Source organism: Nuphar pumila, chromosome 7 (assembly GCF_984573655.1).
Source record: "Nuphar pumila chromosome 7, dmNupPumi1.hap1.1, whole genome shotgun sequence".
Taxonomy (NCBI): Eukaryota; Viridiplantae; Streptophyta; class Magnoliopsida; order Nymphaeales; family Nymphaeaceae; genus Nuphar; species Nuphar pumila.
Window position 1 is genome coordinate 116,262,915 of NC_143255.1, and position 257,486 is coordinate 116,520,400.

Genomic DNA, 257,486 nt, shown 5'->3' on the forward strand with positions numbered 1-257,486 from the left:
AGTTCGTCATTGCAACAAATGGCGTATTATTTGGCGAACTTGGCTTCTCTCGTCATGGTGGGTCGTATGGATGACTCGCAACAACGCTATTTTTCGGCATATTCCGGCAGTGTTCAACAACATGGTGAACCTTCTTTTGGCGGACGTATACGCCATTCTCCGCATCAACATCCCTGATCTGCAACACCATCTGCCTCCAGGGACCATTCATGATCCTGGGTGATGCTCGTCGCCTAACTGTATTTGCTTCTTGTTTTTTCTTCATTCTCTACTTGCATCTCTCCTTTTCTTTTTTTCCTTTTTTGGGGCTCCTTGGCATGTCTTGGGCCCGTGTTTGGTTTCTCGGTAGGTTCAATGTTGGTTGAACCTGTTTTCGTTTCGTAATGTTGATGGTTATAGTTCGGCTCTCTCTCTCTCTCTCTCTCTCTCTCATCTCTCTCTCTCTCTCTCTCTGATTTGGTCTGTCTTGTCATTGTTTCTCCAATGAAAAGAAAAGGAAGATCTACAGGTGATCTCACGAACGGGGTCCATTCTATCTTTACACCCTTATGGCATACCGCTTGTGAATTTTTTTTGTTGCAACTTGCAGGTTGTTTTCATTAAATCTGACACCAGATATGAATTCAGCACGGTCGATCTGATCGAGATCAACCACGGGATCTTTTTCTGAGACAAATATGATTTTTTAATCATAAAGTTTTGGTATTTTTAGTCATTGATTTTTGAATCACTGGAAAATCCTACACTGGTCGGATTCTAGTGCCAGATTTAATGAAAAAAAAAACTTGCACCAAAGAGATCTGATAAGGGGCATGACATTAAGGTATATACAAATAGGGATGAGTAGATCCTGTGTTGTGACCTATATCAGGGTGGTCGGAACAGAACACTGGTTAACGGATTATCCCTTGATTTAAACTTAAGTCTCTGACCTGAGCTGTAAAGACTGAGAAATACTTGCTGCCATGTCATGTCCCCTGTCCTTGTTATGATTTGTGTTTCTTAGTTCGTTTATATATTTGTTATATTCTCTTGAAAATTGGCAGGCATGAAGCAAAACTGGTATCCCTCATTGTCAAAAGGGTCCTTAGTGAATTAAATCATGTTAAATTTGATATAGCAAAGTACCCAGTCGGGATAGATTCTCGCGTAGATGATGTGATGAAGCTGCTGAAGACAAAAGAAACACACGATGTCCACATGGTTGCAATTTGCGGAGAGGGCGGTATGGGAAAAACAACTATCGCAATGGACATCTTTAACAAACTGTTTGGCAAATTTGAAGGCAGTTGCTTCATTTCAGATGTTAGGGAAAAGTCACTGGACGGACTAGCCTCTCTCCAGTCCCAGCTTCTTACCGACTGTTTAAAAGAAAAAGAAGAAATATCGATCAACAACACTAAAGAAGGAATTAGCATGATCAAGCAGAGAATGAATTCTAAGAGAGTCCTCATTATCCTTGATGATGTAGATCATAGAGAGCAACTAGATGGATTGGCTGGGGAGCATGGCTGGTTTGGTGCGGGAAGTAGGATTATTATTACGACACGTGACAGTTCAATACTACTAAAAGGGTGTAAGGTTTATAAGCCTAGAGAATTGGATGATGATCAAGCACTTGAGCTGTTCAGTCTTCATGCATTTGTCAAGAGAGAACCACCGAAGGAGTATATTGAGTTATCCAAGGAGGCCGCAAGGATTGCGGGTGGCTTACCATTGGCTTTGAAAGTATTTGGTTCACATTTTTTCATTCTAGAGACTAAAGATGATTGGCAAGAAATGTTGCAGAAGTTGAAAAGAATGCAGCTCAACGACATTCATAAAAGATTGAAAATCAGTTATGAAGGATTAGATGATGAAGAACAATGTATATTCTTGGACATTGCGTGCTTTAATTTCAGCAGTATTGGAGATATAGAAAGTGCAATTTATATGTGGAAGGCCTGTGGATATTCCCCAAAGGTTGCAATTAAATTTCTCCAGCACGAGTCTCTCATTAGCATTGGAAATAATGGTTACTATAAAATGCATGACCAAATCCGAGATATGGGAAGAGAGATCGTTCGACAACAAGGCATTTCGGACCATCGAAAGCGCATCAGACTTTGGGATGAAGTGTTAAATGTCTTGAAGAACAATGAGGTAACAGAAATAATAATTTCCATTCTTGACTTGCTTTCATTTCTGTCAATACTTGTGCCACACACATTGGGCGGGCCAAATCAAGCTTTAGCCCTAAGCTGGAAACTGAGGCTCTCTTTTGAGGATGTTTATGCATTTGAAAAAGTGGCAGCTTTCAAATCCTGGATTTGGCAATTACCACCTCTTACCTCTAAGAGATGGTAGTTGGTGCAAAACACAGAAAAGGAGAATTGGCCCCAGTTCCACTTTAATTCAGAAACTCTCGTCCCAGCTATCGGTTTCCAGACATCCACCACCAAGGTAGTTTGAACATGCTTTTAGCAGATGCGTTAATTTCCATCCTAGCTACCACTTCCCAAACAGAGCCTGAAATAACTTGTTAACTCATTCTTAATTGTGATTAGACTCTCTAAGCTTGGTGTCAGCAATTCTTGAATGACTCAAAGCAATTAGCGGACTCCCTCGTTTTTTTTTTTCAGTTTGGGCTTAGTCGAAAGTCTAAATGGACACATTTTGTTATGTTCAAGCTGGGGGTAGGGCTGGTAAACGAGCTGAAAAAGCCGAGCGTTATGTGTTCAAGCTTGGCTCATTCTTGTGAGCCTGAAAACTGAGTTTGAGCTCATAATGAGCCTGAAAAAAATACATGTAAAATATGTTTTTTTTTAATAACTAACGAGCTTATAGGAGTCAAGCACCTATTGTTCATACCCAACGTATTTTATGAGTTAGGTTAGGTAAAACCCTGCCCTGTCTATGCATTGGTATAATCAATGAGAATGATTAACACCCATTTCCTTGTGGGTTCCATTACGAAACCAATCCGAGTTATGCTTGAATATTATTCTATTATAACCTGGCTATGTTAAGAAATGGAGGCCCGATTGAGCCATGTGACACATGTTTAACCCTTTTCGACACGATCAATACAAGTCAAACTAGTTATACATATGATCGGCATTGTGTCAAAGCTTAAGTTTTTCTGGTTTTTCAAATTTTGTATTTTATTATTTTTATTTTTTCTTAATTCAAGTCCGGTCCTTAGTTTGTATATTTATTATACTCAGAAAGTTGAATTTTACGTTGTTCCCATTTACCTGTAAGGACACTTGTGTTTTAGCTGTCTTGTTTGCCTCTTTTTTATTAGGCAAGGGAGAACAACCACATCCAGGCCGTCCTTCTCGATTGGGACAGGATAAGGAGCATGGAGCGTTTGAGCAGAAACGCCTTTGCAGCTTTTGACAACCTCAGGATGCTCCTTATACACAAGTGCGATTTCGGAAGAGGATTAGGGCAGCTGCCTAGGAATCTGAGATGGTTGGGTGCAACTGGGTGTTGCATGGAGTCCGTGCTATGTGATGATGATGAATGCAATCCCGAGGAACTTGCTGTTCTCCAAGTACGGAAGTCAAAGATCCGAAGAGTGCTACGATCAACTAAGACGGTTAGACGCAATAGCTAAAAACAAGTGAGATTAATAACCATGTATTATAGCTCATATCATTTATGTCTGAATCGATTGATCTGCAGGTTTTCAGGAGATTGAAGGTCCTGCATCTCTTTTTTTGTAATCTACTCGTGGAATCTCCTGATTTTGCTCTTACGCCGTGCCTAGAGAAGCTGGTGCTTTGTAATTGTATGAAGTTGCTCCAAGTTGATGAATCGATTGGGAATCTTAACAAGCTGGAATCGCTGACTATCAAGGACTGCCATGAACTGAAAGTCCTACCCGCAAGCATTTGCAAATTGAGCTCCCTTGAAACCCTCGAGTTATGCTTGCGGTCGATTTCTACTTTGCCAAAAGGATTAGGAGAAATGAAAAACCTCTCTAAGCTATATTTGTCCAAATGTAACTCCTTAAAGGAACTGCCCGATTCCATTGGGGACCTTTCCCGCTTACGAGACCTCGACGTAAGCGATTGTTGGAGCCTCCTGTCTCTCCCTCGACTACCCTCTTCTATAGTCATTCTCACAGCTAAAGGCTGTTCTTCTATGACAACGATTTCAGACGTTTCAGAACTAAAAGAATTGAAGAAATTTTCTCTAAGTAATTGCACCAAGCTCGTAGACGTTGCTGGCCTTGAAAATCTGAAATATTTAGAAGTCCTACGCATGGATGGTTGCGTAAACCTCGGTAAAAAGAGGCTCCTCCAGGTGCCTTTCTCTTCTTTGTTGCTTTCGTGTTTTGCAAAAAAAATCACTGCACCTGAGTAGCGTAATGATTTTTCTGTGTTTTGTGTAGCCCGAGTAAGTACTTGGGCAGGATCACCTGATCACGCCTTATTGGACGGTTTCAGCTAACCTTTTTTCCATGACAGGCCACCTCTTTTGGAGTTTTGTCGCACCTGAGCGTTCCAGGAATCCGTGACGGTGATCACTTTTCCGTTGTAATTCCAAACAAGTGTGTCACGGCAATGCAGATGACGTTCTACTCATATCATAGCGTTGAAGACATGAGTGTTGTTCTCCAAGTCTTGTCAGATAGCCTCGACGTCTTATATCAAACCACAAGGGCGTGTAAGCAGCAGCTGATCAATTCAGAAATCTGGTTCGGATACAGATACGAAGTTCAATTCAAAAGGGATGACAAGATGATGAAGTTTTTGGGGGATGGTGGATCCTCGATGATGCAAGTTCTAGCAAGCAAGCTGATAAGCTGTGACATATTTTTTTAGTTTTCGACAGCTCTAAATAATGGTAAAAAACATATCTAATTGAATGAATCGATGACCAAAGACAGACTTCATCTGATATTGTGGTATCACAAATTTTTTTTGTGTTAATCTTAAGCTGTCTGCTTAGTGATTCATTCAACTATATATGTAACATATCTTTTTCATCACCTTTCTCAACCCAATAAAATAGACATTAACATACTGTTCCACACGCTGCAACCGCTCTTTTCTTGGCAAAGGAACTCCTCATTTCTGTAGTAAGAGATGCTAAGAAAATTAATACATAGACTCTTTAGAATTCAACAGGCAGTCGGAATGAGGAATGACAATTTGTTGCCCTTTAATTGAACTTTCAGTATGGCAATATCAATCCTTTCTTGGATCAGAGCATTACCTAGACCTTTCAGGATTGGTAATTTATAGTCATAGACATGCAGTTAAGTACAATTTTAATGGCTCATGATGCCATTTTTGCAAATGGTCATTTTTAAAACAAGAATTGTGCACCAAATAATAAACGCAAAACCATGCACTCGTATAGGGTGGCAAGTTGGATCGTCTCCTCGAGAAATAGAAAATATTGCACCCAAATTCACTTAGAAACCTGACTTTATTAATACCTCAAAAAAAATTAAAACAATTATACTATTTTTTCAATTACACTGTCATAAAAGTAAACATGCTTAAAATGAAAGCAAATCTTAAATTAAGCTAGGAACTTTCTCTTTTTGAGCTCAAGTAAAAGGGGTAGTGATAAATATCTTCATCTCCAAAAAAAAGCAACTTTTAAGAGAAAATACCTGCAAAACAGATTACCACAACTATCCTTATACTAAAAAGAAAAAACCCTCACAACTATCAATTAAAAACTTACATAAAATAAATCTAGCTAAAATTCTACACAACTGAAAAGAAATCAACAACTAATCAAATAATCAATAATTAATCTATTTAATTTAACATTACTAAAAAAAACAAGAAGATTATACTAATGGTCTACATAAAAAGATTGCTAACAGTCACCACTAAAAAGAACACCACTAAATAAATCTCATTCTCACGATAATGTAATTAAAAATTAAGCAATGCAATCTAATTAAATACTAATCAGAATATAAACTATACAAGAATCAATTCTAAACTAAAAATAATCACTAACATAACGATGCAATGCTGAAAATTAATTAAAAAGACTAAAACAAACAAACATGATATTTTATCTACTACTAACTTAAACAAGACCCGGCTAATATTGACTAAATTAATCCTAAAAATGTGGGTGATGACAGAATTTAAAACAAAACAGCAAGATAAAAAAATAATGTAATATAACTAATGTTGAACTAACATTAATAACTTACTAAAATTAACTAGCACACGCTAGAACCGTAAGACACATTATACTAATTGATGTTATTCAAATAAATCTAATTTATCTAATTCTAATTAATCTAATCTAAATTAAAATTTTAAAATATGAGAGAATAATTTAATTAACAAATTGATCTAATAAATTAACATTAAACTATACGTCTAATCAAATTAAATATATTCTATGCTAATTACAAGCAATGGATGAAAAGACTCACCTCAGGGGTTATCCAACATTTTTTAAGAAGAAAAGAGTGGTTCGCCTTCCTTGGAACCATGTACTCATGTCTCTTTAATGCAACTTTAAAACCCACTTGATGAAACATGTCCCAGAGTGCAATTGTCGAAGGAGAAGAACGGTGAAAAAGAAAAGAGATGTTGGTGATTGCTAGAAAAGGAGTCTCGACTGTCAACGATGAAGGTAAGTGGTACAGTTGCACCACATCCGAGTTATTGCTCCAAACAATGTTCCTGTAGAGAACAACAAGAAACCAGTGAGGCACACACCAAATCTGAAGAAAAATGATGGTGGTGGAGGAGACAAAGAAGAAAAAAAAATGTAAGGAAGAGAAGGAGAAAAAAAAGAAACTTGGAAAATAAGTTGGAAGAGGGGGCGAGTTTCTCAAGGATTGTTGGATGGTTGCTAAGGTTGTTGCAGCCCTGCTTTTAAACAAAATATTTAAAATAATTCCAAAAACAATCTATTGTTAAAATTATTTTCAAAGCACTGCATAAACTATAAAATTATTCTGGGCACTACTTTTGAGGGTGGTTTGGTCTTTCTCACCTTGGATCTTGGGTTCTTAGATAGATTTGAACTTAAATCTGATTCAAGGTCCATGGTGGAATCTTAGGGTCAGATCTAGATTTAATTCTCATCAAAAATCGAGCAAATTGCCTTAAAGTTGCTTTATCTCCCTCATTTTGACTCAGTTTCACATGAAATTTGAATTGAAGCCTTATTGCCGCTCAAGTAAAGATTCTGTGAACACTTGAGTACACGTAGATCGGTGTGCTTCCTATTAATGCTATCATCCTGTGAGGATCTAGACTAAACAAACGCAAAAACAATGTGGTGAACAACAAAATGATAATCTATGATCTAACTATTGCTGGAAATTGAATTTCTAATTTATGCCAAATAACACAATCACACAGATGTATGCAGAAACTAAACTATATTCTACATTTACAGAATAAGAAAATATAATAAATCTAAAATATTTTTTAATCTAATAAAGAGACGGAGGAGAATAAACAAACCACAAACTTCGCTTTAGATGGAGGGGTTAAGAAAATAAAGTGGTTGCTCCCATTGTTGAACGTGTACTTCAACGATGAGGCAAGAAGGTACTAGCGAAAGTAAGGGTTCGAAGAAAGATGAAATCGAGATTGAAGAAGAGAAGAGAAGAGGGAGAATCGATGATCGAATGAAGCAAAGAGAGAAGAAACAAAAAGGAGAGGGAGAGAAGAGCACCTGCATTTTTTCCAAAGGGAGGACGCCCCCTCTGACTTGAAAATTTGATTTTATATTAAAAAATCAGGGTGAAACAATTTTTTTTTAAAAGCTCTAACTAAATTTCAAAAAACCACCCTTTCAAAAATATATTTTCAAAATTGTACTATCCTAAACAGATTAAAATAATTGTCAAAACTCCTAAACTAATTAAACTATTAATAAAAAAAACTAAACAAATTAAAACACTATAAAAATGTAGGGAATGCTTGAAATTGACATTTTTAGCTTTATTTTGATTTTAAAGCAGTATATTGAAAAATGCTGACAATAATGGGTTTTTTATTTTTTTTTTTGACAGATCATGCATAAAAATATGTATATAAAATGCAGAATTTATGCATGATCAGTAATATATATTATTTTTACGCTTATAACATAAAAGTATTACGTAAAAGCAAGGCAATGCATGAAAATACGTACACACCCAAATAGATGCACACATAATAATAAAATAAGCATGATCTTGTACAAAAAATGTGTATATACCAAAATAAATGCATAAACACATGGTATAAGAGCGAAACAGTGTGCCAAGCTAATTAAATTGTGTAAGCACGTAACCTAAGTGCGGAATAACATGCCAGATAAAATAAATTACAAAAAATAACATATATAATATATGTATTATATACGTGATAATATAGTCGCAAGGATACGCAAGTGAACACTTGAAGTAAATGCACAGAGTGGCCTAAATGGTGTAAACTAATGACTAAGACCCTATACCATACACATGGGAACATAGTTGCAAGGATACGTGAGTAGACACCTCGCGTAAGCTCACACAATGTCTTAGATGGCGTAAATCGTGGAGTAAGACCCTATAAAATGAATTTCAACATATTAATATCGATGTCACTGATGTATAAACCTACCTTGTATTTATTGATGAGGCTAAGCCTAAGGTCACTCCTAGGTCATGGTCGGTACATACTTTCATTTGGTACAGTCACGACAAGGTCAATTTGTGTGAGAACAAGGATAGAGAAACAAAAGAGAGTGATAGAGGTGATGTCAACTCGCGATGTGCACCTTTACATACTTGGCTTACAAAAAGAGCAAGAAAGGAGAGATATTGGCCAAAAACGGGTCAGACCTATCTTTGGTCAAAATATGTTTAGCCCACTAGGCGGAGCCTAGTACTAGTTAAAGAGATTCAAACCTAGGTTTAGTACAGTCCAACTAGTAGGAAAGCATTCTACTTTCAATAAGTATAACACTACAAGAAAAAACTTAATTAACAACATAAATTTGTGACGGAAATAATCTATCACAAATTTATGACAGATTAGCTAGAGAAAAGGAGCAGTCCCTAAAATTGGAATTAGAGATGGACTTAGTGACAAAACAATTCTGTCTCAAAATTCGTGACAGATTAGCAACAGAAAAAATCTGTCTCAAACTTCGTTTTAGCTTCCCGACGGATGAGCGACAAATTTTTCAGTCTTAACTTAGTCGCTAATTGGCGACGAATTTGAGACAGAATTTTTTCGTTACTAATTTTGTCGCTAATTTCCTTTGTAAAACCCTAATGTGAGTCCCTTTGTTTTCCTTTCTGTTTTATCCGTCGACTGTCATGTGCATCCACCAACCATCGTCGTCTGTCGCCCATCGTCATGTGCCATCACCGCCCATCAACCTCATCTTCTTTCGCCCCCTGCCACCGCGATGCTTGCCATCTCCGTCGACCCATCGATGACGACCTCTGGAGACCTCGTCCCCCGCATCCGACACACCCTCTTTGCATCACTAGCAACCCCAACACCCTGTCCACCCTCATCCCTCTTTGCCCTCTCTCCTCTTTTGTTCAACCTTCAGCCTCCGACAATCCCACCTCCCTCTCCGCCCTCATCCCTCTTCACTCTCTCTCTTCTCATGTCCGACCTCAAGCCTTTGGCAACCCCACCTCCCTCTCCGCCCTTGTCGCTCTTCACACTCTCTCCTCTCATGTCCGACCTCCAGTCCCCCACCTGCAACACTCTCTCGATGACCTCCTCTTCTTCCTCCCCCTCTCATCTTCCTCTCTCTCCAGCAGTTGTCTCGCCGTGCACTTAATAGGCCACAAAAGGTCGAACCTGCCTTCCTCCTCTCTCTCCCCTACTGCGCCTCTCCTCTCATTGATGCACTCGTCCCTCTTCGCCCTCTATCCTCTCTCGTCCGACCTTCAGCCGACAGTCGTCGGAGTCTCCACCACACACACACACACACACATTTACAACCTGCCCTAGCCAACCACCTCTTCTTCCTCCCCCTCTCATCTTTATCCATCTTTGGCAGTCTCGATCCCTCTCTTCTCCCTTAACCCACGTCGGTGACCTTGTCGTCAGTCGTCCTCTTATTCCGGTAGACTCACTCTACAACAAACTTGTTATCGGATACCCTTCACCGTTGAGTCTGAAAGTATACCACCTCTCTCTCTCTCTCTCTGTCAGGCGGTGGTGGAGCACTGCTCCTGTCGTATATAAATGTGCATTGCTGGTATGTAGCCGAGCTAATTGCGCGATGCTTAGTGCTAAGCATTACATGTGGCTAAAAAAGAAATAAGAAAAAACTACAAAGGCATAAGCAATGCAAATCGGGTAAATACCTGTGGTGAGTAAGTGATGCAAGTGTATCACATGTTTTTTACTTTCTTGGATGCAATGCTTTTCTGTTCACACACTCATTTAGTTGTGGATGTCTAAGACTGCTTTGTTGGAGTTCAGAGATCATGCTAAGCATGATTTAAATGTATGCAAATAGAATGACTCTTAGTTTTGTAGTTTGGAGTTCATGCTAGTCATGGTAGTAGTTAGTGGGATATTGAAATGTATTTGTTGTAGGTACATGTTTGACATTATTGTGATATGAATGCTTGAATGTATTGTAATGTTTGATGTGACTATATTCATGCTTGCATGAAGTTATTTTCAAATTAAATATGCCCTCCATGTGAAATTGTATTATGAAAACATGCTTAAATTAAATGTATTGTGTTTATGAACATGATTTCATCTTTCTAAATTTGATATTTTTTTCATTGATGCATTATTATGATTCTCTTTTAATTGGTGATTTTCTTCTAGCTATGAAAGTTTTTTGACAACCTTAGAACACATATAAGCATGATTTCATCACTATGAAAGTTTTTTGATTGCCTTATAACACATATATGCATGATTGTATCACTATGAAAGTTTTTTTATTACCTTATAACACATATATGCATGATTGTATCACTATGAAAGTTTTTTGACAACCTTAGAACACATACAAGCATGATTTAATCACTATGAAAGTTTTTTACTGCCTTAGAACACATATAAGCATGATTTCATCACTATGAAAGGTTTTTTACTGCCTTATAACACATATATGCATGATTTAATCACTATAAAAAATTTTTGACGACCTTAGAACACATATTAGCATGATTTCATCATTATGAAAGTTTTTTTACTGTCTTATAACATATTTATGCATGATTGAATCACTATAAAAGTTTTTTGACAACCTTAGAATACATATAAGCATGATTTCATCACTATGAAAGTTTTTTGACTGCCTTATAACACATATATGCATGATTGAATTACTATAAAAGTTTTTTGATAACCTTAAAACGCATATAAGCATGATTTCATCACTATGAAAGTTTTTTGACTGCCTTATAATACATATATGCATGTTTAAATTACTGTGAAAGTTTTTTTACTACCTTATAACACATATATGCATGATTAAATTACTATGAAAGTATTTTGACAACCTTAGAACACATATAAGCATGATTTCATCACTATGATAGTTTTTTTCACTGTCTTAGAACACATATAAGCATGATTTCATCACTATAAAAGTTTTTTGACTGCCTTAGAAGACATACATGCATGATTGTGATATATAACACATTTATTTAACAGGCTTATAAACTATATATGCATTCTTGAATCACTATGACATTTTTTTTACAACCTTAGAACATATGTCTGCATGATTGAATCACTATGATTTTTTTTTGTGAGCCTTAGAACACATATCTGAATTATGTTAATGTTCTTCACTTTATTGCTAATATATGTCATTCAACCATGTTATTTTGATTTTCTTAGATTAGGTGCATTGCATATAATTTATTTCATTATATTTTGTTTATTAATACTAACATTTTGGTTCTCTTGTAGGATGTTGGAGATGATCAATGTGGAGGAGCTGATAAGGGCATGGATGAAGGGGCAGATCGAGACAATGAAGAGGATGATACTTCAAATTTTGGCGATGATTAGATTCATGTGTTGAATTTGTTGCACGTACTTGTTGTTTCAAACAAACTCTTTGTATATGTTCACTTGTAACTAATTAGTACTTGACGAGGATTATAGTGAGTTGTTAAATTTGTTTCATCTTATTTGTATATGTCTTTTTTATGTGTACTTTGGTTTTTATACACAAGTTATATAAATTATATAATGAGAATTTTTTATTGATATTTATATTTGAAATATTTTATTTTAAATTCTGCAACGGATTAGCGATGGATATTTTTCGTCGCTAATATCCGTAAAAAATATAGTGACGTATTAGGGACGGATATTAATTTGTCTTGAATCAACCAATGTTTTGCGATGAAATGTAATCCGTCGCTAAACCGTCATTAATTAAGCGATGAAATTTGGGGATAAAAATGTATCCATCATAAAATTTTAGCGATGACTTAGCGACAGATATATATTTGTCGCAAAACCAAATTAGTCCTTATTTAGCGATGGCTCATGACATTCGCTAATCTACCGCTAATTAGTGGTGGAAGTAGCAATAAATCAGTTATGTTGTTAATTAGCAACCAGGAAATCGCAACGGACGGTATCCATCGCTAAGTCGTTGCCAACCTATTGCTAAACAGTTTGGTGATAGATTTGAGATGAATTATCGACATATATCGTCCATCGCTAATCCACAATTGGCCATTCAAGAGCCACAATTGAAAATATTAATTTCAGATCATAGCTCAAGTCTTCGTGACTCAGCATAGTATCGTTCACAAGTATCCTTATTTTGAATCATGAGCTTCTCGAGTTCATCTTAACCATGTGAAAACGACTTGAGTCTTTCACCCATTGGGTTCAACAGTGTACCAAGACAAATATCTTACATAAGGTGATGCATGATTGGAACTAACATATATTCATTTATTCATTCATCAGTTATCTACAACTAATGCACTGTTTCAATATTTAACTAGATCACTCCTTGGTACGCAAGAAAAATGAACGTCAACATCAGATGAAGCATCCCAGTGTCTTTTATGCTATGTATTTTTGTGCCCAGAAACCTAAATCGTAGCTCAGAGAACCTACACTAGGCCCTTTCTTATGTATCTTGCTATTATAGTAGTTGGGGTATATTGCCTATGACAAATGGATAGCTCGACCTCCTAACCACCTAGTAATGGGAGACCACTGAAGACTTTGGTTCATAATAATGTCACTCAAGGAGTATCATCATTGTCTCTACGATGAGCTTGAATCCTAAAAGGGTTCAACGATATAATGTTGATTATAGGATCGTCGGGTGCCTCATAGACAACTAGTGCATCACTTACGAAGGGCAATATGAACCCAACCTCACTTAGTTAATTATGAAGCATGAGCCTTATCTCGCGTGGACAGGGATCATCATTACATTTGTTTATATGCATACATACATCACTTTCAACATCTTTGGACATCACAAGTGCTTCACCCATTCAGATGGATAACTAACTTTGGCACAATGCCACTTACGAGTACCATTTTTAAAATGAATGATCATATAAGTATGCATATGATGTGATCATCTTTGATCGGCTGCTCGGGCATTATTAGCCTTTATGAGCACCATCCTAAAAAGGCACAGCAATCACTCTAGCACAACAATGCTTACAAGTACTTCACCTAATTTAAGTAGAGCCTACCCTAGCACAATAGCTCTTACAAGCACTTCGCTTGCTCGAGTCGGAGCAACCATTCTGAAATTGTGACACTTACGAGTATTATGCTTATTTGAGGTAGATTAGATTGAGCTTTCCAGGGCGAGGTCTCAAACAATATAATTTATATGATGACATAATTATGTCATCTTTGCTCAAGCATCCTTAGCTCGTGCAAGCACTTTACCGATTGAGACAAAAAATTGGCAACATAACGCCTTAACAAAACATAAATCCTTTTATTAGAGAGATGTACACTGTTGTGCTTACGTTGCATCTTCTGTAGCTTATCGAAAACCTTGGCCTTAATTAGGCCTCGAGCTAGTGACTTAGTGATTATGTGAAAAACGTGAAGCACTTTAGTATTTTGTGCAAATTCAAAACCCTTTACTTAAGAGTTTTTTGCCAAACATCATTTTGTGCAGAATAGAGTATTTGAAATGCTTGAATAATATGAATCAATTACTATATATATATATATATATATATATATAGAGAGAGAGAGAGAGAGAGAGACACTATTATTGCGTAGTTATATTTATAAGTATAGTAGATACACTAACTGCGTATGTGCCAAATAGATGCATATAATAATATATACTGTTTCTATGCATATAACATGCAAGTATTAAGTGAAAGTATGGCAATAAACAAAAATATGTACATGCCCAAAAAGATGTGCACGTAATTATAAAATAAGTATGGTAGTGTACGAGAAATGCGTAAATGCTCAAATAAATGCATAAATGCATGACCTAGCCGTGAAACAATGGACTAGGCTAAATAAATTGTGTAAGCATGCAGCTTAGGTGGAAACAACGCGTCAAACAAAATAAAATATAGAAAAGAATATATATAACATACATATCATATATGTGAGAACTTAGTCTCAAGGATATGCGAGTAGACACTTGGCGCAAGCACACATGGTGGCTTAGATAGTGTAAAACGAAGACTAAGACCCTATATCATACACATAAGAACATAGTCACAAGGATATGGGAGTGGACACCTAGTGCAGACACACACGGTGGCATAGATGGCATAAAGCGATGACTAAGATCTTATAACATAAATTTCAACATATTAATACCGATGTCTTCAGCGTATAAGCATGCATTATATTTTTAGATAAGGTTAAGTGTAAGATCACTTCCGGATTATGGTTGACACACACTACAAGAAAATTGTTAATTAGCGACGGAAATTAGCGACGGATTTTTCCCGTCGCTACTTAGCGACAGATTAGCTAGAGATAGAATCTGTCGCTAATTTGCGACGGATTAGCGAAGAAACGACTTTTATCGCTAATCTGTCGCTACTTAGCGACGGATTAGCGACTGCATGTTTTTGTCGCTACTTTTGATTACAAGAACACCATTTTAGCGACGGATTTAGAGAGGGAACTCTGTCGTCGCTAATCCGTCGCTCATTAGCGACGGATTAGCGACAGTATATATTTCGTCGCGGTTTTTGTATTTTGATTTAGCGACGGTTTAGCGACGGAATGTTTCCGTCGCTAAGCCGTCGCTAAATATCGCGTAAATCCCTAATCCCATCCCTCTTTCTCTTTTCCCTGTTTCTCTGTATTGCTCCCTCCCGCCCGTCGGCTCTCGCCACCGTCCGGCCACCGCCGCTCGCCAGCCGCCGCTCCCCGCCCACCGCTCGCCAGCCGGCGCTCGCCAGCTGCCGCTCCCCGTCAACCTCCCGCCACCGTCCGGCGAAGCGCAGGTAATATTCTTCTTCTTCTTCTTCTTCTTCTTCTTCTTCTTCTTCTTCTTCTTCTTCTTCTTCTTCTTCTTCTTCTTCTTCTTCTTTTTCTTCTTCTTCTTCTTCTTCTTCTTCTTCTTCTTCTGAACGCAGGGGGTACGCCCCTTCCCTGCCGGAAACGGAGGAAGTTTAACCCCCTGCCGTGCTTTCCGGCAGGGGGGGTCGACCCCCTGCGTTTCCGGCAAGCGGGGTCGACCCCCTGCCTATGGCGGTGCCGCACTGCCGGCCTCCAGCCCGATCCGGAGGAGGAGGTTCGCCTGTTGTGCATCTTCAACGCGCGGTCCCGGTACATTCCGCCGCTGCCGCAGGGGTACTACGGCAATGCCTGATAGTAATCCCGGCAGCTGTCTCGATAGCGGCGAAGCTCTGTGCGAACCCACTAGGTTATGCGGTGGAGCTCGTGAAGAAGGCCAAGGAGGAGGTGACAGACGAGTACATGAGGTCAGTGGCGGACCTCATGGTGCTCAAGGGCCGGCCTAACATCACGGTGGTCCGCACCTTCGTGGTCTCGGACATCAGGCATGCCGGGTTCAGCGAGCTGGACCTCGGCTGGGGAATGCCGGTGTACGGCGGTCCAGCCAAGGGCAGTGACGGCCCAATCCCCGGCTTGGTTAGCTTCTACGTCAACTCCAAGAATAACGAAGGGGGAGAAGGGATGGTGATCCCGATTTCCTTGCCTGCTCCAGCTATGAAGATCTTTGAACGGGAGCTCAAAAAGATGCTGTACGGACCCGCCCCGGATCAAAAGTCCACAGAACCTGTTTTTATCTTATCTGCTTTGTGAATAAAGATCAATTCATTGCCAAACAAATTTGTTATGAGATACCTACGTTGCCTATGTGATCTATTTTGAAAAGAATTTTTGTTATGGATACCTATGCTGCCCATGTGATCTCTTTTTAAAAAAAAATTGTTATGAGATACCTACGTTGCATATGTGATCTGTTTTGAAAAGAATTTTTGTTATGGATACCTATGCTGCCCATGTGATCTCTTTTTTAAAAAAAAAAAGTTATTATGTGATCCCTATGTTGTCCATGTGATTAGCTTGAAAAAAAATTTGTAATATGTGTATATAAGATGTCCATATGGTTTTAAGTGTAGTTTGCATATATGTTGTCCATATGGATTTTAAGTTGAAATTTTTTTTTTAATGTATATATACAAGTTGTCCATGTTGTTCAATTTGTTAGTTTGTTAATGTCTACTGGTAGTTAGTTTTACTTCAATTTGTTTTCTTGAAATCTGGTTAGTTAGAGTATTTCAATCTATTAGTCTTTTATAATTATATTTTTCTTAGATAGATTGGTATTTAATGTTCTCACAATCAGTTAGTTAGATTAGGGCTATTTGAATTCTTTATGATAGTGGTGGTTAAACGGAGTTCACATCTTTTCTAGTAAACTAATTGATTGATTTACTATTCCTTTGCTAAGTAGTTCAGATTAGAAATTGTCTATGACTTTATGTTAGTCGACTGGTTCAACATGTTATAGCTGGTTTGTTAAATTAGCATCTTCTAGTTAGATTTGGCTTAACATATATACTATTTTTCTTTTCTCTTCTTTCAATTAGTTAGAGTTGTTTTAATTTGTTTTAATTTTTTTAGTTAGTGTTTCATCTTGTTTCATGATTAGTTAGTTTGTTACTTAATTTGTTTTGTTTTTGTGCAGATTTTTCAACGGAACCAACTCGTGCTCGGCCACCTGTGGTAAGTAAATGACAAAAACAATGCAAATCGGGTAAATACCCGTGGTGAGTAAGTGATGCAAACGTATCACATGTTATTTAATTTATTGAATGCAACACTTTATTGTTCACACACTCACTTAGTTGTTGATATCTAGGACTGCTTTGTTGGAGTTCGGAGATCATGCTGAGCATGATTTTAATGTAGAAATATGGAAGTGTTCTTATTTTTGGAGTATGGAGTCCATGCTAAGCATGGTAGTAGTTAGTGAGATATTGAAGTGTGTTTGCTGCAGGTACATGTTTGCCATTTATTTGATATGAATGATTATGATGTATTGCAATGTTTGATGTAATTGTATCCATGCTTGCATGTAGTTACTTTCAATTTGATTTTGACTTCCATGTGAAATTTTATAATAAAAGCATGCTTCAAATGATTGTATCATGTCATTAATAGTTTGCACATGAAAATATTAAGTTATCAATGCATGCATCAAAATTCTTGTTATTGTTTGACATAGTATATTGCATGATAAATTTGATATTTTCTTCATCGTCGCATTCTGATTGTTTTTTTCTTAATTCGTTAGGATACTATTCGTAACATCATACGACAGAATGACTGCAAACCGTGAATGGATGTACCGTAGGATAGTGGACAATGAGTTATCGCATGAATATATGGATGGTGTCGATAGTTTTATTGAATTTGCAACGGCGAGTGTCAGTACGGTAGATCCCATAGGTCGGATTAGGTGTCCCTGCAAGATTTGTAAGAATAATCGATTTGTAGAACCTCATGGCGTTAGACATCACCTATACAGGAAGGGTTTTGTGAGTGATTATCAGAACTGGGCGTTTCATGGAGAAGAATTTAGAAACGATTTTGATGCACGGGTGAATGTGGTGCACGATAATCCATATACGAATTTGATATTTGATGCTGCAGGAACAGAACTGGGTTCTGCTATGAGTTCTAGTGATGTAAGAACTGTCGTAGATGAAGAATCACCAAACGATGCAGCTAGTAGATTTTATGATTTACTTAAAGATGCTGATGAGCCACTTTGGAACGGTTGTGAGAGTCACACTATCTTGTCTGCAGTTCTTCAACTAATGAATTTGAAGTCCGAGTATAATTTGAGTCAATCATGTTTTGACCGTTTGTGCATGATTGTGAAGAGTATGTTGCCTAAAGATGAGAAATTGCCACAAAATTTCTATCGTGCGAAAGTTATGGTCAACGCTCTAGGTATGGGTTACAAAAAGATTGATGCTTGTCCAAATCACTGCATGTTGTATTTCAAGGAGCAGGAAAACGACATATCATGCCCGTCATGTGGGCATCCTCGGTTCAAGCCAAAGACAAGAGGCAATGGTAGCACGAGATCAAAGGAAGTTTCATACAAGTCGCTCCGCTACTTTCCTATCACTCCTAGATTGCAGCGATTGTATATGTCTTCAAAGACAGCTAAACACATGAGATGGCATGCAAATAAAGTTCGACACGATGAAAACAAGATCACGCATCCTGTTGACGCTGAAGCTTGGAAGCACTTTGATCGTACTCATCAGAACTTCGCAATGGAAGTGCGAAATGTTAGACTCGGTCTATGTACAGATGGATTTAATCCATTTGGGGGTAGATCAACTCCATACTCATGCTGGCCAGTATTTGTAACTCCATACAACCTTCCACCAAGCTTGTGTATGAAACGTCCAAATCTTTTCTTGTCTCTGTTGATCCCTGGTCCGACCTCACCTGGCCAAAATCTTGATGTATATCTAAGGCCATTGATTGATGAATTAAAAGTACTGTGGGATGACGGTGTTACCACGTATGATGCCCACAAAAAACAAAATTTCAACATGAAGGCCGCTGTTCTATGGACAATCAGTGACTTCCCTGCATATGGTATGTTATCTGGTTGGAGCACACATGGGAGGTTGGCTTGTCCGTACTGCATGGAGGATTCCAAAGCTTTTAGATTGAGGCATGGAAGGAAGCCTTGCTGGTTTGATTGCCATCGTCGATTTCTACCCAGCGATCATCCGTTCCGACGTCAAAAGAATGCATTTACAGCAGGCACAACTGAAATGGAAGGTCCATCCTCAAGATTGTCTGGCATAGAGATTTTAAGAAGATTGCGATACTTTCCAGATGTATTAACAGATGCCCGCAGTCCTACACCCTTCCGTGGATTTGGGAAGGAACACAATTGGACGAAAAAATCTATTTTTTGGGAACTACCGTATTGGCCGACCCTATTGATACGACATAATTTGGATGTGATGCATGTAGAGAAAAATGTGTTTGATAATGTGTTCAATACAGTAATGAATATTAAAGGAAAAACGAAGGATAATCTGAAGGCCCGTATGGATTTAAAATTAATATGTAAAAGACCAGAATTGGAACTCAAAGAGTATAATGGCAAAGTACTGAAACCAAAGGCGAAGTACGTGCTCGGACCTGATCAAATAAAACATGTATGTCAATGGTTGAGACAACTGAGATTTCCAGATGGATATGTCTCTAACATTGCTCGGGCTGTGAAGATTGACGATGAACAGTTATATGGGTTGAAGAGCCATGATTGTCATATCTTTATGCAACGATTAATACCCCTAGCATTCCATGATATGTTAGACAAACCTATATGGGGGGTATTGTCTTAGTTGAGCGGATTTTTCAGAACATTGTGCGCATCGGAGGTCATTGTATCAGATGTAAAGAATCTCGAGGACTCTGTCATCACCACTGTTTGTCTGTTAGAAAAGATATTTACGCCAGCATTTTTCGATGTTATGGAACATTTGATCATACATTTGCCATATGAACTAAGGGTTGGTGGCCCTGTGCAATATCGATGGATGTACCCATTTGAAAGGTATATGTTTTTTTATATTTGTCTCTTTAATGACAGATATTTAAAATTTGAAATGTATATTCTTGTCAGATGCATGTTCGACCTAAAAAAAAAGGTTCGTAATAAAGCAAGAGTAGAAGGCTCTATTTGTGAGGCGTACACTTTAGAAGAGATTTCAAATTTCTCATCTATGTACTTCGAACCTCATATTTCAACACGTTACACATGCCCGCCCCGTAACGATGATGGAGAACAAGTAACTGTAGCTGACAAGCTGTCGATATTTCAACGACTTGGGCATGCATTTGGTAGTTGCCGATCAAGGCTATTGACAGATCGAGAGCAAGATGCAGCACACATCTATATTCTTTTTAATTGTTCAGCGATCGACCCATACATCGAGTAAGTATATGTATATGCAACTCAATTATAAATCCTTTTATGTTCTATATGTGGATACATGGCTCGGTAATATAAGTATTTGTGGTTTGTAGACGATTTGATCTGGAGTTGCAAAGCAAAGTTTCACATCTCACTAATGCAGAAGTACAAAAAGAACGTGAAACTAAGTTTGTGGAGTGGTTGAAACAGTTGGTAAAGAAGCTAACATAAATTTTGTACTTATAAACAACACTAAGTTACTTAATTGATCGTGATCACAATAATTGTTTATGTCTGTGCGTAGGTTCGCCATGGTGATGTTAAAGATCAAGGAATATGTGATTTAGAAAATGGTCCGACCAAAGTTGTGCAATGCTACAACGGGTATATCGTAAATGGTTATCGATTCCATACAAAAGACTACGGTATAAACAAATCAACGATAAATAGTGGCGTGTGTGTCAAGGGTAGCAGCTACGGTGAAAATGAACATGATTACTACGGTGTTATAGAGGAAATAATGGAGTTGACTTACTTAGGCATGAATAACAGGGTTACGGTATTCAAGTGTCATTGGTTTGATCCAACTGCAACAAGACTCGACAAAGCTTCAGGCATTGTGGAGGTGAATCATAAATCCAGGTTTGGAACATATGAACCATTCATATTAGCCTCGCAAGCTCAACAAGTTTATTATACTTCATATCCGAGTATAAAAAAGTCAGATAGAAATGAATGGTGGGCAGTTTGCAAGGTGAAATCCAAACTATACCCCGAGTATGATCAGTTACAAGAAGATGAGTTAGCTGAAGACAGTGATTACTATCAATCAGATGATGTCTGTGACTTCGCTTATGGTCACGATGTTGCGCATGATATGCATGTCATATCTCCATTGGCTGATGAAACATTCATAGAGGAATGTGATCCGAATGATGTACCAAGTGGATGGGCAAACAATGAAGAAGAAGAAGAAGAAGAAGAAGAAGAAAGTCAAACTAGTGACGAGGAAGAATTCTCAAGCTAGTGAGCAAAATCTTATACTAGAAACCTCTATTTAAATGCATTGTAATACTTGATGTGAGTTGTATTGCAATACTTGGTGTGAATGATTAAAAATTTTATTTCAATGTATTGTAATACTTGATACGAATGATTCGAATGCATTGTAATACTTGATGTGAATGATTTCAATTATCTGAATGTATTATAATTTATGCAATTAACGAATGATTTGAATTAGTGCAATACTTGATGTCAATGATTTGAATTATTTGAATGCATTGCAATGCTTGATGTGAATGACTTGAATGCATTGTAATACTTGATGTGAATTATTTGAATGTATTGTATGACATATGTTATTTGTTAGAATATGGTTCGTGGAGGTTATAGTGGTCGCTCATCCAGTAGTAGCCAGGCTCAACCTTCATCTTCACGGGCTCCTGTGATAGGTATATCATATAACTAATTAGATGCTTGATTAGTTCAAATGCACATTCTGAGAACTTGGTGTGTATTTTTTTACAGATGATGTTGCGCCTGTACACGACCCACCTACACCAGTTGATCGCACAAGTCAACAGCCAACACAGGAAACAGGGTCTTCACAGGCTGGCACAAGAAGACTCATTCGAATAGTGTATATCGATAATCGACCGTAAGTATTTTGTTTTCAATTATTGCATATCTTTTAAATATTTTATATTGATATTTACTGTGTAACAATTCATGTGCAGCACGAGGTTTGAGCCACAAGAAGTAGTACGGGAGATTAGGAATTCACTTCTTCAACATCTACCAGGACCAGTTGCTCAATGGAAAGAGTACCCAAAGGAGGTATTAGACAGATTGTGGTCCTCATTCATGGTATACAGTTGTTCCTCATAGTTAATGTGTTTCATATTTAATTTATTTAAGCAATGTCTACTAACTTTCTGAAAATATTTATAGGCTTCGAATCGCTTTGCAACTACGGTGGAAGAAAATGATGCAAGGAAGGTGTGGCAGAAGGTGGCTGCCAATCGATTTGCAGACATGCTGCACACTATGAAGACTGCAGCAAAAAAAGCATCTGGCGTAGTAGATGATCCATTATTGTGGAAGGGCCATGGTCCTATTACTATCAGGAGAGATTACTGGGATGAAATGTGCGATATGTGGGCGGGAGATGCATTTAAAAATCGCTCTGCGAAGGCTTCACAAAATCGATCGAAGATGCCCGAAGCCCATCTACACACAGGTGGATCTAAGACATTTGGGAGCCACCTAAAGAAAATGGTAACTCATCAATATATAATATTAATTTTATAAGTATAGTTGCAAATTTGTGTATTAAATCTTTTATCATTTAACTTCGCAGGAAGCAGAAAAAGGAGGCAGTGTACCATATAAGGATGTGTTTGTAGAAACACATAAACGGAAGACCACGGGAGTCTTCGTATCAGAGAAGGCGAGAACGACAACGGTATGTATTAATTCTATTAATAATCATTGCAATATATATGCAAGTCATCATAATGTTATCATTAATTATTAATGAATACTTTAAACATTATTTTGTAGGAGGCATATGAGCAACAAATGGTAGAGCGATATGGTGAAGACGCTACTCAGCATCCATCATTTGATCCTACAGCATGGGTGACTGCAGCAGGTGAACCCAAAAAAGGTCGCGTGTTCGGGTTTGGGAGTAATATGAACACTTCACCAGTTATTGGTTCTTCCAGTTACGGCTCACCAACTTCTTGCGCCGACATAAGCTCCAAGCAGCCGACTATTCTTTCCGGTGATGATGTACGCGAGATCATTAATGAATCACTGAATAACTACTTCCAATACACCGTCGCCCCCTTTCTCCGAAATGAGATCAAGGCCGCTGTTCAGGATAGGGGATCTTCGATTCCAGGTCCCTCTCAGGTATAATCACATATATAGTTTTTTTGACTATCTTAAAGCACATCTGAGCATGGTAGAATCACATATAGAGTTTTTCTAGATGCCTTAGAACACATATGAACATGCTATAATCACATATTCAATTTTTTTACTGCCTTAGCACACATATGAGCATGATAGAATCACATATAAAATTTTTAGCTTTGCCTGCCTTAGAGCACATATGAGCATGCTATATTCACATATTTAATTTTTTTACTGCCTTAGCACACATACGAGCATGATCGAATCACATATATAGTTTTTTGCCTGCCTTAAAGCACATCTGAGCATGGTAGAATCACATATAGAGTTTTTTTATATGCCTTAGAACACATATGAACATGCTATAATCACATATTCAATTTTTTGACTGCCTTAGCACACATATGAGCATGATAGAATCACATATATATATATTTAACTTTTTGTCTGTCTTAGAGCACATATGAGCATGATAGAATCACATATAAAGTTTTTTTTATTGCATTAGAACACATATGAGCATGCTATAATCACATATTCAGTTTTTTGACTGCCTAAGAACACATATGAGCATATTATAATCACATATTCTGTTTTTTGACTGCCTTAGCACACATATGAGCATGCTATAATAAAATATAGAGTTTTTTAACTGCCTTAGAACACATATGAACATGTTATATATCATTTATGATAGAATCACATATAAAATTTTTGGCTTTGCCTGCCTTAGAGCACATATGAGCATGCTATATTCACATATTCAATTTTTTTACTGCCTTAGCACACATACGAGCATGATCGAATCACATATATAGTTTTTTGCCTGCCTTAAAGCACATCTGAGCATGGTAGAATCACATATAGAGTTTTTTTAGATGCCTTAGAACACATATGAACATGCTATAATCACATATTCAATTTTTTGACTGCCTTAGCACACATATGAGCATGATAGAATCACATATAGAGTTTTTTTATTGCCTTAGATCACACATGAGCACATGATAGAATCACATATAGTGTGTAATTTATTTCATTATATTTTGTTTATCAATACTGACTGTTCTTTTCTTGTGTAGGCTGCTAGCGATAATCAGGGTAGTGGAGCTGAAGGGACAGATAAAGACAATGAACAAGAAGACGCACAAAATCTTGGCGATGATTAGAGGACTTTGTTGAAGAAGTTCTATTTTTTTTATTTTTCCTAATTGTAATTGTTGAATTGTAAATAATTAAACTTCTTAGTTTTAAGGTGGAATGATTAATTATTATAGATACTTGTTATATGAATTTTTTTGTGTGGTTTGTTTTTTATTTACAGGAAATATAAATTGTACAGGAAATATAAATTGTACAGTTCTCCGTAATTAATTTTTAAATAAATTTTTTTTGATTTTTTTTTCGTTTTTGCGACGGATTAGCGACGGATGATTCCGTCGCTATTCATATTATTCTAGCGACGGCTTAGCGACGGAATTAAATCCGTCGCCACGCCGTGGTCGCCGTTTAGTACCGGCGGATTGGCGACGGAATGTAGCGCTCGTTATTCCGTCGCAATTAGCGACGGACTTGGCGACGGAATTATTCCGTCGCCAGTTAGCGTCGAAATATTCGCGACGTAAGCATACTGTCGCCGCGTTGTCGCTAATCCGTCGCTAACATGGTTAGCGACGAATTAGCGACGGATTAGCGACGGAAGGTGGTCGTCGCTAAACTACTGCTTTGTTGTAGTGACATACTTTTATTCAATACGATCACAACACGACCAATTTGTGTGAGAATAAGGATATAGCAAAAAAAGAGAATGATAGAGGTGGTGCTGACTAGTGACGTAAATCTTTATGCACTTGACTCACGAAAAGAGTAAGAAAATAGAGATATTGACCAAGAATGGGTTAGACATAGCTTAACTCAAAGTAGGTTCAACTCACTAGACTGAGCCTAGTATTGGTTAGAGAGACTCGAACCTAGGTTTAGTCTGGTCCAACTATGTTAAAAAAATAAAGAGAACTAACCTAAGGTCAAGTTATTTCGACCCAAGTAGGCTTGATTAGGTCAAGTGAGTTTGAGCTCATCCCAAGTAGGCTCAATTTAGGTTAATTGGATTTGACCTAAGTAGGTTGGTAAAAAAAAAACTAGAGGAGAAAGAAAACTAACTTGGCTAGGTAAAGTAGGCTTTACCCAGGTATGCTTGGTCTATGTCAAGCAGGTTAAAAATCACCTCAATTGGGCTTGATCGTGAACTTAACCCAAAGCAAGAACCAAAAGAGAGAGGAACCCAAAAGCAAATGTGCTTGTTCACTGCCATTTATAAGCAAAAATATGGGTGTTGAGTATGAGTATATATTGAATACAATCTAGATCCAAATCTAAATAGTAAAAGTAATGTGACTTAAGACTTATCCATCCAAAATTTAAGGGAAAAATAATAAAATGATATTTGTGTCCCTATAGCACCCACTGGTTGCTTTTGTAGAATGTTTTATATGGAACCCACATTTATTTTGTGGAGCCCACTAATATAATTTTGAAAAAAAAATAAAATTGGTCATAAGCTTCGTCTCGTCAAGAGTAACCGGTTTGGTTTGTTAAAAAAAAATCATTTTGCTTAACAAACCCAGTATCGCTTTTCAAACTTTTTTCGACAAAATTTGTTGAGAAGATGCATGTACGTATTCTAAGTATAGTTGGCTTGTAAAAAAAATTTCGTTTCGTATCCTTAAGTCAACATAATGAATATACATAAAGTATCTCGTATATTTAACTCAAAATACTATAAAAATTCATGGGTCTTATAAGTTTAGTTACATGTAGGGATGCAAATAAGTGGATCAGGGATGCAGGTTTTTGCAATTTTTGGCTATTCTGGATCAAACTTACCGCTGTTCTGGATCCTAACCGTTTGCACCCCTAGATACTGATATTTCCAAAATGAATCTGCCCATTTACATGTGCATTGTTCCAATCGGCTTGTGAACATAATGGATATGGGACGAGTACCCAACTACTCGACATATTTTTTCGAGTATACAGAGCTCACATTGTATCCTTGGGTTTTCAAGGATTATAAAATCATGCCTATGGGATGATCCAAACGTCCATTCTCACTTATCAAACCATTAGATCACAAGGTTAATTTCATGAAAAATAAGAAAAAAATGAACAAATAAAAAAAAGTTCATTTGTACGTAAAAGTGACCAGACCAAAAGTGTTAACCCCAAACTAGTGCAAACTGTAGATGGATCAGGTATGATCGAAACAGGTTTAAGTACCCAAACTGACCCGAAGCAAACGATCAGAAATGCATGTGGATTGTGGATGTGAATTAACTCCAAGCCGACCATACCCGATCAGTTTTCTGGACGCTATTTGAAGACCCGACCCGCTTTTGGGTATATTTGAGGGAAAATTCGCATTTCTTCTAGTAGAAACGTGACACGTAAGCGTAGAAGGCTAGGGTTTGGGTATAAATAGGAGTCGGCCGTCATTAAGTTACGGCTTGTAAGTTCTAGTCGCCCTCTCCTGAATTTCTTAGGGTTTCTTTCTTCTCTATAGTCGGCGGGTACCTACCGTCTCCGGCCACTTCCTCCCTGCTTTCCGGCCTTCTTCAGCAATGGCTGACGGCTACTGGAGGTACAGCGACGGGCGACAGGCGGCCGTGGCCGCTCCGATCGCTGGAAAACGGCCTCGTTCCGACTACGGTAGTGCTCTCCCTCTAAAAGGTTTCCGAGTGATGCTTTTCCGCACTTTCGAGTTTGTTATGTTATATCTTGTTTTAGCTCCGATTAAGGTTTGGCTTGCAATCCTTTGGATTTGATTTTGTTTAGTTTGATGTTTGCCTTGGGTATCACATTTGAGTATGTTTCTTTTTTAAGGTTTTTCTTTCTCATTGCTTGGTAGCGTGTGCTTGGTTTTGGATTCTCATCCAGAATTTCGTTGTATCCTCTTTTGGCGTGGAATCAATATTCAGCGAGTGTTTCGAGATGTGAGAATTTGCCGTCCGAATTGGTTAGCAATCATAATATTCAATGGTTATATTGCAGTAAGAACGAGAAGAATGTTCAGTATCCCTTCATATCAAAATTTGTCAGAATGATTATGGACTTCTGAACCACCTTCATTTTTCATATGTGCTTTAGGAATGCGTTTATCTATTTCTAATCGCAAACTGGCTGTTGCTTTACTACTAAAGAATCAACTGTAATTTAATGTCTTAACATGGTTCCATCATTGTTGCCAGTCATGCTTTGCCACAAGTGGCAGCCTACATTAACCTATGTTTTGTTCAGAGGCATGTTCCTTTGGATTTAGTGAGGTGACTAATTTATTCCACTGATTCAGTAGTTTTAGGTATGAATTATGTGGACAAGATCAGAACATTTCTTTCAAGGAGTTGAAGAAGTTGATCTTGGCTCCTAAGTTTTTTTGTCATATTTAATTAGTTTGAATGCATTTGACCAGATGAATTGATCTTCAAAGGAATTTACTCAATTTAGTAAGGAGTTTTTACAAGCCACTTGATACCAAAAAAGAGTATCAATATCATGCCCTTAGGTGTAAGTCTTGATGATCTGGAGATAGATTATTAGTTCACTAAGCATGGCCCTCAGCACAGGTGAGAGCCTCATGCCTTGATGTATGGAGCCGAGGGTTTCATGCTCTTGAGGATCATGTACATCCTTGAATTATAAAAATTGTAGGCACAAATAGTGGTGAAAGAAGCGGAATATTGACATGTTAAGTACCAAGGGGCAAAAAGGAACAAAAAAGACAAAAGAGAGACTTCACGAATGGCATCATTCATAAAAGTTCTAGTATGTGGAGGCGATGGTGGTGTATGCACTTAGAAGTAACACCCAAGTGCACATTAAATGTTCTCATAATCTTGATTGCTTGTTTGATGAAGAATAGTTTTGTTCACTGTTTTCTACAGTTGGATTGCTTCACCCCTGTTTATTAGTCACATCTAGTGTTGGTCAACAAAAAGCGAACAGTGTTGTTATCACAAAAGGGACCTAGCATTGTTATCAAGCGCGGTGGTCAGACGGTTGCTGTGGGTCGGACGGAAATAGACTGAATATGAGATTGTGTTGGGGGAGTTTAACAGTTTACCTTCACAATTGAGGAATATTTTGAGGTGGTTTTCCACCCATTCCACATGCCCTTTGTTATGCATAGGGAGCTTTAGCTTTTAAATTGAAGATTTTTTTTTTCATTTTGATACCAACTCAGATTGGAGAGATGTTATGAAACTCCAAGTCATGTATAAGCACAAAGAAGACTAACGATTCAACAACCATTTATAGGATATCAAGCACTCTTAATAGGGGCACACCTAAATACATGCTAATATTGCAAAAATTTGCATTATGAAATGATATTGCAATCTTATCTCATGCACATTATTTTTAGCACGCTTGGATACCCAAGATCGTATGTAGAGGGGAACCCACTGTCTCTTTGTGTTAATTCTAACCTTTTAGCCTACTAAAAGTGTGAGATTTTAACCTACAAGGACACTCGATGCAGTTTGATGGCATTAGTTCTATGACGATTGCCTCACCAAGGGAGCAATTAGAGGTGAGCAATGGGCCGGGCGGCCCAGCCCAGCTTGGCCCATGTGTGTTTTTACATAATATTGTATCTAACATAAAATATATATTTTATATATAATATAATAGCTCCATGGGCCTAATGGGCCGGCTGTGGGCCAGCCCAAACTGGGCTTTTGGACCAGCCCATCAATTGACAGGTTGGGCTTTGATCGATCAACAGCCCGGTCCATTTGCGTGTTGGTCAGATCTGTTGCCCACCCCTAGGAATAGTGGATTTCATTTCATCTTTGGTGATGCAGCTGCAGATTTCCAAATCTATGACATTTTAAGGAGGATGCCTATACCTCGTTAGCTATGTCACATAGGTGCGAGTATGGGTGCGGATGCAACAATTTAAAAAAACTTGGGTGCAGGCATCTATATATATATAAACAGTTTTAAGTTAACACTATGTGTATTTGTGGGCATTTATGTATTTTTATATATAATATAGATAAAAATGGACTTGATTAGGGTTAAATGAATCTACTTTTGGATGGAAATGGACCTCAGTGTGGTTGACTTCACCTAACACAAAGGAAGTTGTGTCCAAGTGTCGCACCTGCCTGGGTGTGGGTGCGACGTGGGTGTGGTGCCCTGTTATAAGAGTCCGTGTGACATAGCTCGTTAGTAATATGATCATAGCTTAGGGTAGTCTGGACCCAACCACAAAAAATGGGGTTTTCATCTATTATAGTAAAATTGGAAGAACTCCCATTGTCCAAGTAATCAAAAGTGTCAAGATCTATCTCTGTCGATCACAAAAAGCTTACGTGAGAGTAATAATCACGAGTTTAGTGATTAGCTATATCATTGACCCAGTGTTGGGGTTAGTGGAATGCAGATTATTTTGCACTGGACACACACTGAATTGCAAATAGTACAATAATACAAAACCATAGTCAAATGCAGATAAAAAGTTAAATGAAAAGAGTTTATGATGCTGTTTATATTTAAACTTGTTTGTGATTTCATGATACTGTACATTAGTAACTTGTTCATTCATGGAAAGATTCAAGTGTCTGCTTTCAATGTTAAAGCTCTAATATCATACCAACAAAGAAGGTTGACTCAGCAGCATAGTTGTGAAAAGTACGCCTTGCCGCAAGGTGAGGGTTTGAGCCTTGAGTCACCTTGAAAAATCACAAACACAATGAGGCATGCACCTCATAGGTACGCCTCAGGCTGAGGTGAGTGTTTCAGTCAAATGGAGTTCAAAGCCCCAATTTTACCCAATTTAGGGTTGGCTCGACAGTTTAGGGCACTACCCTCGTCCCTTCTCTCTTGCTGTGTCTCTCTCATCTCTTTAGCTCTCCCTCTTGCTGTCTATCTCTCTATGCCAAAAGGAAGAAGAAAAAGAGACATGTACTCTCTCTCTTCTTTGTTGTCTCTCTCTCTCTCTCTCTCTTTGTCTCTCGTCACTCTCTTTGTCTCTCATCTCTTTCTCTCTCTCTCATACTCACACATGGCTGCAAATTATGTCGTATCAGTTTATGTTACCTGCTAGCTCTACAGTTGAGAGTTTGTTTATTTCGTAATAATTCACATTTTGCTTATAGTTATGAATGACCTTTTTGTTTTTCTGATGAAGGTATCTTCATGAAGTTTGTCAACCACTTGTGGTGCATCAAAATCTCAAATCTGCTAATGTTCTTCTTGATGATGATTTTTTGCAAGTCTTTCTTACCGTGGGTCTATGTCACATGGGGTGCAGGTGCGGCACTTTCAAAAAACTTGGGTGCGGGGGTGCGGCAAAAATATAAAAAATTATATATATATATATGTATATATATAATTTTTAAGTTTTAACAGTTAACAACAGTAACACTAGTGAAATAAAAAATAATTATTATAATATCATTCATCATGCATGCAATAAATCAAATTAACAATCTACAATTCTATTCTACATCATAAAAACTAACACCACAATTAAATTAACCTAAATATATTATAGAAACAATCAAATAAGTAAAGCAGAAAAGAACTAAATTACATACCAAAAGTATATCCTACAATGTATATGACGATGAAGTAATGAATCTTAATAAAATAAAATACCATGATGCTCCAGTTAGAAGGATGGAGAAATGGGTAAATATTTTAGTTAAAAGAGGTCAGGGTAGGCCTATGAAGACATGGATGGAGGTGATAGGAAATCATATGAATGCTTTGAACCTCACCGAGGACATGGCATTTGATAGAAATGATTGGAGGAGAAGGATTCATGTGGAAGACCCAGAATGATTTTTTTTTGGTTCATATCGCTGACCCCAATTGTTTTGGGATGAAGGCATAGTTGTTGTATTTATAACATGATATTTTTAGTTACTTTTTTTTATTTCTTTTCTATATGTTAAATGTGTCTCCTTTGTATATTTTTTTACTTATTTCCTTATATTTGACATATTTTTTTATTACCTAAACATATTATTTTCTTACTTATTTTTGCTATTTTTATTATTTTTTTAATTGCCAAGATTTTCCCATGATATCAAGACCAATACATTTGACTACGCATAAAATACCTCGGTAAGTGTAGAAAGTCAGAATTCAGCACTCAACATCCGAACTATTGATCACTGTCAAGAAAAAGAACAAGAGATACAAATTGACAAGCTATTCAACATATTATTCCTATTCTGCCAATGTGAACTCGAAGAAGGCTATACGTTGTCAATCTCACAAGACCCATTTCTTCTTTTACAAAAGATGCTACAGGGTGTGTTCGCAAGTTAAGACACTTAATCCATCTTTGCAGTGAAAAAGCTAGTCACATGAAATACAATATGTAAGTAATCACATGAAGCCTCGTCTTTATTGTGTCCAACGGAGTAGTCAGAACTGATGAGCAAGCACCGGCCATGGTTCCTGCTGCAGCCTGAACAGTGACCATCTCTAGATGGGACGGGCTCTTCCCAACATCATCTCGGTATCCTAAGGTCCTACATGAGATCGAGTGAGAGAGACAGAGAGAAGAGAGGCAATGAGAGTGATGGAGAGCGAGTGAGAGTGATAGAGTGATAGAGAGCGAGTACCTGAGGAGTGAGGAGGAGAGGTCGGAAGGCATCGGGGTTGGTGTCGGAAGGCTTCAAGAGAAAAACTCGGGCAGTCGGAAAATTAGGGCAAAAAGAATTTGCCCTAATCCTCCTCCCCTAAGCCTTTGGGCTTTTTTTTTGTCAAAAAATTGGACACAAATGACCCTGGGTGCAAAAAAAAAATTGCCCTAATCCTCCTCCCCTAAGCCTTTTCATCGGGCTTTTTTTTTGTCAAAAAATTAGACACAAATGACCCTAGGTGTGTTGACTGCACCCATGGTTTGGTTGACCGCACCAGGTGCTCCACGTGCACTTGCATCATGTTGCATCGACACGGGTGCGGCACCCGTTTGGCCGAGTCCCTGAGACATAGCCGTAGGTGTTTGAAATCTGCTAATGTTGTTTTTGAGCGTTTCTTCAGAACAAACAAATTTATGAAAATTTCCTAGTATATTAATTTTCTTAAATATTCTGGATAATTGTGTTTGTGGCATGGAGTAGGAAGACATTTGCAGCATACCATGACAAGCACATTATGCCTGGAGTTAGCTCGCTCTTCGTAAATGTGTTAGAAAATGGAATTTGGTTTGTTAATGTTAAAAAATTGTTAAACAACATAGGCTTTCTTTTCTTTGAATGGAATTTTTAGATGCATGTAAATACTTCAAAAGGAGCATGAAGGTAGTTAATTTTGTACAGATGTGTTCTGATCACTTGCCTGTGTAATATATGTTGGTTCTTATTGAGTATGAATCTGAATTCAATGGATTATATGAATCATTGCTTTTTTTTCATGCTATCTACTAAGAATGGTTGGTTGAGGATATAGTAATTCCTTGATTTGTTTATCTATCTCCTTATTTGTGCTTCATATTTTTTGGTGTTTATTTCTTATTGATTGTTGCTTTATCAATAAATTATTTCTTCTATTAATTTGTATTTTTAGATATTTTAAAAAGTTTTTTCAAGTTTTAACAAATATTGTTGAGGCTTATGCTTTATTTCTCGAGGCTTATTTCTCTCTTCATTTTGGGTGGAGTGCTATACACCCCTATGCTTTTCACAACATTGCTCAGAACGAAGAAAGACTCGAGCAATATTTAACGTGGTTCGATGTTATACACCTATGCCCACAATAACATTGACACTCACAATGCCGTGTGTGGTCTATTCAAAGAATGAATATATATATATATATATATATATATATATATATATAAAGCATATGATGGTTGAGGAGATCATAATACTGTGTCCGACACAGACACGACCTATTATAAGTGTCCATGAAACATAGCTTGATTTACATAAGCGAGTTAGATCACTTGGTATTTGATGGCACAAATTTAGTTCGGTTATTAAGTAACCATACAAGGTCATAAATTAATCGTAGAGCTTGAAGAGGGTCTTGATGGTAGAAACTTGGAGCTTTTTATGAATGAACAACTTACTAAATGTATTGAGTTTTAAATATAATAATTATGGGCTAGATGAACAATTACTGCAAAAGACATACATCACTTCAAAGACAAACAATATCATGAAAATCACAAACACCTTCAAAGACAATCAGTATCGTAAACCTTTTAACCCTTTTGTCTGTGTTTGAACTTGGTATCATGTTATTGTACTTTCTGCAATTCAGTGTGTACAGTGCCAAACTGCTCTCATTTCACTCACTCCAACGTGCAGGGTTAGTGATATTGCTAATCAATGAACTAATGATTGCTACTCTCGAGTAAGCTTTCTATGGTCAGTTGAGATAGGTTTTGACATTTCTGCTTACTTGGACAAGATCAAGTCTCCCTATTCTACTATTATGGATGGGAAACCCACTTTTTGTGGTTGGGTCATGCCTGCCCTGAGTTCTTCTGACGAGATACATGCTCCCTCCCTAAAATGTCACAATTTTGGAAGATTGCTTCACCAAAGATGAAGTCGATCTCATGATATAGTTGGCATCATCGAACTGCATAGAAAGTGTCCTGTTAGGATGAAATCTCTCACTTATGGAAGGTTGATAGGTCTGAATGGACACGAAGAGCCACACTGTATCCCTTTTTTGCGTACAATCTTGAATATTCATGCGATATAAAAATGAGGTATATGAGATAATATTGCAAATATCATTTCTTGTTGCAGATTGTTGCAATCAGCACCTTGAGGTGCGTCCCTCTGTACCTCAAGGCGCAAGCCTGAGGCACAAAATAAATAAATAATTTTTTTTTCAACAATATTTCAGAGACATAATCAACAAAGTTTTTGTAGGTTAATCTCATATATTTCCAGTTATTTCAGTTATGTAATAAGTTTATTAGTATATTACTATATTTTATTTTTTGTTGGTTAATCTCGTATATTTTTCCCTTATTTCAGTCATCTAATTAGTTTCTTAATATATTTTTACTTTTGTTGGTTAATCTCATATATTTTTCAGTTATGTAGTCAGTTCTTTAGTTAATTTTATATGTTTATCTCATATTTTTTAGAATAATCTCATATATTTTAACTTTTGTAGGTTAATCTCATATATTTTTCAGTTATTTCAGTTATATAATCAGTTTCTTAGTATATTTTAACTTTTGTTGGTTAATCTCATATATTTTCCAGTTATGTAATCAGTTTTTACTTTTTTGTTACTTTTATTTGTTAATCTCACATTTTTTAGATTAATCTCATATATTTTAACTTTTGTAGGTTAATCTTATATATTTTCCAGTTATTTCAGTTATGTAATCAGTTTTTTAGTATATTTTAACTTTTTTTTTGGTTAATCCCATATATTTTCCAGTTTTGTAATCATTTTTTAGTTACTTTTATATGTTAATCTCATATTTTTTAGAATAATCTCATATATTTTAACTTTTATTGGTTAATCTCATATATTTTCCAGTTATGTAATCGTTTTCTTAGTATATTTTATCTTTTGTTGGTTAATCTCATATATTTTCCAGTTATGTAATCATATTTTTAGTTACTTTTATATGTTAATCTCATATTTTTTACAATAATCTCATATATTTTCCAGTTATTTCAGTTATGTAATCAGTTTCTTAGTAAATTTTAACTTTTTTTTGTTAATCTCATATTTTTTCCAGTTATACAATCAGTTTTTAGTTACTTTTATATGTTAATCTCATATTTTTAGTACTTATTTGAGATTTTCTATTTCTTATTGGTCGTTATTTCATCAATAAGACATTTCTTTATTTATTTGTATTTTTAGTTTTTTTTATAATTTTTTAAAGTTTTCAAAAAAAATGTTGAGGCTTACGTTTTACTTCTGGCCTCTGTTTTGGGTGGAGCGCCTCGCTACGCCTCAACACTTTTCAGAACACTGGTTGCAATATTAAGGTATAGCCTTATTAAGAGTGCTTGAGATCCTTTAAATTGCTGGTGAACTTAGTGTTGTTTTTGCGTATACATGATTTTTATCATTTTGGTGGGACTTAAGTTCCACCATACATGCATTGTGCTGACTGTTGTATACCAAATATTTGTTATATCACTTCGTTGTCAAAGGCAGCACCTACGCTCTGCCCCACCACTTGGGCGACCAGGTTTGGGCGGTGGGGCCATATATTGCTGCTTAGGCTCTTCTTTATAGCTTTGATTTTTTTTGAGGATTTCTTTGATGACATCATTTGTTTTCTTCTTCGAGGAGGAGGATAAGAAGAAGAAATGTTATTTTTTTATTGCTTATATTATGACTATTGTGAAGAAGACATTATTTGCCTATTGTTTGTATTATATTTACTGTTGAAAACAGTGTTGTGAAAAGCATTGAGGCTTAGCAAGACGCTCCACCAAAAATTGAGGATTGGCTAAAGCATAAGCCTCAATTTTTTTTTTGAAACAACAACTACGCCTTCATCCCAAAACAATTGGGGTCAGCGATATGAACCAAAAAAAGAAATTCATTTTGGGTCTTCCACATGAATCCTTTTCCTCCAATCATTTCTATCCAATGCCATGTCCTCGGTGAGGTTCAAAGCATTCATATCCTTTCCTATCATCTCCATCCAAGTCTTCCTAGGCCTACCCCGACCTCTTTTAACTAATATATTTTCCCATTTCTCCAACCTTCTAACTGGAGCATCATTAGGCCTTCGCCGAATATGTCCAAACCATCGTAAACGATTCTCTCACATCTTATTTTCAATGGGTGCAACACCTACCTTCTTACGTATCTCCTCGTTCCGAATCTTATCTTTTATTGTATTTCCACACATCCATCTAAGCATCTGCATCTCAGCTACACTCATTTTTTGAATATGATGTCTCTTGGCAGCCCAACATTCCGTACCATATAGTAAAGCGGGCCTAATAGTCGTCCTATAAAACTTTGCCTTCAACCACAATGGCATTCTACGATCGCACAACACTCCACTTGCACTTTTCCATTTCATCCACCCAACCTTTATCCTATGATTTACATCTCCATCAATTTCTCCTTACTTTTGAATGATGGATCCCAAATATTTGAAATAATCATTCACCGGTATTTCTTGCTCACCAAGCTTCACTACACTCCCATCACTACTTCGTTGCTTACTAAACCGACATTCCATATATTCAGTCTTACTCTTACTCAACTTAAAACCTCTAGCTTCCAATGTCTGTCTCCATAATTCTAACTTAGCATTAACCCCAGCTCTGGACTCATCAATCAAAACAATATCATCAGCAAATTTTTTTGAAAACTTTAAAAAAATAAAAAAATCTAAAAATACAAATAAATAAAGAAAATGCTTTCTTCTTCTTCGATCAAGTTCATTGACTCGAATAAAACTATTGGGGTTGGATGTCACATCTACTTCAATAATTCACAGATATTCCTTGGATTTAAAATCTCAAAATTGATTAAAGGGAATCTTGTTGAATGACATTTATACTTGATATTTATGGAATCATGCACGAAAATTTAGTGGAATATTTGTCCATAAATCTCATCCCTAAAACACAAAAAGTTGAAGCGATTTATTTATATCTGGGCATTGCATCTCAAGAATTTCTCCAGTGAGCTGTTATTGAGTAGAGGGTTGGATACTGCATCTACTTCATAACTCACAGATATACTTTGGATTTGAAATCTCACAATTGTTTAAAGGATATATTGATGAATGACATTTATACTTGATATTTCTGGAATCAGGCACAAAAATTTAGTGGAATATTTGTCCATTAATCTCATCCCTAGGACAAAAAAGTGAATTTATTTATTTATATCTTGGCATTGAGTCAAGAATTTCTCCAGTGAATTGTTATTGAGTAGGGTTCAAGGTGAAAGTGACCTAAATGCTTGCATGTTATGGTCTCACAAATTTTTGTGGTTAAATGAGAGTTGTACCATCATGACTATGGGTTCTTGCGTTTGAATCCCCTGGATGTTATCCCCAGATTGCCTATCCAAAAAGGAAAAAAAATGAGTTCTCAAAATTTTTACCCTTAATCTTTCAGTAGATTTTGTGTTTGGTTTGTGTTTAAAGCCAAACAACATTATCTGTTATTTGTAGAATCCAGCATTTGTATAAAATTTTAAATTTTTATGGTGTCAATTTTAGTGTATCACCATATTATTTAGATTTTTTTTCAGAATTTTCTCTTTAAAGGAAATCTATTCTATTTGTGTGAGCTGTTTCAGTTTTCTTAGGTAAAGAGTAATTTTTTAATTGCCCAACATTTGTTGATATTAACCCAATGTCGGTGATGGTAATCCTCATTAATATTGCTCCCATCACTTGTTCTGAGAGATTTTAGAAATAATCATTTTTTGGTAAACATCTGGAATGTTGAAAAGAATATGAATTTTTTATTGGAAAATTAAGAGATATGTCTATTAATGTTTGTCCGCAAGGATACTAAAGTATTGGGAAACTATTACTAAGAGAAAATATGGAATTAATAAAACAAAATTTGTTTAGAAAAAGTCCATAAACTAAAAATATCATTATTTTTTGGTATTCTATGGTATTTGAAAATGCCATTGTTTTCAAAGTGTCATGAACATCGCAAAATGACATGACGTTTGGGAAATGTTGTTGAGTTTATGAGAATGTTGTTGTTTATGGTTAACATTGAGCAACTTCTGTAACTTGGGCTTGAGGAAGGAGCTCATTTGTATATATGGTTCTGTTTTCTTTTCCTGTCTTGAAATTTTAACTTATATTATTCTCATGTTGTAGATGCGGGAGGCCTTGGTACCTACATGCCACTTGAAGAGGACAGGTCAGGTCACAGGTTGATGAGAGATACTCAATCTATTGGAGCATCCTATGATCAATATCTTCGTAATGGGGTTTGTATTGATCTTTTACATTGCATGAAGTGGTTGTCTTTCACATTGTTGCTGCTGTGCATACTCGGAGACTAATATGTTTGGGAATTATTGCAGCAAATATCTTCTTACGGTGCTGGAGATCCTGGTAATCTTGCTGGAGGTGTCTTGGGAAGAGCTGCAAGTGCTGGGTTTGGTGCCCTTCCTGTCGATAATATGATGCGTCCTGGGGGCTTAGATCCTGGAATGGGTGGACAGGGCCAGAATGTTGGTTATGGAGGGGGAAGACCTGAACAGCCTCTTCCACCTGATGCCTCCAGCACTCTCTTTGTTGAAGGCCTACCCTCTAATTGTATGAAGAGGGAAGTTGCTCGTATCCTTTTTAACTTGTATATGTATCAAAAGGGCATGCAGTTATGTTTATGGTCATTTTCCCACATGTCACCATTTAACCTTCACTTGTTCTTTAGATATATTTCGCCCTTTTGTAGGTTACAAAGAAGTGAGACTGGTGAATAAGGAGTCCAGAATTGTAAGCCAGCCCCGCTTGTCTTAGTGTAGCTGGATTAGTAGCTGTATGGTACTTATCCGATTTCCTTGTTTATGTTCCTGCAGCCAGGCGGTGAACCACTTGTCCTCTGCTTTGTTGATTTTGCAAGTCCTAGCCATGCGATGGTTGCTTTGGATGCTTTACAAGGTGAAAATTATTTTTTCCTTGGCAAATATGTTCCTCTTTCTTTTGCCAAAAATCCATTATATGGTCATGGTTTGCTCTTTGTTTTTCTGCTTTTACTAATTGTTGCCTTCTATACTAGAAGCTTTATTAGTTGTGCTTGTCTCCTTGTACCTTCCCATGTCACACGGACACTCCATTTTCCCCTCTGTACCCGTGTCGATATGCTTGTCGCCGTGATGACACGTAAACACCTGGACACTATTTCACCCTCTATACATACAAGTTTGTATTCAATTTATAATTTATAACTATATCTTCAGTCTATGACTTTATATTTTCAATATATAATATATATTTTAGATATAGCGTATATATTTAGATTATATTCAGTTTATTTTGAATTTATTTTGTGTATATATATGTATATGTATATATAGCCGTGTACCTGTACCTGCATTTTTTTAAATTGCTGTGTTGTACCTTCCGCACCCGCACCCGCACCCGCACCCGCACCCGCACCCGCACCCGCAGACACATGTGATATAGGTACCTTCTGATTGTTTAATTGAGGGTAAAGGGTCGTTACAAAATAGAGAGAAATAGTCTCTCCTTTTCTAAGTGTGTTTTGTCAACAATGGTGTTTTCATTCTTACCAGATTTTGAGCTCCTTTGATCTTTATGAGCTTAGATATTTATCAAAAAATATTGTTCTTTGTTCCAAACCCAGAAAGTAAAGAGTTGTCAAAGCATAACAGCCGTTAGTATGGTGTGGGTTTGGAATTGTAATGGAAGAGAACAGAAGTTTCCTGTTGCTCATCCCCATAATAGGGAGTTTATAGAGATGAATTTAGATTTGAGTTGGACATCATTTATGATGGGCTAAAGGGCAAGCCTGAAATTCTTGCAGGCAAGACTCAAATGTGCTTGTCCCAGATTTTTTTGTTGTTGAATTTCATGTAGCTGTGTTCACATGGTCCTTGCTCGCAATCCTGCAAATGACACAGAATTGATGCTCAAGTTTGGCATCTAGTTGACAAGAAGTCAGGAGTTCAAAACCCACATTTGTGCATCGTTTGCTGTGAGGCCAAATCTGGGTGTTCTCTGGTGGGCAAGGGGGACCTGGCATTTTGCGCCAATGAACTCGGTGAGAGAGGTGGTTTTACCCTGGTTATCCAGAAAAAAAGTTGCCATCTAGTTGAGATGTATTGTTGAAATTTCTTTTAGCTATTTTATTTGTTTGATTTTGCAGTATCTGCTTCAGATCTCTTTACCTACCCATATCCCATTTTGTGTCATTTTAATTTCTTCCGTCAGTCTTTTGATGAGCAGTACAATGTACTCTATGTTCCTTATCGAAAGGTTCTTTCCTTTCCATGTCAAAAGATTCAGACTTCAGTCTGAATATCTAGATTCGACGTCTGGACTAGCTAATGAAATCATTGATGTGGTACCATGAGTGACTAAAAGCCTTAGGGAAATAAATCATTATTTAATGATGCTAAGAAATAAACTTTATACTTCCAACACTTAATACAGCATTTCTTGCTCTTCCTTTCTACGTTTTAGAATGTCGTCTTTGACAGTGGCCTCTTCTGTGGCTTGCCCTATCATCTTTTCATATGTAATTGTCTGACGTATAATCGAAGCGTTGTTTTGCGGAACTGTCCGCACGACCCTACAAGAAAAATCACAGTTCGGTTTTGCAGGTTATACTTTCGATGAAAACGATCGCGACACGGCCATTTTAAGGCTGCAATTTGCCCGATTTCCTGGTCCCAGGTCAGGTCGTGGCAGACGTTGATTACACAGTTTTATCAAAGGTGAGTGACGCGCTTCTATGGTGAATCGTTATCGTCATAAAATGAAAAGGCCACGCTGAATCATATAGCTTATACTAATTATACAGAGTTTATAAGCACGATAAAGGAAGTAACAGCATAGATTTTTGCAGGTTCAGTAGTGAGGATTAGAGGCGTATTTATCGGTTTCTTAGGACAAGCTGGATGTTACGTTTGAGCGAACGGTTATGAGTTATTTAGATGGTACGAGTTTGGTTGTATCCGAACATCCTTGGTGGTTTTCGCGACATGGCTTACTGGTGCATGGTGCCATTATGGTTTGGAATTGCAGTTACCTATACATTTAGCTTTACTCAGTTATTTCTGTTATCGGTTGGTGTTCTGCTGGTTTAAGAAACTAGTTAAAACTATAGTGAAGGCATATATTAGAGGACGGGAACTCTGTTTATGTTGCTTTCTAACATGGCCACCTGAATTCTCTTAATGTGAAGCCTTTCGCTGTTTTTAGCCTTGTTATTTATTGTTTTTTAATTATAGTCAAGCTTGGGGGATGATCCTGCTGATCTTTTGCTCAAAATTCTTTACAAGAGGGTGAGGAAAGGGGGAGCCTGGTGTGTGTTGCGTCAACCGCCCCCCATAAGATGCTGCTTTTCTTTGACACCCAGAGGAAGTTGCCTCCGATGTCAAAGATTCAACTCCAAAAGCCCTCATCATGATGAATCTAAGCTGACTCATCATTTTCAACTTTTTCTTCATCCCTTGCTTGGTAAATGTAAAGCTCAGCTCTTCTGCCATCTAATATTCCTGTGCGGTTGTTTTCTTAACCTGAAATTTCAAATGTTCAAATATTTGCAAATTTTCTTTCTTTGGTTGAAGAGTTTTTTATGCGTCTCGCTGTTACTATCACTGAATTTTTAATCACTTTCTCATTAATTTTGATAGGATTCAATCCCATGATACGTTACGAGATTCTTGTTAGTCCAATCATTTCAAAATAATGTTGTCCTTGATGAGCACTTTGTCATAAACATGTGGCAATTCAGTGCGATTATATTCAAGATTATCCAGTATGTTTCTGGCCGTTAAAAATTTGCCTTTGTCACGTCATTATCACTTCCCTTGAAGATTTGTCTTTGTTGAATTGCATGCCAAATGGTGGCCTTGTAATATGCCTGCTTTCTTGTTCTTTAGAAATGCTTGACTGTGTTATGCCACCATTGAATGCAAAGTCAGCTTTGAACAACTCTTTTGAGACATCTATCTACTTTTAAAGGCCGCTCACAGGCGTGTTCCTAAATCTTGCACTTGTGGTTAGACTCGTTCATTTCTTCGAACTAGGGGACCTTGATATAGATTCTTTCACCAAGCTTTCTTGTACCCATGTTCCTTCTTACATTCATCTGGTCGATGACATGTTGGAGGATCAAATCAAAACTGTGGGGTTGATTTTCTCTCTGAGATTAGCTGGTTGGATTTAACCCCCTCGATATTCCATTCATATTGTTCTTCAAGATTTATGGATTTTGAGGATGATTGCAGAGCTTTCGAGGGTTTGGTTAGTCTGTTGGTAAATGTTCTTTTGCCGTTGCTGTCATCCTTGATTTCATGAGAAATGCTACATGAAATTGTATTTGTCATAGATGGTGTTATTGTTCGTTGTTCAGTATGCTAAAAGTCTACTTTTTCCCAATCTTTTTGCTCAACGTCATATTATGGCAATGGTCATCATCGATATAGGATGGTGTTTAGTTAGGGTGGTGATTTTGTTGGATGTTACTCTTTGGTTTTTTTAATCTTGTGATGGTATTTGGAGATGTTTATATGTCAATCTAGGCAGTAATTTATGTTATCTTCACTGTGCCTGACAGTGAATTGTACTAATAGCTGAAGGGAAGACATTTAGAAGTTAGAGAGTCAAAGTATGCAAGTAACGATTGGCCAATTGCATTTGGTTGATTCTAATTCCAATCTGCGTTGTAGTTGTTAAGATGCCTAGTCAATATGGTGCCATGGCCAAAGAGGCGGAATCTTAAGCAAAAATTGGAGTTTGGTGTGGGGTTTATGATTTAAGCTTCAGCACATTCTTAGCTCGCTAATTTGAACCAATCTATACTGTATAGGATCCACGATTCCATGCAACATGCTTTCTATTTGCATGTTCCGATGATGACTGCTGATTGAACGCTTGCTTTGTAGTATCATGTTTTTTTGGGTAGTCGGCAGAATGCTGGTATTGGCACTTGGCATGCAATATTATCCAAATAGTTTTTGTCAAGTGTAGTATCTTACTTCGACTGGTGGTATGCTCTCGCTCTCCATCAGGTTTCTCTAACCTTAGTATTGACTCTAATTGTCAAAAGAATCTACTTCCTGATTATCAAAGCCACCTCTTTTGCCTTATCTGAATTCTCTATTTATTCTGTCAGTTTTATGACAAGGGAAACAGTGTTTAGTAAATGCATAGTGTTTATATTCGGTCACTATGGCATCCATACAATCCAATGCTCTACTCAGTTGGACACGGTGAATTAATTTGTTTTTGAAAAGTAGAGTATGAGGACTCAGATATTCTTATCGTTTACTTAAATAAAATGAATATTTTTTAATATGTTAATCCACAATAATGTTTTTTGTTTAAATGTCAATTTATGTACAATAATACTCTTTAATGCACAATGATGCGCTCTTTTTCTTGTACGCTGAGTAAGCTGGGGGAAGGCCCCTTCCATTATAAAAAGAAACCTGTGCAAAGTAGCTTGCTGTACCACCCAAAAAAACATCACCGTCCGTGAGTTGGTAGTAATTGGACAGAAATTCTAAAAAAACGTCACTGAGGTGGTATCCCATGTGATTAGCGGTGACTTGACACAAGTCCCAGGATCAAATCGCTCTGCCACATGTGGCTAGTCTTCGGGTAGGGGTCTGCCTAACACCATCTTGCCATTCAAAAAAAAAAGGAACAGAAATCACAAAAAATAAAAATAGGGGTGATCCTCGGAAAAGACTGAATCAGACCTTATCAAGAGAAAGATCTAGTAATTGACCTACATCTGTTGGTGGACATCCATAATGAGGTTCTTTTACATTAGGATGGGCAGTTTTTCTACCCTTTGCTGCATCCCTCAACCAAGAACTCCAAGAAAGATTTGAGGCCCAAGGAGCGTGTCCATTAGAGGAGTCTTAGTAAAAAGAAGGCTAGAGTAGGTAAGTGAAGCTCCTGCTTGCCAGCAAATACCTTCCTCGTAATGCCGATCTCACATACTGTTCCTTGGAAAACATCCCAATCTGGTATGAATCTCTTTCCTCCTAGGTGGTGGCCAGTGACCCGCCACAAATGGGAGTCTCGACCACAACTCAACAATTCTAAGGTGATGTGGGCCTTTATAGGGTTTAAGGAATCTCTCTACACAATATCGCCTTTCTTCATGCTGGAAATTTTTGCTTGAAGTTCCTGTCTGACCAAATCCTCCATATGACAATGTGAAACACTTGTCTACATCACTTAGCCATTTGCACCCCAAACTTTTGCAGTTGGTCGTTAACTTAGCTTTCAACTGTTATGCACTAACTACTAGTCCAGCGGCCCGTCCATATTCTGGGCTGTAGTACGTCTATACTATTGATAAATGAAGTCGATATTAGAATAATAAAAAGATTGGAGATAAGAGAATATGAAGTTATAAATAATTAAATGTTTTTATTTTGCACCTTTGTCCAAAGAAGTGAGGAGAGATGATCCATGAGTTTTAAAATAATTTACTTGGGGAAATATAGCAGAACGTATTTTAAAGGAATGTTGAAATCAGATATGAACTAAGTAGTTGCAATATGCAAATGAGTGTCTTCTACATCGTTATGCACGAATTTCACCTTCTCCCATATGAAAGCTTAGTATTCCGACGGCCTTTCAATCTCACCCTTATCTTTTCTTTTGTGTAGGTTTTTTTTTTCAGTCTCAGTCATTATAAAAGATACACAGGCAGGATCAGTTAGTGCACGTCACCTTGTGTTGGGAACGTTTCAAGTTCGAACTCCAAATGATATGGTTGTATAACTGTTAGTGGTCTGCCTAACCCCAGCTTTCTCTGTTGAACAAAAAAGATATAGATGTTAGATTGAGGATCCATGTACACTTGGGGCGTGTTTAGCTCCCTGTCCAGGTTAGGAAAAAACATCTTGCCCATGACAGACAGGACAGGTGTCCTGTCCAAGGCATCCTGTCTAGTTTGTCCTAAATAGGGTTTTTGTTTTTAACTGTCTCATCCCAGCCGTTGCAGGGGGGGTTGGTACAAAAAACTTGTGTCGCGGGCATCCGTGCAGTTTGATTGCGGGCATACCACAATCAAACACGCCGTAACAGTTATAGAAAAAGTTAAAGACTGACATGAGCATCAAAGTATAACAGGTTACGCACATCCAGCACCAAGTGCAACGGCAGATAAAAGTGCGAAAGATTAGGACTGCAATTACCGTAAGACTTGCACGGTCAAAGGAAGCTGCCAAAAAGTTAGTATCATGGATCTGTTTTATGTTTTAATATGTTAATTTAACAATGTACAAGATTCTTATTTATTTGCATTGAAAAAAGAAGTTAGCAACTTGGCTTTCTCTTGTTGGAGCAATGGATGCACAGGAAAAACGGTGACTACATCCATGAGCAATGTACCATTAATCATCTATTTGGCTGACTTCCCTTTTTCAGTCTGGTAGAATTATTTTCAGGTGCTTTATTTTAGCCAATTAGGTTCTGTAACAAAATATCAAAGTCTTTTATTTGGTTTTGCACTCATTAAAGTCAACAATCCTGCAAAATTTGTTTCATATACTTTGATTAGCCAACCAGATTCAGTTGCTAAATAATGTCTTCTATTTCATGGTTAACTCATTACACTTAACAGCCCTACAGAGTTATTTAGATACTTTAACTAGCCAACCTCACTCAGTGGTAAAATAAATTCTTCTAATTTTCTTGCAGATAAAGAATTTTTTGTTCAAATTAAGCTTTCTTCCCAAGGATCTTAGCGTTGTCATATACATATATGCACAAGGGCAACGGCTACACATGATTCCTTTTTCTATCATACAAAAAGCTGTTTTTTTCCCGATTGGGCTTGAATTAGGCACAATCGGCCCTTTGTTTCATATTTTTTATTTTCATGATTTTTTAACTTAAAAAAAATAAAATTGACCGATTCAGCTCGATTCAAGCAGCCGATTTTGTCAACATTGGTTTTCAGGACAAGATCAAGTTGGATCATAACCACTTGAACAGTTGGACCTTGGTCGGATTTTTGTTTTTTCAAGAGAGGACCTCGTTAGATATCACTGTAACTATGGGTGTCAACAGGTTGTATTGTGTCTGGATCTCGGTCTAATTGAGTTTACTATAAGAGAAACCATGCCCAGACCCGATAAGAACTACATGAATCAGACCCGGAGCATACCTGATAAAATAATATTTTTTTATCATTTTTACATTGAAAATTTGTGGGTCTTAATCGGCACATCGGTCTGGATTCAAGTCTGTTATAAAATTTCATAAACTATACCCGGATTCATGTATTAATCGGACCTTCGGGTCCAGTTCCAGGTCTTAATCGGGTCTTCTTATTTATCACCTATGACATTATAGTGTTTGGTCCGGGTCGGGTCCGTGTAAACCCGACCCGTTGACACAACGGCGTCATAGCTTGCGTAATCACGGCCCATAGACCACATGGCCCCATGAATAATCATGAGCAAGCTGCCAAATAACATGAATATGTTACGTGTGTGTTCACCTGGACGGTTTTCCGTCCATGGGTTGGTCCCAGGGTGAGTCTGGACTCTGGCTTACCTTCTCTTTCTATATTTTATGACATTTCAAATGGACAATGACTACAAAGCCCCCATGCTTATAACAGAGATTCCGAAAGTCAGAAGGGCATTACTCGTCATTTTCCTCGGATGACGAGGGTATCAAAAAGATCAAGATTTGACTATCTGTCACCGTACATCTTATTGGGGAATCGGTGAGAGTGGGGGCCCATATGACAAACAGATTGAAATATGAATGAACCCTGATGTCCTCTTCCCGGCAATCCACGTCGGCTGGATAATCCGGCGTCCGTCTTCTCTTCCCATCCGACGGAACGAGGCGGAAGATTCATGCCGTCGGATATCCGATCCATGGACACGACGCCGCTTCTCTCTCGCTCCTCTAGGCGGCCGGAATCCGGCGAGATACAGGCCGCCGCGGAGGAGGAGGAGGAGAATTCGCCGGTGGAGCAGGTGGCGCTGACTGTGCCGGTGTCCGACGACCCGAGCCTGGCGGTGATGACGTTCAGGACGTGGTTCCTGGGGACGGTTTCGTGCGTGGTGCTGTCGTTCCTGAATCAGTTCTTCTGGTACAGGAGGCAGCCGCTGTCGATATCGTCGGTGTCGGCGGTGATCGCGGTGGTGCCGCTGGGTCACCTGATGGCGAGGACGGTGACCGAAAAGGCCTTCTTCGAGGGGAGGCCGTGGGAGTTCAGGCTCAACCCGGGGCCGTTCAACGTGAAGGAGCACGTCCTCATCACCATCTTCGCGAGCGCCGGCGCCGATGCCGTCTACGCCATCCACATCGTGAGCGCCGTCAAGGTCTTCTACAGGGAGACGCTCACGTTCTTCGTCTCCTTCCTCGTCGTGATCACCACCCAGGTAGTCACGATAGTCAGATTTTTTATCTTAAATTTTCCTCTTTCTCTCGAGTATTGATGGTGGTGACGACGAATGGAGGTGTTGGGGTACGGGTGGGCGGGAATATTCCGGCGGTATCTGGTGGATCCAGCGGCGATGTGGTGGCCGGGAAATTTAATTCAAGTCTCGCTGTTCAGGCAAGTGGATTTATTTTATTCTTTTATTTATTTTTTCTCTACGGTCGACCGAAAGTGGATGCCAATGCGGTAAAGGCTGAGAAGTGGGAACAGATGGGTGATACGTGAAATCACCGGTCATGGGTAATTTGGCATCGTCAACGTCCATCTGGTGATCAACGGCCAACTGATGATCACCTTTACGGTAGGCCCACAGCTCGCAGAGTGTTACGAAGGCAATTGGAAACAACGGACGATGCTGCTGCCAAATCACTCGTTATTGGTTTTCAGTATCCACCAAGGAAACTAGAAAACGGTTCGGAGTTGATCCGGACCTGACCGAAGTCTAGTATACCCTCTGATCAGGTTCCAATCATACAGGTTCGAATCTGAACCGAGACTATTACTTGGTCCATATCGAAATTATGGCTTGCACTAGGGTTGTCAGCAAGTCGGGTTTGACCCGGACCCAAACCCGTGCCAAACACTAGAGTCAGCCAAACCCTATAGAGTAGGTCCGATTAAAATCCAGATCAGACACAAGGGGTCTGATTAATATATGAAGTCGGGACTGTGACCAGACTGGTGGATTTTTCGTTTGCTGGTTGGCTCAACACTTTCAGAAGTGTCGTCGCTCATAGGATTACTAAACCAAACAAGTGGGTCATGTCCTTTTCAACTTCTGATTATGAAGTCTGATCCCTGGCTCGAGCTCATGCTCATGGCAAGCTGAGCTGCGCTCGAGCTCATAACTAGCGAAACTACAAAAACCAACCACATGCTAGCTTTTTCAAATAAATAAATGGATAAATATTCTAGAAATCATAGGTGCAAGTTGTATCGACCCAATCTAACGGCACAGATGTGTTCAGCATGGTTTATTTGTGCTTTTGCGATATAATAATGTGATCTTTTGAGTTATGAAATTTTGACATCGTATTTTTGAACCCCTTTAAAAACCTAATTAACTTGCCATGTAGATCACATGATTCAAATACTTGCCATGTAGATCACATGATTCAAATCAAGTTTCCTACTAAACAAACCATGTAGATCACATCCATAACATTTGATTTACAAAAAAACCAGTATTTTTTAAGAAAAAAGTGAATTCTACTCATTAGTTCGGTACCTTCATTAGTAGCCAATATTTACCTTGCAGGAAGGCGCGTCCATTAAGTCTCCCGGTTCTCGGTGAGGGTTTTCCTTCGTCATGAAAAATAAAATAAAAAGTAAAAATGGGATCCGTAAGCTACGTGATTTTTTCTTGCAGAGCTCTCCACGAGAAGGAAGTCCAACGTAAGGGCAGGTTGACCAGAAACCAGTTCTTCCTCATTGCCTTCATGTGCAGCTTCGCCTACTACACCTTACCAGGCTACCTCTTCCCCATGCTCACCTCTCTCTCCTGGCTCTGCTGGGTCTTCCCCAACTCTGTGCTCGCTCAGCAACTGGGCTCGGGTCTACATGGCCTGGGTGTAGGTGCGTTCAGCGTTGACTGGTCCACAATCTCATCCTACCTAGGCAGCCCACTTGCTAGCCCTTGGTTTGCTACTGCCAATGTGGCTGCCGGTTTCTTTCTGGTCGTGTATGTGATCACTCCCGTTGCTTACTGGCTTGATCTCTACAAAGCAAAAACGTTCCCCATATTCTCAGACGGACTCTTCACATCATCCGGCCAAAAGTACAACATATCAAGCATAATTGACTCCAATTTTCACTTGGATGTTGAAGCATATGAAAAGAACGGACCACTCTACTTGAGCACCTTCTTTGCCTTCTCTTATGGCGTTGGATTCGCCTCTCTAACCGCAACAGTGGTCCATGTTCTGCTTTTTCATGGCAGGTGAGCTCCCTTCTAGTTTTTGATATGAAGTAAGTTGTTTAAGGCCACTGATCACTAATGACTTTAGTTGAGTCTTAGTCAACCACTTAAGTGGCATCAGCATTTCATTTAGGACTTATATTTTGGGTGCTTTTGGACATTGCAGATTGAGATGTTCAGGTTCATAAACTTTTTATGAAATTGAAGTTGATGAATGGTTCTGAATTTCATGCATTACCAGATACATCCATTATACGAAATATCAGAAAATGTGTGTTCACGCGCACCCGCTCCGGCACACACGTACACACACACTCACTGACTCACTCTTTCCTGCATACCTTATTAGGGATATGGAGTTGCATTCTTCTGTATGCATGCCATATGCTTGCTTGTTAGGTGTTACCAGACTAAAGAACCTTCATGAATAGCGAATGTCAATGTGTCATAATTTAGCTGTATAACTTCTTGACTGAAAGTTGAAGCCTCTAGGTTTTGAATAATGATTTTCATGCAGAGAGATTTGGGCATTAAGCAAAGCAGCATTGAAAGAGAAGATGGACGTTCATACGCGACTGATGCAACGGTACGAGAAGGTACCTCAGTGGTGGTTTACACTCGTCCTACTGATTAGCATGGCTACTGCAATTTTCGCCTGTGAATACTACAACGAGCAACTTCAGCTACCTTGGTGGGGTGTACTGTTAGCCTGTGGGCTTGCCATTTTCTACACTCTTCCTGTAGGCATCATTGCTGCAACAACAAATCAGGTACTTAATGTGGGGATATCTTAGCTCAACAACTACAGTGGGATACTTACTATTTCTGACCCACATATTGCTCTTTGATAATTACAGAGGCCAACTCTGAACATCTTAACAGAGTATATCATCGGATACCTCTACCCTGGTCGTCCTGTGGCTAACATATGTTTCAAGGTGTATGGGTTTATAAGCATGAAACAGGCAATAACATTCCTTCAAGACTTCAAGCTTGGTCATTATATGAAAATACCTCCCAGGGCCATGTTCGCTGCTCAGGTGACGAACTCTTTTCACTTTTCATTTCCACTCAATTATTCCAAACTCTATTAAGTGTGAATTTCCATTTCTTTATTTTTTGATTCTTCCAAAAATAGAAAATTACTCTGTTCCTGCATGTGATAAGGAACGCAGTGTACCAGATAAGCTTATAATGACCAGCGTGGATCAAGCAACCATCGCAAAATGACATTGTTATTTGCACATAACTATGTTGAGAACTTTCAAGCTGTATTAGTTTACAGTTGACTGGTTAATTAACTTAAGATTGATCGTTTAGATGGCAGGCACAGTCATCTCTGCTATTGTACATCTCGGAACAGCATGGTGGATGATGAAGACTATCCCCAATATCTGCAACACATCATTGCTCCCTTCAAACAGTCCCTGGAGATGTCCCTCTGACCATGTCTTCTATGATGCCTCTGTGATCTGGGGCCTCATTGGCCCTCGCCGCATCTTTGGTGATCTTGGCGTATACTCCGGCATCAATTGGTTTTTCCTAGCTGGTGCTGTAGCCCCTCTTCTTGTTTGGCTTGCACACAGGGCATACCCGGACAAGCATTGGATTCGGCTCATCAACATGCCGGTGCTTATTGGTGCCACGGTGCAGATGCCACCTGCCACTGCTGTTAACTACACATCCTGGATAATTGCTGCATTCTTGTTCAACTTTGTGATTTACAGATATCATAGGGAGTGGTGGCAGAGGCACAATTATGTTCTAGCTGGTTCCCTCGGTGCAGGGTTGGCATTCATGGGAGTGCTACTGTATCTCTCTCTTGGATTTGAGAAAAATAATATGGATTGGTGGGGCAGTCATCTTGATATGTGTCCACTGGCTTCTTGTCCTACTGCGCAAGGCGTTCATGTTAAAGGTTGCCCAGTTTTTTAATGTATTCAGGTTGATTTTGCTTCATCCAAACAAGGGAAACATTTCCAGCAATGAACTCCCTCATGCTCAAAGAAGGTTTGGTGTGTCATTTTGTCTTTGGGCTAGCTTGATAAAGCTGTAAGCTTGTATATATAGTGTTGTATGAAAGTTTCTTCCTCCATTGGTAAAGGAAATTATGTTCCAGTCTTCCAAATTTAGTGATGTACATTCCTACCACCAAGCAAAGGGAAGGTTTCCTGCAACCAATGTGCAATGTTAATTGAAAATATGGGTTGATTTATATTGTGTTTGTCACAAGTGTCTGTTAGAACTGGAGGAAAAATGTGTTGCCTTCAGCAAGTAAAAAACATACCTGAAATTTGCTTTTATCAACGAGTAAAGCCTTGAAAGTTTGAAGTTTGCAAAATGATTGGATCTCTAACCCGAATTTGATCTAGTGTCAGGTATGGTTCAATCCTGGTCTGGATCTAAATAAACCTGGTTGATCTGATCGAAAGGATGTAAAATGGGTAGATCTCTAGCCCAGATGTGAACCAATGTCAGGTATGGTCCATATCTGATCTGGAACTAGGAGCATATATTTGAATCTGAGTCGGATCTTAAATGCACACGGTATGGTCTATTTGGATTTAGATTGCATCAGAGTAAACGCAATGGCTAGAACCAGTGCTAAAGGCCTTCTTTACTGGATCTAGAACTATATTGTAAATTCTTAGTCCAATCTGAATCTAGAACTAGACTCTCTTGAAAATGTACTGCTGATTTCTCAAGGGATTTAGATTAAGGCTATTTAGGTCATTTTACGTCAATGAAGGCGGTAAGTAAGTGAGATGGTTTGTACAATTTACTTAAATGCACATTTTGACAAATATTTTTTAAACACTTGCACGTGGGTCAGTCCGGATCTGGTGCAATATGATTGCACAAAAAATTTGTGCATTAAGCTCTTGATCGGCCTCCATTAGGTCACGGGTCCCGCACCCGTCCTCAAGATGGAGGGTGATCGGCTTAATGCACAAATATTTATGCAATCATATTTCACCAGATCTTTTAGTGGGTCCATGGTTGAGTCAAACTTTCACCTAATTAAATAAGTAAGACATGGCTCTAGGAATAGGATAGTCATTAATCAATATAGTTGTTGGATCCTAGCCCAGTTTGGGCCGCACCCAATTTGGGTCTGGCCCAACATAAAAGGAAAGTCTTGAAGAGACATGCCATGGAGAAATAAGAACGATTTGAATGTCAGCAAACACTTCCAAGAGTTACAAAGCAAAAGGTGACAAAAAAGTAAATTCGATGTTTTTAATCAGCCCAAATAAGCCTCAAAAGGGTTTGGCCTAGTGGGATGGGACCTAAGCCGGTAGGCAGGTGGTCTAGGTTCAAATCTCATAGTCATCACTCCTTGTGCAAGCCAAATGGTGGCGACTCCCTGGGGCAGCTAGGTCTTTGATCTTGGGTGTGGTTTCTCCGTGTAAATAAAAAAAAATCAGCCCAAATAAGTCGAAATGAGGGAAGACCTTCATTTGCCTGTCAATATTGGACTTTATCATAAATACCATCGATCATGATTTTAACCTGATATTCCAAAGGCGGATATATAAGGATTTATCTATCAATACTGGCGCTACGTTGGGTTGATAAAGACACTAGTTGAAGTATCTTTTATGTTATTTATATATTTATTTAGGAAAATTTTCAGACAGCCCCCCCAAACTTTTCCATCTAATTCATGTGCACACCAAAAGTTTGAGATATTGCAAATTTTCACCAAGGTTTTTCTATAATTTAATCAAATTATTTTAATCATAAACTAAAGTTGAGTTGTCTTTAAGTTAACACTAACTCAAAGTCACCGTTTTACAACTGGTGAGATAAAATTACTAATTTACGTTTAAAGTATGAACAAAGTAAGTTTGACCTAAATGCAGAGGCTTGTCAATGGGTGTATATATTATGTATTTAATCTAAAAAGTAATTACCAAGCAATAATACTCCAACTCAAACTCTTAACCTCATCATTAAAAGGCAAGAGCCTAACCACTACACCAAGCAAGTTATGGTCGACAAATATCAGAAAAACATTTATATAATTAAATTTAATTTCCACAAAGCCAATCAACGTGACAATGATCCAACCCGGTGACAACACAACTGGTCCGTGTTTGGAAACTTGAAAAATCATATATAGTCTGGTTTGGTTCCTCAATGGCTGACCCGATAAATATCCAAAGCAAAACTAAATCAACCTAACTAAATGCATCCTCGTTTGACCCAAAAGCCATTCTGGATATAGTTGACAAAAGTTCTTACTAATTCAAGATCCAACTAGCTATGGCCATTATAGGTGTCTACGGGTTGGACCCTCACTAAAATGACTGGATTCAGATTCATATCCAGGTCCAACTTAGTCCGGATTTGGGTCTAACCGGATTTTTTATAAAGAAAAACTATATCCGGATCTGATAAGTACATAATCCGGGCCCGGCCAATACTCGGTAAAAATAGTATTTTTTAAGTTTTTTACATTAAAAAGTTGAGGAGTTTAATCGAAACTTGGCTAAACCTAGGTTTAGTATAGAATTTTTATAAACCATGTCCGATCCATTTATTAATCAAACCTCATGGATCTGACCCAGATAGTTAATCAGACCGCCTTGTTTGTAACCTGACCCTGACCCTACTGGATCTGGTACTGGTCAGGATCGGGTCATACCCAATCCATTAACACCTCTAATGGTCATACATGAGAGAGAGAAAGAGAGAGACGTTAGGAAGATGACAACTCACAACCCTCTAGCATTAAATAAAAAAATTAAAAGTTTCCTAAAAAATATGGGAAAGGTACATGGTTAGCATGGTCATTTTAATAAATATATAACAGAATCTATTAAAAATAACTAAACTGGGTGTCATTTAATTAACTCGAGTAAACACTTTACTGGAAATTTGCAAACTCTCAAACTTTTGGTGTGGACATAAATTAGACCAAAAAGTTTGTGTGGTATTTGAAAATTTTGTACTTATTTATGACTTTGTATTTGATATTTTTACTTATGTCATATTTTCCCAAGATTCTCTCAATTCAAAATGTCTCAAGATACTTTTTTTTTATCCGAGAACGAGATCTGTGACATTGCATCGGACCACATTCAAGTTCAGTCAAAATTGTCCATTCCAGTACTTGGAATGCTGGATAATGATTCGGACCCACCAACTCTAGTGCACCTTCTCTGCCCACATGCGAGAGGTCCAATTCGATGCCATGCCAACAACTCTCAAGAACTTGAGACAAGTTAAACACGTCCCATTTATGACCAGTAGGTAATAAATAATACACATGGCCAACTACACGTCTACACTGAATTATAGACCATGAGATGAAAAAAAAAGGAAAAAATTCGACACTGGCTTTTTTTGTTGGGTCATGCAATCATTTTCCCCTAATTAAAAGGATATAATATTTATATAGAAGTAAAGTAGAAAAAGACTAATAAAATATCTTAAGAGAATCCAAAAGGCCCACGCCATATCCATACTTAACATGAATGGTGCTCCCTCTAAATCTTAAGAAGGCCAAGCTGACCCGGTCTTGGTATCTAGGAAATTGATCTTATTTTTAGCGAGTCCGCGTACCAACAGACCTAGGTTACTAATTAAGCTTAAGGCTTGTGAATTTTCGTTAAAGTTATTCGAGTCATGCCAACTTGATTATGGTTATCGTTGAGCTGGGCCAGGCTTGATGAATGGGGGTTGTATACCAACAGATCTAGGTTACTAAGCTTAATTAAGACATGCCAACTTTGGTTAAAGTTATTATAAGGCTTGCCAACTTGTTCAATAGCTATTATTGAGCTGGGTCAAGTTGATATACAGGAGTTTTAAGGTGGACTAGTTGATATATAGGAGTCCTAGGCTGGACTGAGCCTATATATATTCCATACTTTTGATTAAGTGGCTAAGCTTGCTCATAGGCTCGTATCCTATCTCAAGCAAACTTTATTATTGGTGAAGTAGAACTCATCCTTCCTCTGGTCGGTAGAGAAAATTAAGACCTGCAGGTGGCTGCAAGGTCTGACCTAACCCTTCGTTGGTTCAATCTGTAGATGTTGTTAGCTTAGAGAGAGAGAGAGAGAGAGAGAGAGAGAGAGAGAGAGAGAGAGAGAGAGACTGGTTGGTAGCCACATTCACTAATTGTGGATATTTTTAGACAACCACATGCAGGAGTCCCCACTTGCAAAAACGAAGATAGTGCCCAGAATAATCGTCGAAAAAAAAATTCAATGAAAAACAAATGAGAAGGTAGAAGGAGAACAGAAGAAGAAGAAGAACCACCATCCATTTCTCTTCTGCATTACTCCAAATAATCATCGGAACGATAAAGAAATACAGCCAAAAAACAAGAGGAGGAGAAGGAGAAGAAGGACCACCATCGATTTCTCTTATGCGATACAGACTCCATCGAGATCGAAACTACCCATCAAACCAAAAAAATGGACACCACACCTCTCCGTAAGCACTCTCTCTCCCTCTCTCTCTGATTGTCTCTCTCTCTCTCTCTCTGATTGTCTCTCTATGATTGTATGTGATGATGCAGTGGGAACGCAGAAGACCACTTCATCTTCGATCAATCGTAGGGAAGAAGAGGAACAAGAAGATCAGATAGAGGCGGAGGAGGAGAATTCTCCGGTGGAGCAGGTGGCGCTGACGGTACCGGTGACGGACGACCCGAGCCTACCGGTGATGACGTTCAGGATGTGGTTCCTGGGGACGTTGTCGTGCGTGTTGCTGTCGTTTCTAAACCAGTTCTTCTGGTACAGGACGGAGCCTCTGTCGATTTCTTCGGTGTCTGCGCAGATCGCGGTGGTGCCGCTGGGCCACCTGATGGCCAGGACCCTGCCCGACCGCGTCTTCTTCAAGGGGAAGCCCTTCGAGTTCACGCTCAACCCGGGGCCCTTCAACATCAAGGAGCACGTCCTCATCACCATCTTCGCCAACTGCGGTGCCGGCACCGTCTACGCCATCCACGTCGTCACCGTCATCAAGGCCTTCTACATGAAGCACATCAGCTTCTTCGTCTCCTTCCTCGTCGTCTTCACCACCCAGGTCGGTATACTGCTCGTTAACAAAGAAAAAACTAAACTCTCTCTCTCTCTCTCTCTCTTATTCATTGTGGTGAGGAAATTCAGATATTGGGGTTCGGGTGGGCGGGAATATTCCGGCGGTATCTGGTGGAGCCGGCGTCCATGTGGTGGCCGGCGAATCTGGTTCAGGTGTCGCTTTTTGGGTAAGTCATCTCTTTTCATGTGGTATTCATAAATCCCAAACACAGACCTAGCTTCTCAAAAACAGTCAAATAAGAGGGGTTGGGTTACCCTCCCTCAAAAAAAACAGTGGAAAACTTTTGAAGTTTTGAACACTTCTTATTTTAGCTTTTTATCAAAAGCTCATGATGTCTTATACATGATGTGACAATAGAGAAAAAGAAGAGCTAAAGGGTCTCATTGTTATTTTAAAACATTTAACTCTAGTTACGTGGTCCATAGTAATCACAGGTCAAGCATGTCCTTATCTGACAATTGTTAGAAACACTTAGGTCAGTATCACAAAATTCAGAAAATGAAGTCTCTTTTGAAATTATAGACCAAACGTAGGTCTCTACGTAAAAATCTCCACAGTTGTTTGACAGAGCCTTCAACGTGGCAGCATATGAATAGTAGATCTGTTTTTCTGGCAAGACCATGCTTTCTCTCATTAATTGAGAAGAAAGATTGTGTAGGTGAGAGGTTGAATAGGGAGGCCACAAGAGATTCGTCTTTTATTTTTTTTCTAAACTGTATGTCAAACTTCATTTGGATGGCCAAGGTCAAGGGATCATAGATCAGCAAGCTGTTTGGCCTACCAGTTACCGGCCAGTCAAGCTCTTGTATAGGTGGTAGATTAGATCTAGCGAGATCAAACAAGGTACTTTGCAAGGTACTCGGTCCAATCACTGGATGCCACGCATGGAAGGGAAAGATACGTGGCATCCACTCGCTCGCCGGAGTACTTTTTACTCTACTAATCTCTATAGGTGGAATTTGTACAAGCATAGTCCTGCTCTTGTTGCTAATCAGTGTTATGGCATCATCACCATTCATCCTGCCAATCAAGGGCAACAAGGGAAAAGGCAGCTGATGAGGGCAGGCCCTGCTGTATACACAATCAACGGAAGAGATGGATGCAACACGGTGTAGATGATATGATACCGACGAGTTTGGCAGATCACCTTGTTTGCTTTTACATTAGTTGCGTATGGACATGGATCTTGATTAGATTCTATGGCCAGCGTAGATTCTAATACGCATCAATAATTTAAGGCCTCATGGACCCAAAAACATGACAGCTCACTCCTCTGTCCTCTTCGCAGTAGGAGAATAGCTTTCATTATTTTCTTTGTCATTTTCAGGACATGCATAGGCATGTTTGTAATGCCCATCCATTCTTAAATCCTGTGATTGTAAATCACAATCACCATATAATACGGAATTCGGTTGGATTTTGTGGCTGTCACAGATTCTAATAAATAATAGAAGGAGACGTAAATACAAACATGACAATTGATTCATTTGTCTTTTATATATATATATATATATATATATATATATATATATATATATATATATATATATAGAGAGAGAGAGAGAGAGAGAGAGAGAGAGAGAGAGAGAGAGATTGGTAACTGCTTACATGTTAGGTACTAAATGATTAGTGCTAAATGGGTTTTTCTGCACTTTCTATATTTTTTTTTCATTTCTAACCCTCATAAATGTGTTGGGCATGGTCGATTTATGAGGAATCCACACCTGAATCATGTATTTTTTTTATGAAAAAAGTGATATTTGGAGCCTTAAAACTTTACAAAGATTTTGAACTGTTGATTTTTTGAATCTTATAAAAATGCATCCATGTGTGGGAATCGAACGCTTCAAGAGCTGATCCTTAAAAAATCAAGTACATAGATTACATCTGTACGGTCAAAATTTATAAATAAAATTAATATATATATATATATATATATATAAAATTTGTTACCCTCTTAATTAAAAAAACCCTAGTTGAAACTCATAAGAGGTTTTAACCAAATCTGACATCATGGATGTGTTCAGCATGATCAAAATAGTAAGAATTGACCAACGGGGCTCCGCATGTCCTGTAGGAGCAGCTAGTGCACGTCACCTTGTGTTGAAATTGGTAGGAGTCTGCCTAACCCAGCTTGCTTTTAAAAAAAAATAGTAAGAATTGACCCTTGCATCATACTTTTTGGACGTAAATATTTTTTTTGAAGTTTGATAATTTGGTACTTTGTAGGCCATTGATTTTGCAACTGTAGTAAAATGTGACATGTAAAAAAATGGTCAAAAGGTCAGTTTTTACTAAACATAATATGTAGATCACGTCTGAAAGGTTACCTGTACAATAACAAACTGAACAAAATAAAAATATGACATTTTTTTACTAAAGGGTCCCCTACCCATGAGGGTATCAAACATTACACTTGTATACATGCTAGAAACATTTGTACGTACAAACACCTCTAGATTATATGTAGGCTGTTTTGAACAAAATTGGACGTCATAGATGGATTCAACATTGTTCAGATACTAAGAATTGGCATTTGAATCTTGTTTTATTGACCTGAAAACATGATTTTAGGTCCATCAAAATATTGCACTTTGTGGACAGTTGATTTTTAATCCGTTCAAAATCATGGCTACATGTGAAAATTGGACGGTCCAAGAGCCAATTTCCACTAAACGATACACGTAGATCACATCTATGATGATAGATTCATGAAAAAAAATGAATTAAAAGAGTGACGCATTTGTACACAAACTATGATACAAAATGTATAAATACATTTATCATTAATTAATGAGCCGAGTAGAGCCCAACATTGGTTCTTATGTTTGGCTCACCGAGCCTATTTCACAAGTTCGAACGAGCTCTTTATGAGATGAACAGGAGCCGAGCCACTAGCGGCTCACCTCGTTTCCCAGCCCTAGTGATGAGGCATAGATTTCACAAAGTATGCAAAAGGTGATGAAGCTCAATTGTCTGGTGTTTCCAATTGCCTATATCACAAGCTTATTCGGAGGACACTAACATGGCGCATGTAACATACAGCTCAAAATGAACAACAAAGTCCAAATAGGCCTGCTCCAGTTTCCATCCTGTCCTCGGTGCGAGTTAACCCCTGTAAAATTCACAATTAGTTAGGAGTCGGAATCAGTTTTCAGTAAGCAGATGCCAACTCAATCGAGAGCCGGCTTGTCAAATACAGTTTTCTCGCATTTTCCAGACATGCAGGAACACATTCACTAATCTATTTCCACTGAGTATGTGACAACCGGAGTGTTTGGGATGCATTGTTTTTGTGAGTTACTGTAACGAAATCTCCATTTGCTGCAGTACTCATTTGTTTTTCTGGTTGGTGCAGGGCTCTACATGAGAAAGAAGAGCGACCAAAGGGCTCATTATCGAGAAACCAGTTCTTCCTTGTTGCCTTCATCTGCAGTTTCGCTTACTACGTCATTCCCGGCTACCTCTTCCCCATGGTCACTTCCCTCTCTTGGTTATGTTGGATCTTTCCCAAGTCTGTTCTCTATCAACAGCTGGGATCAGGCCTGTATGGCCTGGGCATTGGTGCTCTAGGCATTGACTGGTCTACAATTTCATCCTACCTAGGCAGCCCTCTAGCCAGCCCCTGGTTTGCTACTGCCAATGTTGCAGCAGGTTTTGTTCTTGTCATGTATGTTGTGACTCCACTCGCCTACTGGCTCAATGTCTACAAGGCCAAGACCTATCCCATATTCTCAGATGACCTCTTCACTGCTTCTGGCCAAGACTATAACATTTCCAGCATAATCACCCCAGACTTCAAATTGGATCTTGCTGCGTATTTAAGGGAGGGGCCCCTCCATCTCAGCACATTCTTTGCCATGACATATGGTGTTGGATTTGCCTCATTAACCGCAACCATTGTTCATGTTGCACTCTTTCATGGCCGGTGAGCTCTTTTTCCCTTCTCATGCCATATACCTGCATTCCACCGAAAAAAGGAGTGATAAGCATAACCACCATGAAATTCTGGTTCTTAGTAAACCGCCAGACAGATCTGCCAACATGAATTTGATACAAATTATAAAACCTTTTGCTGTTAAAGGCACAGGACATGTACATAAACCTTCACCTTCCATGTTACAGGGAAATATGGGAGCTAAGCAAATCGGCCTTCCAAGAGAAGAAGATAGACATCCACACCAGACTCATGAGGCAGTACAAGCGCGTACCAGAATGGTGGTTCATAGTCATCCTTGTGATCAATGTGGCAGTCACCATTTTTTCTTGTGAGTACTACAAGGACCAACTTCAGTTGCCATGGTGGGGGGTACTGTTGGCTTGTGCGCTGTCCATTTCCTTCACTCTCCCCATAGGCATCATCGCTGCAACTACCAACCAGGTAAAATCTTCTTCAATTTGCATTGGTTTCTTGGAAGGTTTCATAATTGGAATCTAACTCGGACATTCTGATTCGTGAGAACAGACACCAGGTCTCAACATTATAACAGAGTACATAATTGGTTACCTTTATCCGGGGTATCCAGTGGCTAATATGTGTTTCAAGGTGTATGGCTACATAAGCATGACTCAGGCCCTCACATTTCTGCAAGACTTCAAGTTAGGCCATTACATGAAGATACCTCCGGTAACAATGTTCATGGCTCAGGTGAGAAGCTCTCTCCTTTACTTCTCCTTAGAATACAGAAAATTCATATTGAAATCTCCGAATACAGAAGCTGCATAAACTCCTCAAAGTAGGATGTTTGCAGTTTAGTAGCACAAAGTTAGCTGGATAACTACATGCCAGGAGGGATACTAACAGATCATGCCTTTCCACATCAATGTCATGCGCAACTACATAAATGGGTTTAGTTCTTTGATGTCAATTATATCCCTTAGTTTAGTGTTCAAATTTGGCAAAGATTGGGTTCTCTTAAAAGAAAAGGCCTGCAACAACAGTGAACACAAATAGATCAGTGCCACTAGGCTCACTACTAGGACTGAAGCGCCTCTGTACTTTCATATAACCATAAAATTTACCCTTCATACGAACGAAAGTCTGCTTCCAATTTTTCATTCCGAAACAGTTGGACAAAAATGGGTGCTACCATTTCATCCTTTAGGGGGCGTTTGCATGTCACAGAATGGGGTGCTGCGGCACCCCCTTTCATGGATTCCACTGCCACGGAAATGGAATTGGACCCCCCTACCCCCCCCGGGAACCGTTTTCGTGAAAAACCTACCTTCAGCATGTAAAATGGAATGCCATCGAGGGTTTTTCGCAGAAACGCAGGTTTCTGTTATTTGTGTCACTTACTGTGGGCCCCATGGAAATGCACGGCTGTTGATGCATTTCCGTGGAAAACAACCCACTTTCCGTGACACACAAACGCGCCCTTAAGGTGTCTTTGCATATTATGAAAGGAGGTGTTGTGTTTGGTCTCCTTCCATGAAAACAAAGTCCGACTCCTATCCCCAACGTCAGACTTTGTTTCCACCGGGCATGGGGTATCACATTGAAATGGAATGGCTTAACAGGTGCCTGTAGGGCCATAATAATGGCAAAGCTTCCGTTCTATGCATGTCCCCACTCAACAACCAACAAATGTCATCTATTTAGGCTACTGAAAGTTCAGAATGACTAGACTACCATACCACGAGTGCGCGGAATTTATTAAGCATGAACCAGTCATGCTGCTGCAGACAAACCAATACAGTGATGTCTTTCAAGGAAAGTTGGTTCTCATGGATGGAATTGGCTGGCCCAGCATATGATAATTGTGAGCTGTGCCTTTACACAGCCTCTCATCTCTCCTCTATCAGCTTTTTGGCATGTAGCCAGTGACAAATGCTACTCATCTTGCCACAATAATGTCCCGAGTCATTATATACCCATATCAAGGCAAAATTGGATTGGTCGTCAGGCAAAATGTTCTCTGGCCTACCAGCTCGAGGCCACAGGCAAGTTGCTCAAGTTGTGACTCAACCCTGATAACAGTGTATGCTCAAAAGAACTAAATCACCTACAAATCCCACATACAGCGGACATCAGATGACTACATTGCTTCAAAACCTGACTTTGCAATTAATACAATGATTTTCAGATAGTGGGAACATTAATTGCTGGGATCGTGTACCTGTGCACAGCATGGTGGCTGCTGGAGTCTATCACAAATATCTGCAACACATCCCTCCTGTCATCTAGCAGCCCTTGGACCTGCCCTAGTGACCGTGTCTTTTATGATGCTTCTGTCATATGGGGCCTCATTGGTCCACGCCGTATCTTTGGTGACCTTGGCACATATGAGGCTATCAACTGGTTCTTTCTAGCTGGTGCAATTGCTCCTCTTCTTGTATGGTTTGCACATAAAGCCTATCCTGATAAGGAATGGATTAGACTCATCAACATGCCTGTGCTTATTGGAGCCACTGGAATGATGCCACCAGCCACCGCTGTAAATTACACCAGTTGGATTATCGTTGGTTTCATATTTGGCTTCTTGGTGTACCGCTACCGGCGGGAGTGGTGGCAGCGCAACAATTATGTTCTCTCAGGTGCCCTTGATGCTGGGTTGGCTTTCATGGGAGTGTTACTGTATTTGTGTTTGGGGTTGGAAGACATTAGTCTGACTTGGTGGGGCAGTGATCTTGATGGTTGTTCCTTAGCAACTTGCCCCACAGCAAAAGGTGTTCATGTCGAAGGATGCCCAGTATTCTGATAAGCAAGGACATACTGATGCAGCCTTCGGAAAAGGAGAAACTCTCGAGCCAGAACTTGGGTGCAAAGATGTCACCAATAAGGCTTTTCTCCACAGAAAATTACAGGAATAGCAGTCACAAAAGCCCGTGATATGAAAAAGCATGTACATAGACAATGAATTTCATGTATTCAATACCAAATAAGTACAAGGTACAATGGCAATTTTATTTTCTGATAGTTGGAAAGAATCAGGAAAACAATTAGATGCAAATAATTTAAATATTATAGATCTAAAAATATTAAAAGAAAGATGATTGATCGGGCAGCACATTCAAGTGAGCAAGCACCTTAGCTGCCAAAGATTTAGTAACACCATCTCCCCTCTGTGTCATCTCAACTAGATGAGTGTGAGCCAATGATCCAAATTTGCTCTTGTACTCTTCAAGCCGGAAAATCCTCTCCATAACGCACAGTGCTTTCTCAGGAGTTTCACCACAACACCCTATGCTTATTAAATTTATGATTGGAGCAATTGCTGATTTCTCGTCAAGCACTTTGCTTCCACTTTGTAATTGCTCACCCTCTACAAGTGTAGACAGTGACTGCAGTGCAGCCTCACACACACACATCTCCTGCACACTCAATGCCTGCACTAGTGGCTCTACTGCATCTGCTTCCAACAGGCAGAATGTTGACTCAATAGAGCAAACACCCCCATGAATCCGGCAACCAGGTTCTGTTGGCGCCCAAAAGCACATGCATCTCGGCTGTCTCTCTGCAGGATGGCTCAGCTGCTTTGAATTTTGTGAAAATTGAGCAAGTGACAATGCTGCCTGCCGCTTCGCCTGTGGTGTCCCAAAGCTTAATAATCTTACCAAGATCAAGATCACACCAGCTTCAGCTGCTCGTTTCTGCAGGTTGATGTTCACTGGTAATGTGAACCGCCGTAGGGCTCCAGCAGCTCTCTCAAGTAACAGATGGTTCTGGGACAAACCTTGGCGGCTTCCTGAGTCAATGATTTCCACAATCAGTGGCATTGCACCCAAATCAAGAAGCAAATCTGTGATCTGTGTATTGTTAATGGGGAGATTTTCTACAACACCCATTGCTGCCGCTTTCTCCTCATCATGGTTAGATGTTCTTACAATGCTCAGCAAGGCCTCTAAGGACCTTCTACTCACATGATCAACCAGAACGATTCCATCACAATCTTGGGTCAAGCTGAATAACAGCTGCACAGCACTTGCCCGGACTCCAATATTACCATTTTCACAAAGCTGCACTAGTAGTTGAATTGCTCCCACCTGCAAAAACCATGCAGAGCAGGCACAATGACTGCAATCAGTCCCATTGCACAAGCCAAGCTAGAACAACAAATCCTAGAAAAGGGTACAGAGTATGGTTGCTACTCCTGAAGTAGGAGTATGATAGGGAGCAGAGACATGCATAAATCCATACATAAACTAATTTAGAGATAATATGCACCTCTCTTAGTTTAGCCCTCATCTCTGTTGCTGTGGGGAGTTGGCACATAGCATAAAAGGCCCTCAAAATGCTTTGCTGAATATCAGGTCTCGTCAAGCTAATTAATGCAAAGAGCCTGTAGATATCAGTGTCAGATTGGAACAACATAAATGGAGACCCACTCGTTTCAGGTGAAGCAGCCGATAAGGCAAGATTCATAAATGTTACTGCTGCCTGCTCTCTCAAACTTAAAGATGTTGCCTTAGAAAGGTCTAACAGGTCCAGAAGCATTCGCACTGCATTTTCTCTGATCATATGGATCCCATTCCTTGGTAAAGTTGAGAGATTGCTAAGAACTTCAATGGCTGCTTTCTGTGATTGTGCATCTCCATTGGAGATCATATCCAGAAGTGGTGTCAGCACACCATCGTCACAAAGAGCTGACTTACTAAAATCAGTCAACTCCATCTCAGCTAGAGTTGTCGCCATTGTCACCTTAACATCATTGGGACCTGCATCATCAATGTTTTCAGCATTCACAGATTGCAATCATAATAGACAGCCTCACTAAGCACGCTCCATTAGAGCTTGCTGCTTAAATTTGGCATGCATATTATCAGATCGACACAACGTACAGGGAAATATTTAGGGAAGGAATAAATACATCACCTGAAAATAAGAAAAAAAAATGAAAAAAAGAAGTGCAAATTTAGACATTTCCATAACTGGTAATATTTTTACATCTTTCTATTTATTCATCAGTAACCATTCTGGATGACACGTACATGAAATGGCATCAAGAAACAGAATAAAAAGAAACCATTATAAATTCATAGAAAAATAATATTTAACACAAATCATATTTTCTATATTGCCTCATTTGTGTTTGATGCAGCGAGCGAATCGGCTTCGGTGCACTTGGTGGCGGAAGACAATGGCACAACTCTCACGGTCGTGCGATGTGCAGAAAATAAGAAGAATGTCCACTGAAAACAATGGCACTTGCTTTTATTTCAATATGAATCTCAATCGAACAATAGGACGAACATAAACGAAATAAAGACAAAAAGTAGAGAGTAAAAGCCAAAAGGAAAACTGCTGACAGAAACAAAATAGAAGAAGGCTGCTGCAATGTTCCAGATTCTCTGCCCCACGCAACCCTAGAAGAGGGTTTTTAAAGACTGATAGTGGACTCGGGTCTCGGGTCCAGTCTTGGACCCGAGTCGTGACCCGCATCGTCTTCATGTTGTTGCTGGATCTATGACGTCCGAACCTGTGCTCGTCTGGAATAGGTACGCAGGGGTACATCATCCTTGCGTCTTGGTACCGTGATATGGGTCAGATCCACGACGTGGGTCCGATCTTCGATCCTATAGTGCAGGTTCGGTCCCCTGTTTGGGTCAGGCTGTGTGGATCTGGGTCGATCCTGCTCTGCATCATTCTCTCCTAATTGGGAAGAAGTTGGCATTGACGACTTGTTATCTCCACAGTACGCATATAGATCAGACACATTGAAGATAGGCGAAATGTGCCAATCTTCGGGCAGTTCAAGGAGGCAGGCATTCGGACCCAATCATCGAAGAATCTTGAAAGAGCCATATTTCTTAGGAATCAACTTGCCATAAGTACCCACTGGAAAACGCTCAGGACGCAGGTAAACCCATACTAACTGACCGACTTGAAACTGAACATCTCGATGACCTTGGTCTACGAAAGCTCTGTAGGCTTCGTAACTTTCAACAAGTTTGGCTCAGACCTGTCTGTGGATATCGCGCGTGTACCCAACGACATCAAATGCGTCTGGGGCGGGGTCTGGGAGACTGGATACAAGTGCTAGATCTACTATATGGGTGGGTGACCGACCATAAACCACTTAAAAATGAGACTTGCCCGTAGACCAATTGATGGAACTATTATAGGCGAACTCGGCTTGCAGCAAAACTAGGTCCCATGTTTTGACATCCTCAACTAGATTCCTTAGCAAGTTTCCTAGGGTGCGGTTCACGACTTTGGTTTGGCCATCGGTTTGTGGGTGGTATGCGCGGCTGAAGTGGAGTTTGGTTTTCAATAAAGCCCACAACGATTTCCAAAAATGGCTCATAAAGCGCGTGTCACGATCTGAGGTGATCGTGTGGGGCAAACCATGAAAGTTGGCCACATCTTTGAAGTAGTACGAGGCTATTAATGAGGCATCTGTGGTTCTCTTACACAGGACAAAAATAGTCATCTTGGAAAATCGGTCAACCACAACTAAGATGGAATCAAAACGACGCGAGGTTCTGGGAAGACCCATAATAAAATCCATGGACACATGTTCCCAAGGCTGTTCAAGGATGGGCAACGAAGTATTCAGACCGTTATTCTAAAGTTGACCCTTGGACACTTGACATACTCGACAACTTCGAACAAACTTGACAACATCTTTGCGCATTTTGGGCCAAAAGTAGTGTTCATCCAAAAGAGCGAATGTCTTATCATGTCCAAAATGCACAGCTAGTCCCCCTTCATGTAACTCGAAAATCAATTAAAGTCTAAGAGAGAACGCAGACACACATAACTTATTACCTCGAAAGAGGTAACTGTTATGTATGCTGAACCGTGGGTCAGTTGTGCTATCAGGGGAAATGCACCCTTCCCAGACCTGCTGGAAATCAGGGTCTGTCGGGTACAACTCCTTGCATTGCTCGAACCCAATGACCTGCACAAACATAGTCATCAAAAGGCTATTCTTCCTGCTAAGTGCGTCAGCTACCTTGTACAGAGTATCAGACTGATGACGAATAGTGAAGGTGTACTCTTGCAAGAAGCAGACCCACTTGGCATGTCTAGCACTCGACTTCTTTTGACTATTCAGATACTTCAACGCCTCATGATCCGTGTACAAGACGAACTCCTTATAAATGAGATAATGCCTCCAATAACGAAGGGCTTATACAACAGCATAGAACTCAACATCATAAATGGAGTAATGACACCTGACCTGAGTCAGCTTTTCACTAAAGAAAGCAATGAGCCTGCGGTTCTGACTCAAGACTGCACCAATTCTCACTTTAGAGGCATCACACTCAACCTCAAAAACTGCGCTAAAATCAGGAAGGCCTAAGACAGGGGCACTAGTCATTTTTTCTTTGATGAGCGTGAAGGTCTTTCCCGCAGCAGACGTCCAATGGAAACTAGTACCCTTTAGGCATTCCGTGATAGGGGCCATGAGGGTGCTGAATTTTTTCACAAAACGACGGTAGAAAGTGGCTAACCCGTGGAAACTACAGATCTCTCCTATAGTCTTTGGGGTAGGCCATTCTACAATCGCACGGACTTTGGCGGGATCCTTCTTAACTCCATCAAACGACACAATAAAACCCAAAAAAACAACACTTGACCTCATAAACTCACATTTTTTAATATTGACATACACATTTTCCCTCCTTAAAATCTCTAAGACCTGACGCAAATGATTCAAATGATCAGACAAAGACGAGCTATAAATCAAAATGTCATCAAAATAGACAATGACAAACTTCCCTATACAAGGATGCAATATTTGGGTCATCATGTTCACGAAGGTACTCGGGGCATTCGATAACCCAAAGGGCATGACTAACCACTCATATAATCCATCACGTGTCTTAAATGTCGTTTTTCACTCATCTCCCTCGCGGATACAGATTTGGTGGTACCCACTTTTTAAATCAATTTTGGAGAAAATAGAGGCACCGACCAACATATCAAGCATATCATCCAAGCGAGGAATGGGAAAACGGTATTTTCCAATGATGTTATTTATCGCTCTACTGTCAACACACATGTGCATGGACCTATCTTTCTTAGGAGTCAGCAGGGCGGGTACTACGCAAGGGCTCACACTCTCACAAATAAACCCCTTTTGCAGTAACTCCTGAACCTGCCTCAACAACTCGGCATGCTCGGATGGGTTCGTGCGATACGCGGGGAGGATAGGGAGACTTGACCCCGGGACAAAATCAATGGCATGCTGCACCACCCTCATCGAAGGTAGATAATCAGGAAGGTCGTCTGGCATAATGTCGCGAAACTCCTCAACAAGGGGCGTGATGTCCGCGGAAACTGGCAACGACGTACTCATAGACGGCTTAGCCACCAGGGCATAGCAATAACCATCTTCCCAACAATGGCTCAAGAAAGTCTGGTAAGATAGGCCCGCGAGCCGGAGAACTCGCCCAGGCTTATCCACAGTGGAAAAACCGGTCTCCTTGATAGGGAGAAGGATTATTTTATGACCCTTAAAAATAAATGAGTACGTGTTCCTACGGCCATCGTGAATAGTCTTGCGATCAAACTGCCAAGGACGTCCTAAAAGAATGTGACACACACTCATAGGGGCTACATCACACCATACCTCATCATGGTAATGCTCTCCCATGGAAAACCGAACTAGACAACGCTCTTTTGGGAAACCTCGTTATCTCTTTTGAATCATGCCATCTTGTATGATTAAGACAATTTCTCAGTTTTCAGGTTCAGGGTGGACACGACACTCTCGAACACCATATTCTCACACGCCCCAGTATCAATTATAACATCACATGCATGCCCCTCACACTTGCACCGGGTTCTAAAAATGTTATTCCGCAACCATTTTGCGGGGGTCGACTCTCGGGGTGCGGTCAAAACATGACAGATAGACAACAAATTTTTGACGTTGTCGTCGAACTCTACGACCTCCCTCTCATCATCTCCTTCACCCAATGACTCACCCTCAGTCTCACTATCAGACGCTGACTCAACAATACCCTCAATGAAATGGGCATTCTTGCTTGTTGTGGGGCACTTGGCCGCGACATGTCCTAACTCTTAACACCTAAAGCAACTGATGGTAGACTCACTAGGCTTGGCTTTGGATCTGGTATGGTATGTGAGTCCGGACTGATCAAGTTGGCTAGGGTTTACTCTAGGGGTGGACTTTGAGTCTTCCTTCTTAGGGAAGCTCGCTCCCCTGGTTGGGAAATTTGACTTGGGTCGATTGGACTGGTCACTGCGGGATACTCTATATTCCTGCCTCCTTTTCAACTTTTCTTTCACATTCATGGCATAACTGCTTGCCAGATCTAATGACTCAACTGTGATACAACTAAAATCATAAAAAATAGCAGGACGGAGACCATAAATATACCTCGTGGTCTGTTGGCGGGCGGTCTCCTCGATCTGCACTCACAGGGATAGACGATGGAACTCAACAGTGTACTCCGCCACAGTACGGGTGCCTTGACGCAGGAGGGTCAGGTACTCCTTGTAGGCTCTCTTGGCATGGTCTGGCGACACGAACTTGGACTGCGCAAAGATGTTGTCAAGTTCATCCAATGATGTCATGTGTCTAAGGGTCATTGTCGGAATAGTGGTCTGTATACTCCGTTACCCATTCTTGAACGGCCGTGGGAACACGTATCCATGGATTTTATCGTGGGCCTCCCCAGAACGCCACGTCGTTTTGATTCAATTTTAGTCGTTGATAACCGGTTTTCCAAAATGGCTATCTTTGTCCCGTGTAAGCGAACCACCGATGCCTCTTTAGTAGCGTCCTATTATTTCAAGGACGTTGCCCACTTCCATGGTCTACCCCACACAATCACTTCTGATCGTGACACGCGTTTTATGAGTCATTTTTGGAAATTGTTATGGGCCCTATTGAAGACTAAGCTTCAGTTCAGTAGTGCGTATTGTAATGAAATAAGCGGAAGAAACCAAGAATGCTAAAGCATTCACTATGTCCCACACGGACAAGTGCAACAAGCATAAGAGAGATAATCCACTAAGGGATATACAAAGGGCCTTATAAAAAGGCTACACACATGAAAAATAATATCACTATTATTGAAGAGGAGCTCTCAAGAGCAATACAACATACATGGGGGGTTCCCCCTATTTATAAGAAAAGGAGACCAAAGGGGCTCCCAATAGAGTCGTTGGGAGCCCCCAACGGTCACATATGTGACCGTTGGGGGCCCCAACGACTCCATTGTGGGGCCCCTTTTCGGTATCCAAAAAATACAAATTGAAAAATAAAAAGAAAAATAAAAAATAGTGAAATAAGAGAAACAAAATAAGTACCCCTATGGGGTACTTTGTGAAATGACTATAATACCCCTATCGGGTATTATGGTATTATTACATATGTTTTAACACCCCCCTCAAACTTTACGGGGGAATGACCGAAAGTTTGCCAAGGAGGAACAAGAAGCGAGGAGCAGGCAGGGCTTTGGTGAAGAAATCGGCAAGTTGATATTCTGAAGTGACATATGGCAGTGTTACTGTCCCACGAAGATATTCATCACGTACATAATGACAGTCCATTTCGATATGTTTCGTCCTCTCATGGAAAGTGTGGTTGCTGGCAATGTAGATGGCACTTTTGTTGTCGCAACAAAGCTTCGAAGCCCCGGTAATTTCGACTCCCATATCTTGAAGAAGACTTCGAAGCCACACCAGCTCCATTGTAGTAGTTGCCATAGCCCTGTATTCTGCTTCAGTAGAAGACAATGAGACTTTATGCTGTTTCTTGCACCTCCAAGCAATTAGCGAATCCCCTAAGAACACACAGAAGCCAGTAGTTGAGATTCGATCATTTGGGTTTCCTCCCCAGTCAGCATCAGTATAAGCTAGTAAATCTAAGGAAGAGATTGAGGATAGGAATAGCCCTTTAGACAAAGTATTTTTAATGTATCGAATGATCCGGAGCACAGCACTCATATGCACAGATGTAGGAGCATGCTGAAATTGGCTTGCAGAGTGCACAGCATGAGCAATATCGGGCCTGGTGATAGTCAGATAGGTGAGGGAGCCTATGAGTTGCCTGTAGGGCGTAGGATCATCCAGCAGAACTCCATCCTCCAGTCGTAGTTTAGCATTGATAACCTCGGGAGTCTCCACCTTTTTATCATCTGAAATCCCAGATTTGAAACATATGTCTGCAGCAAGCTTCATCTGTGACAATATATACCCTCGAGGAGAGTATGCAACTTCTATACCAAGAAAGTACCTGAGAAAACCCAGATCAGACATATCAAAATTATGTTTTAACATATTTTTAACTTTAAGAATACCGCTTTCATCATTGCCAGTGATGATCATATCATCAACATAAAGCAGAAGGATGATGATACTATTACCTGCATGTTTAACAAAAAGAGCAGTGTCAGTATAACATGAGCGAAATCCCAATTGTAACATGATAGCACTAAATCTATCATACTAAGCCTTAGGGGCTTGTTTAAGACCATATAAGGCTTTTAATAACCGAAGGGTTTGACCTTGGTTAACACTGATTCCCGGCGGAGGGTCCATATATACTTCTTCATTCAACTGACCATTAAGAAAGGCATTTTTAACATCTAATTGGAATATAGGCCATTTCTTAGATGATGCTACCACAATTAAAGTTCTAACGCTTGTCATGCGAGCCACGGGAGCAAAAGTCTCCTCATAATCGATGCCATATTCTTGTGAGTATCCCTTAGCAACTAATCTAGCTTTATAACGCTCTAGGGAACCATCACTTTTTGTTTTGACTTTGTAGACCCATCGACATCCTATAGCCTTCTTATTTGGAGGAAGGTGAACTATTTCCCAAGTTTTAGCTTTATTTAAAGCATCTAGTTCAACTTTCATTGCTTCAACCCAATGAGGTATACTTTTTGCTTGATTATAATGGGAGGGTTCATAGTAAGAATGCAAGGCTATTAGACAAGCTCTATATTTAGGTGAAAGAGTTTCATATGAGACAAACCTATTAGGTGGAATTGATTCTCTAGAAGAACGCCTAAGGGAGGTTTCTTCTAGGGGTTCATTAAGCCGCAAGAATTTTTCTAAAGCACTAATAGGTTGGGCTTCCTCACGCCGAGTGTATACTTGGAGATTGTCACCATTAGTTGGTGATACATCATTATCATGAGAATCATGAGTATTTTCTAAAATTTCCGGATGACTCAAAGAGTCATCATTTGAATCTTCTAAAAGATCATTGATAAACATATAATCAATTTCATTTGATTTTTCAAATATGTCAAATCCATTTTCTTCTTCTAAAAAGGTTACATCTTTGGAGACAAATAACTTATTGTTTTTATGATCAAAGCATCTATAGCCTTTTTGATTTTCACCGTATCCTAAAAATACACATTCTATTGCTTTAGGTGACAATTTATCTCTTTTATCTAAAAGAACAAAGCATTTACACCCAAAAATCCGAAGACGATTGTAGTCGGGTGTCATATTAAAAAGTTTTTCATAAGGAGAGATATTATTCAATTTTGAAGATGGCATCCTATTGATTAAATAGGTGGAGGTTAACACGGCTTCGGGCCAAAAAAATTTAGGAATTTTTTTAGAAATGAGTAAGAATCTAGTGGTTTCCAAAATATGCCTATGTTTTCTTTCCGCTAGACCGTTTTGTTGAGGAGTTATTGGGCAAGATTTTTTATGACAAATGCCATGTTGTTTTAGATATGATTGAAAATCATTTGATAAGTACTCTCCACCCGAATCGGATCTAAGAATGGATATTTGACTTTGAAATTGATTTTGAATTTTTGCATGGAATTCTTTAAAGAAGTTAAAAACTTCCGATTTAAAGTTAAGAAAATAAATCCATACATATCTAGTATAATCATCAATAAAAGTAACATAATATGAATAACCACCTTTAGATAGAATCGGAGATGGCCCCCAAACATCGGAATGCACCAATTCAAAAGGTCTTGTTGTCACAAAGGATCTAATAGGAAAAGGAGTAGACTTCATTTTGCCAAAAATGCAATCTTTGCAATTGATATCTTTTTCTTTACAAAACTTGTGTCCAAAAGGAAAAAGATACATTTTAGAGTAACTTGGATGTCCAAGCCTTTTATGCCAAGTTTCAATATTTTTGTCTTGGACATAAGTACAAAATGAGGTATTTGGAAGCATTAAATTATCCATAAAATAAAGGTCTCCCTTCCTATGGCCTTGCCCAATCCGCTTCCCGGACCGGAGATCCTGCACAAAGCACCCTTGAGATGAGAAAGATATTTCACATCCATGGTCGGCTATTTGAGAAACGGAAAAGAGGTTAAGATTTAATTTTGAAACTATTCTAACTTTTGGAACAAGGAAATTTTGAACATTTTTAGAATCAAGAGTTCCAACACCATTTATTTTGAGAAAAGTTCCATCGGCCGTAGAGACACAAGACATTTTTGAATTGGTGTGCACATTGGTTAATGCATTTTCATGAGGGGTCATGTGAAAAGAAGCTCCGGAATCTAAAATCCAAGAGTACGTACCGGGAGGTGATGATGAGGCAATGGCGGCACCGGAGGTGGAAGAAGTGACCTTTAAAATTTGTTGAAGAGCCAAGGAGATTTGTCCAAGAGTATCTTTGAGATCCCCGTTCTTGCCGTCATCTTCTTTGGTGGTGGATTCTTCAACGGAAGCCACCTTTGGCTTGAATGCCCCATTTAGCTTTGGGCAAACGGGTTTAATATGTCCCGGCTCATAACAATGGTGACATATAATCATTTTTCTTCCACCACTCCCTTGCTTACCAAAATGAGGTGGTTTGTATGTTTTAACATGATTGTCGGGTTTAGATACGGCAAGAACTTCTTCTATGCTTTTACCCATGCTATGCCTAGTCTCTTCTTGAGTAATCTCGGCAATAGCTTCTTCTAAGGGAGGAAACGTGGATCTATGGAGAAGTGAGGATCTCACTTGTTCAAATTCGGGACGAAGCCCAAATAAAAATTGAAACAATCTATCTTGTTCCATTTGTTTTTGTCTTAGAACCACATCCTCCATAGATACCCATTTAGGCTCTAAAAGAGCCAATTCATCCCACAAAGGATTTAGAGCACTATAGTAATCTTGTATGCTCATGTCACCTTGTTTTGTGGTTCTTACTTTTTCTTGCAAGAAATAAGCTCTTGCAAGATCCTTTTGGGTAAACATACCCTTCATAAAAAACCAAGCTTCATTTGCCCGGCGGAATTTTGCAACATTTGCACATACCTTAAGTTCAACATTATTCATGAACCATGCTAGGATTTTTGCATGGTTGCTCACCCAATCTTCCATTTGATGATTATAATCTTCAATGGCCTTGAGACGAGCATCGCCTTCAAGTGCTTTCTCTTGATCTCCTTCCATCTCTGTGAGCTTAAGTTGGGGTTCCGGAACGGTTCCCATTACATAACCCCAAAGCTTCTTGCCTTTGAGATTATTTTCCATTGCGGATGCCCACATCATGTAATTTTTTCCATTGAGTTTGAATGATAGATCGATCTTGACTTCCATTGCTACACAATGAAGATGTGAGAAAGAAAGGAAGTAGAGAGAGACAAGATTTTACCTTTAGTAGATCTTATGGCTCTTATACCATGTAATGAAATAAGCGGAAGAAACCAAGAATGCTAAAGCATTCACTATGTCCCACACGGACAAGTGCAACAAGCATAAGAGAGATAATCCACTAAGGGATATACAAAGGGCCTTATAAAAAGGCTACACACATGAAAAATAATATCACTATTATTGAAGAGGAGCTCTCAAGAGCAATACAACATACATGGGGGGTTCCCCCTATTTATAAGAAAAGGAGACCAAAGGGGCTCCCAATAGAGTCGTTGGGAGCCCCCAACGGTCACATATGTGACCGTTGGGGGCCCCAACGACTCCATTGTGGGGCCCCTTTTCGGTATCCAAAAAATACAAATTGAAAAATAAAAATAAAAATAAAAAATAGTGAAATAAGAGAAACAAAATAAGTACCCCTATGGGGTACTTTGTGAAATGACCATAATACCCCTATCGGGTATTATGGTATTATTACATATGTTTTAACACGTATCACCCCCAGACCGATGGCCAAACCGAAGTCGTGAACCGCACCTTAGGAAATTTGTTACGGAGCCTAGTAGGGGAAAATGTCAGTAAATCTCCGTTCCAAGTGGTGTATGGTCGGTCACCCACCCATGTCGTTGACCTAGCCCTTGTGTCAGATCTTCCAGCTCCAGCTCCGGATGCTTTTGATGTCGTCGAATATATGCCTGACATTCACAGACAAGTCCATGCCAAACTTGTCGAAAGCTACGAGGCCTACAAAGCTTTCGTAGATCAGGGTCGTCGTGATGTCCAGTTTCAGGTCGGTTAACTCGTCTGGGTGTACTGCGTCCAGAGCGTTTTCCTGTAGGCACCTATAGCAAATTAAGTCCTAAGAAGTATGGCCCTTTTAGGATCCTTCGGCGATTGGGTTTGAATGCCTACCTCCTTGAGCTCCCCGATGATTGGCATATTTCCCCTATTTTCAACGTGGCTGATCTATACGCTTATTGTGGCAACAACAAGTCGTCAGAGTCGACTTCTTCCCAACCAGTGGAGAATGATGCAGGGCAGGAGTCGATTGGGCCCATCGTGCCACCCAATCCGCCACAAAGGGCAGATGACTGGCTTCACGTGCATGACCCCCTTGCAGGTACGGAGCCGCGACGCAGGGAGGTACCCCTGCGCACCTACTCCAGGTGTGGTGGAGTTCGCACATCACAGAACCAGCAACAGATGGAAGCTGACCTGGATCGCGGTTCAGATCCAAGTCTGGACCCGCGACCCGGGTCCAGTAAATAGCCTTTAAAAGGCCCACTCCTAGGGTTGCGTAGGGGAGACTGTTTTGAAAAGCTTCAGCCGTCACTTCTTTGTTTCTTTTGCTTTACTTTTGTTACCTGCATTCTGTTTTCTTCATTCATTTACTATTGGTTGTTTTCACATTGATTATTGAAACTTATTGAGAATAATAAAGATTTTGGGCCACACTGATTCACGGTGGGCTTCTGTTTTCATTCCTCCTCCGACGTGGACTGCATCAAACGGGATAATATGGGTTTGGGTTATGGGTTGGGTTAGGGTAGAGGTAGTGGGTCGGGTATGGTACTGGGTTCTGGATCGGGGATGAGTTAACAGATTGGGTTTGGTATGGGTATTGGGTTTGGTTGGTACAATACTGGGATGATTCACCCAATTGGATCTGAATCGGGTCATGACCTAAGCTATTCGTCGGACTCAGAATGGGATAGGTAGGATCATGGATCGAGTTGTGGTGTAAGAAGGCCTGGTTTGATCTCGATCTTTGATCCATAACAAGATGGGTTTGGTTTTGACCCGGCTCAAATTCAAACTGGAGCTCCGCCTGGGTCCGATATAGGTTTGGATCGATATTGGATCTGCTTTGGGGCTCAAAAGTAGTGGGTTGGGTCTGATTCGAGGCAAACCGCGAACCGAACCCAACTAGGTAAGTCGGGTATGGGGCTTCGAGACTCAGACCCGCTCCTTGGGACCCAAAGGATGGTCCCCAAGATCCGGGTCTGGGTCCCGCTGTCACAAAGTCCAGTCCGGACCCTCTTGGGTTCGGACCCATCGACAGGGGTCCCATCGCTCCCGCTCGCGGGCATGCTACCACGAGGCCTCCACGCACGGGCTCAGGAGGGAAAGGGGGGTCCTTCCCAGGTCGAGCTGACGAACCCAGGCCTACGACAAGACCCAACGTGATGCTGGGGTCCTGCAGACCCGGCCCAGCTTGCGACGCAGCCACTGTGGCTCGAGATCACGAACCCAGGCCTGCGGCTGGACCCAGCGTGACGCTGGGGTCTTGCAGACCCCATCCAACCTGCGATGCAGCAGCCCCCGTGGCTCGAGGGCAAGGCGGTAACGCACCCACGATGTGGGGGTGTCTTGTTGTGATCTCCTGGTTCAGCTGGAGGGTACCGACTGTGTGAGTCGCAGCCGCTACCGAACCTGGATAGAGAGGGGTTACCAGTTGCGAGATGGTGGTGCAGACAGACTGAGGGTGCGTCGGCTGGACTGTTTTCGCGCGTATTGCATTCACACGATCAGTTGCGCCGTCATCCAGCTCTACTCTTGTTCTTTGCATTGACGTAGCGCGTTGCTCCACCAGGGACTCAAGGACGACGAGCCGACCTTCGATCCCGTCCATACGTTTTGACAAGTCGGCTACATCCTTGCTTACGCATAGCAAATTTCCCTGGATCTTTGTTACCATATCAATCATCTGCATCATCGGGTCCTCGTTGCCGGTTTACTCTCACTCTTTCCCGCTTGTAGGATCGTTCCTCGCTTCTTGCGCCATGCCGTTGACGAAGGAGAAGGGCTGGTGCTCTAATACCACTTTGATGCAGCGAGGGAATCAACTTCGGTGCACTTGGTGGTGGAAGACGATGACACAACTCTCACGATAGTGCGATGTGCAGAAAATAAAAAGAATGTCCACCGAAAACAATGGCACTTGCTTTTATTTCAATATGAATCTCAATCGAACAATAGGACGAACATAAACGAAATAAAGACAAACAGTAGAAAGGAGTAAAAGCCAAAAGAAAAACTGCTGACAGAAAAAAATAGAAGGATGCTGCAATGTTCCAGATTCTCTGCCCCACGCAACCTTAGAATAGGGTTTTTAAAGATTGCTAGTGGACCCGAGTCTCGGGTCCAGTCTTGGACCTGAGTCGTGACCTGCGTCGTCTTCATGCTGTTGTTGGATCTGTGATGTCTGGACCTGTGCTCGTCTGGAGTAGGTACGTAGGGGTACATCATCCCTGCGTCTTGGTACCGTGATATGGATCGGATCCACGACGTGGGTCCGATCCTCGATCCCATTGTGCAGGTCCGGTCCTCTGCCTGGGTCAGGCTGTGTGGATCTGGGTCGATAATGCTCTACATCAGTGTTGTTGAGGAAAATAGGGTACATATAAGGGGACATGAACAATTGCACAATGAAAGTGATGGAGGGTTTAGCATTCGATAGGGATGGAAGAATGTGACTGGCAAATAAGCAGCATCAATGTGGATGGAGTAAGCACAGGGCCTGATGATGATGATGGCAGATCATGAAGTATATGTCAATGATAAACTGTAAATTGGTTGGTTCAGAAAGCACAGCAGCCATCAACGTTTTATCAAAATTTATGATCCATCTTCATAGAAAGAGGGTGAGAAGGAGATGCCTCACCACCTCAAGGAGATTTTGTATAGTTTCTGTACAGTGCAAATATACAGTGTATACAGTCATACCAATTTTTTGGCAAGACAGCCAAGTTAGCCAGAACAGACTGGTAAGGGTCTACCAAACCCATCCTGTAACAAAAAAAAGAAAAAGAAAAAAAATTATGATCCATCCCTAGAACTAGAGATGGAGAGCAAATAAGGTCAGGTTGTTCCTGAAAAAGTGTGTTTAGGGTCTGGATATTATACCAGACCCGAGTCCATTTATGTATAGCTTTGTATAGTTTTATTTCATTCTGGGTCTATATATTATACCAGACCCGGACCCATACTGTACACTCAAACATATTAATACATCTTTTAGGTCACGATTTTGGTGATTGAAATCGTGATAGCCGCAGCCCCTTCTTCTATTCCCTTTCTCTTTTCTCAACACAGGTTCCAGAGAAGATTCTAACATGGTATCAAAGCCGAGATCCATCTAAGGGTGGAAGAGGCTTCCGAAAGGTGCAACCGACCGACCAGAGGTTTGAGGACTCCTTCGTCTCTTGTCTTCTACTCTTCTTTAGTTTTGTTTTACTTCTTTCTATCTCTCATTTCTTCATCTCTTTTCTAACTCCTTTCTGGTGAACTCATGTCTCACGTGGGTCTGATATTCACGTGAATCCTTGTTCACGTAAACCCTGTGTGTCAAAAAAAGGGGGAAATTCTGTTTCACGTGAATCGTTGAAGTTGATTCACTCGTTCACGAGAAACGACCTACGATTCATCTCGCCTGGTATTTCCAGATCTCGTGCACCAGATCTGTTTTCTTTTTGCACATTCCCCTCTATGCATATACTCTGCGTATCCAGATCTGACGGTGAAGTTGTGTCAGATCTGAGATATTAAGCTCTCTTTGTTGTTCGTATTTGTTGTGTGACAACAGTTTTTTTTAATCTGATTCTCATTACGTTAATCTCAAATCTTATAAAAGTGTAAGGAAAAACTTAGGTTTGATTCCCTTTTAAATCTGACAGCCTCCGATCGCCCGTTTTAAGGGTTACTCAGCCGCCAAAAAAAATCCTAGCAGAAGACCGAGCACTTTGTGAACACTCTTGTTAAATTTCCTTTCTCCATGGATTCTTATTCTTCTCAATCGAGTCTCTCTTCAAGCTTTCTTAATCAACTCGTTTTCAAAAAGTTAAACACCTCAAACTTCTTAATTTAGAAGAGACAAATCATACATTTTATAAGGAGCCAAGGTCTCTTAGGTCACCTGGATGAAACCAGTCCCGCTAAAATTTGTTACGAGAGAAGAGAAAGATGATAAATGGGTGAGTTCAATTGTGTATGTCAAAAATGCAGAATATCCTAATTGGGAAAGGAAAGATCAATCAATAGTTGCATATATCACTTCTACCTTGTCTCAAGAGGTTCTTGTGGCAATCCCCGACAATTGTACAACCCTGCAACTTTGGGAGAAATTGGTTCAGACGTATTCACAAGTTTCACAAGCGAGGATGGTTTTTCTTAAGAGGAAATTTCAGCTACTAAGAAAAGATTCCATGACCATCATGGAATATCTCAACAAGATGAAGACTATTACAGACCAACTTACAGTTATAGGATGTGCCGTGAGTGAAAGTGATATGGTGCAACAAACTCTGAGTGGAGTGGGACCCGACTATAATATGATCGTCACTTCACTATTGTGTCTGTCTGCCCTTCCTACTTTTAATGAGTTGCGAGTTAAATTGATTCAGTATGAAATGACTATGAAGGAATTTTCTGAAGAAACACATGCTCAAATAAATTCCCAAGAAGTTTTTGCCACAGGAGTGACTTATGGTCGAGGACGAGGGCGAGAGGGACAAGGGCGAAATGGACACGAAGGACGTGGATTGCTTCCCACTCCAAATATCTTGACTCACACTCAGGGACAAAGGTCAATCCCCACTTACTTCCTTTGCAACAAAAGGGGGCATATCAAGGCGAATTGTTGGCATAACCTAGAAAATAAAGGAAAGACTCCACAGACAGAACAAAAAAGAAAGCCCACTAATATCAGAGACAATGGAGAGATTAGAGATCTGTTAATATCTGCCCTGTCAGAATTGAAATTAAAGCAGAATGATCAAGGCACATGGTTCGTGGACTCAAGGGAAGCAACTCACGTGACTGGTGATGCAGGTAAACTTTCTAAACTTATCCCTTATTTTGGCAAAAGTAAAATTGTCACTGGAGATGGATCCTATCATCCTGTTTCCCATGTTGGAAAATCTGGCATTCCCATGTCACATTCTACTCTTGAACTCATTGATGTCCTTCATGCTCCAAATATCAAGAAAAATATTGTCTTTGTTTCTAACCTTATTGATGATAATCATGCTTCAGTCGAATTCACTCCCTTCTCTGTGCAGGTCAAGGACCTTCGCACGAGGGAAACATTCGCTGAAGAAAAGAGACGAGACAATATGTATGTCCTTGAAGAAGCGCTATGTCATCCCGTTTGCCCTATTCATCTAGATTTGAAGCCTTTATTAGAGTCGTGTTCCTTCTCTTCAACAAATGTTTTTAGTATTTCTGAATGTAATACGTCTTCTGTATGGCATAGTCGATTAGAACATTGTGAGTCATTTTATTGAGAAACTTGTTTCTAATAATCTCATTCCAAAAGAAAGTCTCAATGTGGATGAGAAAAATCAGAAGTGTTCCAGCTGTTTTTTATGCAAAAGTCATGTATTGCCTTTCCATTTTATTAATAAGAGAGCTTCAAAGCCTTTTGAGGTAATATGTTCTGATGTATGGAGACATGCCCAAGTTGTCTCTGGATCTGGGAGTAGATACTACCTAATCTTTGTTGATAGCTACTCTCGATACACCTGGATATATTTCATAAAAAATAAGTCGGAAGTTTTCCTTTTGTTTGAAAATTTTATTTCCTTAGTAAAAAATTAATTCTCTGAGTCTATCCAATTCTTCCAATGTGATGGAGGTGGGGAGTTCTCATCTAGTGACTTTATTTCTTTTCTTTAAAATAATGGGATATGAAGAAGGGTGTCCTGCCCAGACACCCCTCAACAAAATGGGATTGCTGAGTGAAAACACAGGTATATCGTTGAAAGTGCCATGAGTATGCTCCATGATAGTAATCTTCTCATTAATCTGTGGATAGAAGCTTTTCGTTCTGCCGTACATGTGATAAATAGATTGCCTATGGTTGTTCTAGAAAATAAGTCTCCTTATTACTGTCTTTTTGGAGTTCATCCTACTTATCATGATTTGCGTGCTTTCAAATGTTTTTGTTACGTGCATATTGATCGGTCTCTAAAAAATAAGTTTCAGGACAAGGCTCAAAAGTGTAGATTTGTGGGATATGCCGACGACTACAAAGGATATAGGTGTTATGATCCCATCAACAGACGTATCAGAATCTCAAGAAATGTCATCTTTGATGAACACAATTTTGATCACAAAGATGGTACAACGGATATGTCCTCTACCAACACCGAAGTTTATTATCATTGGCTGAATTCAGAACTTTTTGCTAGTTCCAATGAAGTCTGCTCTCCATATTGTGGGCAACAGGAAGAAGAAATGTCTGAGACTATTGGTACATCGGGATCACAGAATGGAGAAGAAATACCATCCGTACCGGGCAGATACAAGGACATTTGCTATACTAGACAGAGAACGACAACACCAGATCTTTCAAATCACACCTCAGCAGCTGCACCTACTTCCTCTCATACTCTTGAGGTCAGAAGATCCAATCGCATGCGACACCCTATTGATAGGTTGGTCAGCTATAACAATTTATCCTTAAACTTTCAACTCTTCTTAACTGCTCTGAATAAAGAAGATGAACCTATCATATACTATCAAGCAACTACTTCTACTAAATGAGTAGAAGCCATGAATGATGAAATGCAAGCCTTACGTGAATGTGGAACCTGGAAAATCGTTCCCAGACCACCTGACAAAAATGTCGTTGGATGTAAATGGGTCTACAACATAAAATATAAACCAGATGGAACCATTGAACGATACAAGGCGAGACTGGTTGCAAAAGGATTCACTCAAAAAGCAGAACAAGATTATGATCAGACATTCAGTCCAGTGGTGAAAATGGAAACGATTCGAATTATTTTTTCCTTGGCCGTTGAGCATGGATGGAAGCTGAGTCAGCTTGATGTAAAAAATGCATTTTTGCATGAGGATTTGAAGGAGGAAGTCTACATGAAACAACCCCCTGGATATGAAGAGCAAAATTGTAAAACACGTGTGCAGGCTAAAAAAAGCTATCTATGGCATAAAATAAGCATCTCGCTCTTGATTTGACAGCTTCTCCCTTGAGATTCAGAAGCATGGATTCTAATGCTCCCTACTGGATCACTCATTATTTATTTTTAGAAGTCAGAATGTGATCACTCTATTGTTAATTTATGTTGATGATATAGTTATCACAGGAAACTCTGAAGATCACATCAAAGAAGTAAAAAACCTATTAGGTTAAAGGTTCAAAATGAAAGATCTCGAAGCCTTGCGCTATTTTCTTGGCGTAGAAGTCGATAGCCAAGCTCATAGCTTGACTCTCACTCAGCATAAGTATATGATAGATATTCTCAGCACGACAGGTATGAAAGATTGCAAACCTTTAGCAACTCCAAGTGTGCTCCACCAAAAATTAAGTACTCATGATGGAGAGCTGTATGAGGACCCCACCAGGTACCGCAATCTAATAGGAATGTTGTAGTATCTCACATTTACTCGTCCTGATATTGTTTATTCAGTCAATCAAGTGTCTCAATTTATGCATGCACTACGTATTGGACATATGGAGGGAGTTAAGAGGATACTCAGATATCTGAAAGGGACCATTGGAGATGGGTTGATATATTCTCCACAGTCGTCTGGCAAGAATGTGCGTGAACTTACTATATATTGTGATGCAAACTGGACAGAAGATTCTGATTAGCGAAGGTCTACGTCAGGATATTGTGTTTTTATTGGGAGAAACTTAGTCTCTTGGAGTAGTAGAAAATAAAAGGTTGTTGCTAGATCAAGCACTGAAGCTGAGTATAGAACCATGGTTGCTGCTACTGCCGAAGTCACATGGGTCAGACATTTACTAACTGAAGTGGGAGAAACGATCTCTTCGTCTACCTTGTTGTGTGACAATCAAAGTGCTCTCAATATGTCATTCAATCCAGTACACCACAGTCGCGCTAAGCATATTGAGATCGACCAACATTTTGTGAGACAAAAGGTTGAAGAAAAAGAGATTGAACCTGAATTTGTTAACACTGAAAGACAAGTTGCAGACATTTTTACCAAGGGCTTGACAAAAGATCGCTTTTGGATGCTTAAAGGCAAGTTGTTCATGGTTCAGAACCATGATCAACTTGAGGGGGGGTGAAAAAGTGTGTTTAGGGTCTGGATATTTTACCAGACCCGAGTCCATTTTATGTATAGCTTTGTATAGTTTTATTTCATTCCGGGTCTGGATATTATACCAGGCCCGGACCCATATTGTGCAGTCAAACATATTAATACATCTTTTAGGTCACGATTTCGATGATTGAAATCGTGACAGCCGCAGCCCCTTCTTCTTCTATTCCCTTTCTATTTTAATAGTTCCTTGCTCACTCTCAAAGGATCTATCCTAGTTAGGGGAAACCAGGTCCAAGCTGCCCTAGCCTACTAGATCACGGGGCTAGGCCTAGGCCCAGGCCCAGGCCCATTCTCTGATGGTTCAGACACTTGAGTTGGACTAAAGACTAGACAGGATCAGGTCGAGCTCTAGCATTGGTATTAACAGGGTCAAGCCCAATGGACCTACGTTTTCCTCAACCCTTGTAGTTGTAGGCTCACACAATTTGGATCCAAGTCCAGCCTGTTTGATGCCAGCCACCCAAAGCCCATTGCCCATTGGGTTACCCAACCTGACTTGAGCCCTACATGAAATAGTCGAAAATATCTCTATGATGTATCTCATCTTTGTAATACAAGCTGCAAGTCATTAACAAGGTTGGCTATACTCATCGTTTCTGAGAGTAACTTATCACATAAAAGAAACAGTGATAAGTGAAGCCAACAATTCCTTTTTCAGGCCTTTTCAACATAATGATTGCTAAATTGCTGCATGGAACATTAAGAATTTGCAGAGCTTTATGAAAAAACGGATGTAAGCTTGGTGGTAATTCAGTGGCTGGAATGCACTAAAGATATTAGGCTTGAAGCTAAATGCAGTAAAGAAGAAAATTAAGAGAAATTACCAGAGGAAAGCCTTTGCAACAAAGGTCCAAAGTAATTTGCTTTTGCCATTAGTACTACATTCTGGTCTAAGAATGAAAGACTTGCAAGAAGTTCGCTTGCAGTTTTAGCAGCCTGAGGCTCATCACATTTTGCCATAGCAACGAGGAGGAGGATGCTGCCCTGTACCTTCCCAATCCTTTTAAGGACACCCATATTCTTTGACAGTTCGAATAGCAAAGAGACAGCTGACATGCCTTCTCCAATAGCACGGGAAAGAGATCCGACCATATATTTGAGGGCATTGTCGACAGTTGCAATTGTTTCCTGCAACATACACCAACTGCAACTCATAAAAAAACCAGAATTATTCCAGAGTAACATGAAAGTCAAGACATATCGTAATGATATTTCTGTTCTTCACAACAGACCGATGCTAAGACACCCATTGCATTATATTAAGGAAAAGTAAACAGAAGAGTGTAACAAATAGTGACTTGTTAAAAAACTTGCCTTATATTCATCATTATCCCTTGCCAAGAGGCAAAGCAAGTCCAAAGCTTTCTTCCTAGTCGAAGGCTTGTTTCCACCCAGTAACCCAACAAGTACAGGTATGTAGTTCTCCATGACAACACATTCTCGATGGATGTCACTTTCTGTACAGAGAATCTGAAGCTGCTCAAGTGTGTCCAGCACTTCCTGTTCTTCATTTGAAGTGAGCCTTGGTTTCATGGAGGCGATTGTGATCATGGTGTTTCTCTCCTTCCATTCCTCAATGGATTTACGAAGGGTTATGTTGGGCCGGAGTTCACCGCCTGCTAAGGGGATCTTAGTAAGGGGACAGAACATCTCGCCATCTGCAAACCATTTCTCTATAGCAGTTCTCTCAAACGTCTGGCCAGAAGCAGTCTCTACAGGATCAACCATAACTTCGCAAGTAATGGGGCAGCAAAAGGACTGCAACGGCTCCAGCGGTTGAATGCCCAGTGAATTCTTTTTGGTGTAATACTTGGCCTCCCGCTCCATCGGGGAAGAAGCGATGTCCGCTCGAGACAGCAATGCAATTATCTGCTCCATCTGTATAGCCTCCGCTCTATCCTTCCTGAGCTGTGCATCCTCTTTCTCTCTCTTGAATTCCTCAAACTCCTTCTTCATCGCTGATCTGTCTTTCGGGACACCAACGGCCTCAGCTATCTGGAGCAGTAGCTTATTCGCATAAGCACGATCAGAACTCCTCTCCCTTATCCCCGACTCTATCTTCTCCAAGATCTCTTCCTGAGCCACCGCAGCCCTGAATTCTGCCTTTTTCATACTGTCACAGAGACTTGTGATCTCCTCTCTTGCAGCCAATGACAGATCAAGAGATGCTAACGGGATCAAGCTCAGCGCACGGCTGAACTCGTTGGTGGTTTCCTGTATAACCTTGACGACCCTCCTACAGTTAACCAGGAGATAAATCCTATTCCTCTTGCCACACTCTGCCACCAATTTCTTCACCACCTTGATCTCCCTATCAAGAGCCTCCACCACCGGTCTCATGCTCTCCGAATTGTCGACCTTCTTCTTCGTTAGCTCCGTCAGGATGGGAACCACTCGTTCCAAATAACCCGAGAGCTGTGCGAAGCTCTGCTTTTCTACAACTACATCCTTCGCAGCGGAAACCGTAGCCGCTATCTCTTCAACAACCATAGCCAGAATCTCCGAAAGAGGAAGGAAAGACGAATCCATGGGGGGATCTGCTGGCAACTGAGAACGACCACCAACAGAACCAAACACTAAAAAGCACTACACAGTCTCAAAACCCTCGGTTCCCAACTAATAGAGACCGTTTTCAGCGCTTTCTCGCAACAATTCATGCCCGAATTCCCTCAAACAAAACAGAGTAAACATGAATGGTGTCGGATGCTCACGCGTTTTAAGAAATTCATGGCCAAATTTTCCGCACAGGAGCTCATTCCGGCGAACAAAATCGCCCCCTCCTCTTTCCCAATCAAACACCGACGGAAGCTCAAGCAAAACACATTTTCCTACTCAGAAGGAAAAAAAAATCCGATTTTTGAACAAATGATTGCGAATCGAGGTCTAGTTTCTCGCTGAAATCAGTCGAAACAGATATAGCACGGAACCACTAGAAAGAATGACCCGAGAGAACGAATAAGAGCTCAAAAAACGAACAAGCAAAAGGGAATTAAGAGAGAAGAAGAGATGGGCAAAAGATCTGACCTACTATCGCGATGTTTCTGCTTCACGGAGAGTAGGGATCTGCACAAACACGGATGAATCCTCACTCTCTCTCTCTCTTATTACAGAGTGAGTTGATGAAGAAGAGAAAAGCCGCCGGACCACTGACACGTATATCAGCCTACTTTTTCACTGGGCCGGGTCTCACGCTCTCACGCGTGAATCCGACGTCTGAAAATGGGGGCGGCGCAAACAAAAAATATCTAGAAATGAAAATTTTATACTTATGAGATTCAGAATCTCATTGTACGACTAACCAAACATTGGAAAACGAAAATGAGAAAACGGAATGTGATTTCACATTTCAAAGCACAAAGTGGAATATGTGATTCAGAATCACATGAGATTCTAAATCACATGAGATACAACCAAACATGCCTTATGATTCCACTGAATTCACATATTTCTCACAAATCATCATACTTCAGCTAATTTATTGATATTTTCATACCAAAAATGCAATTTTATTGAAATAAAACAAAAAAACATTACAAATATTAAAACAATATTAAAATACTCGCTGTGCGATTAGGTGTCTGTGTCCATGTGTCTGCTCACCAAAATGGCATGTTCCTCTAATATAGAAAAAAAAAAAGCTTTCAATTTTTTGTTAAGGATGGATTAATAGCACATTTCAAAGCAATGAAAAAAATCTTATAGGAAAAGAAAAAAATTGTCTATGAAAAGCTTTCATCTGAGAACTTGTTTTTTATGAAAAATTTTCCCCTGTTTGTGTGACATGAGAAAATCAGATTGAAAAAATGTTAATGTTTTGATCACGGTGAGGACCACCCTCAAAACAGAAAATTTTTCTAGAAAAATTTCGTCTTTGAGATGGAGAAACTTTTCCTATTAAGATTAGACTAAAATATATTTTTTATTTTTTTTTAAATGAAGGAGAAAAGTTGCCACTTTTTCTTTTCCAATTTGCATTTTGCTACCATTTTCTGCTTCCAAACGTGTCCTAATAACCAATTATTTTTTGTTTTTAGATCAAGTTGGGGATTAAGGCCCCCTTCCTTTCCAGTAGAGAAACTCTACTGGTGCCCATAGTGACAAACATTTTTATGGGCAAAATTTTGTTTTTCAAAAACTGGCGAGAAATTGAAATTTTTTCATAATCTTGCATTTTTTTTGGCAAAATCTTGGCAATAAAAAATTTAATTAAAAAATTATTTTATAAGAAAATATTAATAAATTTATTTAAAAATGAAAATACACAGTTTTTTCATGATAAATAGCCGTTTCAAACGTAAATATCGGTAGTTATGTTTTTTCATAAATGTTGAAGTATTTTGAAAATCTCACAAGAAATTGCCGAGATTTTCATAAATCTAGCGATATTTGTCACTATGCTGGTGGCCATACAACCAAATAGATATCCAACAACCCATACACCAGTAGGGTTCGAATTTAAAGCATCCAGTCGCATGGTGACTTGCACAAACTGCTCCTACCAAATAGACGGAGCCTCAGTTGGTCAATAAACTGTTAGTATTTTTTTTATGTATACTAAAATCGCTCAAGGCAACTCTACTAAAATCGCTCAAGGCAACTCTACTAAAATCGCTCAAGGAATATGTTTGGATAGTGGCATCTAGCAGGAATTGAGAAAAATGACTTGTAGAGAATCCAGTGGATATTGAATGAATGGGGGAGGAAATCATTTTATTCGCTAGCACATTGCCATATTTGTCTCCTTTTCTTGGAATGAATTCAAAACAAGGATTTGGAAAGAATTGGTTGATTGTAACTCTCTCTTTACTTTTATGATTCTGTCAGTTCCTTCCTTACAAATAATGTAATGCAAAAATTAAAAACCTTGGTTAACAATGTCGCTGGCGGGGTCTTGTGTCAAGATGAAGGCCCAAGATCAAATCCCGTTGGTGCATGGAGGGCACCATTGCTTTATCATTATTGGGCCACATAAGGCTGGATGGTTGTGTCCTCAACCTGGAGTTTTACCTTGCAAAGAGTCAGAACCACCATGGTCATGTTCTCAACCCATAGTTTTACCTCGTAGAGAGTTAGAGCCACAGAGTGACTTGGTTCTTAGTGAGGGTTTCCTTCGTCATAAACACACACCTTGAATCTTCCAATTGAGATGTCTATCAAAAATGGATTTGGATGTAAAACTTGTAACCTCAAATCTAACCCATTTAGCCAATCAAATGCAGAATATTTTAATGAACCAACAATATGGTATTGGTTAGATATCTAATCCAAACCAAATCTATTGACATCCCTATTCCCATGTTTCGAAGTCACAGTTCAACATTCTTGTAAACAAACCAGGATTCATGGACCCAGAAGATCCAAATATACAATCATTATGTACTTATAGGATTAGGACAATTGCATTATAGACTTCTAGGATTAGGTGATGTAAGAGCATTGCCCCCACATGCGAGGAGTGGGAGTGAGATTCAAATCCAAAAATATAATTCAAAACATAAATCCAAACATACCTGATCTAATTTTGATCAATTTGAACCAATTCAGGACTCAAAAAATATTTTGGTAATTTTATCCACGATAATTTTTTTAGAATTTTGAGTAGTATATCTTAAAAAATTTATTTTGATAGTTGGTTTATATTTTATAAATTTTAAAACCTAAAACAATGTTTGTTTGTTTTTATTTTATTTTTAATTTTGTGTAAAAAATAAATTATACGGATTCGAATAGTTCTAGTATCCAATATGATCAATTTTGTAGTACTAAAGGGTATAGTGAGTTCATGAAGTAGATTTTTATTTTTCAGATCCAAATCTAGATCCAATTATGAGTGTAAGCCCTAACCATAACATATGGTTCTATTTTAGTGGACCTTAAGAGAGATGACCACTAACCATGGGCTAGTAGCCACCTCTCTTCAAGCCTCATTGAGATAAAAAAAATATGTGTCGCCTAAGGAATTCAACCTTTTCTCATTAATCACTAACTAGGTGGCCTCACTTGTAGCCAATGAGAGCTCAAGCTACTGCTCTCTCTCGTATAAAAATAATTCAGCAAAAATGTTGGGGAGTTTTGACCATCTTTGAAAAAAATTCTAAAAATGATAATAAAAAAATGGAGAAGAAACAATGGAAAAAAATGTGAACTTGATAAACTCATTTTTGCGGTTTGGAGCAATACTTGGACTGGCCCAAGCTTGAGAGAAGCCTAGGGTGCCTCTCATTGTGCCATCTTGGAATAGCTGGGCGTGAGGACCAGCCCTTGCAGCAACCTGTGGCAATGGATTGGAGGCTGGACATGAACCGAACCAACTGCAAACCATCGTGGGATCTGAACTTGTGGCTTGCCTGGATCAGGCCACCGTCGAACTAGTCCATGTCATGTGTGTTCTTGCTGTGGTGAATCATTGTTGCTGAAGCCTATTTGAGACTTCTGTTTTGGACCAGATACACTCTCTCTAACCGAGTAGCATCTTTTTGTCTGTCACTTGTTTGTTTCATCCTATCGTGAAGAACACTGTTCCAGTTCACTGCACATTTTTAACACAACTGAAAGTCGTACATTTTTATGAATATCTTTCTGCCTGATACCTGATTAATCCAACAACACTGTTTGGATTTGAATTCGTTGCCACTACTACCAGCTCAAACCGCAACCTCCATCAACACATATTTGAATGGCTAAGCTCCCTGACTTGCTCATGTTTGTCCAAGGCACCTTAGATACCGTCCATCAACAAAATGGATGGCACCCAAAACTCATCCAATAGGATGGTCTCCACCTTGATGGCCCCCCACAAGAATTTTTGAGTTTTTTCACATCTTAAATGAACGCTATCAACCGCTAAAAAATGAAAAACTTTTATTGGTAGTCTTGGTTGCCACTCATTTTGATGATGGACGGCATCCAAGGTGCCTTGGGCAGATTTCTATTCAAGGCTCCTTGAGCCTGATCTGCTCTTTGCTTCTGAAACCATTCATGGTCAATACTGATAGTCTTTACTCAAACTAGTTAATTACTGAATAGTCTTTCTTGTTGCTTGACTTGACCTACTATGGACCAAGAGAACACAAGGCTCAACGACTCATGTTTTCTCCATTTTTTATGATGAGGAGCCCTCACCGAGAATCGGCTCACCCTCTCTCCCACCGCCCAAGCCCTTATGAAGACCACCAGTTAAAGGCGTTCACACACCTGGAGGGAGTAGAACCTGGGGTGAAGGGGTCAACACTTTCTCTCCAAGCCTGCTGCCACTAGAGCGACCCAGGTGAGTGAATTGAAAGAAAAGAAAAGACAAAATAAAACAAGACCCACCAATGGTTTTTATCGTCACTACCCCCAATATTTCTACTATTTTGAAGATATCGTGATTTTATCACGATATTTCAAAGGTCAATGCATCAAACACAATGTTTCTAAAATATCACTTATAAAAAACACCCTTTTTAATAAAATTTAGAGTTTTCCTATATTTGTTACACTTTTGGACATATTTTAATATTTTTATATAAAAACATTTTCTTTTTGCGAAAAATATTAAATTTGTTTCTCACCGGATAACATCTGTGCTAATTGGTTATGGTACAACCATGGCCCAAAAATCACCAATATTTTGAAAATGTTATGATTTTATAACAGTATTTTCAAAGACCAATATTCTACCAAAAAATGATATTTTTCAAATATCAAATTGTTTTAAAAATGTCGCATTTTTAACCTGATTTAATGAAATGAGAACACTTTTTCCAAGGTTCTTGCTTTATTCACATTTTTTTTATATTTTATGCATATCAATATTTTGTTTATAATTTTCTAAAAAAAAAACTAGATTTTTTAAAACATAACCAAAATTTTCCTCACCATATCTTCCCAAAAAGAGATTTTCTGATTATGACTTGGTTATTTGACTTGAGAATCTTACGTCATCTTTCTTCAGTAAGATGACGTTAAAGGGTAACATATGATCACTATTTGAGATAAAGCCGTGAAAGTGACAGGCCGCGTTTGGATGCCTCCACAAAATCACAAACCGCGTCTTGCCTCGCGGCATCCCTCAGGACCCACACGCTAACAAAGGCGTATAGAATTGTAATATAAGAAGGGCAGGAAGTTGTCCTTTTGGATGTCGACTGAAACATGATCAGGTTTGTGAACTCTGGCACTATGACCGTTTAAAAACGTTATGAGTTCATAGACTTGGTCACACCAGCATTCCTAGCCAAACGTGTTCAAGTCTCTTGAGGTGGTAATTCATATTCTTATGAGATGACAACTGCTGTTGCCATGTAGGGATCTAAGGTCTTCTGATTGAGTTGGGGTCTGGATATGATCAAATCCTATAAAGTAGGATCTGGAATTTACGCGCAAGAAAGTCCAATCAGATTCAGATTTCTATCAGACTCCAGTTTTGAATAAGTCAGCCAAGTCCAACCAATCATCTTAATCAAGCTCCACTATGGATCTATGAGACCGGGTATGGTCTTGGATCCGTAGTTGTCCAACTCAAACCCAAAATTTTTTGGATCTCTACATGGAAGGCATCTTTGCCATACTGCTTTCAGGCCCATCGATAGAAAAACTCCATTTAAAACAGTTCTTTTCAATTAAAAAAGAAGAAGAAAAGAACTTGCTCTTTTGAGAGAAATATTTAAAACATGAAACATTACATTTTAGAAAAACAGTTTGCAGGAAAACTCAATTATTGATTCAATTTTATTGGATCTCAGGTTTGAATAATTTTGGGTCTTGAATTTGAATCTCTTGGTTCATATATCTTAATAACTTACAATTATATAGAGTAAGGTATAGCTGGCTACACCCCTAGGTTTAAATGGCCATCAAACAAGGTTTGAGTGTTTTCTTTTCCTCCAATGCCTTGACCATACACGTGATCTACACGCTTAATTTTATAGGATTGACTTTTGGAATATTCAATTTCGATATTGAAAAATATTCAAGGCTCAAAATTTTACATGTCCTGAAAGTCAAAGGCTCAAAATTTTAGATAAATATTAAAGGCTTAAAAAATATTTTTTTTGTCAAAAAAAGTCAATTCCTGGCAAACCAACCAGGTCAAACACATCTGCAACGTCAGATTTGTAAAATACACCTTATAAACCTGGGTTCACTCATAATCCATACCGAATCTTTGTTCAAGCATTCAATACCCCAATGCAAAAACCTTGTACCCACCCCCAAGGGGGGTTGGCTAGTGGGGTGGGGGCTTGACTGTTATATGGGCAGTTAAGGTTCGATTCCCATGGGTATCGCTCCTCTGTGCAAGCCAACGCGTAGCATAAGCCCCAAAGCAAGGGTTCTAGCCTCGGAGTTTTATGCTGCCTTGTAGGTATGGCAGGCTGAGCCAGTGTGATCAGGTCTCTGTTCTTCAGGTTATAATTAAAAAAAAAAAACTTGAACCCATTTAGAGGGCATAAGATAAAAGATAAAAGGAAGAAAATGTGTACTTTGTCACTTTGGCATCCTTATAAGGAGACATGGTCAAAACTCAATGCTCAATAGGTCTACTTAGAGAAGGGATAGTGGCCCAAAAATAATGAACAGAAAATTCATTTAAGGGACGTTCGGTTATCAACAACACGGCTAGTTGTCAAAGGGGTCAAAAGTAGACCCCAATGGATTGTGATGGTCAGAAGCTTTGACTGGAAAACAAGACAAGCCCCTCATCGATTCGTGAAGAACTCGTTCAAACTTGCAGAATACGCTTAGCAAGCTAAACATGAGCAATCAGTGTTCAGCACGGCTAGACTCATGTAGGTTTATTCACCAGTAATATGGTTGCAGTGTTTGGCTTGAAACAATAAGTTTAGAGTTAAAATTTTATTGCTTTTGTAAATAAGCCAATTTGACCTTGGTACATTAGGTTCAGAGTCCAATTTTTATAATTTTTATTTTGTTCTAAAGTTCATATACTGCCCAATCTTGTTCTAAAGTTCTACAATTAAAAGAACAACTGCATAACTTAAAGAAAGAAACCAAAAGCATTAATGAATATTTTGAAAGGGCAAAAATGATAGCACATCAATTTGATGTGGCCTCATGGTCGATTGGTGATGAAGACATGGTTCTTCATCTTTTAAGGGGTCCCTCTCAAGAGTACGCTGGTTTCAAAATTTGTAAAGAACCAGTGACAGTTGATGAACTTCAAAGTCTTCTCTTAATTGAAGAAGCTTGCCTTAATGATGTTGAGCATGATGAGGTGACACCTAGTCTGTTTGCCAATATTGCTCAACATCAATCTGAGGGTCAATTTAAGCAGTACCAAAGTAACAGAGGCACTAGTTATCAAAGAGGAAGGAGTAGATTCAGAGGTAGAATGGATTCCAATAATCAAAATCGTGGCATTGTGGTGTGTCAATATTGTGAGAAACCCGATCACTCGGCCAAGAAGTGTTTTAAGATCACTCATTTTTTTTTTTTAAGAATTCAAATGATTCTCGTGAGTCGCAGCCTTAAGTATATCAAGCATTGACTACAAATTTAAATGAGGGAAACTGGTATCCAGACTCTGGTGCGTCCCACCATATTGCTCAATATCTAAACTCACTTTCTCTATATTCTCCCTATGAAGGAAAGGACTTTGTCAAGATAGGTGATGGATCAGGTTTGAAAATTCATTATATTGGTTCCTCTATTTTATCTGTTGGTGATTCAAAGCTTTCTCTTAAAGATGTTCTACATATTGCTCTCATTACAAGAAATTTATTTTCAGTGAATAAGTTTACTCATGATAATAACCTGATTTTTGAATTTCACCATTTGTTGTGTTAAGGATCATACTTCAAGAAAAGAGATCATTTGAGGGAGGAGCAATGATGGTCTATACTAAACAAAGTCTCCTTCCAAAGAAATTAAAGGAACTGAAGTTGTAGCATTAGTAAGAGAGCCAGCATCTCTTTATCAGTGGCATAGGAGGCTAGGGCACCCTACATTTCGAATAGTTCAAAAAGTAGTGTCAAAATTTGGTCTTACTTTTTATCAAAGATTCACACAAAATATTTGTAATGCATGTCAACTAGGAAAGAACCATGCACTACCATTTTCTAAATCTAATCATAAGACCTCTGCTAATGTTTGGGGCCCTGCACCTGTCATTAGTTTTGACCGCTATCATTATTATTATTATGTTCAATTTGTTGATGATTTTTTTAAAATTCAGATGGGTTTATATGATTGCACATAAATTTGATGTTGCTAATATTTTTTGACTGTTCAAGGCAAAAGTTGAAATTCTTTTTGAATAAAAAATAAAATAATTTCAAATGGATGGGGGAGGAGAATATAGAGTTTTCAATCCTTTTCTACAAGAATGTGGGATTTCACATAGAATTTCTTATCCCCACACACATTAATAGAATGGGACAGTAGAGAGAAAGCATTGTCATATCGTGGATGCTGGACTTAGCTTGATGAGACAAACATTTGTTCGTATAAAATACTGGTTGTTGATAAATTGTCTTTCAACACTTGTTATTCTAAACAAATCTCTTTTAGAAGTTTTGTTTAAACAAACCCCATACTATAAATTTTTTTCTTGGCTATAGTGCTAGTCATCGTGGCTACCAATGTCGCAATATCACTTCTGGAAAAATCATTATTTTCCATCATGTGATATTTGATGAGAATCAGTTTCCTTTTCAAAAGTTATCTTCTCAAAATCCGCTATCTTTGTCAGAGTCAGCCCCATGGAGTACATACCTCTACAACTTTTGAACAATCAAAATTCTGTACCCTCAAATCCCACATCCATCATACCCACTCCTGATCCACCCACCGTCTTGCATTCATATCAAGCTAACGTCTAGCTCAAACATTCCTCTGTCATACCTATTTCATACCAGACTGACGTCCCTATACCATCTACTGACCAACATCATGACTCATCTTCTCACTCACCCGTTTTTCCAAACAGAGAACATGTAGCGACACCTTTTGGCACTCACTCTATAATAACACGTTCATAGGATGGAACTTGTGCACCTAAGGTTTATCTTTCAAATCTATGTCCATTGCTTAGTGTTCTATTAACCCAGTTTGTTCAAGATATTGAGCTCAAAAAATTTCGTCAAACTAGTCAAGATCCACATTAGCGCTCTACTATGTCTTGAATATGATGCATTAATGAGAAATGGCACTTGGACCCTTGAGCCATCTCATTCGTCCCAACATGTGATTGGGTACAAATGGGTGTATAAAGTCAAATGCAAAGCAGATGGTTCCTTATAATGATATAAGGCTCAATTGGTTGCTAAGAGATACGCTCAAGAGGAGGGAGTTGATTATTTCAAAATGTTTAGTCCTGTGATTAAATCGACCACTATCTGGACCGTTCTTACCATTGTTGTAAGTTGCAAGTGGTCCATTAAGCAACTGGATGTACAAAATGCATTTCTACATAAGGATTTACAAAAGACTGTGTACATAGAACAACCACCAACTTTTAAAGATTCTAAATACTTGAATCGTGTTTACAAGCTTAAGAAGGCTCTATATGGGCTCAAGCAAGCTCTAAGGGCATGATAGTAGCGGTTAAGTAATGCTCTTATAGACATGGGATTTAAAAATTCTCACACTGACACATCATTGTTTATTTTGAAGAAACACACATATTTTTTCTGTTAGTATATGTGGATGATATCCTGGTGACGGGTAACTTAGGACTCTTTCATTACCATGCTTGTTTCTAAGCTTAGCCATGTATTTGTTGTCAAAGATCTTGAAAGCTTTCATTTTTTCTTAGACATTGAAGCAATTTCCACTTCTTAGGGCCTCATTTTATCTCAACGAAAGTATATTATTGGTCTCCTTGGTCATGCAGATATTGCTAGAGCAAAACCAGCACATACTCCCATGTGTTCTTCCCAAACTTGCTCTGCGAATTCTAGACTCAATTTTCATGATCCAACGTTATATAGGAGTATTTTTGGGGCCCTCCAATACTTGACTCTGCCTCGCTTAGATTTGGCTTATGCGGTCAACAGAGTTTGTCAATTCATGGCTCAACCCACATTTGCTTATTAGATTGTCGTTAAACGGATCTTCCGATACATTAAGCAAACCATTGAGTTTGGAATTCTCATTCGTCCTACTACAGATCTATCTCTTTCTAATTTTTTTATGCATACTGGGTGTGGGTGTCCTGATGATCGCAAGTCCACAAGCGCTCAAGTACAGAAGCTGAATATCAAGTTGTTTCTAATGTTGTAGTTGAACTTATTTGGATCCAATTTTTACTTCGTGAGTTAGGCTTTCCCTCAAGCTCAATTCTAGTTTTATGGTGTGATAATGTTAGTGCTATTTACATAACTTTTTTATTTAGGATTTTCTCACTATTTATGGGAAAATACTAAGCAACTACTCTAGTATATTTTAAGAACTTACCTTTCTAGCTTGTTAAAATAGTTTTTCCTATGGAGAGTGCCCCTTCCCAGTAGAAAACCTCAGTTACCAAATCCTGAGCTCACTGTTAGAGTGTAGAGACTCTGCTAGCATCACTAATGAGGCTAGGCATCAACAAGCTTGAGTAAGTTCTCTAACCTCTCTTACCCTTTGCCATTTTAGTGAAATTTTGGTTATTTTCATTGGCTAATTAGCAATTATTCTTTTCTTGTCCATTTTTTTAGGCTGGGTGAGACCCATCACCAAGACTCCCTCCCTCTTTTAACGGATTATGCTAAAACTCCATTGAAAATTCAGAAAAAATGATTCTCTTAATCTTTATCGCGTTATCCCTTGCCAATTGGGGAGGAACGATCGAATCTCGTACATGCAAAGTTCTCGTATTTTATAAAATCGGAGGCAAGTTTTCTAAATAAAAATATTTTGCTCGTGAATTTTTACATCTAACCTTTCGAGGATTAAGTTCAAATCCATGATCCACTCCTTCAAGTTCAGATCTATTACTCTGGTGCTTTCGAGAATGGATTCTAGATCCATAATATAGGCCTTTCAAGTCCTAAATCAAGATTTATGGACTAGGTCCTTTTGAAAGTTGAGTCGAAATCCATGGTGTAGACCCATAACTCATGCTCTCGTCAAAAGTGAAAGAAGGTCCATAATCCAGGCTCTTTCAGGTTCAAGAGTCAAAGAGCTATAACCCACATTCTTTCAAAAAAGTGAGTTGAGATTCATGTCCATGCCTTTTTTGGGAGCTAAGTTAATATCTATATCCACACCATTCTGGTAAGTGAATGAAGATCCAAAATCCAAACCCTTTCAGATCTTATATCTATATACAAAATTAAACCCTTTTAAGTAGGGTTGGGAACAAGCCAAGCCGCTCATGGCTTAGCTCATGTTCAGCTTGCAAAGAACTCGTTCAAACTTGTAAAATAGACTCGGCAAGCTGAATATGAACAGTAGGTACTCGACTCACATAAACTCATTAGGTTGTAAGAAATATATTTTAGACATATTTTACATGCATTATTTTATAATCCTATTTCTTCCAGCTAGAAAAAAATGTATTTTTTCAATAAACAAGCCAGCTCGAACTTGGCTCGTTTAACTCGGGCTGATTATGAGCTTAAACTCGGGTTGGGCTCACTAAAAGAATGAGCCAAACATGTCTTGTAAAGGTTGTCTACCAGCCCTACTTTCAAATATACTCGGGTCGCCCAAGTGACAGCGGGCCTGGGAAGAAGGGGCTGACCTCTTTGTCCTAGGTTCGACTTCCACCCATGATTTACCTCACAGGAAGGTGGGCCCATTAAGTGACCCGGTTTTCGGCGAGATTTTCTCACCAACAAAAAGATCCATAGTTAAGTCCTTCCTAAAAAGGTCTACTAAAGAAGTAGAAGAGAGGCTAGAGCTATAAATGGGTTGTGAACAATTCGATCTGCTCAGCCTTAAAGTTTGATTTCATCGGCAACCCGGACTCTGGCTAAAACCAGACAACAACCAAGGATATAAAAATCAAGTTTTAACATTAAATTAAACATCATGACTAAAGAACAAAAAAAAAAAAAGAGAAAACAAAAAGGACTTGCCAGCAGTGATCTATTCTTTTCAAGCATCAGACCAACATCCTTGGATTGACTTTATATAGATCTGGTTATCTTCTGCTATAGATGGACTGATTAGATAAACTAAGAATTTTGCCCACAGAGAAAAGTTTTCTCAACCGAGACAGTAGAGCTGAGATGAGAGATCTAATCATGAGAGCTTAATGTTTTCCTGTATGAAGTTTACAGCCATGAGAAACTTCTAGTTGTAACCAAAGGTTTCAGGGATATACAAAGTGCATTGCTGACAATAAAAAAAATATGTGCGAAAGAGAAGTTCAAGTCATATCCTATGTCACAAAGACACGTGGACACGAGGACTTGTGACACGGTTTTGAAGTAAAAGTTTGTTTTTTTTGAAAAAATAGACATGAGGACATGAAATTTTTTTATCAATAAAAACTATTTTTATATTTTAATATAAAAAAATATTTTTATTAAAATAAAACCTTATAACATTGAAAATAATAAAATAATATTAAAATATATGCAGGATGTGTCAGTGCCCATGTCCATGTGTCCAAGCTTGTCACTAGGGACACGCGTGTGTCCCTTTGACATAGGTCATATTTATTCCTTGGAACCTCTAAAATATAAAAGATAAAAAAGAGGGAGGGGCAAAACATTTGGAGATATTCGCAAACATAAGGTGTGAATGTTGTACTATATTTGTGAATGTCCTCTTGCATGTGCCCCTTATGTTTTTTTTTTAGTAAAAAGAGGTTTGCACATTTTGGGGACATTCACAACAATGAGTTATGAATTATGAATGCCCTCTGGCATGTGCTCCTTATACATTTTTTTTAGCAAAAGAATGGTTACATATTTTTGGGAACATTTACAACAATGATTTGCGAATGTCATGATATATTTGCAGAAGAGCAAAAATCTCCTAAAAAATCATCAGGAATCAAAATTTTGGACATAGGGTAGACTTCATCAAATTGTGAGGCTTTTCCAAAAACATGCTATTTTACAAGGATAATACAATTAATTTTTTGTTTAGAAAATCTATTTTAAAGTTGTGTATCAGATTGGCTCAAGGCCATTAAAAGTTAAATAACTTGAAAAAACATAATTAGATTATAATCAAATAGATCCAAATTCAATACATTAAATGAATCTTTAAGATAAAGATCTAAAGTGTTATGGATTGGAACCAAATTTATGTTTTGTTCTAAATAAAGTAATTTTTGGATTCGAATCTAACTTCTTTTAGATGGATCCTAGTTCAGATCCACATTCCATGTCAAATCAAACAAAATACCATTCATTTAACTACTAAAACAAAGTTAAATGAATATGATTTTTGTATGTTTCAAATTATTTTTAAACAAAAAAATAAAGGGTAAACCATATGCACAAAATAAAAAAACTAAATAAATAAAGTTGATAAATTTAATTTAATGAGAATTTACCTGTACATATGCAAGTGCACCAAAAATTTACTTGCCTTCTAAATTTACATGTTCAACTAATAAACAAAGCTAAAATAAAAAAAATAGAAAAAAAAAGAGGAATAGCTTGTCAACTTGCACATCTCATGCAACTGGCAGGAAATCCGACTTGCATATCATGTACAAGTTGCTAGAAAAATAACTATTTGCTTAGTGCTTACACAATACGAGTCTCAATTAACTCTAACTTGTGGATTCATAAAAGTAAACACTTTACTGTTTTTACATTATCGAAGTTTAGAACTTAAACATAACTATACAAACTATTATAAGGGTAAAAATAAGCATCTTGCTCACTCTTGCACCTATATGTGATCCACCATCTTGCAAGTCACCTGCAGTCAAGGGTAAAAGTAAAAATGAAAAACTTTTGCTAGCATTTTCACTGATCTCAACTTGCATTGATGGAAAAGGAAAAAAAACTTTTACCATACTTTCACCACACAAATCCTAATCCTTAGTTCCAATTTGAACATTCCATGTAGTATAAGTCCTAAAATCAACCCTTCACCTTTCATACTATCCTATACTTATACATTCCACGCATGTTCTAACAAAATCCTGCAAGTAAGGTCCAAAAAAGAAGTATGTAAGAGGATGAGAAACCAAGTGGTGATCTTTCTGCCACATGGGGGTGGTATCCCATGTGGTATGCGGGGGGGGGGGGCTGTGTCAAGTTGAAGGCCCCGTATCGAATCCCTCTGCCACATGAGGGTGGTTGTTGTTCTGGTAGGGATTCGCCTAACCTCAGCTTGCCTTTAAAAAAAAGGATGCAGAAACCAAGTGGATTTTAATGAAAGTAGCACCTGCTATGGAAGTTATTTCTTCATGGTAGGGTGTAAGGGTTAAGGAGCATGTGTCCCAAAATCCATGTAAATACAAGGGTACTATCAAAATCAAGGATCTATACTTCTTATAGTGGAGCAATGAGAGACATTAGACAACCAAAAATTAGTTCGATTGTAACATTTTAAAAAGTGGTTTGGGTTGAATGTGATTTACTTTTTCTTTCTTTCTACAGAAATACCCATGCCATGCAACATTTTGTTAAATGACAAAGAATTTGCATGCATTCATAGAAATTGAGCATCAAATTTGATGTATTTATTGGCAATTCTGTTACTGACTTGTATGCCAAGTGTGGAGTGTAGATTGTGCTTGTCAAGCCTTTGACAAATTGTTTGATCAGGACTCATTTTCATGAACTACCATGATTTCTGAACCTATGATGCAAGGCTTGGTGGTGATGTTATTTTTCCTCAAATGAAACATGGAGTTGCACCAAATGCAATCACTTTATTGTTGTTCTAAAGCCCCCATGGATCCAAACTTGGATTCAGTTAAGGCCAGTTGCAAAAGGAAGAAGAAGCAATGATGGGATCTGGGATTCAGAATTTAATTGGATCCTTAGTTCATATTTTGGTTTTGGATTTTCAACTCCACCATTAAGGGGGTTTCAATCCTAGTACTGCCAATCATAAACCTAGATAAAGGAGGATGATTGGTGGTGGTGGCAAAACAACCTTCAAACTCTAACCACATCACATAAAATGAATTTTAAGAGAACTTATGAGTCACAGCATAAAATTATGAGAGAAGATAATAAAGCAATATTTGAGAAGATAATTAGGTGATTGGAGGTTGTATGCTTGGAAGGGCAACAATAAAAAATATTTGTTTATTAAGACAACCTATAAAAAAATTTAGAGAGAATGATCAAAATTTTGCATATGGTTTCCATAGATTTGAACAAAGCTTATGACAAAGTTCCAAGAAACTTAATTTGGTCAATTTTAAGGATTAAGTAGATCCCTTATAGATATATTAAAACAATTTAAGATATGCATGCAGGTGCAGTTATGGCCATTAAAACTATATCTTGGGTTGCATCAAAGGTCTGCTTTAAGCCTATATATTTTTGCTTTAGTTATTGATTAATAATACTAACAGTTAAGTTGGTTGGGGATGACGGAAGTGGTAAAGGAGAATGGAGTGGAAGAGGGTAAAGGTGATGGAGTTGTGTAACATCCAAAGATTTTAAACCTGGGAAAAATATGTAAAATTCAAAAAATAATTCTCTTTTTTTCTTTTTAATTTATCAGCAAGAACCTTTTTAATTTTTGGGTCAAAAACTTAGGCAAGTTATAGATCGATCAATCACAATAATATTGAATTTAAGGCAAATTATATTTCTCAAAATGATTTCATTCCATAAGATAGAGTAATTACTAAAAATTGGAATAACATTAATGTTTTTTCAAAATAATTAGTAAAGTTTATCCAAAACTCAGTTCCCGAGAAAGGAAAATGACTAAGTGTTAAAACTAAGGGTAATAGATGATGAATTTGAATGGTTATAAAAGTTTTATGTTTTCGGCTGGCATGGTAAAGTTGATATGCTTGGTTCAATGCACATTCATTTATTTGCTATGAATTTGCATTGATGTTGTATCGTGAACATAAAACTTGAATATCTATATGTGCTTTATGCTCAGTAAAATTTTGCAACGTTATCTCATTAAATTATATAATAGTTGTATATGTGGACCACTGATGGGCTTTTGGAGGTCAAACCTCAGCTTCCTGCAATCGCTTTGGCTTAGCTACTCATTTCCTGAAATGGTTTTAGTAGGGGCTCAAAATAGCTTCCAATAGAAATACAATGACAAAGTATACATGCATAGAAATAGGCAGACATGAAACAACATTTTTTTATACACAATAAAAATGATCAATGCATAAATATTTTAACAATCAATCATACTTATGCATGGACATTTAATCTATGCATGACTTTTAGTGTAAACGAAGCATTTATCGCAGGCATGTATAACTTATAATTTTTTTCATTTACATTTTCTTTCTTAGATAATGAATTTCATGCTTCACTATATGCACAAAATACTTTTGTTTCTTTTTCACAAAACTCTGTAGGTACAACATAGACAATATCCAAATTAGAGACCCAACCTAAGAGTATATTTAATCAATTTGTATATTATTATCCTAGCCTTGCTTTTCTTCTCCGATCGAGAAAGAATCTCAACACCTGCATCTTGATATATCAAACTTTACTTTCAACAGAAACAATCTCACTACCACCCCGCAACATTGGTGACAACTATCATCTATCTCTGTAGTTGGAGAAACAACCCTCTGTGCTTAATAAAATCTCACAAAGCCTAGTGTACCGCTTACTCTCTTATTGTAAGATATAAGATAATTCACATGCACATTTTGTAACACTCCAAAAATTTAGAGACTTAAAATTTTTACTTTATTTTTTTTAAATACAGTGAAATTTATTTTTAAAATAATAAAATATGGTCTGATCTTTAAACTCGTGATAGGTTGAAAACCAAACTACAATAATCATTTCAAAAATATTTCATTCCATTGAATGAATATCAGAGTTTATACAAGCAAGAAACACAAAGACTTAGAAACAGTTTAAATCATCCTAATCTATACCAAAATTTTAGTTGAATCCCCATGTATTGTAGCATTCATCCACTCATTTCTGTGAACCTCAAAATTTTTAAATAAAAATAAGTGTGAGAACTTAATGTTAAAATATGCACTAGTAGACATTTATCGGGTCTCTAGTATATACAAAATCACGTACACAAAAATATGTCGCATCTCTCATATGTGACATAATATTCATACATAAGATATATCTCTTTTATGTGTTCTTTCACAATCAATACGTATTCTTATTTCATTTTACATGAAAATCTCTTTAACTGAACTGAATCTAAATACTTAAAATTAATTGAATGATCACAAAGAATTGCTTGCATCTCACAATCCTTTATGATTTATGTAAATAGCTAAAATAATTTAATCTAAATAATCAATAAAGAATTGTTTACACAACTAATTAAACATATGATCATATATCTATATGTCTATCCTATATGCATGAATCATATTATTATCTTTTAAATTAAATTGCTTTTGCATTAAATGTCATACTAGCAAATATTTCACAGAATTAAGTGACTATCCTGATTCAAAACCCAAGGCACAACTAGCTTGAAACATTATGAACGTTTGTGCCTCCAAGAAGGTTTATTCACACATTTCATTTTACATTTTACCCCTGGCTAGTAGAGATGTTGGCACTAGAGTCAAGGATTCTCTCGACTGGCTATCATCACAGTACAACTGCTAAACACACATACGGGGTTGGACTACCAACTTCTTTCAGCCAAGCACGAAAATCCTCTTAATCTACCGTGGTTGAGAGAAATGATATATTGTCCTTTAGATTTTCTAATCTTGGATTTTCATCCTCAAAGGGATCGTGATCTTGGATTTTCATCCTTACAAAAAAATTTGTCTAGACTACTTGGTATTGAGAATAACCTCTCATAGAAATTGTTGAAAATTCTACAAGATTGGTGCTGACGTCGGTTCACATTTGACAGACTCGCTTGTCTACTATTTCTCAATGTGACAAGCTCAAAATCTTTAGTGCAACTTTTTTTATCTTTTTGAGATCAAATTCTCAATGCATGTTATTTTTAAAATAAATATAACATCTCAGAAATTTACAATAGTTGCACTTTTGGGTCAATACCTATAAAACTTTTTATGCTATTAAAAATGCATTGATATGCAAATACAGTATTAACTATAATTATAATTAAACAAAAATAGCATAAATTATCAATATGTGGAATACATTCAATCACAAATGGACCGTCGGACAATTATAGAGTCCTAGGTTAGCACTCATGGCTCAACCACAATCTTACGTATGTATACTAATCTTATCACACATATTATATACAAGTCTCATAAAATTATTTAATTAGCTTAAGGTTCTAAACTTGTAATCCTTGAAAATAAGAGTGTTGGATATTTTCAATTATGTTTGAAAAGATATTGTCAAAACCTCAAGGCCTACAATTTTATTTTGCATCCTCCATAGTATATCAAAGTAAAATTTAAAATTAAATCCTTAAATAGGTGACATACAATTAAAATTATCTAAAAAAAGTAATAGTTATTTTAAATCAAATTGAGTATTTCAGATTTAAATCAAACAAGACCACTTACTTTGTCTTGCATCTTGGGTATTACTTACTCTATCTCAAATTGTGGTATTAAAAAATTATAAAAAATTGGATAGAACTTGTCCTATTTTAGATGAAAAATCCAAAAGTTATTTTAAATTTTTTTGACAAAACCTCCCCTATATAAGAGTATAAATAGACAAAAAATTGACATAATTACCGTATTTTAGTCAATAAAAGAAATCATAAGGGTTCAAGAGAGAGCTAAGAGATTCTATAAATTCATACTAAGGCCCAAATGAGTTCTACAAGTACATGCCTTATTTATTTTAGGAGTAAAAATTTAAGCAGTGCTTCCACAGTGCTTTCTTAAGCCCACCTTTAAGTGTGACAATTTTGATAGTGCTTCCCCTATGCTTTCTTAAAACCTCCAACAACGCTTCCATGATAGGCTCTCAAATCTATCTTCAAAAGGATAGGCTTTTTGCTATCGAATCGTAAACAATCAAATTTCTTATGGTTAACAGGTATCCTAGATAGGCAGGTAGGGTTCTTAGGTCAAATAGACAGAGGAATAGAAAAAAGAATAGGTTTATGGTACTAAATATGAGAGAGAAGATCTACAGAGAGACAAAGAGAAGAGAAAGAAGCACTGAGGGAGAAGGTGTTATAGTGAGAGAAGGGCCAAGGGATGTCACCCCCTCTTGGGTGTCACTATCAGGTGAGGAGGTCCCTAGAAGATTGTCAGGCATTGGTTAATGCCCAATATTTAATTATTTTAATAATTTATTATTATTTTTTATATAAAATTTTAAAGTAAACCTTATGTTTTTTCAATTTGTTATATTAAGCACCTAAAATTTTATCATTTTGCCCATGATCAATTTAAATATTTATAAGTATGTCTCTAAAATATAGATCTGGATAAATATCTAGATCTACTAAAAATATTCATTTAGATAATATCTAGATCCGTTAAAAAATATTTATTTAGATAATATTCAGATTCATTAAAGGATCCATATTATTTTGGATATGGGTTTGGATCAGTATCTAGATCTAGTAAAAGATTCAGATTCAAATATTATTTGGATCAAGCTTCTGGACTTTGAATCATGTCCAAATCTGGTTCAAGATCCATAGGGTTCAATTTCATATAATAAATTTATTTAGCATTTAAAATTTACAATTATTACGCATTCTCTATCATTTAATTTAATTCTCTTGACATACATGCTTAATTTACATATTCAATAACCTCCAATGTGCACAAGCACACATGATTTCAATGAACCCATCATAAGGTTCTTGGTCACCCATTTGGGGCACTAACACATCATAGTTTAATAGACCATACCTAAGGTCATGAGCCACACATTTGGACTTGATCATTCAATTGATCTCATATCAAAAGAAACAGTCATATAATGCAATTCCATCATGATGCAGTTCAATCATCATGCAACACATATACGTCATTCAACATACATTACAACATTCATCATGCATGCATCATTCAATGTGAATTACATTATTTATTATGCAAGTCATCATACAATTCACACTTTATAAAATTTTGATTTTTTGATTGCACTCAAGCATTTGTCAAAAACTCGGTTTTTCATTCATACGCAGGCTTAAAACAATATGATTATGTAATCATTCAGAAACATGCATAATAAAAAATCGGAATCACATACATACATACGTTCAAAAAAAATCTGAAATGCACTCGTATGTATATGTTCATAAAATTTGAAATATACATGTATGAATATGCTCATAAAACTTGAACATATACGTATATTTATTTGAAAAAATATTTGAAATACTCACATGTGTATATGTCAAAACTTCTTGAACACATGCATATTTTTACTCATAAAAATCTCATGCATGAGTAAATATATATATTTTATTTGTAAAGAGTACAACGCAAACCAGTTTCTGAATATTTATATATATATGTATATATATATATATATTTATAATTATACAAACATAAAAGTACAAAAAAAATTTATTATAGAAAGTCTTATTGTTCAAGCAACCTAAATCTATGCATATACACTAAGTCACCATAAACCCACCTCATAATGCATGTGGTTTTACGAGAAGCAAAAAATCCTAAAAATACCATTGGGGATTTTCTTCAAAATGCACAACATGGATTGCGCTTTGACGATGATCCAAATGCAGACGAGGACGTGTGTGTTAGCCTCAGGTTCCTTGTTGCAAGTATGAAATACACAAGTGCAGCCTTGCACTGATGCAAAACTCTGTTTGTGGAGGTGAACGTATGGGGAACCGCAGTTCCTAAGAAATACACAACGGTGAAGGAAACATCATCGAAAGACGGAGTTTCCACTCCTATACTCATGTCAAAACAGAACTTGAACCACGTGGATTTTTCCATCAACCTTCCTTAGCGAGAATGTCTAAAAAAATGTAAGAGAGAAGTCCTTATCGTTCACCAACCCTAATCAATCACCAATGATTACAATACAAAACCCCTAAAAAAATTGGGGGTTTAATAACCCTAACCCTCGACAAACCTTAGCATGCATTCACTCAATAAATTAAAAACTTGGAGTTTAAAATGCAAAATCAAGTTAGAGGTTTGTCGGAGGGACCGGAGAGAGAGGACCGTCGGAGCTTGCCCCGCACGTCACCGGAGAAAGAGGTTTGTGAGAGGGTGAGAGAGACGAGATGAGAGAATGGGAGTTCGGGGTCAGGGTGAGAGACCAAGAGAAATAGGGTTTGGGGTCGGGGTGGGGGGTGTGAGAGCGAGAGAGTGTGGGGGGGGGTTAAAAATTTTTTTGCTTACGTGTTTGTTCCCCAGTCTCTATTCTTTTTTGCAACAGAGGGATGGAATGGCATTTGCTGCAGTTTCTGAATGCGGTGGAATGTTGCATCTGCAGTGTCCCATGTTTGTTAGAAAACATGTGACAAATGGTCATTTCATCCCATGCAGTGTGCTCGACGTGCCATCAAACATACCCTCAAGGAATGCCTGGACTTGGGAACCCTTGATTCAAGAGAGGTGAACGTGTTCCTATGGAATACACAACGGTGAAGGAAACATCATCGAAAGGCGGCTCACAAAAGGAGTCCAACAATGTTGGTGGAGGTGGATGCAAAACTCTGGTAGGAACCGCAGTGGTACGGGTGGAAACACCTAGGTGCTCAGACAAAACACAAGCGGGGGCGTCTCCTTTTATGCTCGGCTGAGCTGAGGGCCACTCGGTTGGGTTGGGTGAGGCTCGGTTTGGCTGGGTGCTACTCGACCGAGCCAAACTCCACTCAAAGTAGCTGAGCAGGAAGGAGGGTTGCCAGAATGGCAGCCCTTTTTGTCCTCTTGGCTTAAACTGAGAGAAGGAGATCAGAGCATTGGCAAGGAGGGGGCAACTACGACACAAGGGAGACGAGGGTGGTGGTGGTGGTCAGCTGACAGAGGAGAGACAGAGGTGGTGAGGGAGATAATGCAAGTGGAAGAGAAGAGAGAGTGAGAGTGAGAGATGAAATGAGAGAGGGAGGGAGGACCCTTTTATAAGCAAGAGAGGGGGAAAATGGGTGAAAACCATGAGATAAAAAAAACAATGGGTGAATATGGTGGTTGAAAAACAAAAACCATGTAGTGAATATGGTGGGTGAAAACCATGGGATGAGGTTTTGGATTGGGTTAGGTCGCCCAAATGGATCCAACTCCAAATTCATATTTAAATCCTAATAGAGATCCAAACTAAAAAATATTTTTCTAAACTTCACAAATTTTTATTTACTCTTTGTTAATTAATAATTAATTACATTGATAATTTAATTAAGTAATAATTAATATTTAATTTTCTTGATAATTGAATTTTACCAGATAATTCACCAATTAATTATATAAGTATCAATATATCGCTAAATATATGAAATTCACTGGTGAAGCCTGATTTTGAACAAGTAAATTCCATAATATTTTATAAAAAATTTAACTAAAATTTTTGGATATTACATCCTACCCTCCTTAAAAAAAATCATTTATAAAATTCGGTTAGGGTTACATACCCAATATCTCAGAATATTTTGCTTTCTTCTCTTTCTTCGGCTCCCAAGTGCATTCCTCAATTCCATGGTGTTGTCATCACACTTTCACCAAAGAAATAGTTTTCTTCCACAGTACTTATAATTGTCATCTATCAAGAATCTTCATAAATCACTCCTCGATCGTAAGATCTTTTTGAATCTCAAGATCCTCATTCTGTATGATATAAGTTAGGTCTGACATATACTTCCTCAACATAGAAACATGAAATACACTGTGAATGCTCAAAAATTGAGTAGGAAGTGCCACCTTATATGTTGCTCCTCCGATCTTCTCAAGAATCTCAAAGAGTCCAACATATCTTGGGTTGTATTTGCCCTTTTTGCCGAAATGAAATACATTCATCGTTGGCGAAACCTTAACAAATACATGATCACCTATAGTAAAGGCAAGTTCTCAATATATTTGATCGGCCTAATTCTTTTGATGACTCTGGGCTATCAAAAATCTCTTTTGAATCAATTGCACCTGATCAATATAGTGTTGGAGCACAATCAATGATTCTATTGATCAATCACCAACTTCACTCCAACAAACAAGAGATCGACAAGGTCACTTGTATAAAGCCTCATATGGAGTCATACCAATACTTCAATGGTAACTATTATTATAAGCAAATTTTGCTAACTTCAAATTTTTGCTCCAGTCACCCTTCTATTCAAGTATATATGCATCCTCCAGTGTTTAAATCATTCTTTCTTACTGTCTATCTGTCTGAGGATGAAAGGAAATACTAAACTTGAGCTTTGTTCTCAAGGCCTTCTATAGTTGCCCCCAAAACTTCAAAGTGAATCTCGGATCTCTATGTAAAATAATCAACAATGGAACTCTATGTAGTCTAACAATCTTGTTCACATATAAATTCGCAAGACTCTCTAAAGTCTGATTTGCTCGAATTGACATAAAGTGTGTTGACTTTATCAAGCGGTCCACGATAACCTAGATAGCATTATACTAATGCCTAGTCTTGGGTAGACCTACCATAAAGTCTATAGTAATGCCTTTCCATTTTCACTGGGGTATTTTCATAGTTTGCATCATACTGCCAGGTTTCTAATGGACAATCTTGACCTATTGACCAATCATTGAGTGGTGGGGTAGAAATGTATTTAGCAATCTCACGTTTAATTTTATTCAGGGGTGGATGGTGAACTTGGATCTATGAGCATCATCGAGTAAGTCATTCTTTAATTGCAGATCTTCAGGTACCCATAATCTCTAGCCAAACCATACGATGTCATATTTTTCTAAGTTCATATTGTTGGCAAGTTGCTAGCATCTTAAAAAAGTTTGGATCGTCCATGTAATAAGCTATGATTTGATCCATGATATCTATCCAAGTAGCCATGCTAACTATCTCAATTTTATTGGAATCGGAACCAAAAAAAAAATCATGCGATAAAATCCTTGAGAAGCCTTCACTCATTGCTTATAACACAAGATAAGTTCTCTGCCTTTCTGCTCAAGGCATCTGCCACAATATTTGTTTTTGAGGGTGGTATGATATAGTAAAATCATAATCTTTAATAAGTTCTAACCACCTTTGTTGTCTCATATTTAGATGCTTTTGAGAGAAAATATATTTGAGACTCTTATGATCAAAGAATACCTCAAATTGCTCTCTATACAGATAGTGTCATTATATCTTGAGAGTGAACACCATTGTTGCTAATTCTAGATCATGAGTGGGATAATTATGTCTGTGCATTTTTAACTGGCGAGAAGCATATGCAATAACTTTCTCATGTTGCATTAAGACACATCATAGGTCCGTTCTCAAAGCATCACTATATACAATAAATTCTCCATGGCTTGATGGAAGTGTAAGCACTGAAGATGAGGTAAGCCACTTCTTTAATTCTTGAAAACTTTCTTTGCGTTGTTGATTTCATACAAATTTGATTCCTTTACGAAGCAATTTGGTCATAGGAGTTGTTATTTTAGAAAAATCCTGAATAATTTTCTAAAATATCTGGCAAGGTCTTAGAAAGCTGCGAATGTTTGAGACATTTTTTTGTTGCTTCCAATCCAAAATTATTTCTACCTATCAAGTTATCCGAAATCTATTGATTAAAATTTAGATCAAAACTAAGAATAAGAATTTTAATCTTAATTTCTTAAAAATTATTTGTAAAATATTTACCTTGGAGAGGTCCACGGATACTCCATCTTTTGAGATCACGTGTTCCAAAAACATAACCTACTCTAACCAAAATTCACACTTAGAAAATTTGGCATACAACTTATGCTTTCTAAGTGTCTCTAGAACAATCCATAGATGGTCTCTATGATCTTCTCTGCTCTTCGAATAAATCAGGATATCATCGTTAAAAACAATCATAAAAAAAATCTAAGAATGGCCAAAATATCATGTTCATGAGATCCATAAATATTGTTGGTGCATTGGTTAGCCCAAAAGGCATTACCAGAAACTTATAATGGTCATATGTATTCTGAACGATATTTTCTGCACATTAAATTTCTTAATATTTAATTGATGGCAGCCAGATCTGCGGTTTATCTTAGAGAAGGCCTTTGCATCTCAAAATTGATCAAACAAATCATCTATGTGTAGAAGAGGGTACTTATTCTTGATAGTTACCTGGCTCACCATATGATAATCAATGCACAAATGCATTGATCCATCCTTCTTTTTAACAAAGAGCATAGGCGGTCCTCAGAGTGATACACCAAGTTGAATGAATCTTTTATCCATGAGTCCTTGCAACAACTTCTTCAATTCTTCAAACTCTATGGGTGCCATCCGGTAAGGAGCCTTAGAGATTGGGGTTGTAGCATGCACCAATTCTATTGTAAAATCAATCTTTCACATCGAGGTTAGTCCCAATAAATCATCAAGAAACACATCCGCAAATTCTCTCACAACGGCTAAGTCCTTCATAGGGATCATGTTGGGTTCCACTAAGAAAACACTTGCCAGAAAGACCTCACACTCCTCAACATAAACGTTGAGCCTTTAGTGCTAAAATTATTTTTCTTTTCTTTAGAGACTTGCTAGCTTTATATTCTAGGAGAGGCTAGTTAGGACAAAAAAAATGTATTTGTCTTTCATGAAAATACACATAATCATAGTGCTCATATAGCCAGTTCATTCTCAGAATTATATTGTATTCAATCATGTCTAACACAATCAAGTTGGTAGAAAGGTTCTGCTCCACAATAATAACTTCTACCTTGAGCAAATAGTTTCAAGCGATAGTTCTATCGCTCAATGGTGTGACAACTTCTAATATGTATAATATCAAAACATGTGTCAAATCTAATAGGCTAGCAAAGCATGTAAGCACAAAAGAGTATGTGGCACTAGTATCAAATAACACCTTAACATCACAATTCGTAATAGGGATGGTACCTTCTATAACATCAACAACTTCCTTCAACTCTTCAGCAGTAATTGCATCCCATAGATCACTGTTGCGACTATTGATGTCAGCCTCTAGGTGTCGTGTTCTGCTCGTTCCATACTACTCTCTTGGAACATTCCCTAATGAAGTATTTCATCCCTTTGCAGTGTAGGCATTCTTTGGTGTTCAAGTAGCACTGGTCCTTGTGGTGCCTCTTGCATTTCGGGCAAGCATTGGTATGTGGCTAATGTCACGAGTTGCCACCTTGCTGAACTTGGACCCTCTTGGCTGGCAATCCTCCATTCTTACCTGTAGTGAAACTTAGAGGCCTCTTTCCATTGCCTCAATTCCTCTAGAATCTACCATGTTGGGTCTTCTTGGAAGACTCTTAATCCTCCTAAAATATGGTAGCCATCTTGATGACCTTGTTCAGATTCTAGGGTTGACTATCGAGGACTTTAGTCTTTAGCCCATCTCGAAGCCCATAGATATATTTCTTGGTAAGGGCATCGTCTATGGTGTAGAGGTGTGGGCAACACTTCTCAAGATGTCAGAATCGGGTTGTATATTCAGTTATCTTCATACCGCCTTGCTTGAGATTCAAGATTTTTTTCATCTTGAAATCTCTAGCGAACTTAGGAAAATAGGTGTTGAGGAACACCTTAAAAAATTATGCACAAGTGATCGAAGTTGCTCTAGCCTGTACTGAACCTCTCGAACAGTCTCCCACCAGCTCTTGGTGTCTCCCTTGAGACGGTAAGCACCAAATGTGACTTGTTGATCCTCAAAGACCTTTAGTATTTGAAAGATCTCTCTGATTGCACAAACTCACTCCTCTGTTGTGTCAGAGTCCTTTTTTTTAGAAGGATGGGGGATCCAACTTTATAAAACTTTGTAGCTTGGTCCATGGTTCCCACTATTGTGTTTGTTGCCATGGCCATTACATTATTATTATTATTATTGCCTCTATGGTTGATGAGGTTTTGGCAGGTCTTAGTTAATGTGTTAAGTGCTCATTTGAGGAAGTCTCTCTTCATAGCCCAACCCTGAGGTTGGCATCCGACCATGTAATCCAACATAAAGTTTATATAAGTTTTAAGTCTTTCGATACATGTGATGTCCCTAGCATTTCATCTAGGTTCTCGATATCACACAAATTCAAACTTTCATAGTACCAATAAATAACAAAATAGAACTCACTTACCTCTGTTGGATGTATCAAGATCCAATATTTTCTTCCCGCTCTTATATCAAAGTTGTAATGTTCTAAGATTTTAAACAAAAAAAACACGTAAAATTCAAAAAAAATCTTCTTTATTTTTAATTTATCAACAGAAACCTTTTTAATTTTTGGGTCAAAAACTTAGGCGGGTTACAGATTGATCAATCACAACAATACTAAATTTAAGGCGGATTATATTTCTCAAAATGATTTCATTCTATAAGACAGAGTAATTACCAAAATCTGGAATAACAATAATGTTTTTTCAAAATAATTAGTAAAGTATCCAAAACTCAGTTCTCGAGAAAGGAAAATGATTGGCTCTTTGACGTTGCCTGAGCTTTCCGCATTTGTTCTGGCTTAGCTACTCATTTCCTGAAATGGTTTTAATAGGGGGTCAGAACAACCTCCAACGAGAATACAATGAGAAAGTATACATGCATATAGGCATACATGAAACAACATCTTTTCATACCTAGTAACAATTATTAGTGCATAAGCATTTTAACAATCAATCTTACTTATGCATGAGCATTTAATCTATTTATGACTTCTAGTGCAGACAAAGCATTCATCGCAAACATGGATAACTTATAATTTTTTTTCATTTACATTTCTTTCTTAAATGATGCATGTCATGCTTTACTATATGTACAAAACACTTTTGTTTCTCTTTCATAATATTTTATAGGTACAACACATATAATATCTAAATTAGAGGCCTAACCTAAGAGTATATTCAATCAATTTGTAATTTATTATCCTGACCTTGCTTCTCTTCTCCGGTCTATAGTGAAGAGTGATCCAGTTGCGAGAGAACTCCAACACCTGCATCATAATATATCAGATTTTACTTTCAACTAAAACAATATCACCACCACCTCGCAACATTGGTGGCAGCTATCCCTATCTTTGTGGTTAGAGAAACAACCCATTGTGCTTAATAAAATCTCATAAAGCCTAGTGTACCACTTACTCTCTAATTGTAAACTACAAGAGAATTAACATTCACATTATCTATCATTTAATTTAATTATCTTGACATACATGCTTAATTTATATATTCGATAGCTACCAACGGGCACAAGCACATATGATTTCAATTAACCCATCACAAGGTTCTCAATAACCCATTTGAGGCACTAATACATCACAGTTTAGTTGATCATACTTAAGGTCATGAGCCACCCATTTGGGCTCGATCATTCAATCGATGTCATCTCAAAAGAAACAGTCACATAATGCAATTCCATTGTGGTGCAATTTAATCATCATTCAATATGCATTACATTATTCATCATATATGCATCATTCAATATACATTACATCATTTATTATGCATGTCATCATACAATTCACACTTTATAAATTTTTTATTTTTCAACTACACTTAAACATTTGTCAAAAGCCCAGATTTTCATTCATATGCATACTTAAAACAATATGATTACGTAATAATTAAAAAACATGCATAACAAAAAACATAAACCACATACATGCATACATTCATAAAAAATCTGAAATACACTCATATGTATATGTTCATAAAATCTGAAATATACATCTATGAATATGCTCGTAAAACTTGAACATATACTTATATTTATTTGAAAAATATTTGAAATACTCGTGTGTATATGTTTGAAACTTCTTGAATACATATGTATTTTTACTCGTAAAAATCCCATGTATGCATAAATATATAGGCAAGAACCATGAGAGGGAGGGTCCTTTTATAAGCAAGAGAGGGGAAAAAAAGAGGATAAAAACCATGGGATGAAAAAAAATAAGCACTGAATATGGTGAGTGAAAAACAAAAACCATGGGAGTGAATGTGGTGGGTGAAAACCATGGGATGAGGTTTTTGGTTGGGTTGAGTTCACCAAGTGGATCCAACTCCAAATTCATCTTTAAATCTCAATAAGGATCCAAACTCAGAAATGTTTTTCTAAACTTTATAAATTCTCATTTATTATTTGTTAATTAATAATTAATTTTCTTGACAATTAAATTAAATAATAATTAATAATTACTTTTCCTGATAATTAAATTAAATAATAATTAATAATTAATAATTAATTTCCTTGATAATTAAATTTTACTAGATAATTCATCAATTAATTGTTTAAGTATCAATTATTGCTAAATATCTGAAATTCACTAATGAAGACTAATTTTGAATAGATAAATTCCATAACATTTTATAAAAAAAATCACTAAAATTTTTGGATATTACAAGTTGAGCTAGTCGATTAGAGGAGAAAGGGAAGATCAACTAGAGGGAGAAGGGAAGAGCAAGGAGATGGGTGTTTTTGGAAGGATGGTTGGGAGGTTTTGAAGTGGTTAGAAAATAGTTGGTAGGGTTATTTCTAGAGAATGAGGGGTTTTCTCAATAGAGCCAAGGAATTCCCTAATTTAAGGAAAGGAGGGCCACTACAAGACAATTCAAGAAAATTGACATCAATTTGATTCACCAAAGAGTAGAATGAGAATATACAATACCAGCCACCTTTATACAGTGCCTAGGTAATTACCCTTATATGAGTGAGAAATTACCCTAATGCCACCTCCAAGACAATACAAGAAAGTACAACATCCTCTAATTAAAAGTCCATTGGTGTATGTTTTTCACAAATGGCATAACACTGGTTCATCAAGATAGAGGATATATAAAGATGCAACTAGAACTTTTATGGTTTAAAAATTAGAACATAAGACTAAATATATGAAGTACAGTCAAAGCTATTAAAAGTAATGTCATAAGAATACAAGATATGCGGACTCAACAATGTCATATTTTTTAATATTATAGTTTATATTGCAACAAGATGGCAGATTTGAAGAAGATATCACTAATAGAATTAGTACCAGTTGGGTTAAGTGGAGACAAACTAGTGGCAAATTATGTGATAATAGAACACCTCTAAGATTGAAAGTGCATTTCTTCAGAACTGCTATCAGACCAACACTATTATATAAAGCTGAATGTTGGCAATAAGAAGTGACAAAAAGATAGTGCAAACTGCAAAAATGTGGATGTAAAAAATAAATGTTTGGGGGTTACAAGAACAGATAAAATTAGAAATAAATAATTAGAACATGCTTAATAGCCAGACCAATAAAATACAAAATAAGTGAATGTTGTTTAAGATAGCTTAAACATGTGCAAAGAAATCTCATAGCTCATGTGAGAAAGGTTGACATGGTAAAGTAGAGAGAACTAAGAAAATAAGAAGACCATTGAAGACTTGAAATGACCTAGTTAGAGGTGACATGAAGGATTGTAAAGTGACAAAAGTTTTAGCTCTAGATATAGAGAGATAAGACTCAAAAAGGCAACCCCATATAGTTGGGATAAGGCTTGATGATGATGATAATAATTTTCAAATTCTTTTCAAAATTTAATTGTTTTCTATAAGTAGTTGCTAGGTTTTGAATAAATTTCTCAAAAGATTGCTTATCTTAAATATTCCCGTAAAACTTAAATTGCCCGTACATTAGGCACTTGTCCATAAACAACTCACGTTTTCTCAACCTTTTGACCAGATTCAATACTACGGATCTGGATTAAGTTTACTACATCGGATCTAGTTCGCATCTAGACTTGGATTCAGGCATGCTGCTTAATATTCAGATTCATATTTGGATATATCATGATCCATCCAAGCAAACCCAATAGCTATTGGCTTATCAGATTTTGTGGGTCGGTAGTCTGGTCAACAGTGATGCAAATGGATCAGATTGGATCTGACGTCCAACCTAAATCTGATCTATTTTTTCTACAATTTGGATCTTAAAATAGAACCCCAATTAGGGATGTAAACGGTTTGAATTGGGATCGGATATGGCCAATACCATATTCAAACTAATCCGATGTTTGGCTAAACATATTCAAATTCTGATTCAGATTCGGACGGTGAAAATCTCATACTAGAACAGCATGTTTACATGTAAACGGATTAGGATATCCATCAAGTTTGGATATTTGTTGGTTTCGGTCATAAAATAAATCAAAACCATATCCGCATTTGATTACAATCAGATATGGTTTTAGCTTACCAAATGCAAGTAAACATAATCAAATTGGGTTGGATATCAACTAAAATCCAATTCATTGACATCCCTAACCCCAATTGGATTCGGACTTACATGATGGACTTTTTGCACTCGGGATTCGGATTTGGGTCAGAAATTTTCCGGATCTCTATATTCACTTTGGATCAAATCCCATCTGTTAGTACTTTTTACACCTAAAGGCTTGTTTTTAATCTCTTTTTGTTTTCTTTCTCAGAGTCAATATGATCAATGTTAGATTTGGATCCGGATTCAACTCTGCAATATCAAATCTAGGCATCTAGCTTCGTTGCATAATATTCGGATCCACTATAATCCGGCCCGTATTCACCTAAATGACCAAACTTTCCTCCATCTTTATCATAAAATACAACCATCTAAAACAGAGGCCAGGGCACCTGTGAGGGCATTATAGTCATTCAATAACGATATAAACTTACCGAGGAATTCCCCGCCGACTTCCCACGTGCTCTTTCACACCGAGATTGGGGAGGAAACCTGTCCGGAATCGATCGGAAATCCCAAAATCCGGCCGTCGATGGAGCCATCTTCGGCAACGGACGCCAGCGGAGACGCTGCCATCTTCAAGGAGAAGCGCCACCGCCTGCGGGAGAGGATCGACGGTGGCCGCCGCGAGCAGGACGGCCTCATCGCGTCCCTCCAGAGCATCGTCCCTGGCCTCATCTCCTCCCTCGACCTCTCCCTCCGCGTCGTCTCCGCCTTCAACTCCCTTCCCCCGAACCCTAGAAAGCGGCCCTCATCATCTTCATCCTCACTCCCCGCCGATCTGCCTGGCCGGAGAATGCCCCCTCCCTCCGACGCCCGCCCGGTATCCGGCCCCGGGTCGCCTGATGCCCTCCCCTGGCCGGACTGCTCCGCTACCTCCAATGCATTGCCGATCGTCCGGTCCATGATCTCCCTCTTGCTTCTCGAGCGGGTGCCCTTCACGTCCATCGACTCGGCCGCCGTGCTTCGGAAGCTCGAGAACGAGCAGTCGTCCTCAGTGTCGCCGGCAGAGCGGGCGGCGCTGCTCGAACTTGGTGCGGGGGCTGGGCCGATCGCTGGTGTGGAGGCGGCACTGCGGTCGCTGGCGGACTCTGGTGGGGCCATCGACCTCGAGGAGTTCGTTGTGAGTGGGAAGTCTAGGGTTATGGTTCTAGGGATCGACCGGAACCGTCTCGTGAAGGAGTTGCCGGAAAACTCTCAGGGGACGAAGGGGGACGGAGGGGGAGGAGGGGTTCAAGCGCCAGAGGGGACGCTGGCACCAGTTCCGGCAGGTACTGAACCGAACGGGGGAGTGTTTGGGATGATGCCGCGGCCGGAGATGTGGATGGGGTCTGCTGAGCCCCATTTTCCAGGAATCTTTCCTGGTGGAGTTCCACCTCCAGGCGGAGCAATGATGGGCCCAAGAGGAGGAGGAGGGGGTAGGGTTTTAGGGATGATGGGGATGCCGAGACCATTGGGAGTCGGCCCATTGCACCGGCCAGCTCTGCCACCATTGCCGGCCACAACCATGAGTGGCCCGACTGTGCCTGTGAAACCGGGGACAGAGGATGAGGACTTGAAGGATCTGGAAACATTGCTGAACAGGAAGTCCTTCAGAGAATTGCAGAAGTCGAAGACAGGGGAGGAGCTTCTCGATCTGATTCACCGGCCTACAGCCAAGGAGACTGCTGTTGCAGCCAAGGTCAGATAGTCAGTCGTTATCACCATGATCCATACCGTTTCTGTTATTATTTATCATGGAAATAGTTTAGCTTATTGCTTGTATAGTTTTATTAGGCCATTGCACCTTACAGTTTTGTTTGATCATTCTGTGGTATGGAAATGCCACCCCTTTTGGCATATATGGAATCAAGGAATAGTATGGGGGAAAACGATAGCTGGTCATGGGATTATTTGCAGTCGAGTACAAAGACCTTGACTTAATGGTCTATCATAAAGATAGCAATATGAATATTGAGGAGTAAAAAACAGGCATTATCTTAGTGCAATATCAGAAAATCTGTGTAGATATATCGGAAGATCTAGAAGGAAAATGAGATTTTAAGAATTTTAGTGTCCTTTTATTTTTCTAGCCATGAAATTATTTTCAGGCATGGTAAATGGCTCTTTGGTTGAACGTGTTGTTTTGGAAGACCCCCATTGCTTATTCAGCCTTCTATTGAGGATGATTGAGAATTGTGTTCATTATTATGTGGCTTTTCTTGTTTTGCCAAAGTTCAAAAACTTTCTGCCAGAGCAGGATGAGGATTTTGGGTTCCCTTCAGGCTAGAAATGAGCTGACTACTAAACATTAGATTTTTAGAAGAAATGGATTAAGCTAAGAAGATCAGAGCAGAGAACAACCAAATGTGCAAAAGGTTAGTTAACTGAAATCCTTTAGATTGAGCTTGATAAAAGGCCTTGAATCAGGGTTACCGGAAGCGCCTAGCTAAAAGGGGAAGCGCGCTTCCCCGAAGCGCGCTTCGGAAGCGCGAAACGTCGCGCTTCCGAAGCGTGGGGGGAAGCGTCCCCCTTTTTTGGGAAGCGCGTTTCCCTTTAATGGGGGACGCGCTTCGCTTTAATGGGAAGCAGGCTTCCCCCACGCTTCCTCCTCGCTTCCCCCACGCTTCCCCTGTTTTCAATTTTTTTTGTATTTTTTTTTATTTTTATTTTTTTCGCTTCCGAGACGCTTCCTAGGTCGCTTCCGAGACACTTCCCGAATCGGTCCTAAGTGGTCCCACGCTTCCCCGCTTCCTAAAATTTTGAAAGTGCCTCACTTCCCGCTCCCGCTTCCCGTATCGCTTCCCGCTCCCGCTTCCTCAACTGGCAACCATGCCTTGAATCAACCTGAAAAAAGTGAAAGCATGGGTTAGATCCCCTGGCCCACATAGTTTTTCATGGGTGTCCATCTAGCCATCATTCCAGAGGTGACTGGTTGCGGGGCTTCGTTAAAAATGTGCCTTTACTTCCTCTTTTTTGAGGGATAAAGTCCTATATTGTCACAGTCATATACCTCTAGATTTGAACAACTCATGCACCTAATGTGTCTAAATTTCTGTCCAAAGTGTCCATGAAGACTAGACAGATTTAGTGTCCATGTTCAGTAGCTTCAGAGAGTATTTCATGAGAGGCCTTATGCAACTGTTGTAGCCCCAAGCAGTTTTGTGCTAGTAGGCCTTCTGCGAAGAAATCTCAAAATTTCGGTGAATAACCTTATTATTCCATACTGCACTCGCATGGTAGTTAGCTCTCCATTTCGAATTAATTGGATACTTTATAGTATCCCTTCAGTTCAAAGTATTTGTCATTTGCCATCTTCAAGTTGCAGGCAGCCACCACCGATCGATGTAAGAGCTTGATTAATGAGGCTCAGGCATCTAATTCCAAGAACACTGACTTTTGGTAGGTTTGGAAATCTCTGGTGAACTAGTCCCTTCTCGTAAACTTATAACCCTCTTCTATGTATAGGTCTCCTTGGGGTTATGGAAAATAGATGTATGTGGAAAGGCTATAAGGAACTGTCCCATAGAAGTGGATACGGGTACAAGACATGATGCAGGTGTGTGTCCTATAGGTTTTCTAAGTCTAGGACGTGGTTATATACAAAGATACACCAAGAGAAATTTTAATCCATTACAATTAGTAAAGTTATATGTAGCATTAAATAATAATCTGATGATATAATTTTTCTTTTTGGAGCAAATTGCTGAAAAAAGGGATGAAGATCATTAAAGAATAAATGAAATTAAGGATATGGTATTGACTATGTCCATGAAGTGTCATGACATGTTCAATGTTTCCGTGGGCATCATGCCATGTTGACATAGGAAACTCTAAGTGAATTTTTTTTCGTTATTTTGTGCCCTCCCTCAAACATGTGGATCTAGACCATTGCCTTTTTATTCTATCCATCTTTAGTTTCTCTACTCTTGGGTGTTTCTATTGAGTTCAGATATTTTTTACGTACATTTAGGATACATCTTATAGGAGAATTTTAAACATTGACAAGGGATATTGATGAGTTGAAACTCCTAAGCCTCAATGGTAGGCGATCCATCAGTGTCTTTTCTTCCCTCTCTAATTGTTTTCCCAACCCATTTGAATCTGCTTATGAGACAAAAGGCAGCCCATCAACCACCCTCTTTGGATTAAATCATCGAAACCTTTAGTGACCACTTTTCAAGCCAAAACCATAAGGGGAGGAGGTCCTTGAACTATTCAGGTCATGACCATTGGCTTAAACTCCCTTGGACAGCAAAGGTAGGCTGTGCAGATGACAAACTACATTTAACATATGATTTGTCTTATTTGTTACCTTTTCGTGAATTTCTCCTGCAATTCTTATTTGCATCAGACTCGGGTGACTGTTTTTTCTTTTTATCCTTCAAACATCTTACTTTGATTTACCTGTGCGAGCTTTTCCAATGTCTGCAATTGCTTCTCTAACAAAATGAGTTCTGAGTGATGTTTTGATATTCATCTAAGATGCATGTTTCTGACGGAGTATTACACTTTATATATTATTCTTGCCTATAGCCTGGATAATTGTCACCAACAATTTCCTGTTTGGCAGTTCAAAACTAAGGGCGGTCCGCAGCTGAAGGAATATTGTACAGCTTTAACAAAAGAAGATTGTCGTCGTCAAAGTGGTTCTTTCATTGCATGTGAGAAGGTTAGTAAAACTGAATTTTGGTTGGATTTGGTCTCCAATTTGATTGTTTGTCTTTTGTCTTCATATCTTTGCCGCGTAAAGTTTGAACTCCCATGTCCTTTTGACCCATCCCTCCAATGGCTATATTAATATTACTCTGTATCTAGCTATATATAACTAAGGTGCTTTGATAAGGCTGCATGGATGTTGGTGCAGGACACAGCTGGATACTGCCTGTTGTGGGTCAACAAGTAGTTTCAAGAAGCACCTAACAAAATTTGTGAATGTTGATTTGTCCAATCTTTTCTAATGCATTGCTGACTGAACCTCAGGATGCTCCAACTGCAATAGTTCAACAATTTGAAACTTTTAGGTTATAGATTTGAACCACTCAATTGTCTGCCCATTCATTGGCTTAGATTGTAATTTCATATTTAGATGCAACTTGGAATTTAGCTTAATTGTAGTGCTAACAGAAGTGGGCTTACATATACGCTCGACATCCAGCAATTACAATGCCAGAAAGTAGAGTTGGCAATATCTCAAAGGGCATCACTCCCTTTACCAATATCTTACTTTGTTGCAGCTGAAAGCCAGCAGTACCATACACCCATTTGAATGTATACCCTTCATGCCAAAATGCTGAAAAAACATGTACCTATGTGATGCCCAAAGTAGCTACCAAGGAGGAGGAGAGACGATATTGATGGGGCTGTATTCTTTCAGTTCCTATCTTTATTTATAGATTGTGTTATACAGTTCTTCTCACATACAACAAGCTTCTTGATAAAGTGGCACACACAAATAGGAAACTGTACACAAAGAGGCATACACAAATAAGAAACCATATTCAAATAGGATACATCATGCCAGGTTCTCTGTATGCTGGATCTGAACATCGGATCTGGATCCAATATCCAGATCCAGCTTGTGTTATCTCTTAATAGCCTCCCTCAAGTTGTACATGGTAATCACCATGAACAACTTGGACTTCAATTACCAAAACCTTTTCTTTGTCAAGCCTTTTGTGAAGGAGATCTGCTATTTGGTTTTCTAAGCCAATGAATCTTGCTTTAAGTTCACAATCTTCAATTTGTGCTTGGTCTTTTCATGATGAACAAGATCCAAGGAGATCTTAATGGCACTCTGATTGTCACATAATAAAACTGACCTGGGGATTGTTTCACCTATCTCATGTAGTAAACTCCTTATCCATGCAATTGCCGCCATAGCTCGATTTTCATCTTTAGTACTCTTGCTTACGTCTTGACCAAGAAATTAAATTACCACCAACGAATATACAATAACTTGAAACTGATCTCCTTTCATCTGGGTCTCCTGCCCGTCAATATCTGAATAGACCATGACTACGAGAAGACTTTTCCTCTGATCTCTTCTCTTATAAAACAATCCATCACCCAGGGTCCCTTCAAATACCTAAGAATCTGCTTTACTGCTTCCATATGGGTAGTTCTTGGTTGGTGCATGATTTGGGACACTTGATTGACTGCATGCACAATATCTGGTCTGGTGAAGGTGAGATATTGCAACATTCCCACAATACTTCGATATTCATTCCCACAATACTTCGATATTCAGTAGGGTCATCATGTAACTCTCCATCGTAAACACTTAATTGTTGATGTACTGGAACAAGTGTTAATAAAGGCTTACAATAAAAAATATCTGTTTTGCGCAAGAGATCCATAATATATTCATGTTGAGTCAAAACCATATCATCTTTCCTTTTATCAACCTCAACTCCGAAGAAGCATTTCAACTACCCAAGATCCTTCATCTTTAAATGTTTGTTCAGCACCTCCTTTACCTTTTGAATATGTTCATCCGAGCTTCCCCTAATAATGATGGCATCCATATATATATATATATATATATATATATATATATATATATATATATATATATATATAATGCAAACAATCATATATCATTTACCTTTGTGAATGAACAACGAATGATTGAGTGAAGATCTCTAGAAGCCATGTCTTTGTATTTTTAGAGAAACGAGAGGTTTGTTTTAGCCCATATATTACCCTCTTAAGGTTTCACACATACTTGACTGGATCACTTTCATTGTATCACCATGGCTATTCCATGTAGACTTATTTTTTTAAGTCACCATGTAAGAATGCATTCTTAACATCAAGTTGATTTAGATCTCAACCATGATCCATTGCGAGGGATAAGATGATACATATTGTCTCTATTTTAATTTTTAACCACAGGGTTGAATGTCTCATATTCCATGCCATATTCTTGAGTAAAGCCCTTTGCAACAAGTCAGGTCTTATACCTTTCAATAGTCTTATTTGGTTTATACTTAATCTTATAAACCCATTTTGACCTTGTGACATACTTATCTGAAGGTCTTTAAACCACTTTCCATGCTTGGCACTTGTGTAATGCTTTTATTTCATCATTCATGGCTTCAATCTATTTTTTATTCTGGATGACTTAGGAATAAGCGATTTGCTCTTCTTGTTTTTCTATTTGCATAAGATAAGCCTCATGATATGTGCTAAAATTTTCACAACTTACCCACCACCGTAGGATGTCTTACCCCGACTCTTGTCTGACCTCATTACCACCTGCCCTTTGTTCCCCAACTTCAAAACCAACAACCCCTTTATTTCTTCTGGTATAGACATGACCTTCTTTATATCTCCCATCCATAGCTGCATTTTCTACGATATCTCTTTCCTGCCCATGGTTCTTTGGAACTTCTTCTGGTGTGGAAACATCATTAGGCCCTGAAAACAGTTCTTCATCTAACCCTGGTTGATAATATTCAACACTCCCTCTATTCTCTGAGCCAGTTCTGCATTGGAGTCTGACTCAAAGGAACTCTCATCAAATACAGAAATATGAATACATTTATTCTTGACATCATAGCACCTGAATCCTTTATAATTATCTGTATAACCAACAAATTTGCAATTATGAGCTCTAGGTTCAAATTTATCTCCCTAGGACTTATCTATATGAATATAACAAATACAACCATAAGCTCGTAAGGAATCATAATCAGGATGCTTTCCAAACATGGCATAATAAGGTGACTTGTAATTCAAAATCTTCATAGGCAACATATTTATAACATAAGCAACTGAGTGAAAAGGCTCTGTCCAAAGACATAAAGGAGTTTTCCTGATATGCAACAATTCTAGGGAACTTTCAACAATATGGCGGTTTTCTCTTTCTGCGAGCCCATTTTGTTGGGGTGTGTAAGGGCAAGTGTAAAGAAGGGTTGAACACCTTCAAGCACCAACAACTACAATACACAATCACAAGTGCCACTAAGGGCATACACAAAAAGATAAAAAATAAAATCTTTTATTGAAGAACAAGTATGCAAGAATCATACTTTTACAAAGGGGATAGACCCCTATATATATACACAAGAGGAAGAGAGGAGAGCCAAGAGAGAGAACATAGAAAGAGGGGCCAAGGCCCCAACGACTAGATTTCTAGCCTTTGGGCCGTAGTCCAATGGCTGGAAATCCAGCTGTTGGGCTCCAAGTCAACAAGGTTGACTTGGTCCAACCTTGGTATATATATATATATATATATATATAATTATAATTTAACACCCCTCCTTAAACTTACGACACAATGAGTGAAAGTTTGCCTAATAGGAAATGGAATTTAGTAGTGGAGAGAGGCTTGGTAAAGAAATCTGTCAGCAGTTTTTCAGATGTGACATAGGGCAGATCAATGACTCCTTAAAGATATTCCTCTCAAACATATGACAGTCCATCTCAATGTGCTTTATTCTTTCGCGAAAAGTGTTGTTGCTAACAATGTATATAGAGCTTTTGCTGTCGCAACACATCTTTGATGCTCATAGAATTTTGATGCCCATATCGGATAACAATCTTCTCAGCTACACCCCTTCTATTGTGGTTGTAGCCATGACTCGATATTCAACTTCAATTGAGGACTGGGAGACTTGTTGCTTTTGCACCTCCACGAGATTAATAAATCACCTATGAAAACATAAAAACCCGTAGTCTATGTCACATGGGTGAGGGTGCGGGTGCGACACGGGTGCGGCGCAATTTTAAAAATTTTGGACACGGGGACTCGGCTATATATATATATATATATTTTAAAATATATATATATATAATAATAATATATCTTGTGTGCATATATGTGGATATTGTCCTCTAAAGTTTGGCACCAGCATGAGTGTTTTTATAAACTTTGCAAATTATACTTTTGCCCTTGCAAAAAGGGGGGTCCGGGGGCTCCCCCTGGCGCGGGTCCCGTAGGGCGGGGGTCGGGGGGCCGTAGGGGGCAGCGCCCCCCGGAATTTTTTTTCTTCTGGGGCTTATGTTTGAGACTCGTGCTATATATATATATATATATTTTAAAATATATATAAAAAGATCATTTTTTTTGTTTTTTACCCTAAAAATGGATATTTTTGGACTCAGTCAACATTGACCGAGTCCAAAACAAGGATGGACTCGGACTCGACTCGTTGACCGAGTTCGACTCGGCGTTGACCAAGTCCGGGCCGTGTCTGAAGCCGCACCCGTGTCGGGGCGTGTCGACTCGGGTGCGGCGCCTCCCTACCCGAGTCCGTGTGACATAGCCCGTAGTTGAGTGTCGATTATTGGGATTACCTCCCCAATCTGCATCAGTGTATGCAAGTAAATCTAGTATAAATGAGAAAGACATAAATAATCCTCTAGAAACTGAATTTCTTAGATATCTAATAATACACAAAACAACTCCCATGTGAGCAGTGCGTGCTGAAACTGACTAGTTGTGTGTGCAACGTGTGCTATATCAGGTCTAGTAATAGTTAAGTAAAAGAGTGTTTCGATAAGTTGTCGATAAATAGTTGGATCATCCAGGGGCTCTCCATCATCAATCTTTATTTTGACATTTGTTATTTCAAGAGTGTCAACCTTTTTGTCATCTGATATTCCAGACCTGAGAATAATATCGAAAGTAAACTTAGATTGAGACAATAAATACCCTCTAGGGGAATAAGCAACCTCTATTCCTAAAAAGTATCTTAAAAACTCAAATCAGTCATTTCAAAACTATTTTTAAGAATATTTTTAATATTATGAACTCCCTATTTATCTCCTCTAGTGATTATCATATTATCCATATAGAGAAGTAGACTGACAATACCTGCATCAAAATTCTTAACAAACAAAGTCGTGTCTAAAACCAATATTAAGCATAACATCACTAAATTTATCATTCCAAACTTCGGGAGCTTATTTTAGGCCATACAATGTCTTTTGTAAACGAAGAGTCTTCCCGCGAGACATTTTTATATCGGGAGGTGCCTCTATGTACACTTTTTCTTCAAGATTGTCATTTAAAGAAAAAATTTTAATATCCATTTGATATATAGGCCAATTTTTAATCGAAGCAATTGCAATGAGGGTTCTAACTGTAGTCATTCGGGCAACAGGTTCCAAGGTTTCTTCATAATCTATACCATATTCTTATGCATATCCTTTGGCCATTAGCCTAGCTTTGTAACTCTGAAAGGTCCCATAACTCTTGGTTTTTATCTTATATACCATCTACAACCTATGAGTTTTGTAATGCATCTAATTCTACTTTCATTGCCTTAACCCAATGTCTGAAGAGATATATGAATGTATTAGGGCTATGCATGCTTGATATTTAGACAAAAAAGAGTCGGATGATTTCCTAGTTTGTCGTTACTTTTCATTTAAGTTGAAATTTTTTTCAAGTGCACATGGAAGTTTTTGATTCCCCCGCCTAGAATATTGTAAGATTCATCATCATGAGACTCATTGTCTCTTGATTCACTTGATTCAATAACATTTTCAAAATCATATTCAGTTGAACCCAAGGTCAGATAAAACTGAGTACTTACTTTCTTAGCTTGATCTTTTCCAAAGATTTTTTTTCCAAAATAGTAACATTCCTCGAAATATACAATTTTCCAGTTTTAGGATCATAACACCAATATCTTTTTTGGTTATCAGCATAGCCAAAGAAGACACACAGAATAACTCTAGGTGAAAATTTGTCATTTTTGTTGGTTAATACAATACATTTGCAACTAAAGACTCAAGGAAGATTTCAACAAGTTTTTTAATAGGCGAAATATTTTGTAAATAAGAGGATGACATTTTGTTTATAAGATAGATAGAAGTCAGTATTAGAATATGGAGTATGGATTGGATATGGATCTGATAAATGATCTATATCCAATCACGTGTTTTGTTTCCTTTGTACTCTAATGTAACATGTGTTACTAATGAGGGGCATTTTTGTCCTTGTAAGGTTATTGTAACCCTATTAAGCGTAATGTAGCATTATTGCAGCTGCTAAGAAAAACAGTTGCTGCCGATTCCCAAATATCGAGTTTTCTCTCCTCTCTCTCTCACACCAATTCCTTGATTATTTTAAGAGTTCTTTCATGGTATCAGAGCAGCCGATTTGGTCCTACTGAAAAAGGGTACCCCAGTACCCCAGTCTTCTCTGTGTGAACATCAGATCACGTGTCTACAGTTTTCTGCTGAACTGCAGTTTCTGAAAAAAAAAAGGCATTGTCTGCAGTTTCCTGCAGAATTGCAGTTTCCTGCTGAAAAAGCTGCCCAGCCTCCTGCTCTTGCTGAAAAAGGTGCCCCATCTCCTCTTCCTGACCTGCGTGAGTCTCCTGCTGAAAAAGCTGCCCAGTCTCCTGCTGAGCCTCCTGCTAAAAAAGGTGTTGTCTGCAGTTTCCTTTGCGTGAACAACAAATCACGTGATTGATCTGCCTGAACAGCAAGCTGCCCAGCCTCCTCTTTCTGATCTGCGTGAACAACAGTTCACGTGATTGAACTGCGTGAACAGCTCCTGCTGTAAAATTGGTACCTAATCTTCCTTTTCAGCGTTAAAGTCGGTATCCCTCTTTTCCTTTCTGCACCTATTTCTTTCTCTTTTCTTTTCTGCACCCATTTCTTTCCTTCTATTATTTTGCAGGTCTGAAATTATCGTAAATCTGAAATACCTTCAGATTTATTATCGTGTCTCGCTCTCTGTCGCAAATCTGAAAGTTGCGACAGATCTACTATCACTTGGTATTCATACAAAGTTATTGTCGTATCTCTCTCTCTTTGTCGCAAATCTGAAAGTTGCGACAGATCTGCCTTCTTCTATTCCTCGCAGATCTGAAAATATTTTCAGATCTACTATCAGTCCTTTTTCAGCCCTCAAATCTGTCTGACGCACCTACTTATTTTGTCTTTGTTTTAATTCTTTGTCAGTTCTTTATTTTCTGTCTCAGCCATCAGTTTCTTTCCGCTGTCAAACAGTCCATCAATGGATTCTTCGGGTAGTTCAGGTCTCTCTTCCAGTTTCCTGGGGCAGTTAGTTTCAGAAAAGTTAACTACCAACAACTATTTGACTTGGAAAAGGCAGATTGCCCATTTTATTCGGAGTCAAGATCTTTCAGGTCACTTAGATGGATCGACTCCAATGCCTCCAGAATTTATCACCACCGAAGCCAAAGAGGATGGAGGATTGCCGAATACTATTCACAACCCTGCATTTGTTACCTGGATGAAGCGTGATCAGGCACTCGTCGCATACATCACTTCCACGTTGTCACAAGAAGTCTTGATTTCCATTCCTGATGATTGACATCTAAAGTTTTGTGGGGTGCTTTAGCTCAGACCTATTCTCAAATATCAGAGGCTAAAGTGTTGTTTCTTAAACGCGAATTTCAGATGTTAAGAAAGGGTGGAATGAGCATTGTTGAATTCTTAAATCAAGTCAAGAGCATCACAGATCAATTAGCCATGGTTGGATGTCCAGTCTCAGATAAAAAAAGGTGCAACAAACACTGAATGCCCTGGGATCAGAATATCATGTTCGTGTTACATCCTTATTATGCTTGCCTACGTTGCTCTCTTTTGAGGAATTACGCGTCAAACTTTTTCAGTATGAGATGACACTGAAAAGCATGTCTGAAGCTTCAACAGGACAATCATCTACGCATGAGGTCCTTGCCACAGGGGTGATAGCTGATCGTGCACGAAGAGGACGTGGCAGAGGCAAGGGAAATCCAATCCAGGGTGGACGCGGGTTACTACCTACACCAACTTCCAATGTCAGTTTTTCAAAGAATGTTCTCACATGCTATCAGTGTAACAAACGAGGTCATATCAAGGCCAACTGCTGGTTCAACCCACAAAATCGGAATAGAATGCAAAACAATAGAAATGTTGGTATATCAGGAACTGCAGGTACATTTCGGGTCAGTGATGATGCTAAGGATCTCCTACTATATGCTATGGCCAACTTGAATCTGAAGCAGAATGATGATGGAATATGGTATGTTGACTCTGGAGCAACAACCCATGTCACTGGCAATGCAGGTAAGTTCTCTACTTTGACTCCCTATTTTGGTAAATCTAATATTGTAACCGGAGATGGGACTCACCACCCTATTTCAAACATAGGCAATGTCCTCATTCCTTTGTCTGAGTCATCTATCCCTTTATCTGATGTTGTTCATGCACCGAACATAAAGAAAAATATTGTATCTGTTTCTAAACTTGTTGATTCTACCAATTCTTCTGTGGAATTTACTCCTACTTCTGTCTTTGTCAAGGATCTTCAAATGAGGGAGATGTTCGCTAAAGGAGAGCGACGTGGAGACATGTATGTCTTTAATGAAGATCCAGCCTCCAGTGTCCTGAAGCCCAAGTAAAAGCGTCCTAAGTACATCCAAATGTAATAAGTCAGATCTCTGGCATTCTCGTCTTGGTCATTATAGTCAAGTCTTTATTGAAAAGTTAGTGTCCAATGGTTTTCTTTTAGAGTCTGTTTCACCTTCATTGAAGGATAAAATATGTCCCAGTTGTCAGGTCTGCAAAAGTCATGTACTCCCTTTTCATCAAATAAATAAAAGAGCTTCCATGCCTTCTGAGATAATATGTTCAGATGTTTGGGGCCCAGCCCCTAATCCCTCCTCTTATGGAAGTAAATATTATGTATCTTTTATTGACAATTTCTCTCGTTTTACCTGGATATTCTTTATGAAACACAAATTAGAAGTTTTTTTCATTTTCCGTCATTTTCATGCCTATGTTAAAAATCAATTCTCTCAAAATATCCAAATTCTCCAATGTGATAGAGGTGGTGAGTATTCCTCCAAAGAATTTTTAGATTTTCTCCAAGATAATGGGATGCATCGTAGAGTTTCTTGCCCGTACACTCCACAACAAAATGGAATTGCTAAACGTAAACACAGACATATTGTGAAAAGTGCAATGAGTATGATGCATGGGAGTAATTTACCCATTAGTCTTTGGACTGAAGCTTTTCACATTGCCACTCATGTGATAAATCGTCTTCCTATGCCTATTCTTGAAAATCAATCTCCCTATTATGTTCTCTTTGGTGCACATCCCGATTATAATGAGTTACGAGTTTTTTGATGCACATGTTATGTACATATTGACAAATCCATGAGGACTAAATTTCAGGACAAAGCCTCTATATGTCAATTTTTAGGTTATGCAGATGAACACAAGGGTTACAGGTGTTATGATCCTGCCAATAAGAAGATTAGAATTTTCAGAAATGTTGTGTTTGATGAAAATAGTTTTCTGGAAAAAAGAGCAGACGTCAATCGTGAACATATTGGTGTAGTTGCTAATTGGTATGACCCATGGCTTAGTGTTGAACTTATTTCACATGCTACTGAGCATACTATTTTGACTCCTGAAAACATACATGGTGAGACAGTTTCAGATGATACATCACAAGCAGAGTGTCTGAGATACAAAGGTAATGTGTATACCAGGAGACCTAGAGAGCAAACAAATGTACATGCTGAAGAACACATTGCATTATCTAATAACAGAGAAGCACCAAGAAGATCAGGCAGGATAAGACATCCTATTGAAAAGTGGGTTAGTTATGACAACTTTTCTATGGACTTTCAGATTTTTCTATCCCAGATTGAAAAACACGATGAACCTCTTGGTTTTCATCATGCTATCCAATCCAACAAATGGATTGAAGCGATGAATGAGGAGATCGAGGCACTTCATGAGTGTCAAACATGGGAGATAGTTGGCCGCCCTCCAGATAAAAATGTTGTTGGTTCCAAATGGGTTTATAAAATTAAATATAAACCGGATGGTAGCATTGAACGACATAAGGCGCGTCTTGTAGCCAAGGGTTTCACTCAAGAGTATGGTCAGGATTATGATGAAACATTCAGCCCAGTGGTAAAAATGGGAACTATTCGCATTATACTTGGCTTGGCGATTGAACATGGCTGGATCCTTAGTCAGCTTGATGTTAAGAATGCATTCCTTCATGAGGACAGCCTCAAGGTTATGCAGAGGGAGACCCAAAAGAATATGTATGCAAATTAACCAGAGCTTTGTATGGATTGAAGCAAGCTTCTAGGTCATGGTTTGAAAGCTTTTCCTTAGAAATCCAGAAACATGGTTTCTTTCGTTCCCAACTTGACCATTCTCTGTTTACATATAGGGACGGTACCACTATGGTTTTCTTACTCATATATGTTGATAATATTGTTATCACTGGTAATGCTCTAGACCACATTCAGCGAATTAAAGTTTTGTTGAGTATGCGATTTAAAATGAAGGACCTTGGGGAGCTGAGATATTTTCTTGGTGTAGAGGTAGACAGACAAGATGAAAAAATGTCATTAACTCAACATAAATATACTCTTGATCTTCTGACTAAAGCAAGAATGACAGATTGTAAACCTCTACCCACACCCAGTGTTGTCAACCAAAGGCTCAGTATTTGTGATGGTGAGTTATATCCTGATGCAGTCAATTATCGCAGTTTAGTGGGTATGCTACAATACCTTACTTTTACTAGACCAGACATTGTATATTCTGTTAATCAAGTATCTCAATTTATGCATGAACCAAAGACTGGTCACATGGATGCTGTCAAGTGCATCCTTCGCTATCTAAAAGGAACGGTGGGTGATGGACTCACATATATTCAATCTTCATGGAAGACACCAAAACATGACATACTGGCCTATACAGATGCACACTGGGCAGGTGATCCAGATGAGAAGAGGTCTGTTTCAGGATACTGTGTTTTCATTGGGAGAAATCTTGTCTCATGGAGTAGCAGAAAACAGAAGGCAGTGGCAAGATCTAGCACAGAGGCAGAGTATAGATCTATGGCAGCTGCCACAGCAGAAGTGACTTGGATTGGGCATCTACTTACAGAGATGGAAGAGGATATCTCAAACTCAACACTTATGTGTGATAATAGAAGTGCTATACAAATTGCATTCAACCCTATTCACCACAGTCGGACTAAGCATATTGAGATTGATCAACACTTCATCAGACAAAAGATAGCCGACAAAGAGATTGAACCAGTTTATGTCCCTTCAGAAGACCAAGTTGCCGATATATTTACAAAAGGTCTCACAAGTCACCGCTTCTGGTATCTGAAGAACAAGTTGCACATGGTTCAACCCCATGCACAACTTGAGGGAGGGTATTAGAATATGGAGTATGGATTGGATATGGATCCGATAAATGATCCATATCCAATCACGTGTTTTGTTTCCTTTGTACTCTAATGTAACATGTGTTACTAATGAGGGGCATTTTTGTCCTTGTAAGGTTATTGTAACCCTATTAAGCGTAATGTAGCATTACTGCAGCTGCTAAGAAAAACAGTTGCTGTCGATTCCCAAATATCGAGTTTTCTCTCTCCTCTCTCTCTCTCTCTCCCCTCTCTCTCTCTCTCACACCAATTCCTTGATTATTTTAAGAGTTCTTTCAGTCAGGACAACTTCTGCCTAAAAAAAATGGCACATAAGTAAGGTCCTTGAAGTTTCAATGATGTGCCTATGTTTTCTTTTGGCTAAACCATTTTTGTTGCGGCGTGTGATGACAAGATTTTTTTATATGTGATACCATGGAGAGTTAGATAATTTTTAACTTCATTTGAGACAAATTCTCCCACTAAATCAGTCCGAAATATGAAAATTTTGTTTTCAAATATTTGTAACTAATTTATGAAAGTTTTGAAAATAGGAAAAAACTTTTGATTTATGCTTAAGGAAGTATATCCAAGTATGTTTAGTAAAATCATCCATAAGGATAACATAATAAGCATATCCACCTTTAGATAAAAGAGGTACTAAACCCCAAACATTCGAATGTACAAGCTCAAATGATTTAGATGAAACAAAAGTTCTATCATTAAATGACAATCTCTTCATTTTTCCAAGAACACAGTCCTCGTAAAAGAAATCACTAAGATTATAAATTTTTTCAAATTTAGAAAATACTGTATTTTAGATACATTTGGATGTCCTAATCTTCTGTGCCATATATTTAAATCCAATTTTTGGATATTACAACAAAAAGCATCTTTGGGTATTTCCAAAAAATTCATATAGTATAGTCCCATTTCTCTATGGCCTTGCCCAATCAGCAAATTCCCTAACAGGCGATCTTGTATCAAACATTCATTTGAAAAGAACGAAATACTACAACCACAATCGAAAATTTTGAGAAATTGATAAAAGATTTAAGTTTAGTTTAGGGATGTAACCAACTTTTGGAATAAAAAAATTTTGAGTTTGAAAGAATTTTTTCAAAGTTTCCTATTCCTTCAATTTGAAGAGATGTATCATCGGTTGTGAAAACATTTGACACACTTGAGTTGTTACTATATTTAGATAAAATATCTTTGTTTGGGGTCATATGAAAAGATGCACCAGAATCAAGAAGCCAAGAAATTTTATCGGGATCGGAATAAGATGAAACGAAAACTCCAATTGAGGAAGATACTCCTTTGAGAAGAGGTTGAAGCACTTTCACTAATTAAGCCAAAGATAAACTCCCAATGGATGAATCTTGTGATGTAGAAGTATCTTTCGTCTCTTGTGAAGATTCTATCGATGCAACCTTCTTCTCATATGCCCCTTTTAGTTTAGGACATTGGGGCCTAATGTGTCCCGATTCATGACAATGATGATAAATAACTTTTCTTCTATCATAGTCATTTTCTTGTCATGTGATTTATATGCATGAACTAGTTTTTTGGTCTAGAAACGGCTAAAATCGAGTCATCTTCACTTTTGCTTACATGCTTTCTCAATCTATTTTCTTACATACTAACTCTTCTATAGTATCTTCAATAGAGGGCACTTTTCCTCTACGAAGAAAAAAAAATTTTGTAGATTCAAATTCTAGTCTTAGACCGTTAATGAATTGGTAAAAGTGCTCTACATCTATTTGTCTTTGGGAGAGTTCTATATCTTTGGGACAATGCCACTTTGGCTCTAGAAGAGCCAATTCTTCCAAAAGTTCGGATAGGTCACTATAATATTCTCTAATAGTTTTATCCTCTTGGATCATAGTCCAAATTCTTTCTTGCACATTGCATATATGTGCAATATCTTCTCTTGAGATAATCTCAAGCCTTGTTAGCATGCTCAAATTTGGCAAGGCTTGAACATTTTTTCATATCCACACTACTAATAAGCTTAATAAGCCAAGACATGATTTTAGCACGAGCCATTCTCTATTCCTTCAATTTTTTCTCATAAGAGGTTATAGCCTTTGACTTTTCATTTTTGGTTAGAGTCACATATTTCTCACATTCTACCTTAGTGAGAATTAGCTTAGGTTTCGGATAAGACCCATCTACTAGTCCCCATAACCCGTTTTCCCAAATAAGGTACTTCATAATAGAAGCCCATGTTACATAATTGAAATCATTGAGTTTTATGGGTTTGATGGTGACATTATCATTGTCATCCATTTTACAGGAGCTAAAAGAAGAGAGAGAGAAGATAAGAAGTGAAGAGAGAGAGAAGATAAGAAGTGAAGAGAGAGAGAGAGAGAGAGAGAGAGAGAGAGCAAATGTGGAACACAAACACTCCACCAATGGTTCACACAATCACTTTGAACTCTTGCATGATCACCACCACTTTAAAAAGATCTTCAAATAGGCTTCAATAGTTACACGCTCTAATACCATGTAAAGAGGGGTTAAACTGGATTTAGACAAAGGGACAGACACATTTCCAGTATGTGTAATGGGTTGACGAGTCTCATCCCCAGTAACAATACTATCTTTACCATGATAAGGAACCAACATTCAAAACTTACCTTCATCACTTGTGGTATGGTTGGCAACTCCATAATCAACATATCGTACACCTTGTTCAAGTAGTAGTAGTAATTGCATGTCCATTGGAAGTTGAACCTCTTCATTGTTCTGTCTGCTACTTTGACCTTCAGATTGAGCCTTGGCTTGATTTTTGTTCTGTGTTGTCTTTTAATTATATATGAGGTCATTCTTGAACCAACAATTCGCTTTGATATGGCTTGGTTTTTTGCATATGAAACAAGTAAAAATAGTGGGTGTCGCCTCTGGGCATCAATATTAAGAGGAATATTTAGTGTTGGCAAAATACCTTGACTTCCTTGATTGCCTCCATGATCACGTCCTCTACTTTCTCTAAAGTATCCACCTCTTTCACGGCCTCATAAGACATTAGTTTTGAGAGTTTTTTGAGTGTCATTGGCGGCATTAACATCAGTAGTAAGGGTCATCTCATAATGTAACAACTTGGCCCTTAAATTTTTGAATGTTGGAAGCAAATCCAAGTACTATAACGTGGTAGAGAGGATGTGGTAATCGGGGTCGAGACCGTTGAAAGTATGTTGAACTGTATCCTTATTTGAAACTTCATAGCCCACCATAGCAAGTTGATCAGTGATGCTCTTCATCTTATTAAGATATTTCATGATTGACATGAAACTTTTCTTCAAATTCTGAAACGCTTTTTTACTAAACATCACCCAAGGTGGAGATGATGTAGGCAACCGATGTCTTATCTCTCCTTATCCATGAAATGAAGTCTGGATTTCTAACATGAACAAAAGAAATTACAACCCCTTTGTCATCCTTTTCCTCTTTGATAATATTTGGTGGTGGAGGGACGATGGACCCATCAAGGTGTCCGGATTGATCTTGACTCATAAAATGTGTTCTTTGCCTCTTCTAGGCCAGGAAATTGAAATTGTTTAATTTTTCAAAAACTAATTGGGGCAAGAAAATAGTAGATAGGAACAACTGATGGTTTGGATCCATGATAAAAAAATTAATAATGGAGTGGACAGAAATATTCTGCCTATCACGTCAATATCAAGAACATGAGCTTAAATTTTTGCTGACTTTTTTTTTTTGGCTGGCATACCACAGCAATTAAGCACAAAAACAGAACTGATCAGAAACCTGTAGTTTCTGACCTCTGACCTAAGACAATATTTTGATATGATATCAAAATAGTTGACCTAATGTAGAAAAATAGCAACGAAAATTTCTGCAAAGTTTGAGTGTGCAGACAAAGAAGGCTGAATATAGATTTTCAGATTTCAGATTTTAACAGGATGAAATCCAAAGAATATTTGACGTCAAGATCAAGAAAGAAAGAAGAATAAGAAGGTTTTGGGATTGACATGATGTGTGAAAAGAGGGAGAAAAACAGAAACACAGTATGCTGTGATATTTCCTTTGAAAAAAAAAACTGGTACAAGCTAAACACAATATACTGAGATTTTTCTTTAGATGAATCAAACCACAGCAGCCAAGATTGGGAAAGATGTTAACTGATTTTTCAAAGAAGAAAAGAGGAAGAAGAATAATAAGGTGAGAAGAATCAATGGACAGAGGTTAAAGAATCCTGAAAAGAGGCAAATAGGGAGACAGAAAACCAAGATCTCTTAGAACTTACCTCGATAAATGCGATCAGATGCACTCCATCTGAACATCGGATCTGGATTTGGATCCAATACCCAGATCCAACTAGCATGATCTGGATCTGGATATGGATCCGATATCCAGATCCAGCTTGTGTTATCTCTTAATGTATGCAAATCCATTTTAGACCAATTTCACCAAATAAAACACATTGTATTGACCTGCACCATTCTGGCAATAACGTGTCTCACCATACCACTTTTCAGCCAATCTGAGGCCATCAGCTGCTCAAATATATTTGGTCATACACACATACCTATAAACATACATGTGCTGTCTATATTTATGTCTACAGATTGCTTCAGAAAGTCATATGTCATAACCTCCATATGCTTGTGTTACAACATACATGCACCAATGTGCTTGTGTTGCAAATTGCAGTGAGGGCTGGAAGATGTAGGTGAGCATAAACTTGTTATAATCATGTATAAAGAAATGGGAATGATAAGATGTGAGAAATGCTTCAAACTGTCTTCCATTTTCTCTTCCATAACTTTTGTTAGTAGGCCTAGGGATCTGAGCTGTGCATCATGCTTGCGTAGGACACCAAATCACTAATGATAATAATTATAAGTTCTGTACATTTAAAAATTAGTGTTCGAACCAGGTTTTTTCATTTACACATTTACCCATTGGTTTTATTAGCAATATTGGTCAATAAGTTGATTGATACTTGATACTAAATGGTAGTGTAGAATTGGGAACCCTAGGGATTGTGATGTTGAAATGATTGTATCTCTGTTCTTTCATTTTTCTAATGAAAATAGTTCTAAGATGTCCATTGAGATCATCAAGGGGCTGTGCTTTCCTCAATGTGTCACTTCTCTCTTGCAGGTCCATTTTCGTCGTATAATTGCTCCACATACAGATATCAATTTAGGTGACTGCTCTTTTCTGGACACTTGTAGGCACATGAAGGTAAATCTTTATCCATCATAAATACTTTGTTATTTTTACCCTTCAGAGTGAAGTTCAATTAATATATGCTTGTACATGCAGACGTGCAAGTATGTGCACTATGAGCTTGATCCAACCCCGGATGTTCCTGCAATGATGACGGGAGCAGCTAATCTTCCCCCCCAGAAGCCAATAAAGCCACAACGTGCTGAATACTGCTCAGAGGTAGAACTTGGCGAGCCACAGTGGATTAACTGTGACATTCGTAACTTTCGTATGGACATTTTGGGCCAGTTTGGAGTTATCATGGCTGACCCACCCTGGGACATTCACATGGAATTGCCTTATGGAACAATGGCTGATGATGAGATGAGGAATCTTAATGTTCCTGCATTGCAGACTGATGGCCTGATTTTTCTGTGGGTTACTGGGCGTGCAATGGAGCTTGGGCGGGAGTGGTAGATTAACTCATCTTTCCCTGATAGCAATATTTTGTATATCCAAGCCATAGTTACCAATATTTCCTTGCAATAAGATTGGCAAGTTTTTAAGGAAAATTTACAAAATTAGTGGGTTTTCTTGGGGAAACCAGGGGGATTAAAAATATATAAAATATCATGACTACATTATGATATTTTTATGTTGAAGTTCTTTAGTATATGTATCCTGAAATTTTGTACTTCTGTTATTTTTGTTTTTGAAAATTCATTTAAAATGCAATGAAAACATAAATTGGAATATTGCAACATTTGGTGAATATGATGCAAGCTTAATTGTGTAACCAGCATTAAGATCTTGTATTCCTAAACTGAATATGATGCAAGCTAGGGATACTTGATTTTCACTTCCGCTGCACAAGGGCAAAACTTGTTCAAGATTTCCTTAGCAAAAAGAAGAATTAGTTAGATATTCTTCTTTTTATTCTTTTTTTTTTGGGGGGGGGGGCGGGGGGGTGGGGGTGGGGTTCGCAGGTTGGGTGTTGGGGAAAGATGAGATATTCACGTTAATTAAGATGAAAAGTACTTATGTTTCTTCTTATACAACTCCAAAGGTATTAGTGGAAAAATCAGGTTTTGTTATTTCTTTCACCAAAGCATTCTTTTTCCTGCCCACATGAGTGGCAAGTTCTTTTCCTTTTAAAATTCTTGTTCCATTCATTTGCTTGTTTAATTTAATGCTTTTCCATCTAAGTGTGTCTATTATGTTATTGTTGCAAAACAACTCATTTAGCAAAATCTGCTTTATGTAGATTTCTCTAAGCTGATAGACTTTTGCTATATAAATGTCAGCCTGGAGCTTTGGGGGTACAAGCGTGTTGAGGAACTTATCTGGGTGAAGACCAATCAACTACAAAGAATTATCAGAACTGGCCGTACTGGTCACTGGCTAAATCATAGTAAAGAGCATTGTCTTGTTGGGATTAAGGGTAATCCGGAAGTTAATCGGAACATCGATACTGATGTCCTTGTCGCTGAAGTTCGGGAGACGAGCCGAAAACCAGATGAGGTAATTACAATCCATCTCTTTTTTTATTAAGATAATTATTTTTGTCAGTAACTAAACTAAATTAGAGCATGTGTATACATACAACATAAATAAGGTTTCTTCTTTGACCATGTTTACGGTGCCTTTGTATACTTGTATAGATAGGAGACAAAAAAGTTATTTTTTTTCAATCAAGTTAAGGTTAAAAAAATATTGACAATGGCATATATAAGATTATCCAATGAAATGTTGTCAGAACATAGAAATGCCTTCAAATGCTTGCAATTCTCTTTTCTTAACAACCAGCAGGCAAATCCATAAAGAAGTTGGGGAACCATCTAGCAAAACCAAAAAGGTTTGCCATGAGACAGTTTATCCATGTTTCTTGAATTTTATGTGGCATGTATTTTTTTCTACTTTCATGAATATATTGCCATCTATGTCACACAGACTCTTCTAACAGGGCACCACATCCGCGTCGCACCCACACCCAGGCGGGTGTGACACTTGGACACAACTTCCTTTGTGTTAGGTGAAGTCAACCACACTGAGGTCCATTTCTATCCAAAAGTAGATTCAGTTAACCCTAATCAAGTCTATTTTTATCTATATTATATATATAAATACGTAAATGCACACAAATACATGTAGTGTTAACTTAAAACTGTTAAAAATTTATATATATATATATATATATATCCTCCCCACACCCCTGCACCCAAGTTTTTTTAAAGTGCCACATTCACACCCGTACCTGCACCCACACCTATGTGACATAGATTGCCAATTGCCATACAGTATTTTAATTGGAAAAACTATTCTATGTGTGGAACTCCATGGAAATAACCATACTCTGCATTGTAGCCGCATCCATGCGAAGTGAGATCAGATCAGGTCAATAGGTGGGTGACATTCCCAAACTAAAACACGACCAGGAAGCTCCATGTGTCCTAACTGGGTCCCACTAAAAAAGAGGGTGTAACGGAGCTGTCACCACCGTTAACCACATTTCTTTTCCTCTCTTTCTCTCATCCTCTTTCTTCCTCACCTCCTGCTTTTTTGTCTGACAGACAACCACAGAGAGAGAGAGAGAGAGAGAGAGAGAGAGAGAGAGAGAGAGAGAGAGAGATAGCCTCCTCCTCTTTCCCTTCACTGCTCTGAGTTTTCTGGCCAATCAACCTGCCAGAAAGAACACAGAGAGAGAGAGAGAGAGACCAAAAACCTTCTCCTCTTTCCCTTCACCACTGAGTTTTCTGGCTGATCCACCTGCCAGAAAAAAACAGAGGGCCAGGGGGGAGAGAGAGAGAAAGAGAGAACTGCTCTGAGTTTTCCAGCCAACCCAGAGGGAGTTAACAGCGCTGGATGTTCTGTTAACCCTTTTTTTGTAGTCCTTAAACAGGATACATGGTGTGTCCTGATCGCGTTAGTTTGGGAATGTCACCCACCGTTAGACCTGATCTGCTCTCATGCGAAGTTGCTTCCAATTTACTTTGCATTTTTTATTAGCACAGACAAGTGATAGGTGAAGCAATGTGGATCTGCAGGTTGGTTTACAGCCTATGAAACCAGGGAATGTGTATTGAACCAAGCTCAGCCTTAGAATGAGTTGTGCTACTTATTTTTTGTTTTCAATTCTTAGAATTGAGAATAGAAGAAAACATTGGAAGCCTACAATTCAACTTTTTGCCAAAAATACCTCAGCCCAATTTTCCATATGTACCACAGGCTCTGAATGTTAGACATGAAGTTGATAGTACAACCAAGCCTTCAAAGAATAATTCTTATGTTGAAACTGTGAATTGAACATAGTGGTAATCTACCAGTCAAGGTCGCACCATGACCAGTTGCATTTGTCTCCTGTGATATATGATGAGGAAATGTCAAGGTATTTATTTGCCTATGAGTTATTCTCTGTGGAAAGTGGAAATAGGTATGAGTTCGTATAAAGAATAGTCAGTAAAGTTGTGCAGGTTATATATCAAACGTGTTTTACAAGGGGTGACAAACTGATGCGTGAAGAAGGCAACATTTTATTCTTTACTGTCTGGATGTGGATAGATTTGTTCCAAACATTTTTTAAGCTAACTAATTTGCCTTTCTATGAAGTTACAAATTCTTTGTATTTCAAAGAGGTAATGACAAGTATCAATGTATCATAGAGCTTCACTCGTGACTGACATCCCTACTCTGATTATCCATTAAATTGAAATGTCTCTGGCCATGCTCATGAAGCTGCTAGTTTATCTTCATGCACAATCAGCCCTCAAGATATCTATGCTCACTACTCTGCATGAATAATTTTCCTGTGTTATCATTTACATTTCATTCATTTCAATAGAGAGTACACGAAAAATGGATGGATTATTGCCATTTATAGGCAACATTGCTGGAAATTTTACAGATATTCAGCTGTTGATGAGCGTCCATGCCAGTTGATGCATAGCCAACTTGCTTTGTGCACGTGATTTGAATGTAATAAATGATCAGATAGCCACATAGGCATGTTACCGTAGTTTGACATTTGACCTATCGCCTGTCAGATTGCATGCTTAAGAGTTAATACCATGTTCACAAAAAAATTTCCAACTTTCTTAATTTTGCAGATGTACCCATTGCTCGAGAGAATCAGTCCCAGGACAAGGAAATTGGAGCTCTTTGCACGTATGCACAATACTCATGCTGGGTAGGTGTCTCTGGCAATTTTAATGGTATACGTGGTTTTGTTTTTTATCCTAATTAAACACTAGTAAATTGTTTTTCAGAAACTAATACATGAGTAGAAAAGTTGCTGCAAGATGGATGAATTCATTTTTTATTCATTCAGAAAATAATAGTTACATGTCAAAATTTGTCATATCACCTTTTTCTATCTTTGTTTTAATGAAATTTTGCTTCATTAAAAACAAAATGTCAAAATTTGTCAGTTCAGCTTGAAGCTGTGCATGAGATTAGTCCCAACAGTTTTTTCCCTTTTCACATCTTAGTATTAAACATTGTACGACACTAAAGTCCACCCGAAACAGTAATTACAATTTTGCGGAATTATACTTTTTTCTGGTGTAATTTTGGGCATCTCCAAAGTTGCAAATTTTCCCTTCAGTTTTGGGTAACGGAAGTCTTGCACTGCAGTAGCTGTAATTTGAATGTTATATGAAGCAATCACGCACGCATGCATGCATGCATGCACGCATGCATGCATGCACGAACGCACGCACGTGTGGGTGGGTGGGTGGGTGTGGGTGAGAGAGAGAGAGAGCTGCTGGCTCTAACCTTGTCACCTGTAGATTTATCGTCATGCCCTTCATATTGGTGTTTGTTTGATGCCTCAGGTGGATATCGCTTGGCAACCAACTGAATGGAGCGAGATTAGTAGATGAAGGCCTGCGAGCTAGGTTCAAGGCTGCATATCCAGACCTTGAGGTGCAGCCAGCTTCTCCTCCCAGGGCCTCCACAATTGACACAGATTCAAACCCTGGGCAATTGAGAAACCCATTCTCAGGAGCAGACTCGAAATCGGCAAACCAGTTTGTAGAAGTGACCGCTGACGAGTCTTTTGCATCAGATGAGAAGCCTATGGTTCCGCAAATGCAACTTGTGTCTTGAGAGATTAGTAAATATCTGGCACACCTTAGCTTCATGGTGTATTATAAACGTTTATTTGATTATCTATATTCTTTAGAAACGATGGTGTTCTCCATGTCGTTGCTCGTAGCTTTCACCAAACAGTTTTTCTTAACTCGTGCACGCAGAGACACCGTCTCTGATAACAATGATGGTAATGTTGGACGGCATACCTTAAATAGGTGATAAGTTGGAAGGTCCTTTATAATTTTAATTTTTTTTTGAAAGGCAAGGTAAGGTTAGTCCGACCCCCACCAGTTATTATTCAATCTTACGACAGGGGTTTTGAACCTGCAACATCCCACTAGAGGAAGACTCTCAATGACAAGATCCTACCAACCATGGGAAGCCCCGGTTGGTAATTTGGAGTTTTTCTTTCAATCATCAGCGATGCCTTTGGCAATATCATAACGTCCAATCACATGCCAGCTTTGCATGGGACCCACAACACAATCTGGACCCACTCAATTCAATGCCATGTGATTGGTGTTTTGAGCCTAAAGTGTTTATATGAGATTCCTCATTTTTAGGATCTCAACTCCTGGGTTTCCTTGCTTGTGTATGTGCGCGCGGGGTACAGTGCTCACTGCTTGGGCATCATTAATTTTTCCTTTAACTTTAGAATATGTTTGATCCCGGCATCATCAATTCAAGGACATCATTCTTTACGGGAGTTTGATGGCATCGTCCGATTCAAGGACCCGTTTCCAGCACTTGGATTTGGATCCCACTAGGACTTGATCAGGCGTGACACTGACTGCTCTTGAACACGGGTCTTGGTCCAATTTTAACATGTCATGATATTTTTTAGCCAAAGAAAAATTGGGATAGGCTCCATGAGAGAAAAGGATTGGACACTGTTGGCTACCAAATGCTACTGCATAAAATATGATCCTTAACGCCACCAGGCTCTATGCATAATAAGCATTGGATTAGTTCTCTTGACTTCTCTTTTTTGCATGTCTTTCAGCTACATTTGTTGGATTAGTTCTCTTGACTTCTCTTTTTTGCATGTCTTTCAGCTACATTTGACATCAATAACCGAGTTACGATCTAGAGCGAGTTACCTGTAGGCAACTTGCTTTTTCGCACCTAAGTGCAGAAGCAACTTGATCACTATAAGGACTTGTTCTCCCATCATTTTTGTCTACATGAATGAATAGAGATGAGGTATTTGCTTCATGATACATGTTAACATTCTTCTTGTACTCTAAATAGACAGGAATAGAGAAATAGGACTCGTAGGATAAGGCTTGGTGATCATGATATGTTGACACTCCCCAAGAACGAATGTTGCTTAATGGTGCGGTCTTGCAGACAGAATAATGTTTGAAAATTTCATGTTACTTGGGCAATTCTCCTGTTTACAATATCGAGAAATATTAAGCAGCTCTCTCTCTCTCTCTCTCTCTCTATATATATATATATATATATATATATATATATATATATATATATATATATATGTTTCTCACTTCCCTTTTCCTTTTCCAACACATTTCTCGTTTCCGTTTCCCTTCCTGGCAACCTTGGTTTAGCCAAACTCACTGAATCTACTTTACGAATTTAAACGATTTCTCTATGAACCTAACCACAAGTGGCTCGTCTCATTTCCTTACCCTTTATGAGATTCAAATGAGTTGTGCCAGATGCTAAGCTAATGGTTGGGATATCAAAGAAATCCCTCGTGTGAACGAGTGAATATTTTCTTTCATATACGATGGAAGCCTCATCACTATGATATGCGTATGCATTACTTCCTTACTGTGACCACCACATTGGGTACATGAAAAAAGAAAGAGATTCCTCTGGGACATGGTTGGCTCTTGGTTTTACCACCTTTATCGAAATTTTAATAGGAAAATATTAAAGGGCTGGCTCAAAACTCAAAAGCACTGCTCGCGTGCTCCCTATTGTCCAACTTTCCTTCGGCCACTCGCACATTTTAAATTTGCCAATCCTGACACAAGAATGCCTTTTGGATAAATAAATGGCCCTGCCAATACAAAATGACAAGGATTTCTTGTCCATTCATACTTTTACAAGATAGGTCATGGCTGTGCAAATAGTAATAAGTTATGTGTTTATGATATTAATCAATAACTAATCATACAGTTTAAGCCCACGTATATGTTAATGGTAATGAAAAATTGTGGAAAAATGTAAGCTTTCTTGAGTAACATAAAATGGTGCAAGTTGCAAACTTTACAGTTTGCAACTCATGGTGATAATAGCCTCAAATATCTTCTCTCAAAAATTAAAAATCCTCGAATATACTTCAGGTCCAAAGTATTCCAGTTGCATATTGTTAAAATAGACAAATTACATACTATAAAAAAATTTGGAAGAAAGAATAAAGTCCTAACAAACGACAACATATATGTTGCCCAATGCCCACAAGGGCTCTGTCTTCCTAACTGTTAAGATAAACGGGTCAAGTGATCCAAAGTCTAAGATCCGGCAGCTAGAAGCTTCCAGTGCATATCAGAAGGATAAAAGGATAAGTGTGTGAAGATGCTCTAGAAGAATCTAGCTCACATTAGGATGATACAAAAGTGGCGGATGAGAAGAAATTTGGAAAGATACAGTTGCCTACATAGTTGCCTATTCTTATGTATGAGACATCTCATAAATCCCTTGAATGTTGCAATGAAAATAGCAAGGGATTCCTAAAACTAATGACTTGTAAAATGTGGTGCCATGATATTTTAAAATAGAAACCAATCACCTCCGCACATTGTGAGACTGTGATTTTGTTTCTTGTGGATGTAGACAAACTAGTCAAACCACGTTAAGAGTTTTTTGTGTATTGCCTCCTCTTCTTCTTTGCTTTTTCTACGTCATCGAAACCAGCTTCCAATTGCTCGGAAATTCTCAGCAGTGGTCTTTTTTTTGGGTGTGTGTGTGCGTGTGTTTGTGTGTGTGTGTGTGTGTGTGTGTGTGTGTGTATGGTGAGCAAAAACAATTGATCAAGAAGTTGGTCAAACTGATGGTTGACGCCTGTCCACCATAGGGGCAAACCCATGCCATGCTCATGCTGCTCCTACTTGCTATCTAACTGAAAAGTCATACAACCTTGAGGCCTGATGCTATCTGGCAAGTGATACTATGGTTGTAGTTCCAAAAGATGAGACAGTTGTTGCCTTTTTTTAGGGAGATTGACCCATGCAATTTATCACATTACCCCTCCCCGCAGTCCAAAAACGAAGAGGGAGGAGGGTAACAAAAGTAATTGCATGGGTTAAGCAGCCAACCTTAAAAAATATCTATTGCTGGCTTTTTCTCTCTTTTTTGCTGTGGTGTTGTTAACATCTTAGTTTTCATCTTGACATCGTCACAGCTCTTCTCAGGTTGGCCTTGCTTCCACCATTTGGTGGAATGCTTTCGCATAGCTAGTGCCAATAAAGCTTGATCACACTAACTGCCTGTTGTGTTGATTGCAAATAGAGTCTGTGATGCACTCACGGGATCTCATTAAGTTCGTTGACGATACTTTTCTGGCTCAAGGTCCATAAATTAAAAACGGTGATCAGCAGAAATCAAATCAAGATTTCTTAGCCTGGAAACACTCAGATCAGTTGGCCTTTAGCAAATCAAGGCAACTGTCATTTTTTCGAAAGAGAAAGAAATATATATTGAATATAGTGGTATAGGATTACATTGAGTGGGGAGGTGATGAAATATCATAGCCCCTACCCGCAACTACAAAATAAGCCTGAAAACAAAAAAAAAAGACATTAAGAGACCACATCAGCTCTGCACGCCCCAATCCAGTTCAATGAAACTGATGGCCATTTGAGGCGAGCACTCACACCAATAGGGATGGCAGTGGACCGGGGGAAAGCGCCCCACCTTGCCCCGTTTGGACCGGGGATGAAGGGCATGAAACAGGGATGGAGGCGGGGATGAAGGTTAAAATCCATCCCTGTGCGAGGATGGAGGCCGGGATGGACTTACGTTTTTTCCCGTCCCGATCCCCGCCTTGCCCCGCCCCGCTCCATCCCCAATCCTTCTAAGGGATAACAATAGACCGAGGGGAAACGGGGCCCCACCTCGCCCCCGTTTGGACCCGGGATGGAGGACATGAAACGGGGGTGGAGGTTAAAATCCATCCCCGTGTGGGGATGGAGGCGGGGATGGAGGTTTGGATTTTGAAACGGGGCGGGGGTGGAGACCTTGTCCCCCGCCCAGGTCCATTGCCATCCCTACACACCAAGCTCCCATCGTAGATGATTGTAAATGCCCAAGGCAACTGTCAACAAGTCGGTGTTGACCCACATTTACCAGTGTGACAACACACCTCTATTGTGTTCTCACAAAGAGGTAGAGGTCGCAACAATAACTTCAGAGGACGTGGTAGGGGCGAACCTATGTTCTTTGAAAATAATGGTAATACTAAAGATGGGCACTCGTCTAAGTTATTTTCCAATTCTGCGAAAGAAGAAATCACAAATAAAATGTTTATATTATGACATGTTTTGTTTGATGAGTCACCTTTTTCTCTATGTTGGATCCAAAAATCTTGTTACTGATAAAGGAGTTTTTATGTGGTTGAGAAAATAAGGTAATGTTCACAATGAACAACAGAATGTGGTCCTTCAAATCTCACTCAAAGCCTTGTTCTACCACATTTGTCGTTACATCATGAAACTTGCCCTCAAATCTAGGTCTTGACTACCATAACTTTTCTCTTGATGATGAACCTAACCAAACAGAACTTGAACTTGAAACTAACCCAAATAATGGAGCATGTCAAATTGATGAAATGCACATTATTGATCCAGTTCAACCTGTTCCAAGTCATACCCATCCTATGATCATTCTCAAGAAGGGACTAGAAAACCCAAGGTCTACAATGTCTACAAGTGCCCTTTATGCCTAGGGTTCACAAGTGAAAGTTTCCAAGAACAAGAGTCGAGTACCAATGGTGAGGCTAGTAAACATGTTAGGTGGTGTGATGCCATGAAAGAGGAAAATGGAGGCATAAGAACTAAACTTGAACTCTTGTTGTTAATTCAGCTCACAACCTTGTAGGATGTAGATGGATTTACTATATAGGCATGCTGATGGAACTTTTGCTTGTTACAAGGCAAGGTTGGTTGTTAAGAGCTATAATAAATAGGGAGTTGACTATTTCAAAACCTTTAGCCCAGTCATAAAACCAACAATCATAAGAACAATTTTAATTATAGCCACTAGTCAAGATTGGGTCATATACCAATTGGATGTCAATAATGTGTTTCAGCATGGTTTCCTTAAGAAAGTGGTTTACATGGTTCGACCAATTGTTTTTTAAAACAAAAGATTTTCAAACTATGTGTGCAAGCTTAATAAAGCATTGGATGGGCTGAAGAGGACACAAGAGCGTAGTTCAATAGACACAAGAATATCTCTATGAGTTGGGCTTTAATGACTCTAAAGTGGATCTCTCTCTCTCTTTGTCGGAATGAAAATATACATCCTAATATAGGTAGATGATATTATTTTAACAGATAATTGTAATGATGAAATCCAGCATATAATTAAAGAATTTGGAAAGGGGTTTTCTATCAAGGATCTCGGGCAAAAACATTATTTTTTGGGAGTTGAGATTGTCTCAAATCAATATGGCCTTGCTTTGACTCAAAGAAAGTATATTCATGATTTGCTTTTAAAAATAAGTATGACAGAGCCGAAGCCATTGTCTATTGTTGCTTCAAATGTTACATTGTCTAAGTTCAGTGGTGAGGAACTTGAAAATCCCACTCAATAACAAAACACTATAGGGGCACTGCAATATGTAACCTTCACTAAACCTAACATTGCTTTCTCTGTCAATAAAGCATGCCAATTTATGCATTTTTCAACTCTGAAACATTGGTCTCATGTTAAACATATCTTAAGGTATCTAAACCAAACTATAAATTATGGTCTACATATACAACGATCCAAATCCTTGAAGCTTTCAGCCTTTTCAAATGCAAACTGGACAAGGTGTCCAGATGATAGAACGTCTACAAGTGGATATCTCACCTTTTATGGGCCAAATCTATTATCATGGAGTTCAGCAAAGCAACATACAATAGCTTGATCCATTACCTAATCAGAATATAAAGCTCTTGCAGGGGCAACCTAGAAGTAAGGTGGCCACAGTTAATGAAATATCTTTGAGTCTGCCAAGAGGAAAAACTTGTGTTGTGGTGTGATAATCTCAGGCCAACTTATTTAGCAGCAAATCATGTTTTTCATGCTAAAACAACATGTCGAAATTGATTACCATTTTGTGAGGAAAAAAAGCTTCCAAAGGAGAAATTGAAATCAGGTTTGTGGCATCAGGTCAGCAAGCAAACATACTTAACAAAGTTTTTCTAGGGCCAAGATAATGTTCAGTAAGAGACAAACTCTATCCCAATATAGAGATTGGCTTGATGGGCATGTTAAGATAAATGGGTCAAGTGATCCAAAGTCTAAGATCCGGCAGTTAGAAGCTTCCAACACATATCAGGAGGATAAGAGGATAAAAACCCATGAAGATGATCAAGAAGAATCCAGCTTACATAAGGAAGATAAGGTGGCAGATGAGAAATTTGGAAAGATACAATTGCCTACACAGTTGCCTATTCTTACGCATGAGACGTCTCTTAACTCCCTTGAATGTAGCAATAAAATAACAAGGGACTCCTAAAATCAATGACTTATAAAATCAGGTGACATGATACTTTAAAGTTTAAACAGAAACCGATCGCCTCCACAAATTAAGTGTGATTTTGTTTCCCCTGAACGTAGGCAAGCTAGTCAAACCACGTTAGGAGTTTTTTGTGTAGTCTCTTCAATTTCTCTGCGTATTGTGTTTGTTTCATACTCGTGCTCGTACTTTTTCACTAGAGGCAATCATGGTTTGTCACCTGATATGAGATGGTTATAACCAAGTCATGGTTAATGTCCCTTACCAAAAGGTTAGAGTTAAGTGTTCTCTCCAATGGGCAGTGAAGACCTCAAGAATTTTATCAACCAAAGGCCTGCCAATGTGTAATCCTTGATGAGGTCTCATCCCTTTGCCCGACAATAAAAAAAGAAAAAAACAACATATATTAGTGCACCGAGACTATGTCAAGAGTGGATTAGATCCAGTGATCGGGCCGAGTACCTTGCAAGCTACTTGGTCCAATCACTAGATGCCATAAGGGAAGGGGGGAATGGGTGGGACGCATTGCATCCATTCATGAAGGCTGGATATCTTTTCAAGGTACTCGGAAACGACTGGATCTGCTCTCCTATGTCAGGTGTGGTTCTTATCATCTTTCAAGGAAAGCATAGAAAGGGAACTGTTTATCCTCTATGAGAATCATACATCTCCTTCTCCTTTCAGATAATTCTCGTTCAACTTGAGTGATTTTTTGCTCATATAAACAGGCTTTTTTTTTTTGAAAGGCAAGCTGGGGTTAGTCTGACCCCACCAGTTATTATTCAACGTACCACTGGGTTTTGAACCTGCAACGTCCCACCACAAGGAGACGTGCACTGACAGATGGCTTCTCTAGGATAAAATCAAATTATTTGACCCACGGCAGCGATCGTCATTCTGCAACCTTTAGAGAGATGTCAGAACATAGTAACATACCATCCATTGCTGGGCATTCAATATCTAAGGATGGAGTTCTGCTAAGGAAATTCAAATATATTAATTCATATAGTTCTCTTGTAACTTTCATATATTTTATATTGATCATTAGATTGTATACATAGAAAGCCCTGAGGGGTTTGGCAAGTGGTGGGGGCCTTGGCCACTAGGTGGGTGGCAAAATCTGACACGACCCGCCAACCCGCTTCTTAGCCGGGTTCGTGTTTGGCTTAAACGGGTTCGTGTCGTAAACGGATCGACCCGCCTAACCCATTTATTAAACGGGTTGGGTTTGTGTTAGGGGTTAAACGGGTTGGGTTTGTGTTAGGGGTATGCCAACCCGTTTGACCCGTTTAATAAATGGGTTAGGCGGGCGGGTCAACCCGTTTACACGAACCCGTCAACCCGTAACTCATTTATATTTAAAATAGTTTTTTGGGATGATTAAATTTGTAATTCAAACTGGTAATCGTGTCGACCCGTTTTAAATATATACGACACTTTTAAATATTTAAAACCCGTCCTGGAGAGGTGACAAGACTAAAATTAAATGTCAGAGAGAGAAAGATGTGGAAAGTTAATCACAGAGGTGACAAGACTTGAGAGTAATAGCATTAAATGATCTCATCTGAAAAAAACGTTAATTTTTTTTAACATCAAATCAAACTAAAAATATAACTCTTTTTAATTTATTCTTACTTAAAATAACCCCTCTTCTTATTCTCTGCTTGCAACATCTTTTAACGGTGAGATATAATCGTGTCGGGTCGACCCGACCTGTTTATTAAACGGGTTAACCATGTTGGGTCGGGTTACCCGTTTAATAAATGGGTTGTGTTTGTGTTTGCCACATCCGATCCGTTTAATAAACGGGTTGAGTTGAGGTGTTCTGACCCGCCAACCCGTCAACCCAACACCATTGCCACCCATAGTGGTCAGACTTTCAGTCCCACGAGCCATCAGCTCCTTGCATTAGTGAGGGCAAGGGATAAGCCCTTTCTCAGTTGAAGCCAGGCAACTTCCTGAAAGCAGGGGGTACGCCACAGGTTCATACCTTCAGGACAGCGGCCGTAAGTGCAGCAGGCTTAGCCGTCGTGGCTAGGTCTTTAATCGCAGTTGTGGTTTTCCTGTCTTTCATAGAAAAAAAAAATTGTATACTTAGACCGAATGAAAAGAAATCTTAAAAAAAAACGGAAAAGTCGAGAAATTGCTTGGTACGAATCTTGCAAAGTAAACAGGTAAAAAGTAGGAAGATAGACGTGCTTTTCGTTGGCGTGCTACATTACAAAACTGCTGGGAGATTTTGGAAAGGGACAAATATGTCACTGCAGTAAATAGTTCAAGTTGTCTGATAAAGGTGCAACTTTCTCATGTCGAGACAAAAAGCCAGACAATTGCATTTGCATTAACCATGCTCAAAGTATCATTCTCATGCAGCGGTAGCCGTGGATGAAATTGTATGGCAAGTCTCTCTCTCTCTCTCTTAATCGGCATTGGGCTACAAAGCATATGCAAATCAGAGGCTGCAGAAAGTATTCAGAGTGTTTCCTCACTCTGGGCATTAGCTTTATTAAAATTGCTTGCCTGTGTGCGCTCAGAGAGAGAGAGAGAGATTCCTTCCTCAACCATTGAGCCATAACGACTTCAAAAACTTTCTGCAGATACTAAAATTGCTGAGCCGGTCATGCCTGGAGAGTCCAATAAAGTAAAGAAACTAAAGGCCGACAATAAGCCCTTTGGAAACCGTGTTCCGGAACCAATACAATTTTAACCATTAAAATTGACAATGATCTCTAGCTTGAAATCACAAAAGAAATCGGCTTTCCTCATAACCATCAAACGAAGAGCGAAAGACGATCAGTTAAAAAGTCCCAAGCACCAGACACCAAATTGCGCAATCAGAAAAGGACCCTGATATAGATAACCAACTAAAAACGTCCACCAATTTCATTTTCTCCACATCAACATTATTCTCTTAGATCAAACTACAAAGAATACTAATCCCAACTTCTTCAATTACATATAAGAAACAGATACTCTCAAAAATCAATATCTAATACCGGCTTACATATATATCTGCAAATGTTTACAGTCCCCACAAACAACAGAACTATATCTCCCACTTAAGGATTATGTTTTATGTTTTAACATAAGAGGAGAAAAGAGAAGAGGACTAGAGCCATAGTGTAAACAGATGCAATGGTCATTGCTGGCGCAGACAATGACGTCGATCCCGTCGGTCCGAAGACGGTAGGAGAAGAAGGTGAACTAGTATCAGGCAGTGAGGTTGGAGCAGAAGATGGGTAAAATGTCCCATTTGAAGGAACAGAAACTGCAAGCTTCTGCAATTTGAGGCAATGCCCATTGACCCCACTGGTGAAATAGAAGGTACCAGGGCCAGTAATATTGAACGCAGTGTTACCATCATCAAAATATGCTATTGGATTGGAGAGGTTGCAGATCTTGAATGCATCTTCTGTTACTTGGATCACTGAATCTTCACTTGGTGGGTACAGAAACACTGCAAGAAATCACAAGTTTCAATATGAAATCTAAAATAGGTTTTTCTCTAAAAAAGCTTGGAGAATGATCTGTGATTTTATAGAAAACCAAGTTGCAAAGGAAGGAATAAAAAACCTACAGAGAGAGTCACCAATGCTGAAGTTTTTCTGCGACCAATCATTGTAGACCTTTGGAGTTACTGAAGGTGGTGTTGCCCATGAATCTAGATCTCCAACTTTGAACAGGTAGCAGAGTGCTCTGCCTTGCAGAAATAGAAGAGAACACAAAACCCAGAATGTTCTCACATTTGGGTCTGCAAGAAATGCCATGTTTGATGAGAAGAGAGGATTCAGATCTTGTGAGGGATTAAAATCGGCAGACCCCTTGCCTATTTATACATATGACTCAACTTACGGTGGCTTGAAAAGATAAATTCTACTTCTGCCATGTAATGTTCAGAGCAATGATAGATTGGTCCACTCTCATTATGTCAGGTATTGGGTTTTTATTTCCTTTTGATTTGTTTTGTTTTTACAAAGAAAATCTCCAAAATGGCACCCAAACTTTTTCATAATTGAAAAAATGCACCCTTAATATTTAGAAACTTTTAAAAAAGGTATTTCGAACTTAGCTGCACTTCCTTCGAACCTTTCATGAGTCCAACAATTAGAACATATTCTTGGTCTTATACGCCAAGCTTCGCTTGGGGGCATGATGGACTAAGTGGGTATAGATTTAATATTTACTCCCTCAATTTTTTATTTGGGTAACTTACGTTTACGTCCATAATGCTTAAGACAAACGCTTACCTTTTTTAAAAAAATTGCACATGACCACCTACTCACTTTTACTCTCAGAAATTATTTGTTTAACCTTAACTATAGAGTAAAAAAACAATCTATAAAAGTAACATTTCAATAATATAAAAGAAAAATTAACCCGAGCTTTCTTCTTCGAGATATATATATATATATATATATATATATATATAACAAAAAATGGTAAAAGTGACATTTAAAGAGTTAACTGCAGTAGTTTATTTAAAAGTTAATTCATGCAGAACAATTTCTTTAAAAGTTAGGCGTTTATCTTAAATATTTGAATACTAAGGCGGCTGAGCTTCAATGTGTCATACAATAGGTACCTATATGTGTAATTTGCTCTATCTTAAGTATTTGAAAACTAAGGCAGTTAAACATAAATCTGTCATTCATTATAGACCTATATGTAAATTGCTTTTTTCATTTTGTTGTTCTTTTATCCTTAAAGTGTTCAACTTATAGAAATAAGACATCGATCTTTGTAGGAGAAGAAAGAAAAAGTGATTAATAAATTTTTAAAGGTCATATTTTGAAATATAATGTAAATTTAATGGCAAAACATAGAGGTTTTATGGATTAAGTATAACAAAGTTTAGGAGCATTTTTGTGAAGAATTTAAAATTTTAAAATATAAGTATATTTTTGAATTATATCGAAAGCCTAAGTGTCCTCTTTTTTTCTTTTTTTTTATTTCAAAAAATAAGTGTAGCTGAGATGCGTATGCTTAGATGGATGTGTGGAAATACAATAAAAGATAAAATTCGAAACAAGGAGATACGTAAGAAGGTAGACATTGCACCCATTGAAAATAAGATGAGAGAGAATCGTTTACGATGGTTTGGACATATTCGGCGAAGGCCTAATGATGCTCCAGTTAGAAGGATGGAGAAATGGAAAAATATATTAATTAAAAGAGGTCGCGGTAGGCCTAGGAAGACTTGGAGGGAAATGATTGGAAAGGATATGAATGCTTTGAACCTCACCGAGGACATGGCATTGGATAGAAATGATTGGAGGAGAAGGATTCATGTGGAAGACCCAAAATGATTTTCTTTGTTGGTTCATATCGTCGACCCCAATTGTTCTGGGATGAAGGCATAGTAGTAGTTGTTGTTATTTTTGATAAGCAAGCTGGAGGATAACACTGTTGGACCAAGGAACACACACACATGTTAGGATAGTGAGATGTAACCTAACCATCCTGCTATCTCATTTGATTTCATGATGATTGGAGGTGTGGTATAGAGTTTTGAGAAGGAATATAATGTTTCTTTTGTTTTCTTTTTTTTGAATTTATAACTCAAGAAATCACACCCTACACAATGACCTGGTCACGCTGGCTCAATCAGACATACCTATGGTCATCGTGCCGGCTGCGTAAAACTCTGAGGAAAGGACCCCTACCCCGGGCCTATGGTACACATTGGCTTGTGCAGAAGGGCAATGCTCATGAGGATCTAACCTCGACTGCCCGTCTAGCAGCCAAGGCCCCACCCCACTAGACCAACCCCTCTTGGGGTAATGCTTCCTTTTGGAAGCGTGTGAGACAGTTGGACAGATCTAGAGTTTTATGTTGAGTTGTGAAGCCAATAGCTTTGATGGCCCATGCTTAACAAGCCTGCCTCCATGTGGGGCAAGCGACTCTAAAAGGCGATGTAAGAGTCTCACATGGGATGTTTCAGGTGAGCTATAAGCTGCTGGAATTATTTAATTTTATCCATGAAGCTCACATTCTGGTGCAATTGGATTGAAGGGTGTCCAGTAAACCCAAATGTACACCTCATTTGGTGTAGATTGAGCTGCTGTATGGTTGGGAAATCTGCATAATCTTCACTTAAATGAAAAGAATAAAATAAGCAGATACAAAATAACAATAATGCTTCTCTCTCTCTCTCTCTCTCTCATTATTGAACATTATTAAAAATATAATTGGAATTTTCAATCAACACAACGCACAGCTTTAGTTTTTTTTATTATTATTATCAAGTTGGGGATAAGGGGCCTACAGCAAAAAAGTGCTGAGTGCCAAGTTACATAACCCAGTCCAGGGGTTTATTTTTCCACTGTACATGCTCCATTCCAAGAGGAATACAATCAAAATGAGTTTTTTTTTGTTAGTGAGGATCGGCTTTTGAATCATCCAATTACAATGCATAAGTATGATTTCATGAGCTTGAAAAATCAACAACCCACAATATATGATACTTTCTCTGCTAATAAAATCCTGTTTTTTGTCTAAAACACACGATCCAAAACCAAATGGGTTTAGCAGGAAATGGGTTTAGCACGGATCCATTACTCTATATATACATAGAGAGAGAAAGGCGTTAATTTGCATCAAAACCAAATTATGTTTACAGATGACATATCATTATTATAATTAGTTAGGTATAACAGCCAGCTGACATGTCTAGGCTATAGATGAGTCAAGTTTATATGAAACTTTTTATGATAACAAAACATTGATTAATAAACAACATGTACGTATCTAAAATAAAACTAATTTTTATAAAAATTAGTGTATAAAAAATTATTAAAACAAAAAAATACATTTTTATCACTTGTAATTGAGGAAGGCAAGTTATCGCAATTTAATGACCAAAACGTCGTAGGGGCATGACCTTTGGTAATGGTAGGTCGTGCAAGGTTGGCAATTCAGAACATTAAGAGAGAGAGAGAGAGCTTATTTGAAATGGTGACATATTAATTTTGTGTCTAAGTCAAATGCCCCAAAAAATTTATAATTCAACCCAAAGAATACATGATAAACGTGTCATTTGGAAAAAAGAATTGTAAAAGAGAAACCTTTGGCTCTCCACTACACATGCCTTTGCTTTTATAAAATTCATAATTATAATAAAATATATAAAGCATATTGTGGTCATCCAAATTCATAATTATAATAAAATATTAAATCCCAAAAGACCCATACCAATCTCCATAAGTATGGAGTATGGATTGGGTCAAATGGGGCAGTTTCCAGGTTTGCTTTAGGTCCACTCAACCATGCCGCTGAATCCCAGTATAATGGCCTAGCACGTACTTGAACCTAAGCATTCATTGAGGCTTGAGCACGGGTCAAAGCCCAAACTATAAATTGTGCATGATTTGGATCCAGGGTCTTCTTCTTAAGCAAGAGCAAAGACTTGGATCCATCTATCATGCAAAACCTTGACTCATTGTAATAGCACGACGACATTCTAGTAGTAAATAGACCTTGGTATGGTATGAAAGTTTGCCAGCCATCAGACCCAAAATCCGACCTAATACCTAGATTCCTAAAATTTTCACATTGGGTGGTCAATTGGACAGGTTTATATCAGGTACCTGACCCGACCCTAACTCAAATTTTCAAGTATGGGCACAAAAAATGCTGACTAGAAAAGTATTCAGGTCAACCCTAACCCAACCCAAGCGGGCCAGGTTTAGGCTATGATTTTTGTTGGGTACACGACCCAACCCAAATGTTTTATATGTATTTTTAGTAAAAATAACCTTCTGAAATGATACGTATCTGCGTTTGGGATTTTATTTCTGTGACCCGACAAAACCCGAACCCGACCATTTATTGTTTGGGCAAGTTTAGTACACTCTGATGAGTCAGGTACCCGACCCGTTGACAGCCCTATTCACATGAAACATCTTTCATCCAGAGATTTTACCGGGTTTAATTCTTGCTATCATTTACTTGGACCTGGACATGTTCCTACAGAATCCAGCTCCAGCCAAACCTGGTAACAGACCTCGAAGGCCGACTTTGGTTCAGACTGCAGACCAACCTGAGATCCGCTCCAGGCAGAAGCCGTGGAGCCATTGACAGGCCTGACAATTCATAAATTTGTTGGCTGGTCGCAAAAGTCCGTTTAAAGCACTTTTTTTAGATAGAACTTTGTAAAAAAAAAAACATTTTCCACAATAACAGCAAAAAACTTGTGTTTTTTAGAGAAAAGTTTAGAACAGAAATGATACATTTAGAGAAAAAGTACTTCTCAAAAAAAATCAAATATGGATTCAATTTTATCATATCTCAGGTTTTGATTACATTAATTCTTGAATTTGAATTCCAGTGTTCATGTACCTTACCTTGATTTTAAAGAAAAAGCATGTGACACACACAGACAGACGCATGTGACACACACAGACAGACGAGAGTTACCGGTTTATTAGATAGTTGGGAGGCTCACTTCATGGAAACTCGCTTTGGAAGAGCCATACTCTTCGCTTCCGAAACTTGATGAGAATTTTGATTCTCCCATGCTTCTTTTATGCTTTTCGCATGCTTTATCTATTCATTTTATATTTTTTCTCACTCTACTTTTTATGTTTTTTGTGTTTTCTCTCACACTTTACATTCACTTACATGTGTTTTTTTTAAATTAGCATTAATCTTTTTTAGATTTTGTTAAAATTTTAATTCTTACATTAAAAAATCATAAAATTAATTTAAGAATAGTCAATTTTATTTTAGTTTTTATTTGCATTCTATTTTGATTTCCATTTAATTCATATATTGTTTTTTTTATTTCTCGCTTCTTGCTTTCTATATATTTTAAAATACATAGCTTCTCACTTTGGGTGTCATTTTCTGCTTCTGCTTGTTAGTCAGGCAACCTTGGAACAGACAGATATACATGTATATCTTTTTTGTTTGTTTTTTAACTCATTTTAAAAGTCATTTTCTTCATCCCTTTTTTAATGCAAAAACTTTTCAATCATGTGTTAAATTATTTAATTTGTCTTTAGTCATTTCACATATTGCAAACTATGTGCCACAAATATCAGTGATATTCTGAAAGTATACAACAACAACAACAACTACGCCTTCATCCCAAAACAATTGGGGTCGGCGATATGAACCAACAAAGAAAATCATTCTGGGTCTTCCACAAGAATCCTTCTCCTCCATTCATTTCTATCCAATGCCATGTCCTCGGTGAGGTTCAAAGCATTCATATCCTTTCCTATCACCTCCATCCATGTCTTCTTAGGCCTACCCCGACCTCTTTTAACTATTATATTTTCCCATTTCTCCATCCTTCTAACTAGAGCATCATTAGGCCTTCGTCGAATATGTCCAAACCACCGTAAACGATTCTCTCTCATCTTATTTTCAATGGGTGCAATGCCTACCTTCTTACGTAATCTCCTCATTCCGAATCTTGTCTTTTATTGTATTTCCACACATCCATCTCAGCATACGCATCTCAGCTACACTCATTTTTTGAATATGATGTCTCTTGGCAGCCCAACATTCCGTACCATATAGTAAAGCGGGCCTAATAGTCGTCCTATAAAACTTTTCCTTCAACCGCAATGGCATTCTACGATCGCACAACACTCCAGTTGCACTCTTCCATTTCATCCACCCAACCTTTATCCTATGATTTACATCTCCATCAATTTCTCCATACTTTTGAATGATAGATCCCAAATATTTGAAAGAATCATCCACCGGTATTTCTTGCTCACCAAGCTTCATTACACTCCCATCTCTATTTCGTTGCTTACTAAATCGACATTCCATGTATTCTGTCTTACTCTTACTCAACTTAAAACCTCTTGCTTCCAATGTTTGTCTCCATAATTCTAACTTATCATTAACCCCAGCTCTAGACTCATCAATCAAAACAATATCATCAGCAAACAACATACACCACGGCACATTTTCTTGAATTGATCTCGTAAGCTCATCCATCACTATAGCAAATAGGAAAGGGCTTAAAGCAGATCCTTGATGTAACCTAAGCGTTATAGGAAAATTGGTTGTCACCCCTCCACAAGTGCGGACATTGGTTACTACTCCTTCATACATATCTTTAATTATACTAATGTACTTGAGAGAAACACCTTTCTTCATCATTGTCCATCAGAGAACGTCCCTAGGTACTCTATCGTAAGCCTTCTCCAAATCAATAAAAACTATATGCAAATCTTTGTTCCTCTCTCTATTTCTCTCAATAAGTTGTCTAAGAAGTAAGATGATATTCTGAAAGTATGATGAAAAAAATTAATACATTATTTTAGTAGATATTTAAATGGCTAAAACATTGTGATATTTTTTTTGATAGTCCAAGGAAAAACCCCAGATCACGGACCGCACGTCCAGTTGGTAAAAAAGACCCTCGAGGTCACCCCTGTCCACCAAAGAGTACACCTAACTTTATCGGGGCAATACCTGAGGGTTTTGAACTTGCGACCTCTCATCAAGTTGGTGACATTCACAAGTCTGTCCTACCAGATGAGGTGGGCTAAAACATTGGGATATATTCAAAACTATAATGATATTATTACTTAGACTAAAATTAACGTGATTGTTGTAATATTTGCATTTATATCCTAATAAATGTCATTAAAATATCAACTCTCTTATTTTTTTCATGTTATTTGGTATTTTTTTGATAATAAAGAGAAACTGCCTTATGGTTGGACGTAGGGGTATCAATGGGTCCGGTTTGACCCAGACCTGACCCATACCAAACCCTATAGGATCAAGGTTTGGTGATAAATAAGAAGGTCTGATTACAATCCGGGTTGAACCTGAAGAGACCCATTAATATATGGAGCCAGGTATGGTTTGTGAAATTTCATGCCCGGCCCGAGTTCTGACTAAGATATACAATTTTTTAATGTAAAAAGAATAAAAATTATTATTTTATCAGGTATGGTCCAGGTCTGGTTCGTGTAATCTTTATAGGATTCGGGTAGGGTTTCTCTTATGATAGGTCTGATTGGACTCAGGTCCAGACACGGTACCAGTATCCCAAATCAGGTCTGGTTCTACCTGGGGTCCGAACCAAACCTGACCCATTGACACCCTCTAATTGGACGTCTCACTGTGGATTGAGAGGTCCAACATCAGCAATATCCATGGTGTAAAACTCTATAATTACTCCTCTTCTGACCTGAAATAGTTTTTCATTGCTTTTGGCTTTGCAACAAAGGACACACACCCCAAGCTCTCAATGGGTCAGTTAGCCGACCCGACCCATTGGGGTATATCTGAACCTGCCAAACTAACAAATCACCATTTTCGGATTCGGGTTCAGATTTTGTTGGATCATAAAAATGGAATCCCAAATCTGCATTTGCAAAATTTCAGAAAATTTTTATTTAAATTACTCGAGTCGAGTGCCCATCAAAAAAGCCTGGTTGAGTTGAGTATCCGACAGAAATCATGAATTGCTCGGGTCAGGTTTGGGATGACCCGATTATTATTCGGGTTGGCATTTTTCATGTTCATACCCAGAATTCGGGTTTGGGTCAGGTTGAGTACCGGATACAAACCAGACCGGTTGACAGCCCCTATTATGAGGCGTATAACATAGACTATTAGAGAACTTGTGGTTTGGTAATTTGTGTTTCTCCTTAAGGGTTTTATATTTTTAATTAATTTTATTTTTTTTACCGAGATTTTTTTGAGAAGATGCAAAAAGCGAAAAAGATTTAAAATAATACGATATTTTCCGGGCCGATAAGTTTCCTTTAAAGAATGATAGTCCTTTCCGCGGAGCCAGCTCAGGCGAAGACCAGTCCGAACGCGTCCAAAGACTTCGAGTCCAACCTTTTGTGTGTGCGCGTGCGCCCGCGCGAGACCGATAGCGGAGGGGAAGGCGGGCAGAAGGAGCTCTCTCCCTCTCTCTCTCGTTTAGCGATCGAGAAGAATAAAAGAAAGGCAAAAGGGATCGGAGATCTTTCCGTTCCATCTCTGAAGGCTCGATTTCGATCTTCCCAAAACCGATCGTTCAGAATGAGTTTCCTTTTCGGCAAGAAGAAAACCCCCGCAGGTACCTCTCTCTCTCTCCTCCTCTTTCGATTCGATGCCGTTGAACAAAGAGGTGACGGTTAAATCCGGCGATCGAGCGGCTCTCCGACGGGGGAATCTACCTCTGGATTTGATCTTCGGGGGTTGTCGAATTATAAAGACGCATACCGACTTTACTCTTTGCCCCAAATTTGTATTTTTATTTTTTCTTTTGTTGACCCACCTTTTGTTTCTTAGGATCTAATCAATAACCCTATTGATTTCGCGTTTTCTGGTTCTGTAATAGTTAAAGAATGAATTGATTGGGATATTTGGTGTGTGGAATCGAATTTTGGGGAATTCATCCGCTTAACACTGGCTAATTTCAAGCAGGATTCTTTGAAAACGCATAATTTCAATGGCGTTTTCAATCTTCTAATCTCCAGGTCTAGTCGAATTATCAGAACGAATGCGATTTTTAGTCTTCGCACCAAATTTGTATTTCTATTTTTCCTTTTTTTCTCCGACCTCCTTTCCTTCTTTTGTTTTGATAAATAATCCTGCCAAATTCGCGTTTTTTAGTTGTGCAATAGTTGGTGGAATTGGTTTACTTGGGGCTTTTGTTATATGGGATTGAATTTTGGGATTCTTCAGCTAAGCACAGGCTGATTTCTAGATTAATTAAAACACATAATTTCAATAGCGGTTTTGATCTTCTATGCTAACGTTAGGAATCTTCTTTCCGAAATAGACTGGTTGGTAGCAACGGAGGGAATAAGGAAGGATTACTTCAAACGATTTCATGATCCGTGAAACTGAATTCTACAACGTGGTTTAGGATCAATTCTGGTGGTTCATAATTTCGTATTGAGCGCATGATTGATGCTGCCATTTTCTTTCCCTGTATTGGAAAAGAAGAAACTTCTGTGTTTGTATTTTTGTCGTTCTTGACTCAGGTGGGTATTTTTGTTGCATTGTTGTATAGAGCTTCTGCGGGAAAACAAGAGAATGCTAGACAAATCCATTCGGGAGATCGAGCGAGAGAGGCAGGGTTTGCAGACACAAGAGAAGAAGCTAATTACCGAAATCAAGAAGTCGGCAAAGCAAGGTCAAATGGTAATATTCGGCTGTCCTGATGCTACATTGCAAGTGTATGATCCTTGTTCTCATGTTGTGTAAGATAGAACTTGACATCTTCATATTGTAGCAAGCATGATCTGAGGTTACCAGTCAGTTTTTTGCTACTTGTGATTACCTGAAGAACCTATTGATATGATCATCGTATGTAGGATAAAGCATTTGCCCTTTGTATTATGTCCTTTGATTGTTCAGATTCATGAATCAACATTTACGTCTTGATTCTCACGCAGACTAGATGGCCATGAAACCCATCTGATTGCTTATAGCTGCTAGTGGTTTGTTTGTAGTTTTGCAAATGTTTTCCTTTGGCAGCAAATTCCGCTGTCGAGAATGAGTGATGCTCAATTTGTTGTTTTCTTTCATTTCTTTTGTGCAATCTTTTGGCATTTAGGTTGGAAGATTCACTTGTTGTGGATGGACTTCTGTTATTCAAATTGATTAGGTTGCTCTTGTCACTGTTTAAAACTGAAGCAGTACTATTTTTGTATATGTGAGGTTTTATTTTGTGGAAATTTAAATTAGAGTTAAGAGTTAATTGCTGAATAAGTTGGGCAGGTCGGCCTTAGATTAGTCAGTTTCTGAAAATGTTCACCCTGGATTGCCAGCAGTGACTCAAGAGCTTAGATCAGGCTTGCGTCCCACCCTGAAAAAGTTCCTTAAACATTAAAAATGTGGTTAGCTAGGATCAGGCTTGGGTCCCATTTGGATGACAGGGCAAAACCTGGGCTTTTAGAAACCTAAGTTTTGCCTAAAGCAAGGTTTTTTGGTAAATCCATGCCAAAAAACCGGACTTCTCCTTGTTTGGATGACCGAAAACGTAGAAAACGAGTTTTTTGTTGCCAGAAAGGCAGAAACACAAAAAACAATTAAAAGAAAATGTCTAATCATTTTCTGGCCAATGGCACAAAACAGCTTTTTCAGGAGAAACACACACACATTTTCAACTATTTCTCAACCAGCCACCAATGGCCAGACTGGTATAATGTCTGCCGAATGAAACTCAATTTAAAAAAAAAAAAGCAACAACAACACTTTCGGCAACCCATCAGAAAATGGCCAAAACTGTGCAATGCGTAATGGAAGGGAGACATGAGGGTCAAGCATGAGGGAAAGAGGGGTCCCGAATAAACTCGGTTTCATTCTTGAAAGCTCTAGGTTCTCAAGGGGTCCCATAAACCAAATTTTCATTGAAACCTGATTTATGAAAACTAGGTTTTGTGTCATCCAAACGGATGCCAAAGCTGGGTTTATTCCTTCTAACCAGTTTTCCAATGAAAACCAGATTGAACGGGGCCTTAATCATCCTTTTTACCTTGACTTTCCATCTACTTTGTCCTACTACTCATTTTCACAAAATAAGCAATGGTTTGGTGCTTGAGAAAGTCGGATCATGTATTATCTTTATAACAATGTCAGTTAGATACTCCATTATGAGTATCTGTAGTGGTACCTGCATGATATGGTTCTAGATCTTACCAGTTTTGAGCCAAGGCCTTGTATTATTAACCAGTTTTGGTCAGTGGTTCATTAAAGATGGAGTAGGGAACCACTTGTGGCGATGTTTGCCATGATGGAGTTACGTGTTGGGTTAAATAACAACTGTACAAGTGTGTCTGGTTATGCATTTCCTACAAAAACTTTCTTAATTCTGGTGATTATAACCAAAGGAGTTCAGCATTCCGCGGGGGTTCACATCTGAAATATTCAAGTGCAGTCAGGCTGAATATAAAATTTTGCAATAGAGGGTAATGAAATTGAAAGACTAGCACATTCACATGTTACTTATAGCAGGTGTGATGTAGGTAAATCCTTGCATTACAACTATTAATCATGTGATGGCAAATATCTTGCTACTTAATGATTCATCTATGACTTTGATGGTTTGATTAATTTGTACTGCATATGGACCATGAGTTATTAAGTGGGCTAGCAGTTAATTGGTCCTTTCCGGTTTCCTTGTATGCTAGTTTTTGCAGTCTTTGAAATTTGGATTGCGTATGAAGATTTTCAAGGCAACTGCATACTTATCATATGTTTGAAAAATAATGCAATTATGTTCTTAGTTCAGTGTTTTAACACATTTATTGAAATATTTTCACCATTTCTCATTATTTGCTTTTCACTGTTTAAACATGGTGTGCAGTATCTGGATAATGGTGTACAAACAAATGAAATTTATGGTTTGTAGTTTGCTCACATGTATTTTTACTGTTCTATTATTATCCTTTGCTTCAGGCTGCTGTAAAAGTAATGGCGAAGGACCTTATTCGGACAAGGCATCAAATCACAAAATTCTATGCACTCAAATCACAACTCCAAGGTGTTTCTCTCAGAATACAGGTCAGTTATACTCTCCTTTCCCACCCCAACCCAACCGAAACACACACAAATTTTAAACAGCCAACATGCATTTATTTCTTTGGTTTTCTCTTTTATGGAACAAAGTGTACATACAATGTAATTTTTTTTCAATATTCATGCATCCTTCCACCTCATATTTGGGCAACGGTTTTCCTTTCGATTCTTGTAATGGGTACTTATGTGTCAACTGGTGTCCTCCCTTTTGAATAGTCTGTTATCTTCCTACCCAAAGGTGATGGATATTATCACATTTTGTTCATTTGCACAAAATTTCAGAACTTGGATCCACACTTTCATATCTAGACATAATAGCAGAAGTAATGGTGTTCAGCCTATTGGTATCTCAGTGATGGAGAACGTACAAATTAATGTTGCTTGATTACTATGTTGTTCTTAGCTCTTATTTTTGGTTTATCTTAATAATTTGATCCCGTCTTGGATTATTCATAAATTCTTAGCATAACCTGGTCTGGACAGAGTCACTGTGTTCAATAATTGTTCTTCCTGCATGTGTTTGTCAGTTTCAAGAAGTCACAAAAGGCACTATGAGGTTAGAGATAAAGGTTTTCAAAACATTCCCACTAAAATAGAGTAATCTGTGCAGAAGCGTGTAGGCCAATGGACGGCACAAGCACTTTGAAAATAAATAGTGACAAATGCAAATGAACATTGCTTCAGCATCCTGTTTATGGATCGTAGATCATTTGAAATTTCTTGAGGAATATCAAGCAGTAAATATTTTCCTAGCAAGAAAATTGATTCTTTTTTTTTTGGTATGTTTGGTTGCATTCAAATGTCATTTGGAATCTCATGCAAATGAGAATGAATCTCATTTGCACAGCTAACCAAACATGTGATTTGGAATCTCATGCAAATGAGAAGCAGTTGAAGTGAATCTCATGTGATTCCAAATCACATGGTGGGATATGCACATTTGATTTCATCTCATGTATTCCAAATCACATGAGATGCAGCCAAACACCCTTTATCATGTTCTTTGCATATCAGGATATAAAACAAAAAGTTCATGTTTTAGCACATGATGCAGAAGTAAATATGAGTAATGCTAAGGTGCTCCGGGAGTACCTACTCCCACATAATAGGAGCTTTAGATTTTCAAATGTGTTAAACTTATTTTGTTGATCAGACCCTATAGATATGATCTATAAGCATTATTTAGTAGAAAACAAGTTTTGGATCATGTGATTATAGCATACATGTATGTTTTTTAAGATCTTTAAAAATCAACGGCTCACGATGTATCATAATTTCATGACTTAAAAACCCCTATTTTTATGTCCAAAAAACATGATCCAAATCATGATTCCTATCAAATAAACTATGTTGAGTACATCCATAAGGTTTAATTGAGAAGATACAACCTACAACCATGATTTCTAGTATGTGGGAGTAGGTACTCCCGGAGCACCGGAGCATTACTCGATAAATATTATGTGCTAAATGTAATTCATCAATACTTTGTTGGTCTGATACTGAAGTGATTCAACATTATCAGACATTGAAATCAACACAAGCAATGGGGGAGGCTATGAAAGGCGTCACCAAGGCTATGGGGCAAATGAACAGGCAGATGAACCTGCCCGCACTGCAGAGGATAATGCAAGAGTTTGAGAGACAAAATGAAAAGATGGAGATGGTCTCAGAGGTAATGGCCGATGCCATTGATGATGCTTTGGAAGGAGATGAGGAAGAGGAAGAAACAGAAGAGCTCGTCAACCAGGTCCTCGATGAGATTGGAATTGACATTGATTCACAGGTAAAAAATTTCTGGCTTATTTATTTTGATCGAAAATTGTTCTGGTGACTTTTTTCAATTGAGATAACGCCTCTGTTGGTGCAGCTGGTCAAGGCCCCATCATCTGCTGTGGCTGCTCCTGCTGGAACTACCAAAGTTGCCCAGGCTGAATCGATGGCAAGTGAGGATAACGGTATTGACAGTGACTTGCAGGCTAGGCTGGATAATCTCAGGAAAATGTGATACTCTCTGTACATGAGAATAACAAAAACCTGGGGCTTGTTATATTCCATGTTCATATCCTTGTATTTTTGTGAAACTATAGAATTAGATGCCTGATATAGAATAAAAGCACGTTTTCTGATGCCAATGGTGCTATGTTTAGGCCATTTTTTGGGATATAGCTATGTGCCTGCTGATTTGACTTGGGTAATTATGGATAAACTTGATGTTGGGTTAGGTTTACTTCTTGTCCCTCACTTGGGAGTAGGATGGCCCGGTCAAGGTTGTCTTTTTGTGAGCTACACAGTTAAAACCTTGAGTGCATGACATGGGCTGAGGAAATTCTTTCTTGCTCTCGCCAATGGATGGGCTATTACGGTCGGTTATTAAAGTTGATATAGATCTCCTTTGCCAAAGCGAGCAAAAGGGCGTGACCATGTCTTGGTTTCACTTTGGTTATGCATTATGTAAGTCTTAACAATAAACATGGCATTCGCTTGTTTGGGACTTCCCCAGTAATTGCGTACCAATCAGTCTCTCATCTCTGGCCTTTACTTTACATTAGTGTGTTAAAAATACAAATTCAGGTAAGATGATACAGTAAGCATGAATAGCATGAATCATTTGTATACTTTTAACTAAACTAAGGGCCTTTCCCCCCAGCTTGATAATCGAAAAAAAAACTAAACTAAGGGCTCGCTTGCTTTATTTTAGAATGGAAGGGCTTTTCATGAGAAAGGGTGCGGATTTAAAAAAAAAATCCCCCAGCTATGAAAGGATTTGCATGTGAAAAGTAGTAGCTGGTGGGAACAACTTGGACCTATTTCTGTTATCCCAACACTTTTCCACCATTATGATTGGATGTTTGTTTCACTCATGGTGGATAAAGGAGGGAAAGGAATGCTTGCATTAAATAAATGGGCCATAAAGGTTCGGCAAGCATGTCAGGTATGCCGTTGGTTTATGTTTGGGTCAGATAGCAAACTAACATCACCAATCCTCTCAGGCTCTGTTTGAAAAACGTAGTTGAGAGCAGCGACCGGGGATTCACGAAATTCATGTCGTCTCCATCGATTGGAACCCTGTTTTGGGGGAGAGAAGACGGATATCCAAGTGGCGTTGGAAGGGGAGATGGCATTATAAATGGGCTGATTTCAACTTCTCACAAGGATGTTGCCAAATCCGTCGTTTTCAACACTGCTGTCATCATCGCTCCCGTCCCAAACAGTGCCTTAGTGTGAAAGAAAATGTTTCTTCTTATTTTTTGGGGCTAGGCTTAGGGAAAACCCCCCTCCTCTCCTCTCCTCTTCTATCCCAAAGTCGCCAACCACACATTAGCAGGTCTTAAGTTTGTAAAACCCTGGAGGCCTCCCTACTCACTGGGAAGTACACCCAGCTTTGACCTTGCAGCAAAGGGCGGCCCCTATAGTTTCGTACCATGGTCATCCCATGTTAAAGTAACAAATTATAGTGTCCTTGAGCCAGGAAGGAAGAGCCCTTGTGGGCACGTGAAAGAAAATGTTTATGGCATGTTTGGAAGCAAGAAAAATTCTTATAGGAAAAGAAATTTTTGCTTATGAGAAGTTTTGATATGATAATTTTTCTAAATGAAAAATTCACTTGTTTCTGTAGCATGTTAAAAACAGAGTGAAAATTGTGAGAAAAATGAAGGGGTTGATCAGCCCCCTCTCAAAGAGAGAGAGAGAGAGAGCTGGAAATGGTGGTGGGTAGGAGGAAGATGAAGATGGATGCTCTTCTTGTGGCAGCCACATGGGATGAGATGTGTGTGGAGAAATTTTTCCTGTCAAAAATCACACTTTTTAGAGAAAAAAAAAATATTTTCAAAAATTCTCTCATTTGAAATGGTTAGAAAAGTTGGCCTTTTTTATTTCCTACTTGCACTTTTCCTACCATTTTCTTGCTTCCAAAACGTAGTTCCTAAGATTCAGGGGAATTTCAATATTAGTAAGCAACGTGTTACTCCATCTCCCATAATCTTCCAAGTAACCAAATAACTCAAAGCATACATTGTCTAGGTGTATTTATTACTAGCCCCCCCCCAAGAGCTAATCTGTGCTCAAACGATTAATGCTTCATGAAACATGACACCGTTTTCCCTAATTTGAAAAACTGGTGTATCCATGATATCAAGGAGATTAATATAAATTTTCACTGTTGGCCAAGATTAGTCTCAGCTGATATCATACTCCCAGTGGATTTTATCAGTTCATGATAAATTTAAATCAAATGTTACCTATAACCTGTACATATCTGTCTGACTCAACATCTTTAGTATTGAAACTTGAAAGGCCCATACCCAGCATGATCCCATACTCTAGGGTGCTGGGGAGGGGACATACTGAGCTCGGTCCTAACTTTCTGATCCTCTACAAGAAGTGGCCACCTTTAGGATTCGAACAGGTGTCTATACCTTGACACAGCACTTACCATTGCACCAACTACTGGCCTTCAACATCCTCAAATATTAAATTAAAAGAAAACCAGAAGTAACGTACGCAATCTTGATGGGAACATCATCCGTCATTTGTTGCTTGTAGAACAGCATGGAAATTACCTTATACAATGCAGAACTCAATTTAGAACAGCTTTTTAAAAGACAATTGCAGTACTTTACAGGGTTCAGCTCTGAAGTGCACGCAATGAAAGCTTATAGCTTCAAGATGGGCTAAGATGATAACAAAAGCAGTATACAGGACCTTGATATCTCAGTCATGATGATTACAGAACAGAAACAGAGAACAATCGGAAAATATACATTAAACGACAGACAAAAATGTGTTTTCGAAAATAATTATATTTATGTACTGAGCTCCTCCATCTAAGGCATGTAAGGTGAAAGTGTAGAGCATTAACATGACCAAGAGAGAATCCAGTAACCCGCAATCATGGCATCGCACGCATTTGACAGGCAGTTAATTTGCACTAACCGCATTTTCATCAGTATGAAGTCTATCGTTATCAGTCTCTTTAAGCCACTCCTCTAGTTTGGCTTGATGATCGGACTGGAATTTCTCATAGTCTTCTATCATTTCTGATGAATCACTAATATGCGATTCTACAGACAGATCATCAGTTGTTGATGGCTGTCCATAAGACTCAAGCATCTCCAACTGATTGCTCATCTGGCTAGACAGTGGTAGTTCATCTGCTCCAATGTCAATGACTGGCAGGTTTGTCCCAACAGAGCCAGAAGAACAAGATGACTTATTATTAGCATTCGGATCACCTGGTCCAGAAGCATCATGTTGGGGCCATCTAAGAACTGCTGCCTTCTGCTTTGCAGAATTCAACATCGTGGAAAGATAGTTGCTTGGTCCTTTACGCTCTGTTATCTGTGAAGGTTGAGATGTGGAGGGATCGTATTGGCGGTCCCAATATCGGCCTCCTTTTGCTTGTGTTGGAACAGAGGTTGAACCAAACATTGAAGGCCCCCAAGACCCACTTGACATCTGCAAACCACGCCATGATGAGTTGCCCTCACCCCCTTGAGTGGTACTTGGACAAAATGGGCTGCACATAACAGAGAATTTCAAAAGGCTTTTAGTACATCAAATGTTTGCATCCATTAACCCCATAAACATATACTAATGGAGGCAAACTTCGATTTAGGAGTGATAAAAACAGTTTTCATGAAACAAATTGAGGAAACAGTGAGCAAAATAATCCTCTGGTTAAAGGACTGATGAGAAATTTTAAATTAAAAACTTTTTTAGTTGATAAAATATCTTTCTTGCTCCTTTTCTTCCCCCAATGTGCAAGCATTTCCATTCTTACAGAAGACACCTGTCATGCAATCCACAACTGGAATTGAAAAACATCTAGATCATACCGTTTCTGCAGGTTCACAGATGACATCATAATCAAGGACTTCTGTATGTCTTTAACCATCTGATCAGCTATAGGTACACCAAAGTCTTTCATTGATCTCACCATGCTGATGGAGTCTTCTAAGTCAGCCGTATGTAATGCTACCGTGTTTGACTTCTCCACGACCCTATTCTGCATAACAACCAATACATGTTACAAGAATCAATGCACAGCATTATATAATTTACTTGTATACCTGCATTCTCAAACACTTGAAGACCTAACCTGTCATCATGTGTAACATCAAATTTGAAAGTATCCAAATTGAAAACCACAACCACCACATTAATATTTCTCTACTTAATCACATTATATAATCAATGCAGGCCTTTGTTGCTATTCCATCTCCTCAGACTAATTTCACTACTTGCTACATTAGATCTGAATTCAATTGCATAAATCTATTTTGTCCTATCAAGAAAATATGTCACTGTAATATTGTCCATATCTCTTAAATTGAGAAACTTATTTAGCTTCAGTAATAAGCTTGCCAACAGGTATGGAAAACTTGATCAGGAGGTGGTATCAGGGGGCAAAGGCTGCAGATGACCTTTCATAGAAAAGTAGGTAAAGCATTGTCAAATGAAATCATCTTCTTATTTATGAAAGCATCCCTACATTTGCAATAACCTGGAAAAGTCTATAACTCACAACCAACACCATATTTGATGTAAGGGAAGCTATGTCACCTGGGTACGGGTGCAGGTGCGGGTGGGGAGGGTACCACACATAAATTCCAAAAAATATGGGTACGGGGACATGGCTATATATATCACATAAATAAAAAATAATTTTAAAATAAACTGAATATAATCTAAATATATGTGCTATATCTAAAATGTATATTATATAATAAAAATATAAAGTTATAAATTAAAAATTAATAGGACACGCAAAATGGCATCTCTGGTACCCGCCCCCATGTCGATAGGACACGCAAAATGGTATGTCCGGTACCCACCCCTGTGTCGACACAGGTATGCCACCTAAAATAGCATGTCCCAATAACATAGAAGGGAAGTGGAGTTATAATTCTGCATCAATATGCCCCCTCACCAGTTCCCATGTTTGTCTAAGATAAACCACAGATCTTTTCCTTCTATGGTTTTGTTTAATAATGTCAAAATACCATCGTGACGAGGAATGTACCTAAAACCTTGAATGAGAGCGAAGCAAGAAACATAGCCAACAACAGGAGACAGTTTATATATGCATGAGAGCAGAGCACACTGTCTCTCCTCTTTCACTGTCTCTCTTTCTTCCTTTTTCATAGGGAAGGAAAAGAAAAAAAACTTTTTAACGGTCCATTGGAATATGATCTTGGAAAATCATCTGAAAAACCCATGTATCTGTTTTTTCATATCCCCAAAACTCTGATCACACCATGAAACTGAAATATTGAATAGGTTGTTTTGCTGATATCATGTCAGAAATAAGGGAATCTTAGAAATGCATTACAGAAGAAGATCTGATAGAGGGCATGCTAGACCTGCTGCTCCAAGTGCTTTTTATTTTAATAATTGACAGCTATGACCCAATGATGCTCAAGGGGCACTCATCTATCACCAAACCATCATGAAACACACAAATTGCATGACTTCATAATTGTAAACAAATTCTCAAAATATGGGAAGAGGAAGTTACACCAGACAACTATCAGACATACGAGCTTGGTAATCCACCACTAGAGAAAAGCAAATAACAGAGCAGATGAAAATTGATAAGAAATAGTATTCCAATGCAGAACAACATTAGAAATTTAGAATTATATAATGGCAATCGACAAGAGAAATAAACATTAGACTGAGAATCATTTGCAAAGATCTATGTCTACAAGAATCCAATCCATAATCATAGTACTCTAAAGGACAGTTTGAGATCTTTCAAAGTAACTTCCGTCTTTGTCAAAAATGCTGAACTAGAAGCTTCAGACGTCAGCACCTTCCCTTTGGAAGAAAGGAATAAAATTATGAGTCTTGTGAAAGACAGACAGCAAGTGTAACGCCATATTTATTTTATAATATATATATATGAGATTTTATTGGGATTAGTGCTCATTGAGATTTGGATCTTCGTTCTGTCGAAATCAGGTTTGGATTGGATCTGGTATGACTTAGGGACATCATTGTCATTTTTGGAAAAGGATAGGGATGATTTTGGCAAAGGATATGCTTGTCCTTTATGAAAAAGGTAGAGGATATTTTTGGCATAGGGGTATGCCTGGTATTTGTTGTAAAGGCTTTGATTTTATGGAAATGACAATTTTGATATTAGGTGGGTAGCCAAGGGTATAATGGGTAAGGAAAATATATAATGGTCATTTAATTAGGTTGCAAGGGCACTTTGGTCTTTTGTGCCTTGATGGATGACATGGTTTGGTGCCAAGTGGCCCCACCCACCTTGAGGTTTAGCCATGTTAACCCCCCCCCCCAAATTACATTTTTATTTTTAATTAACACTCCCCGCTTAAGCCTCTCTCTCTCAGCCTCACTCTGCACGCCCCTCTCTCCTCCCTCACCTTCTTCTTCTTCTTCTTCTTCTTCTTCTTCTTCTTCTTCTCTTGCCTCTCTCCCATTTTCTCTCACGATTTTGAGAAAAGAGCAATGGAGTTTGGAGGTGAGTTAGAGCTTTTCGGCAGAGCTACGCGTTTTCTGGCCATTAGGAGAGATCATCGGCAGTTTAGAATTTTCCGGCATGGAAGGGGCATGTTTCTGGTAGATTTGAAGTGTATTTTAGACTGCGCAAGCTGTGGATTCTTGTTGTTTTGGCGTAGATTCGAGGTATGGTCCTGTACTCCCACGTTTTGCTTGCTGGTATGCAGCATGTATGTAGGAATTGTGTTTGGGATAGAAGAACCACACTTTAATAATGTTGAATCTGGATCTTGAGAGTTTGAAAATGTGATTTTTGGCTTGTAAAATGTGTATGTTCCATCCCTTCACGAATCACTAGGGAGCATGTAACATGTAGACAGGTTTTTAGGAATGAAATATGTTGAATCATGTTTAGATTTTGAAATAACAGTATGATTTGGGAGAATTCATGCTTAATTTACGTAGATTCTAAATATAGCATGCTTAGGATGTGTTAAATCGATGAAAGTTTGAGAAAACTGTGTTGGATCGTTTCAAGACACCCCTAGTTTCCAGTTGAGTTGAGTGTTTGAACCTTTGAGATTTTCAGGTTTTGAGAGAGGAAACCCGAGTTGGTGGTTGTTAGGGGACGACACCCTATGTTTTGGCATGTCCTGGTTGGCCCCAAGGGTCAACCCCTAGGAATCAATAGTCGACCCATGCATAGGCAGAGTTGACCCCTGTATTTGTCAGGGTCAACCCCTGCAGAGGGTGGGTCGACCCCTATTAGGTCAAGGTCGATCCCACCCTACAGCTGTGAGTTGACTCATGCAGTGGTTGAGTCGACCCCTGCAGTGCCTGAGTCAATACTTGAGTGGTTTGGGTCAACTCCAGTGCTTTTGAGAGGGTTTCTTTTGGTAGTTTGAGTTCGGGTATGGGCTGTTGAGCGTAGGATCAGAGGGAATCAGGCCGGAAAAAGTGTGGAGAAGGTCAGTAGGACCTGATATTGTTGTAACTTGCGGATTTGGTGCGGTAATGCACAGATTTAAGTTGTGGTGGCCCAAGAAGACTGGGGTTGTGCATGAGAGCACTCTTTACACATGAACAAGTTGAATGGTGTGCATGTTGAATGTGTGAAGCTAATTCAGTGATGGATATTGCTAGTATGGCAATCCGTAATTTAGATTGATTGATGCTTGAAGATGAATAGCTTGGATTTAGAAGAGTGTTGACCCGTATATGACTTGGCTCTATGTTGGTACTATAAGGGTACGAGGTGGTTTGGCTTTATTTTGATGTTGTTATGGTACGTTGAGTATTGGATTTATACAGCTACCATAAGGGTACGGTGTGTGTATTGGCTTTATATCGGTGCTATAGTGGTACGTTATAAGTTGGCTTTATGCCGATACCATGATGGTATGTTGAGTTTTGGCTCTATGAGTTTGGCTTTACACTAGAGTTGTAATGGCATGTAACATGTTGTATTTTAGCTTGATGCTAGTACCTGGATGGGTACGTTAGGTGGTAGTTTGATGTCGGTACCATGAGGGTACATTGTGTTGTGAAAAGAAGCATTGTGGTTTAACTTGAGAGTTTGTTGACTCTAAGAGGACAAGGTCGACACCTCTTGTAATTTTGTTGATCCGTGTTGGGTGTTGATCTGCGGTACCGAGCAAGTATCTTGAGTTGGCTTTTCTGTTGAGTGTCGTTGTGTGTGCCACATCTTAGCCTAGACCCAAGTACCGGGGTGGTACTTTGTGGTGTTTTTGTTGTTCGTAGCTGAGAGTATGTAGACGTTGTTCTTGTGGCTCGTACCTAAGGAGTAGTGTGAGTCTTGGCCTAGGGTGTCAATACTTAGAGGGTAGGTTGTTCTGTTGATTGTATGTCAATTTTTTAGCGGTAGTTGTGTCTTGGGCAAGATGTTTGTACCATGATGGTACGATACATGAAGCATATAAAGAAATAAGCGAAATTACAAGAACAAAGTGAAAAATCACATACAAGTCCAAGAGTGAACAATACAAAAGCACAATATAAACACAAAAGTGCATAAGCATAAGTCCACTAAGGGATAATACAAAGAGCTAACAAAGAGCAACAAGTAAAAGAATAAGAGATTTGTTGATAATATGTTTTGAAAAGCATTGAAAGAATATGGGGGGAGAATCCCTATTTATACACAAAAAAGGAGGAGAGGGAGTGACCTTGGGGAGCTCCCAACGACTCTATGGTCTGAAAGACCATAAAGCCCCCCGAGGAAATCCCTGATTACAAAAAGAAAACAATAAAAAAAGAAAAATACCATTTTTAATCAACAATATTTATTATATGTGAAAAGACAAAAATGCCCCTATAGGACATTTAACTATTACAAGACCAAAAATAAATATATGAATATATGTATATATAAATGAGAATATATATATATATATATATATATATATATATATATATATATCGAGAGAGAGAGAGAGATACACTTATTTTAATACTCCCCTCAAACCTACGACGAAGTAATCAAAATTTTGTTAAAGAGAAAAATAAACTGAGGAGCAAAAAGAGCCTTGGTGAAAAAATCAGTCAACTTGAAATCTGATGTAACATACGGCAACTCAATGGTACCTCTTCAATGTTCATCACGAACATAATGACAATCCATCTCAATGTGTTTGGTTCGCTCATGGAAGGTGTAGTTGATTGCAATCCAAATTGTGCTCTTATTATCGCAGCACATCTTCAAAGATTTTGAGATTATTATCCTCATATCTCTAAGAAGGCTTCTTAGCCATACAAGCTCTATAGTTATTGTAGTCATCACATGATATTCAGCTTTTGTTGAAGATATGGATACTTTTTGTTACTTCTTGCATCTTCACGAAATCAAAGAGTCACCTAAAAATACATAAAAACCCATAGTTGAGACTCTATCATTGGGATTTCCTCCTCGATCAGCATCAGTATATGAATGTAAATCTAATGAAGAATATGAGGATAAGAAAACTCCCTTTGTTATAGTCCTCTTGATATATCTAACAATTCTTAATACATCACTCATGTACACAGTGGTTGGAGCATGATGAAACTAGCTGACAGAGTGGACTGCATGAGCTATATCTGGCCGAGCGATGGACAAGTGAGAGACCCAACAAGTTGGCAATAAGGTATAGAATCTTCAAGCAGAGTTTCATCCTCTAGCCTTAATTTAGCAGTAATCACTTCAGGGGTTTCTATCTTCTTGTCATCTGAAATACCAGACTTAGTACAAATATCAGCAACAAGTTTCATTTAGAATGTACCCTTTGGGAGAGTACGCAACTTCAATGCCTAAGAAATATCCTAAAAAGCCTAAGTCATACATCATTTTTTTTAATATTCTTAATATCACTAAATCTTTGTTTGTTACTTCCTGTGATTATCATATCTACATAAAGTAGAAGAATAACAACTTTAAAACCTATACTTTTGACAAAAAGAGCAGTTAGTATAGCCTGAATGAAAACCCAGATGTATCATTATATTACTAAATTTATCATGACAAGTTTTAGGAGCTTGTTTAAAGCCATACAAAGCTTTCTTAAGTTTAAGGATTTTTTCTTTTTCAATACAAAACCTCGACGAAGGATCCATGTAAACCTTTTCATTTAATTTACCATTTAGAAAAGCATTTTTAACATCTAGTTGATATATGGGTCATTTTTTAATAGATGCAACGGCTATGAGTGTCCTAACACTAGTCATTCTAGCTATTGAGGCAAAAGTTTCTTCATAGTCAATTTCATATTATTGATAATACACTTTGGCCACTAACTTATCTTTGTATCTTTCTAGAGTCCCATCACTCTTGGTTTTAACCTTAAAACCCCATCTACATCTTATAGATTTCTTCCCTAATGGGTAATGAAGTTATTTCCCATGTTTTAGCCTTTTCAAGGGCTTTAAATTCTATATTTATTGCTTCAACCCATTGTGAAAGATTTTTGTCTTCATTATAATGTGATGACTCATGATAGGAATTTAAAGCTATTAGACATCCTATAGATTTCTTCCCTAATGGGTAATGAAGTTATTTTCCATGTTTTAGCCTTTTCAAGGGCTTTAAGTTTTATATTTATTGCTTCAACCCATTGTGAAAGAGTTTTTGCTTCATTATAATGTGATGATTCATGATAGGAATTTAAAGCTACTAGACATGTTCTATAATTTGGTGTCAACGTATCATAAAATACAAACCTACTTGGTGGGTTGGAGACATGATTGGATCTTCTAAGAGGTTTCTTCTAAAGACGAACTTTGTAAATGTTTTTTTAAAGCATTTAGAAGATTCCTTTGCTTACACCGAGTATCTATTTGTATGGGTTTATCAACAATATCATTATTTCTTATAGGTAATTCTACATTCTATCATTTGAATGCACATTATCATCATTATTTTCATTATCATTCAAGGCATTATCATTGTTGTTATTCAAAGAATCTATCACAAGAAGTCAACTCTTCTTGTTGCAAGAGGTCAAATAGAAAAGTATAAATTGCTTCATTGTTTTCCTTGGTTCTCTCAAAACTATTTTCATTTTTCAAAAAAGTTACATCTTTAAAAACATATAGTTTGTTACTCTTAGAGTCAAAACATCTATATCCATTTTGGTTTTCTCCGTAACCCATGAATACACATTCAATGGCTTTTGGAGACAATTTATCTCTTTTATGTACGAGAACAAAACACTTACAACCAAAAATTCGCAACCCCTTAAAATTGGGTGTTCTTTCAAATAATTTTTTATAAGGAGATACAGTTTTTAAGGATGATGAGTCAATTCTATTTATCAAATACGTTGATGTTAGAGCGGCCTCGGCCCAAAAGCTTTTTGGAATATCTTTAGAAATAAGTAGTGTCCTAGTGGTTTCTATAATATGCCTATGTTTTCTTTCAACTAATCCATTTTGTTGGAGAATTCTAGGACATGACTTTTGGTAACAAATCTCATTTTGTTCTAAAGAATTCTGAAACTTACAAAGATGTTTCATCGACAGTGAAAACATAGGTAATTTTTTAATTAGTGCATAAATAGGATAGACAATTCTTGTGAGGTGTCATATGAAAGGAAGCTCCCGAATCAAGAATCCAAGAAGACATACCTGAAAGAGAAGATGAGGCTATCGTGACACCCGATGTAGATGGAGATTTGAGTAATTGTTGAAGTATCTCTAATAGTTGAGCAAGTGAAAAAAAGTTTTTTCCTTTACTTGGTTCATCCTTCTTTGATGTAGATTCTTTAATGAAAGCCACCTTGTTCTTTGAAGAGTCATTCAACTTGGGGCAATTAGGTCTTATGTACCCTGTTTCATGGCAATGATGACAAATAGCCTTTTTATAGTTACCATTATAGTTATTTTGCCTTCCAATGTGTGGAGGCTTGTAAGATTTCACATGATTGTCAAGTTTAGAAACGGCCAACACTTCACCTCCTCCCTTAATCATACCAAGACGAGTTTTTTCTTGGCATATTTTGAAAATACCAAAGGAAGAGGTTTAGATCGATAGAGAGAAGATCTTGTTCAATTTCGGGCCTAAGCCCATGTAAAAATTGAAAAGTGTTTTTTTTTCATTTGTTCCCTTCTTAGCTCAATGTCCTTTCTAGCAATCTATTTGGATTCAAGAAGGGATAACTCATCCCATAGAGGACCAAAAGTACTAAAGTAGTCACGGACATTCACGTCCCCTTATTTGATTTTACATATTTTTTATTCAAGAAAATATTACCTTGCAAGTTCTTTTTGGTATGCATACACTTCATAAATAATCATGCCTCATTAACTTTGCAGAACTTAGCAATGTTGCCCATATTTTGAGCTCAACATTGTTCGTGAACCATGCAAGAATTTTTGCATGTTTGTTTTCCCAATCTTCTACCTTGGATTGATGATCTTCAATGGCTTTGATTCGAGCATCTCCTTCCAACATTTTTTCTTGATTTGCTTCCAACTTAGTAAGTCTAAGTTGAGGCTCTGGAATAGAGCCAATCACGTATCTCCAAAGCTTCTTGCCATTGAGGTTATTTTTCATAGCGAACGCCCACATCATGTAGTTAAAACCATTTAATTTAAAGGAGAGATGTACTTTTTGTTCATTCTCCATTTTGATTTGATAGAAAAAGGAAGAGAAAATATGAAAGACCATGAAAAGAGCTTTTCTACCTTGAGTTCTGCAAGCACCACCAACCCATGAACACTTTCCTAAAGGATCAAAAGCACTATGGCTCTGATATCATGTAATAAAGGAAGCGAAATTACACGAACAAAGTGCAAAAGCACATACAAGTCCAAGAGTGGACAATACAAAGGCATAATATAAGCAGAAAAGTGCATAAGCACAAGTCCACTAAGGGACAATACAAAAAGCCAACAAAGAGCAACACAAATAAGCAAAAGAATAAGAGATTTATTGATAATATGCTTGGAAAAGCATTGAAAGAATAGGGGGGGAGAGAACCCCTATTTATACACAAAAAAAAAAGGAGAGGGAGTGACCTTGGGCAGCTCCCAATTAGAGTCGTTGGGAGCTCCCAACAACTCTATAGTCTAAAGCCCCTCAAGGAACTTCCTAATTACAAAAAGGAAAAAATAAAAAAGAAAATAATAAAAGAAGAAAAATATTGTTTTTAATAAACAATATTTATTACATGTGAAAAGACAAAAATGCCCCTATAGAACATTTAACTATTACAATACTAAAAAATAAAATCTCTCTCTCTCTCTCTCTCTCTCTCTCTCTCTCTCTCTCTCTCTCTCTCTCTCTCTCTCTCTCTCTCTCTATATATATATATATATATATATATATATATATATATATATATATATATATATATATATATATATATATATATATATATATACACACATCCACATATATTTTAACAAAGTGTTAGCTTGGGTTGTCTTAACAATGAGAATATGATACATGGATGTATGTTATGCTATATTTGCGAGCTTATGGCAATTGGATTGCGCCACCAGTGAGCCTTTGTTGGATCGTCTGCCCCTGGGTTTGTATGATTTGTACTCGCTTATATATGGCTTGAGTTTGGAAGTCTACGTTGAGATTATCTTGGAGTTTATCCTTTGAATTTGAGATTTGTTAGATCTGAGGTCGATGCCAATGTATGAAGATCGACTTCCAACTTGTGTTGTGTAGCTTGTGGGTCGACTCCTGTGTTGGGAGGGTCAACTCCTCTGTATTTGAATTTGTGGTTTAGACCTGAGGGTCGACACTTGTGTTTGCAAGGTCGACTCCTAGTACAGTTGCATGTTTGACTCTTTAGTGAGGGTCGACCCCTGGGATGGCATGGTCGACAACTCTTATGTTTTCTTGATATGTTGAGTGTGGTTGAAGGTCGACTACTGAGAGTAATGGTCGGCTGTTCTCGTGTTAGGATTTGAGTTTTGGCTATGATGGACTTTCCAACAGTAGATGTTGTTATGCTAATCTTGTGATTCGTGTTGAACATTGGATCATGTTGAGACATGTGTAGTCTTACCCGACTACTTAAATTGTTTTCAGGGGCTCAGTAGCAGGCGGGCAGATGGTACAACACGGAGGACTCAAGGGTATTTGCGTAGCTGGACCTAGGACTGCTTTCGAGAGTTGTTTTTTGTTTTTGTACTATGTTGCGTAGAGATGATATATTTTGTAAACCTTTACATAGAGAAATGAATGAAAGTAATTTTTGTGCCAAGATTTGTGTTTGTTGAGAAAACCGGTTTGGGTTTTGACCCAATCCCGAAATGGTATGTTAGAATTGACTTAAGGTCGGTGCCGAAACGGTACCGAAATGGTACGTGTGAACATAGTAATGTTGGCCTATAGTCGATACCGTAATGGTACATAAAGAAAATGATGATTTTGCAAAGATGAGCAAAGTATTTAAATATTTGAGGTCCTGTTATGGAACCCGTGTTACGAAAGAAGAAGGGTTTTGTAAAAGAAGAAGTCTTTCGTTGTGCTTGCTTTTGAAAAAGGTTTAAAATAAGTTTTCAAAAAAAAGAAAAAATTTTGGGTGTCACAGCAAGATAAATCCTGAAGTATGCCACTCCAGATAGAGAAATCAACTTCTTTACAGACAATTCTTTCTTGTCTTTGACATAAATGTCATCCCACCAGATTGTGAAATGAAATCAGTATCATCGTCATTGTGATTATGATCAACAGAAAGCCCACTGATCTACATCTAAATGATCCTCTTTTGTGTGTATGTTCATATCTTTACTGTTTGTTCATCATTGGCATATGGCTTTCAACATCAAAGGCACAGAAAGAACCATAGTGCATTCTCAAGTTTTCGAGATGTTTTCAGTGTGTATGAGTGAACACATACAAAGTACAAATATACAAAGTACAATAGCTCATGTAACAGAACTTATCCAACAAACAGAGTTACTGATCATTTAGTCCAAAATCAAAGAATAAACAAATACGAACCTAAAAAAATATACTGTGTGTCAATAAATGCTTCTATTTGAATCATGTTTGTGTCTACAACTAAATCCACTAGCAAATCTACGAAGTCCATGGAAAAACAGAAAATCAAAACAAAAATTTTGCATCGTTATGTGCTATGATCAATAAGAGTTTGTACAGGCAAAGCTGAAATCACATAAAAATGACACGTTCAACGAAACAAGAGAATGTACTCCCCACCATAATCCAATAGTTGAACAAGTATCTTATCTTCAGACCCAACACGCTGATATTCAAAACCATGAAGTACTACTCAGGAGACCTCTTCATACCGAAAATACTCAGTTTCAATAATCTATACACAGAATTGAAACTCAACCCAATTCACTCCATATCTACAGAAATATAAATATATGAATAAAACAAATATATCAAACAAAAGTCCTCAACGAGTACAACAAGAAAATTTTATCACCACAAAACTCATATACCGCCAAAAAGAATAAACCAATGGAAAGCTAATAACTTCACCCACGTACACTCGAAGCAAGAAACCGCCAGTTTAGCTCACACCCACCAAATTTTTCCCACAGAAAACCCAAACAGAAAGAGAGAAATACTCGCTTGCCTTTGTGCGGATCAAATTGGGCACCACATTCTGGGTATGCTGCTGGACGTAGAAGAGGCCCACCGATGGCTCGCTGGCCACCCTCTCTATCATCTCTACCACGCAATCATTCACTGCAATTTACACAAAAAATTGGAAAAAACAAGCCTGTATGAAACTATTGGAAGGAAATTTGCATCACCCACAAAAGGAAAAAGGAGAGAGGAAAGAGAAATGGGGAAAAAGAGGCGGATTTTCCGTTTTGTTCGAGAGAGAGAGAGAGAGAGAGAGAGAGAGATCAACATTACTGAGGCAGGGGATCAACAAAAAGTTGAGCCCGCGAAAACAAAAAAACAACAGACCCAAAACAAACGGCAAGAGAGAGAAAGAGAGGAAATGGGTGGTGGTCGTGGGGGGATCCCTACCGTCCATGAACCCATCGACGGTCGAGAAGCCATGCATCTTCTTCTTGGTGGCGAGGAGGGCAGCTTTCATGAGATAGGCTTCCAGACACCTCCGAGTGCCTGCCTGCCCATCTCATTCTCCCCCAGATTTGTAGCTGCCCCTAATTCCCCCAAATCCCCAATTAGGATTAGGGAGAGAGAAAGAGAAGTACCCAAATCTAAGCCAAAACAACCTTTCAAGGACATGTATGCATGTTAGTCTTCCTTAGTTGTACACCTGTAGTGGTGTTAAATGGACCGGTTCGGTTTTAAATCTAAAGACTCAAGATTATTGACCTTCGTTGGGCTGCGAACCGTATCGGATGAAATCCATGAAAACTGCTTTTCGGGGGGTGAAGAATTAGGTTCCATAATAAGTCGTGGATTTAGCAAATCCTCAAGGTTGTTTGGAAGCACTATGTAGGATCCACCATGGATTCTCCACTTCCACAATTATGTTTATGATGCAGTTTTACTCTTAAAAATGAATTGAGAAGGTCAATGGTGTGACTATGGGAAGTGTCGCTAATGTAGCATTTGGTAATTAATACTGCTGCACCTGACTGCCCTCCATATCTGAGGTACATTCTGTCATATGTAGTCTCCAACAGATGGGGGGCATATCAGGTGCAGCGGCATGCTAAAGGGTGCAATGTGATTGCACCTGATCTGCCGCCATCACCCGCAGAGATAGCGTCTGTTCACGGACTTGCCAGACCCGAGTCCAATTTGAGTCTCAATTACTATCTGCAAATTTTTTAATGTTATCCTTATAGGATGTAAGCATAGTTTCCCTTTGAAAGGTTTGGTTGAAACCAGACCTGTACCTGCACCTAAATGTTGGATCTGAGTTCAAAACCTCCTAGCTAGGATCTAGTAAAGATCCAACCCAGTGACACAATGCAGTGCTTACCAAATTGACATGGAAGGTTTGCCATGAAGAAGATAACCCGTGGGCAAGATTGGTGAAGGCCAAATATCTACATAAGGAATCGATATGGGTTCCCAAGCCCTTACTTCAGGTATCGCATGGATAGAAGGAGTGAGAAGTGGGACGGTAATGGTGATGGAAGGAATTGCTTGAGAGTTGGTTAATGGGTAAAAAACGAATTTTGGTTTGATCCCTAGATGGAGCGAGGCCCAATTATTGTAAATATGCTAATAAATTTCAAACATGTGCTCTATGATAGAATGTGTACGATCAAGGTCAAGGATGTGATAGATCAAGAATCACACCCGTGAGTAAAGGTGATAGATAGAAGGATAAGGATGCCTCTAGGACTATTGAGAGAGGTAGAGGAAGAGAGGTGGAGGTTGGACTCAAGTCCATGGGAGGTGCATGGAGAAAAAGGCAACAGTAAGAAAGCTTACAAACAAGTGTGGTATAACAAGGTGCCTCATAGAGCAATGATCATTGTTCGAATGGCCATAGATGACAAGCTCCCCACACATGCTTGATTAAAACGTTCGAGGTTTCAACTCTCCAGTATGTGTATTTTTTGCAAAACAAAAACAAGAAACTAATGCCCATCTTTTTCTTGGTTATTGTTGGATTGTCTGCGTACTTGTCACTTGAAGAACGGGTTTCAGCTTCAAACAAGATCTAGACTCATGGTTTGGACAAAGGGATCAAAGCAAGCTAGAACATGACTTTTCATACAATCATATGACTTATTTGGCAAAAGCAAAATAAAGTAATTTTTGAAGGGAGTGTTCACTTATTTGGCAAAAGCAAAATAAAGTATACGACTCCGATTTTGCATACCAACCCCGCTACACACACGCAACGCACATGCAGTGCAGGCATCCCCCAAGGCCTCTGCACCGTCTATGGCCGACCACTTCCAGCCATGGAGATGAGACATACGAGTGCCCTTCAGCAACCTGTAACCCGCATGCATGCCTCATGAGTAACTCAGCCACTCATGAGGCGTGCCTCGACAAAAGCAGTAGTTCTTACGGGTATGGGCACTGGAAGGATGCAATAGGCTTGATACCCAGCCCGAGGGGAGAGATTAAGTTCTCTAATTTGTTTGTGAATTTCATTCCTACCGCCCACGATAAGTTGAATAGTAAACACTTTGACAACTTGGTAGGTCGCTCCAAGCTAACCTTCTCTACCCAACGTCCTTGGTAGGTGTTCAGTTAACTAAGGAAAGGAGGATAATTCACCTATCTATAAAGGAGGTTTCGCCCGATCATACAAGAGGGTAGGCTTGCCAGCGGCTGAAAAGCGTTTGATCTCGTCGAAGAAAGATTTTTGAGTTATTTAAACCAGGGCATTGGGCAGAGTCAGTTAAAGCTTTAGTGTCGTTTTGTTTGTCGTACTAAAAAATTGAAACAAGCAAAATCGACCCATACTCCTCAAAGAAAGACCACCCAACAAGCCCGCAATCTTAGGGCGTCGTTTGGTTTAGTCTTTGGCCCAATTCAGCATTAATCGGGTATTTGAAGCCCTTGCTTTCAGTTCTTTTTTGGATCCCCCCAGCCCCCCTTTCGGCTGTCCCTAGGACCTCCGTCTTCTTCCTTATGTTCTCCCCTTCATTTGACGCTACATCCCTGACCTGGATCTCCTTGTTGTTCTCACCTGAGGCGTGGTCTTCATCCATGTCAGTGGCCTTCAGTTTCCTCGCCAAAGATTCTGATGTCGTGCCTTTATCTCCTCCGCACCGCAGGTGACTTGTATTCAGTTGGACATGCACGACCGTTCCTTTTCTCCTCTCTCTCTTATTTCTCTCCTCGTTACCAGATTCTGCTCCATTCCTGGTACCGTCTGGTGTCGACGTGCCGGATCTGTTAGTTGCTTTTGCCAGCACTTCGATTTCTGAATCTATTTATTCTGTTATCACTTCGATTTCTTGTTGCGGCCGTGGGGTTCTTCTAAAGATTTTTACTTGCTACCACCCTCCATTACTCACTGTTGTTGGCGCCTCTTTAGTAGCCGATCGGTGGCGGTAGTTGTCCAACGAGTGAGCGATTACACAACAGAAATTGCAGTAGCAAATGCTACTCTCATACACAACCTCCTGAACGAGGGTAGATCCCATCTCAAACTCAATTTCTATAGTTGCTGGTGGTGTAAAATCCAGCGTCACTGCAACTTTCATACGGGCGTACTGCCACTCTCTCCTTTGTTCGGCTGTAGTAGTATTGTTCGATCAGCTCCCCGCCCAACGCTTCTGTCACCCATTCATATGGATCCCATGTGCACAGTTCTGCAAAGACTTAAGTATCCTTTCTTGTTAGATGGTTTGAAAAAAATGACAAAAATGTTCTTTCTTAAAAAAAAAAAAATGATGATTCGGAATAATAACAAAAATATCCTTCATCCAGAAAATAGAGGATGATGTTAACTCTTAAAAGTTCAAACTACGAAACGAACCTGAGGCGCTCTCTTTCTTTTTCGTTTGAACTTTTCGTTGTCATATTCTTCTTCTTCTTCTTCCTTTTCCGTGAAACACTATAAAACTCTCTCTCTCTCAAAAGAAGAAATTAAGGGAGGTAAAGAGATGGCGATCCGATGACAATTATCGACCTCTTCCTATTAGCAGTGCCAAAATGCTGCCCTAGTCCAGCAGGCAACCGACAGTGGCGGCTCCTCCGCCACCTTCGAGGGACACCTACAACAGAATCTTCCTCCAGTACACCGATAATAAAGTATTTTAAAGTGTAATCTGTCTACCCCTACGTTGCCAATACTTTCGATTAGGGCTATGCCTTCCAGGCCACCCTGACACTACTCAACACAGGAGTTCGCACCATCAAGTCCTGGTGGGCATTCATCAGTTTCTGGCACCGCGAGGTCCTTATCTCGACCTCTGGCATCGTGCTCTCCGACAGGACCCACCTCCTCCCCAATGTCGGGAATGGCATGTTTCTCTCTAGCTTTCCTGTCACGGACCTCGCGATAAAATAAATGGCAAAATGCTATATCGAGTAGCGATTTATGAAATTTGCGTAGCAAAAAAAAGGCAAATCGCTAAATCGAGTAGCGATTTATGAAAATTGCGTAGCAAAAAAAATAGAAAATTGCTAAATCGAATACAGATTTACAAAAATCGTGTAGCAAAAAAAAAATCCTAAATCACTACGCGATGTTCGTAAATTGCTAAATCGCATTGCAAAAAAAAATAAATCCCAACACGAGAAAGGGTGTTACGAAAACCGCAAGCAAGAAACAATTAAAGAAAATAATAAACAAGAACGATCAAACAAAACACAACGACACACAGATTTACGTGGAAAAAACTTCCCTTAAATCCGAGAGAGAATAAAAAGTCATGGTTGCCCAGAAGAAAAACTTTATTGCTCTTTTTCGACAGTTACAAGAGGAAAAGAAAAGAAAGAATTTATACAAGGCCCCAAAAAAAATTTCTTCTAGGGGGAGGGGCGCCCCCCTGGACCCCCGTCTGCTGAACTCGCAGTGGGACCCACGTCGGGAGGAGCCCCCGGACCCCCCCCCCCCCTCTTATATGGGCAAAAACTCTGAATCAGGCTCCACAACTCATCAAGTTGAACCATGCTACAGTCAGTGTGCAGGTCAGTTGGTGCTTGATGGAGCAGTGTAGGATCGTCTGCTGGGTGTGCACAGAGGCAGAAAGAGAAGGGATTGAGAGGGTTGATGTTCACGGCCTTCTTCAGGAGGGATTCCTTTCTCGGATAATCTTGCAATGCAGGCACTGGGTCTTAAATAATCAGCTCTGGGGTACTTAAGTCATTGCAACCGCTCTTTTTCTAGAATCATTGTCTTATGGCACCAATGGCGGAAATCGTACTTAAGTCTTTGCAACCGCATCGGACTCTGACGCTAACTGATGCTGATAGATATTCCAGGCATAAAACCAAATTGATTCTCCGATATCATGACAACTTTCCTCAACCTAGACTCAATCACCCTTTCCCAAAGTTTCATAGTATGACTCATGAGTTTTATACCACGATAGTTTGTGCAATCTTGTATATCACCCTTATTCTTATGTAGAGGCACCAAAGTACTCTTCCTCCACTCACTAGGCATCTTTTTTGTCCGCCACATCTTGTTAAAAAGATTTGTTAACCATTCTAAACCTTTTTCTCTCAAGCATTTCCAAGCCTCCATAGGTATACCATCTGGGACAACTGCCCTTCTTGATTTTAATTTCTTCAAAGCCTCTGCAATTTCTTTCTTTTGAATCTTGCGCATGAAGTCATGATTCATCTCATAAAAATGAATGAAGAAGTCTCCAAGATCCTGAGCATGACTTCTATTAAATAGCTTATCAAAATAATCTTTCCATCTATCCTTAATCTCCTCATCTTTGACTAAAACCCTTTTCTTTTCATCTTTGATACATCTAACCATACCCAGATCCTTTGATTTCCTATCTCTCATCTTTGCAAGCCTATAAATATCATTCTCGCCTTCTTTAGTATCCAATTTGTCATAAATTTTCTTATATACCTTATCCTTCGCATTTCGAACTACTTTTTTAGCTTCCTTCTTTACTATTATATACTTCTTCAAATTCTCATTATCACGACTCTTACTTAAATTTCTATAACACTCTCTTTTAACCTTAATAATTAATATGACATCCTTGTTCCACCATGATGTATCCTTACCTAGCGGTGCACCGCCTTTAGACTCACCCTATACCTCCTTAGCCACCTTTCTCATGCCACAAGCTATCTTATTCCACATTGATTCTGAATCCTCCTCGAGACACCAATCAACTTCCTTAACTACCTACTCCACAAACATTCCTTATTTAGCTCCTTTCAGTGCCTACCACTTAATTCTAGCATCTATCCTATGTATATCTCTTTTGCGGCATTGTCTAATTCTAAGATCTAAAATTAAGACTCTATGTTGTGGAGTTACATTTTCTCCCGGTATAACCTTACAATCGATGCAACAACCCATATCTCTCTTTCTAAGTAGGAAAAAATCTATCTGACTGGTATTAACCTCACTTTTAAATGTTACTAGGTGAGACTCTCTCTTCCTAAACCAAGTGTTTGCTAAGATCATATCATAGGACAAACCAAAATCTAAAATTGTTTCTCCACTTTCGTTTCTCTCTCCTATACCATAGCCTCCATGGATACTTTCAAATCCATCCCTACTAATACCTACATGTTCATTAAGGTCACTGCCGATGAAAATCTTTTCTCCATAAGATATCCCTTGTACTACTCCATCTAAATCTTCCCAAAATTAACGCTTAATGGAATTATCTAAACCTACTTGAGGTGTATAAACACTAATAATATTAATAATATCCGTACCTAATACTAATTTAATAAGTAAAATCCTATCACCCTTCCTAAGGACCTCAACTACATTATCTATAAACTCACGACTAATAACAATCTCTACTCTATTCCTATTCTTATTTATTCATGTATACCAAATCTTATATCCCCAAGGTTCTATCACTTTTGCTTTTTCACCTACCCATTTGGTCTCTTATAGACATAAAATATTCATCTTTCTCATACACATAACATCTACTAACTCTACCAACTTACCAGTTAAAGACCCTATGTTCCAAGTGAATAACCTAATTTTATGGTCTTGGACTAACTTCTTTACCCCCCCCCCCCCCCGTCCAACAAAGTGAGAGAACCCTTGCCTATTTGACACCACACCTAGACGTCGGTGTGACACATCGCTTCTGGGCGACGACCTAGCAACCCTTGCCCATTTATCATTGCCTTTGGGCCTATAGAGTACAGTGCATCGCTCAGTAGGGAACGCCCCAACGAAATTCTCATATTGGCTCATATTCATAGGGTATAACTAAGTTTTTATGTTGGTTGTCACTGGCCTACCGCAACCCTCCTCCTTTATCCGGGCTTGGAACCAGCAGTGTATAACTAAACAGTTATACACAGGCGGAGTTTTTTTTTTTGATAAAAAAACACTCTTTTTTATAAAAAAATGAAATTTTAACCATTAAATAATTTGAAAATTGTAGACCATTGCTTTTTAACAAGAGTCCATTCCTATAAAATCAAGCATGCAGATCACATTTGTATGGTCAGAATTTAGAAAAAAAAATCCTTTTAAATCCTGGTAAGCTGGCAGTAGGCTCAAAATGAGAGAGAGAGAGAGAGAGAAATTTATTAATTGAAAGGTCACAACAAGAGCTGCTTAAATATCATTCAACTTCATCTCACATTAAAAACTCTTTATTTGTTCAACCAGTTGAAGGCATTGGACATTCGGCCCATTCATATCCTTACACTGTATAAGGTAACATTCAGTGTTGTGAGAGGCGAACACCTTAGTACCTGAAGCCTACGCCTCAAAGGCAAAGTGCAAGCTCAAGGAACCGAGGCGAAGTAGTAAGGCGTTTGCAGGCTCAAAGCGCACGCTTCACATGGGTGAAGCGCACACCTTGCGTCGAGTCATGCACTTCAAGGTCGGACCACCGCTGCAATGTCATCCAGTCGGCAAAGGCATTGAGAAGGTTGGCGAGGTCGAGCGTCTGCGAGAACGCCTGGATCTGCCGTGATGGCGTCTGGTCGATGAGTACCAGAGGGACCAACGATTGGGACAGGAGGGTGTTCGGGTGGGGGTTGCGACAGTTCTCCTGGTATAAAGGGCTGCCCGTTGATGGGTTCGATGGGAGAGGCATTGTTGGTGGTGGTGGTTCTTAGAGTTGCGGCTCTTGAAGAAAGAATGGGGTGGTAGTGATCCTTCTGCAGGTGGTGGTGATGATGGTGGTGGGGCTGAGGGTCTTGAGGATGAGGTAGGTTTTGGTAGCCATTCTTTTTTATGGTTTTGGTTGGTGGTGGTGTGAGGGGTTTTGGTTCAGAGGAGTTGCAGAATTGGGCAAATGGGGTGGGGCTGTTTGGATGGTGGGGATTAGGGTTTTGAGATTTGCTTGGGGTACGGGTGGAAGAGGTTTTGAGAGGCTTTTGGTGTTTGGGATTTTGACTCTTTGAGTGACAGTTGGGGACTTGGGGGTATCAAATTTGCAAATTTGGTAATGAACTCTAGACATATTGAGGGAACTCAAAGTTGACTCAATTGCCAAAGAAATTGCATTGTTTCAAGACTTTAAGCAATAGGATTTGAACTTGTTGGGATGTAAAATATATTTAAGATACAATCTTTATTTTTCAAGTAGCATGTAAGAGTCGAATTGAGTTCAACACCTGTTGTTCGTGTTCGGCTCACCAAACCCATTTTACTAGTTCAAATGAACCCTTTAAGAACTGAAAATGAGCCCAACCACCGGCCACCAGATGTGTTAATGAAAGTAGCTTCTTCCAGCTTTCATTTGGTGTCACTTGATCTTTACCACGAATTGTTGGATAAATGACTATACATGTGTGTGTATGTTGGAATTACACAACATTCCATTAGGTTTTGAACTCTCAATATATTAACACATGGTGACGTGAACTAACAGCTCCTACCATACAAGCGAAGCCCTCATTGTATTCAATATGATTTCATGATTGTAGATATAACTTGATTTATCTTGCACTATGAGTCTAACTTAATTGTGGTTTACATGTGCATGCATATAAGAAAATGAATAATATAGGAAAGTAGTATTTATTTTATATTGTCGTTTATTAGTTGTTCTTATTTAAAAAAATTATTATTTTATTAATATTATATATTTTATTATTTTGATCATGAAGCTTGAAGCTTACGCTTCAACGCCTGGTCATAACAGGCTCAACGTCTCTCTTCGCCTCATCCCATTTAACAACCTTGGTAACATCTAGCATGGGTATATGCATTGACAAATCAATGCGTCCAGACATCTCCCAGTGGCCTTATCTCCCAAGTATTGTATACATTCTTGATTGCAGGCCGCATCAGAGCAATGAGAAGTCTGTGCAATAGTGCTTTGACAAGTGGCTCCCTCCACACTGGTGAGCATGCCACCTTCACAAAACAAACACCAAAATGGAACCCGGCAAACAAGATTAGCACATAGATACCACCTAATTAGCTAGACTAGAACCGGAATGACACATCAATCCATCAAACGCATAGAATGAGCATGGATTGTTGATGAACCAGGCCAGTGCATGATCATAAAACTAAGTTTTGTGCTTTCTTTTGCATTATTGAGAGAGCTTCAACATACATCAGAGCTTAAACTGTATGAGAGTATACGCACACCGCTTAATCATATTAGGACCATCCATATTAAAGATCGTAGTTCCTAGAATTACTTAGAACCAACAGGGAATTGTGATTTTTTTGCATAGAAATACCAATTTCTAAATACAGCATGATTTCCATGTAATAGGAATCACGATTTCTATGTTTAAGAATCCTGATTCCAGACAGGGATTTTGATTGACATGGAAATCCTGATTCCCTCGGGAATCCTGATTTTTATGTTTAAGTATCATGATTCTCTTAATAATATCAATTCTCTAAGAAATCCCATTTCCTATGTTCACACGGTTTTGCATCACGAGACGAGCACGAGTGGAACCACAAACAGCTCGTCTCATTTTCCGATCCTACATATAAACTTGATGACTAACATGCTCAGAACAAACAAACTGACATGATACAGGAAATGAGAGGAGAATTACATGAAGCTTTCATCAGTCAGCCAGAGCCACAAATCCCACTTCTATATTCTAAAAGATGAAGATTGAAACGAAGACAGCAGCATAAATAGCAAAACTGGGAACATTCTTATTGGCACATTTCAACAGAAATCTAGCAACTTCTCCACCTCAGCATAACAGGTTTTGAGATCTCTGTATTCCTCTGTCGCTGAAAAGTCCGCAGACTGGAATTCATGAAGAATAATTGGTGTTTTAATCTTACAAGTTTAAACAGAGGTTGATAGTAGTATCAACAAAAGAGTTGCAGAACACTGAACACATCAAATCACTTCAATTCCAGTAAAATATGAACGCAATATTGACAGGCACATCAATCAATTACGATGAACAAATGGAAAGTCAGTGAGAGTTGCACAAAATTGAAAGGTTTAATTCAAACATTATTTTGAAGTTAATTTTAATTATCGACAACCTAGAATCACTGAATATACATTCTTAATTTATAACAAATATTTGGGCAGAAACATGAAAAACAGAAGTTCAAGCAAAAAGTAGAACCTAATTTGAATGTCTAAAGACCCTTAATACGACAAGACATGCAATTATAGCCTAAAGGCCCTAAAACAATAGAGTAACTTTTGTGTCCGAGATAAGGCTCTTCTATGACCCCAAACAAAGCCATTAGCACATGCAGGTTATTTTAGAGGTAATAAATTCTGTCTCCTTAATTAGCTGGATAAAATTGTCATGCCAGTAAAAGTTGTCTACAAAAAGTGAGGCGACTTAATTTTTAGGTTCAAACAAAAATAAGATAAACTTCTCCGAGCTAAAGTTGTCTGTTTGGAAAACTTTCTCCTGAGAAAAAAGTTGGAAATCAGGAGGTCCGAATTTTCTCTCACCAAGTGTCTCTATTCAGAACTTTCAAATTACATTTTATTCTTTAAATTAAACAAGTCTAGAATTATTCCATAGGCAAATTTAACTGTCTAAGATAAACTTATCTTGAGGAAAAAATGACTTGGGATATCAAACAGCCCTTAAAGAATAAGGACCCAAAAGACTTAAACAATAATCTCCAGTAGAACAAATTAAAGTCAGTTGTATTGATAATGAAAAAAAATTGGACCTGTTTATCTGGTTTCATATTTGACGAGAACAGATCCTGGTTTAGAGAAATTATACCTGCATCGAAAGTTATTCCCCCCCCCCATTTTTTTTATAGGCAAGCTGGGGGTCACCCGTGGGATTTGAACCCACGACCCTCTGGCTATGGTGCAACCTCATCGTCGATCTATCACATCCAACCCAAAGTGATATTCCTACAACAGGAGCAATATGTACAAGATGTAGCTTCGGCATGGTTTCCTCTAATCCAAATGTAACTGCAGGAAATGGTGCCAGCCCTCAATTTAAAGCAAGCAGCTATGAGCAATCTGGCAACTCACTAGCAAATGCAAGGCATGTGAGCAGCATATTGGAGGGCAACGTCAGGAAAATTAATAATGCCCATGGTGTAGGTCACGAATGTGCATAATGGTAAGCTGGCTTAGTTCCAACAACAAGGTGGCAGCAATAGAGATGCAAAGTTGATTAACCTGGATGGGAATGATATGTGAATCCCCGTTGGCTAACAATAGGAAGAAAGAAGCTCAGAAATAACTTTAACGGGTAGATGAACACCAGGCACACTTCAAACCATGGTATCTGAAAGCATTCCATAGCCTTGGTCATGGATAACTTTGCAGATAGTGAAAATCAAAACAAAACACTAAAGCGCAACAGAAGGCCGACTTGTCTCAAGAAATACCCTAGACTGCAGCATTCTCTCACCAAATTGGTTACAAAAAGCCTATTTTCTTGCAAAGCTTTTTTGGACTGAACTCATAGTAAGTCATGATGGTACCTTGTACTAACAGGCAGAATAAAGGTATTCCACTACATTTATTAAAAGATAGCAAATTACTTCCATTTGGTACCCTCTGATTCCAAGGAAAGAACGATTTTAAAAGCAGTTTCAGATTTTTATCAAGTTAAATAAAATATCTGGAGTATGTACTTTTGGGATATAATCTGTCACGTGGATATTCCATTTTCTCTCTTGTAGCATATCCTCTTGTGTACTAATTCTAGTGGAGATTTTACCAAAATGGCCATATATTCACATTTAAACCATATACATGTAGCATAGGACAGAATTTAATATATAAGGAAAGAAGTTTGCAGCAACCGATATTCTTATTTGGTCAGAATTCAGAAAAATGCACAACACTTTCAAAGATAGATTTGACATTCTTAAAAGTTAAAGGGCAAAATAGTCAAAAAATATACCATTAAAGTTCATGGGAGAAAAAATCTGTCATTGTACATTATGAGAATATATACGAAAAGGGACCTATATAGGCTCACATAGGGGTGGGCAACAGACCGGGCGGCCAAGCCAACCCGACCCGCCATGGTCCGGGTTTGGGCTAAGGTTTTAGGCTCGGGCCCATTAGGTACCGGGCTGAAACCCAGCCCATTATATATGTGGGCCGGGCCTGGGCCGGCCCAATGGGTCTCAGTTATTTATTAATTTTCCAATAATATAAAAATTAAAAATTTAACTATTGCATAGAAACTTGGTAACTATTACTATTTACCTAATTAGTTACATTAGTTGTATGGAAACTAGAAAGATAATTAATTGGGTGCATGGGAAGTTGGGAAGTTGTTAACTATTATTATTTACAAATGGATTTGGGTTGGGCCGGGCCGGACACATCCCGCTTCACATTGGCCCGTTGGGCCAATGAGCCGGGCCAATGGGCAGGACCATGGGCTGCTCCTCAAACCCAAGCCCGTTAAGAACCGGGCCGCACTTAAAGCCTGGTGGGCCGAGCTTTAAACGGGCCCGGGCCGGGCCGGCCCGATGCATGGGACACATATATGAGATGGACCTAGCAAAAAAACATATAAGGATATATTATAATTCATAAGTTCTATCATTTTATTAAATAATTGCTTTCATTGGTTTATTAATATGCATTCATTTGTTTTGCTTATTACTTGATAGGTAAACTTGAAAGGTGATGATGCATAGTATGGTCCTATTTGGGAGATAGTGGATAGAAGATGGGATGCACAAATGCATCAGTCATTGCATGCAACTGACTTATACCTATAGCAGCAAAATATCACGAGTGTAAGGGAATAGAGACAAATCTTAAAATAAAAGGCAGGTTGTATCATGCATTGTCCATCTTGTGTGAAGCATTGAAGATCAAAATACTATTCATGATCAATTGATAAATTATAGAAATGCTTGTAGACCTTTTGGCATGAAAATGGCAACCCAATGGAGGAGAGAACTATTTGCCAAGTAATTTAGCATTAGATTTCATATATAATTATGTAATAACTAATTGATTGATTTGACTAGTTACCCTTTTCATTTTTTTATGTTTATTCTATATAGCTGACTGGTGATTTTCTTTTGGCATTAGTTGTACCCAGTTGCAGAACTTTGTTGTTCAAGTGCTTGGCCTCAATGATGGTGCATCCAAGTCTGAGCATAACTGGAGTACATCTTATGGGGTAATCAAAGTTTACTAATTACTGTTTATTGATTATTGATGTTTTTACTATTAGTCGATCTTATTGGTGTTGTATATACATTAATTTTGTAAACTTTTTATGTAGATCCATAAAAAGAAGAATAAATTATAGGACAAAAAGTTCAATGACTTAGTCATTGTGCAACATAATCAAAGACTACGGCAAATATATGAAGAAAAGGAGAAGCAAAGGTGACATCAACCCAATCATATCGAGGGATGATGATTGAGTCTTTTGAATGAAAAAGAAGAGAAACTCTCATCAAAAGTCATTTCGTGTGTTTTTATTGGATATGCTGAAAATCAAAGCAGATCTAGGTGTTATGAAGTTAAAATAATAAATTATATATTTCAAGAAATGTTTATTTTGTTGAAAAGGAAAGCTATTTTGATTCTACTATGCCTAAGAAAGATAATGAAGATTTGCTTCTTTTGGATTTATTGCCTAAGGAAAGTGTTGATGACGATGTTGATGTGCTTGATATGTCACTAATTTGGAACCTCAAGTAGATGTTCATGACAACAATAATGAGAATGTAATTATAGACGTTGAACCTCTTATCCTCATTTATTCTAAGAGAACCATTGAGAACCAACTTAGTGTCTTAGAAAGACTCTCTCAAATAGAACAAGATGAAACTTCCAATCTTAGAAGATCTACTAGGATTTCAAGACCTCAAGATGGATTTGTATCTTATGAGTCCTTGTCTCCAAATCATAGAACATGGTTAGCCCGCATATTTTCCTACTTTGAACCCAAGACCTATAGTCAAGCTAAGGCCCACCAAGAGTGGGTACAAGCCATGAAGAAAGAACTAGAAGCCTTAAAAAATCTAAAACTTGGGATATTGTGAAATTATCAAATGGAAAAAAGTCAATAGGATATAGATGGGTAAATAAAGTTAAAACCAAAAGTGAAAGACATAAAGTGAGATTAGTAGTCAAAGGATATGCTCAAGGATACGAAATAGACTATGAGGAAACCTTTGCTTCAGTAACAAGAATGACCATCGTTAGGACTTTCATAACACTAGCTTCCATTAGAGGTTGGCCTATATATCAAATGGATGTAAAAATTGTCTTTTTAAATGAAGATTTGAAAGAAGACTATATGGACCTGCCTCCAGGTATTGAGGTTCAAATGGATGTGAAAATTGTCTTTTTAAATAGAGATTTGAAAGAAGACTATATGGACCCGTCTCCAGGTATTGAGGTTCCACCTGGTTATATTCTCTATCTAAGGAAAGTTTTGTATGATTTAAAACAAGCTCCTAATGTCGGGTATGACAAATTCAGTATTGTTATGCTAAATCTTAGATATAGGTCATGTTATAATGACAATGTTTTATTTGTTAAGACATCTGATGCAGGTATCGTCATTCTACTTTTGTATGTAGTTGACATGATCATCACAGGTGAAAACAAACAAAGAGTTAGTCATTAAAAATGTTCTTAAAAATAATTTTGAAATGATTGATCTTGGATTTCTTATATATTTTTTTGGTATTGAGGTTGCATGCTCACCTCATAGGTATTTATTGACCCAAACTAAATTTGCAATTGAGATCAATGGCAAGTCTGGAATTTCTGACAAGAAGAGAGTTGACATTGCAGTAGTGATTAATGCAAAAATGAAAATTGATAATGAAACACCTCTAAAAGATCTCACATCGTATCGTCAGATGATTGGAGCTCTCACGTACTTGTCTATCACATGACCTGATATTTCTCATATAGTTCATATTGCAAGTCAATTCCAACATTTACCAATGATTGTGCGTATGAGTAATGTTATGAGGATAATTAGATATATTCAAAAAACTGCTTCTAAAGGACTTCTTCTATCATCTTCATTCTATCTTGATTTAGTTGCATACTCTGATTCAGATTGGGAAGGGGATTCTAATCATCGTCGGTTAACTACTAGTTTTTGTATCTTTTTAGGTGTCTCGCTCGTGTAGTGAAAGTGAAAAAAAACAGCAAAAAGTTTTTATTTAATCAACGGAAGCCGAATGTCGAGCCATGGCCACCACTACATCAAAAGTTATATGGTTGAGATGACTACTTGAAGATATGGGGGTGCGTCTTATGATGCCTTCTAAGCTTTGTTGTCATAATAATAGTGTTATTTACATTGCTTGAAATCATACATTTCATGAGAGGACTAAGCACATTGAAATAGATTGTCACTATGTTCGAAAGTACTTAAGAAGACCATATCATTATCGTATGTGACTTCTGAATATCAATTGGCAAACGCCTTCAGCAAGGCACTACCTTCTCCTAGGTTTCATTTTCTCCTTGTTGACAAACTTTCGATAATTATATTGTAAGTTTGAGGGGGAGTGTTAAGTTATGTATGTATATATATAGTACATATACATATATGTATTATATATACATTCTTGTCTGTATTTGTATCTTTTTATTTTTAGAACGTATTTAGAATTTGCATTTAATTTTTACCTTTTATTTTTTTCCCTTTTTTATTTTTGTATTTTTAGCTTAATGCCCTCTAAGGGCATTTAGATCTTTTGCTCAGTCTTATAACTGTTAGGGTGCTCTAGTGCCTAGAAGCCTTCTCCCTTGTATATATAGGGGACCGTTATCCCCTCTTAGCTATGCATGCTTTATGAATTCTCTTAATTAATAAAATATTTATTTTATTATTGTGAGTGTGTGCTATTGTGATTCTTGTGAGTATCCCTTTGTGGGTGCTCTAGTAGGCATTGGTTTTTACTCTTGGAGATATCATTACACCCCCTACCCACTAAGGATAGTTTTCCATTTGGCTTAGGCCTTGCAGTAAAGGGTGTGCACCTCGAGTATCAAACTCTCAACCTCCTTCAACTTGGAGGCCTTAAGTCGACCCACCTAGCCAGGTTTGTGGTATGTAAAATTATAGCTTTACAATGTGCTACGACATGCTATGTCATGTTTAATTTCATGTTGCATGCATCTTTGGTATTAATTTTTACAATTCATTATATGTATATATATGTGTATATATATATATGTTAATTTGTTTAGTCTTGCCTAGTCACTGAGTAGGCTTCTTAGGGTCTATCGACCAGGTGTCAGCTAACGTTATTTTACTATATATGAAACAATAGAGAAGAAATAAAACTTCTCAAATCCAATTTAGACAATTTTCATGCCAAATCTTGGGTATCTTAGTTACTTGGGTAATGAGGTGACTTATTCGCATAGATCTCATACCAATTTGCAGTAGATGTTATTGAACAGTCTGGGATAACAAATATTAAGAAGGTTGATACACCTTAAGTCATAATGCCAAGATGATGGAGTAATTTTGGGGGACCCCACCTCCTATTGACAGTTGAATGGAGCTCTCACCATCATCAGTTCAGATATAACACATGCAATTCTTACAGCTAACCAGTTTCATCATGCTCCCACCTCTATTATAATAGTGAAATCTTTAGGATCACATTGTGTGTGTGTGTATATATATATATATATATAAAGTTTTGTTTCAGAGGGACCATCCTTGTCATCTTCTTCATCTCTAGATTGCTTTACTTATACAAATGTTGATTGGGAAAGTGATCTTAACAAAAAACACTCATCCACTGTTTCTCATGTATTTTTAGGTGACACTAATTTCTTAGAAGTACAATAAGCAACAAAAGGTCTTGTTATGGTCTATTGAAGCTTAATACATAACCATGGCCACCACCACCACCACGAAAATTATATGGCTACAAAGACTTCTGGCCGCCATGAGTATTCACACAGTGAACCATCTAAACTCTTCTATGATAACAAAAAATCCTACCAACATTGCATGCAATCACACACTTCAACGCTCTAAGAATATTAAAATAGACTATCATAGGTTCGAGAAGAGTATCTGATAAACTATATTTCATTGCCCTATGTATCATCTGAATATTGGCTAGCCAATTTTTTCACTAACACTTTGACCTCACCTCTGTTTCACTTTCAGTCTATGTCACATGGGTGCGGGTACGGGTGCGACACGGGTGCGGAGCAATTTCAAAAATTTTGGACACGGGGACACGGCTATATATATATATATAAGATTGTAAATTTTAAAGCAAAAAACTGCGACTAAGGCAGGTGGCTCCACCCCCTGCCGGAAAACTTAACTGAGACAGGGGGCTCAAACGGAGGTAGGGGGCTCCGCCCCCTGCCAAAAAAACAAATTGAGGCAGGGGGCGGAGCCTCCTACCGGAAAACAAATCCGAGGCAGGGGAAGAACGGAAGAGGGAGGAGGGATATACCTGAGAGGACCGGTGGTTGGCGTCGCCGGCGGCTACGGTCGTTGGGGTCTGGGTTGCCGACGAACCTGAAGGGGATGAGGAGCAAGGGACGAGTGGGAGAGAGGGAGCGATCGGCGGGGAGGGGTCTGTCGTCTGCCCCTCTCCCTGCGTAGCCTCTTAAGAGTCGGGCCCTGACCCCGATATCGTCTTGGATCCGGGTCGGGTCCGGATCCAAGTCCAAATTAATTTTAATAAATGGACAAAAATAGACTTGATCAAAGTTGACCGAGTCTAAAATGTGGACGGGCTCGGCCCCGGTGCGTTGACCGAGTCTGACACTTAGTTGATCGTGTCCGCCCCGTGTCCGAAGCCGCACCCGTGTCGGGGCGTGTCGACGCGGGTGTGTCGACCTTTTAGCCGAGTCCATGTGACTTAGCTTTCAGTTTTACAACCTAAGTTTGAGGGTGAGTGTTAAGATATGTAATATGTTTTATGAAAATAAATAGATTAGATTATATTCGAATAGGTTAGAACTTTTTATTTTCTTTTGTACATTTTTTTAACTTATTTGTTGTATTTTATATTTTGTATTTTTTTTGTAAGGCCAATTAGCAATGGCTAGCAGTTAAGTTCAGCTAGCCATTAGAATATCCTAACAGCTAGTCATTTTGAAGTATATAAATAAGGGGCAAAGCCCCTCTTGTAAGAATGCATTTTGTGTAGCATTAACAAAAATATTTATTTTTCAATTTTATGTGTGAGCACTTTTTGGTACATACCATTTGATTACATAATGGACCTCCTCTCTGATACCCTTTCAGAGTTTCTAATAGCTGCTTCAATCTTGTCCTCTTTATTGGAAAAGAAGAGGAAAGGACAGTTACACAGCAAGAAGAAGATTCGAGAAAAGTCCCTCTAGAAATCATATTAGGGACGTGGGGATTCTATTTTTAAAAGTTCTAATGCCTTTGTGGCTTTTCAATAATACCCACGTTACATGAAAAAATTACAAGTAATACATGTTATATTATATGTTGTAACATTAAAGCCTAGAAAATTATTTAAGACTGAAAACCACTTGCCAGTTTTCACGTATATTCCTAACAAGATTGTGCATGAGTGGGTCAGCGGTTGGTGGTGTGCAGTTAACTAGTTCCATATAACAATTCCACAAAAGGAAAAATGCACAATATATGTACAAAGATAGGGATTACCACTGGTCATGATTAAATACCACAGTTCACAGCACAGAAGAGAAAAAATAAAAACAAATCCGACATTTAATCCTAAAAGGCAAGATAAGCAAAGAAGGAAGAGAAAAACTAGATTTGCAAAAACCATGGTCAAAATTCCTTTAAAAAAGACATATTTTGGCAGTTGAAAGTGATTAAATCTCACTTGCTTAATTGTATTTCTCAAATGCATATTTGCGGCAGTGAGTTCCCGACGACTTTCTGTAGTTGAAGCAATCTCAATGTATATGCGACAAAGTTGCAAAGAGGCACTTGCAAATTTCTTGAACCGTTCCTCATTATGCCAAAGATCAGATCCCTACAAAATGAAACAATTTAGCAAACAGGTAAGCAACATAGCCAAGGTAATAAAGTGATACAGCTACCAGACGAGTTGAAAAATTCTACCAAGGTTTTGATTAAGCACCCAGGACTCGACAATTCAACTCAAAAATGTGTTCCTAGTCATAGATTGAGCTGGCTTGGTATAAAAAATGACTAGGCATAGTTTCAGTCAACTCATTTAAGACTAATGATCTTTATATACTCACAACATACTTCTTGGGTCTCTAAAAAATCCTGGAACACTACCCTGGTGGCAGAACTCTTGAGACTAGAGGCACGCAATCAACCAAGCTACCTGTGAGAAAAGGCCAGGCTCTGTAGCTAAGAATCTTGCTCGAGCTCTCTCACCTAATGACCAAGACAAGCAACCATGCAAACCTCATATGATCCCATACTGGGACAGTAATGGCTACACAATGTAGTTCACAGGGTCATATGGTTTTGATTATGTCAGCAAGTCGAAGTTGAAGAAGGTAGTTCAAGCTCAATTCGAGTTTCAGAATGTACTGAGCCAAGTTTTACTGTTAGGCTCATGTGAGGGTGGACATCAAGCCAGGCAGCTGATGGTATGGGATAAGCCAAGTTAGGACCAAAAAACTGCTGCTCGGACCGTGCTTGAATACTAATCAGGTCGAGATGGAGGGGTGGGGGTGTCCAGTGAAGCCAGGTATTCGATGAACTGGGACAGGCCAAAAACAGAGGCCTCACACCACCTGACAACTAATCAGTTTGGAATGAGGTTTGGTCGCAAATTTTTTTTAATGGAATAATGGGTCCAGTGCAGGAAGTCACAAGTGCAACCCAAAAGTATATGTAAATGAGCTTTGGTTTGGATGGGGGCATGATAAGCTCTGGACCCATCCTAAATCCAATAAGAGATGGGAAGAACTAACAACAATTCAGGTCATCTCTTAGCCCTAGATGCAATTAAGGGTCCAACCAAGTCCCAACCCAATGTCTGCTCCCAGGATCAGGCTCAACTCAGCTCGTATGGAGCTCTATTTGAGAAGGGATATGCACATTAAAAGAAACTAACTCTAAACAAATAAAGCTTACACAAGCCAAGCTCAGGCAGGACTCAGGACGTTCAAGCTCATCCTAACTCGAGATTGAATCAAGCTTGAAAAGCCAAGCTTGACCTCAGCTTTGTCAAGCACAAGGCAGTTTTTTATTTAAAAAAAAAATAACAATAATAAAGGAGATAGGGACGTGGCAGGACTTAAACCTGTGTCCATGTTTTAAGGCCCAATGACCTACCACTGGGCCAACTGTTTCATTTTTGGTTAAAAAAGAATAGCATAGAAGACATATACATATAATGTACTCTAATCTTCATGATCTTATACAAATAAAGCCTGCCTAAATCTGTATAGGTTGGAGCTCTTCTTGTCAACCTAAATACAGTAATTTGAGCAAGCTCTTACATGAACGGGGACCAAACTGTCCATGAATGGCTCAGTTCATTGCCCACCCTTAGACACCAACATGATAAATTTACAAACAAGCTCGTCTGCTCATGATCATACAAAATTATCAAGATAAAGTAGAACGTAAGTACATCACTAACAGAAACCAAGTTCGCAAAACAAAGCCTCAATACAATACCTGATATGCTCTAACTTGCTTTAAAAGTGCTTCAGAACACATAGTTAGATCCCCCTTTAGTTTGTACCACCTAGCATACAACCCCCATATGCCTTCCCCTTTTCCACTCCGCACAATCTGCAGCAGTTACTAACATTTGGTGAGCAGCAGGCATGGAAGGCAAACATAGGAAGATCCATATGCCTGAAACAGTTAGGACTACAAGATGAAAATAATGTTGACAAAAATACTTGCACGTCCACATCACAATATGAAGACAAAAAGGACTTTAACCAAATTTCTTATACCTGTTGCAGAATGTTTCCAAGGAAGTCCATCAACTGGTCAGTTTGCTTATCAATCATGCTGGTTGATCTCCTTTCCATCTCTACAACCACTCTCTCCAACAATACAGCATCTACTCTCTTATTATTGCTCAATTCAAATGTCATTTTTACAGCTTCTAATGCCTGTCAAAAAATATTGGCGTTACATATCATGTTTGAGGCAATCTGCCACTCATAGTTCTTGTCATGTCAAGATCCCATATTTTCAAACGTTCAGGAATAAATGACACAGTATTGTGATCTTTATTTCACCAATTGGTATGCCAAAACCAATAATCTCTTTCTAGTGTCTGCTAAAACCAATAGTATTTTCCATTGCCCATTTTGTGTCACATCTATATTCCATATTTCCTGTGGTGATTCCTTTTTCTCGCGTCATTTTGTCTCAGAAAGAGAAGAACTAGCAAACTATAAAATAATCAAGCTCCTCTACTGCTGGACTGCTGGTGAATTTTACAACCAAAACAGCCCATCCCTCCTCTACTGCTAGTGAATTTTACAACCAACATAGCCCATTCATCATGTTGGACACAAAATTTAACACATGAATATGTAAGTAGCCAGTGCAATTTCCATTAACAGCTGTAAAGCAGTAGAATGCAAAAGAGAATCTTCTATCAAAGCACTAGAAGATCCAACGACCGACAGGAAAAAAAAGAGGATGAGAAAGAAAAACAAGAATAAAAAAAAAATAAGACAGTGAACTTTATTCTGATGGCCACAGTGCCTAAAGGCAAAACGAATTAGTCAACCAAATATTTCGAGTGAACATTCATGAGTTTCAACTCAAAAATGGGCAACTGCTTTCTTTTAAATTGGGAAAACCAGGTTCTTACACAGATCTGTGTGTGTGTGTGTGTGTGTGTGTGTGTCTGTATGTGGGTTATATTTGATAGTATCAACAGCACCACACTATCTACCCATCAGTCTCAACATTTTATTGATTTTATTGTGGATTGAACCCCACAGATGTGATTTTATAGTTTATATAATGGAAATCTTATTCTGATGTTTAGATAGGGGTTTTAAGAAAATTTAAAATCAAAAGCCTGAACTTGAACTAAAATTTTGTGATTGAAAATCCATTATTTGGAATCCAAAGCATGTTTCCTGGAATATAAACCATGATAAGCACGTCTTCAAAGTCCAATTAAATAAACAACAATTGCAGTATGGTACAATCTGTCGTACCAAATATTGCAAATAACGAGGTGATTATAGAAATCAAATCTTGTGTGCCACCCCTCACGCATGACATCATTAGGGGTCAAGGGTGTCTTCATAACATGGGTCTCCATCCTCCTTTCATACCATAAAACTATTACACAAGTTTTTGGTTCTGAATTCCAATTTTGAACTAAGATGCAGCATCCAACATGATTCACATGCCCAAATCATGCAAAGGAAAACATTTGAGATCCAGAATAAAAGCCATCAAACATCCAAGAAAAAAAAATTGCTCAAAGAATGATTGGGAGTATGGAAGAAAGGCTCTTTTGCACATCTAGATGCCAGAGAAACAAATTATCAGCTGCTTCATTATGAATACCTGACCAACGTTGCTCACATCCATTGCTACTTGACCATAGTTTTCCCACATCTGCCAGCTTGAGCGCCTGCCAAGCAGCCTAGTCATCAAACTGATATTTTCCGGATACACCAAATAAATAAATTAAATTGCTAAAACCTGAATTTCAATGCTTCCTTGAATGCAATGAAAGCTTCTTTGCTCCTTTTCTTGATCATGTGTCTGTAAAGTCCAGAAAATGTTAAAAGCCCAGTTGATGATGCCACTTGCAAGTACATGATTTCAAGTCAGATACAGAGAACGCCACTCAAGAAATGCTTGCAAACAATTGATACAAGTTTCCAGTAAACCCTCTAAGTGTGTATCTAATTGTTGACAAAAAACTTCGAATGGTGGATATAATTGTTGACAAACACATGATAACATCATATGGACCATGTACTCCATAATATAAACACACATATATGCACGTATGTATGTATGTGTATGCATCCATGCATGTAGGTATGTATGTATAAGACTACCATGCATGGGCATGAGGTATGCATGTATGTATGTATGTGTATGCATCCATGCATGTAGGTATGTATGTATAAGACTACCATGCATGGGCATAAGCCACCGACTTCAGTCATAATTGCACTATCATATATAACAATAATATTAGCCAAGGGGTGTTCTCATCAATTCACATGGCCGCTGAGGATTCGTACCAGGCCTTCTATTTGATTCTCATCATTTATTTATCATTGTGATTGTGTTTTTTATTATTTCCATTATTCTTATATGTATACTGCCGGATGCCACCTTAGAGTGGTGGTATTGTAATATTCCATATTATGTTGGTTTCTTGTATTAGCCCCTAATTTTCTTATTAATAAAACACTGTGCAGTCCACCCATAAGAAGTAATTTTGAAGCTAGAGGATTTCTCTCACCAAGAACATCTATTTCCTCAGATCATCGATCAAATATTATTACAAAAAGCATGATTCATCCTAGAGTAATGAGAAAATAAGTGCAAGGAACGATGTTCTCTAATGCAAAACAGTTTGAAAAGGCATACATGCAGGCAAGATTATTCCAGGCCTCCCCGTTTTCTGGATCAAGTTGCACAGCACGTGTAAACCCATCTATTGCCTTGTCAAAATCCCGAGCCTGCATTCCGAACAAGTGCAGCAAATACATTGAACTTTCATTCCATTTGCTGTTTTGTGACCTTAAAATTCATAACTTACAAACTGAGAATGATAACCTATTTATATAGAGCGGAAAAACCGGGAAAAGGAAAAAAAAGAGGAATAAAAAATCACCTTTAATGCAGCAGAGCCTAAGGCAAACCAACCATCTGGATACAAAGAATTTAATGCCAAAGCAGCTTCCCTAAAAAATTTAATGTAAAAGCAGTATCGTTAGAGCATCTTTAAATCTTTAAAATAAAAATAATGGAACATTTAAGCTTACAAAAGTTTTGCAGCAACATAGTAAGTGTAAAGTTGGCAAGCAACTGTATGTCTTCCTTGAAAGGTTTATAATAATAATAAGACACAATTGTGTCAAAGGAAATTAAGCCAACATTCCTTAACTTTCCATACCAATTGTTTTTAGCCATCTCATAGTCTTCTCTGTTGTATGCACTACGAGCCAGAGATCTCTGTCAAAATACAAAAAAGGGGCAAAGACCTATCAACTTGAAAACTAAGGTGATAATATGCAATGCAAGGCAGTAGGAGTTACCAATGCTCGAGCTGACTTTCCATTTGAAACTTCCAACGCCTTCATATAGTTCTCATCATTATTTGTAACGTCACCTAAAGAGCACCTGAATAGAATATTAAGAAAAAATAAGTGCAAATAAATTAATATGAACAAATGAACAACGCAACCACACATATAAATAAAACATGATAAAAGTAATTCACCAAAGGCATATATGCATAAAACATAGCATTCACATGCAAAAAGTAAAAAACAATTTGCAGCATGATGGTGACAGAATCAAAAGTTAATTGATGCTCTTTAGACTTAACACTGAATTATTCGCCATATTTCTTATTAGGAGTAAAAAGACTATATGTTTCCATCTCAAATAACCATAATATATTTTTTTTAGATTCACAACTCATCTCTATATATCAGTACCACCACTACAACGGTAACCATTTTTTCTTTTTCTTGCTTGCATGCATGGAAGCCTATAACCCTTGCATCAGTCATCTTTTAGCTTCGAAATTGTTCTCTCCAAGTCATATTCCAGCTTCCCAAAGCATGGTAATCGACATATATGTCACATATACGTCAATGGCCCAAGTAGAGAGAAATAATTATGTTCTATGGATAAACTAGAAACATACCATAATTTAGGATCATTGGGTCTATCACATAATCTTGACTTGATAAGGTCTACGGCTGCTGCCTTCTTTTGTAGTAAGCTGCCAAGAAACTTTTATGTTGTCAGTATTTGAAAGCTAAACAGAAATAGATTCTTCATGAGCTTAATCAATACAAATTATAAAGAACACTATACCAGTAGCAATTGATTAGATTGTCCCATAGTTCCAAATCCTCAAAAATTGGAAGTGCCTCTCCAACCAGGCCACAAGATACTAAAAGTTCACCATATTCTCTAAAATTCAGACGAGAGAAAAAGGAATGAGGGAAGAACAATGCAGAATACAGAAAAATGAGAGGTTATCTGGAATTTCAGTCTCAACTCTCAATAAAGTATGTCAACTATTCCAAGAAAGTTAAGAGCACAATACTTCCGCAGTGCTGGTATAGTTGGGATGCTAACTCCATATGAGAACTTGATCCTCTGCGCAGCTGAAGGACAATCTTCAGAAACTTTACTAACCTAATGCAAGTAATATAGTCTGAGCTCAACCTTAAATCTTCTCAAGAAAAAGAAACATAAATGATGGTAGATGGAATGCCTTCTTTTAAAGCAAGGTTTTCATATGTCTATAGTTTTCATTATTTGAGACAAATAAGTAAAGATAAGGACAAGTTATAGAGTTGGAAAAGAACATGCTCAGTTATTTTTTGTAAGTTTATTCATTTTAACATATGAATTTAATATAGTTTCTTTATGGGGTTAGTTGCTTAGCTCAGGTTAAAAGTTTGGGGGCTATTTGGAACATGAAAAAAGTGTTAATATATTAACAAGGATTAAAAGTTTGGTGGTCATCTGAAAATTACCTAAGGAAAACTATTTATATTTATTTTGCTTTCTTATATTGCTGTCTATCACGATTTAACTTTTCACAATAATCCACTTCTATTATATAGACACTGTTCCTATAATTATTATAATGTAGGACTCCTTTAGAATTCCTTCTATTGAATTCCAGAATAAGACCCCATTCTCAAAGTTCTTAGACTGAGAAAACAGGTTAAAAGAACTGAAATATGTCACTAGAAGGACAAGATAATTAAAGAACCGCAATAAACTGCCAAAGTGTCACATACCAAGTTTTCCATCATAAGCAATGCCCGCTGCTTTGTGCGGCTACGAGTAGATTCCCATCGAATACGTAGGATATGGCAAAAGAACCTGACCTGCAAACAACGAAAGCATACTTAAATCACTCAAGAAAAGCTTTAGCTATTATAAACTTTTCTCATTGACAAAAAAAATATTGACAATATTTTTAAAAATAAAACATTACTTTAGATAGCCTGCTTTTTAATTTAATGTTCATGAAAATTTTGTTACTCATATTAGTCTATGGAATAGTTGACTGAACTTGTGAAACCCAGTCCCGGTTTTTTTTCAGGATGACATGAATACAATAAAGAAATCATTTTAGTACTAACTAATTCTGACTGTAACTTCGACTCCAGGAGACAAGCAGTCATGCAGCATTTTTTTACAAGAAAGATGATTTCAGTGTACTTGTTCTATTTTCATTTATGAAATAATTTCATGAATATATTGAAATAGCAAGTTGCTGCCATCAGAATTTCACTAATGGATTGCGCTCAACTGAATCAGATAATATATGATCCTCTAACAGGAGAAGATAATACAAAAGACAACAGAAACAAAGAATGTATCACGTACACACCAACCCAAACCCACTCACATGCACGTGTTATACACACTTCATATAAATGGGGAGCTGCTATAACTACCCTAAACAAGATGCAACTAGGGTTGCAAATGGTTCAGATTTCAGATCAGAAAATACACTGGGGAGTCGGTTCGGTTCGGCTCGGATCCGGAACAGCCAAAATTTGCAAAATCACAATCCCATATCCAAACCATTTTCAACCTAGATGCAACACCTTTCTAGTCTCACATCTGATGTTGACTTAGACAGGTTATCCAACTCTTAGAGATATCATGTCACATGTGTAGTTCGAACCTTAATGACATATAAGAGGCTCAGTCAGTTATGGTTGTCACAACAACCTAAACATTAAAACAAGAGAAAAAAGAAAAAGGTAAAACTCATGAAAGATAGGGTAAAAACATGCCTTAGAGAAAATTAATATGGTTATAACAAGCTGAGTCACCACAATAGGCCAAAAAGAAAATGAAAGAAAATGAACATCTCACCATAATTAGTTACAAGTTACAACAAACCTCCAGAGACCTGTTAGCATGGTAAAAAACATCATAATGAATCAACTAAAGTTTGTCTTGACAACATTATTACTCACAATAAAGTGTGATAACTGTTGTGCATCAACTGCCTCTATGAATGGCGCCATCTGCCACTCTGTAACAAAAAATAATTTTGTTGGAATAGCTAAACAAAAGAAACCATAAACATTAGGTGCACTAAAAATTGGAAACATATATCTTGCTACATTTGTTTGGACTTCAGAACCACAAGCACAATATCTCAAGTTGCCAGAGAATGATGGGTTTTCTAAGGGCATTCTTAAGCAGTGTCGACAACATAAGGAACAAAAATACGACATGAACATTCAATGAATTGTCAACATCAAGAAAACAAATGGAAAATAGTCCAATTATGCAATCAAAGTCTTCCATTCAGATTTCAAAATGTTATTCATCATGCACACCCTTGTTGGAACATGACCATGATGGCATACTTGCAATATTCTGGACCACTGGGTCAGCCATGTTTTAAGTCCTAATGTTACTTGGATAAGGGTATGACCCAATTCTAGATAAAGAGGGCATATTTGTTAAATTATGTATTCAAACCATGTAACCTATTATATATATTTTATATATATAAGGTAATACATATACATATATTAATATATATGTATATGTCTCTACTTATTATATATATAAAATATATACATTTTCTAATAATAGTTGTAGGGGTAGTTTGGTCTTTTTATGCATATTCAATTTCTTGAATATGATTGTAATTTATTTTTGCAATTTCTTTTTCTTTTTCTTTTAAATCTTTTTATTTCTTTTTAGTACAATGTACTTTTCCTTGGGGGGGGGGCAACACACTAGTCGTTGGACCCCTCCAACGGTCACAATTGTGACCGTTGGAGGGGCTCCAACGACTATGTGTGGAGCCCCTCCCAAGGCTCTCTCTTGCCCTATAAATAAGGGCCTCTTCCCTTGTATTTGTAAGGCTTTGGGATTATAGCTCAAGCCTGTGTTAGTGGAACTTATGACTTTTGGGTTCGTATTTGTGCATTTGTAAGTTTGTGGTGTGCATTGTGTGCACAAGTGTTTCAAGTATTCTTGTTGGGCGTTTGTATACGCATTTATTTCCAAGAATATTGTAATATTGTTCGCAGTATCTTGTTGGAGATACTTTCACATGGTATCAGAGCCTCGTTTGAAGAAAGAGGATCGTGTGTTTCTTCTCTTTTGAAGTGCTTCAAAAAATGTGCCTTCAAGCTATTGGAGTTTGGAGTGGATCATCTCCTTCGGGCAATATTTTAGAAGCATCTTTTGTCAAGAAAGAGTTGAAAAGCCTTTGAGGTACGTATTGTTTTTCATAATCTCTCCTCTCTAATGGGTGAAAAAGACTCTCATTTCTCTCTTGGGTTCAAACTCAATGGGTTCAACTATCATGTTTGGGCCGGTAACATGGAAGCTCACATCAAAGGAAAAGGGCTTTGGGGCTATGTTCAAGGCTCGATTCCCGAACCGGAACCCAAGATCACTTTAATAGAAGGAGGAGAGATAAAAAATCTTGAAGGAGATGAAAGAACCAAGGTCATTGAAGAATATACGAAAAAGCATGAAGAATGTGAAATGAGGAATTTTAAAATCCTCTCTTGTATATTTTCATCCGTAGAAACGAGAATCAATGCAAATATCATAAAGTTCAAGAAGGCTTCTCAAGCATGGGTATATCTTGAAAAGATGTATACCTCTAGGGATTTATCCCATAAATACTATCTCCAAAAGACGGCGCTAACGCTTCAACAAGGAGAAATGTCTATTAGAGAGTACTTTGTTGAGCTCTCTTGTATTTGGGATGAGTTTGCTATGCTCAAACCCAAATGGAGTGGTGAAGCAATAGAGCTTCGTCACAAACAATTGGAAGAATATAGATTTTTTAATTTTTTGAATGGGCTTAGGCCTAAATTCGAACAAATCTGAACTTCTCTTTTATCCGTTTTTTCTTTTCCCCCTCTTGAAGATGTATTAACTAAGTTAAGTGGGGAAGAAACTCGGATGTGTATAAGCAAGAATACCCCAAGTGTATTAGCCACACCTTCAAATAATGAAGATAATGAAGGTGTAAATGTCGTTTCAAGACCGGGAAACAACTTAAAGACATACAAGCCTCCTCATTTCAAAAACCAAAATCCAAGTGGACAAGGAGAAAAGAGGGACTATAGCAAGCTTCCGTGCTACTTTTGTAAGGAACCGGGGCACATCAAACCCATGTCTCCAAAGTTAAAAAAGCTTCTTGTCATGGCCACTACATCTCAAGAAGGCCCATCATCTTCAAATGAAGCCCTCTCTCTTCAACAAATCATAGATGCTCTTCAACCCCTTCTAAAAAAAGGCCACTTCCGGTGGGGCCATGTCAACCTCCTCTCCCTCCGGTAAGACTTCTTGGCTTTTGGATTCGGGTGCTTCCTTTCATATGACTTCAAGTTTTAATTCTTTTTCCGATTATACAAAAAATCCCCTTTCATCCTTTGTTTCAACCGCGGATGGAACGTCTCTTGAAATAAAAGGAATAGGTAACTTTGAAAACCAAGGATTCTTTATTCCAAAAATTAGATTTATACTCAAATTAAACTTAAATTTATTTTCGTTTCTCAACTCTCGGATCATGGGTGTGATATAAAATTCCCATCTAACAAATGTAGGATCGCCAATCCGGGAGATGGATTGGGCAAGGCTCTAGGAAGGGTGATCTTTACTATGTTGATTCCCTTCAAGTTCCAAAGAATCCTTTTTGTAATGTTGTCCAAAAAGATATTAATGTATGGCACAAAAGACTTGGACATCCAAATATTGTAAAAAAAATCCATTTGCCTTTTGTCAAAAGTTTATGGAAAAGTGATTTCACTTGTAATGATTGTATACTTGGGAAAATAAAAAAATTACCTTTCTTTCAAAGATCTATGTTTACAACTAGACCGTTTGAAATTGTTCATTCTGATGTATGGGGTCCAGCACCAGTTTTATCAAAAGGTGGATTTGATTATTATGTTATTTTTGTTGACAATTATACGAGATATTGTTGGATTTATTTTCTTAAACACAAATATGAAGTTTTTTCAACTTTTAAAACCTATCATATGATGATTAAGAATCAGCTTAATGGGAATCTCAAAATTTTTAGAACTGACTCAGGTGGAGAATACCTTTCAAATGATTTCAAAAACTACCTGAAAAATTATGGTATTCTCCACCAAAGATCTTGTCCAAAAACCCCTCAACAAAACGGGTTAGCCGAAAGAAAGCATAGACATATAATAGAGACAACCCAAACTTTGTTGGTCTCTCAAAATATCCCAAAAGGTTTTTGGGCTGAAGTTGCTCTTACATTTGTTTATCTAATAAATCGACTACCCTCTAAAAACTTAAACAATATCTCGCCTTTTGAAAAACTTTATACTAAAGAACCTGACTATAGTCGATTAACAATATTTGGTTGTAAATGCTTTGTTCTTACTGATAAGAATGATAAGCTCTCACCTAAAACGATTCTCTTGCTTTTCTTGGATATTCCGAAACCCATAAGGGGTTTCGTTGTTATGATGTCAAGAATGATAAGTTGTATGTCTCCAGAAATGTGAGTTTTTTGGAAAATGTTGATGGCTTTGAAAAAGGTGAATCCTGTGAAGATAACATGGATTATTCTTTCCTATTTGAAATGTTAGCTCACGATAATGGCAGTGAAGATAGTGATGATGGTTTTACTCCTAATGACATCAATGAAAATGAAGATAGTTCCCCTCATCTTCCCTTGGTACCTCAACATAGTAATGAAGAAGATTTAAGAGAACCTATAACATATATCCACAGAGATAAAAGTAATTTCAGGAGTGCTATTGAAAAATACAGTGAACCTAGTAGTTCTAGTTCAACAAATGATGATCTACGAAGAACTGAGAGAAGTAGAAGAGTACCATATAGGTTTGTCTCATTTGATTCTTTTTCACCCAGATATAGAGCTTGTCTTAGTGTTATTCACTCTTACTTTAAACCAAGGAATTTTGATGAAGCTAAAAAATGTATAGAATGGCAAGAAGCTATGCAAAATGAACTCACTGCTTTTAGGAAAGCAGAGACATGGGAATTCCAAACTCTACCTATTGGAAAGAAAACCATAGGTTGTCGTTGGGTATTTAAGATTAAGACTAAGAGCGATGGATCTCTGGAGAGATACAAAGCTCGATTAGTTGTTAAAGGGTATAGTCAAGAGTGTGAGATTGACTATGAAGAAACTTTTGCACCCGTTACTCGAATGGTAATTGTCTGATGTCTCGTCTCTGTTGCTTCTATCAACAAATGGAACATCTATTAAATGGATGTTAAGAATGTTTTTTTGAATGGTGATTTGAATGAAGAAGTTTACATGGATGTTCCACCTGAAATGGAGACTCCCAAAGGGAAGGTGCTTCGCCTTAGGAAAGCCCTTTATGGCTTAAAACAAGCCCCTAAGGCTTGGTATGATAGGTTTAACTATGTAATGATAGAAAATGGTTTTTCATCTCGCTTTACTGATACTGCTTTATTTGTTAAGAAATTTAATGCAGAGATTATTATTTTACTTCTATATGTGGATGATATGCTTATAACCGAAAGTGATTCTAAAGGGGTTAAAAGCATAAAATCAATTTTAAAGGATAAGTTTGAAATGTCTGACTTGGGTTTTCTAACTTATTTGTGGGGTATTGAAGTAGCTTACTCTAATAGAGGGTATTTTTTGTCTCAAACTAAGTTTGCGTCTGAGATTATTGACAGGTCAAGTATTATTGATGATAAGGTTTGTTAAACTCCTACTATAGTAGGAGCTAAAATGAAAATTGATGATGGTGTACTCTCTGATCCTACTCCTACAGACAGCTTGTAGGATCGTTGATGTATCTGAGTATTACAAGACCAGATATCTCATATGCAATTCATACGGCAAGCCAGTTTCAACATGCACTAACCTCCGTCCACATGAGTATCATCTTGCGAGTCATAAGATACATAAAGGGCACTCTAAATAAAAAAGTTTTTTTTCCTCTTTTTCAGATTTAAAGTTAATTGCTTATACTAACTCTGATCTAACTCTGATTGGGAAGGTGACCCAAATAACCGTCACTCCACCACTGTTTTTGTGTATTTTTAGGAGACTCACTGATTTCGTAGAGATGTAAGAAGCAACAAAAAGTTATTCTATCTTCGACTGAACCTGAATATCGTGCCATAGCAACTACTATCATGGAAATTGTATGGATTCATCAGTTGCTAGAAGACATGGGAATCAAAATAGAAGGGCCTACCAAGCTGTGTTGTGACAACAAAAGTGCAACTTATATTACCAAAAATCACACTTTTCATGAGCAGACTAAACACATCGAGATGGACTGCCACTATGTTCGTGAGGCGTATCTCAAAGAAATCATTGATCTTCTATATGTCACGTCAGAATACAAGTTGGCAGATTTCTTCACTAAAGCTTTGTGTGCTTCATGCTTCAACTTCCTCCTTAGCAAACTCTTGGTCATCCTGCCCTAAGTTTGAGAGGGGGTGTTAAATTATGTATTCAAACCATATAACCTATTATATATATTTTATATATAAGGTAATACATACACATATATTAATATATATGTATATGTATCTACTTATTATATATATAATATATATATTTTCTAATAATAGTTGTAGGGGTAGTTTGGTCTTTTTACGCATATTCAATTTCTTAAATATGATTGTAATTTCTTTTTGCAATTTCTTTTTCTTTTAAATCTTTTTATTTCTTTTTAGTACAATGTACTTTACCTTGTGGGGGGGGGGGCAACACACTAGTCGTTGGAGGGGCTCCAACGACTATGTGTGAAGCCCCTCCCAAGGCTCTCTCTTGCCCTATAAATAAGGGCCTCTTCCCTTGTATTTGTAAGGCTTTGGGATTATAGCCCAAGCTTGTGTTAGTGGAACTTATGACTTTTGGGTTCGTATTTGTGCATTTGTAAGTTTGTGTTGTGCATTGTGTGCACAAGTGTTCTTGTTGGGCGTTTGTATACGCATTTATTTCCAAGAATATTGTAATATAGTTCATAGTATCTTGTTGGAGATACTTTCACAATATTAATCCAAGTGCATGCAACTGAGACAATAAATACCATCATAAGAGGACATCAAGCCCTAATCTCATAATAGAGTGTGGGTTTTAGCCGCAACTTTCCATCTTCGTTTTTCTTCTTTTTCTTCTTCTTATGATTGTTATCAACGCCCATGTGTAAATATATCATAAAAAACTGAGTTGTGGATGCCAATGCATGTTCCAGTACCAACCCAGCATCAAAACACACCCCAAGCCAAGAGGTGTATATCTGTTTCAATATGAAACAATAGACCTTGAACTACAGTTTGCTTGCTTAGCTAAGTGTGGACACCCACTTTTCAGGTTATGACTGTTAGAAAACAACGGGTTCGATAATGAACCCATAAATGCACACTAAAGGTACAAATACACAAACCCACTAAGGGGCAACCAAAAGCACATAAAGTGCTAAACCCATAAACCCACAAAGGGGTTAAGCCAAAAGGCTAAAAGAATATCTCTTTATTATGAAAAATAGAGTAAAAACCCTTTTACAATGGAGCTAAAGCTCCCTCAAGAATATCGAATTACAAGGGGGAGACCCTTATTTATAATACAAGATTGAATAATATAAGAGGAAGAAACTCAAGGCTCCAAGAGTCTTCAGTAAGGATGTCATTGAAATTTGCAAATGTCTTCCTCCAATTGTCTTTAATGGTGAGCACCTTTCATTATCTATCCAAGGTACTTCTTTGCATCTCATCTTCACAATCTTGTGGAACAAACCAAGAAAAGGTCCAAGTAAAAGATATCTTTGCACTTTTAATCAAGTGGAATATTTCAAACAAGATGAATCATCCAAAAAACAATGGTGCAAAAATATATTCTATGCATAATGAAAGCATAACTATTTTATTTAAAACACAGGATTCGTCAGGACAAGATAATTACTTATGCATGCAACATGATTTTAGAATACCAACTTTCAAAATCATATACTTAAAAAGTAATGAGAAAATTTTAAAGTGTACGCAAAAATATATAATAAGAATGTTTAATGCATTCATACGATTCAATGACGAACCAAGAAGCCACAATGAAGAATATTGAAATAGTTCATGAAGGGACAACATAAAGAGCCTTCAAAGAGCCAACTCATAAGAAAATATATGAATCTTAATCAAGTGAGAGCTTAAAAAGACATTATGAGCATATGCATATTGAATCAACACTTAAAAGAGTCATTAATGAACATGCTCCAATCATACTTTAATCAAGTAATATTACTTGAGCTTACAAGATAGGAAAACAAGTATTATTGATTCAAGCAATTTTTTTGAAGGCGATTTCACAAAGGAAATGCTCAAGAGCATGTGATAAAAGAGAGTGTATAAAACACAAGAGTTCAAAAGTTTTAAGTCTACTTATGAGACAAAACAATCAAAATATATTCTTTGATTTGAACATGTGCGCATAGCAATTGTGCTATAAAAATAATATGAGTTAGAAAAACTCATATCAAAACCAAATTTCAAATTCTCATAAATATGGAATTTTGTAAATCTCAACAATATCTTATTCACTACAAGTGGCCACCTCATTAGTCTTCCAAAACCCATAAATCAAGTGTATAAGCTACTAGAACAAGAAATAATCATAATGCCATTAAAGGTCAAAGACACACACAAATGTGTGTACAAAACACCTCTTGTCTACATGTAATAATACTTGAAATGAGTGTATCAGCTACTAGAACAAGAGAATAAATCCCAACATAGACTAAAAACATCTCTTGCCTACGTAAAAAGACACTCAAAATCAAGTATGTTCAGCTACTAGAACAAGAGTACTAAGGCATTCATGGGTTAAAATACACACGAAGGTGTGACAATACATCTCTTGTCTACATAAAATGACACTTGAAATGAGTGAAAGAAGCAAACCATGGGCACACATCTCAGCGACTAGAACCAAGACACAAATGCCAACATGGACTAAAATCACACACAATGGTGTGAATCAACGTGCCTTGTCTACGTATAATGGCACTCAAGACAAGTGTGTTCAGCTACTAAACCAAGAGAATAAAGCCAATAAAGGGCTACCAACACACAAAGGTGTAATAAAAAATCTTGTTTACATATGATGACACTTAGATAAGGGGCATAAAAGGAGAAGACACTTGAGGCAATAAAGCTTGTAATGGAAATACAATTAAAGAACATCAATTTCTCAATATACCTTGAAACACTAAGGTTTCAAACTTTAGACATTCATCACAAGTATACATAATTAAAAGCATCCATAAAAACAACGGCCAAAAAATAAATGAGTGACACTCATAATTAGAGATCTCAAAACAAGTCATTTTAGAGTCAAACTACAAGTTGACAATCTAAAATGACACAACACGAGGTGCCCATAACTCACCTGGATAAACATCTCCAATATAATAATAACAAGGCCAAAAAGGATTGATGGATCATATAACTTGTGATGGACATAATAAGTGTCATAAAAGGCAAAAATACTCTTTCAAAAACATAATGACATATAAAGAAATTCTTGGGATAATTAAGAGAAGAAAACCAAGCTTTTAACAAAGAAATCACAAGAACCATAACGGTTCACAAAGAGAGCTTTAACACAGTACCCAAAGAAAGAATATTCAAAAGTACTTGAAAATTTATAAAATTAGGATTAAATCCCATACAAGTTTTAATATTAGTTGATTGTGATGAGATATGCAGAAACATACAAAGTGCTATAAGCACTTACAATGTCTTATAATGATTAAACAAAAGAGTCAATATCCAAGTCCATTACACTTTCACAAAAAGAAATGTGCACAAAAGCTTCACAATGTAAAAATGTCTACGAAGAGACAATACACATACAAGTACAAAAAGCTTTACAAAAGATGTGCACGAAGGCACTCACACAACACTTGAACAAATACGCACAAAGGCATAAACATAGCAAACATGCACTAATGCATGTATTTCATAGAAAAGAAGGAATGCATACAAATGCAAATACTTGAGAAACAAATGTGCACAAAATACGTAAAATACACAAACATGAGCAAGCATATACTTAAAGCATGCACTTCATAAAAAAACAATGCTTGAGACTTTCAAGCTTTAATTATGCAATTACATGCTTAACAAATGCAATTTAAGACAAAGAAGACCATATTACGGCCAACGTAGGCATCCTTTAAAAGAAGAGATACAATCAAGAGGTTTTGAAATCTTATGTGAAAAATACAAACAAACAAGTTTATAAAGTTACATCATTAGAAGAAAATCAAAACTAATGAAATCTTTTATACCAAAAGATGCAATAGACACACAATGCATATTAAGATTCTATATAGTGTGGGAAGTTCTTTTAAAAAATCTTTCTTAATGAACACAATGGTTTATACAACATACTTAACACAAAAAAAATTCAAAATTCTTTAAATAAACCAAAAACATTGAAAGACCTTTAGGAGTTCTCACAAATAGTGATCATTAACAAGAACTACTTATGATTTATAAAAAAGTGAACAACAAATATTTAGATGTGAGAAATTCTCATACAAGAATTATATCAATTTTTCACAAAAAATGCACTAAAATCCCTAAACAAGAAAGGACCTCAAAACAAATTAGGCTTTATATGAGAGTCAAGAGCCTTTTAAGCAAAGATCATTAATTTAGCAAGAAAACATATATAATTTTAAAAGTTAACTTATAGGTAAATCATGAAACAATTATGTAAAAATCATAAATCTCACATAATTGAAGACAATTTTGAAAAACATAAATTACTATTATATGTGATGGATAATCGATGAATGCGTAGAGAAGTATATGAATTATCACAATCCTTCGTATACAAAAAAAATTCAATCTCATCCAAACTTTCTTTAAGAACTCATTACACATACAAAAGATTTTTATCACAACCATGTATGCTCATTTATATAAAAATCTCTAAAAAATATTCGCGTATAAACACAATGCTAAGAAGTGTGCACAAGGGTACAAGGAGAACTCTTACAAGTGCACAAAGGCACGGATACACATGCACAAAGACATGGAAAATATGAACTTCAAGCTTTTAATACTTGAAGTCAACATAATAGAAAACACCTAAAGCCATACGAGTTCAAGTAGGATTGACATCAAATTTAAACATATAATATACGACCCATTTTTTAGCAATCATATATTTGAAAAACAAACAAGTTTACCAAATTTAAAAGGAGATATTTTAAAACATGCAAACACGTGAATTATGAAATGTGAAAAGAAAGGATTCAACTATCATAAACACTAAATATACAAAATATATGAAAGAAAAATAGTTTTATAATGCATAATACTTTAAGAAAAGGAATACATACCGAATAACTTCAAAAAAGAGAAGAACAATGAATATTGCACCATTTCTTGAGTGACGCGCTTTTCAATGCACCAAAAAGACAACCCGATCGTAACCCTGCTCTGATACCATGTTAGAAAACAACGGGTTCGATAATGAACCCATAAATGCACACTAAAGGTACAAATACACAAACCCACTAAGGAGCAACCAAAAGCACATAAAGTGCTAAACCCACAAAGGGGTTAAGCCAAAAGGCTAAAAGAATATCTCTTTATTATGAAAAATAGAGTAAAAACCCTTTTACAATGGAGTTAAAGCTCCCTCAAGAATATCGAATTACAAGGCGGAGACCCTATTTATAACACAAGAGAGGAGACACATAGAGGGCTCCCAAAGGAGTCGTTGGGAGCCCCCAACGGTCACATTTGTGACCGTTGGGGGCTCCCCAACGACTCTTTTGGGGAGCCTCCCTAGGTGGTGCAAACCAGAGTTACCTGTCGAGGAAGCGGGAGCGGGAAGCGATACGGGAAGCGGGAGCGGGAAGCGAGGCACTTTCAAAAATTTAGGAAGCGGGGAAGCGTGGGACCACTTAGAAGAAAATTCTGAACCATCTCGGAAGCGAACCGGAAGCGAGGGGGAAGCGAAAAAATGAAAAAAATGGGGGAAGCGAGGGGGAAGCGAGGGGGAAGCGTGGGGGAAGCGTGCTTCCCATTTATGGGAAGCGTGTTTCCCATAAAAGGGGGACGCGCTTCCCATAAAAGGGGGACGCTTCCCCTCACGCTTCGAAAGAGCGACGTTTCGCGCTTCCGAAGCGCGCTTCGGGGAAGCGCGCTTCCCCTTTTGCCTAGGCGCTTCCGGTAACTCTGGTGCAAACCGCAAAAATAAAAAAAGAAAAAGAAAAAAATAAAAAAAAATCAATCATATTCTAAATGGAATATGTGTAAAAATAAGTGAAATGACTAAACTACCCCTATGACTAATAATAGAGAAATATATATTTTATATATATAATTAGGAAGATACATATACATATATACCATATATGTATATGTATCATCCTTTATATATATAAAATATATATATAATTACAATGATTGAAGAATACATTTTAACAATGACAACCCAGATCGTCGTCAACAAGCAAGATTGTTATTAATGAACTGAACTGGATCTCCTATAGAGTTGATTTTATGGCAAAGATTTTCACAGAAGAACCAATATGGAAATAAAATACAAAAAGTTTATCCATTCTATGTGAATGCTATTGTATGGTGCATGATTCTGAGAGTTAGCAAATAAAGCAATATCACTCTTCTATGTTTCAGGGTGAAGAATAATGTGTGCTCACTCTGTAACAAGTTTTGAAGTACTTAATATATGCTTTATATTCCCAAATAAAACTAGCAAACGCAGATTTTGTTTTTTTAAACTTACCTATTTACACCTTAATGGTGTCAAACAACAGTGGAGCTACTGGTGTTTCAAATTTTGTTAAGGGAAAAATTATTTAATAAGCTTAACCTCCACAAAAGTTCACAGGAATTATTCCACTTTTGGTGGCCATGCATGCATTTTTTCATGTAAATAGGAATATATTTGTTCTTTCATACTTTATGTTTCGAATGCAGTTGAACACATGAGACAAAATATTTTAGTAGTTTGCATGCCTCATCTTCAGAACTGTCAAAAAAATTTATGTTTTGCCATTATAGAAATGTATTATACACCCATTAGTATTTTAATAAATTGCCAAAATATCTTAACTAATCACTATACAAAAGAATCAATAAGAAACCACAACTCTTGTAGAATGGTTGATGGCACTTTATCCTTTCCATAACAGAAGCAAACAGCTACAGGTTTAAGGTAGATCCCCGAAGTACTCAACCAAAACAACTAATACACTTTTTCTCCCCCAGGCTTAGTTCTAACACTAGTTCAACCCCAACATACATTCCTTGGGTAATTGTCTATGCAATTCATATGCCTTTCCTGAATCCTAGCTTGCATTAGCTTCTATTCAAGTATATTTTATAGTAGCTTTTTCCTTAGCATTCACTTTAGCAATCATAAGAGTATTCATTGACCAATGAAATAGTATCCTTGCACAAACAAATATTAACAAGTTTCAATAGTATATTTTAAATCTCTTAGATGTCATTTACGTGAAACATGTTTAAAAATGAAAAACATTGTGAAAAATATGAATTCCCTCTAACCATGTAGAACCCAAACTAGTAAAGCAGTTCCTTGACTTGGAGAAAAATATGTCAACATGACTTGGATCCTTAGAAACTAGATCACTAGTCCATGCCAAAAGCCAATACAACAGAACCAGCATATGATGCACAGGCACCCAAGCTGAAAAAAGACAGGTGGAAAACATACTCTGCATGTCATCATCAGGCGTGCTTCTTTTAATCATAAGACACTGTGCCAAGGCCACAGTCTGCTGGATAGAATTTAAAGCCAATACAGCAGAACCAGCATCGTGCAGAGAGTTAGCATTACCAGTATCTTCAACATTGCCTACCAATCTTGGAGCAAGTAATACGTCGCAATCCTCATAACCAGTATGAGAATGTGAAACTAAATCTTCATCAGACCAACTAACTGGGACTGTAGACCCACCTACAAGGGCCACATCATGACCTTTTTCCTTATCTGATGCCGAAACAAGAACCATCTGAGCCTTTGCATCCACCTGTACAAAAGTATATGAAACCATTCAGAAAAGACATGCGCAAAGATCAAAGCACGTCCAACAAACGCATATAAAGAGCACCTGGTGAACAGTACGGAAACCAAGAATCCCAGTAACAGAAAGTTGTAGCCCACATGATTCTTCAGCACTCCCAAAACGTTTCCTGAGGAAAGTACTATACATCTTAACAAAAAACTAGCAGGATGAATAGCTTAAAAGAAACATACTGCAATGCTAGAAAATACTAAATTAGGCCTGTGAAGTTTATTGCCAAGAGATAAATAGCACAACATGGACTCTAGAGAACCCGACTATCATCTGCAGGCTGCCACAGAAAACATGGGAAAGCAAATGTTTCCCAAGGAAAAGCACAAAGCATCTTAACAAACTAGCAGGATGAAGAGTTTTAAAAGAAACAAATTGCAAATCCTAGAAACTACTAATTGTGGCTATAGTGAGGTTTAATTGCTCGGAAAAAAAGCAGCATAGCATATTTTCTAGAGAACATATTTCCATTGTCCTACACAGGAGGCTGAAACAGCAAACATGGGAAAGCAACTCAACTTTTACATATCAAAGACATACCACAATACGAGATCAAGTCAAAAGAACACATTATAAAAGTGAAGCCGGTCAATACTTGATGAAGACTTTAGGTTCGACTAAATCGATTTGAAACCCATATCACAAGTTTATGTTCGAAATTACACATCCAGTGGAAGATCCAACAGGCCAAGAGAATACAAGTGCACCCAATTGATCAAGAATGACACCTCAAAGCACTAAGTAATTTGAAGTTTGAACATTAGACTTGTAAAGATGCAAGTATATTCATTTTAAAGATCAGTGCTATCAACATCATAAGGGAACATCTTCAATCAGCAGGTTCAAATCACTGGGTTTTCAATTCAAGTGGGTGGGGGTGGGGAGGGGGAAAGATGAATTTCAAGCCACTACGAAATCGGTCCACAAAATATAAATTTTTGTTACCCCTCCCCCTAACACATATGTTTCCTTGGTTTCTTAGGGATAGGTTTGAATTTAGGGTTCATGTTGTCATCACCAATGCTAATCCCAACTGCATCTCTCTCTCTCTCTCTCTCTCTCTCTCTCTCTCTCTCTCTCTCTCTCTCTCTCTCTCTCTCTCTCTCTCTCTGAAATCGAATCTAGGGCTGACAGAATCAACATGGTATCAGAGCAGGTCTCCCTTCTGGGATGACGTTGCTGCTGATGATTGTGAAGAAGGACAGGATGTCGTGGATCGGATGACACTGCTGCTGTAGATAAAAAAAATTTGTGCTGCCGTGATCATGTTCCCACTGCTGGTGACGTGCTGTCGTGAGCAGTGCAGGTCGTGTGTTGCTTCTGTGATCGTGTTTCTTCCTGCTGGTGTGGAGGTCACTTGCCGATTGTGATCGTGTGCTGGTGTTGATCGTGGAGAAGCTGCTGAAATCGTGAACTGATTGTGGCTTGAAGACGATGCAGCTGCTGGTTGTAGATCGTGTCTGAAGACATCGACTGGATCGAGAAAAAATTATAGATCACGGTTAGATCGGATTGATATCATCTTGGGTTTAAAATATTTTTAATGGATGCAGTTGAACTATTGCAGTCGGCGATCAGATCTAAAAATAGTGATCAGTCGTTGTTGAATGTCTGCGATCAGATCATTGCTTTGGAAGATTAAATGGTAGTTGTTCTAAACTTCTAATCTCGAAGTTGATAGTCGTTGTTTAATATTTTGTTGTCGTGGTAGTGATCTGATCACTATTCTGATCTGGAAACAAAGTATGCAGGAGATTCTTGTTGCACAGAAATAGTTGGTTTGCTAAAAAAAAAAATCTTTTGCTGTCCCGGGTGAAGGAAATTTTACATGGCTGAGTCAAGTGCTTTAGATAATAATCAAAAGGGAGAGGCCATTGGTGAATATAAGGCCTTTGCAAATCCATTTTCATATGGATGTTCAGTTAATCTAGATGATTCTAATTATGCAAGGTGGTCTCGCACCTTCATGATGTCTGTTTCGGGTCATCGAAAAAAGCACGTCTTGTTGGAATTGGAACCCACTGAAAGAATAGGAAAATATGTCACCTGGGATGAAGACAATGACATCGTGATGTCATGCATAATGAACAGTGTACAACCACATATAGCTGACGGACTGATTTATTACACCTCAGCTAAACAAATGTAGGACAATCTCCGAGATACATATTATCATGAAACTAATGTGAGTCGTATTCTACAAGTTGAACAGGAGATTTATCAATTGCAGCTAGGAGATCAGACTTTAGCCAAATACTATGCCTCAGTTAAATCTGCTTTTAAGAGGCTAAATGCACACAAATCCTTATGTTGCACCAAACAGAAGATCCATCAGGAGCAGACTATGGTTGCTTGTTTTCTTACAGGGTTGTCATCGGAATTCTCAGTTGCCAAAGTCCAAATGCTAACTAGTTCTGATATTCCTGCTCTTGCTGAAGCCTATAATCGTCTGAGTAGGCTTGCCATCACTCTTCCTCAAACTCAATCTGAATCACAAGCATCTGTCCTAGCAATCACCTCAAGTCGTGGAAGAGGTACTTTCTTGAATTTTCGAGGAAGAGGTCGAGGACGCATTACTGGAGGTAGAGGAAGACTTCAATGTACATATTGTGGTAAACTTGGACATCTTGAAGATAGGTGCTGGGATAAGACTGGTCGACCTCCTATCCCATCACCTAAACTGAATGCGTCCAAGGCTCAAGTTGTTAAACTCGAGACAGAGAACCCCACTACCTCCTCCAGCAATTCGGTTATTCTCAGTCGTGCAGAGTATGATGAATTGGTGTCTCACCGGCTTCCTAGTTCGAGTGCTCCTATGCCTGTTGCTGATGTGGCATGCTCTACAGGTGGTAGCCTGAGTTATCAAGGTAGTAGATGGATTGTTGATTTGGGTGCCTCTAGACACCTGTGTGGGACTTCCTATAATTTTTCTAAGATACATCCTATTGCAGAACCTCGCAATGTTATACTTGTTGATGGAAGATCTTCTCCTGTTGTAGGCCAAGGAAACATTCCTATATCCCCCACACTTCAATTGACTAATGTCCTTCATGCTCCTTCATTTCCTCAAAACTTACTATCTGTTAGTCGTATTGCTAAGGAGAATAATTGTAGGGTGATATTTGATCTTGTGTGTTCAGGGAAGAGGATCTATTGTCTACATCAGTCGGTTGGATCCATGAATTCTATGTCTGAGTCATCTTCCAGTACCTACCAGTGGCATCTCCGTCTTGGTCATGTTCATTTGTCAAAGCTTCGTAGACTTATTCCTCAGATTTCTCCATCTGATTTATTCCAGTGTGACGCCTGTCAATTGGGCAAACATCACAGAAACTCATTTCCTTCTCGTCAGAGTCCATTGAGTAAAGCAATGTTTGAGATTTTGCATGTTGATGTATGGGGACCTAGTAGAGTACCTAGTCGGTCTCAGTGTCGTTATTACTTAGTTATTGTTGATGGTTTTTCCAGATTGACATGGGTTTTCTTAATAAAAGAAAGGTCGGAGGTTGCCTCCATTCTTATGTCTTTAATCATTAAAATAAAGACTCAGTTTCATTCTCTCGTCAAGATTATCCGCACTGATAATGCTCTCGAGTTCAAGTCCAATGAATTGTTACAATTTTATCGAAATCGTGGCATTCGTCCTCAAACTACTTGTGCCCATACATCTCAGGAAATGGCGTTGCTGAGAGAAAACATAGGCATCTTCTAGATGTAACTCGCACTCTTATGTTACAATCAAATATGTCACCCTCATACTGGGGGGATGCTATTCTCACTCCATGTTATCTCATTAATCGTACGTCGTCTTCATCTTTGGAAGAACAAATCTCTTTGCAAATTCTCTATCCTAATGCTCATTTGTTCCCAATTTCTCCCAAAGTATTTGGATGTGTTTCCTTTGTTCATAAACTTGGACCTAACCGTGATAAATTATTTGCCCAAGCCATCAAGTGTGTATTCCTTGGATATCCAAAAAATCAAAAAAGGCTACCGGTGTTATGATCTCATCTCCCATTTAGAGTATGTTAGTGTGGATGTATCTTTCTTTGAATCTGTTCCTTATTTTTCTACCACTGCATCGAGACTGCATGTTGAACAGGGTGATGCCCTGCCTCTTCTCATTCCTCCTTTTCCCTTGGAGACATTTTCTAAGACTATCGCTCATTCACAGTCTCCCACATTTGCTCGGTATCATGATCCTCCTCTGGTGTACACTCGCAGATCACCACCTGAATCAACACCTACACCACCGCCTTCTTCAGAAGTGAGTTCTCCTAAAAATATTGAGATGTCTAATGTTGATGATGACAGACTTATTGCTCTCAGAAAAGGTAAAAGACAATGCACATTACATCCTATTTCCAAGTTTGTTAACGAGGCACGGCTTGGGGTTCACTTGAGGAATTTTATCTCTGCTTTATCTGCCACTTTTGTCCCACTTAATCATCATCAAGCATTATTAGATCCTAAGTGGAAGCAAGCGATGCAGGTTGAGATGGATGTCTTGCTCTCATGCGATACATGGGATTTGGTTGTTCCTCCCACTGATGCAGATATCGTTGGATGTAAGTGGGACTATTAAGTATAACTCGGATGGCTCAATTGAAAGGTACAAGGCCAGGTTGATCGCTAAAGGGTACACTCAAACATATGGAGTTGACTTCTTTGAGACCTTTTCTCCAGTAGCTCGTCTTGAGACTATTCGGTTGGTCATATCTGTAGTTTGTTCATTATGGATGGAGTTTATGTCAGTTAGATGTGAAAAACGCCTTCCTATATGGAGCTCTGTCTGAGACTGTGTACATGCAGTAACCTCCCGGGTTTGAGGTTTAGGAGGAGTGTAGCAAGGTGTGCAAACTAAAGAAGGCTATATATGGTCTTAAACAAAGTCCTCGTGCATGGTTTCAAAAGTTATTTGAAATTATGTCTGCATTTGGCTTCAACAGGTCATCTTCAGATCACTCCCTGTTTATCAAGAAAACCTATGATGGCATTGTGGTTATGGTTGTACATGTAGATGATATTATTCTTACAGGGAGTAGTGCAAAGGACATCTCAGACACAAAGATTCATTTTCAGAAGCACTTTGTCACAAAAGATCTCGGTTCTCTTAGATATTTCTTGGGCATAGAGGTAGCCAGAATCAGTGAGGGGTTAGTTCTATCACAGAGAAAGTATGTACTTGACCTACTGTAGGAAACAAGGATGTTAGGTGCCAAACCAGCCAATATTCCAATGGATCCTAAACTGCATATGTATGATGAAGAAGCAGAACATATTGACAGTAGAAGTTTTAGATCCTTGGTTGGTAAACTTTTATGCCACTGTAACAAGGCCAGATATCTCCTTAGTCGTGAGCAAGATAAGTCAATTCATGGGCAAACCTACTCGAGTGCATTGGCAGGCAGCTATGATGATTCTCAGGTATTTGAAATCCTCTCCTGGAAAGGGATTGCTATATGAACAAAGCTCCAACCTTGATATAATTGCATACTCAGATGCAGACTATGCAGGGACCATCGATGATAGAAAGTTCACCACAGGGTTCTGCGTGTTTGTCGGAGGAAACTTAATTACTTGGAGAAGTAAAAAACAAATTGTGGTAGCTTGTTCCAGTGTTGAATCAGAATATAGAGCTATGGCTCAAACAATTGCTGAAATGATGTGGGTTAGGTCCATTCTAAAAGATCTACAAGTGATGATTCTACCCCGAATGTTAATGATGTGTGATAATCAAGCAGCTACCTACATAGCTAACAATCCAGTTTTTCATGAGAGAACGAAACACATTGAAGTTGATTGTCACTATATACGTGACTTAGTGCTGGTGGGGCATGTTTCTACTAGTCATGTGACGTCTGAAGACCAAGTTGCAGATGTCTTCACCAAACCTCTCGCAAGTGCAGGTTTCTTAAGATGTTGCAGCAAGTTGAGCATGATAGATATATATGCTCCAGCTTGAGGGGGAGTGTTAAAAGTAATATTCATCAGTCTTGGGGTGGTCATACGTAATTAAGCATAATTACGTATGCCTACTTGTAATTTTTGTTCCACCTAATCACCTTTTTAAATAGGTGATTAGGGTTAATGAATCTCTCTCTCTCTCTCTCTCTCTCTCTCTCTCTCTCTCTCTCTCTCTCTCTCTCTCTCTCTCTCTCTCTCTCTCTCTCTCTCTCTCTAAAATAGAATCTAGGGCTGACAGAATCAACACATATCATAACTACAAGGTAACCCAATATGATAGGCACTCATATCTCAATCCAGGTGTGTATTGTATGATACCGTTTTTTTTTAAGGGGGAAGGGGAGTGGAATAAAGGGCTCTTAAGGCCATTTCATACTCATTCTTAGAGGGCTTAAGAGAGGAACCCATACACCCTAAAGAACTTGAGAGGGATTTAGAAGTCATTCTTCACATAGGGAGAGGCCTTTTACATTTTTCTACCAATGGATCATCTTTTCCTCACGTTTTTCATTCAAGAGGGTGGATTAAGGTTTTTAGAAAAAAAACTATTTTGATCTTCTTTTTGTGTTTTTTGGTGGAAGATGAAGCAATGGGGCACCCAAAGCAGTGTGGATCAGTTTAAGATTAAATGTAATTATTGTAAAAATCCCACTTACAGAGGTGTGTAAAGCACCATTTAGCCTAGACACACAATGTAGCCCCGCGAACATCGGGGGAGTTGTTGAAGCCCATAAAATGGTAATGCCAACAAATGCTCCAGGATTTGGAGAAAAAAAAAGACAAGAAAAGGAGATGTTTGATGCAAAGATGGAACATCCACAGCCTTATAAACATGCACTATTTTAAATCATGTGACTTATTAGCTTATTTTGTTGTTTAATATGTGATAGTAGTGCGTAGTATTTCATAATTTGCATTTTTCTTGAGAGAAATGCATGTCATTCATAGCATATTATCTTGAATCGTGTATGTTCAATGTCTTATGTAGTTCATAATTTTTTTTATTTATTTATAGGGAAAACCCACCCCCAGGATCAGAGACCTAGTTGTGCTGGCTTTGTCTGCCATAGTTACGGTCATTGTCCTGGCAGTGTAAAACTCTGTGGGCTTACCCCTTGCCCCAAGGGAGTCGCAACGCTTCGGCTTGTGCAAGGTCATAATTGTTTGATATGTGATGTTATGGTTTTATTTTATAGCTAATATCAATGTTTCTTGCATTATGAATTTTTTCAGAACTTTTCCATTTTTCTGGATTTTTTGAATTTTTAATTTAAAATACATTTTTTACAATGTACATCCCATTTTGGGCTCGGCTGATATGGGCACCATTGCATATGATTACTCAGAACTTGTGGCATTAAATGCTTGGGTGGACTGTATTTTTTATTAGACCTATAATTTCACATTATATTTTTAGTAGGTGCTTTTAAAGATCTTTTTTTAGTAAATAAACTTGAGCCATCATAGTCAGGCAATTGAAGTGATCACAGCCCTTGCATTTCAGTTTCTTTATTTGTTCTTAATCACTTGAAGCTGAGGTAATACATTCACGATACCTCAAAAGTGACATTGCTTTTCATGTACTAAGTGACTAAACTAAGCTTATTAAAATATTGCTTATTTAAGGTTACAAATGCTCATTAATCACAACAGTAAACTATTCATGTGGCTGTTGAAAACCTTTCTTATGGAATACATGAAGAAAAAGAAAAAACAATAGAAAAAAATGTTAATTCTTTAAGGCTATAAATGCTCATTAGTCACAATCATTCTTGTGTGGCTTTTGGACACCTTTCTTATGAGAAACATGAAATAAGAAAAATAATAGGCAGTAGAATTAAATCAAGATAAACCAATTAAGTGTGAAATATTTTTGGGTGGAACCATGATATGTGGAACAGCAAAACCCTTTAAATAGATTGCAAGAATAGCTACCGCAGCTTAAAAAGTACCATTAAATAGAAAGCAAAACTTACCTGCAAGAATCAACACGACCATAAATATGCTCAATGATGCCAGCCTCTAAATGTGCTGCTGATACGATTGTTGATGCTTCTCCTTCACATAACTGGTTTCTCCAATAATCATAAGCAATATCCAAACCGCCAAAATCATGTAAAGTGTCTTGTATTAATGCTTGCAATGCATCATATAATGAGGGAGACCGCTCCTCTAATATCCTTTGTTGAAATACCAAAACCCTTAATAACCACCAAGAATTGCTCCTGATTTTACTAAAACAGAAATTCCTCCCATCCAATGACAGATTGTTGACCTTTACCAACAGACGCTTGGCATAAACCAAATACTAGAACACCAGAGAAAGGAGGAAAAGAGGCATCAAAAAAAACTGCATAACAGACTTGTTGAATCAATATGGTAATGTGCATTTTCCAAAAAGAAAAAAGATGAAAGAAAATGAAAATGAGAAACATAGACAATATTCAATCATGAAAAAGAACTCAGTCAAAGTCCATGAAAAGAGACAAGTTTAAACCATTCACAGTGAAATTCCTTCTATAGCAGATAAAACCCAGAAACCAAGTTAAAAACATGTGACTTGGAAAGCAACCAATAAGTTATTTATTTCAAGGATCAAAACCACATAGATTTACAAAAATATATATATACTACAAATATCCATAACATTTGACAATCGCATGTACTTACTATTAACAGTCAGGGTATTTTTCATTTTTTCCCTTGGCTGTACATTTATGATGTTATTGGCATTCTTTAGGGTTAGTTTAGTCTATCCCTGAAGTGAGAAACATCTCCCTCTCTCTTTATCTGATAAAAAGTAGCCTAAAGGTGCTGAATATGGACCACCCGAGTTAATTCCATTATACACCACATTTTCCTAGCAAAAACACTTACTAAAGAAGAGCTATCTACAAGGATAAGAGGACAAAAAATCCAACCGATTCCGGAAAAAAAATTCTGTCAACCTCATGACTCTGTAATAAGATCCGATTCAAGATGCCGCTACAACCATAAACCAATTTTCTAGTCTATCCTTCTATAAGCACATATGTATTTCGAGAAGGAGTTTCGAGAATTGTCATACTTGAATCAAAAAAAAATTATGATTACATTCCGAAAAAAAATTTACAACCTTGTGTGTTGTTCACATCACCTTTATATTGCAGTTCCTGATTATCTAAGTCATAACTTAGATCTTTGAAGAAGATATGTGGGGTGTCTCTTGTGCAGCACAAGTCAGAAAATTTAAAATTACTGAAGTGTAGCTTGAAATTAAAATGAACAGCAATTTATATTAAAAAAAAAATGTGTACATTGTAAAAGGATGGGCCTATATCCCTAGACACTCCATTTCCGCTCCCATACTGTATCTCCTTACGTACTATTCATAACAGAAAAATCCATGAAGATGGCTGCATACTCATACCTACAGTTGTATCCATGTGACATAAAGATGGGAGGAGGTAAGGAAAGAGAAGGGAGGAAAAAGGGAAAATGAGAAGAGAAGGTTATTCTACCAGGTCAGAAGATTTATGCCACCCAAAAGAGATCATCCTTGACATCTTTGATTAGTTCACTGATCTTATATAATGTACATACTCCATCACCATCTAAGTCAAAAACTATATGAAATCTTTGATTAGTTCAGTGGACTTATACAAAAGTGCATGCTCATTAACAAAATACCTATAAGCACCACACACTATACCACAAAGAAGCTGACGCTGTCACTAAGGAAAGGAAAATGGTTGAGTCAAAGCAATCCCTGGAAAGACGTTACCATTCTTGTTGGCATAGCATTTAAAAAGCTAGGGAAATTTTTGAAAACCCACCAAACTTTTCAGTCTAAGTCATATGCACACCAAAAGTTTGGGAGTTTGCAATTTCCCACCAAAGTTACTACTAGGGTTAATGAAATGACACCTATTTAGTTATCTCCAATAAATTCTGTGGTTTATTTATTAAAATGGCCATGATACCCATACACCTTTCTCAAATGAGAGGGCCAAGTTTTTAGGAAACATTTTTAACCTTCATTTAATGCACCCTCCCTACCTACCTCCCATACTCAAATCCAAAAACACACATTTCCAAATGAAAAATATTTGGTTTCACCAATTTTCCCCTCAATCACATACAACTGAATAATTAGATCCTATATAAATCCATGACCTTTTATGGTATATGAGTTGGATTTGAATCCAAATCCATACTAATTTTTAAGAATACCAATGATAGGGCTGTCAACAGGTCGGCCCTGATCTATTCAAATAAACAATAACCAGGTGGGTTCGGGTTTGGAAATAAAGATCCCATACCCAATCAATTTCATTTTTCAATTCTTAAATCCCATCATTATTATATTATCAAATGGATTGAATCAGTGGCAGGTTGGGTCGGTTAAATTTCATTTAACTAATGTACATATATTATTCCCTAACTATAATAAATGGTAAGCTGTTGTTAGCCTAGTGGTGTTGTGCTCCGCCTTTTAAAACAAAGGGCAAGGTTCAAGTCTCATTGTTTTCTTTTTTACTGCAAGTACACAGTGGGTTTGGACTTCTAGTTCTACATGCATCTCAATTATTACAGGGGTAAAATGGAAACTTCAAAACATGGGTTATTATTAACCCAGGACAACTCAACGTCAGATTATGATTGGGCAAATTTGATTAAACAATAACAAAACTTTCATGGGAAATTGTAAACTCCCAAACTTTTGGTATGCATATGAATTAGACTCAAAAGTTTGGTGGGTATTTGAAAATTTCCAAAAAAACTATCCCAGGTAAATGGAGCCACAATTTGCAACTAATCATTCATATATGGCTCTATAGTATGTAAAGCCATCAAAATACTTTGATTTTACTCTTCCTTTTACACCATCAAAAAGGCAGAGTAGGATTCAAATCAAATTCAATAAATTTCAAAAAACTCTGATTCCAAGGGAATTTTTTCTTGTAATATAAATTCCATATGTTTACACTACATCACATAATAAACCATAATCTCAACAATCATATAATTTATCAAATATATGCATGTACTTTGCTCATAAATGAACCACTTGTTCAAATAATGGAACCGGAGAAGGCTAGTAAACAAAACAGTATTTTCACCTCAATATAAAAGAAGGATAAGAAAAATTCAAGCATCATACCTATTTCATTCGGGAATGCTACACCATAATTTTATGTACATGATAACCCCTTGTATAGCATGAGGAAGCAACAGATGGCATAGTTCCAAAGTTTTACTGTTCTGTTGTTTGTGTAAGTGGTCCTCTTTGTCGAGTTTTGTTGTTTGGAGTTATTCTTACCATCTTTAAGAAGGTTTATTGTCCTTGTATGCATTGTGGATGGTTAAGCAAGTCATTTTCTTTGTTTTTCTTTCAAATCATCACTAAAGAATATCAACAGCAAAGTTTATAAAATAACATCAGTTTATTCCGGATATGATAAAACTTAACTATCTCGCCGGCCACCACTCTTCTACTTTCCTTCCTTTAAACTATAATGAAATCCTAATACTTATAATTCACAAGAACAAAGCACAGTAGTTCATATGGCTTCCATAAACCAAAGAATTATATGATAATAGATGGATTTCAAACATAATGTCAATGTGCATGCATTTTCGAATATAACATAAGTGATCAGTTATTACAAGACTTTGTCTGCACTATACATGGGGCCAAGTCCACCTAATCACCAGACCTATGCCACACCGATATGGGGTGCAGGTATGAGCACCGAAGGACACGATACAGCAATTTCTAAAAGTATGGATAAGTGATATGACATACATACATACTGGAATATATTTGTTATAGTCACTTGTATGTACACAAAAGACATAAGACATAATGGTACAAGTTGTTTTGACTCAATCCAACCCTAGCCCCATAGATGGGTTCAGCATGGTCAATTTGTTAGGGATCAACCCTTCAATCTTTTCTGTTTTTTTTTATTGGACCAAAAAAATACAGTTTTTGTGCTGACGAGTTTTGATGCATTTTTTACAGCCAATTTTTGCACTGCCAGAAAATCATGCTCACACATCAAAATCCAGCGATCCAAATGCCAATCCACACTAAATGGACCATGAAAATCACATCTGGATCCTCAAATTCAAATCTACCACTTCAAATGTCCGACCTATATTAAGATCCACCATGGTCTGTGTTGAACCCGACATATTTTTACTCCTGCGCTAAACCAAAAAGACAAGTGGTGTGGTAATTTCTGCCATACATGTGTACACAATGGAGTCAACTAGTCTCCTTGCATGCACTCATGAATGGCCACATCAACAAAACTCATTTGCATCATGCCATTCACTCCATGACATGTCATACCTCATTCAAAGAGAGAGAGAGAGAGAGAGAAAAGAGATTTAAAACCAACACTGGAGCATTTGAAAATAGGATCCAACTTCAACGTCTGGTTCAAAGATGGGAAGCATCAACAACACTATCCTCCCTCACATCCACCATGTACGGTCTCCTCACCTGGACTCATCCTAAACCACGCCAATCGAGAAGGGACAAGAACCCTCCATGCCAAGGTTCCTTGTCTATCAAGCCACCAAACAGCCTGAGATTTCTCCAAGCCTCTACATGCCCTATAAAGCAAGGGACAATATCTGAATCTCACAGTAAACACTACCAAACCCGCCCGAAAAGCCAAATCACCTCCAGTGGTCGCCAAAGCCACTCATATAATGAAATTGTAGTCAATATCAAGCAGGAAAGGAGAACAGTTGGGTCATAAATGGATCAAAGAGAGAACAAATACGGCCCGCCGTTGACCAGGTATTTGACTAAGCTAGAACTAATAACAGTAATTGGCTCGAAACTAAAACATATTCATAGTGGGATTCCGACTACCTGCAGAAGAACGAACTTCCCAAGCAAATCAGACCCATCACAGATAAGCTGCTCGCGAGCCCACATATCCCACTCAGACATTTCATTGCATTTTGAACTTTGAAACCGTAGAGGAACCGAAGGAAAGTCTTCTGATGGAGGCCTGCATAAAAAACAGTTAGTTGTAAACAAGACGGCGCCAAAGAAATTCATAGTGATCCGTGAAGCCAATATAAGAAAACTTGCAGTACAAATCCACAATGCAATATCACAAAGTGCCCCATCCATCTAAATCGGAGTGTATCCAACCGAACTTATTTCCATCTTTCCGGGAAGTTGGTGCAAAAAAAAGCAACCGCTTAGCGAGCCCAAGAAGAAGAAAAGAATATGAGAGGAAACAAAACGATGTCTTCAAAACGCTAAAATAAGCCAACTATATCGCCTAAATGCACAAAACCAAACACCACAGAAGCACCATATATTGCACCGATTAAGCATGAGGCGTAGAAGGCACTGGGAGGATGTGCCTCACCCGGTCAGGTTACACTGAGTGAAGGCCAGAAAAGCAGCGACGCCGACCGACATGACGATAACCCCTCTAACGAATCCGTCCGACTCGCCCTCCGCATCACTCCGCAGGAATTCCTCGATGCTCTGCTCTACTTGGAGATAGAACCGATCGGCGCATGCCTTCGTATCTTCGAATTCCCAATTGCCGGCGAAGCCGAAAACGATCCGCGCGGCGCGGGACGAAAGCGCTTCGGCGTAGCTTCCCTCCTCGATCAAGGACACGACTTCTTCAGCCAGGGAGCCGAGGGATCCTGGGCATTGCGAGCGCGTCGAAGAGGAGCGATGAGGAGGGCATGGAGGCGGAAGACAGCAGCGGAGGAGCCGGAGCTCCAACTCTCGGACGAATTCGTGAGGGGCTTCGGCCATTGACGAAAGCAGAGGTGGGCGTTTGGGGGAGAGCGGACGAGAAACTAGGGTTTCGAAAATAGGAGGGAATACATGGCGCGAAATGGGAGGCTTTGAGAAAGAGAGGAGAAATGAGAGCGGTGGAGGCGGCGGCAAAGGCCGATGCACACCTGAAAAGATCAGGTGCAATATGATTGCACAACTATTTGTGCATTAAGTATCTGATCACCCTCCATCTTGGGCACAGACCTGTCAGTTGCGGGGCCAAGGCCTGATGGAAGGTGATCAGATACTTAATGCACAAATTTTGTGCCATGTGATTGCACCTGATTCCGGACTCGATGTACAGTCGCAGCATCTGGGAACGAAAGCGGGTCGGATCGGAAACATGTCTCTGTAAACATGGGTTCGTCTCGAAGTTGGGTCGGATGATATGATAAAACACAAATTTATTTTTTGCATTCACAACCGTTCATCATCCACCAATTTTTTTCGATAAAGCTCATCCACCATTTTGATTGTGCAGGTCGGGGCCCACCACAAAGTGGCTGATGCTATTGTTGCACAGGGATCAAGCCTAAGGACGGTGGCGATTTCAAAACGTACAAATTGTGTGTTTTGTCATATTACTACTTGATCTGACCTCGTTCGTTTCCAAACGAACCTATATGGCGGGTGTTGTAACTCGTGTTCAAAACTGTGGGTTAATCTCGTGGGGTTATGTCACAATGATACGGCTAAAAGGACACGAGATAGGCCATTTTTCGTGCAATTTTCTATTGAAAACAGTATACAAAAGGACATGACATGTGAGCAAGTTGAAGAATCCATGTGACGTGGTTGCGGGGTGCAAAAGTATCCGATATGAAGCGGGATCTTATTGGATTCATACTCCGGATTTGAAATGCAAAAAATAATGTGCTGTTGAATCCAGGTTTGAAACATGAGCTGTAATATCTAGTGAGAAATTCTAAACAAGGATTTCTTATTTGTAAAATTGCAATGAGATCAGATTTTGATCCAAAACTGAACTAGATTTGGAGTAAAATACTGATCTGAATCCGAACAAAAATTAGTCCAATCCCATTTAGCACATCCTAATTTGACAAATCTGCATTCAGATATTATTGTAAGGATCCGGATTCAGAAAGTACATGACAATTAAATCGGATATCCAACTATATCTAGTCTGTTTGCAGCTTGGGAAAATCTCGTTGTATTTTGAAATATTTAGTTTTTCATTAAAAGGTTCTAAAACAAATGTTATACTTGTCACAGAGCTAAGGGTAATATCACAAATGCATAATTATATTTACGTTCACCTGTACCATAAAAAAAATGTGGCAAAAAATAACTCTAGATTTTATTATATGTCTACCCAAAACATCAGATAGGAAGATTCTATTTTTGTTGTGATTGATAGATACAAAAAATAAAAAACTATGAAAATTTCACATGTAACAGATTTGTTTTTTAAAAGACTATAAGTTGCATGGTATTCTTAAAATGATAACTTTGGATAGGGATATTAAATTTGTGGGTCGTTTGTGGAGACAATTATAAAAAAAATTAGGTACATTTTATTTTAGTATTGTTCACCGTCCTCAAACTGAAGTTGTGAATAGGTCCTTAGGCAACTTATTAAGAACTTTAGCAAGAGACAAACCTAAATCATCACCACATATACTTCCCAGGCTGAATTTGATTTTAACAAGTCTGTTAATAAATCCATTGGTTTTAGTTCATTTGCTATATTGTATGGATCTAATTTGTATTCGTGTGCCGATTTGGCTCCAAATTCTGTTGTTGGTCATATTTTGAATATTTTTCAGGATCGTGTTTCGTTTTTGCATGACGTTCATGAACATATACATTAGAAGTTGTAAAAAAACATTGGTAAGTATAAGACCAATTATGATAAAAAAAATACTGAAAGATAATCTTTGAACTTGGTGATTATATTTAAGTTACTTTGACTAAAGAAAAAATGTTTAGTGATATGCATGGTAAATTAGCAAATAGGCGTATTGGTCCTTTTGAAGTTACTAATGTCATCAATGGTAATGCTTATAGGATAAAATTGTCAGATCATTTCAAAACTTATGATGTCTTTAATGTCAAGTATTTGGAAAAGTATCATATAGGATCTCTTAACGAAGACACGGCTTTACGGAATAAGCCTTTCAAACTAGGGAGGTTGATGTAGAGCATCCCAACACTTGCAAAGTGCTAGAGAGTTCTGCCATTGAATACCCAATCCGGGAAAGTATACCCAAGAAGATCCAAATCAAATTCGACCAAGTTGGGTCCAATTGGATTTTAGAGGCATTTTAGTCGTTTTATATGTGATAATTTGCTGAGATTTTTGAGAGACCAAACCTAGTCAAGCCAACTCACCTTGGCTTGTATTGGTCAAACTGGAGGTGTCACCCAAGTGATCCCTCTCTTCAACTCTAGTGGCTTCTCATTGGCTAACAAAGAGGAGAAAGAAATAAAAGAAAATTAAAAAAAATTCTCTCATTGGCCTCAAGAGAGGTGACCTCTCGTGAGAACCAATGAAAGCCAAAGGGAGTCTCCTCCATTTAAAAAGAATTTCAAAAAATGTTGGAGAAGATTTGTTGCTTTTACTTGATTTTGAGATTTTGTGAAGAAATATGAGTGAGACCTTAAGGATGTCTCGCCCATTGTGAGTTTGAGAGAGCTAAGTACGCTAGTGATCCTTATGAGAAGTGTTGAGTGTGCACCTTGAAGCCGTCAATTACCTCTTCATCTTGTGCATCTACTATTTGTCTTGGCGCCATCCTTGGAGGAGACGGCCAAGCTGTTGTGAACCATTGTTGTTGTCGTTGTTTAGACCATGTGGAGGACTGAACCTCGTAGATTTAGCCCTTGAAGCAGCTGTGAAATCGTTGGTTTTGATATTTTAACTTGTATTTGGTGTTGGTTCCCCGAAACAAACAAACCCAAATTTTTTATGTGAATTCTTTTTTATTAATCTAAAATTTTTATGAGATATTATCTTCATATCCACCTTGTGTGTGTTTGTTGAAACTGGAAGGGCTCATACACATTGGGAAGAGTTTTATAATTGAAGTCCTGGAAAAGATTTTAAAAACTATTTTTTGGAAAAATTGTTAGCTTGAAAAAAAAAACTTCGAATTGTTGGATAGATATTTCATATTTGTAAAATCGGTTAAAACTTCAGTTTGAAGATTCGATATAGACCCTAAGTCATTGTTCAAGGTCTGTACCAGACCCCCTTTGAAGCTGGAAAACATTTGTTTCAGATTAGCACTTGTTTGCCAAGCTTTGGAAATTTTGATTTTCATTAACTTGGAAAATTGTTAGATTCATTGGTTGTGTTTGATTCCTATCATCGTGAGCTACTGAGTGATTGTGGTGGACGTGTTTTTAAGGTGTTTCCAAAGCCCCCACACATCATTATATGTTTGATTTGTTTTATACTTGACCTGAATCTGATTCATAGTCTTAGACATATGAGATTTTGCTTATTTAAGTTATATATTTTCCAAAACGCGTATGATTGTTCTGATTTGATTACAACCACATAATATTATGTTTGTATATTGTTGTGGGTGTATCCTAGGCCTGAGAATGCCCCTGTTTGAGTATGGTCTAATCTCATATTAGATGCGGACCATCAGTTGTGATTGTTGGTTGATATCTAAAAAAAATTAATTACCTGATGAGTTATTCTCTACATTGAATTATTGAGTGATATTGATTGCTTAATGAGTGCTTGAATCTTATCCGAAATTACATTTAAATATGATCCATAAAGTGTTAGAATTTGCATATGGCTTGGAGCTATCTATCTGTTTTTTTTTTTTTAATTCAAAGTTACTAGTTTTTAATGCATGTTGCTAACTAGAGTTAGCACAACGGCGGACATGATTGAGAATTGTAAAAAACATGTCTTTAAGTGCTTGTCTATGCAGGTTGAACTTTACATCTTAAATAAAATAAAATTGGCATATAATAATTGTTTGTTGTGTTGTTTGCACATTGTCCAAAACCACATATAGTCAATTGAACACAAATTTGTTCCATCCAATTAGAACAGCCCCTAGGTCTGTCATGTATCAGCGTATAAACACCACACTTACGCCCCTAGTTGTATCCTATTTTCATTGTGTTAGTTGGTTGGTTGTTAGGATTCAATTTGTAGTAGGTTCTAGTCGATATACCCACTACCGGGTTATTACCAGCTCATGCTCGCATTCAAGTGGGTCTTTAGTGTGTTGTTCGACTCGAGCATCACCTCGATAAGTCAGTCCTCTCATGCACACCCACACCAGCTTCTATTAGCATTTTTTGCATATAAACAACAATTTTATTTTATAAAGGCGCTATTTTTATTGAGTTTTAAATATTATAATTTATAAAAATTTATTATACAATAATGATTGATTTACATATAGTGTTTAGCCATTTTTATTTATTTTATCTAATATTAAACTAGTTGCATTTAACATTAGATGGATGCAACCTTCTTAAAATAACAAAAATACCCTTAAGAGAATGACATTTAAAAAAATAAATGGTTATATTTTGAGGTAAAAAAGGTAACTTTGATATGTTCATAAAGTTATTTTTTAGAAAAGGTGTTTGACTTTTCATTTCCTTCCAAATTCAAAAACTATAATACGCAAAAAGTAATTATGCAACTTCAAAACTTTAATGTTTTAAGGGTATTTTAGTTATTTCAATGTTGTTGAACACAACTAGTTTAATGTTAAATGCAACTGGTTTAATGCTAGATAAACCATTTTAATTTATATGTATCTTTATAAAAATATATATTTTTTATCGACTTTTAGTAAACTTGTACCATTTTTTTAGAAGCCAATCTAATGTGGATTAGAAACTTGTATCAATATTTATTTGAACCATTTCAATGCGCATTCCAAATAAAAATGTATTTAAATCTTTGTAAGCCCTTATGTACTTGTGTCAGTACCCTAGTACCCTGTATATGTACTAGTACTTGTTTGCTACCTTATGACAATTAGGGTGTAACTTAACCATCAAAATATCTCATTGAATCCACAATAAGTTAATTTGGGGACTTCTATAAAACAATTCATGCTTTGATTCTAAAAAGGTCTCTTATGCATTTTGGTAAATGAGTCCCAACCTTCTTATTAACCTTATTAAAACCGATCATAAACTTAACAATCATCCAACCCCTTTTGATGGTAAACTTTAACGCATAAATGTATGTGTTCGCTGTTGTTGAATAACCTTTTTTGAAAAAAAACTATAAGACATAGATGATTTAATAAGAATGAATAAGATTATTGATTTGCCATCTATTAAAGGATGGTTATGTAAAAAGGAGATAATAAAGGGATGAATATATAAAACAAAGTTCAGAAAACATGAGTTTAGGTAAGTTTAGATCTAGGACCAGTAAGATCCCTTTCCAACAACAAGCTCCACATCCATGCATCAAATATAGGACATGGAGTTGTTGGTCCTTGGTACCAAATCCATATTTGGTCATAGGGTGTCACAAGAGGAACCCCAAGAGAGACTAGAATGATAGGCCCATTAAAAATCATTTAGGTAGTACTATTATTATACTTAAAAATATTTAGTGGATGCATGGAACTTATTTTGCATGAATTATGGGTGTGATTACAAGATTAAAAGGGCATTGTCTTCAAGCTCATGGTAGAATTAATTTCAATCATCCATGGTTGCCTGAATAAACGCCCATGACTATGTCAAGGGCATATAAAAGAAATAAATAAGCTTTAATAGATAAATGTGAAGAATATCGTGATTGAAGATGGATTAGAGTAACTCAATTAGTATAATACATGTCTGCACAAGGTGTGGGGTTCAACCCCTCCTACTAGCGCACGTGAACCTTTGATTTAGTGAGCCCTATTCCAAATCCAATTTCGAGGAACCTACTAGTTCACACATCAGTCTCCCAAAAACATGAAGAGTTTGTAACTCTTGTCTCCATTTTTGTTACAACCCAATTTATATTGTGGATGCAATGATCCAATCCATGATGTCAAATGCACCTAAAAAGCATGTTTGAGAATTTTGAAATTCAAAAACAATGATTCAACGATATTAAAACATAAATTTGTGACATGATACCTCTCAATTAAGCCATATTAGGATTTAACCGGTTCTTGGGCATTTCTATTAAGGTCAAAACAAGTTTGTCCCTTATGCCATATCTATATTTGAGTGATGCAATCATGAATTTGTGGGGCTTTCGATTGTTTCATAAGACAATGGGTATCATTAACTATAATCCAATATTAGATAAAAGTATTTTATTTTTTATCATGAAAATGAAGCTATTCTTTTACTTGTATTGACTTTGATAACCATAGTACAAGGTTTATTTGATTTTCCATAATCCATATTTATTTATTTATTTATTACAAATGTAACAATAAAAAATTTTCATGATTTCTTGAGTGACTAGGTATAAGGTTAGAAAGCACTTTAGTATCTAAATAAATGAAGTGGAAATTCCAATATGCCTGGCCTTAAAAATTGACACGTCTTTAAATCAAAAGTTGAATCCAAACAATTGTTTTTAAAGTTACACAATTTCCAACTAAGTTTCGTTTCATATTGCCAAAATACACAATTAATGTTAGTTCAATTGGCATCAATTTTGATTTATTGATGTTGACACTAATTTGTAAATCTAGGACCTTATTATGAATTCATTGATTTATAACGATTAGAAATATGTGTAGCCTTTAAGAGATAGTTGTTATAAGATAATACATGATAATTTAGTTTATTAGTCGCAACTAGATAAATGATTGATTTGTAAAGTTTAACCATAATTCACATTTCACCTGATTGACTTTGTCAAGTAATTGAGGATCACAATGAGACTACTATATGAATAATTGATCCATTGGTTGCCATAGATAAAGCATGATTTGGTTTGGTGATATTTAGTGCAACAAAAATATCATGATTAAATATGCAAACCCATGACCTTGTCTCATGAATCTTTCTACAATATACTATCACTAAAAAGTAGTGGTTGCGAAGCCTTTTTGTTTTGTTCCATGATACACCCATCAATTTAGGGTGGTGCAAGTGATGTAAAATTATATGAACCCCATCTCCCTTTTCCCATAAAAAACATGGCTTTTCTTTTTTTTGTGATGGGGTATCACATAATTTAGGTTTGGTTAGTTATCTCTCTTGTGTTGTTCTCGAAGATGAATGTTTTTATCCCACTATTTTTTATCTCATTTTGTGTCATTTGCAGTTAGGGATGGCAATGGACCGGGGGACAACGGGGCTTCGCTCCACCTCGGCCCGTTTGAACCGAGGATGAAGGGCATGAAACAGGGGTGGAGGTGGGAACGAACATTAAAATCTATCCCCGTACGGGGATGGAGGTGGGGATGGACTTACGCTTTTCTTCGCTCTGTTTCCATCCCAATCTCCGCCTAGCCCCGCTTTGCTTCCAATCCTTTAAAAAATGACTATAGACTAAGGGGAAACGGGCCCCCCACCTCGCCACCGTTTGGATCGTGGATGGAGTACATGAAACAAGGATAGAGGTGGGGTGGAGGTTCGGATTTTGAAACGGGGCGGGGGTGGAGACCTTGTCTCCCACCCCAGTCCACTGCCATCCCTATTTGCAGTGATAGTGGACGTTATTTATACGATTATAAAGTTTGGTCATGTAACTGTGATTCTTGGAACCTCACATTTGCAGTATAACAAATGTGGAGTGATTGATTGCATAGGTTGTAACCATAACCTACTTTTAAGGTGTCTTACAAACTCCATCTTCACATCTAGTAGATATCTTGAACCATCACAAGAGTGTGATTCATGTATCAAAATACACACTCAGTTAGATGATTGGATCAATTTTGATGGTCATAGGAAGTGCATGACCATTCAACTCCACCAACACTTGCTTTTAAGGGTGGAGTCAAAAAAATTATGTAGGTGGTGGTGTATATATATATATATATATATATATATATATATATATATATATATATCAACAAAATTTATAAAAAAATATAGGCATTAGTATGTTAATCAACACATTCACCAAATACATTTAATTAATGTTACCCATGATAAGACCCCAAAAAAGATAATAAATGATATACAATGTCTATTGCAATTGTTCTCGACAACTTTTTATTGTGCAGCAGTCATCTATAATTATATCATAGTCAAACTTTTGTGTAATCTAGTTTTTTATATATATAAGTAGACATTCTACAAAGAAGTCAATATATATAGACAAACTACAAATAAGTCGTATTCCATTTTGTTACTAAGTATTATCATGATAAAGTTCATGGTAGAAAATGCATATTTTGTAGTCGTCATAGAGGCAGGAACTCTTAGAACAAGACAAATCAATCAATCAAATTGAATACTTTTGACTTTTCACTTTATGTAAGAGCTCAACATAAATCTAACATTATAGAAAGATTTTGAAATTTTGGTTTGCGAGGTATATCAAGTTTATAATGTAGCAATTCAGATCTTAAGTGTGTCGATTCTTGCTTTGTAAAGTCTTGAGAATAGAACTTTTTGCAAGATATACATCATCAACATTGAATGTTTTGTACTCATTTATTGGATCGAATGTCATGCAGAGATAAAGCAATTCGATGGATTGTTCACTAAATCTTTTATTTAGCACTACCAATTGAGAATCATTTGCAAAAGTGAAATTATCTACTCAATAGTGATGTTTCACTGTAATTTGATCATTTTCATGACAAGAACGTCCACCCTTAGTAAAATATTGGGCATCCATGTTTGGAATTTTCATATATTGTTGCTTGCAAAATGAGTTTACATTTTAAATTATGAAGAGTTTTTTTTGTGTTGAAAACCAAAATAATAGCATTAAAAAAGTCTTGAAATTGATTTTGTAAAGATTGACAAAGAAGGTGAATGATTCACATAAGTCGTTTAATCAAATGAAAGGTAAACATTAACTAAACAAAAGTCAATAAGTTTGAGTGACATCACCACACAGAGAATATGTAGTTCCATCACTGATGATATTATTTAAAACATAAGGAGTTGCACTAAACATTTTCATCATACTACACATAAAAAAATGAGTTCCCCATCAAGTATCTCCAACCCGTTGTAGTGTTCCAATCTGATTAAGTATTCTTTCTGTCTCAAGTTCACATATAGCAATTTTATATGCAATTTTAACAACTTGAGCAACATGTAGTTCATCACTGCATTTGCATGAGGCACAAATAATATCAATAACAAAAATCAACTTTTTGAAAATTTGATGTACGGAAATTACTTATCTTGATGTTGTGATAAGTGCAAGTTGAAGTCGATGAGAAAACAATGAACATAATATGCATAAGAGTATTTAATTATAGATAAAGTCTGCAACCCATTCCATTCACCGTGCATATTACTGGCACCATTATACCCTTGGCCCCCTTATATGTTAAATGTTGGGATTGTGTCAACATAATAGGATAGAGATTTCATTTTCAAAGTAATTGTAGTTATATCTTTGACATGCGCAATATCTAAGAATTGTTTTTGAACATAACCATCTTTATCAACAAATCTAAGAACAAGAGACATTTGTTCTCTTTTAGATTCATCTCGAGCTAATCCACAATAATACAATGACTAGCATCACCAAATTCTTTGCAACATTTATTTCACAGTTTAGTTGTAAGAATATGCAAATTTCCTTTATGAATTCTAAGTGATGTATATTTAGCATTACCAAAGGCATTGTTTCAAACAATTACTTCAACATTCACATTGCAGCTTGCAAAAAGTTTTAGCATCTCAACAAAGTTACCATGATTTTTTTTATTATGGATCTTCATCATGGCGTCTGAAAGCACTTGTTTGAAATCTTAACCAATGAATTGCATCAATTAATTTATTGAGTTGTAGGCGATTGTTTGAAATTTGTTATAAATTTTGCATTTGAAACACTTTATCCATGTGCTTATATTGAAACTTTAAGTCTTTAAATGATCTCATAGCAATATTATAAGGTGTGGTGGGATAAGTTCCTACATGCACTCAGGTGCAATTCTTTCTATTGACAAAATTTTCAATTGCAAAATCCTTTAGTAATAAATTATCCAAATCCACAACATCCACTTAATTTTGTGCCAAGCAAACAAAATGCCACATATTTTATAGGAGAATATTTCAACTATGCAGAGAAGATTATTTCAGAACCAGGTGTTAGATATTCTCAAAAAATATGTTGATATGGCTCAACATTAATATAAGCTCGCCTAAACTCATCTTGTTGATTAATTGGATTTTCCCATATTGGACGATGTAATCCTGTATCACATACTATAGGAAATGATTGACTCTTTAATTCCAATTATTCTCAATAACTCGAGGATCATGGTTGGGAGTCAAATAAATGAAGCAATCCTCATAATTGCTAAAATATTATGTTTTAAAGTATTTAGCGATTGTTCTGATTTTGCTCATGATTTAACCTATATAGAAATATAATTTTTTTAAGACAAAAAAGCTAATATTACTAAAAAATAAGTACAAAATTTATAAAATAAAATAACAACAAACAAAAGGATGAATCATAAGTCAAGTACCCCAAAAAAAATCAATTGAGGATTTGGGGTATTCAATTGTATTGAATTATTACATCCTCAAAAAGTCAAATTCCTCCTTTCCTCAAACACCTAAAATGTTGGAATACCATCTAAAAACTAACTAATGCCTAATTATTAATTTATATATTAATGCCTTTCATTTCTAATACGAATTTTCACATTTATGTATAAGTAAGCAAACATATGCAATAATGTGTGTTTCTATTATAAATGTGAGGCATTTCAATGTGTATGAATACAACATTAAAGAGTTGTCATGAAGAATCTTATGTACTATGTGTTTTCATGTATATTGAACTTGTGATCTAAAGCATCAAGATGCCCAACAATGTATTATAAAAGAATGAACGCACTATAATTGGATAAATGTAATAGTGTTGATATAAAAAGAAAAAACAAATAAAATATCAAAATATAAGTGACAAGAATGTGATAAAATAACATAAATGTCACAGTGATATCATAAAGTATAAGACATTTTGATATTCTTTTAATATTGTCAAAATTATTATGAACTTTAAACTTTACGACAAAAATGGGCTATTCTTTTGGTAAGGGCAACCATGCTCATTCATTAATTGGGGCACCAAAACATCACTACAATTAGGGCTTTGGGCCCATTAAACAACAAGAAAAAAAGATACCCTATTGTTATAACGATGTTAATGCATATAACAAAGGAAGGAAAGGAAAAATTCATTGTTGGCTTTTGCAAGTAGGTAGAGATGAGACAGAGCAAGAGGTGGGGGCCTTTTGCTACTTGGTAATGATTGGTAGAATGAAAAAAAATGAAAACGATGAAAGTATCTTGTGTTTTTTTACCCTTGTTGGCTTGCTTTTTTTTTAATAAATGGGGTAGGTACAAATATATGATATAAAAAAAGGTAGAAGTTGAATAGCTTTAGATTTGTGGTTGGGAAATATGTTACAATTTCCAATAAAAAGATATTAGATTTTTTTTTGTGTGGGATGTGCTTAAAACCCTTATAAATCATGTACTTCCACGCACATGACCTATATAATGATTTTTTTTGGTAAATTCTTGGGGGTGGGGGTGACGGCTCCACCCACCCCCCTTGGTTCCGCCGCTACCAACACAACACACAAAAGAAATAACAAAACTTGGTTTTGTATTAGTAATTAAGAGGTGGAAAAAAATGAGACCTTCGTATTTTCTTCTTAGGTGTTATATAAAACAATGATCATGTTTTGTTTTTCACATGCACAACCAAGTTAGCTACTAATCAATGTAGATTTTTGATTTACCAATTTCAATCACAAAATGATGAAACTTGTTTTTTTACAAGTAATAAAGAGGTGAAAAACAATGAAAGCTCGATGTTTTTTTTTTTGGCCTTATATAAAACAACTATAATGCTATGTTTTCCATATACTCAATCAAGTTTGCTATCAATCAGTGCAGATTTTGATTTACCAAAAGCAATCACATAATGATGAATTTCTCAATGCATCTGTCAATATATCAAAAAAAGAAAAACATGTAATAAGCGAGAACATACACTGGAAATGTGAGAAGATGGCAATTCACCTATTAATTACATACCAAATAATATTTTAATCAAGTGAGTCAAGAATGCTAATGTATGTTTATTGCAAGCCCTATAATATCGCACTATTTTAGTACATTTTGACAAAATTATCATTTTAATATAAGAAAAGAACAAGCTTCTCCTTTCAAGCTACTATAGATTATGTTGTCATAAGTATATGATCATTTAACTCAATCAACTTGTGTTTTATCAGCACATAGTAGAAAGAACAAAACATAGTTTTGTATCAGTAATCAATAGGTGAAATTGAACGAGAGCATGAGCTTTCTACTTTGGTGTTGTATAAAACAACGATTTTGTTATGTTTTTCATATACATAACCATGTTAACTAAGATTGATATTCAGTTATTCACTAAAAACCAAATGATATTTTAATCACAGAAGTAAAGAGTCCTTTTGTATGTTTATTGTAAGCTCTATAATAAGTCATTATTTTATCAAACTTTAACAAACATCTCCTTTCAATCATCTAAAAAAAGGCAAGTTTGTTATTTCAAGCTGTCGTAGCTCATGTTGTAAAGAACTTCACTTTTGAGCATGCTGCCATGAGTTCAAATCCCAGGATTGAAAGTTCCTGCATCAAAGTAGTTTGCAATATCAAATATACACACTTTATTACTTGTTTATATGATGAATGATAAATATAACTCAAATGCTAAATAAGAGACAGGTTTGCTCATGGATGAAATAACCACAAGTTGTTAAACTATACAAGTGGTCACAGAACAAAAGTGAAAACAACACAAGTATTTGACAATATGAGATATACACACTTTATTACAAGGTTAAAGTTGAGAATTGCATTTAGCTTCTTATCTAGTCATGCATGTGAACTCCATCTACTTGAAGTTGAGAATGCATCCAAAACTCCCTTGTTTGGTCCAACACATGAGCAAAATAAAATAGCTAGGCCCTTGAAATTTCATGGCAACATACACATTTGACTCAAAGAGAATCCATGGAGGTTTGTTGATGGATGAAATAACTACAAGTCATGTGACATTCTTTTAGACTAAAAAATCAAATCAAAATTAACTTTGTGGATATTGGAAAATAATCATCTGTTTTTTCTACCAAGATAAATCAAATAGAAGACAAGGATAGATCACATATTTTTCATGTCAAGAGAAATCAAATCTATAATTTTTATCATAAATCAAATCAATACATGTTCACTAAAGTTGGCATTACACTGTAGTCTCATTAAACCAAATTAGAATTAGCTATGTAGATATTATAAAATGACAAGGTGTTTTCCCTACCAAGAGAAACCAAATCATTAACAGCCAGAATTCTTAGTTATTGATCTGATTTCCAAAATACCACACGTGCATCTCTTCCATGTCAACCATAGTTATTAAACACAGTGACTCGTCACTCGGCTCATCCTTGATTCACTTGTAACTCAGTTGGGGGGTCATGTTAACTTTATATTTTATATAAATATGCAAATATATGTATATACGATGTATATTTTATAGTATGATACTAATATGCATTATATGATGTTTTTTTTTTTTTTACGAAAAATGATTGTACCATATATCATGCAAATTTCATTTTTGGTTAGATTTAGCGAGATCGGGAGTGTTGCAACATTATACGCAAAAATCAGAAGATTCGCTCGTGCTAAGGGTAAAAATGCTGAGAACTTGTGAAATTGGTCATCTGGTGGATTTCAAAATTTGTGGGTCATTTGAAAAAACATGTCAAATTCATTGTACAGTATGGTCATTATATATATATATATTTTACAATATGTTTAATGTATAATTTTACTAATATATGTATAACCATCTTTTTATATATAATATACATGATATTTATATTATATTTCATATAATATATACAATTATACACAATATATATATATATATATATATATATATATATATATATATATATATATATATATATATATATATATATATATATATATACACACACACACACGACTCGGTTGAGTTTTGCACTTTTTTTGGGTCATTCACTCGGTTGACTTGGTGTCTTTTTAAACCATGTTGTCAACAAAAAATAAGCTGATTGATCTTATCAAACATGTATTGTAGAGGAATTCAGCTACAAAATCAAAGTTAGACTTTGGTACCATGCATTATCTATTCTCATTCACATTAAATAGTATAAAAAATCTAAGTTCCAAAAATGGTGTCGTCCTTGCAAGCTATTCAGTTAAACGATGTCATGTGAGCTACTCATTATTAGTTTTTTAAACAATTGAAACAACAAACTATGAAACGACATGTTTGCATGATACGTTGTATTCATTCCTAATTGTTGACTTGCCAAGATAGGAAAAGTGCCAGCAAAAAGCTGAAGGCTAAATTTATGTATTTAGTGCAAAATTTTTTTCTTTTGTTATATTTAAAACCTTTCTTTCTTAACAGCATGCCCAATCCTTGACAAGCCTATGCTGATACTTGACCATGGTTCAAGTGTTAAAGAAGAGAGTGTCACGTCCTTATAGAGGTGGTGTGTATTCATAACAGTGTCAAAAACTGAGATGCTTTTTTTATTGGTTTTAATACAGTGTGGTCAAATAATGTGAAGCTAAATATTAGATTGTTCATTTGCCAATATAAAACAAGTCCAAGCAAAAAGCTGAAGGCTAAAGCTATATAGCTCGTGTTATGAAAAAATGTGATAACTCTTAACTTTTTATGTAAATATATATATATATATATATATATGTATGTGTGTGTGTGTGTGTGTGTGTGTGTTGGAATGTTATCTCTTTTGAGCTTGTTGTCCACTGGTCGAATCCCAAGAGTGAAGTTTTTTACATCAACAAAGGAAAAATTGCTTGTCATAAAATTGAAATAATCAAATAAATGTTACAAAGCATATTTCAACTTATGAGAAATATGAACTTAGACAACGCTTTGTGCTCTATGTTTATGCTTAAACAAAATGTGTGACATGCATGGTTACAGTTTTTGACAACCAAATTATACTTATTATTGCTAAATCCACATTATTTTGAAACAAGAAAAGAGGAAACAAAACAAACCAATTAAAAATTCCCTACATCATGATCATTTTTTCTATTTAATCATGTAAGACTTAGTTCATGCAAGAAGGTTCCACATTAAATATAAAATGTGCTTTAATACGACTAAATATGATAGTACATGTACAAAAAAATCTGAATGAAATTTAAACATAGGAACTTGCTACGAGGAAAATAATAAATAAAATAATTATAAGCATGTGTCATAAACAATGGGCTAGAAACCTGTTATGATGCTTGGCTACCTTACACTCTCACTAAACATAATAGTACATGTACAAAAAAATACCAATAAAAATGAAGTATAAGAAATGAATAGAAAGCAAATAATAAATAAAATAATTAGAACTATGTGCCACAAATAATGGTCTAACAACCAGGGGATCTACAATGATTACTTATTTTACTGATATTGTATAAAGATAGAAAAATCAAAGTACTTCCAATAAATGAAATGTACTTACAATACTTAAATATATGTTAAAACGTGCTTATTGATATTGTAGAAACATAGTACATTAAAGTACCTCCCATAAATGAAATATAAATGCAGGACTCACATTCAGTTGCGATACCTATCACTTCATAAATATACTCTATTTATAGCTATTGTAGAAATATGGTATATAAAGTACTTCCAATAAATAAAATATACTCCCAAGATTTATATATAATTGCTCATAGAAATGTAACATTTAAATACCTACTGGAGATACATCTAGGGTATAGGTTTTGACAACTCGTAAAACACAAGCAATTTACTTCCCGTACCATAAATTAATTTATGAAATTATTTGCATTTTAGGAATAAATAACAGAAAAAATAATGTCCCTACCAAACTAAGAAAATGGAAAACTTAAAGTTAAATTTTTTTAAAAATGTTCGTAGATGTCTCCAACATATAATTTTTTGTAAATTTTATATGAAAGCTCTACTATCTTAGTTAAAATTAGATTTATGCAACAAATGGTAAATGCTGAAGGCAGTGTTTTCTATCAAACACGAATGACCTATTGAACACTATCATCTTAGAATTAAAAGTCGAAGGCATTTTGGTACACAGATGCCTTAGCAACTGACCTGTGCATATACACACTTGACATTAAATGTTGAAGACATCTTGTAAGTTTGCAAGGTGAATGGTATGCTGCAACAATACATATTGAAGTAAGGTATATATAATAATATGTCAATATTACAAGATTTTAAAATATACTAAATCAGTCGAATCAATACTCAAATAGTGTGGTTTTCATAGTATAAATAGGTGCTGGTTAGGGTGCTTCAATCACAAGTTTTCATGCAATTGAGTTTCACCTAACATTAGTGCTTTATTCAATTCAACTTGAGAGAGTCGAAAGACTAGACAAAGGCACTTTGAGATACTAGACAATTCCTTGGTTAGTTCACTCTCCTTGTCTTACAAGATTTACTGAGATGTTAATGGTTTGATCAAAGTTATCAGAATATATTCATTTTTTTTTACCTAGCTACCAACATGCGCATGTTATATGTTGTCTTTTATTTGTTTATGTTTGATTGATTTAGACTTTTGCAGTGTTAGGTCATATATTTTTATGTAAAGGTTGAGCAAAAGGAATCTATCATTGTTGAAATGCGTTGTAGTGCATGTTAAAAGGACATTTTAAATGAATTATCTCCTTGTAGTTTTGTTTTGCGAGAATTACTTTTTATCGAATGGCATCAGCTTAGATAAGACAATAATGTCCATGATTCTTTGTTCATGCACCACTAATGCCACTAACGCCTTGGTCATACACTGTAATTTTGCCAATTTAACAATTCATAGACACATACATTCACAAAAATGTAGGTTTTTATCTTAAACACTTGAAAACCAAGGCAACCAAATATAGATATGCCACATGTTAGGTGTTCCAGCCCGCGGTGCTTGTGTGTAGGCTTCCTTGACTCGTAAGGCTGACCTGGTCGGGATCATCAGGTGCCGCACAGTGCTTCCAAAATAAGCCCGCGACATTAGGCATCTATATGTAAATTACTTATTTTTAATTGTCAATTTTCAAGACAGAGATACTGATGGATAAATTTATGAAGTAAAGCCACAAAAAAATTGTCTTGAAACATTCTCTTATTATAAAATTACATAACTGCCAAGGCCAACCTCACCTACCGCGACAAATTTCAGCCACGGATGGGTTTGAAACTAGCCGAGCTCGCGATAGAATATGGGGTCTGCATAAACAATTTAGGTGGAGCCTGACCACAAATTCGCATTATTCCTCGTAAATTCCAAGCATTGATTTTCTCTCCAAACAATGCCATTTTTAGTTTACCTCATCTTTTTCCCTTTACCATATTTTGAATTCAACGCTGTTATCGTATTCTGGCATGCGTTTTCATTGCCGCCACGCGACGTTCCCACCGATACGGGGAGGACTTTTCCGATTCAAGTTGACCTGTATCGGTTTGGCATATGCAACTCGGTGACTCGAGCGAGTCAACTCAGTGACTCAGCCAAGTAAAAGTTATTTGCTTAATTTGTTAAAAATAAATGATATCTATATAAATTAAATACACCAGTACCCCGTACTTAATTATTCATTGCAACAAATTTTGTAAGACTGCTCAAAAGTAGGGGAAAAGAACAAAATCATCTACTAGGTTGATTGAATGTCATTTCAAATTCTGCATGAAGCAATTGCAATTACCAAAATGGTGAAATGATCAGTCCATTTCTCACAAATCACAATTCTGTCAAAGGAAATAATCATTTACGAACCCGTATGCTTTAAATTGCAATACATCCAAAATTGTGAGAGTGAACCATCTACCCATCACAAATCACGTATACACAAATTACGTCTATATAAAACAAGACAATCATTTACATGTAACTAATCTGCATGCTCTCAACGACGTTTAAAACCAAAATACAAGCTAATATAATAATCGTAATTGCTATGTAAAACTGTAATAAATTAAAAAAATATGCTGAACAATATCTAAGGCTGGTAAACGAACAGAGCAGCTCGTGACTCAGCTCGGTTCGAGTCATCACAATCTCGTTCATGATCGGTTCGTATAGTTAGCGAGCCGAGCCACGAGCAGCTTGTATAGATAAAATATATATTTCTATGGATAATATATATTATGTGTAATATATAAAAGGAAGAATAAATAAAATATATAAAAAAAGAAAGGATGAATGAAAAATATATACAAAAAACATGGACTATTAAGTGTAATTACAAAATATTATAAATATTTTCAAATATAATATATAAACATGTATATACTATGTATAAATAACATGAAATGCTTTTACACGAGCCAGCTCATGTTCGGCTTGTCTCATTCAGGGACGAGCCGAGCTCCACTAAATACAAGCCAAGCCACGAGCTCAATCCACTAGTAAAAGAGCCAAGCCCAAACATGCCCTGTTCTGTTAGTTCGGATCGTTTACCAGCCCTAGTCAATACCTCAAAAAAAAAAAACAAGAAACAAAGAAACAAAAGATA

At 37.8% G+C, this 257,486-nt stretch overlaps 10 protein-coding genes and 1 pseudogene across 19 annotated transcripts; 7 read left to right on the plus strand and 4 right to left on the minus strand.

Moving 5' to 3' along the window:
* Window positions 1-812: 812 nt before the first annotated feature.
* Window positions 813-4,814, plus strand: LOC149833077 (TMV resistance protein N-like). The gene is made up of 5 exons (XM_090013364.1): window positions 813-823; window positions 1,047-2,142; window positions 3,287-3,583; window positions 3,670-3,762; window positions 4,458-4,814. The coding sequence occupies exons 1-5, from the start codon at window positions 813-815 to the stop codon at window positions 4,812-4,814; spliced, it is 1,854 nt and encodes a 617-aa protein (XP_089869490.1).
* Window positions 4,815-15,626: 10,812 nt separating this feature from the next.
* LOC149833078 (benzyl alcohol O-benzoyltransferase pseudogene) lies at window positions 15,627-16,205 on the plus strand (annotated as a pseudogene).
* A 10,585-nt stretch (window positions 16,206-26,790) lies between these two features.
* LOC149833079 (RNA-binding protein 1-like) lies at window positions 26,791-45,272 on the plus strand. Of its 7 annotated transcripts, none has more exons than XM_090014883.1 (7): window positions 26,791-27,012; window positions 38,108-38,220; window positions 38,317-38,572; window positions 38,670-38,731; window positions 38,815-38,896; window positions 40,582-40,695; window positions 40,827-41,215. In XM_090014883.1, exons 1-6 carry the CDS (start codon window positions 26,904-26,906, stop codon window positions 40,674-40,676), a joined length of 717 nt encoding a protein of 238 aa, XP_089871009.1. In that variant the 5' UTR covers window positions 26,791-26,903; the 3' UTR covers window positions 40,677-40,695; window positions 40,827-41,215. The 7 variants fall into 7 exon arrangements, with proteins under 7 accessions (XP_089871009.1, XP_089871011.1, XP_089871015.1 ...); XM_090014885.1 differs by having other exon boundaries at window positions 26,791-26,991; XM_090014889.1 differs by lacking the exons at window positions 40,582-40,695; window positions 40,827-41,215 and adding an exon at window positions 45,072-45,272.
* A 1,305-nt stretch (window positions 45,273-46,577) lies between these two features.
* LOC149833080 (oligopeptide transporter 7-like) lies at window positions 46,578-51,544 on the plus strand. Its single transcript, XM_090014890.1, has 6 exons — window positions 46,578-47,352; window positions 47,431-47,528; window positions 48,781-49,350; window positions 49,847-50,099; window positions 50,187-50,369; window positions 50,650-51,544. Exons 1-6 carry the CDS (start codon window positions 46,822-46,824, stop codon window positions 51,262-51,264), a joined length of 2,250 nt encoding a protein of 749 aa, XP_089871016.1. The 5' UTR covers window positions 46,578-46,821; the 3' UTR covers window positions 51,265-51,544.
* Window positions 51,545-55,174: 3,630 nt separating this feature from the next.
* LOC149833081 (oligopeptide transporter 7-like) lies at window positions 55,175-63,304 on the plus strand. Its single transcript, XM_090014892.1, has 7 exons — window positions 55,175-55,776; window positions 55,862-56,370; window positions 56,454-56,551; window positions 59,744-60,313; window positions 60,511-60,766; window positions 60,851-61,033; window positions 62,472-63,304. Exons 1-7 carry the CDS (start codon window positions 55,758-55,760, stop codon window positions 63,084-63,086), a joined length of 2,250 nt encoding a protein of 749 aa, XP_089871018.1. The 5' UTR covers window positions 55,175-55,757; the 3' UTR covers window positions 63,087-63,304.
* Window positions 63,240-87,229, minus strand: LOC149833082 (U-box domain-containing protein 44-like). Its single transcript, XM_090014891.1, has 5 exons — window positions 87,008-87,229; window positions 85,298-86,912; window positions 84,808-85,111; window positions 64,553-65,043; window positions 63,240-64,371 (listed from the first exon to the last, which is right to left on the minus strand). The coding sequence occupies exons 2-5, from the start codon at window positions 86,510-86,512 to the stop codon at window positions 63,367-63,369; spliced, it is 3,015 nt and encodes a 1,004-aa protein (XP_089871017.1). The 5' UTR covers window positions 86,513-86,912; window positions 87,008-87,229; the 3' UTR covers window positions 63,240-63,366.
* A 31,468-nt stretch (window positions 87,230-118,697) lies between these two features.
* Window positions 118,698-144,746, plus strand: LOC149833083 (putative N(6)-adenosine-methyltransferase MT-A70-like). Its single transcript, XM_090014893.1, has 7 exons — window positions 118,698-119,922; window positions 122,794-122,892; window positions 139,516-139,599; window positions 139,681-140,036; window positions 140,868-141,084; window positions 143,667-143,746; window positions 144,393-144,746. The coding sequence occupies exons 1-7, from the start codon at window positions 118,774-118,776 to the stop codon at window positions 144,664-144,666; spliced, it is 2,259 nt and encodes a 752-aa protein (XP_089871019.1). The 5' UTR covers window positions 118,698-118,773; the 3' UTR covers window positions 144,667-144,746.
* Window positions 144,747-154,209: 9,463 nt separating this feature from the next.
* LOC149833084 (early nodulin-like protein 8) lies at window positions 154,210-155,264 on the minus strand. Its single transcript, XM_090012706.1, has 2 exons — window positions 154,926-155,264; window positions 154,210-154,805 (listed from the first exon to the last, which is right to left on the minus strand). The coding sequence occupies exons 1-2, from the start codon at window positions 155,113-155,115 to the stop codon at window positions 154,429-154,431; spliced, it is 567 nt and encodes a 188-aa protein (XP_089868832.1). The 5' UTR covers window positions 155,116-155,264; the 3' UTR covers window positions 154,210-154,428.
* A 7,945-nt stretch (window positions 155,265-163,209) lies between these two features.
* On the plus strand, window positions 163,210-168,975 carry LOC149833085 (vacuolar protein sorting-associated protein 2 homolog 1). Its single transcript, XM_090014895.1, has 5 exons — window positions 163,210-163,391; window positions 164,334-164,464; window positions 166,724-166,828; window positions 168,366-168,626; window positions 168,711-168,975. Exons 1-5 carry the CDS (start codon window positions 163,355-163,357, stop codon window positions 168,846-168,848), a joined length of 672 nt encoding a protein of 223 aa, XP_089871021.1. The 5' UTR covers window positions 163,210-163,354; the 3' UTR covers window positions 168,849-168,975.
* A 2,428-nt stretch (window positions 168,976-171,403) lies between these two features.
* On the minus strand, window positions 171,404-184,960 carry LOC149833086 (uncharacterized). Its single transcript, XM_090012708.1, has 4 exons — window positions 184,779-184,960; window positions 184,375-184,487; window positions 172,678-172,847; window positions 171,404-172,358 (listed from the first exon to the last, which is right to left on the minus strand). Exons 1-4 carry the CDS (start codon window positions 184,846-184,848, stop codon window positions 171,761-171,763), a joined length of 951 nt encoding a protein of 316 aa, XP_089868834.1. The 5' UTR covers window positions 184,849-184,960; the 3' UTR covers window positions 171,404-171,760.
* Window positions 184,961-193,515: 8,555 nt separating this feature from the next.
* On the minus strand, window positions 193,516-238,881 carry LOC149833087 (uncharacterized). Of its 4 annotated transcripts, XR_016433147.1 has the most exons (21): window positions 238,354-238,881; window positions 237,843-237,984; window positions 232,948-233,279; window positions 225,041-225,122; window positions 224,644-224,959; window positions 211,871-211,929; window positions 210,674-210,763; window positions 209,968-210,059; window positions 209,733-209,831; window positions 209,560-209,637; window positions 208,943-209,027; window positions 208,801-208,859; window positions 208,519-208,588; window positions 208,272-208,363; window positions 207,366-207,428; window positions 207,228-207,294; window positions 205,640-205,801; window positions 205,353-205,469; window positions 203,569-203,721; window positions 194,352-194,554; window positions 193,643-193,686 (listed from the first exon to the last, which is right to left on the minus strand). XR_016433147.1 is itself a non-coding variant. In XM_090012709.1 (20 exons), exons 1-20 carry the CDS (start codon window positions 238,755-238,757, stop codon window positions 193,546-193,548), a joined length of 2,703 nt encoding a protein of 900 aa, XP_089868835.1. In that variant the 5' UTR covers window positions 238,758-238,881; the 3' UTR covers window positions 193,516-193,545. The 4 variants fall into 4 exon arrangements, 3 of the variants coding, with proteins under 3 accessions (XP_089868835.1, XP_089868836.1, XP_089868837.1); XM_090012709.1 differs by lacking the exon at window positions 194,352-194,554 and having other exon boundaries at window positions 193,516-193,686; XM_090012710.1 differs by lacking the exon at window positions 193,643-193,686 and having other exon boundaries at window positions 194,216-194,554.
* Between the last annotated feature and the right edge of the window lie 18,605 nt (window positions 238,882-257,486).

What these genes read in the sequence shown, in the direction of transcription:
- LOC149833083 (XM_090014893.1), top strand. Translation starts at nt 118,774, where the DNA reads ATGGAGCCATCTTCGGCAACGGACGCCAGCGGAGACGCTGCCATCTTC. An exon ending in AGACTGCTGTTGCAGCCAAG is followed by an intron (nt 119,923 to 122,793) that starts GTCAGATAGTCA and finishes CCTGTTTGGCAG; the next exon opens with TTCAAAACTAAGGGCGGTCC. An exon ending in CTTTCATTGCATGTGAGAAG is followed by an intron (nt 122,893 to 139,515) that starts GTTAGTAAAACT and finishes TCTCTCTTGCAG; the next exon opens with GTCCATTTTCGTCGTATAAT.
- LOC149833085 (XM_090014895.1), top strand. Translation starts at nt 163,355, where the DNA reads ATGAGTTTCCTTTTCGGCAAGAAGAAAACCCCCGCAG. An exon ending in CAAGAAGAAAACCCCCGCAG is followed by an intron (nt 163,392 to 164,333) that starts GTACCTCTCTCT and finishes ATTGTTGTATAG; the next exon opens with AGCTTCTGCGGGAAAACAAG. An exon ending in GAATTGACATTGATTCACAG is followed by an intron (nt 168,627 to 168,710) that starts GTAAAAAATTTC and finishes CTGTTGGTGCAG; the next exon opens with CTGGTCAAGGCCCCATCATC.
- LOC149833081 (XM_090014892.1), top strand. An exon ending in GTTGCACTCTTTCATGGCCG is followed by an intron (nt 60,314 to 60,510) that starts GTGAGCTCTTTT and finishes TCCATGTTACAG; the next exon opens with GGAAATATGGGAGCTAAGCA. An exon ending in TCGCTGCAACTACCAACCAG is followed by an intron (nt 60,767 to 60,850) that starts GTAAAATCTTCT and finishes TCGTGAGAACAG; the next exon opens with ACACCAGGTCTCAACATTAT.
- LOC149833082 (XM_090014891.1), bottom strand. Translation starts at nt 86,512, where the DNA reads ATGGATTCGTCTTTCCTTCCTCTTTCGGAGATTCTGGCTATGGTTGTT. An exon ending in GGGATAATGATGAATATAAG is followed by an intron (nt 85,112 to 85,297) that starts GCAAGTTTTTTA and finishes TGTATGTTGCAG; the next exon opens with GAAACAATTGCAACTGTCGA. An exon ending in GTTGCAAAGGCTTTCCTCTG is followed by an intron (nt 65,044 to 84,807) that starts GTAATTTCTCTT and finishes TTGATGATGCAG; the next exon opens with GTCCCAATGATGTTAAGGTG.
- LOC149833086 (XM_090012708.1), bottom strand. Translation starts at nt 184,848, where the DNA reads ATGAAAGCTGCCCTCCTCGCCACCAAGAAGAAGATGCATGGCTTCTCG. An exon ending in CCAATTTGATCCGCACAAAG is followed by an intron (nt 172,848 to 184,374) that starts GCAAGCGAGTAT and finishes GTTGTTATGCAG; the next exon opens with AATAGGGTCGTGGAGAAGTC. An exon ending in TCTGTGAACCTGCAGAAACG is followed by an intron (nt 172,359 to 172,677) that starts GTATGATCTAGA and finishes TGTTATGTGCAG; the next exon opens with CCCATTTTGTCCAAGTACCA.
- LOC149833079 (XM_090014882.1), top strand. Translation starts at nt 26,904, where the DNA reads ATGGCTGACGGCTACTGGAGGTACAGCGACGGGCGACAGGCGGCCGTG. An exon ending in TGAATAAGGAGTCCAGAATT is followed by an intron (nt 38,732 to 38,814) that starts GTAAGCCAGCCC and finishes ATGTTCCTGCAG; the next exon opens with CCAGGCGGTGAACCACTTGT. An exon ending in TGCTTTGGATGCTTTACAAG is followed by an intron (nt 38,897 to 44,627) that starts GTGAAAATTATT and finishes TTTTTTTTTCAG; the next exon opens with TCTCAGTCATTATAAAAGAT.
- LOC149833077 (XM_090013364.1), top strand. An exon ending in TGCTACGATCAACTAAGACG is followed by an intron (nt 3,584 to 3,669) that starts GTTAGACGCAAT and finishes ATTGATCTGCAG; the next exon opens with GTTTTCAGGAGATTGAAGGT. An exon ending in CGCCGTGCCTAGAGAAGCTG is followed by an intron (nt 3,763 to 4,457) that starts GTGCTTTGTAAT and finishes TTTCCATGACAG; the next exon opens with GCCACCTCTTTTGGAGTTTT.
- LOC149833087 (XM_090012709.1), bottom strand. Translation starts at nt 238,757, where the DNA reads ATGGCCGAAGCCCCTCACGAATTCGTCCGAGAGTTGGAGCTCCGGCTC. An exon ending in GCCTGATGATGACATGCAGA is followed by an intron (nt 211,930 to 224,643) that starts GTATGTTTTCCA and finishes TTTTTGTTACAG; the next exon opens with AGTGGCAGATGGCGCCATTC. An exon ending in AGCAAGTTAGAGCATATCAG is followed by an intron (nt 203,722 to 205,352) that starts GTATTGTATTGA and finishes TTCATTTTGTAG; the next exon opens with GGATCTGATCTTTGGCATAA.
- LOC149833084 (XM_090012706.1), bottom strand. Translation starts at nt 155,115, where the DNA reads ATGGCATTTCTTGCAGACCCAAATGTGAGAACATTCTGGGTTTTGTGT. An exon ending in CAGCATTGGTGACTCTCTCT is followed by an intron (nt 154,806 to 154,925) that starts GTAGGTTTTTTA and finishes GATTTCTTGCAG; the next exon opens with TGTTTCTGTACCCACCAAGT.
- LOC149833080 (XM_090014890.1), top strand. Translation starts at nt 46,822, where the DNA reads ATGCCGTCGGATATCCGATCCATGGACACGACGCCGCTTCTCTCTCGC. An exon ending in TTGCTGCAACAACAAATCAG is followed by an intron (nt 50,100 to 50,186) that starts GTACTTAATGTG and finishes TGATAATTACAG; the next exon opens with AGGCCAACTCTGAACATCTT. An exon ending in GGGCCATGTTCGCTGCTCAG is followed by an intron (nt 50,370 to 50,649) that starts GTGACGAACTCT and finishes TTGATCGTTTAG; the next exon opens with ATGGCAGGCACAGTCATCTC.